This window comes from Polypterus senegalus, chromosome 4, assembly GCF_016835505.1.
Source record: "Polypterus senegalus isolate Bchr_013 chromosome 4, ASM1683550v1, whole genome shotgun sequence".
Classification (NCBI taxonomy): Eukaryota; Metazoa; Chordata; class Cladistia; order Polypteriformes; family Polypteridae; genus Polypterus; species Polypterus senegalus.
This window is the reverse complement of record NC_053157.1, coordinates 57372609-57577867: the sequence shown is the minus strand read 5'-3', so window position 1 is coordinate 57577867 and position 205259 is coordinate 57372609. Positions and strand designations below refer to the sequence as shown.

The 205259-nt window shown below is 37.7% G+C and overlaps 2 protein-coding genes across 7 annotated transcripts; both read right to left on the bottom strand.

The window, feature by feature from the left end:
* Positions 1-7072: 7072 nt before the first annotated feature.
* On the bottom strand, positions 7073-173455 carry trpm6 (transient receptor potential cation channel, subfamily M, member 6). 6 transcript variants are annotated; one of them, XM_039750707.1, is made up of 40 exons: positions 173417-173455; positions 116924-117003; positions 109877-109915; positions 107785-107962; positions 104572-104785; positions 97943-98067; positions 95875-96046; positions 94828-95002; positions 89955-90078; positions 80133-80205; positions 79819-79919; positions 74596-74730; positions 73583-73636; positions 72232-72372; positions 65583-65732; positions 65002-65282; positions 63858-64086; positions 63011-63166; positions 57849-57992; positions 55998-56126; positions 51516-51767; positions 47786-47960; positions 45565-45679; positions 44428-44621; positions 41241-41373; positions 36634-37787; positions 35190-35302; positions 34170-34302; positions 32476-32573; positions 31324-31382; positions 30395-30420; positions 28848-28898; positions 26883-26948; positions 24356-24642; positions 22634-22716; positions 15794-15999; positions 13947-13998; positions 11051-11157; positions 8544-8662; positions 7073-7481 (listed from the first exon to the last, which is right to left on the bottom strand). In XM_039750707.1, exons 1-39 carry the CDS (start codon positions 173423-173425, stop codon positions 8580-8582), a joined length of 6096 nt encoding a protein of 2031 aa, XP_039606641.1. In that variant the 5' UTR covers positions 173426-173455; the 3' UTR covers positions 7073-7481; positions 8544-8579. The 6 variants fall into 6 exon arrangements, with proteins under 6 accessions (XP_039606641.1, XP_039606640.1, XP_039606642.1 ...); XM_039750706.1 differs by lacking the exon at positions 173417-173455 and adding an exon at positions 130837-130943; XM_039750708.1 differs by lacking the exons at positions 26883-26948; positions 173417-173455 and adding an exon at positions 130837-130943.
* Positions 173456-192069: 18614 nt separating this feature from the next.
* On the bottom strand, positions 192070-202129 carry wu:fa19b12 (uncharacterized protein LOC560551 homolog). Its single transcript, XM_039750705.1, has 2 exons — positions 201661-202129; positions 192070-194558 (listed from the first exon to the last, which is right to left on the bottom strand). Exons 1-2 carry the CDS (start codon positions 201985-201987, stop codon positions 194391-194393), a joined length of 495 nt encoding a protein of 164 aa, XP_039606639.1. The 5' UTR covers positions 201988-202129; the 3' UTR covers positions 192070-194390.
* Between the last annotated feature and the right edge of the window lie 3130 nt (positions 202130-205259).

Genomic DNA, 205259 nt, shown 5'->3' with positions numbered 1-205259 from the left:
GCAATAAATGCTTAATTTATTAATAAATGTGTTGGGTGCCATTCATTATCACAGTGGACAAATTTTCATTTAGTCTTTACGATAATCTCCCATGTTTTACAAACATGCACAGCATAATGAGCTAATACTACTTACTGTTTAACTTCCTGCCTCACAATATCTTACTGATGCGCCTAAACAGATATTTTATTTTCTAATGTAAATACAAGTTTAATTATTTAAGACAATTTATGTTATTAGGTTATTTAGAATGTAACAATTACGCTTGTCTCATTAAGTTCTGTATAAAATAGTCATGTAGTGATATCCTTCATTTTCTAATGCACAAAAAAATTATGAATGTTTGCTGTAAATGACAATCAATGTTTGTTTACTTTATTGAAATGCTAAAAAATAAAGTATATGAGATGAATTGTGTGAAACTGCTTCAAATTCTTTTTCTAGACATGCATACAGCTTTGGTATTATGAAGAGCCAAGTGATTCATCAATGGGATATTTTTTTCTGAATCAAGTTATTGCAGAAGGGGATGGTAGGAACAGATTTCCAAAAGAAAGGAATTTTGATATATCATACAGTTTATTAGTTTATCACTCCACCAGCTGGTCACTTTATAGGATGCTGAATCATAAATAGGACAGTTAATACCTGCTAAAGTGTAAGTTCTCCGCATTCATTGGCCTTGCTTCTTCAAAAATGTATATGTGTATATAGGTATGTTCTGCAAATACCAGGAATTCTCTTCTCTCATTCTATATGACTTATGTCTGATATATACAGTATATATATATATATATATATATATATATATATACAGTATATATACAGTATATATACAGTATATATATATATAGTATGTATTTTGGGTAGGTAGCTGTCTCTAGTGCCTTTAACACCGTACTGCCATTACTGCTGGGAGGTTAAGGTGGATGCCCCCTTAGGGTCATGAATTACAGACTACTTACGGTAATAGACTGAAAACAGACAGATTGCTGTATATCAGTGTGAGCTCTCAGCAACACAGGGTCTCCCCACCTGCTTTCTGTTTACTCCACCCATGATATGACTTCAACTGCAGTTCCAAGAACGTGACTTTGCAATCGTGTGGTGGATAAAAAAAGTGGATAGGAAGAGGAATACAGAATTATGGTGAACTATTTTGTTGACTGCTACAACATTCACTAAGCCAAAAAATGGTGGTGGACTTCAAGAAGACAAAGTTTTCCCAGAGCCAATCCTTATGCAGGGTGGAGAAGCTGAAGCTGCTTTGGTACACAAGTACTGGGAGTGCTCCTGGATGGACATCTACAGTAGTTGGACCACAAACAAAGAAGCCAAATACACAAAGGGACAGAGCCAACTGGATTTTCTGACATGGGCCAGGTCCTTCATACACGTATGTCCTGTCCACGTTGGGTTGCAAGTGTGTTGCAGCGAGCAGTTGTAAGTTAAGGCAGTAACATTAGAATAGAAGATTCCCAACAGACTGAACAAGTTAACTGAAGAAGGCTGGCTCTGTTCTCAGCATTACCCTCCTAAGTACAATCAGGGGTCTTTCTCAACTGCTTCGTTTAAATATTGTAATTTAACCTTGGGCTAGACCACGCATGTTTTTGATTTTTAAATTTTATTTATTTACTTTATTCAATTTTATTGCTCTTACTTTTTTATCCTGAATGTATTATTTAAATGATTGGGTACAAATTTTAAATGACTAATCTTTACAGTGAAATAGATTTTTAGTAAAAGTGACCAGTTAGTTGTAATATTTTGTACAGTTAAATAATGGGATAAAATAACTGTTGAAAATAAAGGCACTAGGAGAAACTATATACATAGCTCAGAACAAGTGTTTCTGTATCACGTAGATTTTTTTGCAGATATTGATGAATTGCTGAGAAAGGTTTATTGTCCACCATAGGACATTCTTTTGAATCTGAGAACCACAGACAACCCCACAAGTTGTTCAAGTGTCGTTTCACTGTTTACTACAAGCACAGTCTGATGTGGGGTTGAAGGTGGATTTACTAATCGCTAAGCGCTGTACCTGCAAACGTTCTAAATGATGTTGTTTAACCAATGTTAGCATATAGTTCATTCAATAATCCTTTAAAACATAATATATAAGAATAAAACATTAAATCATTCTCATCTTTCCACTTCCAGTGTCCCTGGACTCAGACACTATGGCAGGAAATGTCATCTAAAATCCATGGCATATGTTTAGAACCAAAGGTACAGTCCTGACTTCAGGGGAACCTGTTTTGTCACAAAGACATTTCACTTTGTATGAGTGAGTGTGGGTGTGTGCCATGCCATTCACGACTGATTTCTGCTTTACATCCTCAATCTGTGACTCTAAACAGTTTTTGGACACACCTTTGTACATCAACAACAAATTGCATATTACATTTATGTCACTTAAAGTGTGGTTAAATTAAACTTGAATTGGATTCAAAAGCAAACTACAATAGAGACAAAAATAAACAAATGGGTAAGAACTGAAGTAGAGTAACTCCTTCCATCCATTATCCAACCCGCTATATCCTAACTACAGGGTGATGGGGGTCTGCTGGATCCAACACAGGGTGCAAGGCAGGAAACAAACCCCGGGCAGGGTGCCAGCCCACCGCAGGACACGCACACACTAGGGACAATTTAGAATCGCCAGTGCACCTAACCTGCATGTCTTTGGACTGTGGGAGGAAACCCACCCAGACTTGGGGAGAACACGCAAACTCCACTGCAGGGAGGACTCGGGAAAACGAACCCGGGTCTCCTAACTGCGAGGCAGCAGCGCTACCACTGCACCACCGTGCCGCCCCAGTAGAGTAACTCTTTGAATGTAATATGAAGTGGAAGTAGCAAACTCAAATAAAATACTACAATTACAAATATACACATAAAAAGTAGTAAACCCTGAAACCCTAGCACATGAGCGCAACAAAAATATATTCAAAAGTGTAAAGCAACAGCCAGATGCACAATTCCAGATGTAGCTCTCTCACTGTTGCCCCTATGCAGGAAGAATGTAATGATTTCTCTCCTATTGTATGGAAAGGGTGACAGTGATATCTACAAATAAATTGTCTAAAGACTGGTTTCTGCTATAAAAAGCACACAGACTTTCTCATGAGAATAAAAAAAATGAAATGCACCCAACGAAAATCAGCCCATCCACCTTCTCAAGTAAATAACTTCATTAATAAACAAACAAGTTTGTCATGTATTATTCAGCAAGCGTTCCGTTCTTCAATCCAAACCCAAACAGCAATGTACTGAACTTTAATATAACTTTTTAATTAAAGAAGATATAGATAAGAATAAAAAATATATAAATGCAAATTAATACATTTATCATATTATAATAGTAAAGTGACTGGAGTCTTTAAAGTTTGTGGTAGCTACCTATCGTTAGCACATATTGGGATTGGAGTTCAGATGAATGACAAAGAAAGGAAATCCTTTACTTTCAGCCTGAATGTTATGAGGGGGTCAAACAGGCCATAAATAATTTATTTTTATGTGTAATCTATTGGTTTATATATGAACACTATTGGTTTATGAATATTTACTATCACTTTGCATACATAATTAATTTGTTTGCGTGCGTCCTATACTGTTTTCATTCATATAAACTATATTATTTCATGTCCATACATTAGCAGTTTGTGTGTGAACTGTATTTATTTTCATGAGTATATCACTGATTCCAGTATGTTTGTTATTGGTTTGTGAATGAACTGAATCGGTTTACACTTGCATGCTATTGGTTTATATTGGCTTGGGTTCATACTGGTGCACTGGTGTAGCAATGGATTTGTGTATGCACTGTATCGGTCTTATACTAGTTTTATGTGGGTAGCATGCCGGTTTTGCACTTGAACTATGTTGGTTTTATGTGTGTACTATGCCTGTTTCACGTACAACACATACTGGTTACGTGCACGCACCCTATAGCAGCATTGTGTGTGAACTCTTTCTGCATGTGAAGCATTTTGGTTTTTCACGTGATCTTCAGTGCCAATGGGAGGAGCAAGTAACAAGAACTCAAGGGCCGGTAATGTCATGTAGCATGAAGAGAAGTAGGTAGGAGACAGAGCTGCGCTAATACAGTGCAATATTTTCATTTTCTCACAATACATTTGCGAAGGGAGTTGGTGGTAATTCTTACTGTTTAACAGTATCTAACCTTGAGTCTGAAATGAACACAAGGCTGAAGTTAGATGCGTATCCATAAGTCTTTTTATTCACTCCCAGCTACATGTTTGCTTGCAACCAGCAATTGTACTTTTTCACACAGATTTTGCAAACCAGTTAGTTATTCTAAAGACAAAATATTCTACATTTACAACTTTATTGAACATACAACATTTAGATACTACTGGTTGCATTTCTTTTGCTCAGTGCCCCTGCACCCACAGACAGGTGAAGTGACTTGCTCATGGTCACACAGTGTCATTATCAGGATTTGAACCCACAACCTCAGGGTTTAAAGTGCAAAGCCTTACCCACTACACCCCAATGCTTACATATCTACATATTTATTAATTCACATAATATAAACTGGTCCATTCTCACATTTTGGGTCTGCATGATGGAGTTACATCAAATTATCAATTATTAATAACTATCTTTGAGTTTTGTGAAAAGGCGATGTCTTTGTTAAGATGCAGCAGATTTTTTTCCCTGCCCAACACGGGTATCTGGGTGAAACTGACACAGTATACACTCTCCAATATTTGGTAAATGTTTAATGGGCACTGTAAAGGGTTAAATTACGTTGGTCCACCTTTTTTTCACAGTTTTGTAGAAAAATAGAATTTGTTAAATTAAAGTTGAGGTTAGGCTGCACTGTCGCGCAGTGAGTAGCGCTGCTGCCTTGCAGTCAGGAGACCCAGGTTTGCTTCCCTCAGTGGAGTTTGCATGTTCTCCCCATGTCTGCGTGGGTTTCCTCCGGGTACTCCGGTTTCCTTGCACATTCCAAAGACATGCAGGTTAGGTGCATTGGTGATTCTAAATTGTGCTTTGTGTGTTTGCGCGTGTCCTGTGGTGGGCTGGTGCCCTGCCCAGGGTTTGTTTCCTGCCTTGCACCCTGTGTTGGCTGGGCTTGGCTCCAGCAGACCCCCATGACTAGGGTTGCCACCCGTCCTTTAAAATATCGAATCGCCCGTATTTGAGAATGAAATTGCGCTTGGCGCCCAAGGGATGTGGCCCCCGCTGCAGTATGCGTCCCTTATTTTTTTGTATTAAAAGTGGTAACCCTACCCATGACCCTGTAGTTAGGATATAGCAGGTTGGATAATGAATGGATGGAAGTTGAGGTTAATATTTTGCCCCATGTAGGCCCAAAATGTTATATATATATTTTTTTATATAATGGATACGTTTGTAATAATGCTGATTAATGTACACACTGTAGAATATTTTGCCTTGTTGTTAAAATACAGTAGAATAAGAAGCTGCTTTCCAAAAGCTATGTTATTAAGTTGGCTGCAAGCATATATGTAGCTAGGAGTGAGTAAAAAACCAGTAGACTATGTACCTAACTTGAGCCCCATGAGCATTTCAGAATTAAGGGATAAATACTGTTAATAATGATTAGCACCAAGCCCTATCACAAACACAATGTGGCATGCACAAGTATTCATAGTTTTTTTGCTAACAAAACATTTGCACACATATTTGTCCATTCAGTATTTTAATGTAAACTTTATGTTGTAACGATACATTTTCATTGTCAAAATAAACCATTTTCTGTAGATATTTAACTGCTGTAACGTTTAGTTTTGAGAGATGGCCTGTTCTAGTAAGAGTCTGGGTTCTAATACGGTTTATACTTGAGATTATATCATTTTAATGATCAGATACAATAAAGCATTTGTAGAAATACAATTTATAGCTAAATTAAGTTAATTTAAATAATTATTACTGTTAATAGTTGCCTTTAACCAAGCCAACCTGCAACATTTGAGATATGATTGGGTACATTTCTTTTATTTTTCCAATTGGAGTATGTACAGGCAGATGAAATGACGTGCTCATGGTCACAAAGTGCAAGTAGTGGGATTTGAACCCACAACCTCAGGATGGGAATTCCAAAGACTTAACCACTATGGTACACTTTTTTCCAGAATGAGTAAGACCTAATTGGAGCACAGCAATATAAATTAGAACAACTAACAGTATTATTCAGAAGCAATGATATTGTGTTTGCTTTGTATTCTAAGTAGGAAGATGGCAAGGAGGTGCCAGGGAAAAAGAGGACATAACAGGAGTCTGTTTGGGAGAAGAACTTACGTTAGTAGTAGCAAAGTCCCTTTACATGACAGTGTATGGAAGCAGGCCGCAGGACCGTTTCATATTGCTGAGAAATGGCCAATTAAGAAACTGATACTGATAATTTTGGTGAATATTATATATTTTTGAATACTATATATGTATTTTCTTGTCCTGTTGAGATAATAATGTCCCACTTTGAATTTCTGAATACATACTGTATTTAGACATTTACACTTACAAGACAGACTTTGTAGAATAACACATCTAAATTCAGTGGTGGCATTCTGCTACTTTTATCATTACTCATTACTCAAGGCACACAATCTTAACTTGTAAGAATGGATGTCTGGGTTCTGTTAATAAGTCAAGGAAAATGAATGCACAGCAATTCTCTGTCCAGTTGTAGGTGAACAATGTTTATTTGCTCCACACTCTTCTCGTCTCTCTTTTCTTTGTTGCTGTTGCTTTTGTTGCTATCCTTAATCCATTCTTAGCATGTTGTGTCTGATTCACCTTCCTCACTCTGCTCAAAATTGTCATCCAAGAAATGAACATTAAAAATTGATTTTAATTATTTTGTTGATTAGTTGTAGCTGGTTGTTCTTCTGCCCATTTCTGGTCCAAAGTGTTGGATTTGTGGGATTAAGATCTGGATTTTGGATGCAAAAGATTTTTCCAGGACCTCACCAAAAAACAGTCAGGAAATCCTGCTGACTATGCCAATTGTAACCACTAGGGGGTGCCACTGAGCCCCAAACCATAGACAAAGCAACACCCAACACGATTCCAGGTTCAAAGAAATGATTTTATTTGGCACCTTTTCATAAGAACACCAGCTCAAATTCATTATTTACAATTCTCCTTCCTCTTCCAAAAGAGCATTGCCCACTGATGCCCAACTGTGACTCAAATAAAATGAGGCACCAGGCTTTTTTTTTTTAAAGTCGACCTGGGAACTGCTTCCAATTTCCAGTCCATGTCTTCCGAAGCACTCTTGGTTGTGTGGAAAGCAGGGCAGTCCTCCACTGGCAGTGCCTTCTGCCGGTCCTCAAAGACCCCAAAAGTGCCGCGTCCTACCTTATGGGGGAATGACGTGCTCCTTTTATTCCTCTTTGCCAAGCCCTTCCATTATGGGCCTCCTGGCTAGGTATGAATCTTCTTTTATCCTGGCCAGAATGCCTGTCCTTCCTTCCCGGCACCTACACAACATATTTAATTACTGAAACATCTTAAGTGTTTGCTGAAGTATTCAAAATTAACACAACTACAACACAAATATTTCAAGAAAATATTTTAATAAAATTTAACGTGAATGGCAGTGCAGCAAATATGGTAGATGTATGTTTTCTGTATTTGGAAGAAGCAGAAAAGCTTCATGACTTTCAATTAAAAACATGTTTAGTAATATATTGCTTTATGCAGTACCTGTGTTTGACTTACAAACATTGTCTCAGCAATACACATATATTCATTTGTATAGTTTAATCAGTAATTCAAAACTCCAGACTTCTACTAATTCGTTGCCATGACTTCCCGGCTGGAATAAATGAAAATAACTTAGTTTTACAATATTTACATTTGACACTGCTCTCCAAAAACGATTTATGTAGTTAAAAGAAAAATATTCTCTGAAACACTGTGACAAAAAATCTACTAAAGTAAATAAATATTCATCCTTATATTTTCTGAACCTGCTTATTGCATTACAGGTTCAGAGGGAGACAGACCTAAATTAATAAATATATTACAATAATGAGTGCTAGAAAAAAAATCTGTACATTCGAAAGAATGCCTAAAAGGAATTTGTAGTAATGTCAAATTCAGTCTGTGAATGGTAGCATGGGCATAAAAATCTGTACATTCATGAACTTTGTGGAATTGTGTGAAGCGCTATAGTATGAAAAGAGCAGCAAAGGCTACACTTGTTAGTGAGTTAATCACAGTTTCAAATTATTTCCAAAGGCCAGATTATAAATTGGCATTAGAATCAACAGATCTACACGCTACTGGGTAAACAGATGTGAAAATGTTATTGTCAAGCTAGCTGAGCAAATTGTGCAAAAACACAGTAAAACACAAGGCATTAGAAGTCAAAGGGGGTTACTGAGAGACATTTCTACAGATTTGCAGAGCACAGCGAGTCCTGCAGTGCAAAGGAGAAATGAATACAAGACATGATCAGTGCATCTGTACTCCATGATGATAATGACAGTCCTGATTTCCAAAGATAAAATATGGTTTAATTTCTTATAGCAGCTTGCCTTTCGTCAAGTGTTGAGTCCTTATCTTCTTCCACATCACAATGTGCTACTTATTTCAGTTGCCTCATCGTCAAAGGCAGGATTGATTTTTCCAGGAGTATAATCATTTCTTGTAAGATCTGCAGAAGAAAAAATGCTTTATTCGTTTAACTGTAACAAAAGAAATTAAAAATGCATTCCTAAAATCCAACAGATTAATTATTCTACTTTCAATTATACACTGTAACATACAGTACATTATCAGTACAATATTGTATTTACACATTATTGTATTGTGCGAGTGTCATTTCTTGCTACCGAATATGTGTGTATTCACATACTCACACTGGCCCTGTTTAGTTTTGTCAGTCACCTTGGGACCATGCCACTCTTGCACATTAAATGATAGTTTACTGTCAGGCAAACAGTCGATAGGAATTTTTCTTACTGATACAGCCATAAATATAGAACACAGAATATAGAAACATAGAACCGCAGGGAGTATAATCCTGTTGAAAAATGAAATCGGCTGGTTCTTGATCTTCCAATTGAGGAAACAGCCAATGTTGTAGTATTTGCAGGTTCACAGCCCCTGTTACTATGGCTAAAAAGTAAGGCCCGTAAACTTTTGACTTGGAAATTGCACAAAAAACGTTAGTCTTGGGGGAGTCTTTTTCATGTTCGATAACTGCATGAGGGTTTTCTTCACCCCAAATTCGTACATTATGACAATTTACCTTCCCACTAATGTGAAACATGGCCTCATCACTGAAGATAATCGAGGAATAAAAATCTTCATTGTTCTCCAAATTTTGCTGGATGAAAGTTGAAAACTCAACTCGATGCATCTTATTCCCTCGTCTAAGGGCCTGAACCAACTGCAGATGATACAGCTTCATAACCAACCGGCGTCGGAGAATTCTCCATAAACTTGACTTTGGTATCTTTAACTCATGACTTGCTCATCGAACTGATTTCGATGGGCTCCGAGTGAACGCAGTTTGCACTCGGGTGACATTCTCAACAGAGGAGTAAGTTCGAGGTCGCCTGGTGCTTTTACCTTTGCAGATACCCAGCATCCCGAAATTGCCGGTACCATTGACAGAGGGTCAGACCCATATTTTTGACGAAATTCCCACAGTACAGTAAGAACCAATTGAGTTCTGGCGAATTCGCAAATGCAAAAAGCTTTTTGTTGTGTCACAGTCATAACTGCAAAATTAACTAATCGAAACAACACACTGTTAGCTTTTTGATAAGCACTAGCACCATCTACCGGCAACGAAATGAAACTAGATGAATTCCTCAAGACACCACTAGGTTGCTCTGCAGTCTCCGATGAATGGGCGCCAAGCTACAGCTCTTTAAAACTCTGATATTCTTTCTGGGACACCCGGTATATGACATCACCTATAATATCTTATGCATCAGCAGAAATAGATAATATATTACATCTTACATCTTATTACATCTGGCTATTTATCGAACACAGAAATAAAAAGCATCAGGACCTGCATACAATGAATCTGATCTAAATTATAAACTCATTATGATATTATATCTCAGTGTCTAAGTCTGATATAAAATGGACACAACTAGAAAGTTCAGAAATTATTATAAAATGAATATTTTCTTCACTTTTCCATGTGCATTGAAAGAAACTAAGCTCAGTTTTGTTTTATGTAATTCGGTGGTATGAACGCTTGACATTGAGTATTTTTTTCCTTTAGGACTAACTGATTAGAACTGAGGTGAATGCTGTTTGCCAGCAAATAAAACCTGTGTATGCAAAACCTGACATTGTAGAACATTGCCACATTAATACGGAAAATTGTTGAAATATATGAGAAAATGTTACTAGAAAGAAAAAAAACTCCACAGATGAATATTTACAAGACCACAGTGATGACCTCAGATAATGAAAGATGAAACATACAACTGAAATGCCATCAGAAAGTTTCACATACCTAAAATCTACAGTTATAGATAATGCTGACCATGTTGAAGAAATCAGAATCAGGCTAAAGAAAGGACATGCATTTCAAACATCCTTAACAGTTATTTGATAAAGTTATGAGATTACAATAGACACAAAGCCAAGGTTAATGGAGGATGGTCATTTGCAAGGAAGAATTGAAAGATGGATTATTAAAAAGTCAGGTGAAAGTATTAAGACAGAAATGTTTTCTTCCAATCAGTATAAAGGAATAAACTCACATGTTCTGGACATAGCATAAAAAAGATAGAGTCAAGTATGGAGATAAAAATACCTGGCACAACACCCCTGAAGGAAGAAGTGGAAATGAAGAGAGGGGTGAATTAGTAATATTACACAATGGACTGGGTATACTAATACAGAGTATATTTCAGTCTGCTGAAGACAGAAAATGAAGGAAGCATGTGATCCACAGCACGATCCAAGGATGGTTATGATCAGATCATGTGTTAATGATTGAATGGTCAGTCTATGGACAAATCTGGGCATTCTGTCACTTTATAAATGGCGTCCAAGCAGTTTCTATACATACCTGGAAGTTTCAGCTTTTTACAGCATGAGTTACACTGATGTTTCTCAGTGAAGTTTTTTATTGCATGTTCTCCTAAATTGGCTGGTCCAAACACCATATTCTGACAACTGTGGGGGTTAAATATGAAAATAATTCAATTAACCTCATAAAATGAATTCACATGTTACAGTAATATTAATTACACTTTTTCTAACAGAAAGCATCATAGAATTTTATTTTCAAATACTACCTGGATATCTATTTGAATCATTATTTATATTCTCAAAGATAGCTGATAGCTATTGATTATTTAAATTAATTATTAACCTAAAAAAAGTCTTGCTGTATATTGCCATGACAACATTAATTTAAATTTACTTTACTCAAAATTAGCATGTTTAAGGCTTTACATATTCTTCTCTAGTGGAAATGAAGTGTATTTCTTGGGTGTGACAATTACAAGTATAACTTGCACTACTGGTGAAAAGTTTCAGAACACCTCAGTTATACAAGATTTTCTTTAAATGTCATCAGTTGATATGCAATGAATGACCTAAAATGGTAAAAATATAAGCAGCAAACTGCTGTTTAAATTTAAAGTTTAGGTTAGCAAAAACTCAAAAAAGGAAATATCACAATATTATAAATTGGCCTTCTTCAGGAAACAACTAATAGGTTACAACCTCCAGATGTTCTGCAGTAATGTCAAGTAAACTAAGCCTTGCAAGTTGAAGCAAATACTTTCTAGGGACTTCCCAACTTCTGTTGATTACTTAAAATCCTCTGTTTGTCTTAAAGATGAGTTTGACCAGACTGTGTTACTATATCGTCTGAAGTTCTACTTGGACAATATTACACTGCAGAAAGTTGTACACTCCCATGATAATGGCAAGAAAACAGCAATTAACAAATGAAATCTGACAGAGCATTATTACATGTAGAAGTGCAGGCCTTTCATGTAGAAAGTGTCAGTGAGTACAGAGTCCTACAAAATCCAAAGGCAATTGGAAACTGGAAGAAACTCTGATACAAAGAGATCTGTCAGAGGCAAAGCTACGACCCAATCAGAAGACAAGTTTCTGAGGGTCATCAGCTACATGATAGGTTCCTCTCAGCACAACAGCTTTGAGCTCAGTTTCTACTGTGAAGAGGGGACTTTGTGCTACAGGTTTGACAGGGTGAGTGGCAGTAAGAAAGCCATTCCTTAAAGGACAAAATAGGGCTTTGAAATACCAGCTGTGGACTACTGCAGGCTGGAAGAAAGTCTTATGGAATGATGAATTAAAATTTGAAAAACTTAATCAAGTACTGTACTATAAAAAGAAAAATCGGACTCTATCACCATTATGAAAATGGCTGCATAGCAAAAAATCCTCATCCTGAACCTGGGACTCCAACAAGGTCACACTCTTTGTCCACACAGCCAACTTTTGTGGGGTAATGCATTGTCATGAGCACAACTAAACCCACTCGATCACCTATGTAATGGTGCAATGTTGAAGAGATACAGGTAACCAAGAGCTGAAATAATGGAAGTACTGGTAGAGAAAGACCTGTCCAGACCCATCCATTGCAACTATGCCCCGGCAGCTGTTGTGCAGTTCCTAGCAGCTTTGAGATATCACGCCACTGGAGGTTTCCAGCAGACTCTTGGTGACACACAAGGACTAAGCAAGGAGGCTGTGTGCAAAGCAATACATAGAGTCTCTTGGTTGCTTCTTTGCCACACAAACAACAATAAAGGGTTGCCATCCACCACTGAAGTGCTCTGTAAAAGTCAAGTCAGGTTCCACGCAATAGGCAATTCCCCACATGTTGTTGAAGTGATGGCTAGAACACTCATACCAATTCATTTACCTAGCCTTTGGCAGCCTACGTACACCTACCATATAGGGTTTTCAGCAGTTAATGTGCAAGCAATATACAGACACCAAGGGCTGTTCACAGACATCAGGGCAAAGTGGCCTGGAAGTATCCAAGATGCATTTATCTGGGCCAATTCAGTATTCTGTTGCAAGGCAATAGATGGCGAATTTGGGCATGGCTGCCTGGGTTACAGTGCCCATCCTCCTCAACCAGATCAATTGACACCTTTAAGCACTCCACAGACTGTGGCCGAAGTGCAGTGTGGTTGAATGCACAATAGGAATGTGGAAAATGTGTTTAATTTGTCTCCATAAATCTTCGGGCAGCATCAGATACTCTGTAGGTGATGCTGTGCCATAATAGTTGCTGTAAAAGCAGGTGTCCCATTGCCCTTTGTGGATGAGGAATACAAGGTGGAGGAGGTGGCTATAGAGGCTGACAACGACCAAATGATACTTCTTACACAATAGGATGCCTTCCAGGCTAGTGTAGAAGCAAGGCAGGTTGTCCTCATAACTATGTTTGGATAAAAACTTTACTTGGTTTATTTTTGATTTTATAAAAGATAGATGTGTTATTACCACTTGTAAGACTTGTTGCAGGGCGGGGTTTCCAATGTCACACTTTATTTCCGTTCGTAGGATTCCTGTACTAAGAAGCCTTTCAGGAAACCAGTGTAAAAAGTGCTTGTTCATTACCTGCATACTTCTGTAAGTTGTTCGTTACGAAAGAAGTACAAACATTTTTGGAAACTCACTCCTGGTCGTTTAGTTTTTTTACATATTAATTTTATTGCAAGAAATTGGTTAGGCCACAAACTTATGTAGAACTACTTCATTTAATTACATGGAAATATATGTGACAATTGTATTAAGTAGACCCAGCAAGTTATGATATTTTGTAATTAAGTATGTTTTCAATAAACTACAAAAATTTATACCAATAATGTAGACACAACACATACGATACATTCTGCATTGGTTACATATTTAAGGATGTCATTCATAGACAATGCATAGATTGTTTTAACTTAATTTAGTGTAAAACTTACTCTTTGTCCTCTGCTTTTATCACTGAAGGGTCAGTGAGGTTTTCCCCAACACCTGAGTTAAAAAAAAGAGTTGGTTTCAGAACATGTTTATGGTAGCCACTAAATAGTTCATTAATGACAAAGAGACGTTTTTATATAATTATATGTTATTTTCCTTTGCATTAGTAAAATAGAGAAAGTAGTTAATAAACTTGTGTCCTGTCAACACAGTGTTTATTCATTGTCCAATTTACACTTAATAATCTATACTAATAAAAGGCAAAGCCCTCACTGACTGACTCTCTCACTGACTGACTCATCACTAATTCTCCAACTTCCCGTGTATGGCAGACTCATTCCTTACAGCTTCCTTACAAAAGTTGGGCAGGTTTCATTTCGAAATTCTACGCATAATGGTCATAACTGGAAGCTATTTTTCTCCATTTACTGTAATGGAGTTGAGCTCGAGAGCTGTGGGGGGCGGAGTTTTGTGTGACATCATCACGCCTCTCACGTAATCACGTGAACTGACTGTCAACGCAGCACGTAGAAAACCAGGAAGAGCTCCAAAAAGCACTGAAGAAAACATGAATTATACAATTGAGAAGGCAGTGAAACAATAAGAAGAGAGCGAGTGACATATACAACCATATCCATGAGTGCTGCTACTTCGGAAACAAAGCACGATGTAAACCTAAAGCTTAAATTAAGTTCATAGACAGGCTGCCGCTGGCGTTTGTCATGCCCACGGGTAATGCGGGATACAAGTTTAATGAGAGGACGCAGGATATAAACGAGAGTTTTGATCACTTTGTAACTAAGTTAAAATTGCAGGTGACCGGCTGAGCTTATGCAAATTCTGAGAGACTGTGTTTGTGGGGGATTGACAGTTAAGGCGGGTGGGGGAGTCACGTCATCATCTCCCCTCCCATTCACCTCATTTCGCTCTGAGCTGAGCTCCGCGGCTAACGCAGTTTTACGGAAGCGAGTTTGTGACGCTGCCACTAAATACTCACAGAAAAATCCACAAGTTAATACACACGCTGTCTCTACAGTTTCTCCACACTGAATCCTCCAGGCACTACTGTTCATAGGTCTATGAACTTAATTTAAAGTTTAGGTTTACACCTTGCTTTCTTTCTGAGGTAGCAGCACTCATGAATAAGCGCTTTTTGGAGGTCTTCCTGGTTTTCTACACACTGCATTGACAGTCAGTTCACGTGATTACGTGGGAGGCGTGATGATGTCACACGAAACTCCGCCCCCCCACGTCTTTCCAGCTCAACTCTATTACAGTTAATGGAGAAAAATACCTTCCAGTTATGACCATTAGGCGTAGAATTTCGAAATGAAACCTGCCCAACTTTTGTAAGGAAGCTGTAAGGAATGAGCCTGCCAAATTTCAGCCTTCTACCTATACGGGAACTTGGAGAATTAGTGATGAGTGAGTGAGTGAGTGAGTGAGTGAGTGAGTGAGTGAGGGCTTTGCCTTTTATTAGTATAGATACAGTATATAGATAGATAGATAGATATATATATAGATAGACAGATATGAAAACAACACTCATATCAATGACAAAACAATTACATTAACAATCATGTTACGTTATTTTTAAAATTTTTCCTTTTCTTTTTCATAACTTCTTTAACACACTACTTCTCCGCTGCAAAGCGCAGGTATTCTGCTAGTATGGTAAATAAAACACCAATGTCCCCAAATATACTGCAGTTTTCTTTATTTTTATTTCATATTTTTGCAGTATCTTAGGTTTTGTTTGTTTCAGCTTTCAATTTTTCTTTGTATTTTTGGGGCCCTCTTACTGAAAAAAAAATGTCATTGGAGTATGTACACCTGTAGGACAACACACCTTGCAGATCGAGAACCAGGAGTTCGCCTCGAGTATACTCATATGTCCAATGAGAGAATGCCAACATTGTTTCTTCTAGAAGATTAACAGGAGAGATTTCCTCGCCATTGTTATTATTGTATTTTCTAAATTCCCCATTCATATTTATCTCAATTGTCATCCACTGGTCAGTAGAATAGTAATAGAGCAGGAATACTTCCAGAAACCTATAAAACAAACAGTTTACACTCATTGTTTAGTCTGATCAACAGGATTTTGTTCTAATAATATAAATCACAAAAAACTCATTGTCAGAAAGCAATGACATGGAGATGGTAATCTGCACCTTGGCAAAACTACAAACATAAACCTCATTGAGCTGTTGTGGCAGGACCTAAAATGAGCAGATCAGGTTAAAAAATCCACAAATGTCACTGAGCTATGAGCACACAGCAGCAAGGATGAAAAAATACAACTGGAGAAAATGAAAAAGAAGGAGTCACAATTACAAACTGCCTAGCAGAATTGTTGTGTCACATACAGTAGATTGGTTGTTACATATAAATGAAAACATGGTGCTGTACGAATTGGTGGAGAATAGGGAGCTTTATTTCATTTTATAGATATGAAGCATTTAAGTTGCTCAGGAGAAACAACTTTCTTTGCTATATTATCCATCCATCCAATTTCCAACCCGCTGAATCCGAACACAACGTCACGGGGGTCTGCTGGAGCCAATCCCAGCAAACACAGGGCACAAGGCAGGAACCAATCCCAGGCAGGGTGCCAACCAACCGCAGGACACACACAAACACACACTAGCGCCAATTTAGAATCGCCAACCCACCTAACCTGCATGTCTTTGGACTGTGGGAGGAAACCGGAGCGCCCAGAGGAAACCCACGCAGACACGGGGAGAACATGCAAACTCCACCCAGGGAGGACCCGGGAAGCGAACCTGGGTCTCCTAACTGCGAGGCAGCAGCGCTACCACTGCACCACCGTGCTGCCCTTTGCTATATTATTCAATGTATAATTATAATGTATACATGAAATGTATAAACAGCTAGTGGCTTACCTTACCTACCTACACTTTCCATCTTAGACAGTTGCTATAGAGGCAAGTGGCAGAGGTTAAATCAATGGATTCGTACCAAAACAACAAAAAGGTTATTTTCACCGGGGTTAGGACTTTGTTTTTTGATTCTGTGTTTAATTTTTTGGTAATTGATATATGTTGTCTTCTGGTGTCATCCCTTTTGAACACATTTCAATTTTGTCCATCTCCTGGTTGTTATAATAAACATTATTTTTTTCTTTGTTTTTTTTTTGCATTACTTTATAGTTTTTTTTTACTATGGAGAAACTATTTTTTAACTTTTTAATCATTTTATTTATTTGAGCAAAATTGAATTTGTTGCGTGATGTGTTGAGACATGTCATGTGACTGTGAGCGGTAGTTTGGTGACATCAGTAGAAGTTCACTACAAATGTGGCGATGGTCACAAATAGCTTTATCACTAGGTGGATAATTCTTAACAAAATCTCTACAGTAGTTAGCTTATTTTTCAGGAGGGTCAAGCATTAGGTTTCATTATCAGTAAAGGAACTCTTTCTGCTCATGACTTTGTCTCTTGGTTGCTGATTTCTAACAATCGTTCCATTTATGGCTTTAGCCTGTTCCCTCAGTATGATTTGTGCCTTGCATTATATATTCCGATCTTACTATACTTTTTCAAAATAATCCTTGAAGACACCCTCTCTAAACTGGTCCTTTATCTTTGGTTAAATCGTACCTATTTCCATCGCAGATTGAACATTAGCATGATAGATAAACAGAAATGGATTTGTGAGGATTTATATTCTGTAGGTGTCGAGCTGTTTGAAGGGTTTTATAGCCACAGGTGTGAGACTTGGGGGCCTAAAGTCATCAAGGCAAGTTGTCTTGGGCTTCTTTGGAACATAGATATTTCCAGACCTCTTAAACAATTTGTTGATGTTGAAATGAACATTGATTAGATGAGGAGTTAAAGAATTTTGCAGAGGAGAGATGATCTGGACTGGCATTGTCCTCTTAAAGACAGTTTTCACTTCATTTACTGAAATGATGAATGGATTAAGGAGAGTATCCAGATGAGATGGAAGGAAATGAAGAGGTGTGTCATTTTATCATAACAATGAAAGAACTGATTATGCTTCCTCTGTTCATCAAGTTCATCATCTAGAATCTAGAGTGACCTTGTTGTGTAGGTAGTCAGTTCCAGTAGACTCTTCAATACTGATCTAGTGTTATGGTTGGCCAAATTTCTTTTCAGTTTAGGTAATCTGCAAAATTGCATTTGACTTTCTTAAAAAGAACAATGGCATTTCTGTTTAGCAATCTTATGTAAAGGAAATGTATGAACTGCATGTATGAACTGCTCACTATTCACTTTAAATGTTTAAAAAAATAATCTTTCCCTATGCTGTCCGCATGGCGCCAAGAGAGTCAGAAGTTTTATAACCTGCTGCTGCTGGTCTCTAGAATATTCTTTTGAAGTACAGTTCACGGTTTCTGAAAGAGGCCTGGAGCCACGAGGCAGAATGATTACTAAATTAAAAAAACAACAGAATTAGACACCTAACAGAATGTAATACCTTTACATCTCACACCAAACATTTCTCAGATTTTCACTAATTTGCACTTTTAAATCTGAAGAACTATCAGCATTTACAATGTACAGTATATTAACATTACATGTACTTAGCTAAAACTCTTTTTCTGCAAATGCTATCCCAGCAATCTTCAATATGTTTTTGAAAGTATCATTCATTAACATTCTTATCAATCAACATGAATTTAATCTGCTTAATACATATTATTATTAAAGTGCAGTAAGTTCTCTAGCTCAATATTAACACACTATTGCTTTAACGGAAACCGTATCACCTTCAGTGTTAAAATAAAGCAGAACAACAGTGGCACAAAGTACAGGGACAGATGTTAAAAAAATCAGTCTAATGCATTTTTTATTGTAGGTGTTAAATATTGTACCAAGTTTTATTGTTTGCACTACTTTATTGTACTTTCAAATTGACATTGTAGTTCCATTATTTATATTCAAATCTTTTTGATTTCCTTTTAGACACAATTAGATTTTTAGTTTACATCACTAAATCATTAAACGGTTCTTTAGTTTTTTCAGAAACCTGACATGTGTGTGTATTTCTAATTAAACAGAAGCACCAGTCAGATAACAGAAAAAAACACTTTTATTGGAAGCTGAACAGAAGAAATAAATGCTTGGCCTGGATGGGACCCAATCTGTATGTTTAGCCATTTTTTATAGAATTGTGATCATTAAACTGCTAATTTTAAATTGTTCAGATGGTATAAAGTCACTTTCTGTTAATTAAGTTTTCGGAAAATGTTTATCGATTACACACAGAGTTGTTTTCTTTATTAATCTACCTTAAGTAAATTTAACTAAAAATGACCATATAACTTAAATCACGTTGGTAAAGAATTTAGGAGTAATTATTGACTCTGACCTGAATTTTAAATCACATATTATTCAGATTACTAGGACAGCATTTTTTCACTTAAGAAATATAACAAAAATTAGATCCCTTATAACTTTGAAAGATGCTGAAAAATTAGTTCAGGCTTTTGTTTTCAGTCGACTTTTGGACTACCAAAAAAAGACATCAATCGATTACAACTCGTGCAGAATGCAGCTTCTAGAATCCTAACTAGGAAAAGAAAATCCGAGCACATCTCTCCAGTTTTGATGTCACTACACTGGTTACCTGTGCCATTTAGAACTGACTTTAAAATACTGCTTATGGTTTACAAAGCGTTAAATAATCTCGCTCCATCTTATATTTCAAAATGTCTTACATCTTGCGCTCCAAATCGGGACCTTAGATCTTCAAATGAGTGTCTGCTTGAATTCCAAGACTTAAACTTAAAAGAAGTGGTGAAGCGACCTTCTGCTGTTATGCACCTAAAATATGAAATAGCCTGCCAATAGGAATTCACCAGGCTAATACAATGGAGCACTTTAAACAACTGCTAAAAACTGATTACTTTAACATGGCTCTCTCATAGCTTCATTTTAGTTTAATCCTGATATCCTTTAGGTGCATTTAGTTATCATTATCATTCATGGTGGCTCTGAAATCCATACTAACCCCTACTTTCTCTGCTGTTCTTTTTCCGGTTTTCTGTGGTGGTGATCTACACCACCACCCGATCAAAGCACCGTGATGTCCCTACATTGATGGATTAAAGGCCAGAAGTCCACACGACCGTCATCATCAAGTCCTTCCATGTGAACCCTGAATACAATGAGGACTGATTGAGGTCATTTATGTTAGGTAGAATGCCTAGAGGGAGCTGGGTGGTCTTGTGGCCTGGAACCCCTGCAGATTTTATTTTTTTTCTCCAGCCGTCTGGAGTTTTTCTTTTTTTTTCTATCCTCCCTGAAGATCAGACCTGACTTTTATTCTACGTTAATAAGTATTGTCTAATTTTACTTTTTAAATTGTCTTTTTTCTCTTTCTTCATCCAGTAAAGCACTTTGAGCTACATCATTTGTATGACAATGTACTATATAAATAAATAAATGTTGTTGTTGTTGTTAAATCAGCTGTTCTAACATTACTAACTTAAATCTCTTGGATATCAAATTAACATTTTATTTATGCTGAAACAAAACCAATACATTTCCTCACTTTTAGGCATAATCACTTTCAAGGACTGTTGCCATCATCCACCTACTCGATTTTAATTTCGTCAGAAAGAATATCTTTTTATACTCAAAAGACGGTAAACCTATTTTCCCAACACACAGATATATTAAGCCGATTTAACTTAAAATGAACAGGTTTGTATGTTATGTATGTGATGACTTTGCTGACTATGTAGCCAAGGTAAAGGCCTGTAGTGGGTGGTTTTAATTTCAAAAACTTTATTTGTATTTCTTGCAGTATTCTTCCTGGCAGAGTATTTTACATTTACATAATGCAATGTATTTTGAATTATGAAATGCTGTTTATATTTAAAAATGTTGCAATGGGTTCCAGGAACCCAAGAAGTGCAATCAAAAAGAAAGTTGAAGACTTTCATCCAAACTGATGAATGCTAGCTTGTTTTCAATAAACTGGTAAACCTATCGCACACCCTACATCACAAAAGCAACTTTCGACACATGCTGCTTGCATGATGAATACTGTAATCATAAAATTGTCCAAAATATATCTCAAAGTTTTGAAGGATGTCTTTTGTATCATTTTCATGTCTGCTGTGCTTCTCTGTCCCATCCACTCGAGAGGTCACTTTCCTCGGCTGGGCCTTTGCCATTGAAATGTATGGCCCCTTTCTACTGCTTTCAAAATGAACACTGGTAACCTAAAATGGTTCAAAATGTCTTTTAAAAGATTGCTGAAATTCTTCTACATCACTTTCAAGTCTACTGTGCCCCATTGTCCTATCTACTCGAAGGGACACTCACTCATTTAATCAGCTGAGCCTTTTCTGTAGAAATGCGTGCCCCCTTACTGGTGTTTACAAAATGAACACAAGGAAGCTAAAATGGTTCAAAATGTATTTCATCAATTTTGTATCACTTTCATATCTACTGTGGCCCTTTGTCCCTTTCAGTGGAAAGGGGCATTCATTACAATGACTGGAGCAGAACTGTACAAATGTGTGCCCTTATCTGCTGTTATTAAAATGAACACTAAAATTGCAAAATTGTCCAAAACTTTTTTTTAAAAGTTTGCAGGCACTCTTTTAGTATCGCTTACTTTTCCATTGTGCCACTCTGTTCTGTCAGCTGGCGGGAATACTCATTTCATTGGCTGGCACTAGCCTTTAGAATTCAGTTTCTGTTCTGAAAAACTAAACTACAATATTTAACATTTTTAATTTAAAAAAATGCTTTCCAAGTCACTTTTTTGACTATGTCAAATTTTCTTGAATGCAAAGAAAGCTGATATGACTTCTATGTGCCACTATAAGTTAACAAAGAAACCAAACTGATGAGGAAATTTTTTGATCAGTTTATTTAAAGCATATTAAGCCAAATATTTGCTTAATATACCTTAAATTGCACAGTGCTGTATGTTGACTGATACGTGTTGTTTTTTTTTTATATGTGTGTGTCGGTGCCGCTTGTTTGATCGCATTTGTCTTAATACCACATGAACTTGTAGTGTTGCGTTCTCCATGACCATCTTCTGTTTGCTCTCATCTTTATTGCTTATGCACTCTCAGGCATATTTACTGTGAACTGAAAATACAGTTAGCTTTATTTGTGCTGTAATCATACATTTGACCTCCGTGAAAATCCAGTGCCCCCTGTTAAATTTGTTCTGCCACCAATTCTGTGATGCAATATGAAGTTTTGTAGTTTTTTTTTCTGTTTCATTGCCTGTACCAGATTTTTATTGACATATATGATATTCATAATGTCTGAGTACATGCGTAGGACTGAGGAGGGGATGGCTTTTGAGATTCAACCCCCCGTGGCTTGTGGGAGTCTTAATCTGGTCTTGCATGGATGAATTGAGCAAAAGTGCTATCCTAAACATTAAAAAGCATACAGTAATATACACCACATGGTAAGGTGACTAAACCCAGGTGTAAACAAGACATAAAGTTTCTGCAACAACCAAAATGCCCCTCTTAATTTTTACTATTTTAAGTTCTTATTATTACAGTGCATATATACAGTATATATATATATATATATATATACACAGTATATATACTGTATATATATATATGTATTATAAATAATTCAAACTGAAGTTACTTGTGAAAAAATTTCAGCATTTTGTAATTCTTGTACAAATAATTTTAAGTGAGAGTATTACCTGGGAGAGTATGGAATAGTATGAGGTTTTAGATGATTGAAAGTATAGATAAGTTTTTGAGCAACACGTTGTTGTTGGATTTCCTGAAAAAGAAAAATAAACACAAGGATACAAATCAGTGTGTGTCAACAGCAGTGAACTTGAGAAATGAGCCACAACACAACACACAAATCAGTGAAATTCCTAGGGAAATGCAGTCTTGGCTATAGCCAAGTCAAAATAAAGGTAACATGTTCTTGTCATATGCAATATCTTCTACCACTAGGAGGCACCATTATTATACTGTATGTTATTTTCTTCTTGATCCCAATTGACCCATTTTTTAGTACAAGGCAGGCAGTGTTGTGCATGAACTAGTTCAAAAGAACACATTTATTAAACAAGCTCATTTTTCTAAGAACATATTTGCAAATGAAGAACTTGAACGTGAGCTAATTCAGTTTTATGTGACATTCTGGATCTGGTTTCGGTCCAGATTAAACGTTTTGCCTTACCCTGTAATATAGGGGTGGAGCCGAATCTGAATGCCTTATTCGAATAAGCACAAATAGTAGATTTTTAACAATATTAATTTCGTACAAATTTTTTGCCATTTAATTGTATTTGGAAAAAGTAACGTAAAATCAAACAGGCACTGTCTGTGTCTACCTGCTTGTGCTTAAGCTGCACCCCGGTGACACAAGCACTCAGTGAAGCTCCGCTTCACTTTTAGGAAAATGTTGTACTTTGCAAGGCCACTTTATATTTTTCCCCACTGGACTGGATGCAAATTTTGACCGGCAGCGTAATAGGTTAGTTCACCTACACGTTAGTTCCACAGTCACCATTTGTGTGACACGGTTGGAAATAGAGCAGTACTTTCATCTATTTAATTTCCATCTATTTAATTTCTTTTTTGACCTGGAAGACATTAGCATATGTGGTTATACATGTTTGCTGCCGGGTATAACTCAATAAAGTGTATTTAAATAAAAAAGTCTTCATAATTATTGTATTTTATTCAAGTACACTGTAATAGCCTAATATAAGGCATGTAAAATTGAAAACATTAAACTCATGGGTCATTTATTCTCACTCTTTAAAAAATACAAAATGAACTGAACATAAACTAGTTCAAAATTGAAATGGTGAACTATGAATGTGAATTTATTAATTTTAATCTGTGTGAACTGAACTTTGAGCTTTTTTTTGTGAGGTGTGAACTTGCACAACACTGAAGACAGGAACCAGCTTTTCTTCTTTTTTGTGACCATGTTTTTATTGAAGTTTGACAAAAACATGTAGGAATTCAGAGAATTAAAAATTCAGTAATAAAAATGAAACTGGCAAAAATCAAAAAGCAGAAAACAAAAAAGAAACAATAACTATAAGATCAAACAGCCACAGATGCCGTTATTTATTTAATCTCATGCACAATTTATAATCTGTAATGCATCCAATATCCACATCTTTAGGATGTAAGATGTGAAAGAAAACCAAAGTGGGCAGAGAAAGCTCAGGCGAGCACAGAAGAATGTACAAACTCCACCTAGAGGTTGGGTATGGAATCAAACGTGGGTCTCTGAAAGCATCTGATTCAGTAAACTCTTTATTAATAGTGTATACAAATACGAGTTAACTCTAACACATTCATTGTCTTCTACACTATTATTGATAATTATAAATAAAAATAATTGAATTATTGTGTCACTATAAAGTTAACATTCAAGAAATAAAACATACCCTTAAACAAAGGTGAAGGACGGTACCATCACTGAATACTCTCTGCCATGTCTTTACAATCTCTGGCTGAAATGATTTCACAATATACATTTGTCCAGGCTTTAGGAGATTTCCTTCTGACCAAGTACAGACCACTTTCATTGCCCTTCGTAGACCACCACCCATTTCCTCACGGGATAAAGGGTGGATCATAGCAGAAAGACCATGTTGTGACCACGAGGACATACTGTTATCCAAGGTGGTAGGTGAACTCTCCTCAAGACGGTAAATAGTAACCTGTTCTCCAGCTAAAAGACAATGGTAGCATGAAGTCATTATCATATTTTCCCAATATTCAGTTAATAAATTTACCAGAAATGTAACTTGAATGCGAGTTGTTTCCTTTAGCTATTTTAATTACAAGAACATAACAGTAAATTCAGTTGCTGTTGCAGTCACAGCACTTAAATCCAATCGGTTGTTAATGGGTTGAGATGAATCAAGCTATACAGAATAGAGATCTCATACCATCTTAGGCACAAAATTTTTGGCACACTGGAATCAATAAGGGCCAAGGTGTCTGAAGTTGCACTTTAATCACTTTACTGTGAATGTGTGCTTATGAATTCAGGCAGCTCTGATAGCAAATGGGGATTCAAGTACAGTATGTGTACCTAAATGAAAGATCACTTCACGGTTGCTAAAAATCAACTTTATCTTTGTCTTGGGACAATGTTCTCAATATAATCATTTTGAGAAGACGACATATAACCTTACATTTAACAGGATGACAAATTAAAGCAAATTAGGGAATAGTACTGTACTCAGACACTCCTCGGCAAGCCTGGATTTCATTGCAATGAGTTTTAAAGTGGGAGACTCAATCAGTGTTTAATTCCAATTCTCTAATCATAATTATAATTTTGGGGACTTGTTTTCCACACAACATATGAATTAAAAATAACATGTTTTTTTTTTTCAATTAATACAGTAATTTTTAGTTTATAGTCATTGCACTTGATTTACAGATCTCTTTATTAAGATATTAACCATTGCCTAATTATGATGCGTAAATATAGGTCATGCTGGATGAATAAAGACATGGGAGCTGCAGTTCATTAATTACTATTCACAACCAAGTTGCTAAAATTAAATTATGAATAGGTGGTCAGAAATAAATATGAACAATAAATTAACAAAAAAGGTTACATTTTGCAATTGTGATACCTAGTCTTACTAAATAGTATATACAGACTGATAATAAAAGAAAACAGCAAAATTAACCGGTCAGTTAAACTCAGTAGTCTACCTTTGATTCCCAAATGAGGCACATTACCTGCATTGTGAGGGAGTGTCAGTTACGGCACTACGGCCATGTGGCTCGATTCCCCCCGACGGTGATCCAGTTTGCAGGATCCTCATTGTTGAGGACCCAAGTGGCTGGACCAGGACAAGGTGGACGCCACGTAACACCTGGCTGCGGTAGACAGAGGGTCATTTCAGGAGGGTGGGATTGCACCGCGTGTCTGCCTGGGGTGTTGCCAATCAGAATCCCGAACTGTTTTGTCATGTGGTGGGTGCGGCAATGTGCTGTACCAGTGCATGCTCCCCAACCTGACCTGACCTGACCTACATTTGATTCAGAAAAAGATTTCGATGAAATCGTGTCATACTGTGGCTTTCCATTTCAGTACTGCTGCATGGTTTATTCATTCCATTTTGTCTATCCGTCCATTTTTTAAACTTGTTTTTTTTTTTTTCTAATTGAAGAATATAGGGAGCAGTATGCTGTTCTTACAAAAGATAGAGAAAAGTAATGAGCCATCGTTATAAATGAACTTCACGCATGAAAATCATTTATTTACACCAAACTGGTGGGGCCCCACAATTGTATTGTTCAGTGAAATATGTTCAGTGTGATATAGCATTATTAGGTGAATTTACATAACACATTTAAATATATTTTAATTTACATCAATCAGCATACAGATAAATGATATATACTCTACCATTAAGTATTATGTAAAGTTCCAAATTAGTTAAACATATTAAAGGTATTAAGTGAATATCTGGTTCAAAGAAATACGACTTCTTACAAATAAATGGTTATCGCAGAACAAAATGTCAAGTTAAATGTTACATATGATCTAATTTTCTAATTGAAGTCAAGATGTCCTAGTTTAACAGTCCCTTTTATTTCTTTTCCCTTACACTACACTTGCAAGCTCTCCTGAAAATCAGCAGCCTGCCCTAGGCAGGACACCATTCCACTGTGGTTCACATTCAGACCTACACTGACTTTCACTAATAGGCAGGCCATTTGAGAGCAGCCGATTTACTTAGCTTGTAAAAGGAAACAACATTCATGGAGCATTTTTATTTAATAATCCTTTAAAAAGAAAAAACGATAGATTCATTCAGGTTTATGTGTTTGTTTAATTTATAATAAATGATTTTATAAAATAATATACTGAACAACTTGTTATACAGAACACTTATGGGAAAAGAAAATGACAGGAAAAGCTAAATAGAAAAGCTTGTCACTTACAAAATAGGTTAATTGGAGTAAATGGAATGGATTGAGAAAGTCTCATCAAATTATTTCTTTCAACAGCTGCAATAAAAACATGTTCCTGTTATTAAATAATAATTGATCATTTTTCCTAAATGTTTTCAATGAATATCAAAAGCATTTATATTCTTGGCCAGAAGAGGGAGATATAAGACCTTTGTTTACTTTTTGATAATAAGCAAAGTTCAACTTTTTCACAGTGAACTGGAATTGAGTCCCTCAAACAAATTTGTTTAATAGAACAGTCATAATAATATTTAAATGGAAGGAAACATTAGTTCAGTACACAGACCTCAATAAAACACCTGTCTGAAAAAAATGTAAATGTCAATAGTGCAATAATTTGTTTAAAATATCCACAGTCATAGTGAAGAAACTGTCACTGATTTCAGTTGTATGTGTCTAGCATAACATAATATGGTGAGACCCTCTATTCCATTTTATGGTTGTTGGGTACAAGATCATATCTGGGCAGAACCAGGCCCAAGGCAAAAGACAACCATTGACAAGATCATTGCAATGTCAACTCATGTACTCATTCACACAGGGACAATTTATAGTGTCAAATTAACCTAATCTGCGAATTAACCTAGTCTGTCTGTGGGGGTGGGGGTGGAAAAACAAAATATCTGGAAAGAAACCTAAGCAGACATGAATATACAAAGAATATACAAATCGTATGCAGACGACTGGCCACATCATTCATTGAGCTGTGAGAAAGAAGCGCTAACTGCTGTGCACCCATGCCTCCCCACCCATTTTCAGCATTCCAATTTTGTGTAGACATTTAAAATGACAGGAATTTGGTTGACAAGGAGAACTACAATGATAGAGTTATTATTTAGCAATATTAATTAACACATATCTCGATATATATAAAATCCAACATCTGTCTGTCTGCTTTTCGTGACAGAACTACTTAATGGATTTAGATGTGTTTTTTCTATAATTTCACTTGATTTTGCGACTTCTCTCATCACGCTGAGTATCATAGTTCACTTGCAGGAGTGATTTATTCAGGCTAATCCGAGAGAGGGAGGCTGTAGGCGGAGGGGATGGGGAAAGCGTGACATCAGGAGTGGGGAGCCAGACAGGGCCCACCTCACTCACGCACCATACTCTGTTCGAGTCAGTCTACCTGTTGCCACATTTTGGAACGTACCTCCCCCCGACCAGCTAGCGATACTTGTTTGTTCATTGATTTTTACAGTTTGTCCTTTTTCACTGCTTCACGGGCGGAGCCGCGGGGGACAGATAGTTAATATTAAACACAAAAGAAACTTTCACTTGGCCTTACTTTCTCTATTTGCACTGCATTTCTTAGGAGTAACATCATAGTAATGGGTTTTGTGTCTCATTTCATTACAATCATATGACTTCATTGTATTATGTGAGGTCACTCTGAAAGGGCATGAAGGCACAATAAGATGTTGCCTTAATGTAGTCCAGTTGTCTCAGTACCAACTCATTACCACCATGCAGATTACAACTCACAATTTTCCAAATAACCTGCTGCAATGCCAGCCAAGTCCTATTGCCAGCTCTCCCTTAATACATAACTTTAACGAGGGACATCACTGGAAGGAGGAAACTGTATTAACTTTAAATGTGCAATAAATTCTCTTGACGGAGGGAATTAAATAAGTCAATGTTCAACATTTTTATGCAGCATCCATAACGTCCCAAAATGAACAAAAACAACATTCAACCAGAAGCTGATCCATCACAAACCAATTGTTGCCAGAATTTTAATAAAGTGGAGAGTCATAAGAATGAAATATACAGGATTTTCGTCGCAGGATTCACATAAACACACACTCACTGTTGCTGACCAACTTAATTACCTACATGTCAATGAATTGTGACAAAAACTGGCAGACACCTTCACAAATGTGTTTCACCATCATGCAATCAACATAACTGAATGGTAGAACAAAATACCTGAATAGTGGTAGTTAAGATCTTGAGATGTCTTGAATGAAGATGTCATCCCTATAATAGATATTTTTTATCCAGAGTCAAAAAGTTTTATTGAAATTACATCACACATTTATATCTACATAGCTTATTGGAGACATCCATCATTATTTTACCTAACTGAATAAATATCTGTAATTTTTTGCTTGATAGCAATCATAATCCTAATCATTTTAGTACTTTATATTGTCTTGTAAATGAAAGTATATGAAAATGTGTGAGACTGGGGCTCATGCAGGCAAAGGAAATGTAAAGACATGGTTATGGTTTACCTGAACCAGATTTACACTCAAATGCACATCTTCAGTGCCACTAAGGACAAATCCATTTTTGTCAGAATTTGTGTCTGCACTTTCATTTTAAAACCTAAGACTTTGTAAATCAAACCTTGGCTACTGGAGCGATTTTGAATCAGCAAAGTACCTTTTGAACTCATCTAAAAATGAGAAAAAACGTTATCTCTAGCTGAAGGTGCAAAATTTGTTGGCCTTTCATTTTATAGAATACAGCAAACAAGGGCCATTAATGAGCCTGAAAGGTCATATAACTTAAAAACATTAGCCTGAAAACTATAAGGCACGTACAGATAAATGTTGTTTGGTCAGTTAGCTAACACCTGAACTGGTTCTGAAAGAGCTGACTGCTCACAAGCACAGGCTATTATTTTACATGAATAGTCAACATTTTCCCTTTCTTTTCATTCCAAAGAGGAGGCTAAATTGTGTGTCAAGTAATAATTATTATACTGTTTATCCTAGTAAGGTGTAATCCTTTGTAAAAGTTACTTTGTTGTTTTATAATATGATGCCATTTTCTGACCAAATTAGTTACACCAAAGAATAATATTTTAGGTACATGAGTCACCTCACGACCCATCCACCCATCAATTTCCTTTCTTTTCAATTCTGGGCTGTGGGTGTCCATTTTAGTGTTGTGAGGGCCTGAGCTTTAGACAGAAACCAACAGGACACCAATCCCTCACAGGACACATTGACACAAATGAGCAAATATTCAGAGTTATCTCAGATCAAACCAATTCAGAGTTGCCTTTTGGCCTAACCTGCACATCTTTGGGATACAGGAACAAAACCAGGATATATTGTGTACAACCCATGGAGAGAAAGTCCTCAATGGTGGTCACCAGGTGTGGAATTCAAATCCTGTGTCCTCTACGCTGCACTTCTCCACATTAATCAATTCATTTTCAAGGTTTTTTTTTTTTTGTTTTTTTTTTGCAAAACATGAAGTAACAGTTGCAAAAAACAGAATCTGTTCAATGGGACACATCCTTGTGTGCATAGACACAATTGTCTTTGTACTGTGAAAGGAAACCAGAGTCCTTTGAACGAGAATCTCCATTGATATGAGGAGATGATTTAAAGACCACACTGAAGATACCCCGCCTAAGATGTGACACAGGTGCTAGCAATGAACTGTTACAATGATGCCTGATATACTGCAGTGCCATTCAGCCTCATCACAACAGACGCAAAATATCACATATGGCTCACCTTCCACTGCAGTTATGCTTTGCTCCCTAAAGAAAACATAAATGAATGAAAATGAAAATTAAATATTTAAAAAAATAGTATTATTTTCAACTATACTTCTGTAAATTTTAAATATATTTAATTTCAAAAACAAGAAAATTAAATAGACAGTCATGCCCAGCTTTTCATAGCTTTCTCCATAAGATAGTGATTAATGCTGATCTTAGAAGCAGTGACGAGGCTTAAAAATGGGAAATGTAATTTTTTTAACAACAACAACAAAAACTTTGTGGAATGAGGCACAATAAAGAATGGTAGAAAGCCTACTCTTGAGTTAACATTTATTTTGAGAAAGAAAGCAATTATATATTTCACATTTATATACGTGGGACGTTCAAAAAGTTTCTGCACTTTTTTTAACTCTGTTTCTTAAGAATTTCAAAAACAAATGACATCACGTTTCTACATAGTCACCTTCGTTTGCGATACAATTTTCCCAGCATTGTACCAGCTTTATAATGCACAATTATAATTCCCCCACACTGTACGACTCTTCAATTCCACCCGGGGGAGTAAATGCTAACATTACTCAAAGTTATTGTCTGCTTTTTTTATTTATTTATTTTTTTCATTTTTCTTTTTTATTACTATTTAATTTAATATATATATTTTTTTCTGTCAGTATACTGCTGCTGCATTATGTGAATTTCCCCTTGGGATTAATAAAATATCTATCTATCTATCTATCTATCTATCTATCTATCTATCTATCTATCTATCTATCTTCTTCTTTTAGAATAAGGAACTTTGTAGAAAAGCAAAGACTCTGCAGACCTGTGGATGTCATTGTGTGTTTTACTTAACACTAACTAAGGCAGGTAGAAAACTGCATCAAAAACAACATTAAGAAGATACAAAAATAAATACAAAGTATATATAAAATGACTTACGAAGGTTTTCTGCTAAGACTAGCTTTTCTAATGTTGAAGACAGAGGTGTCCCCATGATCCTATAAAATATGAAGAAAATGAATGTTAAATGGTTAATAATTTATAAATAAATGAATTGAAACAGCTATTAACTACATAGCAAAATAAAAAAAATACAATGAGCATAGACTGAAAAATATTACTTTATTATAGAGCGGCATGGTGGAGCAGTGGGTAGCACTGCTGCCTCGCAGTTCGCTTCTCGGGTCCTCCCTGCGTGGAGTTTGCATGTTCTCCCCGTGTCTGCGTGGGTTTCCTCCCACAGTCCTAAGACATGCAGGTTAGGTGCACTGGCGATTCTTAATTGTCCCTAGTGTGTGCTTGGTGTGTGTGTGTGTGTGTGTGTGTGTGCTCTGGGGTGGGCTGGCGCACTGCCTGGGGTTTGTTTCCTGCCTTGCACCCTGTGTTGGCTAGGATAGGCTCCAGCAGACCCCCCGTGACCCTGTAGTTAGGATATAGCATGTTGGATAATGGATGGATGGTTACTTTATTATAGACAATCTCTACAATGACAAACATCATACTAGACTAACTCTGAACTAAGAATAATGCAGTGCAAACAACTCAGCTGGAAAATGAAATAAAAAGGTGGAAATTATCCAAGCATGTCACTAAGTGACCAGGTTTTTAGTGGAAACAGACTAAACTAGAGCTGAACATGTTGTGTTAAATCCCTAACAAATGCCAATGCTAGAATGATAAAAGAAGCTAAATGAAAGTCTTATTGTAGAATCAACAACTGTTTATTTTATTTATATCATTATATATGGTCAGACCTTCGCGCCTGTCTAAGTAAACTAACTTCTAAAGAGAAAAAGAATATACAGTAGAACTGAAAAGGGATTCAGCCAAAGGAGTGCAAAAACTTGGAAAAAAATGTGCAAAATCCACAGGAAAAGATTTCAAAAGTTTTTGTTTTTTTTTAGTTGTAATATAAATGTCTAAAAATATATTTATTGTTATTCTAACAGGCACAGCCATTTACCTGTTATTAATGATGTCCTTTGCTAATCACATGCTCTTATGTCTGCACTACATGTCTAGTCATTTGGGTAATGTTATTTAAGGGCACTCTTTAAAGTCACAAATATGATAATACCTGTAATACTTTACCTGGCATGGCAAACACAAGAACTCACTTGACTGCAAGCAATTGGCATTTGTTTCTTGATTTTGAAGCTTTTGGTGAAGGGAATTCATTCTCTGCAAACCTTAACAAAATACAGAGTAAGTCAATACTACATGTATAAGTTAAAGTGAGAGACTTCATTCAATATTTGACAAATATAGTTAACTACAGTAGCTGCTTCTTCATGTAAAATTGAAGCACACATTTGCCTCACTGAAATCTACTGAAACAGTTTATGAATTATCCAAGATATAGCTTCAAAAAAAAAGGCCCTTCTTCTAATAACTTCCTAAATATGAAGAGAAAGCTGGGTACTTGTACGATGGTTCATTATTTTATTTACCACCATAAGCAAAGAAAAATAGGTAATCTCTTACCACTAAAGTCAACATTAATAAACAGGGAAAGTCAAAAATAAGTAGAAATAATGGCAGCTGCTTAAATACCATATACAACAAACAGTTTATTTCAATCGTAATGGAATTTAAAAGAATATCGATTCATTTTTCTTTATGAATATTTAATGGTAGAGACTCATACTAAATTTCAATGGAAATATTCATGGCGAAAAGATGGTAAAGTAATTTAAATTGCAATAAATGACACCTTGAAGCAAACCTAGTATCCAGAAGAAACATTGCGTAGTAAAAATGCTTTTGTTCTAGATAAACTGCAAAAAATGTAATTCTGTTTGATTGTGATTACACAGTTGGATACATCTGAGTAAATAAAACAAAATAGAAATAATGCATCACAAAGTTTTTAGATTTATTAACACTAGTTAGTATTATAGCACATTTTTATAGGATGTTTAAGTAATAATTACTCATTTTTCACAATGATAAAAGTATCAGTACAGTCTTCTGTTTAGCATATTTTCCATGATTTTTTATACAGAATGAAATTCCAGTGTTTTAGACAGGATGTTGCCTTAACATACTTACTATCAAATAAAATTAAATAATAATTGTTATTAACACAGCCTTTTAGTTATTGCACTTTTTCTGCCCCTTTTTCCTTCTGGCACTTACATTTTGCTTAAATAAATCGATACCTTCTGAGAGAAGCAGCTGTGAAGTATGTTGTGCTATGTGTGTTCCTGAAAAAAAAAACTTTTATGATGAAACCATGTTCTCATAGTAGGCATGGCAAACTGGTAGTACCGTCTACAGTATCATGATTATTAAGGGTCTATGTAATGTTAGTGGTCTGTCCTCACTTAAACAAAGACCTTTAAAACCGACGTGCACTTCTGGAAATTTTCTAGGCGTTTTAAGTGATCTACAATGGAATGGTGACAGTTGTCTTTGGAATTTAAAGTCACTGCCAGTAACACAAGAACTTTGTACTTTGAAATTTATGTTAAAATATAAATTAAAGCAACATTACCCAGAAAACAGTAGGGCCGACTTGAACCAAAACAGGCTAGTATTCAAAAATATAAATGAGAAAAGTATAGAAATATAATTTTGGATTCCATCTTGTGCTTCTAGGCTAATTACTCTTTAAGTTATCCCAATTCAGATTTGATCTGTGAGTTAAACTCTGCACAGGAAAAAAATCTTAAAATATTTGGTAGCTTTTCATATTTAAGCTGGTATATGATGAATTAATTAAATCAGGTCTTACTTCTGCAGATCACTAAAAAAGTTCCATACAACTATTCTCTAGAACATACTTAGCTGATTGAAGCTGGATATGGTCAACCAGTTTCTTAATAAATCTTCATCATTAGGGCACTGATGGCAATCCTTCATTGAAAAATCAAAATCTAGAGGTGGAGTATGGGAACAACCGTCCACAGTTATAACCTAAAGAACATAACAGCATAACAACAGTGAACTAATGAAAGCCTAATGTGTTAATACTGTATATAAGCATTTTTATTCTTTCTTTATATTATTGAATATACAGTATACACAAGAAGATTAGAACAGGTTTAGTTCGTGACTAATTAAGTAATGTTCTATAATTTACCCATCCTGGGTTTGACGTTAATCTGCATCCAGCCCTACAAGCAGGTCCTCCAACTTGCAGGGAAAACCTGGGGGTTGGTGGCAGGACTGGCACCCCAGCCACTGTAAAAAACCTCACACTGTTCAGTGTGGTGCTAAGGCGTTAACCGTTGCACAGCTGCACTCGGATCTCAATCCGGTGGTTCGCCATGTGGTGAGTGTGGCAACACACTGTATTCAGCACATGCTCCCAGCGTTTCTCTCTTTCTCTATAATTTACTCTAAAATTAAAAGGATTACAAAACTAACTTTAATGTTCCCCCTATTCATGAGTTAGATCATGTGGGTCCTAAAATGGATAATTGGACAGATGTCTGTAGCACCCACTATAGAGAGTTAAGAGAACAGAGGGACCTTTAAAAGTAATTTGCTACATTGAAATGATCTAGATACAAAATGCCTTCTAAAATAATATTCATTAATTTTCAAACCTCCAATCCAATTCAGTTTGAAGGGTGAGCAGTAGGCAAACTGAGTAAGTTTACGCTCTAAGGTACAATCACACTCAAAATGGATTTTTATTACGTCAACTGAGACACATCACTGCTTTTGCCTTTGGTTTTTGGGTGTCTGGAATCCCAAGAGGATCCCAGATACATAAAATGGAAAACAATAAAGCAATAAATACAAATCCTACTTATCTCTCTGGGTTTTATATTTTGTGTATTGTGTGCATGACTTACTGGTACTTGCAGCTTTGCAGATTTTTTTTGTTTTTTTCCAGATTTTGCACAATACTCTTGTTTGTTTGTTTTTGACCTCACAGATGGTTGGATTTCTGAGGATTTAGAAAATTCTAAAATACAAAAAAAAATTTATATCTTTAAACAAATAAACTGCAGGTATATGTACTTCAAATATTTTGCCTCAAACAATTTCAACTACTTTTTGACATGCAGATGACACACTGTGGAGCTGCTGAAGCTAAGGTATTTGACAAGCCATTCTTATTATAAAATGACATGTAACAGTTTGTGGAGTGAAAAAGTCATTTAGCACAATAAGAAATGTGACTGAGGACAAATACGTAAGATGCTAATTTACCTGGGTGTGCATGATGGGTGTGAGCTAAGATTCCTGAACATAAGAATGAACTTTCAAGCAACAAACTCTCATGTAACTGTCTCCTCTACTTAACCTCATAATCTTGTACCTTATACATTTATTTGTATATAGTATCACTGTCTGACATGCTTAATGTAAAAATGCATTTTAGAATTTTATTTTATATTTTGTTATTTAAGGTTTATTTTCTAATATTGATATTTAATATTGACTAAATATACTGTTAATAGTTATACCTGTCTAGCTTATTAGTTCTATTGGTTTTCATGACTGTTCCTTAATTTTGTGGTTTGCAGAAAATGTTGTCCTCCCCCTACAAAACTTAGACACCCATGCCTGAAACAGTGTTTTGGGGTTAGGGGTAGGGGTAGGGAATATTTTGGACACAGCACTTTCAATGTTCAAGCCTTATTTATTTAATAAAATAAAATCAAACTAAATGCAAATATACAAAAATTTGCAGATATCCAAAACTATACAAAACTCGACCACAATACCGAACATTAAGAAAAAACTGCTAATATAGCCCTTCTCTAATTTCTTTACATTCATATCTTCCTTAATATGATCAACTCAACATATTGTCTGTGAATGAAATGTATAATATACTTTCATTTTATCATATTTTACATCACATTATATGTATGGATTTGTCCCTGTACTAGAGTTTACATAAATTTCAGCGCATGGCGGAAAGTGAATATTGGTTTGGGACTAGAGAACATTTTTATGTCATTATTTTATCAAAATTGAAATTGAATTCAAAACATACATTCTGTCAATTTTACCTCTAAACAGAAATTTGTTTATATTTTCTGTATTAATTTTGTTCATTCTGTGAACAAACTTTTGTTTGTTTAGCTATCTCTTAATAAAAGTTGTCAAAAGAAAAACAGTTGTGAATGTTAAACAATAAACATTTAATTTAATCTTTCCCTTCACCTTGTTTCAAATAGCATGATTTCATCCCTTGCAGTACTGGGAAGTTTTTGCTGGTAGCCAATATTATTCTTCGTAGTTTTATTTATTTACTTTTTTTTCACAAAAAATGTACACTCTTACCTTGTACTTTACTACAGTTCCAGAGTTTGTCATCTTTTGGAGCTCTGAAGCTGCTGCTTTTACAAAAAGACCAGCTACTCCTTCGAAGTGGGTTCACCCAAAAAAGGCTCGAGCTCTTCCGCCGTCTCGGTGCAGACTCAAAGCTTTCATTGCTGTTTCCAGAGTGATCTGAATTATATGAGAAGGAATGGGTTTCCTTTATTTGAACTTTTAAAGAACCACCACTTGTGCAGTTGCAGACTGTGTTGGATTCAGAATGAATACACTTCCCTTTGTTGTGCTTTTTGGCTTGGGCGAATATCCCTGGCTCATCTACCTCACTAAATGCCCAATTGACATATCCTCCAGAACTTTCTTCACTATGTGAATCTGACAGCAGGGAGGTATCACTCATCACAGTTGAAGCTCTAGGACTAAGAGGTGTCTTTCCAGAGCTACTGTCATTGCTTTTCCTTGGAAAATTAATCATAGAGTTCCATTTTTTCTTAGTAGGCTTTTCTACCTCTTTAGAAGATTTTGGTATTTCTTGTAAACTGAGTTGGAGAGGTATGCTGCAGGGACTTTTTTCCCTCTTTTCCACTTGTGGGATATCCCTGTCTATAGAAGGCTTATTCAACAATGAGGTATTCATATGGATTTCTGGATGTATTAGACACTCCATATTTGGTGGCACCAGGAGGAACTGACCGTACCTTGATTGTGGATCTGAGCAGACCCCTGAAGTGTCTGTTTCACTCTCTGATTCTTTCTTTTTTAGGCTGTGTTGGACATCATTTTCTGATGCAAGTTCACTGTGAGGATTATACAATTGTGTTGACTGTTGACTCTGAGCCAGATGCCTGAAAACAGATGGTGGAGTGCTATAATAATGGTATTTCTTTTCAATTTCCTCATGAAGGCTATTTGATGGATTTAGATATATGGCATTACTCCAGCTGTGGGGGATCTTTCTGCAGGATGAGTGTTTCTTGTGTGCCAGCAAAGCCTCCTCAACCTTCAAGCTGTCTACTGCAGAGATGACTTTTAAGGTATCAACTGTAAGGGCAGAGAGATCCTGAAGATGTCCCAGTTGGCTGTCTAGAGACTGCAGGGACTCTTTGATGAAATATATTTTCTCTATTACATCTTTTAACTGCAAAAACATTTCTTCTGCTCTATAAAACAGTAACAAAAAAAAAACTGAAAAAATGAATTTGCAATGAACACAACAGTTTGTTACTATTATTTCAACTGTTTTTTTTACAACCCCAAATCAGAAAAAGTTGGGACAGTGTGGAAAATGTGAATAAAAAAAGAAAAAAGCAAGTTATAAATTCTCCTTAAATTTTATTTCATTGCAGACAGTATGAACACAAAATAATTCATGTTTTTTTTGTCAAAATCATTTGATTTGTAAATAAATATTCATTCTTGCCATTCAGGCTTGCAACACATTTCAAAAAAAGTTGGGACAGTACAGCATTTCCACTTTGTACAGTTCCCCTGTCTTTTAACAACACTTAAAAGACGTTTAGGCATTGAAGAAATCAAGTGACTAAGTGTTGCAGGTGTTAGTTTGTCCCATTCTTCCTGCAAACAACATTTTAGGTGCGCAACAGTACGGGGTCTTCGTTGACACATTTTTCGTTTCAAAATGCGCCAAACATTCTCTATAGGAGACAAATCAGGGCTGCATGCAGGCCAGTCAAGCATCCACACCCTCTTCTTACGCAGCCATGCCTTTGTTATGCGCGCAGTATGTGGTTTGGCATTGTCTTGCTGAAATAAGCATGGGCGTCCCTGGAAAAGACGTCGTCTTGAAGGCAGCATTTGTTCCTCCAAAACTGAGATATACTTCTCAGCATTGATGGTGCCATTGCAGAAGTGCAAGTTACCCTTGCCGAAGGCACTGACACAACCCCATACCATGACAGACCCTGGCTTTTGGACTTGTATCTGGAAACAGTGTGGATGGTCCTTTTCCTCTTTGGTCCGCAGCACACGGCGTCCATTTCTTCCAAAAAGATGTGAAAAACCGATTAGTCTGACCACAATACACTTTTCCACTGCACAATGGACCATCCCAGATGCCTCCGAGCCCAGAGAAGTCGACGCCACTTCTGGACTCTATTTATGTAGGGCTTCCTTTTGGCACAGTACACTTTTAGCTGCCATTTTCTAATGTAACTACGTACTGTAGTGCTTGAGAGTGACTTCCTGAAGTAGTCCTGAGCCCACGCAGTTATATCATTTATTGATGAATGACGGTTTTTAATGCAGTGCCGCCTGAGGGCTCAGAGATCACGGCCATTCAGTTTAGGCTTGCGCCCTTGGCCTTTGCGCACGGTAATTTCTCCAGCTTCCCTGATTCTTTTCAATATGTTATGCACTGTAGAGGGAGAAATGCCCAAATCTCTTCCTATCTGTCTCTGAGAAACGTTTTTCTTCATCATTTCAAAGATTTTTTGTCCGCACTTGGTGGCAAACTGGCGATCCTCTGCCCATCTTTGCTCCTAAAGGAGTAGGCCTTTCCTCGATGCTGCTTTTGTACCGAATCATGAATGCAATCACCTGTTAACATCACCAGTTTCAAATCACATCATTATTTAGTTATTATACCTCATTACTACCCCTGAATTGCCCCCATCCCAACTTTTTTTGGAATGTGTTGCAAGCCTGAATGGCAAGAATGGATGTTTATTTACAAATCAAATGATGTTGACCAAAAAAAACATGAATTATCTTGTGTTCATACTGTCTGCAATGAAATAAAAGTTAAGAGAAATTTGTAAATTACTGCTTTATTTTTTTATTCACATTTTTCACACTGTCCCAACTTTTTCTGATTTGAGGTTGTACAATCTATGTGAACTGGAAGGCAGACCTAGTCTATAAAGTTGATTGGGTGTGTGTATTTGCCTGGTGTGCAAATCCACACCGTTGTCAGGTTTTATGCAGATTCTCCATTTGTACAGGGATATGACTGTCAGCTACATTTCTTTCCAAAATGCCTCCACCCTGAACAGTGCTGTGTACCACTGCTTGTGTTTGCCCGGTATGCAAATCCACACCGTTATAAATAAACTTCACTAACGTTCACATAGATTCCTCATTTGTACAGGTTAACAAGCTAGAATTCATTCCAAAATGTTGTTGGTGCCCTCATCCCTAGAAGTGCTGGGTATTCTTTCTAGTGTTAAATATAAAGAAAAAGGCATACTTAAAGTATATGTTAAATGCTAAACTTTTAAAAATATTATATATGTGCCATTCAAACCACTATCTATTAAATCTAGTTTAACTCTTTTCTCACTCATCTTGCTGTTTTGAACAGTCACTATAATTATAATTAGTATATGAAGTGACATATTTGAACTTCTGGGATACCCATGATGATGTCATTTTAAATTGTACAATGATATAATCAGTGTTGCTTTGTACCGTGCCTTGCCAGAAAAACATGACAAGAACCAAAAAAACCGTTAGAGGGCTTAAGTTAGTAAAGTGAAGGGAACCTTCCTCCAGATAAACAATATGTCTGTGAATTAATTTTTAAAAACTGCACTAGCAATAGTAGTTTCATATGTACAGAATACTGTGAAATTCTTACTTACATGTTTTTGCCATGGTCCTATTTTTCCACCACCATAATAACAAAAATGTAAAAAAGTACAATGGCAAGCAGTTTTAACACAGTATGTAAATTCCAGTTTTAGGTATCTTTAATTATATCTCTATTATAATAAGAAAATCTTGGGTTATATCTTCTCGGAAGACACTTTGACGTCCTGCGAGACAAGGCAGTGAGACAAAAGGACAGCTGCTGTACAGGCTTTCAAATGATCGACTTGCAGCGTGACAAGCAGAATACACAGCTCGGCAGCAACAGCAGCAGTAAGCCAGCAACTGATCCATCCACATCTCCTTAGCATTCGTTCAGCCCCCACCCTTCACAACGCGAGCGACAGAGAGGCAAAGTGGCTGGACCGTAGTGCGTCACGGTGGGGTGGGGGGTGTTTGGGGCCAAGCGAAGCAAGCAGGGTGCAAAGCCCCCTAGTATTTCAAAAAAACAAAAACATTCTGTGCTGTGATACATTGTGCTCAACACCCAACCTCACAAAGATCAAAGGTTTTGCCTTTATGAAATTCATACCTGATGCAGGATTTATTAAGACAACATTGGTGATCGTCATTTCAACATCCCCAAGCCCTTTCAGTTATTGTATTTTTATTTTAATATGTACATATGGTCACAATATTACCAATGACAGTTTTCATTCACGTTGGATCAGTACATCTGGCTACTTTCACATTCAGAATTTTTTTTCAAATGCAGGTTTTTTGGATTGATGACATTCTACATTTCTCTGCAAACAGTAAATTATAGGAATTTTTAAAACTTTACTTTCCCATGACTATAAAGTATATTAAATATGTCTGAAAATGTTGCATTCAAACATAACATCCTCAATCCAGTTTGGTCTAATTCAGGATCATTGGGATAGATAAATGTTCTGTACTGCCTTTTATGCGTATGAGCCGTAATAGGTTTCGTCAACCAATTTCATGATATGAAAGTGTAATGTTGTTACTTGTAAAACTGGATTTTAAGAGCTGGGCCATCTTACCTTTCTTTAGTTACTTTAATTCTCTCAGTATTACTGGAATGATGGCTTTCATTTTTTTCATAAAAGTATTTTACAACACATTTTTCTTCAAAGTCGTGAAGTTTTTTCAGCTCATCACTGCTCAAATAAAGTTCTTTGGAAAAGATAAAAAAATATTTTAGTCTCTTTGTGGTTAAGCATTTTTAAGTAGCAACTACTGAAAATATTTTATCATGCATTTTCTTTTGAACTTTTTTCAGTCATTCCTCACATTTATTGGAGTATTTCCAAATGATTGTGAAAGGAGAATGGGCTTTAAATACAATCGTATACCGACCCTTGACTAATACTGAAGTTTTTAAATAGTAAATCAAACACTGAAATGTTGATCTCTCTTATAATTAAAATTCAAAGCACTGAAACTCAGAATTATTTTTAATGTGGCATTGTCTTATGTTATAGAAAATAGTAAGAAAAAAAAGAAAATATGCTGCTTGCATAAGTATTCATTGTTGTGGAAGGGGAGCATAAGTTTGTGCTGCAGTGGCTGTAATTTTGCCAGTTATTGCTGCTGAAGCAACACTGTTATGCTTTATTTTAGTTAAGACACTTAGATATATTCTCTGGTATGAACTGCTTTTTTGTTTTCTTAACCTGCTGCAAATGTACAATAATTTGCAAATGACTAAAAAACTTGCAGTTCACCATTTAACTTGGTCTCATTTACACGTGTATGCTCATCATGATCTGTTTTAATAAAATATTTAGAAAGAAATGGAAGAGAAAAAATGAAGGAAGTACTAATCTGCTTTGAGACATAAATCATTTAGATAATAGCCTTGAAAAATAAAAATCTGCAATATAAGAATGACCTGATATTGCAGAACTAAAACACTAATAATCCATAAAATGAAGTAAGTTCTCCTTTTGAAACAGATTGAAATTTCCATATTTTGTGGATGAAAACCTCACAGTCAGGGGTTCAGTATTTGGGCTGGGAATCTCTGTTCAGCCCAGCAAACTCATCCACCCTATTTACTGTCACACACATGTGTTTGGGAGACAACTTGTTGGCTTATCTGATGGTAATTCCACCCCGAGCCAAGGGATGCCTAATACTTCTTCTCTTTTCTCCCCTAAAGATCAGACAACCAGCAGAATCCGTGATATCATTTCCTGGTTATGGTTCCCTGGACCTACTCCTTCCAGTCTGGGGTTCCGTCTCCATTTGGAGCCTGTTGTTTGACTCCAGTCTGAAAAGGCCTTTGCACTATTTGTTTATTTTTTCTTTTTGTTTATTTTTTCCTATCAATTTTCCATCAGTTATATGGGGTTTGCCTTTAAATTTGTCTCATATTTTACATTACCTAGATTGTCTTAAATAATATCAAGTCGCGATCTGAAGCTCCCGAAAGTCCTAGGCTCAGCCACAATACTTGGTAATTTCTTCCACATGTATGTGGTTCTTTGTGTGAAGAACAACTTAGTAAGATCCGTATAAAATCTGGCCTCAACGAGCATCTAAACTTTTCACAGTGTTCTTATTAAATTTATTTTTAAAGCAGCAGTTGGTATCCTCTGTAGTAGTTTTCGTCATAATTTTAAACACTTTGATCATGTCAGCTCTTAATCTCCATTTACTTAAACTGAACAAGTCCAACTCCTTTAATATTATCTCATAACTAATACCCTGCAATCCTGGAATTTGTCTATTCACTGTCCTCTGTGGTTTCTCTAGCACTGTTTTTTTTGTAATATGGAGATTAAAACTAATGTGTAGCACAGCCGTGAAAATAAAGATTAAAGAAAACACCAAAGAAGTTAGAGATAAAATGCACTAGTTAGGGGAAATGTTTAAAACAGTGTCCAAGTGAGTGGGGGGTTCCAGTTGGTACTGTTGGTTGAATGTGAAAGCAACGTCAAGCCACTCAGACACCACCTAGGAAAGGCTGTCTTTTAAACCTCTCTGTGCAGACAAGGAGACGATTTGTGATGAATGCCACCTGAGAATGTTGAAAATACTGAAACGTGTAAACAAAAGGTTTGAAGTAAAGATGGCTGAAACATATTTCATGTGGGAAGGGAGGAAAACTTTTGTAATCACTGATTCATAATTCAAATGTACATTTTCTGATATATCCTTGAGTAATCTTTTGATTAAAACATTATTGAGATGCACTCAATGATGAGGAAAAAAATATTCCCCAACCTGGGCAAGAGGAATACTATGGCTGCAGTTTTTAATCAAGGGCCAATTGATTTCTTTCAATTATGTTTTTTGGTCATTTAATAAATATCGAAAAATCCATCCATCCATTATACAACCCGCTATATCCGTGTACCCTCTATGCCTCTAGTACATAATAAATTTGGATTCATGAGAAACTGAGTGTGGCAAGTCAGTCAGTCATTTCTCAACCTGCTATACCCTAACACAGGCAGGGTGCCAGCCCAACACAGGGCATGCATACACACACATACACACACAATTTAGGATCACCAGTGCACCTAACCTGCATGTCTTTGGACTGTGGGAGGAAACCAGAATACCCAGAGGAAACCCATGCAGACACGGGGAGAACATGCAAACTCCACACAGGGAGAACCCGAGAAGTGAACCCGGGTCTCTTAACTGCGAGGCAGCAGCGCTACCCACTGCGCCACTGTGTTGCCCAATATCAAAACAAAGAAATTAAATTACAAAGGAAATTGAGTGGGATTAAGAAATATGTTCATATGAAAATGCTCAGCCAAGACCAGGTGTGATTATTTTTACCTAAAGAGAATATTAACGCATAAGAAGAAATTCTAGGTGAAGAGTTTAAATCTGGGAATAACACAGATTAGAAAATTAAAAGGAAGCATGATCTAATATACAGTTTTATGCATTATTGTGTAACTGAACTTTTCAGAAAAATACCCTGATGAAATAGTAAACAAGGTAAATGAAAAGAACAACACATTGATTGCATTTCACTTTTTTTTTCATTAAACTGGATCTGGATAAATTCCATTTATGTCATCTTTATTTTATACATTTTAATGGAATCAGTTATATAGGAAAAATATTAAATATTTATAAATATAATTATCAGATTAAAAAAAACATTCATGCAAAGAACCTTTCCCAGCATCTTTTTCTTATTTGATATTTTATTGCAACTAAGCTCCTTTCCCATATTCTGAAGGTTATTATATGAACACTTACTTAGACCAACATCTTCATCCTCTTGGTCATTCTTTGCCCTGTGGCGACACAACGAACTGATGTACAGAGTCAAATGGCTCAAAATGATAAAAGGTGGTGGTAGCCATGGCTTCTCGTGATATGTCATGATGTATCGGTAGCGATTGTATTTCCACAACTTGTTGGAAATGGATTTCATTTCAAAATACACATTGCTGTTAGAGTAAAGAAAAACTATAGTATAAGTGCATTTTTATTTGTATAAATACACTGTCAGAACAGAACATATTGACTGTTTTGGCATGTAAATATTTTATCTCTGGTGTACTACTATACTTTCAATGAAAACTGAAACTGTTAAATTCTATGTTGTTTAAAGTTTATTTCTATATACAATTAATATTTATGATGATCTAAAAATTATTTAGAGAAAACTATTCAACTAAATATAAGGGGCCATTTATATGAACTGTATGTATGTATCCGGGTCTAATTGCTAATAAAGAAGACAAAGCCATACTGATGACAGTAGAGCTCCCTAGAAGATACAACTGGAAGACAAAATTCACCTGAGATGTTACAATGAAAGGACACTCAAGAATGAAATTCTCCAGGGACAGGCACCAATATAAAATAAAGGAATTACTGGCAACATGAATTAGCAAACCCCCCAAAGCCACAAGATGGTACTTGGGAGTCCCAGTAAGGAAGCCCTGAAACTTTATTAGTTATATGGCCATCTCAAAAACAAAAATTGCAATCCATTGTAACTGAGATGGCACTAAAGATGCACATGCTAGTCTAACTGAAACAGTGTGGATGTGTGCTTCAGTGCCAGTGTGCCTTGCTACATACTGATCTCTCTACAGATACTAAAGAGGTCTTCAGAATGAATTCATATAAAAAGAAAATAAAAAAAATTAAATTAGCTTTCCTTAGAACAGCCGACATAAAAAAATAAAAGTTTATTCTCTGTCAAGTTTTTATGAAGTAGATAATGAACATTACTTCTTATTTATTTTTATTGACCATTAGGTCTAATGGAAAACCTGCAAGTTCATAAGAGAAAACAGCTTAGATTAATGTTTACTTTTATACACAACAACAATTATATTGTATACTAAAGAAATACTCTAATGTTTTCTAACATATACTTACTTGAAAAATGCAATTAGCAAATTGACCATTATAATATACTGAACAAATAAATACACTGCCTGGAGAAATGGAGTAATAAAAGACCCAGGTGGACATTCGTCATCCTCAGCACAAGCTAAAAAGCAAACAATAAAATTAAAATTAGCTAGCCTTCATGTCTTATAATATCTCACATATAAATTATTTATGCTTTAAACTCTTTAAACTTATAGCTGACAATCAATCAGAGTCTCTTAATAGATAGATATATATAGAGAGATATACTGTATATATATATATATATATATATATATATATATATATATATATAGTGGCAGACAGCTGGTGCCCTTGCCTGGCTCTCCCTTCTTCCCCCGGAATGCTAGATGGCAGCCACCCTGGGTTGCAGTAGTGCCTAGGACTCTCGCAGGGCTACATGGGAATTGGAATTTGGTGCAGCCCTGTTGGTATTCATAGGCACCATCAGGAGGTGCTGTAGCTGCTGCTCAACCATACAGAAATAGGCGGAAACAGGTCATCAAGGACCTGTCAAAAGGTCAAAAGGAGCCAGCAACCACTGCTCTGGGAGCCAGAGTCGGGATAAGTAGGACGAAGCTTGCCGGAAGGTGAGTGGAGGGGAAAGAAAGAAAGAAAGAAATGAGAAGGTGATGTATTTTGTTGTGCTGGGGACTGTGTGTTATACCTGTGGGGAATGGGGAAGGCGTTTCCCACAAGGGAAAAAGTAAATAAAAACCGCTTGTTTTCTTTGAACCTGTGTTGTCCTACGTCTGTCTGTGTCAGGGCTGGCTTTTACTATATATATACTGTATATATATATTGCCACACACGTGCGCATGGGAGGCAGCTAAAGGGCTTAAATGAAGGCAGTTCGGAGGCATGCCGGGATGTGGCAGAGTGCACTGACTCTTTTTCTCACTTCCCCGGTAGACCATTCCTGGGAGACTCCACCTGGCTCTCTTGACATGACTTCCGGGACCGAACCAATAGAAACAGACCTTACCAGCTCCGGCCCCCCTAATGTCACGTCCAGGCCTGATCCAATGATCGATGAACACATGCCCGATCCTTATGACCTCACTTCCTGTCTTCCCCTTTAAAAGCCTGCCCTTTTCCCTCAGTCTTGTTTTGGACTCGGTTGTATGCACTTCAGTGCTCTGTATTTCTACAAAACGATTTTGCAGCCTGGAAACCAGATTATACGGGTGGCTGCCCCAAACCTTTATCTGAGTATGTCTCATTCTTGTGACAATATATATATATATATATATATATATACAGTATATATATATATTTTCCAATTTCAAACTAAATTAATGTTTTGAAATAACTCAAAATAAATTTTCCACTCTTAACAGTTTAAAAATGCTTCACAAAAATAGAACCTCTCAACAAAATCTATGAATTAGTGGTATCAGGTATGGATTTCAAGCATAATGGTAACGGTTTCAGTATATCAGACTGACACAGAGCATTTTGAAGAAGACTCAGTTTTATTATTTTTGTTAAATTTTACTCCTTACATAATTCAGAGGCCACTTATTTGACTTTTGTTCTTTGGTATCTTTTTTTTTACTATCAGTCTCTGGTGAAAACATTGCTTAATTCAGCTCATTCAAGCCAACAATAAATGAAGATTTAAACTATATCTGATTAGTTAACAGGTAACAAATGTCTGGTTATACTTTAATTAGAGTTCTCACTTATGAATACCACTTATTCTTTGTGCTCTTTTGAATTACTACTGCTGTAAAACTGAATCCACAAGAGTGATTTAAACTGGGATGGAGATGCCAAATATTTTAAAAAGGCTGTAGACCTGCTGTGCTGGTCTCAGCAAAACTAAACACTCACAGATTTTTCAAGGTACAAACTGAGTAACTAATGCAGCTTAATAAAACAATGAGGTTAACTGAGCAAGATCAGGGAGGTCAACTGTGGACAAAAACAGGATTTTCTATAAGAGCCTGCCTGCTTTACATTTCTTTCACTCTTGTTTCAACCACAGGGTATCCCGAAATGCTATCTACTGAGATATTTCCCAGCTAAATATGCACTGGTATAGTCTACAGAAAGAATTGACTGCCACAGCAACTAGGGCTACCCCAGATTCTTTGTTGAAAGCATTAAAAAATGCTACCTATTGCATATAAATAGAAAATAGTGTTGCCTCAATAAGAAATATGAAATTCTGCTAAATTAAAGCACTCAATTAATCACTTACGATCAATTTCTCCTGCATAGACTTCACCAAATATCATCCAATAAGGCTGGAATACAATGTCTCGAGCCAACATCCAGGATGGGGGTTCATCTGGAGAAAGAATAGCTTTTCTGGCCACCCCAAAACTAAGTAATACAATAGCCATCATTATCACTATATAAAACATGTTTGCAGTCTGTAGAGAAAAAAAAAGCCACTTGTAATTTCAGCAACTTTAAATATAACAATAAAAAGCTAAATGATACATGTTGCAGCTAAAGTGTATTTTAAATACAAAATGATTCTTTCAACATTTTATTGTTCATGAAAAAAAAAAACTTTTTAATTAAATTTCCAAGGTTAACTTGTTGGCTTTCTCATGCTAGACTAACAGGTTTTCATGATATTTCTGCCTGAACATACCTGCCATTGTTTGAAAAAAGAATCCCTAAGAAATAAGGCAAAAAAAACAACTTGATATATATTTCAAAGCAGGACCCATTTGACTTTGTATTATACTATATATATAGAGTGAAAAGCTGTGGGGAAGCTGGAGCCTATCCCAGCAAGCATGGGCCCAAGACAGGAGTAATCCCTGGACTGGAATCCTGTCCATTACAGGGTGAACATACATACTTACACACTAACTAGCACGAATTTATCAATGCCAATTCACCTAACCTGCATGTGTTTTGACTGTAAAAGGAAGGCAAGAAAGGGGAGAGAATGTAAAAAACAGCACCGACCTCCAACTCGGAGTGGAATTACCATTAATATACAAGCCCTGAATATGTCTCCCATTCATGTGTGTTTGTGTTTATAATATATAATACATATTGGGACTCATCAGGTGTATGCAATTTTGCTTTCCCTTACAGGGATCACACATCAGCCTTTGACATTGCGTTACGGTGGCTGGTTTGTTTTCCTTGACTGTGTGAAGTTCGTAGGTCTGAATTGCAATCCGATTATTTGGATTGTTACCTACTAGGTTACAATTGTTGTAGGACTGGCCAACCAACCACTAACGTTACCTGGTAAGTATATAAATATATATATACAGACACACTCAAACACACACACATACATGTAAATCCAACCTTCTGCCCATTTTCTAACTCGCCTTCTGCCTTAGCTGAAGCCTATCCCAGCAAGCATAGGGTGCAAGGCAGGAACAATCCCCTGTACAGGACTCCAGTCCATTGCAGAGCGAGCACTTTCACATGCAAGCATACAAGCACTGGGCCATATTAGCATTTCCAATTCAACAAACTTGAATGTCTTCAGACTTTGTTGGAGTGTGGCATGATGTGTTCTCTACAATGTTTGGGACAAAGACATATTTTTCTTTGATTTAACCCTGTGTTCCACAGCTTAAAATTGCAAATCAATCCATTCAGATGTGATTAAAATGCACATTGTAGACTTTCATTTAAGCATATTTGCATACATTTCCATTACAGCATATAGAAATGACAACACTTTTTCTACATTTGCTCTCATTTCAGGCTGCCATAATTTTTTCAACAAAGCAATGGCAGGTATATTAAAGCAGTCATATTTAGTACTTTGTTACAAACCCCTTTCAGACTGCGATTCATAGACATCACCAGGTTCTGTGGATCTTCTCTGATGATGCTCTGCCAAGCCTCTAATGCAGCCATATTCACCTCCTCCTTATTTCAGGAGGTTGTCCCCTTAAATTTTATCTTCAGCATGTAGAAAGCAGGCTCAATTGGATTTAAATTGGGTGACTGGATTGGCCATTAAAGAATTTTCCATTTTTTAGCTTTGTAAAAACCCTTGTGTTGCCTTAGCAATATGTTTAGATCATTATCTTGTTGTACAATGAAGCACCATTCAACGAGTTTGAAGGTATTTACTGGAACTTGAGCAGATTAAATGTTTCAACACACCTCAGAATACATTGCACCACTGCCATCAGCACTTCCATCTTCAATGAAGATAAGTGCGCCAGCCATACATGCCCAAGCCATAACACCCACACTACCATGTTTAACAGATGGGTGGTCTGCTTTGGATCTTGGACAGTTCCTTTTCCTCTCCACAATTTGCTCTTGCCCTTACTCTGATACAGATTCCTCTTTGTCTCTATTGTCCACAAGACCTTTCCACAGAATTCTGCAGACTCGTTTAAGTAATTTTCTTGCAAACTGTAATGTGACCATCCTGTTCTTATGGCTAACTAGTGGTCTGCAAGTTGCAGTGTGGCTTCTGTGTTTTTATCTGTGTCATCTTCTGCGAATAGTAGTCTCTGACACATCCACATCTGCCTGCTGAAAATTGCTTCTGATCTGTCAGACATGTATTTGGGGCTTTTTCTTTACCACAGTCAGAATTCTTCTGTCACCAACAGTGGAGGTCTTCCTTGGCCTACCAGTCGCTTTCCGATTATTGAGCTCATCAGTGCATTCTTTCTTCCTAATGATATTTTGAACAGTTGATTAAGGTCATTCTAAGGTTTCACCAGTGGCATTAATGGTTTTACACTTGTTTTTTCAGTCTCATAATAGCTTCTTTGACTTTCATTGACACATCTCTGGTCCTCGTGTTGAACAATGGCAACTACAGCCTACAAAGGGTACAAGCAAGACTAGGTATCTTATTCCTGCACTAATGAAGCAATGAAACACAACTGAGTAATCACAAACACAAGTGATGCCAGTTGTCTCAAACATTATGTGTTATGTTGCCCTGAAAGTCTGCATTGTGGAGCAGAGGGGTAATTCAAGGAATGATGTGTCTTTGTCCTAAACATTATGGAGGACACTTTATGTGTATATATTTTTGACATCAAGTCAACAATAAATTGATCTTGGCAGATCTCTGAAATGTAGAAGAAAAGCAAATGATGCTGCCTGAATTCATTTTAGCATTTCAACATGTTTTAATGTGTCCTTTTGCCAAACCCTTGTGCTACTTAATGATAAAGCATATCTGCATCAACAAAGTCCAGTCCAGCTCTAAGCTTATTCACTTTTAAAAACACCAAATTTAACAAGAGTGCAGCATCTGTAAGACACAAAGCTGTGGCATAAATGTAGCATTTACTGGCCACCATTGTTCTGGGTTCCTGCCAGTTGCAGACGCCAGTCTTTTCTTAATAGGTGCCCGGTGGGTTGCTGTCATTTTACTTTTCAGGCATCATCTGTAGTACTCATGTATGTTCTCTAAATTTAAGAAGGCAACTGCAGTATTCCCAAACACAAAGGTTGCCTGAAGGCTGTAATACAAGTCGAATCGGGTGCTGATCTATCTTGATATTACTTAATATTGGCTTGAGATGTTTTCCTTCTATAAAAGTGTCATGCTAGCCTCAGTACAAGCTGTGGTGCAATGTACTTGCTTAGTTAACCATATCAGCAGTTATATTGCTTATTATTCTTGATTAACAAGAGCAGATTACCTTATTTTTCACAGATAGCAAAAAAATGCTCATTTCTTTATATTGTGTTGTTTGTTCCCAGTTTATCTTGAACTGTGGTGGAGCAAAGTGCTCTGTGATGTTTTCTTATTTTTTTGATAATATTACAATTTTTGTAGCTCAGGTTAATATTGCCTGAAGTTTAGGTTTGGCAAGTAAATATTGTAATGATAATTGACTTAGTAAAAATGTTTTCCAAAATGACTGCAGAATATTTATGGTAGTAGATTGTCCAACAGATGTATATGAGGGTTATTGTCTGTCAAACTAAGGTAATCAAGTGTGGACTGCAGTGTAAATACTCACCATCTTTCCAATCATTGTCAGGTATGGGCCTGCATGCTGGTTGACCGCAAACAAATCCAGAAGTCTCACGTACCAGAAAATTATGTCCAGGCAGTAAATGATCCTTCCAGCTGTCCGCAAAGGCTTATCTGGCCAGCGTAAACCAAATCCAATTACAAACAGGATTATGGCAAAGGAATCTGTGAAGTTCCAGTATTCATTAAACCAAACTTTGATCTTTTGGCTGAACTTCCCTGGCTCTGACATAAAAACCTTGACAAAAAACAATAACAATGTATGTGTGAATATTAATAGACATATATTGTAATAATGAGCAGGTATATCAAGTGATTTATAGTGAGTGGTTTCATTCTGAGAATAAAATTTCCTTAACTTCCTTTGGAATTATTTTAATAAAATATATTCTACTTTTGTTACAAAGCATCAATTAGCTGTAAACATAAAAACAGTTACTGTAGTTACGGATTTAATCTGTGTGTAGGGATTTTACCTCAGTAAGGTATTAAGAACATAATCATATAAAAAAGTAAAAAGGTAATAAGTCAAATTATTAAGCACTGAGGCTACATTTATTGTAAAAGTAAGATAGTACTGAACTAAAAGTATTCAGAATATTTGCCATTTACATGTTGAAAGAATCCAATTAAGCACAGCAGCTCGAGATTACAAAGATAAGATGAATTCTGCACAGTGTGTTCTTAACCTTTTAACTGTATCAAGCATTTATGATAACATCTTTATGGTCACTTGTTATTGGTAATACATAACCAAATCGAAGCCATAATCTGGCTGAGTAAGGTTTAAAGGCCTCCAGGCACCTTTACACCAAGTTGACATAGAGTAAATACCAGCTGTGCAGCACGTGGCATTACATTAGACGTTAATTAAATTTTCTTTGCACTTCAGAACTAAAAAACAGTCATTAACCTTGAGTAAATTAAAATCCCTAAGTATGAACTAACAAATGGCTGCTTCACTGTTCATTTTTAATTTCCTAAACGTTCAGTAAATTGACTTTACTAATGATTCTAGTCAGCACATGTGGCCTGAGGGAAGTTTAAAGTTTAACTGAAACGTAATGTCATACAGCAACTTTTGCAGGGAGTCTCAACCCAAAGTGTTTTTAAAGGCAAATGAAACATAACGTAAGACAACAAAATAAAACATTAAGCAAAGTGTTAAATATTGAAACATTTTTATACTGTATACATTATTTATTTAGCACAGAAGAGAATTAAATATGTGTTAAGATGTGTTACACTCAGTGCTAACAGGATAGGTAGATTTTCCATAACCATAAAATAGAAAAGAGGAATAAATATAATAATGCTATAAAGAGCTACTCATTTTTTTCTTGTTTCATTCTGTGAATGATTATCTCAATAATTACTTAAAGCGTGAGCCTAGTAAATTTGTTTTTCATATATATAGACATCAAGTAACAGTATATTTAAATAACAAATAACAGTTTGCAGGCTACTTGTCAAGCTTACACGCGAAGAACAGCTTTGGCTGCCAACATTTATAAATATACTGTATATACTAATATCCAAAGGAAATATCTGTGTGTCTTTTTAAAAATGTTAACCTTTTTGTTCTTGCTGGCTGAAATGATAGTACCCCATCTGTCATCTGCACTACTATTTTAAACACAAAACAAGACAAACTCCTTGACTAAATCACTAACATGTATGAGCAATCGGTTTACATGAATCAACACAACTCTTTTTTCGTCTGAAAGTGCAGCAGATGAGCCACTACTATGATACCCTTGTGAAATACGGATGGCACAGAAAATAATCAATAAAAATGTCACAATTCTTCCAGTTTCAAAAAAACAAACTCCCACAAAGTTATTAGCTCGTCACATGCTTTCATACAGTATTTCATTGCCCAGGCCTCTTCATTTACATCAATACCAGCACATCTTACTATATATTGCTATGCTGTCTTGTGTGTTTAACCTCCAAATGTGGAAGAGTATATGATCAGTGTGTATTGTATTTATGTAGATGGATGTGTCCATTCAGGGCTGGCCTTCTGCTCTGTTAACTTTAAATCCTATCCTATCAAAATATATGTTATTGTTCAACAATAAGTAATGAACTGGGTTTCATGTTTGTTAAATAGTCTCATACTAGTTATTTTCTTTAAGTTTAAACTAAATCTGTATTTTTATTTGTATTTATTTAGTATGTCATAGTTATAAAATATATTCCCAGGCAGTCATTAATGTTTTGTGAAAGTCAAGTCAAGTTGAGAGCATGCACTGGTACAATGTGTTGCTACACCCACTACACGGCGAAACAACTTGGGATCCCAGTTGCAGCTACCCAGGCAGATGCGTGGTCCAGTGCCACCCTCCGGAAATGATCCTCTATCTGCCGCAGCCAGGTGTTACGTGGGCGACAACTTGGCCTGGTCCAGCCACTCAGGTCCCCAACAATGAGGATCTTACGAGCCGGATCACCCTCGGGGAAATGCGCCACATGGCTGTAGTGCCGTAACTGATGCTGATGTGCCTCATTTGGGACTCCATGAGCAACAGCTCATTCGACACAAAGTCAAACCAACGGAACCCAAGGATTTTCCGGAGAGACACAGTACCAAAGGAGTCCAGTCTTCATCTTAGACTGGCTAGCGTCCATGTCTCACATCCATATAGCAAGACAGGAAGGACCAGGACTCTAAAGACTTGGACCTTCGTCCTTTTGCATAGCTATTGGGAGTGCCACACACCCCTTTCCAGCGACCTCATAACATCCCATGCTCTCCCAATCCGTCTACTGACTTCACAGGAATAGTCACCAGAGACATGAATGTCACTGCCAAGGTAAGTAAACCTCTCTACAAGGTTAACACACTCTCCACAAACAGACACACTGCTGATAGCTGTGGTCATTAAAGGCCTGTTTCTTGGTTTTTATCCAGGACACTCACAAGCCTAGACACTCAGACTCCTCACTCAGTCTCTCGAGCGTTCTGATCAGAGCCTCCATTGACTCCATGAAGATCACAGCATCGTCGGCAAAGTCAAGATCTGTGAATCTTTCTTCACCAACAGATGCCCCACAGCCGCTGGACCCCACGACCTTGCCCAACACCCAGTCTATATAAGCATTGAGCAGAGTAGGAGCAGGAACACAACCCTGACGAACCCCAGAATCAATTGGGAAAAATGCAGAGGTCCTGCCTCCACTCTGCACAGTACCAGTGTATAGGCCAGCCATGATATCCAGCAACCTCGAGGGGATCCCGCGTTCCACAGGGCAGCTCGATCAACTGAGTCAAACGCTTTGTGAAAATCGAAAAAGGCTGCAAAGAAACTTTGCCGATATTCGCATTTGCACTCCATGAGAGCCCTCAGTGCCAGGATGCGGCTGAAGGTAGACTTCTCAGGTGTAAAACCAGACTGTTCCAGTCGCTGGTAGGTGAGCAAGTGATCACGGATCCTACTGAGGATGACCCTAGCAAGGACCTTACCCGGCACCGAGAGCTGTGTTTTCCCCCTGTAGTTGCTACAATCCAGGCGATCACCCTTCCCTTTCCTGATAGGGATGACAAGTCCCGTTTTCCAGTCAGTTGGGATGATGCCAGTCTCCCAAATGGAAGCAAAGATTGCTTGCAATGCCAGGAGGACAGCCTTACCACCAGCCTGGAGAAGTTCACCCCGGATACCACAGATCACTGCACCCTTTCCCCCCCTCAGCTGGTTCACCACCTGTGCAATCTCACCTGTGTGAGATTGGGTGGTTCACAGCTAATTGGAAGATCAGCCTCAAGAACTGTGGACCCAGAGATATACAACATCCTGTTTTTGTTAAAGGAGTATCTTGGAGTTTAAGGACCAGTTACTAATAAGACAATTAATAATCTCTGTAAACAATAAAGCTGATAAATGTTTGTTAACTACGGGTCACCAAAAATTCACCAGGCATGACCAAACGTTTGGTTGGTATGCACTAAACAGTTTGAGAAGAGTGGGGGGAAGATTTACAAGCTACATACAGTGCACACTGTGTTAATTGGGTACTCAGCATTTTAATGTTAAAGACCTCCTTTTATTAAATTAAAATAGTGTGGCTTATTTTTCTTCCACACAAACTTCTGACTTTGTTCACACATTTACAAACCTATGAGATTCCCTGAAACAACACTATGTCTGGAGCAGGGCAATGACAACCATCCTATGACACTAGGCTCTGTAAATCAATGGCTTGGTGTGCTTAGGTGCTGTATACACTCATAATCTTCCTCCAAACCTCTATCCATTAAGCTATCACTAGTCACAGTTTACAAAGTATAAAAACATACATCTTTATTTTGACTTTTTGTAGTAAGTATGTTTCTAAAGCACTGACATCATCATGTGACAAAATAGTTTAATTTTACTGGAGAGGAAAAGTAATTGAGTTGTTCAGGATAACAGAGCAGGTCGGTATAGGCCACCATCTTATTAAGTTAGCAATTGACCTTTCTTACCTCTCTCACTTTCTCAATAGCTGTGGTAAAAATGTAGATTATGACAAGCCATTCCAGGATCGTCGGTTGAGGCTCCATTTTTACTAATACTGTGTAGGTAAACAACATTAAGAAGGCCAAATATGCCATCTGCAAGCAGAACAGAAAACCAATTAATGGAAAACAAAAACAAAGTCAGAGTAAACTGACAAACTAATGTCAGAAAACATTTTACTGTACTATAGAAGAGAGAAGAGGCATGCACTGTCTATAAACAATAAATGAGTTAACCTGATGCTGAAAGATGTAAAGTATTACACGTAATTTACAGTTACTTAAAACCAGCTAAGATTCAAAAGAGTCCTGGAAAGCTCAGCAGGGTCATGAGTTTTGGTTTTAGTCCTCGAGAATGAATTTGTGCACTATTTACTGTGGGATTCAGTCAAGTGAAGGAAAAAGAGAGGCTGAAGGAGAATGTCAGAATTGCAGAAGAAATGGTGCTGATAGAAGGAAATGAGACAGTTGGGGAAGTCCCATGCAGATCACTAACGCTCCAGGTGTAGTGTCCCTCCTGCTGAGCACCAGCTAGGAGCAGCAGTGGATGATTGCACGCCAATAGTTTTGAAATCACATAAAGCACAAGGGCATCAGATTTTCACAGGGCTTTGAATTTTTGACTACACAATTCCTTCTGGTATTTTTCTGCTTAATACACACATGCCCAGTGTAGGCAATAGTCTTATGTCAGGGGTGCCCAACTCTGGTCCTGGTGGACCGCAGTGGCTGCAGGTTTTCATCCTAACCCTTTCTCCCAATCAGCGAACAGTTTTCACTGCTATTTAACTCCTTATCCCTTCATTTTAATAGACCTGATTTAAAGGCTTCAGTCCTCTGAATTGATTAGTTTCTTCATTAAATGGTAGCCAAACAGAAATGAGATGTGAAACGAGCCAACAAATGACCAGCTAAATTGGAATGTCAAACTCCAGCCAAACCAGTTTCTTGTGAAGCCAATTCTTGTTGTTAATTAAAGCCGTTATTGAATATCATGACTCGTTGCTGCTCTCATTCTGCCACAGCAGGCTGTTGATTTCCTATTTCTTCTAAGACCACCGTCAACATGTTTTGGTGACCTGAGCAGACCAGCATGACTGAGACCTTCACCTTTCTTTATTTTAAGGTTAGCTGGTCATGTGGCGGCTTGTTTTGTGTCTCATTATAGTTTGGCTGCTCATTTAGGAAAATGAAACAACTAAGGAGTCTGAGTCACGTCAATTAAAAGGCAAAACAAGTTAATCAGCAGCAAAAACGGCTTACTAATTAAAAAGATGGTTAGAATGAAAGCCTACAGCCACTGCGGCCCACCATGACTGGAGTTGGACACCCCTGTCTTATGACATATGTGTTTTCAGTCATTTCAGTGTGGATAGGGATACTTTTGTAAATGGTGTGAAAATGGCAGTATGGATAGAGATCATTATAATGTAAAAATATAATTTTAAATGAAAATGTATTGTGGATGTAGCCGTACTGTCTTGTTTGACCCTTGTTCTCCCTTGACTAGTAATTGTGCATGCTTAGAAAATCTTTTCATCTCATGGTTAATTCCCTAAATCCTAATGGTCAACAAGTTTTCTTCGATTATGATTTACAACAACCAGTGAATTACAAAGCACAAATGCTGCTGCACATACAGTTAGAATCACCAATCAACCTAACCTGTATAACTTGAGACTTCATATAAAGAAGAAATATACATTCAATTCTGCAAACAACATCTAGTGGAATGCTCTCTAAAGGTAAGTTTCTTATATTCTTTTCAGCTTAAATCTTAAAAAAATGTAAAAAAGTGATTCAACCAAAAAAACATACTGTATGAAACCAGAATTTTACAATGGGAGCATTGTAGAATTCATAAACTTTACTGGTCCAAAGCAGTCCTCTTTGTCTTCTGCTAGCTGAAAAATCTTGAGTGTCTTCTGATTTGTCTTGTCCTTTTTCTGCATCATAGTCTCTCTTCATTTAAATAAAAAAAAGTGACAAAACATTAAAAATGTGCAAGGTTTAACAAAATAACTGAACAATAACACATTTTAAATGTATGGTGTATTTTTTAAATTATCAATCTCTCTATTATAAAAAGAAATCCAGGAAAGCAAAAGCAAGGCAACGATACGTGATCTTCTCAGAAGTTCTCGAAAGACATTTAAAAGACCTGCAAGACAAAAGAGACTTGCCATGGAGCATCTCATGGGGACTGTAAACATGAGACTTGGTGCCAAGAGACTGTCCCAGGGCCATCTCACGGAGACGTCGAACATGAGATTCTTACAAGACACACCCTACTTACAACAGATATCATATAAGAGCACATCCATCAAAAAACAGTCAGTCGTGTAAAAGCAAAGATTTCACACAGATCATGTGCTCTCAACACATATAAAGCATATAAGGACAATATGGAGAATAGACAACCAAAGACTTTGGAGAGAAAAAAAGGCAGATAAGAGATTATGAAACCAGTAAAAATCGAAAGTATTGCAGCATCCCAGCCAGGTTGCGGCCTTTTTGGTTTTAAGTGACTGTTTGGTTCGATTGAGGGAGAGCGGAGTACAGCACGGAAGACTGATAGCGTGGTATTAATAGTATTGATTGATGCGGTAAGGGGGCGAGACGCGGGGGGTGAGGGATTGGAGAGGGTGCTAAAAAGTTGTGTTTGGGGTTACGAAGTCAGCGATTGTTCAAGTAAAACTATTTGTGACACTTTATCATATCAGTCGCTACAGTATCAAAGAAAAGATAGAAAAGATCGCATTACCACAAAACAAAAGGTGATTAATTATCAGAACCAGGTGTAATTGAAAAAAGAGCAGGACAAATCGAGATCAGAAATAAAAGGCAAGGAGTAGACAACAAAGTCTTTTCGCATTTGCATCATTCTTATGCCCAAAATGTGAATTTACACAACAATAGACCATACGCTATGAGAATCTGTGGTCCCGCAACAGTTAAAGCAACGACAAGTTGAATTTCAAAGACTACACAATTCAGTCAGGTGTATATTTATGATTACGGAGAAGCGATGCAAATTTTAACAGGCAAAAACAAACGTAATGTATATATTCCGCGAATAACATTACACACCAAAGGAGATCATGATATGCCCTTTGTATTAAAATGTTTACAATTTACTGTGAGAATAGCTTTTGCTATGACAATAAATCACATCACAGGGACAAACATAAAAAAAGTCAGAAACAGAAACAATATTCACTCACAGGCAGTTATACGTTGCGTTGTCACAATGTGTCTCCAAAAAATATTGTTTTTAATGAAGCTTTAAAATAAAAGTGCAAATAATGAAATTGAAACAATTCCAAAGAAAAAAAATTAAATTGTATATCTGATTACCCAAACACAGGGGTTGGCGAGCGAAGCGAGCAGGGGGCAAAGCCCTCTAGTTTTGTAAATTAAAATGACTGGTGGGTACATTCCAGTTTTCTAGAAAAAAATACATGGTTCTGATTTGTTTTCCAGTTAATGGGGTATATTTTAATTATGGTTCTTATTGTCACAAACAAAAAATAATAATTTCTGAAAAAAATACATATTTACAAATTAGTATAACTGAAATGTATTTATTGAGAAATGAAAGTTGGCCAATATTACATTGCAAATATGAAACATTAAACATCAGTCCAAACATGAAAACACAATCCAAGAATGTTATCGAGTATTGATTAGCGTCTTGAGACTCTATATTGCAAAACTGTGTATCCCTGTTATTTTAGGAAGGTAAAAAAGCAAATTTATTTAGTTATTTTTGTGAGATTAGACCATTTTAAAATGAGACCAGCTCATCTCCATCTGCTGTAACATTTTAGCCCCGGGGCTTGGTTTCACTTATCATATCCTTTTCACCTCAGAACACAATCTTCAGGAGCTGTAATTGACATTAATAATTGTTGAAAAAATGTTAGACTTACAATCACTCAGTGTTTCACAACATGTGATAAAGATCATAGACAAATCTGCAATCCACTTATTTCAGTCATGGACTGCAGAAAGCGTATGCAGCAGGGGCAGTTGCACAGAGGATTATGTATTAACATGGCACCTCACAAGTAGCTGTGTTTGAAAATGCTATAATGATTATTAAAAATAATTTTTTCGGTAGTAAAGTCCAGTTTTTACTGAGGCAAATTTCAAAACTAAAATCTTTTCTTTCACTGAAGGACTTGTAGACAGTCATTCATGCCTTTATCACATATCAGCTAGACTATTTTAATTCCTTATATGTGGGATTGCCCAAATCTCTGCTGGCGGGCCTTAAACTGGTTCAAAATGCAACAGCTAGATTTTTAATTGGGTCTAGAAAAAAGGATCACATCTCCCCTGTACTAGCCTCTCTCCACTGGCTACCGGTGAGATGTCATATTGATTTTAAAATTTAATTTTGTTATTTGTTTTTAAAGCCTTGAATGGTCTTGCTCCAAAATACATCTGTGATTTCCTTTATCCCCACTTGGCACTGAGCACTGAGGTCATCTGGATAACTACTCTTCGTAGTTCCAAGATACTCCTCGTAGTTCCAAGATCTCAGTTGAAGTCTAGAGGAGACAGAGCTTTTTCAGCTGTTGCTCCTACGCTTTGGAATAACCTGCCTTTCCAGTGGCTTCATGCATAAACAGGTTTATTTGGAGGTTTATTCAACATAAAACAAGGTCATGTGGGTTTACCCTGATTTATTTACTCTGAACAAACCAGAAATGTCCAAACTCTTTTCAACACATGACAACAAACTTCATCAAAGTTTCGTCAGTTTTTATCATAATAATTGAGAAGATCACAGCACATGTTTTATGTGATAAAATTAAGTGTTACTAATTTTACTAATAACCACAAGTCCTTTGTGTTGTACTTTGTACCACAAGTGATCCTGTATTATTGTACACTTTTCTTGGCAAATAGAAAATAGACATATTATGTTAATGTCAAATGTGCCCTGCCTTAATAAAATAACATTAATCTGAAAAGAATGTATTTTCATTATTGCTGTTTTTTGAATCAAACAAATTTTGAACTTTTCAGATACTTAGTTTTATGTTACCACATGAAATGAAAAATTTGAGTAAATCCAGTTAAGAATTTCAAAAGGCTGTTGCTGCTCAACGTAATGATTATTTAAACTTGCATGACTTGCTTGAGCCTTTCAGTCTGGATTCAGAGCCCTACACAGTACTACAACTGCTTTACTTAAGGTAACCAATGACTTACTTATAACCATAGATTCTGGGATGGCCGCAATTCTAGTTCTCCTTGACTTAAGCGCAGCATTTAATACAGTTAACCATGACATTTTACAGTCCCGACTTTCAGCTATTGGTATATCTGGTGCTGCTCTTTCTTGGTTCATATCGTACCTCAGATATCGCCAGTATTATGTCTTCATTAGGAAACACAAATCTGCCACTACTTTACTCACACTAGGTATCCTTCAAGGGTGCTCCCTTTAGGTGACATTATTCGTCGGTATGGTCTAAGCTTCCACTGCTGTGCCGATGACACACAACTTGCAACTGCATCGTCACCTGTTGTACTTACTGATTGCATTTGGGAAATCAATCATTGGATGACAGATTATTTTTTATGACTTAATCCTGATAAAACAGAAATCTTGTTAGTTGGTACCAAATCTGTCGTCTCTACCCTTCTTGGGTTAAAAATTGACGTTAATGATATCCTGCTTGAACCCTCAGCATTAGTCTGTAATTTGTGTGTCAGCTTCTTACTTTTCAACCACACATTAGCTCAACAGTACAGACAGCTTTTTTTCATCTTCACAACATTGCTCATCTACATTCTTTCCTCAGTGTGAAGGATACTGAAACATTGATTCATGCTTTCATCACTACCCATCTGGACTATTGCAATATTTTGTTTTATGGCCTACTGACTAAGTATAACAATAGATTACAATATGTTCAGAATTCTACTGCTCGTTTAATTACACACACTAAACAATCTGCTCACATCACTCCTGTCTTTTATGATTTGCATTAGTTACCAGTTTCTTCAAGAATCAAATATAAAATTATTCTTCTTACCTTTAAAGTCCTTCATGGTTTAGCCCTTTATTATCTGCCTGGGTTGCTGCTTCCTTAAACTCCTGCCCGTGCATTAAGATCATCAGACACTAACTTACTTATTGTACCTAAATACAGGTTAGTAACTATGGGTGGGAGAGCTTTCAGTGTGATAGCCCCTAAAATTTGGAATGCTCTTCCTCCCAGCCATCACAAGGAAAAATCTATTATTCATTTCAAACTCCTGTTAAAAACACATCTCTTCAATGAGTATTATTCATTTTCTTGTATGTAATTTCTACTGTCTTGTTAATGTGTTTATTGAATTGTAAAGTGTCCTTGAGTGTATGAAAGGTGCTACATAAATAAAACTTATTATTATTACTATTATTATTATTATTATTATTATTATTATACGTTAAACATTTATGCTGGAGTTAAACCTAAATATAAGGCTGCATCACAGAGAAAATTCAGGTTTGCATTTATAAAGGAAAATCAGGATAGACCAAATGCAAATCTTTCTATAGGAAAACAGTTGGTTGTTTCAACTCAGTTATTTAACTTCAACCAAATAACTTATTTGACTTGAAAAAATTCAGATAAAATACTTGTTACCACATGCAGTATATTTTGTAGGTTAAACTGACTAAACATTTTTTACAGTGTAAAACGTGTGTTACATGGCAACTTGTTGCATGTTAGTCTGACATGCAAGTAAGAATGTAGCTATGCGCTGTACACATGATAATACCACTAGTAACAAATATGTGGCAGCAGTATGCCTAAAAGTGAAATTACTCTTTAGAACACAATAAAAAAGTGTATTGCATTGTGTAAGAAAACAAATGATGAGTAACCTAAGACGGTATATACTTTGTAATCCAACATTCAGGATGGAAACTTTTCCTAAAAAGCTGGTATAAGAAATATATTTTTTAAAATTACCGATGGGAGCTCATCTTTGCCACTGCTGAGGTTTTGATCTTCAGAGTGCCAGTTAAACTGGTGGTACTCCTGAGACTGTGGAATATGAGACATTTCAGCCTTGCTCTTGAATTCCAGCATTAAAATTGTGGGTGGTAAAAGAATACTTAGGATAACCTAAAAAATAAATTTGAAAAAGACACAGAATTAATAGAAAAACATACATTCTGATAAGCCCTCCTTTGTGTTTCATATTCAAATGCTAACATTCTGTTACCCCCATTAATTGGCAATTTTACCTGACTTCTTAATTTGTGTTAGAAATTATCAGATGTTTAATTACTTTAAATGTTAGTTGCATTTCCAAGTACAAACAATAGTATTGTACCTTGTAGACTCTGAGCACTTGTATTGCTAGTGCCTTGTTACCCGAAACAAGGTGCGTAGATTGAATGTTATTAAATGAAAATCACAAAACTGGATTAAGATGTTTATTATTTCCTTAGTATGTGAAAATTAGATTCGATGTAGTATTTCAAAGCCTTTAAAATTAAAAAAAATATATTAAATTATTTAAATTATTTTTGTTTACATGACTTTCATAAAAAAAGTTTTGAATTTATATAAACTAATGTATAATTTGAGAAGAGAGAAAACAAATAGTGTTGACTAAAATCTGTATCATCTAGCATTGCCATTCAGAGACTTTTATATCTGGAGCCAATATTTGCCACCAGCCTGTGTTCTCTGTTTTATTTTAGCAACAGACGTTGCTGGACTTTGTAATGTTAAGGCACATACAAATTCTTTTTATACCTGGTTTTAAAAACTCCAATAAATGTATGATAAGGAAGTAGTCAGAATTCACCTTAAACCAGGAGTTTTTCCGCATATTTAGGCGGCCCATCCACATATCTGTGAGAAGCATCTGTGTGCAGGTGTGAGATACAAAAGACCTCAGTCCAGATGAAACTGCCAACTTCAAGCAGGTGGAGTTACTCCAGTTTTTCAGCTCATATGTCAAAAGCTTCATGGCCATTCTTTCATTCTGCCTAAAGGCATTTTCTAAAAGGTCCACTGCAAGTTGTCCAAATTCCCTAATAAACATGCAGAGGTAATAATTTTAACTTTGTAAATTGTGGATTTCATTTTGCCTGAAAAGACATTTGCTATTAATTTAAGTAAGCAAGAAGAGGACCAAACAGAATCTATTTGAGAATCATGTTTAAGAAAATGTACAAAAACAGCACCCATAATGATCAGATTTTTAAAATATTCTTGAAATGCACAGCATATATAAATGTTGACAGATTAACTTTTCTCAAATTCATATATGATTCAAGTTAAAGATATGCATTTTTCATTTTAGTGGAGCTTTGTTTCTGGTAAACAAGAAACTCCCGCCATGGAAGAGGAAGTATAATTAAGCAATTGCCTTATGTTTTTGGAGTCAAATATGGCAAATAGAAGAAATAAAAACAGAGTAATTCCAGTAAGCCATTCCATTATATATGAAGCAAATAATGTAAATATATAAACTAGACTGCCTCACAGCTAGATTGAGGAGTGGATTCAAATCCTGTTTTTGTCTGTATGAAGTTGGTATATTTTCTCTGTTTTGTATGTGAGTCTTTCCACAAGACTTAGATAGATAGATAGATAGATAGATAGATAGATAGATAGATAGATAGATAGATAGATAGATAGATAGATAGATAGATAGATTAAAGCTGTCAAGGAAAAGGAGTAATATTAAAATCCAGAATGAATAGTTGTTATGCATATGAAACCGTTTTTAGTACAAGTTCCTTTTTACTACTGGAGGAATTACTGTGGAATTATAATAGACAAGATAACAGCACAAACATCCATTTTAAGATGCCAACATTTTTGCCATCCTTTATTAGACAATAGGTTTGTTAACTTTGTTCAGTCTAACCCATCTGTCATTGTTTTTAAGATACTTCAAATGCAAATTATAAAAAAGAAAAACAAAAAATCATATAACCTACCTGGAGTAGGTCTTTAGCTCTTCAGAAGTATCATCGACCATACTGCTCTGCTTTGCTTCATGTGCCATTGACCGGTACAGCTTGCTAGCTACTACAGCCTTGGCCATTGATTCCTCCCCATGTTGCCAAAGGAACATGGCCATCTTCTGCCGTTTCATAAGTACTGCCCATACAAATAGATCATTATAGGGGTAAATGAATCCAGGTGTTTCGTGGTCTTCAGAAAAGATCATCTCTTCCTTTGACTTCTTTCTTGATTTATGGAGTGAAACAGACTTTTCCTGCATTAAAAACACATACATACAGTTCAAGATACCATCTTTGGTTCTGCTTATATCATGGGTCTTTTCATTTCAAGGTATTTAGGAATCACCTCACTAAAATATGGGTAATAGAGACTATAAGAACATATTTAAAAAAGAAAATCTAAGTCAAACTTAAATTTTTGTTTCTAAAATGTAGAAATTAGCCTAAATAAAATATACCCCATTAACTGTCAGTGAAAGTCCTTCATTGAATTTCACATTTTCCTCAGTTAAACATTAAATCATACGATTAGGATAAAACACCAAAAAGAGCACCTTGCGTTTGTAAGGCTGAGCTGTTCGGATGAACTGTGAATGTGAAGTGTTTTCTTCATTTCCCTGTTTGCTGTTGCGCTGAGTTGTCTGATGAGTTGAATGATGAGCAATGCTGTTGGTGAAGCTGACAACACTGTGACGGCCAACTTTCTGTGTTTAAGAATGGAATTCATTTAAATATTATTAGCAGTAATAATTTTAACACGACAATACCACTCATTTCTTATCACAAAAGTTAAAGCTAAAATGCTAATTCAACTGGAATGCAAAAAACAATTATCAACAGGCAAAAACAATTTGTTATCTCTACCTAGTATATTGATGGTATAGTCGATTAGCAACTGAAACTGTGACAGTGTAAAATAAAATAACTGTTGCAAAATAGGGTCCAGTAGAGAACAGAAGTGCAATATAAATGGAGTAGTGGAGGACAGGAGTTAGGTGCTGAAGGAGAGTGCACTGGCAATGATAACTCCCTGGACACTTTGTGGAGAGAAATATTAAATGTCTCCCATGTGCAGAGCCTCCTGCTATTTTGTGAGGTACAGGTAAACCAAGGTTAGCCTCATTCTTTAAGAGGGACTTGGAAACCAGAGTTACAGGAACACCTGGGCCACTAGGGGTACGCTACATTCCTGGCACCATAAGCCATTCTTGATGTGCACTTTGAGCTCCTTCCAATAATTATAGAGGTGAACTTGGAAGACTGCTATCAGCAAGGGTTCACCAGGCAAGTGGAAGAAAGGCCAGACGAAGGAGAAAGAACAGAAGGTGTGAACCTAAGGGAAAAGGTGTGGAGACAAACCTCAATACAAGGGAGACAGTATCTGTGTCTACGTATGCCCAGAGGGGCTTTAGGCTTTGTTGTTTTCCTATTCATATTTACCTTGGTTTCCAATATTCCCACACCTCCCATATGTTACTATTTCTAGCATAATAAACCCTTTACTTTATCATATTTTGGGACTGTTTTATTCAGGATTTCCTTACAACCGTTCTTATTGTTAACCTAATATAAATGTCTATTATTGAGGAAGAAATCTACAAACTCAATGAAAAGAACATTATTTGTATAATAATGAATCTGTTTTGATTAAACCACTTTTTCATTTTCCTGGAAAGCATTTATTTCCATGTGTTAATTTTTAAGCCACACAAGGTGTTATGTTTTTGATCTGATTAATAAAAAGTAAATGACACATAGAAACAAACAAAATTAATTTATCCCAAAAAAATTTATCCCAACATCTTTATCCTTATGATGTACTGTTAGGAAACTCTTATGAACAAGAGCAGAACTTACAAACTACCATTATAAACAGCCCAGGTCCTTAAAGGCAGTCCACTGCAGCGCAAAAAATAAAGTATCACTCCATCTACAGTATATTCTGAACATACTGAAGGTGCAGGGAGCTGAATGCTGTTCTGGCAACACTGACACAAAGCAGGAAGTACTTCTGGACAGGATGCCAGTCTATAGCAGATACAAGTTTCATTTAAATATCGTTAAAAAAAAAATGTTCAAAATTTTACCTCAATAATACATATTCATGGAGTAATGTATCGAATCAAATCAATTTTAAATTCCAAAACAATTGCTTTGTACCTGGTTCCTGCCCCATTCCTCTAATAACTGACATAGACAGTTACTATAATGATATACAAATAATATACAATGATGTGCATTGGGTTTCAGTCCAACTGCACTAGAAATTAAACAAAATTACATTTGAAAATGTGAGATTAGTAAGTGTACAAAAATCAAAGGCAATATCCTGGTGTATAGTTTATTATGCTAATAAAAACAACTAAGTAGTCCAAAAATAGAAAACTAATTCCGACTGTTGTTATGGGGCAACACCTAAAACCAGCCAGACTGTTTTTTCTGTGAATAATAAGATTAGTCTTGGCACAACTGACATGTACAACTGGATGTTTGGAAATCTGTACCAAATATTGAACAATTGCTGTGTGTTTTTTCATTTCATGGGTAAGCCTGAGACTTAGTGAGTACTATGTTTAAATCATAAAACTAGAATAAAGGTCGCAGAATATTTTCTCTTTATAGAAAACTTTTACTAGAGGAGCTGAAGAAAGTACCACTGCTTTACATCCCTTGATTGAAATAAAAGGGTCCAGGAAATAGATAAATGGATAAATATGTCAAGGTCAAATAAATCCAGATATTTTCTATTAAAATGTAGAATGATAATCTCAGGATACAAGGTTACTTTTACTGATTCAGGCATGCCAGTTTACTGTAATTGACGTTCAGATCACGAAGTTTACCAGATTCTTGCTATGTGTTAGAACAAATGTTTTTGGTTTGAAAGTCAAATGCATGGTTAATTTAACATACAAATTTTAAACTAAAGGTTTTTAAAATGTGCTAAAGGCCATTACTATTGCACTAGCACAACACCTTGCTTTATTTGATTCCATTAGATAAGGCAGGCATTTCATACAAGGTTAGATGGCTGACATTGCCCACTCCACTGTAGCCCTAGTCTCCCAAATCATGTCCAGTAAAGTGTAGCATGAACTTGTATATATCAAATGTGGCACTGCACAGAAATATCATCAGTCTGGTAACAGTGCATATGAGTGAAGTGTTCAGGGAGAAGCATAGAAAGTCCAACACTACCTACTGGATGACAACCTTTATCCACAGGTGGCCACATATCAAAAAACATGTGTTTACACATTTAACAGGGCAGACAAACAAATCACAAAAGAATACAATTCAGTTCCACAAAACAACAACAAGCAACCCACATGGATTGGAATTGTCCAAGAAATAAATATTAAGAAGGACCTATAATAGAGAACAGCTACATTCATACAGAATGATAAGAGCTGATAAACAGAATTGGTAGAAGGTTTTTAGGCGTGAAGAGAGCCTGGTAAACAGATAATTCAATTGCTAAGAACAGAAGCCATAAAGTTCAATTAGCATTAATGAAGAACCTCACACTACATAATATAACACTGAAGCCTGCTCCGTTCCATTCAGGGTGATGCAAGGCTACTGCCTATCCTACTAGCTGACGGTGTAAAACATAAGTCATGGTGGGGTGCCAGTTCATCATGGAGAGATCATGCAAACTCCACACAGAGAGGTTGTAGGGTTTGAACCCATGATGACTGATCAGTGAGGGAGCAGCACTAAGTTGTATCAAACTAAAGTTTTAAAATAATAGCAAGCTCAGATTTTTAACAAAGACTTAATAATGATGATGGATAGTGGTGGGAGTTGAAATCTGCAGCCTGCAAATCTTTGGCATCTCAAAGATAATTCAGTATCAAAAAACAAGTGTAGCTGAAACTGAATAACTGCATTAGATAAGGTTGCAGGTGAAGTTTATAAGGAACTTTTCACACACCATCTTCAGCCAAAGTATTTGGAATCTTTTTCTAGAATCTTTGAACAAGTTAAAACATTTTTAAAAAATTCTACTGCAGATTGAAGCTCCTTTTTCTGTTGTTTTTTTTTTTCTTTTGTTTTCGTTTTTGTGTTGATAAAGATCAAGACAATTCAATTTAAATTTTTTTCAGTAGACAGTATCTCAACTTTATACATGCAGACACTCCTGACTAGAGCTGCCGATTAACTGTACATACTGCATCTCTATTGTTAGTCATTAGCACTATAACATAAGTAACATGATAATTATATTTGAATACTAACCCTCACCTATTCTGTTTCTTTTCTCGGTACCCAAATGTGGCCATTGGTGCCACGGCCCACGTGCCAAGTTGTTTGCCTGCCTATGGTAAAGTCATCCCTGATGGAGGATCACAGGAATCATGGGAAAGAGGGTCCTTTCATCGGAGCAACGTTTCAGCCGTGGCATGGCCAAATGGGGAGGCAGCTAGATGGATGAGGTCTCCAGGACTCTTAAAATATCCAAACCTAATTATGTCATATCATCTACTGTTAAACCGTACTTCTAAAATTTGTATTATTATGTTGTCTTAAGGAATTGTTCTGTTCTGTATATTGTATTGTATTGACCCCCTACTTTTGACACCCACTGCACGCCCAACCTACCTGGAAAGGGTCTCTCTTTGAACTGCCTTTCCCGAGGTTTCTTCCATTTTTCCCTACAAGGTTTTATTGGGAGTTTTTCCTTGTCTTCTCAGAGAGTCAAGGCTGGGGGGCTGTCAAAAGGCAGGGCCTGTTAAAGCCCATTGCAGCACTTCCTGTGTGATTTTGGGCTATACAAAAATAAACTGTATTGTATTGTATTGTACTCACAGAAGTGCTTTTGGAGAACCTGCTTCCACAAATTGTGAGGTTAGACTTCTGATCAATCCAGTCTAAAAAAATATTACCTTAGTACAGCATACGTGTTCCTGGCCATGCTGGTCTTAATGTAAAAGGTCTTTATTTTTTTTAAAAAAGTGTCCCCCACATTTTTAGCAGCTGTTTCCAACTATTTTGCAATAAATCTGTCATTTCTGCACCCTTTTTCAGCGACTTTTGCCACTGGTGCCTTGGCCAAGCTGTTACTTGTAACTAGGGAATGAGACAGTATTAGCACTCTATAAGAATAAACTGAATTGAATGTAGTCACTAAACGAAAGCACTGCTCTTCATCACTTCCCCAGGGTTCAATTACTACTTTGGATATTGTCTGAATTGAGATTACGCACTTTTCATTTTTATACAAGAGATCTTTTCTGCATAATTTGGTTTTCCCTCGTCATCCAAAAGTGTGCATGTTAGGTTGATTGCTGAAACCACACTGGTAAAAGTGAATGCTGGCATGCGCGAATGTGTGCCACCAAAGGAATGGCGTATCATTTAGGATTTGTTCCTGAGTTCTTCCCAGAGCAGACTGCGAACAACCTTGTAAGTTGGTCGATTGACAAATAAGAAATATCTGAGAACTAGCCGAAGCTCGCCGTAGCATATGGCTGTGTAAGAATAGGAACTGAAAACGGTGAGAAAGGAATTCAGTATAACAGACGCTTAGGAAACCACCGTCGCAGTAAAATGAAAATAGCAAGGAGCGAAACTAATGCCAATGGCCAACAGTACCTTCCTGTAGCAGGCTACGGAAAACATAGACATATATAGATAGACGCCGCATTCACTGTGTTGCCCAGTTGACACGATAAGTCAGCGCGTCTGCCCTATTGCGAGTGGTAAAAGTGCGATTTAAACTAATACAGGTAGACGTGGAAACCAGGTTTTCAATAACGTTTTAAACAGTACCGTTTACATACAACAGATTTTGGCGAATCATTTACATGCAATTATTTATATCCATTTATACACTAAATGCGTGTGTATCCCATGGTCTTAGAGTTGGTGGGCGGGGCTCTGTGAGTTGGCGGGCGTGGCTCTCTGTCATGCATGTGCTCTCTGTCTTGCTTGCCCTTAGTTAGAGTTGGCGGGTGGGGCTCTGTGAGTTGGCGATCGTTGCTCTCTGTCTTGCGTGTGGTGTAAAGTCAACGTGGCTCAGAGATGCATGTGGACTTTTGCACAGACGAAAGCGACTGAGGCTGTGTTTGGTGAGTTGTTGCGTGCCTCAAGAGCGACGCTGGACTCGGGAGGATGGTTACAGTTGGCATGCGTGGCTCTGTCGTGCGTATCCCATGACGTGGTAGGAGGTTTAGAGTTGGCGGGTGGGGCTCTGTCAAACGTATCCCATGGTCTTAGAGTTGGTGGGTGGGGCTCTGTCTTGCTTGCACTCACTGTCTTGTGTGCCCTCAGTGTCTTGCTTGCGCTTAGTGTCTTGCGTGCCCTTAGTGAATTATATATATAGATAAGTACCTCCAGTTAAGTACCTTATCAGATAAAATTAAGTACCTAAGGAAAAAAAGATCAAATTTACTACCTAAAATGAATTACCTTCTGAGGTAAATATGAAAATCTGGTAATTTTTCTAAGTTATCATAACTAATACATTTTACTTAACTTTATATGTCCTGATTTACTATGGAACTGAAATAACATAATATTCACAGCCATGCATAATTCAGTTTGGGGTCTACAGAGGCTGGCCTTATCTCAGCAGCATTGGGCACAGGGCAGGAAACAGCACAGGAGAAGATGCCAGTCTATTGCGGGACTCACTTACACACCAGTTAGCCCAACCTGCATGCCATTGGGAATATGGAAGGAAAAATAGAGCACATAAAGCAAAATTCACTCAGACACAGGGAAACCATGCATACTCCACACAGCAAATACCCAGACATGAGATCTAAACCCTGTACACTAGGTCCATGAAGCAGCAGCACCACCTATTACATCAACATGTCTTTCTATGACTAAAATAACATAGGTATTGCATGGAATGTTTATGAGGAATATTTTCAGCATAATTTTCAGGTTTCCATCCGTGGAGTTTGCATGTTCTCCCCGTGTTTGCGTGGGTTTTCTCCGGGTGCTCCAGTTTCCTCCCACAGTCCGTAGACATGCAGGTTAGGTGCATTGGCGATCCTAAATTGTCCCTAGTGTGTGCTTGGTGTGTGGGTGTGTGTGCGCCCTGCAGTGGGCTGGCGCCCTGCCCGGGGTTTGTTTCCTGACTTGCGCCCTGTGTTGGCTGGGATTGGTTCCAGCAGACCCCCATGACCCTGTAATTAGGATATAGCGGGTTGGATAATGGATGGATGGATAATTTTCAGGTTTATTTACCTTTCGCTGCCTATAGAGGCTATTGTACAAAACTCTGAAATTTTTACGAGTGTAGCTGCTCCGATATGCTCCACCAATCAGGTACTCAATGACAAGTCCAATGTCGATCAAGGTAATCTTGTAGTCAGGAGGGAGGTTACTCTACAGAAAAAATGTAAAAGTGTTAATAACTATAAATTAGATTGTATGGATTTTATTACCCATATCAGTACATATTTCAAATATATAACTGAGTTATGAAAATAAGTTAATCAGCCAATCTTTATCGTAAACTGAGGTGAAACATTTTACAGTAGTCACCATTACAAAGTAAAGCAAGCAAAAGTATAACACAAGATAATATGATCAAACACAGGGTAATTTAAACAAAAGATAATAACGAGAGGGTGGGAAGAGTCTGTCCTAGAATGAAACAGTGCACAGTAGGACTTTAGGGACCTTCAAAATTTGATGATTTGAAGAAATTATTTAGATAGGCTTGGTGTCCTGAGTTAGTCTGAATGGCCTGTTCTCCTCCTGTGTCCTAATGTTCTAATGTCTAGTAAGTATAATCAACAGAATTCTGTCTAATTAATTGACAGAAGAATAATCAAAATCACAAGAGTACCTTCAGATACGTTAGCTACAAAGTATAGGTGAAAAAAATAAAAAAAAACATGAGAGGAAAGGGATCTTTTTCACATACATTCATATTAATATACTGAAATCAATTAGAGGAGGAACTGGACCAGGCTTGGCCATAAAGGATTAATTTTGCAAAACTGACAGTCAATGGCTTTAATTTTTCCGGAAGACAGCATGCTCCATCAAAATCTAGATTTACTGCTGAAAGACTTGTCTTGTTTTAATTCCAAAGGTAATAGACATTCTGGGAAATCAGTATTCTGATAATTCTTTGAATGTGAAAGCATTCTCAGAATAACTTTATTTCTTTGGTGTGATGTACTGTAATGATAGTGATAATGAATTGCAGCAGAAACGTATAAGAACTAGCAGAGAATGTTAGGCATTTTGCACATTTCTAAATAATAGTATACAGTATGATCTGTCAAATCACATGCATGGGATCGTGTAACTTACTTATAAAATATGCAATCTGTGACTGTTCTTCCAAAACTAGTAACAAGAATAAGCAGGATATGGAACAACCTTGAGTTCAAAAGCAGCTTTGCTTGCTATTTGCATTTTGCACGTATGTGAACTTTGTAACAAACCTACAGTTCACCCTGCTTTTCTGTCTTTAATTAGATCAGCTATGCTGACACGCACATGTTTACTGAATTTCTGAATAATGTGTTCTTGCAGTAACGTCTCAGTGCGAAGTCCATTGAGTCTTGTCTAACACTGTTACCTGCTTAACGTCACGAACAAGGTGATGCAGCAAGTGATTAGTTGGCCCTTGACGCTGCAAACAAAGAAAAGAAGGTTGTAAAATAAAAATCAGCATTATTTTGTAACTAAATGTTATTATATCAATACAAACTCAATCTGATGGAATAACTCGGAAAGGCAAAAAGCAGAGAACAACAAAACAAACTACAGGCCACAAATAAGTGAATTTTAACTGAGCAAAACTTTCCAATCAGCCAATTAAAACAGCAATGACAAAAATAATCATAAAATATATTACCAAATAAACTTACCAAAGCATATTAGAAACACATATAGTGGCCAAAAAGGAGGATAGCTACTGTATGTCATTACAGATACCATGTGCTATGCAATTAGCCAGTGCCTCTGATTCTACAGGAGGGCTGGTGCCCTTTTCTTCCTGCTTTGCTGAGGTGTAATATGCTGTCTACATTCCTGATTTGACTCAGAAGATGTGACTGTGTGGAAAATATCATATACAGTACCTGTACAAAGTATTCACCCCTTGGATGTTTCCACATTTTATTATTAAACAACATTGAATCACAGAGAATTTCATTTGGCTTTTTTAACACTGATTAACAGTAAAAGACTCTTTAATGTCAAAGTGAAAACAGACTTCTGCAAAGTGGTCTATATTAATTACAATTATAAAACACAAAGTAATTGATCACATAAGTTTTCAGTCCTTTGAAGTCAGTATTTGGTAGTTGCACCTTTGTCTGCCATGACAGCCCTGAGTCTGTGTGCACAGATCTCTATCGGCTTTGCACATCTGGACACGGCAATTTTTGTGGCTTGTCAAACCACCATGCTTAGAAGAAAATACCATGGATGGGCTGGGAGGAACTACCAAATGAGTGGATATTGACACAGGGCTTTATTACCATAATTGAAATACAAGTTAATGTTCGTTACTAAATTTTCTAAGAAAAAATTGTTTAAACTCCAGTAGTAAACATAACTTTTTGTGAAAGAAGTAAAGATACTTACTGTGTTATATAACTCCTCCAAGCGGCTAATAGTCAGAAATCGATGCATACTCATTCCGTGCTCAATCAACAACTTAACAAAATCAACTCGATCCATAACAAGAGCATCCAACATGGCCTGCTCTAGGGAGCCAGCCTATATGGAGGGAAAAGTGCTAGATTTACACATTGGAATAAGAGCATAAAAGGCCATAAATAATCAAATAAATTATTTTATAATAAAGTCATCTGAAATTTAAACTGTCCTGTGGTGCCCAAATAAACAGTCTGGTCCTTAAAGAAGTAGACATGAAAGAACGAAATCAACAATGTTATCATTTATAATATATTTATAATATATTTATAACTTGAATTATTTATACAATAAAAAGCAATGATCCAAATATAGCAAGCACCCTAATATAGAGACAGATTCATATTTTGATATTTTAATTATGTCACTTCTTATTCTGCATTAGTATATTTTAAAGTAACAGTATTTCTTCAATCTTTACTCATGGCCATAAAATAAGTTTAGCATTTTTTTTTCAGTGCTGTTACATCCTTTGTGTAATATGGCAATCACAACAGTATTACAAATGTAACCTCACATATTATACATATGTTCTTTATCCTTCACGAAGTAAACTACAGCATACAGCATAACATGAACGTGAACATGAACCCTTTATAGTTTTCTATATTTCTACATAAATATGACCTAAAACATCATCAGATTTTCACTCAAGTCCTAAAAGTAGATAAAGAGAAACCAGTTAAACAAATGAGACAAAAATATTATACATGGTCATTTATTTATTAAAGAAAATGATCGAATATTACATATTTGTGAGTTTCAAAAGTATGTGAACCTTTGCTTTCAGTATCTGGTGTGACACCCTTTTGCGGCAATAACTGCAACTAAACGTTTCCGGTAACTTTTGATCATTCCTACACACCGGCTTGGAGGAATTTTAGCCCATTCCTCTGTACAGAACAGCTTCAACTATGGGATGTTGGTGAGTTCCCTCACATTAACTATCTATCTATTAACTGCTCGCTTCAGGTCCTTCCACAACATTTCGATTGGATTAAGGTCAGGACTTTGACTTGTCCATTTCAAAACATTAACTTTATTCTTCTTTAATCATTCTTTGGTAGAACGACTTGTGTGCTTAGGGTCGTTGTCTTGCTGCATGACCCACCTTCTCTTGAGATTCAGTTCATGGACAGATGCCCTGACATTATCCTTTAGAATTCTATGATATAATTCAGAATTCATTGTTCCATCAATGAAGGCAAGCCGTCCTGGCCAAGTTGCAGCAAAACAGGCCCAAACCATGATACTACCACCACCATGTTTCACAGATGGGATAAGGATCTTATGCTGGAATGCAGTGTTTTCCTTTCTCCAAACATAACGCTTTTCATTTAAACCAAAAAGTTCTATTTTGGTCTCATTCGTCCACATAACATTTTTCCAATAGCCTTCTGGTTTGTCCACGTGATCTTTAGCAAACTGCAGTGGCTTTCTCCTTGCAACGCTGCCATGCACACCATTGTTGTCCAGTGTTCTCCTAATGGTGGACTCATGAACATGATCATGAACATTAGCCTTCAGTTGCTTAGAAGTTACCCTGGGGTCCTTTGTGACCTCGCTGACTATTACACACCTTGCTCTTGGAGTGATCTTTGTTCGTCGATCACTCCTGGGGAGGGTAACAATGGTCTTGAATTTCCTCCATTTGTACACAATCTGTCTGACTGTGGATTGATGGAGTCCAAACTCTTTAGAGATGGATTTGTAACCTTTTTCAGCCTGGTGAGCATCAACAACTCTTTTTCAGAGGTCCTCAGAAATATTTTTTTTACAAACATGTATTGTGAAGTGCAGACTTTGATAGATCTTGTTCTTTAAATAATACAGGGTGCCCACTCACACCTGATTGTCATCCCATTGATTGAAAACACCTGACTCTAATTTCACCTTCAAACTAACTGCTAATCCTAGAGGTTCACATACTTTTGCCACTCACAAATATGTAATATTCGATCATTTTCCTTAATAAATAAATGACCAAGTATAATATTTTTGTCTCATTTGTTTAACTGGTTTCTCTTTATCTACTATTAGGACGAGTGAAAATCTGATGATGTTTTAGGTCATATTTATGCAGAAATATAGAAAATTCTAAAGGGTTCACAAACTTTCAAGCACAACTGTACATAGATAGATAGATACAGTGCATCCGGAAAGTATTCACAGCGCATCACTTTTTCCACATTTTATGTTACAGCCTTTTTCCAGAACGGATTAAATTCATTTTTTTCCTCAGAATTCTACACACAACACCCCATAATGACAACGTGAAAAAAGTTTACTTGAGGTTTTTGCAAATTTATTAAAAATAAAAAAACTGAGAAAGCACATGTACATAAGTATTCACAGCCTTTGTCATGAATCTCAAAATTGAGCTCAGGTGCATCCTGTTTCCCCTAATCATCCTTGAGATGTTTCTGCAGCTTAATTGGAGTCCACCTGTAATAAATTCAGTTGATTGGACATGATTTGGAAAGGCACACACCTGTCTATATAAGGTCCCACAGCTGACAGTTCATGTCAGAGCACAAACGAAGCATGAAGTCAAAGGAATTGTCTGTAGACCTTAGAGGCAGGATTGTCTCGAGGCACAAATCTGCGGAAGGTTACAGAAAAATTTCTGCTGCTTTGAAGGTCCCAATGAGCACAGTGGCCTCCATCATCCGTAAGTGGTCACTCTGTCAGAGCTCCAGAGGTCCTCTGTGGAGAGAGGAGAACCTTCCAGAAGGACAACCATCTCTGCAACAATCCAATCCACCAATCAGGCCTGTATAGTAGAGTGGCCAGATGGAAGCCACTCCTTAGTAAAAGGCACATGGCAGCCCGCCTGGAGTTGGCTAAAAGGCACCTGAAGGACTCTCAGACCATGAGAAATAAAATTCTCTGGTCTGATGAGACAAAGATTGCTCTCTTTGGTGTGAATGCCAGGTGTCACGTTTGGAAGAAACCAGGTACCGCTCATCACCAGGCCAATACCATCCCTACAGTGAAGCATGGTGGTGGCAGCTTCATGCCATGGGGATGTTTTTCAGCGGCAGGAACTGGGAGACTAGTCAGGATAAAGGGAAAGATGACTGCAGCAATGTACAGAGACATCCTGGATTAAAACCTGCTCCAGAGCGCTCTTGAACTCAGACTGGGGCGACGGTTCATCTTTCAGCAGGACAACGACCCTAAGCACACAGCCAAGATATCAAAGGAGTGGCTTCAGGACAACTCTGTGAATGACCTTGAGTGACCCAGCTAGAGCCCAGACTTGAATCCGACTGAACATCTCTGGAGAGATCTTAAAATGGCTGTGCACCGACGCTTCCCATCCAACCTGATGGAGCTTGAGAGGTGCTGCAAAGAGGAATGGGCAAAACTGGCCAAGGATAGGTGTGACAAGCTTGTGGCATCATATTCAAAAAGACTTGAGGCTGTAATTGCTGCCAAAGGTGCATCGACAAAGTATTGAGCAAAAGCTGTGAATACTTATGTACATGTGATTTCTCATTTTTTTATTTTTAATAAATTTGCAAAAACCTCAAGTAAACTTTTTTCACGTTGTCATTATGGGGTGTTGTGTGTAGAATTCTGAGGAAAAAATGAATTTAATCCAATTTGGAATAAGGCTGTGACATAACAAAATGTGGAAAAAGTGATGCGCTGTGAATACTTTCCGGATGCACTGTAGATAGATAGATAGATGTTGGGAGCATGCGCTGATAGCCCCTTGGTGCACCCATCACACGACAAACCAAAGTGGGACCCGAGTGCAGAGAGTGACACCTCATTTTTCCCAAAGGGGAACTTGGCCAAAGGTAAAAGAAGCAGTCATAGTAACTGTGAGGCTCTATAAATTCACACTGATATTGTTATTAAGGAGCCCCAGCAGTGTTTCTTGACACACTTTGCTTGATAATTCATTGACTAAAAGTACTCAATGCTAGTGTGTCAAAGAGAGGATGTGCAGCCTTGTTTACAATGGCTATCAGTTTCGTCTTCATTCTTTCCTTCACTATTACCTCTAGCCAGTCGAGAGTGTATCCCATAACTGAGCCTGCCTTCTTAATCAGTTTGTAATGTTACCATTCTGGCACACCGCAACGTAGAAAATGACTCTGGTTATCACAGAGGTACAGAATTTGAAATGGATGTCACTATCCACATTAAAGGAACTCAGGTTCCTGAGGAAAAAGAGTCTGCTCTGCCTTTTCTTATACAGGTCTGAGACCAGTACAGGATATAATTGATTCGAACGCCCCAAGTAGCTTTAGCAGTACACCACCTCCACATCCATTCCCTGAATAGTGAGTGACCTGGAATAGTGACTCTTTGATGTGAATAATAATAACAACAACAACAATAATAACAATAATAATAATAATAATTACATAACCTAAGTCATGAAATATCTAAATCCACGTATTAATGGTTTTTATGGTCCAGCTGGCAGGATAAAAAAAAGAGTCCAAAATGATCCATTTTCCTTTATGCCCACTGAATTCTCTGTGCTATGATTTACTACACAGAACTCACAGTAGCAAATAAATGATGGATGATAACTAGAAGATCTTTTTAACATTTTTTTTTATTTAAACAGGTTATTACTAGAAAACTGTGACAGACTAGGTTGAGATACAAGCTACATCAGGGTGTCCCACAAAAAGGAAACCTAACACTTTTAATTGAGAATCTTACAGTAACCAGATTGAAAACAGAAACTATTTTAATTAAAATGGCCAGCCACCTAGAAACTGCTGCAACAGCAAAAAAGTACACAGGTGGCAGGCGACTGAAAGAGCAAGTGACCCAAAAATGACACCTGCAAGCATTGTGTCAGAGAACAGAGACAATCAGGAGGTACTCTGAGTGTGTGGAGTTCACTGTCCATGACAGAGAAGTTTGCCAATATGGAAGTAGAGCTCCTGCATTGGATTAAGAGTTGCCAGTTGAGAGAGAACACCTGAGAATTTCCTTAGAGCAGCTAAAGCCTCAGGCTAAGGTTAAGGAAGTCTTGTCAGACCTGCTCAGCCTGTTATTATCTTTACCAAAACAAGAGGAGGGAAAGTCAGAAATATTTTTACAATCTTTTACTATATTTTTTAATGTTAAAAAAATCATATTTTACCCCACTTTGTGAAATGAAAATGAAACACATACCTTCCAGTGCTGACCATAGACCACAATGTGTTTTTTTGCAATGTCCACCCTGTTCCATGCTAATGCAATGCTTAGCTGATCAGATGCAGATGCATTTGTTCCTAATCAATAATTAAAAAGTACACATGTAGGATATATTATAATCTTTATCAAACAAACAGTTTTTACTTAATATGGTGTAGTGCTTATAAGACTCATTGCTACTATAATACTTGACAAGATTTTAACAAAACAGTGAAACTGCAAAAACTAAAGGTTAGGAAGGTCAGTTTCTGACTGCCAGCAGCTAACTGTAAAAAAGGACAATTTTGTACCTTTTAAAAAAGCAGTAAGGATTGCCACATCCATGTCTTGTTGATCATCTGATTCAGCATCAAAAATAGTTATCTGTTTAGAGAGAAATACAGCTGCATCAAAGTAGGCTCATAGTATTATGTGAGCACCCCAAGGGCCCGATGGTTACTGTTTCTGCCTCATATCTTCAGAAGACATGGATTTGAAGGCTGGTACTGTGGATGAAGACTTTCTTTTGGTACTTCCTGTCATATCCCAGTGATGTGGAGGAATGGTTGATTGAACTAGTTGGGTGATGGACTGGATGTGCCCTGAGAGATAACTGGCACCCAATCCTTGGATATTTCCTGCTATGTAACCTAATACTAGAAGGATAGGTTCTGTGATCTTGAGCCTGAATAAATGACTAATGAACAATATTTAATGTTATTCTTATTATTAACCACAGTAGTAGTAGTAGTAGTAGAAGGAGAAAACAAGCACTTTGAGGTTGATACCTTATATAATTGCAAAAATTATGGCTTATGCTATAGAAAGAGGGTTATTTTCTCTATATCTGGGGGCCAGCTTAAGACAACATCAGTTCAAGGTATACCTCACACACATGAACCACAACAATTTTCTGAAATCTGCTTAGTCCAGTTTAGGGTTGCACTAACTGGAACCTATCCCAGCGACACTAAGCGTAAGGCTCCAGTCAGCTGGATGGCCCACTCATATAGGAGCCATTTAAGAGTTCACCAGTTTACCTAAATTGCATATCTTTGGGAATGTGAGAGGAAAACTGGACTACCTAGAGGAAAACCAACAGAGACATTAGGCACATGACTTAAACCACGAACACTGGAACTGTGGAGCAGCAGCACTGATCACTGCAAAACTGTACCAAACTGCACTATCAATAGGTACAGTAGTTCATGTGTGGAATTATATATAAAATATAAACATGGGTTTTATCAGAGACTATAATATGTTATTGAAAACTGATAGCTTATAATAAAGCATCTAGAGAGGGCATTGCCTTAGGCAACTGTCAGGTAAATCATGAAACAGTAAATAATGTATCAAGTTCTCAAGACTGAAAGGATTTTTATAAGAATTACTTAGCTTTTCTATAACCAACCTGACAAAAAACAAATCTGTGTATATTTTTTAAATTAAATTTTTGGTAGGTGGGTGACTGACTGGATTTTAAAAAACAGAGTACATTCAATGGTGGACATTGTTCACAAGTGGTAACAACTTAAGTATATAGATGTACAAACAAAGTATTTTTAGAAAATTCACCAAATAGCAAAGTTGTTATCATTAAGAAAAACTGTAAGTAAAATGATAATGCAAGAATTTAATTAATTAAAGAAAAAGTAAACTAAAATCAGAAAAAAATTAAAAGTTAAATGCATACTCATAAACTTACTGAAATCAATTGAAAATGGATGGAAATAAAAATTGGTTCTTTCTATTTTGTTAACTAAAAAAATGTCAGTAACCCACTATTGACTTTCTCTCTGTTTTTACTAATAGACTACACACTTAATGGCCATGTCCTTTCTAATGAGCGTAACAGTTGTTGCCTAGCTGGAAACTGAATTTTATAACAAGACACAAGTATTTTGGTGTACTCCAAGTGTGTCACTGACAGCAGTAAGAGTAAATGTGTAACCCATATACTGTAGGTGGTAAGGCTTGTGGAACTTGATTAAAAGGGACACAGTTATCTCGATAAAATGATTTAAAACTGTGGCACACTGAAAAAACACAGACCTACTACAGAACGTAAAATGACTGGCTATGTTACTTAACAAACAGAAGAAAGCTGTTGTCTACTCACATCACCTCAGTTTACGAAAGACAAAAAGAGACACAGTATGTGCTGCCATAGCAATTTAATAATTCAGCAATGTCTAGCAGATTTTGTGAATCACCTGCTTTCATAAAATAATGTGAAGTACTTTATCTGAAATTTAAACTGTCCTGTGGTGCCCAAATAAACAGTCTTCTCCTTGAAGAAGTATACACTGCTACAGAGCAATTGAGGCATACTTTACAAAGTATTAAGAAGATAACTCTTTTTGTTTAGATGGCCAGTGTTTCTTTTATGGGCACTTCTTTATATTTCTACAGTCTTAAGTGCAACGGAGCCACAGCATGCATTTCTTAAACTTCAATGGATAGCCCTTTGTTAAGCTAAAACAAAAAACTGAATTAAATTTTTTTTTTTTAATTTTTATTGTCACTAATATTAGAAAATAGAAATGGTCAAAAGTTCATAAAACTAAACTGAAAATAAATAAAATATGTGATAGTAGGTGAAGATAGCATAGAAATAAGTATTAATTCTAAAATAACCCTGCTTAATGCCCCCCGCTTATGTACTGCATGGTATGAAGTGAATGTACTGCAGCACATGCTTAACATATGGTAAGAAAAAGTCAGCAGGACTACAGCTTTGTTCATCTAAACTGAATTCTTGTAAATCTAAGCAGTCTGATGAAAGCAGATTATCTTCAGACTTCCTTTGAGTGTTCAACGAATGTTCACACAAATAATTTTATTTCTGAACCAAATTTTTTCCTGATGTGGGGACAATGGGAGTCTATACCCACAACCTGGGCTGGCATGTGGGGTGAAGTGACAAGGCGATTGCTTGTCAAAAAATAGAGAGTTAAACGTGACTCTTAAGAATGACATACACATACTGTATAGTGTCTTATTTATATACTATTTTTCATGATTGCCAGAAATATTTTCATTTTAATAATTTCAAATTTTACATAAAGCAGTTTGCACTGCAAGCTTCTAAGAATCAAAATGATCTGTACATGATATTGTCGCATGTGATTGTCACATATATTGTTTATATATTGATTTTTTATTTTGTGATTTTTTTGTTATTTATGAAATATGTTTCAGTGTCAGTCACATAGAGAATACCCGTGTTAAAGTCTTTAAAATTAGCAGTGCTTGTGTGTAGTTAAAAAGAGCAGGTGTCTGAGAGTTTGAATTGAAAAGGACTGAATTGGATTTTGGATTGAACATTGCAATCACAAGCTCAAAAAAATGTTTTTTTGGGGGGGGTCAGACAAAAGCAGTGAAGAATTTATAATTTTAGATTGTTTTAAAAGAATAATTTTTATGTTTTATATATATTTTATGTTTTTTCATACACACACACATACAGTATGTGTATATATATATATATACATATCTATATATATATATATATATATATATATATATATATATATATATATATATATATATATAGATATATATATATATATATTGTGGTCCCCAGCCGGGGCCCAGGAGGACCAGAGGAGGGCTTGTGCCTCCTCCAGACCGCGAGGCGTCCGTCCTGGTTATGTTGGGGCCACGGGTAGAGGGCTTGGAAGCCCAACCCTGTAGGGGCCCGTGGCCACCGCCAGGCGGCGCCCAGGGGCCTGAGGAACCCTGGAGCCCAGCACTTCCGCCACACCAGGAAGTGCCGGGGAAGACGACAGGGGACACCCGGACGGCTTCGGTGCGCAGCGGCACTTCCGCCACACTGGGGTGTGGCTAGGACTGATTGCCGGGAAGCAGCTGGAGCACATCTGGGTTCCTATAAAAGGGGCCGCCTCCCTCCAGTCATTGGCGAGAGTCGGGCGGAAGAGGACGGAGCTGAGAGAGAGAGGACGGGAGGTGGCCAGGAAGGCATTGAACTTGTGAGGCCTGGACAGTTGGGGGAACGGTGCTGGAGGCACTGTTAAGTGCACTGAGTGAAAATATTGTAAATATAGTGTAAATAAACAACTGTGTGGTGGAACCAACGATGTCTGTCTGCCTGTGTCCGGGGCCCAGTCCATAATATATATACAGTATATATTCTGACCACCAGTGGGCACTCCAGATCCCCAAGCACTTGACAGAGACAGGTTTGAACACAAGTACTACCACAAAGAGGATTTTATTGTGGGAAACTTTTTTGTCAGTCAGTCATTTTCCAACCCACCATATCCAAACATATCTATACTAATAAAAGGCAAAGCCCTCACTCACTCACTCACTCACTCACTCACTCACTGACTCATCACTAATTCTCCAACTTCCCGTGTGGGTGGAAGGCTGAAATTTGGCAGGTTCATTCCTTACGGCTTCCTTACAAAAGTTGGGCAGGTTTTATATCGAAATTCTACGCGTAATGGTCATAACTGGAAGCAGTTTTTCTCCATTTACTGTAATGGAGATGAGCTTCAACGCCGTGGGGGCGGAGTTTCGTGTGACATCATCACGCCTCCCACGTAATCACGCAGTACATAGAAAACCAGGAAGACCTCAAAAAAGCGCTCAAGAAAACATATAATTGAGAAGGCAGCGAAACAATAAGAAGCGAGCGAGTGACATATACAACCATATTCATGAGTTCTGCTACTTCGGAAACAAAGCACAATGTAAACCTACACTTTAAATTAAGTTCATAGACAGGCTGCCGCTGGCGTTTGTAATTTAGTGCCTGCCCATATAAGGCCGTCCGTCAGCGGCAATCCAATAGCAAACTGCCACGGGTAAATATTCACGGGTGAAGGACTGTGCTTATGGAGAGGAAGATGAGATGGTCAGGGTGGTGTTTGACACAAACTCAGTGAAACTGCGAGAGAAAGTTTTAAGTGCCAGGACTAAGGTAACATTAAATACAGCCATGGACATAGCAGGAGATGGCACCAGCACAGCTGGGAACCTTCGATGCATGTACACCGAGTGGCTCACGTGAACTGACGCAGTGCACAGATAAAAGGCAACAGTTCCAAAAGCGCTGAACAAAAACCGAATTACACAATTGAAATGGCAGCAAAAAATATGAAGCGTCTCATACATACAAGCATATTCATAAATCCAACTACTGCGGAAACAAAGCACACGTTGGAAAAAGTCAATGTCCCGCTAAAGGAAGACAGTGTAAAAAAAACCCGTGCATGCAGTGTGTCAGGTCTCAGATAAAGAAGAAGACGAGCTGTTTATTGATGCAGTAAGAAACGAATCGATGAATGAAACCTGTCATCTTTACAACGATTGACAAACATGGAATGTAACTTGAACACAACACATCCTACAAATACGAGCCTGATTGAAAGAAATAATGATAATCAAATCCTTGATGACCGCAACACTCAGTAACACTCACAAAACAAATACTGTATATTGACAGTCATGTTACATTATTTTTAAAATGTTCCCTTTTCTTTTTCTAGCTTTTTAACACACTACTTCTCTGCTGCGATACGCGGGTATATATATATGTATATATATATCCCGATCTACATACTCGAATAATGGATACTTTATTCGCCATCAATGATTGTTTTGGTAAAGCCAAACTCAGTGTATTCATTAGATGAACGGTAAAAAAGTAAGGGTGAGGGGAGGATGACTAATTGAGGCATGCAGGCTGTAGTGCGCGTCAACTCTATCTGAATTGCGCGATCACATTTGAATAAATATATCTTTTCAAGTTCTATTTAGTCCATATGTGTCAAACTCAAGGGCAGCGGGCCACATCCGCCCGGTGTAATTATATCCGCCCGAGATCATTTTATATACTGTATTATTGTTATTAAAGCCCGGGTATATGAAGCGCTGGTAACACAATAAACTACAGATCCCATAATGCAACGCTAGCTCACACGATGCTGAAGAGAAAAGTTGATTCTGAAAATAGAGCCTTTAAAAACCGATGGGAGGCTGAGTATATGTTTACTGAACCCGTGTGTCTCATTTGTGGAGCTATTGTGGCTGTAATTACAGAATTTACCCGTGCACAATCACAAAGTGATTTCAATTGAGGCTGCTTTTATGGGAGACACAACCACTTGCCCCACTTTCCCTGTTACCAAGTAATGTTAAACCAAGTCGTCACTACGGTGTTCCCAAATACGCACTTTGCTGATAAACTGAGCGCACTGAGTTTGCACGCGCCGGTGACTTTGAAGAACAAAAAAAGTCCGTCTACATGCGGCTCGAACCTCGTGCATGTTTGGTAGCACATATCTGTGTGAGAAGCTCTTCTCAGTGATAAAGACTAACAAAACAGCACACAGGAGTCGCCTCACTTATGAGCACCTGCAATCCATCCTGAGAATCTCCACAACACAGAACCTCACAGCAAACAGAAACGAACCTGTGGCCAAAAAAAGATGCCAGGCGTCCAGCTCTAAAATGACATATGAGCAAAGACAACTGAATGATTTGATTTGTTATTGCTGAAAGGAACACATTTTATTTATATTTCCAGGTTTTGTTATGCAGCATGTTCATATTTGAATTTGTATAATTTTGACAGGATATATTTTTATGGAGAGCAAAATCTTTTGGGATATTTAAAATCTAAGTTTATTTTTATAAAATATAAAATTACATAAGAGTAAAGAAATTTGAATGTTTGTTCTTTTAATGTTTACTTTATTTCTAACTTGTATAATTTAGACAGGATATATTTTTATGGAGAGCAAAATATTATAAGTTGTTTAAGGTTTGAGTTGATTTATTCAGGAATAATATTCCTGTCTGTTTTACCATTCCTACCAAAGATATTTCTGTCGACTAAATAAAAATTCCTTCTATTTAAAATTTAAATAGAACTTGAACAAATACGATAGTTCATAATATCCACGCAGACTTGCACGTAAGAGCGGGAGTTATCCATTTTAACAAGCAGCGTATTGCACTGATACTGAAATAGCTGTGTGTGTATATATGTAGATATGTATGTATATGTATATATATGTTTATATATGTGTGTGTGTATGTATATATATATATATGTATTTGTGTGTATATATGTGTGTGTATGTATAGATATGTATATATGTTTATGTGTGTGTGTGTAAATATATATATATATATATATATATATATATATATATATATATATATATATATATATATATATATGACAGCAACACTCATCACTCACAACAGTGACAAAACAATTACATTGACAATCATGTTACGTTATTTTCAAAATGTTTCCTTTTCTTTTCATTGTTTCTTTAACACACTACTTCTCGCTGTGAAGCTGGTATTTTGCTAGTATATATATATATATATGTATATATATATATATATATCCTTCTATATAAAAGCAGTCGGGCGAGTTTCACACACGCCCCGTCCATTTTGCAATGCATGATGGGATTTGTAGTTTTGTTTTTCCAGGTAAAAGATGATTTTCTACTCCAGACTGTGCGATATCTTCTTCTTCTTTCTTACTATATAAAAGCGGTCGGGATTGTCCTTCCGTCCCGTGAGTGGAAAGCGTAGCGGTATTCCGCTTATCACAGACTTACTACTTGCAGCTTGCGCACGGCGACATGATGTGAGCAGAGTTCTGGTGCTACCATCGTTCCCTTGCTTTTGTGCGTGATGCGCTGGGAAAATAGACAAAATTATGTCTCTGGAAATAATTAATGTTGATGGAGTACAAATGCCTCACCGCGTAGTAAATATCAGGGGGGTTCAAAAGGGCAACCTCAATATAGAAAAAAAGTTTAAATTTCATCACAAAAATAACAGAAACTACGAGTATTAAAGTAATACCGCTCAAATGCAATATAACCAAATTAATGAGTTTGTATAAAATATCAAATTGATCTACATATTGAATTGCCTTAAGAAGTGGACAACTTAAAAGTTGATCACCTTAAAAGGCGGGTGAGCCTAGTATATATATATATATATATATATATATATATATATATATATATACTGTATATATATGTTTATGTGTGTGTATTTTTTTTTTTTATTCTGTATCGCAATCTGATTATTAGGTGGTTACCTACCAGGTAACGCTTGTGGTTGGTCTGCCAGTTAACAAACATCTGCCTCGTGCTCTCAATTGCGAGAATCAGATCATAGATATGTGATACAATATCTGTCAAATAATACAAAGAGTACACGACATGTGTTCGCCCTTACTTGGGGCTCGATGTAATTTAATACTTCGATCTTCACCCTCCCAAAAAAGCAAACCAGCCACTGTGGCACAACATCAGAGGCTTTGCCTTCATTCGCAGATGTCTGAGGTTCAATCCCTGTAAGAAAATGCAAAAGTGTGTTTTCTTGGTCTACCCCTGTATTTTTAGGAATTTTCTCCAAATACTATAGCTTTTTACCTAATTTGAAAGATATGCAGGTCAGCATGGCTGATAACACTGAAAGGTCTCAGTGTGAGTTGCAGGGGTGCTTAAGTGAGCTATCTTATACATTAGTTCCTGCCTTGCATCCATCTTTCTGAAAACATGCTTTCACTTTGTCATTATGGGTTATTGAGTGTAGATTGACAGGCAAAAATGACAAATAAAAATAAATATATATCAGAATAAAGTATGCAGAAAATGAAGGGGTTGGAATATGAGAGCAAAAGATTACTGTACAATTAAGTCTGACAAAAGTAACTTGATTAGCTGCTCTAGGCACTCAAGCCAGACATACTGACCTGTGGGTCAAACAGCAGGGACCCCAGGCCAATCTGGAAGAAACTGGAAATAGCAGGTATGAAAAATGTAGTCATGTGTCTTATTTAACCTGAGGAAGATACAAAGTCTCCTTGTGAATGAGACAAATTGAGTGTTAACTCAAAAAACGTGAATGTATAAAATGTGAGGATTTTGTAGTTTTACCACTATGCAACAAATAAACCTTCCAGGAAATCATAGAGGAACAGCTGATTCAATGTACAGCTAATCAATATCTCACCAGCTGATGTCTGGTGCTGGCACAACGTTACTGGTTAAATCTGAATACAGTTATGGCCCCTATTAAAATTGCATTGGAATGTCTTTATTTTTAATTTGTTTTTCTAAAAGGAGTCCATTTATTTTTCCACTTATTATTGCAGACGAGTACAGAAGAGTATGGAATTATCTGTCGCCCTTTTGGACTTTACATTAACAAATGTTGAAATTTCAATAAGTGGGTGTAAAGAATAAATTGTCATTATTATATAGGCATAGTGCGAGGTTAGTACAAAAAAGGGTGTCCCTTCTTGATTGTATTGGATCTGGTGTGCTTTTGCTTTGTCTCCATATTTAATGTATTTGTGGTATTGCTATAAATACAATAGGATTAGCATGCAGAAAGTATTTGTCATTGAGTGAGACATTGTGCGTGTGTGCATGTGGGTGTGTGTTTGTGGGTACAGTATCAAGGCTTATTATGGTGCAGTGTCCTTCCAGGTTTTCACTATTTTCTTGGCTTCTGATTACACCTTTTTCTTCCGGTTACTTATCAAATGCTCATTCTAGTTTCCTAGAATAACATGCAGCATATGATATCACCAGAATAAGGGTATAAAGGTCAGCATTATGCACCTTCTTTTTGTATAAAGTTCTGGATAAACCAAGAAAAGGCTAGTGTTCTCATTAGTGTTTCAATCTGATTTTTGACAATAAATTTATTTGTTAATTAACTAAGACTTACATCTTATTTTTTAACTGTCTTTGCATTATTTAATTAGCTTATTATGTTTTATTTAAATTATTTTGGTTATCAACTTCTCTGCTACATTCTTTAAATAATGATTTTGGTTACACAATGTGCATTTGTTTATTAAAATATTGTCCTTCCAGCATCGACCTTTGCCTGTTAATAAAACCCCAATCATTCGAGTGATTCCATCTTTATTGAAATCATGCTGTTGCCCAGCCAAGTGAGTACACCATTCCAGCATCATGCAACATCTTATTAGAATAACACGGACCAGAGGATGAGGGAATGAAAGTTATACAATGCACAAATTAAATTTTCACCTAAAATAGTGTATACAAGTTTCAACATAATTTATATAATTTATCTGCAGTACTTACTGATTCCCTGTGTTCCATACATTCCATAACAATTTTAAATAAATGACTGGATTGTTTCTGCCCAAAGTTGAAGGTGTTTTGGATAATGAGGAGTATTTCTTCTTTAATTTCTGGATGAAGCTGTCTGCAAAAGTGAACAAACATGTATGACTAAAAAGATAATATAAATATTCCAATAAAAGTAATTTATATAGAATTTCAACAAGACTGTTTTGAGCACAGAACATTTGACAAAATTATTTAGAAGAATTTATATAATCTTAAAACCAACAATAAAAAGTGCTAATAAGAATGGATGAATATGAAAGAAAAAATAATTTTACACCGTTACTACAGTATTACAAATAGGAATTGAGCAAATAGAAGAATAGTAGAACTGGACAATTAACACTTTAAATTAGTTTTTCATTTTTAATTATTAAAAGCAAATATCATTCCCTACAAACAAGTCAAACTTAGCAAAAATAAATTCAATTCAACTCCCACCGAAGAGGAAGATTAAACAATAAAAAAAATTGTTAATGTACAGTATATGGGGATGGTTTGAAATAGAAAAAGAAGCTTAGGAAGGATATTCATCCTGACAGTGTTAATTCTCCCTGCTAAAGTGAAAATGGAGGGTAGAACATCTATGCACATCCTGTTTAAGTTTTTCCATGCAGAGAGCAAAATTTTTTTGAAAAAGAGCTGCATGATTACTTGTGATGTTTACCCTTAGGTATTTAAACTAATCTGTGGTGATAAAAGGGAAGGTATCCAATGTAATATTGTACACTAGAGAGTTCACTGGAAAAGGCACACTTTTATTCTAACTAATTTTGAGGCCAGATATCTATTAAAACTCTGCTAGTGCTATTAGGATTGCAGGCACAGTATTTTGTGGATCTGATATATCATCTGCATATAATTATATTGTCTGTTCAATCCCTTGTCTGATAATCCCCTTTATCTTAGAAACATTTTGAAAGTAAACAGCCAGTGGCTCAATGGTGATTGCAAATAGCAGTGGTGACAGGGGCCATCCTTGTCTAGTACCACATTCTAGTTTGAAGTAGTCTGAAATAATGTAGTTGTTACAAACTGAAGCTTCTGGACTGGTATACAGTAGTTTGATTCATGCACATATGTTCGGGCTAAACCCAAATTTGTGCAATGTTGTGAACAGGTAGTCCCATTCAACCATACTGAATGCTTTTTCTATATCCAGAGATGATAAGATCTCAATCTTGTTTGACTTTGGGGGTGAATATATTACATTAAACAGTCATTGACGATTGGAAGTTAAGTGTCTGCCTTTAATAAATCTGGTTTGGTCTTGTGATATTACCGAAGGAAGCACTTTCTCAATCCTTCTAGCTAGGACTGTGAAGAGTATCTTAACATCATTATTCAGAAGCACATTGTAATAAGCCCTTTTTTTCTTAGGAAAGATGGTAATTATTGCTTGGCAAAAAGATTGAGGTGGCATTTTATTGTCTCTAGTTTCTATAAATGTTGCTAATAAAAGGGGGTCTAACTTAATTAAAAATGTTTTATAAAATTCGGCAGGGTAGCCATCAAGGCCTGCTGCTTTCCCACTCTGAAGTGAGTTTATAGTGTCTAGTAATTCTGAGAGTGGCAGAGGTTTATCCAATTCATCTGCAGTGAGAGCATCTAGTTGTGGTATCTGAAATGCATAGAAAAATGCATTAGATTGTGTCTATATAAGGACTTATAGTAGTCTCTAAACATGTGCACTATAGTTTTATGGTCAAAGATTTTGTCTCCATCTGTGTTGGTAATTACTGGAACTGCATTGCAAACTTCCTGCTTGTAGATTTGTTGAGTTGAAATCTTATTAGCCTTTTCTTGGTGGCCATAGTAATGATATTGCGATTTAAAAATTAGTTGTTCAGTTTCTTTTGTTGTCAAGAGGTTGAGTTCAGATTGCAAAGTCTGTCTTTTCTTATGAAGTGCCTCATATGGGTGCCTGGTGTGTTCTTGATCTATTCTGACAATTTCACTGATTAACTCTGATGCCTTAATGGTTTTATTTTTGTGGGAGAGTTAAGAAATAATTTGTCCTCTTAAAAATGCCTTTTTCCCAGAGTATTCCTGCAGAGACCTCTAAGGATGTATTTGTCTCTAAAAAAATCATTTTGCTTGGATATAAATTCTGTACAGATCTTGTCAGTTATTAACAGGGTTTAAAATGGCAGATGAGTATGTGGGGCATAAAGATTTGAGTTCCATGATCAGTGGGGGCATGGTTGGAGATAACAATCTTGGGCAAAAAATTGTTATTATCTATAAAGAAATAATCCATTTTTGAGTAACAATGATGTATTGATGAGAAAAAAGAATATGCTCTTGAGGTTTGTTTTTCAGAAATCTCTAAGGGCCTGATACGTTATGATCAATTACAAACTGTGTAATTGTTTTTGCAGTGTTAGATGTTAACGCCCCCGTGGCTGAAAACCTATCCAGGTCTGAATTTAAAACACAGTTAAAGTCCCCGGCTATTTTAATGTTATTAGTGTCCACACTAGGAATGGATGCGAATTTGTTTTAGATGCAGTCTCTAGCATCCACAAAGGGTGCATAGATATTTATCATAACCACTTTACAATTAAATAAATTACCCTAACGATCACATATTGCTCTTCAGAATCAGATGCTACATCTGATACTACCAATGAAATTGTTCCATGTATTAAGATTCCCATACCTCTAGTTTTCTTGTATGGCTGGAGTGGAATATTTGGCCAGTCTGATCTCTTTGCAACTGAAATTGATCCTTGCTTAATAATGGGGTCTCCTGTTAAAATACTAACTTGCCGTTTAGACCTGTTAGGTGAGAGAATACTTTCTCTTTAATTCATGACTGAGACCTTTAACATTCCAGCTCACACAGTTCACTGTTTGGTCATAGAGTCATTGCTTCTGAAATTTTGTTGACATTTTGTAGTCTTGTAGGCTGTACATTATCACATAAGATAACTTTAACCTTAATTTCCAGTTTTGCCAGGAGTTATTGCTATGAAGCCTATTGTTGTGTTGGCAATTAAAATTGTGGTAGTTAAAAGGATGCATTTTGCCTCCCCACATGAGGCTAGATCACACTTCACAAAGTCTTAGTCCTCTGAAATATCTAGGGACAAAGCACATCGAAGACAAGACCATCCATCCCCCCAGCAGCAGTGTACAAGGACAGTACCCATGGAAAGGGTAAGATGTTAAATTTTCTCTTTGGGAGAAAAAAAAAAAAATATATATATATAAATTTCAGGTAAAACCTTCTTTGGACATGATGTGACTCACGATCGTATTTCATAAAGTGTCATGATCAATTTTCTTATTCCTTTTTGTACGTCATCCAGAAAGCTAAAAATATAGAATTTGCCTTTCATATCCATTCTCAAATTAGCAGGATATAATTCCCTGTGTCTGATTTTGGCTATGATAAGCACTGTTTAATGCAGTAAAATGTAACTGTTGAAGGTGAGAAATCAAGAAAAATGCGAATGCAGTTGTTTTCAAAAAACAATCTCCAGTCTAAAAAATGGCTTCAAATTTAATTTAGACTGTAACTTGTCAAAACATACAATAAGGCTTCTAGGTTTTGAGGCATTCGGTCTACATATCCGGTAAGCTGCTGATATCTTAGTGTCTTATTTAAAGTCCTCTCCAATTATTTTAGAGAATAGTTCAGGTATTAATTTCACTGGGTTTGAACTTTCACTGTTTTCAGGGAGACCTTTGATTCTGATATTATTGCTTCTATATCCATCTTCCAGTGCAGCTAGCTTTTCTCCTACAACTTTGCATTCAGAATCTGCAGCCTTTGCTTTTTCATCAGCGGTAGATGCCAGTTGTTCAACTATTTCAATTGCGAGTTGTGAATGTTTGCTTAATGTCTTCAAGCTGAGCACTAAGTGCTCTAAATTTATTCTCAAACTTACTTGCATTTTCCTGTATTTTAGCATTGAAGGTTACCCAAGAGCAAAATGGACTTCAAAGTCCTAAATGAAAGAATTTTAGAACAAGTATGACTCTTCCTAGAGCTAGCCATACTGAGCACTCATGGGAGCCATAGTAAGAGAGGTAACCAAGAACCCAATGGTCACTCTGGCTGAGCACCAGAGAAGCTGCTTGGAGATGGGAGAAACTTTCAGAAGGACAAACATCACTGCTAAACTACACTAATCTGTTTTTTTATAGTAGAGTGGCCAGACAGAAGTCTCTTCCCAGTAAAATGAGTCATAGTACAGATATATCCTCAAAGAAAGCCTGCTCCAAAGTACTCTGGACCTCAGATTGGACTGAAGGTTCACATTCCAACAGGCGAATGACCATAAATACAAACCAAAGACAATACAAGAGTGATTTATGGTCGATTCTGGAAATGTCCTTAAGTGGCCATGTGAGAGTCCAAACTAACTAGAACCTAATCAAACTTTTTTGGAGAGAAAATAGCTGTCCACAGACAGTCGCCATCCAACAAGACAGAGCTTGAGAGACTCTGCAGAGTGTGTGAAACTTGTTGCATCATACCCAAGAAGACTTTAGGCTGTAATCACTGCCACTGGTGCTTCAGCTAGGTACTGAGTAAAGAGTCTGAGCACGTATGTCAGTGTAATATATCAGTTGTTTATTTTTAATAAATTGGCAAAAATGTCCATAATCCTGTTTTCACTTTGTCATTCTGAGGTATGAAGTTTTTCTTGAAGTGGTAAAAAAATTAATTTAAATGATTTTAGCACAAACCTGCAACATAACAAAATGCGAAAAAGTGAAGGGTTCTGAATACTCTCTGAGTCCATTATAAAATATTATATAACACAAATTTAATATGCCTTTTTTCTTCCAAATGAATTTATTATTTGACTTTCACCTGCCATCTGCAGTACATTTGTGGACAAAGGCTAAAAGGTCTGCTGCCCTCCCGGTGCCTTCATATATTATCACAGGTATAGGCGGCGTGTTCCTGACATACTCCCAGACCAAGAGGATTATGTTGGGGCCACCTTCAACAACCAGCGCAACCACTGGAACTCCTTGACCCATTCCTAAGGAAATTAAAAAATAGTATGTTTTGTTTCAGTATAAGATTCCAAATCAAAAGAGTCTCTGATTAACAGATTAATGAACAACATAGATGGTGCTGTACCCTCACAGCTCCAAAATTCTAGGTTTATGTCCCAGCCAGGGCATTGTCTGTGTTCTCTCCACATGTTCATGTGTTATTCTTGAGTATTTTGGTTTTCCTCTTATATCTCAAAAGCATGCAACTTTAGCTTATTCTAAATTGGCCTTGTATGTGTGAGTGTTTTTCAGGAATTATGATGGCTTCCTGCCTGCTTACTCCAGTTGTAATTTCAGTGGGAGAGGCATCAGACATAATGTTGAACCTTGCCTAATGAGGGCACTAGACCATTACAGGGCACACTTATATGTACAATTTCAATAACGTGTATATCTTTAGAAAGTTGAAGGAAAACCAGAGAAAGGATAAAGGGGGAAGATGTGCAAATGCCATGCTGGCCATGATCTGGCTGGAATCTGAACATCTCCTGGAGTGATTAAGGAGCACTGCCAATCACTACGCTACCACAACACCATTCCCTGACAGCTACTTAATTCATAAATCAGCTCAAATTTGAAGTCTAAACCTAACTTTTTTTAAGGTAAAGTAAACCATATTTAACTGTAAACATGACTGAAATATTAAGGGTGGTGCTGTGGCTAGAACTGCAGTCTGATATATGTAACCTTTTGGGTCTGAATTCAGCATTTGGTGTTGATGTTAATGTGATAACAATTTCTTTTTTCATGAACTATATCTACACCATCATGCCAGACATATTATTGTACTTCTTTGATAGATTCCACTAAGTGTGTGTCTCATGTACAATTGTTCAACAAAAATATAGACACTTACTAGAATGTATTTTCTGAAGTCCTATATATCTTTCTAATTTTCTCCTTAGCTTGATTTCATTTCCGTACTTGCCAACTGTCCCATCATCCACTAGGATGAAATGAGAATGCATGCTGTTAAGAGAAGTCAGCTTACTAAGGGGATTGCCCAAAGACTGGTATGGACAGAAAACCTGTAATAGAGAATAGAATTAAAATAAACAAATAAGTGTTGTATGTCTGAACACTGTTAAAGCTCAGCTCATAAACTTAGGATAATCATTAGACAAGGTTACAGTTCAACAATATAACTATGGTAATAAACAGTTCAGACAAATGTAAGAAGATATCATTTCAAAGAAGTGGGTAATTTTCATATTTGTAAGCTCAAAATAATGTATCTACTAATCTATTTTTTGAACTTGCTTAATCTTTTTGTAGTCATGGAAAACTTGAACCCTATCCTAGCAGCATTAGGCCCAAAGCAGAAAGCCAATGTTAGTCCTGGGTCATTTGATGTCTTAGATCAGAAAAGCCTCCCCACCACACTGCATGCAAATGCTGAACGCACCCCAAAGAGACACGGTTGCTCCTCCAAAACGGTGATACAATGGGAAACAAATACAGTTTTTTTTTTTACCTCCACTTTGCTCGATCACTTGCTGGATTGCTGCTGCTGTGCTGCGTGATCTGCAACTCGCATGGTGCTTCGAACATTTAAAAGCCTGTACAGAAGCTGTCCTACTCTTTGCCTTTTATTTCCAGCCCCGGGCGTGGTTAAGACTTTTGGCACAAAGTCTCATGAGTTCTTGATATTTTTTAGTTTATAATTTAAAAATGGAATAAGAATCTGAAAATCTAACAACATCACATTAAAGTCTGATAAATTCTGAAAAGAATGATACCAAACATATTTATGTAGGTTTTAAAAAAAGCCTGATTTAAAGCGTGACATAAAACCGTCACATAAAATCGTTGCACTTTTAGGGTTAGGATTTTATATAGAGAGAGTAGATATTGTAAAAAGTAAGAATTCTAAGTAATAAATCACAATACCATACTTATTATTAACTGTATGAAGCATACATCAGTGTGCTGTCCCAGCATGATGTTAACTGCACAGTATGCTTTCTTTCTCTCTATTGTTTTTTTCAGGAATTTTTCACTATTGATGCTATAATTTAGTTGTTTTCTGAAAAATGTAAACAGTCTAATAGTCTACATGGACTCTAATATTTCTGTACCCAACAATAATAATAATAATAATACACTTTATTTACATAGCACCTTTCCCATGCTCAAGGTGCTTAAAAAAATGATACAAATAGTTTTTGCATAGAACAATTAACAAATTAACACAGGATATACAAAGGATAAATAGAATTAAAGAAACAATAAACCAGAGTTTAATACTAAATTCAATACTAAAAGAAATACCAGAACAAATCACATAATTTATGATATAACACACACATAGATTATACTGAACATCTGGACAGGGAGGTAAACTGAAAGAAGGGACAGAGAGTTAGGTTAGGGTTAAAGCCTTCCTGAACACATACGTTTTAAGTTGTTTTTTAAAAGAATGAATTGTGTCAGCTGATCTTATTAATTTAGGAAGGCCATTCCAAAGTCTGAGCACTATCTATAAGGCCCTGTCACCCATAGAGGGCTGGTTAGTGAGGAGCATAATAAGATTGAAAGAATCAGAAGACCTTAGTGGGTGAACAGGAGCAGAGTGATGGAGAAGGTCACTGATGTAGTCCGGTGAAAGGCCAATTTAAAGCTTTGTGGGTTATTAATAGAATTTTATACTCAATCATGTAAGACACAGGAAGCCAGTGAAGGCGAAGCAGGATGGGTGTGATGTGCTTGCTGTTGCATGTTCATCAAAAGACTCTTGCAGCTGAGTTTTGAATTAACTGGAGATGTGAAATAAGATTTGAAGGGGCACATGCCAGTAGAGTTACAATAATCGATGCAGGATGTGATAAAAGTAGGGACAATGTTGTGTTCTAATCGCTGATTTCTCCCATCTGTGAACTAAAAGACATATAGCAAAAGTACAGCAGTTTTTTTTATTTACTTACATCTTTTCCAATGAGGTCACTTTGATTTTCAATGACTCCCCATGGTGTGATTCCAATTACACAGATTTGTCTCAGATAATTGGAACTGTGAATCTTTATGGCATCACCTACATGTCTGGATAAACCTGTTAGACAACATTGGCGTTGAACCACATTATCATTTCAATGCAAATGTTTTCACCTCATGACTAACAGCATTTTCTTAAAACTTATCTCAGCATTAAATATACAGGAAATTAATTTTGCCTGTGGTTTTGGTGTGTTATCTTACTGACATACAAGTTACCTGGAGAGCAAATTTGAAAACAATGAAGAAGGTAATGTCACTTCTGATCATATTTTCACTCTCTGTTTTCTACAAAAAGTTTGCAACAGTTGATTTTAGACATAGAGTAAGTCTGACTGATAATTGTAACAAAGAGAAAAGCAGCTTTTCTTCGTAGTGGGAATTTATATATTTTATGCTCAATTATGGACAGTCTTGCCTTTGTGCAAAATGAGGCTGAGCACCATAACTCATTAATCAAAATAGGAAGTAAAATTGGAAGTTGCAGACTGAAGGGTTTGCAAACTCTAACTGTGAATAAAATAAACTTTTCAGAAGGCTACAACATCAAAATAGTTAATCCATACTCAAATTATTTTATTCTTTAGTGAATAAAAACTTGTCTAGGATTTGGTTTCTGTTACAATAAACTAAAATGTAAAAGAATGGAGCTGTCAAAATATCTTTTGGTAGAACAACTGTAGTTCACCTTGATTACATTTAAACCTTTAAAGAACCCCAAGTAACACGTCCAGTGCAACCAGATGGATAGTTCCTTCCACATAGCTGGGGAGAGAACTTGGTGTTTAAATTCAGCAAGCTATATCTGTGAGGCAGCAGTGCTATCAACTAAGCCAGCATAACACCATGTAGTTAATGTTAATATAAATATTTTTTAATTAAAATAAAGGTAAAATGTTTTTAAATATTAATATGCATCAAATTTGTATCTCTGACGATTTAGAATGATCTCATATTGTGGTGCTGGAACTCAATGCTGAGATCAAACATTCCTGTTCCATTCTCCAGCTATCCATCATAGTTCTTCATGGGATGCCAGACTTTGTTTGTGTGAATTTGTGTACCCTGCGAAAGGTTGTGCTTTATTCTACTGGAGACTTCTAAACCCTAAATGTGACCAAATTACAAGAAAGTAGATGCAGGTATCTTTAAAATAAAAAGTAAAAATAATGTAAAGAGCAAATAATTACATTTGAATGGAAAAAGCCAGACAAACCTTAAGCAGCAAAAGAATTTAAATCAACAAATTTTGATAAATGTAATAGAACTGAAGAAGCTATCTTGATAGGTTTTAAAGATTATTTGGACAATATATTGATACAGTTTATCAATTAGCCAGCTAAACAGTGTACTCTCATTGGTTAAAAAAAAAAAATCTTACGTACAGTGCTTATAGTTGAGATAATGTTTAAACAATTCATTAATTCAACTTCCAGGCAGTGTTAAGAATCCATTAAAAAGGCTAACAGAATATTAGGTTATATAACAAGCTACAGTAAGTAGACTATAAGTCAAAGGAGGTTATGCTAAAGCTTTATAGCACACTGGTGAGGCCTCATCTGGAGTCCTGTGTGAAGTTTTAATTAAAAGACATAGCAACCATGGGAAAAGTCCAAGGAAGAGTGACTAGAACAGGGGTCCCCAACTCCGGTCCTGGAGGGCCCCAGTGGCTACAGGTTTTAATTTGAACCCTTTTCTTAAGTAGTGACCTGTTTTTGCTGCTAATTAACTTCTTTTGAATTTATTTTAATTGACTTGCTCTTGAAGGCTCAGACCTCTTAATTGTTTTCATTAAATAGCTGCCAAACAATAATGAGATACAAAATGATCCAAAACATGACCAGCAAACTGTGTCGATCATACAATATCTGAAAATAAAGAAAGGTGAAGGTCACAGGAATGCTGATCTGCTCAGGTCAAACATTTTAACAGTGCTCTTAGAAAAGAGAAAATCAACAATTTTGGAAATGTATGCCATTGCACAATAAGAGCAACAACAAGCCAAGTAATTAAAGAACGGGTCGAATTAGCAACAAGAATTAAGCAACTGGTTGGAGTGAAATTGTTTGGTGTTTGAGGCCCTGACTTAGTTGGTCTTCTGTTAGCTCACTCATTTCACATTTCATTTCTGTTTGGGTGCCATTTAAGGAAAGAAATGAAGCAATTCACAGGAATGATGAAGGAATTCAGGGGAACAAATCTTAAAAAACAAATCAATTAAAATTAATTCAAAAGAAGGTAATTAGCAGCAACAACAGGGCACTAATTAAAGAAGGGGTTAGAATGAAAGCCTGCAGCCATTGGGGCCCTCCAGGACCGGAGCTGGGGACCCCTGGACTAGAGTGATTCCAAGACTGCAGGTGAAAAATTCTGGGGGAAGATTAAAGGACTTGATCCTTTTCAGTTTAAGAAAAAAGAGATTAAGAAGTGACATGATTGAAATGCTTAAATTATGAAAGGAATTAGTACAGTGGATCCTGACCATTACTTTAAAATGAATTTAATAAGATCATGAGGGCACAGTTGGATACTTGTTAAGGGTAAATTTCACATAAACGTTAGAAAGTTTTTCTTCACACAGGGAATTATAGACACATGGAATAAGTTGCCAAGTAGTGTAGTAGACAGTAGGGCTCCAGGGGCATTCAAGACTTGACTCGATGTTAGGAATTAGGTGGATAGGTTTGGCGTGCGTTGCTGGGCGGAATGGCCTGTTCTCATCAAAGTTTTTCTGATGTTTTAATGTTCTAATTAGTGTCCTACTTCATCTGTCGATTTAATTTTAATGCTTATTCTAAGACACAAGCATGGAGCATAGGTCAAAAGGAAGGGAGGCACTAGTCTATCACAGAACGCACATTCGTACACCTACTGGATCATTTAATAAAACTTTATACTGATTTCATTGTGATGGAATGTGGGACAAGACTGGCATACCCAGAGAGAAAATCGACACAAACATTAGGAGAATGTAGCACAATAAGAAACAATACTAGCTATTGCAACACAAAGCTGGCCTTTGTAAAAATCATGTTTGTTTTTTTTTTTTTTTGCTTTGTAAGTAACATGGAATGAAGAGTTTAAAAGAACAGATTCATTTTTCTAGCAGCTTAGTTTAAGAATATAGTCAGTCTTGTGTTAGAAATAATGTTTCATCTCTGTCTAATGGCCCATTTATACTACCACTCTGATGTGACCTGTTTTGAATTTTCCACATATCTAACTCAGATCGGACACTCAAATTTCACATGGTATCTGGTTTTTTGAGATTGGACAGAGACTTTCATACTTAAGATTGGATTATTGCTCAAGGATGACACTCAGTTGCATCATAATTGTTCATTATGCCCAGGGCCGGATTAAGGTGGGTGCTATTGATGCTGCAGCATTAGGCCCATTCCTGAAATAGGCCCAGCTGAAAACAGACGAGAATTTTCCAGAAGCTGAACAGTTTTCCTTTTTTATATTAACCTCAAAATAATTCTTAGAATGAAATTTGGAGTCCGACTTTGGGACGCCTAGAAACAGTGTTACTTATTATACAGTTACTATTGTTCTTTGCGCTGTGACGTAACTATAACGTCGTGTTTATTGTTAACCAAAGATTTCAAGTTAATGCTATAAATTTTACATTAAGCAGTTTACTTAGTAATTTAGCTGCATTTTTTGCAGTATCTTGGGAATTCTTGCCACTTTATTTTTGTTCGGTAAATGCCACATAGTAAATTTTTCACCTTGAAAGTTAGTTGTACAGTAATGATGGCTATTTAAATGGTTATCTGTAAAGGTAAAACTAAAAGCCGATCTAAAATCCTCGACAGGATTCTGGTCTATTATGAAATTTACATTGTGGACAAATTGTTACCCTCAAGAGCCTGAACTGAGTCACTTTGACCCAATGTCTCTGCAAATTCATTTTTTTCTTACTCTGTTTCGTAAGAAAATTGCTAAATTTTGTGTATTTCATTGATAGGTTTTCTGCATTAAGTGCACTTTTCAGACAATTGCTATTGAATGTTGATGTTACATAGTTTGATGTTAATCTCGAGTTGTTACGATACTATATCATTATTATTCATGTTCAATAAAGTCTGGCTGGTTGCGTCGCGAGCAATTAAGGCTCTTTGGTCGGTCTGAGCACACATGTACGGTGAGTGTCTAATGCACATGCACCACTGAGAGAAAAAAATAGGCCTTTTTTTGCGCTGCAGCATCAGGCCCAATTTCGTCTTAATTCGGCCCTGATTATGCCACACGTAAAAGGGGAGAGAGGCATTGGTAGTGGATATTGCACTGATATTCTAATGGTATTTGTCTCATTCAAAAATTCTCCAACCAACTGGGATTCATCAAAGCAATCGACAATACCGTCCCAATATTCTTCTCTCCTGCTATGTATCCACATTATTCTCTAAATGAAGGCAGAGGAAATCACAGCCTACAATACTGGTATATAATTCCAATCAACTTGTGTGCAGACTCACCATATTTAGCAAGTGAGGTGTACTTCTAAAGCAGAGTTTCTTAAAATTTGGGTTGGAACCCATTTTGGGTTATGGGTTACCACCATTGAATCATGAGTTACTGTGGTATTTAATGGGAAATAAGTAACAGATGGTTTGCAAAGATGTAAAGTCACAGTGGGAAGGCGTGGATTGATTATCAACATTGCTCTGATGATCTTCGCCATACACCTACAACTGTCCAGGCATTCAACAAGGAATGGGTCTCAAAGACACTAAAGATTGGGTCACAGCAAAAAAAGGTTTAAGAAACTCTGCTCTAAAACATGAAGAAATGCATTAGCATAAGAAGCATGTTCCCTTACGTCAGAAGTACTTACGTTCAGTACTTACATTCCACATAAACTGAATGTACTCTATATGTAAACGTTCAAGACACATCTAGAATATGTAATGGAAATAGCACAGATATTGGATTGGTTTCGTTCACCATTTGTGATTCAGGCATCAAGACTAGAAAGTGTAAGAGTGGCCTGAAGATGTCTAGAAGTACTTGACATTTATTTAAAAAATCTCAATGCAATCACCTTCAAGCCAAAAACTGTGAATTTCAAATCTTTAAAATGACATAAAATAATATGCATCTTTGTTAAATTAAGAAAAATACTGCCTGACACTGAAAGGTAATCCAAAATAGGAATCCAATAATTAAATTCAAAAGTGACAAATTAATATTGGTTAACAGGTGTGATAGTAAGGGCTTCCAGTACTAAACTAATGCCAGCTTGATTAAACAAACACATTTAAAGTCAGTCAATCCATTTGTTTATCCATTTTTCCAGTACAGGGTCACAAGCAATTATGATCACCAATGGGCACAAGGCGTGAACCATTCAGGAGCAGGATGGTGCTTGCTGGGTACACTTGCGCACACATCTGCACTTTCATGTTGGACCAATTTAAATTCTGTTTTTCTTCATGTCTTTAGACCCTGAGATCAAGCTGGAATCCCAAACAATCATGACGGTAGACAAACTGATGCCTCACTATAGACATGCTGACATGGAATTGAGACCTAAGGTGAGGACGATATCAGTTTGATTAGTGTGGCACAGTCAGATTAAAGATCAAATTTAAGTTTTTAAGGAAAAAATAACACGATTAAAGATAAAAATCTATAAACAACTGAAATTCCACATGTTCCGTGGCCTTACAATGAATTCATAACTTGCTTTTAGGAGACAGACATACATTGCTATGAGTGCCATTTAATGTGTGAGCACAATGGGCACTAGCCAGGGGACCCAGGAGCATAGGGGCCCATGATGTTTCAGATGCCTATGTTTGTTTCTGTTTTGCTATCAAAACAGGGACCCCAGCGCACTACTTTGTTCGGCAGCCTATGATGCTGTTAAGACGACCATGCTGCCATGTCTAAAATACTCTTTTATCAAGCAACAAAAGGTGTACTCATAGGGATTAAGGCAGTCCTTATCTTTAGGGGAGCTAATTAGTGGATTATATGGGTTGTCTTACTTTAAAATGTCTAGCTTCACTGTGAAAATCTCCTGAGACTGTCACTAATGATAATTGGGTATCTAAATTTTACAGTTTACTACATATGAAGTTAGCTGCAGCTGAAATTAACTACAAATCCACAACAGACTATTGAGGCTGGTCTACCACTCCTCAGTCCTTTAAATCCTGGCTGTCTATTGCTCATTAATGCTGCTGTTAAATCAGTGCTTCTCAGCTCAGGATGGGGTTGTGGGGGATTGAATATTGGTGTCATCTGGGTATGGATTCTGTTATAAATGTTGTGTATAATTCAGTTTAATTAACTATATTCTAAATACTCAAATATATTTTGAAGATATGATGTTATCTATATTTATCTACATTTTTTGTAGAATATGAATCAGTGTTATAAATGTTTAAACAATTTTGTTTTACAATATGTTTGTACAATTCTAACAGTATAATGACTTGGTTAATCAGTAGGACATGAAACCCATTCAGCCAGATGGTTTAGTAAAATGTCCCCAGCCTTCTGCATGCATACAGTACAGTACAGTATAAATGTGTAGACTTTGCTATACCTGTGTTAATACCTTCTGTTACAATCCACGCTCCTGTTGTTTCAGCAGCTTTAATTAACCCTTTTCCAAAAATCTGCTTTACTTTTGGAGGGAGATCAAAATTTTGAACACCACCATGTACTGAAATCACAAGCTTTGGTAACTCCATTTGCCATTCGTTAACCATGAGATGTAACAGTTGATCCAGTTTGGTATCATAGGAAGCTCTGATATACTGCAAATCAAAAGAAACAAGAATTGCAAAGTTTCAAACCATAGAAGTAGGAAGGAAGGTGGCTCGATGATGTGCTACTTGTTTAATAATATGCACTTAGCATTGCTGTTGTTGCAGCTTTCAAACAGTTAAAGTTTGGCTAGGGCTGCTAGACATACAATCTTTCATTACACAGCATGCACTTCTATGGAGCATGCCTTAATAAATGTTTCAAAACCAATCTAACATTTTTACTACTGCTCTATTTATATTTACAAAGATGGTAGAGATCTAAATATGTCGGTGAAACGCACCTCCTTGCTTGCATTGAGTTAAATCAGGTAGCTGCTGACTGTCATATTTTATCTTTAAAGTGCAGTTTAACCATCTGGCGCACTTCCAGCTATTTCCTAAATGTTTAAACATATCGATTCATACAATATAATGTCCGCTTCAGTCTTATGATTTCTAAAAAATAATGATGTTCTGCGCTCTTATTGTTTTGTGGCATGCATAAGTTATGACCTGTAAACTTTCATAAACAGCAGCATACTCAATAAACCACTACAAACATTTGACATCATTTTTAATAGCTTCTACCAACTTGACAATTTAATTGTTTTTTAACATGTCAAATTACATTATCTGTAATTAATTCATTCATCGATTAAATATTACTTACATATTAATGAAAATAACTATATTTCAGACAAGAATGGTTACAAATAAGAAAAAGCTGCAGCAAACCTTTCAGAAATCAGTAATGAGTTTTTAAATAAATCGTGCTGGTTGAATGAATTGGTAGTAAATTAATTCTGATTATTGGACATAGAGTAATATGCTCCATAGATCTATACAGTGATAATACTCAGTTACCCAATAGAAACTACAAAAGAAAACTGCATAAATACACATATGAGGACCACACCTTGGTAATCTGGGAAAGAAGTTAAACACTCACTAGCATTTATTATAACAGCTATTAATAATAATGTTTTGTCATGAAAAACCTTTAGACACCATAGTATGTTTCAGTGGATTCATAAATGTCACAATCTGAAACCTGTGCAAATGTATTATCATTTTACGCTACAAAACTAACTTACTATCTATTACAACAAACAGGTACACTGATTCTGTTGCAATCTTTTCAAAAAATTTGTATTTAGATTGACTGCAAGAGTCTTCAACAATGTGGTGCCATTTGTGCTATTTACATAGGAGTTGGTATCTTTCTGTAATTGCCCATTTTCTTTTTCCAACAGGAATTGATGCAATCTTTGTTTTGGAATCCCTTATCTTCAATATTAACTTTTTGCACACTTGTATTTTGTTCTTGTCATTTTTACATTGTTATATCATTATTCTGATGAACAATATTCTGATTGCCATTTTGTGTTTTGTTTTCTTGAGTTGTCATTATTTGTCTTTTCCAAGTTGTTGACAGTCCCTATGCTCACGGACGGTCAAGTGGTACAAGGTCACATGATGTATTGCATCATCGTAACCTACTTGCACAAGGTAGTGGCACACACTTCTTAAAATTAATTTGTTAGACTTTTTCCTCAAATCTCACAAACTTTTCTAATTAATGTTAGTGAAATCTAAAAGGTGACTCCAAAAAGCCTTTAATTTTGGGACCACAGTTCTTTTTGTGTTTTAAGCTTTGCCAGATCAATTTTCAGAGTGCTTTTTGTTTCTGTTTCTTGAACTACTTTTGTCTTTTAATGTCCTAGTCACTAACTCACATTTTTTTCTATCAAAAGCTTAATAGGTTTTCTCTTTAGCATTTTGTAATTTTTGCTTTGGCCAGATTTTAATATGCAATGCTGTGCCATTATGTGCTGTTGATATTGTCATACATTCACTAGTCTGTGGGAGACATGCAAAATGAATCTTATTGTACTAAATTTGAGCTTGAACTCAAATTAGCTTCAAGCATTTACTACACAAGAAGACTTTCAAGAAAATCTAAATCTCTAGGTCTGTGAATAACACATAATAATGAAACATACTATTATCAGTTACAATTGTACACATATTGTTACAATAATAATATATAACATCTGCAATAATTTGATTGTCAGATTTCATATCAAATCAACAGTTCTTTGGCTTCCAAAATTATTTTATTATATATTGTTCCTGGTGTTTTGAAGGTCAAGGAATCTATTGGTAATATTTACATTTTGTTCTCATGTGCTTTTACTAGTGATAACAATGATTCACCTTCTCCCGCATTTTCCTTATGGGCACCACCATTCTGGGATGGTTTTGTTAACAGTTGTTAAGCCATTGATAGATTTGTGGGCCAGAAGTGTGTGATGCATGACATTAGCGTAATGGCCTAAAAGTAAGCATGTTATACTTCCTCATCGTCCAAGACTTGGATTCATAAGCGAAAAACCTTCAGTGTTTTTCTCATCGGTAGTTTCTGAGTTACTGGTTACGAAAACATTTTCTGCCTTCTGACTCCAAATTTCATCTCACTTGGGTTTTGGCTCTTGTTATGTGTTCCTTTTTTGTATTACGACTTACTCTGTTCTTTGACCGTGATTCTGTCTACACGTCTTAAATTTAATCTCCTGTTTCCATTCTTTCTGTCAGAACTACTGTTCCCCCGTGCAAGCAGTACAGCAAAGAGTATTGAATGAACTGAAGATGACTTCTCTTTGGTTGTGTTTAAAACTGCATAATTTTTTGTGTTATGCGTTTTGAGCATGAGAAGGTGCTCAATGACTAAGTTTATTACAAAATAAGTGAAATTTTACAGTATAGGTGAAAACAAATATGTGCAATATTAACTGAATGCATGACATTGTATTAGTGTACTGTTCCATTTTACTCTTTTGTACTGAATTCTCTGGCCACAATTAACAGTACATCATGGCTCAAGTACTGAATTATCTTTAATTTTATGATGCACTTGACCTGCCTGGGCAAAATATGCTTCATTACAGAAAATAAAAAAAACATGAAAGATCCAATAATTGTGGTTAGTGAAATGTTTTTAGGCAAACCTTTGCATGATAAGCATGTGCTCCATCTTGAAAATCGATGGTGCCAAAAGCATCAGTCGGGCTTGTCTGGGTGTGTCTCTCTATTGTCCATTCTTCATGAGGATCCAGGGTTGACATGTAGATTGGAGAGCTGAAGTCTAACCCTGAGTGGTCGCCGATCAAGCGGCCACAGCAGCATCTGGAGAAAAGACATTTAAGATCATATTTTATCCTTTGTGTCGAGAGGGTCTTTCTCAAGTAATAGTTGATGTGTACTAGTTTGTTAACTTCACTTAATGGCATATTATTTTTACAGCAGGTTCATTTCAAATTATTGGTACATTTTACAGAAAGCTTTGAGGGACATAAAGTCATACTATCTAATTTAGCACTGATCCCACTCAATGGCATTTCTTATTCAATACCTGGAGAAGGAAAAAATAATTTTGTCATAAGTACAGCAAGTATGTCATTAAATCCATACATATTTTGTCAACTTGCCTGAGCCTAAATTAAAATGTGTATGCTAAAATATTTATTTCTAAAATTAAAGTTTATTTTGCTATTTGTAACAAGTACTTTAAAATTTATAATAGTGTTCGCCCTCTCAGTAACATTGTAAAAGTGAATTGCTGCACTAAACGGAAGAATGACTAACTTATTAAATAGTAGGTTATAGTAGGTTATTCATTTAAAGCCCACTGTTTGTGTCTTTTTTTCTTTTCTATTCTACTGTGTGCTGTAAAAGATGAGACACTTCCTGGAATCACTTCATCTCAGACAAAATGCTTACAGTTTTGTTAGCTAACACATATGGGACGGATGATGACAAAAAGAACACAAAGTAGCAAAGGAAATCATATGGAAGAGAAAAAGCCTGCAGCCCATTTAGCCTAAACCAACAGGCTTATCTGCCCTGTTGGCCCCACATTGTGACTCTTAATGTCACACAAGAATCTCTTTTACTTTCTTATGGCATCTTTTCATCCGTACCAGAAAGCCATTACCATACTTGTTTCATGCCTTTAGGTCTCAGTGGCAGAGAGCAGCAGTCAAACTAGGGTTTATTCCAAGTCTGGGTGACCCTTATTGGGCTATATGCTCAATGTTTACCACCACACAGTAACTCAGTGGTTCTCAAACTGTGAAATAACAAAAAGGGGGGCGCGAAATAACAAAAAGGGGGGCGCGAAGATGTGAAAAAAAAGAAAACAAGAATCAAAAATATGAAAAATACATCTATTGAAACCAAAACAAATTAACTTAAGCTACATTCTGATACTAGAATAATAAATATAGAGTTATATAAATGTCGATAAAAGTTAAGTAGGTATAATAAAATATGCATCTATGATATATCATTAATTAAAAAAGAACAAATTGGTATTAGTGGGCTCCTTTAAAAAAAACATTAGGGGGGCGCGATTAAAATTGTTATGAAAACTCAGGTCTCAAATACTTAAAGGTTGAGAAACGCTGCAGTAACCTCTCTGCAGCCACCTGTCATGCCAGACCTTGTACCAGCTTTTTAAAGCACCCACCCATCTGCCCAAGTGTTAGGTGAGACACTGTAATCATGGCATACATTTCTTGCCCTGGGATTGACTTTTGCATGTCAGTGCCCTTCGACCTTTCTTTCAAGATGCCATACCATCTCTCAGTACCCTCATCAGTTTTACTTTTAGGGTGCCACTAAATGTTGCTCATAATAGCAGTCCTTGTCTTTCCACACTTACTGTATACACAGGGGGTTTGTGCTTTTGTCACTGTGCACTTTGCTCTCTTTCTCTTTGTGCTACTAGACAGGATTGTCCCCTGTCCTGTGTCATCCATTGAAGACCACTCACCCCAGTTAAGTAACATTTAATAATGCTAAACCTTGCTCAAATATGTCTATACATTTAAAAAATATTTTGTGAACCATTTGTTTTATTTTATTACCTTGCTAGCCATTAGCAGGAAGGATACAGTTTCCTGCATGTCTGTGCAGCCATATTAAAGGGAAACTTGACCCATTACACTCTTCAAAGGACTCTATTGTTATTCCAAGTCTTCTTATATCCACTGGGATAACAAAAATAAATAAAAAATAAAACCTCAGTTTAAATCTTACCTTATTAGGTTCTGGCAAACCTGGCACCCTGGAACACATCTATAATATTGCAGAAAAAAATAAAGAATATTTTAATGCAAACTAGTGAAAATATTACAGCAGGACATAAATAAGCTCACACTTCTATATTTTACAGTATATTACATATACTGCAAAACCCTGTGCTAGAAAAGGAGGTGGTGCAAGTGAACTGATAACTTCAGACACTCAGAACAAGAATGTCAAAGTTTTCCTGAAGGTCAGTCCAATACAGGATATTCACAGGCACAATTACACACACACCCAAATGCATGCATCCACTCTGCAGTGGTGATTTAGATTGTATAATTCACTTAACAACATGCATTTGAAATTATAACAGGAAGTCTGTAAGGGAAACACAAGCAAACACAGGGAAACAGGCAAAGGCCACCCTGAGAGACCAGAATTAAGCCAGAGCCACAGCTTAAAAAAGCATTGCCATGCATTGTACCACTGTTCATTTACTTTATGTTAAAATAATTTATATTGTATTAATAATAAAATGACCACTGTGTTTGCTTTAGTGTGTACCGGTAAATGTTGCAACTATACCACACCAGAGGTAAAGTACAATTTGTCGACCAATTACATCCAGTACAGTGGCGTAGCGTAGTAGGGGCGGCAAAGAATTACTGTATATTTTAGTCTTTTAAATTGAAATACCTAAATAGGGGGGCTGCGAAATTTTCCTCCGCCCCGGGCGGCTGACACCCACGCTACGTCACTGATCCAGTAAGTCCCATCAAGCTCAAATCAAGGGTACGTTTACTGACATACAGCCAAAGTTAATGGAATTTGTCCTAGCCCAGCAGCCCAAACTCAACAACATAATGGGTCAGCTTAATAGACACATCACAAAAGTACAAACAATTTAAAAAAATCACCAAACCCAGACAAATACAATAATTATAAGGTACAGCAAGAGTAATACAGCACCTAATGCAAGGTTCAAGAAATACAGCTTCTTAGAAATTATCAATTCATGACACACCAATCAGCTACAACTTCAAATCTGCCTACCAAATATTGTGTAGGTCCCCTTGTGCCACCAAAGCAGCTCTGACTATTGAGGCATGGACTCCACAAGTCCTCTGAAGATGTCCTATGGTATCTGACACTAAGACATTAAGTCCTGTAAGTTGCAAGGTGAAGCCTACGTAGATCGAACTTGGTTTTCTAGCACATCCCACAGACGCTCGTGCGTATTGAGATCTGTTGAATTTGTAGGTCACATCAACAACTTGAACTTTGTCATGTTCCTCAGACCATTCCTGAACAATTTCTGCAGTGTGGCAGGCAGCATTATCCTTCTGAAAGAAGTCATTGCCACCAGGGAATACTGTTGCCATGAAGGGATGTACATGGTCTGCAACAATATTTGGGTAGGTGGTACTTGTCAAAGAGATATTGACATGAATATCAGGACCCAAGAGTTCTCAGCAGAATATTGCCAAGATCATCACACTGCCTCTGCCAGATTGCCTTCTTCCCATAGTGCATCCTGCTGTCATCCTATGGCCATCCACATGGTCTAAAAGATTCATCAAGCCTGGCTACCTTCTTCCATGGCTCCACGATCCAGTTCTGATACTCATGTACCCATTGTAGGCACTTTCAACAGTGGACAGGACCAGCATAGGCATTCTGACCGATCTGTGGCTTCACAGCTCCATATGCAGTAAGTTATAATGCACTGTGTGTTCTAACTCCTTTCCCTCATGGTGTTAAGGGTTTTAGCAATTTGTGCTACAGTAGTTCTTCTGTGGGATCGGACAAGATGAGCTAGCCTTTGCTTCCCACATCCATCAGTGAGCCTTGGGCACCCATGCCCCTATTGCCTGTTCACCTGTACTGCTTACATGGACCACATTTGGTAGGTACTAACCAGTCAGTGCTAGGAACACCCTCTCAAGTCCTGCCATTTTGGAGATGTGATGACATAGTTGTCTGCCATCACAATTTTGCCCTGGTCAAAGTTGCTCACAACCTTATGCTTGCCCATTTTTTTTTGCTCCCAACACATCACCTTCAAGAACAGATTGATCCCTTGCTACCTAATATATCTCAACCTTTGACAGATACCATTGTAGTGAGGTAATCAATGTTATTCACTTCACCTGTCAGTGGTTTACTGTATAAACCCTACAATAAAAACTATAGTACAGATGGCTCATAAGTTATGAAATAACTTAATTGCTATTGGAAAAAGTTAATAAAAAAAAGTAAACAGAAGAAGGATGGCTTATTGCTTCTTAATTTACTACCATTTTATGGATATTAGATTAGATAAACTTTATTAACCCCAGGGAGGTATTTAGATGCATATAGCAACAGAAACATAAAAACAAAGATACAGACTCACAGGACAAATAATACATCAATCAATCAATCAGTCAATAAATGTGTAGAAATTACAAAATTAACTTAAAAAGTATCAACATTTAATTTAGGATGTTCAGAGGAAACATCGAATCACCTTATAGCAGCAGGCAGAAAAGACGCCCAGAAGAGCTCAATGAAAGTGTGCTTGAATGAGTCCCAAAACAGAATGGCACAGTGCTCAGTTCTGGCTCTTGTCTTGAACCCCATACAGGATAAACATGTTGTTGAACCAAATGTATTTGAAACTAATAATACAGGACAGATTACCAACACATGCACACTACATTCACTGAGGGTGTCCTTTGTCAGATACAGTGGGATCATCCAAGAAAGAAGTTGTGCATTCTGAAAAGAGGCTCAGCAAACTCTACTGTTGGGTAATAAGACATGTAGAGCAAGAAATGTGCCTTACAGAGGACTTTACCTCTACTAGGCTCAGTGGAGAAAGGTGTTTCCTCAGCGGCAGGTAAGAGTGTGCTTTTGAAGCGTAAAGTAAAAGCGAAACTGTTCACTAGACAGAGCGTTTCATTGATTTGGGATGTTGCATTTACCTCCCTGTTATTAATGAATTGACTCAATATTTGAGTTGCATATGTTTGCAGAGGGGCAGCACGGTGGCGCAGTGGGTACCGCTGCTGCCTCGCAGTTAGGAGACCTGGGTTCGCTTCCCAGGTCCTCCCTGCGTGGAGTTTGCATGTTCTCCCTGTGTCTGTGTGGGTTTCCTCCCACAGTCCAAAGACATGCAGGCTAGGTGAATTGGTGATTCTAAGTTGGCCTTGGTGTGTGGGTGTGTTTCTGTGTGTCCTGCGGTGGGTTGGGATTGGTTCCTGCCTTGTGTCCTGTGTTGGCTGGGATTGGCTCCAGCAGACCCCCGTGACCCTGTGTTCGGATTCAGTGGGTTGGAAAATGGATGGATGTTTGCAGAGGGGTTTAGAATTGAATTACTTGATCAACTACCATATACTTAGTATGAGAAGCTAATTGTTCTTCTTAGTTATCTTGATTTTCATTTGAATCAAATAACATTCAAATAAAGAAAACAAAAAAGTCATAAACAGGATTTACAAGTCCCACCTATCTTTCTTTGGAATGTAGAACAGAAAAAGTAGGTGCAGCCAAGATAAACTTGGGGTTTTGCAAGTGGATAGATGGAAGTGTTCGAAGGAAGCAAAGAAACTATATGAGCAATTTTTTTTAAATGTGTATCTTTCTGCTGTAATAAATTATTTGTTCATTACTTGGGCCCTGCACAATATTTTTCCATTATTTGTTATTTTTTACATGTTTTTCCAAGGAAAGTCTGTTAATATCATCTGACACAACCTCCCACTACATCTTTGATGGTCTCAACCCCTTCATTGGTGCACATCTTCACCCTACGATCCTTGGCCTTTCTCACCACATGGTCTGTTTCTCCTCAGTACAACACCTAGTGCCATCATCCCAAGGTTTTTTCTTAACTGGGAATGAGCAAAATAATTTGCACAAAATGGAATTCTTAAGATTTTCATTTCAGAAACAAATTCGCTAAGCAAGTTGTGTTTCACATTTCTGCATCATTACACATGTATTTTCATCTAGTCTGCAGCCTTCTTCTCCATTTGCAAATGCATGGGGAAATTTGTCCTGGTGCAAAGCAAAGTAAGTGAGGTGCAGCTACAGAACTACAGAGCTCTTACCTAACAGCTGCTAAAATCCATTAGCCTGGATATGTGCAACCCCAATTCCAAAAAATTTGGGACACTGTGTAAAATGTAAATAAAACAGAATTCAATGATTTGCAGATCTCATGAATCCTATTTTATTTACAATAGAATATAGAAAACATATCAAATGTTTAAACTGAGAAAAGGTACCATATTAAGAACAGAATAAGGTCACATCTCAAAAAAAGTTGGGCCAGGGCCAGATTTACCACTGTAGAGCATCCCCTCTTCTTTTAACAACAGCCTGTAAACATTTGGGAACTGAGGAGAACAGTTGATGGACTTTTGAGACAGGCATGTTCTTGTCTGATATAGGATCCTAGCTGCTCAACAGTCCTGGGACGTCTTTGTTTCATGATGCATCAAATGCTTTCAATTGGTGAAAGATCTGGAATGCAGGCAGACCAGTTCAGCACCTGGACTCTCCTACTACAAAGCCATGCTGTTCTAATAGATGTAGCATGTGGTTTAGCATTGTCTTGCTGAGATATGCAAAGCCTTCTCTGAAAAAGATGTTGTCTGGATGGGAGCACATGTTGCTCTAAAGCCTGTATATACCTTTCAGCATTGATGGTGCTTTTCCAGATGTGTGAGCTACCAATTTCATACAATTTCTAATGTACCCCCATACCATCACAGATACAGGCTTTTGAACTGAACGCTGATAACAAGCCAGATGGTTCCTCTTCCTTGCCCATGTTTTCGAAAAAGAATTAAAAATTTTGTTTAGTCTGACCACAGGATGGTTACCCAGTTTGACTCAGTCCATTTTAAATGATCTTTGACCCAAAAAAGATGGTGGCATGTCTGGATCGTGTTCAAATTGCAAGCATTAGTTAAATAAGTCACTGTGCTTTGTGCAAATATATCTTATTAAACCTGATTTTTACCCACAAGCGGTTCAGCAGACACATGGCCAGATTAAGCACAGAAGTTGACATGCAAGCAACATAAAGATGGACTAGGACAAATGGAAACTGTGTGCAGTCAGACTGTTAGATGCTGTAACCGTGTGCTATTTCTGTCTGTTAAGTCAGCCCAGCATTGTATCCTTGTTTGGAATTGCATGTTTGTCTGAGGGGGCCCTGGACAGGTAGCAACAGTATAAAGTCTTGGAACATTGCCAGCCATTAAAAGCCAATGAATGAATGGGAGACGTTGCCACCTATTCCTGAGACTGCCTTCCACATCTGCATTGACGACACCAACAGACTCCACTCCTCGGGCCCCCTACTCCAGGAATGAGTCTTGTCACTGGCTTCATTTGTCTTTGTGCTATCTGCAGTGAAAGTCAACATTAAACAAAGCTACATTATTTCCTCCTACGTGATTTCTTACTGCCAAATCACTAGGGAAGGGTATTGTCTTTTATGTTATATCTATATACATTTGGGTTAAGTAACACGCTGCAATCACAAAAGACCTCCTTCCCTGGGAGCAAGCGCTGACTACTGAACTTACACATTTGGCTTCTTCTTTGCATGATAGGGCTTAATCTGCATTTGTGGAAGGCACAGCGAAATGTGTTCACAGACAATGATTTCTGGAAGTGTTCCTGAGTCCATGCAGTGATTTCCATTACAGAATCAGGCCTGTTTTTAATTCAGTGCCTCCTGAGGGCCCAAAGATCATGAGCATCCAGTATTGATTTTCAGCCTTGTCCCTTGCACACAGAGATTTCTCCAGATTCTCAGATTGCAGATTGGTGAACCTCTGCCCATCTTTACTTCTGAGAGGCTCTGTCTTTCTAAGATGCTCTTTTTATACTCAATCTTGTTACTGACCTGTTGCCAAAATCATTGCATTCTGTTTATATTTACATTTTACACAGCGTCCCAACTTTTTGGAATTGGGGTTATAGCTTCCGGTGAGTATCCAGAAGGATCCTGGCTGGGATTAGTTTACGGAGCTGGGGAAACTGAGCACAGAGGGCGGTACCTCTTACTGCAAATGAGTGATGTAAGACAGAACTAGCGGAATGAATGTGCACAATGCATATGAGCACGTGTGGAGCTGACTGGAAGAAGCGTCGGTAGTGGCAGCAGGATTTGAATAACCATTAGAAAGAAATATTACTTGCTTTCCACCCCTAACAAATTAAAAATTCCAAAAGAAATTAATTGCAGTGGGTTTTACATTTCACAACAGTAAAATCGCTTGCAAAATTAATTTTAGGAGCAATTTCAGAAAGCTGTATGTGAAAGGAAACTCTGCTGTTTTGTTCATCACTAATTTTAGTAACACTTTAGTTTAGATACTGCAAAAATGTATCTATTACTCATTTACTTTTATATAAAAAGACCTTAAGATTCATTTTTTGGGGTCTTCATAAAACTTACAAAGCATCAGTGAAATGTTTATTCATCTCTGCAACGTGACCTACTAATAAAAATGTCTGAGTTGGCTTAAGTGTGAATCCTTCATATTAACAACTAATTTTACCATCACATTAATTGTCTCACTGCACAGATATAACCTATCTACTGATGTTTTATAAGTTTTATGAAAAGTCCTCATAAGGTCTTGCTACATAAGAGTACTTATCTGTTACCCTAACTTTTAACTCGCCATTCGTCATCCTCACACTCCATGACACTCCACACATCATTCTTATTTCTGTGCCTTTCCGCTTTGATTCATGTTTTGCTTTCATCTGTAATGTCACCCTACCACATAGTATACTATTCCCCACAGAAATTTAATAAATCTTTCCATTTAGTACCAGAGATGCAATTTTGAAGTCAGAATCAGGGATAGCTCCTGAAATTTAAGTTAACAAATAATAGTAAACAAAATTCAAAGTAGAGAAGAAGACACACAGTTCTGAACTGAGACACCAGTCTAATGTAAGGATATATATTTTGTTTCTCTGAATTCCATTGAAAATATCACATTAACAAAAAAAAAATAATAATAAAGAAACTGCTCTACAACTCACCTGTGTGGTTCCCTTGAGACTGGAATGACTTTTATGCATTCTCTTTTCAAGAAGACCCCTTCAATCCAAGATTTTCTAGACTGAAATTGTTAAATAATAAAAAAAAGGATTACTTTGCATTGAACCTCACCAAATTATTACAAGAAATTTGATTGACATGCCATTTTTTCACATTTTGTACGAGTACGTTGATGTCTCAGGCTGCTCCAATTTATTGGATCCATGTTTGTATTCATTGAAATTATTATTTATACAGTATCGCTATTTTTTGTGTTTGATTCATTTTATCACAATTGTTTTGACATTATCACAATGCCATTTTGTGTGAGACTGTTTATATGGCTACCATTTTGTGGTATTGTCCCTATCTGGATGTGTGGTATCTAGGCATATTATGAATCTGAGGTGCAGATTGTATTTTTGTACATATTTAAGACTTTGTTTTCATTTTGATGATGAGATTTTTATTGTTTTATTTAGTTTGTTAATTTGTTTATGTTTTTGAGCTAAAATCTTGTGTCTCATTTCTTGTGGCCAAATTGCTGCTAGCAATATTCACCTATTGCTATGACATGACTACTGGAGGTCGAGATGACATCACTGACCTAACAAAATTTAAGCTGGTGGCACATAATCAACAGCGTCCAAGCTTTTTGATTCAGTATGAATTACTATGAAGGTAGTTAGCATTTCAAGAACTGTAGAGAATTTGAACTTGTATTTGGAGTTTTTGCCAAATGTTTTTGGCTTTGTTAGTTTTAGTTGCTTGTTGACTTCTGGATTTCGAATACTGCCAATTTACTTAGCAACATTTACTTTTCATCTTCTAGTCTTGCTTCCTCACTCTTGTGACCTGCTGCTTGTGGACTGTAGTTGTACAATACAAATGCCACGTGACCCATGACACATACTTGCTTAAAACATCTAAACATTCAAATTAAAGTGAACATTTCTAAAACAATCAAAGGCATATTTGAAAAGAAATGTTCAAGGCATTTAATCTTTGTTACACCTGATTTGCTGTAGCACAAGGAAAGGAAACAAAAACAAGAGGAATCAACAGAAAACAGGTCAGAAATCCCAAAACAAAAGGTTACAAAACTTGCTAGGAAATTTCCCTTAAGTAGGCAAAGAGTTTTATTTTTTACTAGTACTTCATCAATTCCACAAGCTGTGCCCCATCATTTTTAAATGGAAAGATCCTAACATTACAAGCCACAAGTTACGAGGTTGAAATGAGCATTCTTTTAATAAAACAATGTGGCAACCATACAAAACAATGATACAAACATCAAGATAAAAAAGATAATATGAAGAAGACCAATACAGACACAAAGGAAACCGTAAAACATGAAAAGTATAAAAGTTGAAATCATAATCCAGCTTTCTTGTTTGAGTGTTTTGTTTTCAAAGACTCCATGTGTGCTGACTCAGCAAAGTCTGACTGCCCCGATTCTAATTTCCTTTGGCTAGGCGGCATGTTTGCCACTTGTAAGAGTTATTTAGGAGCTAACAGAGGTAGACTGGCATCCTGTGTTTAATTGATTCTAATCTAGTACCCACTAGTGCTAAAGTGGGCACCAGCTTCCAATGACGCCTGAACTGCAAAAGTGGTTCAGAAAATAAAAGTATGAAAATAGTCCCAGGCATTAAGCCATTAAAGCTATTTCCATGTAATTATAGCCATGCAGCTTTTACATTGTCACTTTAAGGCCGTGAAATGCATATGTAAAGCCTAACAATGGAAAACTATTAAAGCAACAGCAAATGGCACGTTTGTATTAACTGCAAAAATAAATAATATTCCAAGATATGCTTTACTCATCTCTGAATTTAAGGCAATATGTTATGGCATCAATTTTCAAATGATCATTTAATGAAAGCAAAAACCATACACAGTAACATGTTTATATTTATCAATTCTAAGGGCCTGAAAGATCACATCCAAGGAGAATGCATCACATTTCAAAGCAAACTAAGTACGAGAATAATAAGAGTAAGACCAAATCAGAGTACAGTTAAAAGTAATTGTAAAGACCATATTTACTTTACTTACTTTAAAAGCTACAACCCAAATACAGTATATTAAGAAAAAGTCTGGGTTCAATGAAACAGAAGCTGGAATGAAAACCTGTCTATTAATTACAAATATCTCAGATATTTTGGTCAAAATATATCTCGAGATGAACATACAAAAACTATGAAGAAAATTCTGTATATTTGATATATTCTTTTACAGTACGAGGGGGGACACAAAAATAACCGGAATTTTATTGTTGTTAGGTTGGTACTTGTAGTACGTGGTTGGGCCGCTTGGGCAATCTAGTTACACTCCTCACAAGTCAGTCTGCCAAGTGCCATCAGTCTGGAAGGTTGTGCTTGTGTTCAGTGAAGTTTGTAAAAGTAGTTTTGTGCAAGCGTCGTTTTTTTACGATGGCCGATTATTGTGAACAACGCGCGGCAGTGAAATTTTGTTTTCTTCTTGAAAAAAGTGTTGCAGAAACTATTGTTATTGAAACGGTATGACAACCCTGAACCACCCACCCTACTCACCGGATTTAGCTCCGTGTGATTTCTTTTTGTTCCCTCGGATGAAAAAAGACTTGAAAGGAAGGCGTTTTGCTGACGTCGAAGAGGTAAAATTTAAAAAGAATTTTAAAAATGTTTCGAACAATGATACAAACGGTTAGATAAGAGTATTTCCGCCAATGGAGAGTACTTTGAAGGAGACTAATTGTAGTTTGTACAGAAAATTAAATTAAACACGTTTTAAAAATATTTCCGGTTATTTTTGGGTCCCCCCTCGTATGTTATCCAAATTGACTTACAAGATCAGTATGCAGTACAATTGTTTGTACACATTTGTGATTTACAGTCCATTGCTTTAGCTGCTAAACTATGGGGAATATTCAAATATGGGTTTAATTCTCAGAATTGGCTCAACCAACTTCCTCAGTCAAGTCAATGTCGTAAATGATTGTTAGGCAGGTAGGACTGTTAAACATTTCAGGGTATAAGGACTTGGGATGCCAACAGATTTAACAGTAGCTTGGACTGTTTCCAGTCAGTAGCAGAGAGACGTATGTTGGTAAAGCTGCTTGATGTCATACTAAGTGACTTACACTCAATATATGATAACAGTCAATCTGCAGAGTACCTTCAACAAAAGGTTCTATCATAGTGTTTGCTATTGAAGTCATTTTTTCATCAGCTACTATTAGATGTTAATTTTAAATAGATTATGGATATATTTATTCATATACTGTTTCAAATTAATTGTATCCACTATCTCCTACATGAGAGAAAAAGCCATAATAAACCTGGACAAAGTAATCCAATCCAGACATGTGCCACTGACAAAAAAAAAATAATATAGTGTACCATCAATCTAAAAGTTATATTTATTGAATGCAACACAATGCAATTGTTAAGAAGTCAAATTTTTTTCTCTGCTCAGGGTTTTCTGGGTTTGAATCATTTTTTGTTTTTCTTTTTGTGACATAAGCATCTTTCCATTTTGTTTGTCTTTTCTTACGACAGACAAAGCTGTTTGGTACATTGATTTGCACCACCATATCATTTATAACAATGAACCTTGGTTTGCAACTTGTGACATCATCGTGCTGCCGCTAAAAAAGTATAGCTGCGTGTATAGTTTAAGATCCAAACTTTAATTCAAAAATGCAAACAGCGATTGTTACTATCGTTAGATGATATCTGAGAATGGACTGGGTTGAGCATTCAAAGGGAGCACCACATGGCCCAAGATATGAAAATAATATGGGCAAAGAAGGAGTCTCTCACTATTGGGCCTAACAATCCCAAATAAATTATCAATTGCATTGATGTTAGGAAGGAAGGATTTTCATTTTAACAACATTTTGACTTTTGTTTTTGGTTAAAAATATCTTCAGGCTTACAGTAGATCCTTATTATTCTGTTGTCTGATTCTTTTTGCTAGTTTGGAGCACCGTTCATCTGTATGGTATAAAAGCAAGACGACATTCTGCACAGACACATACAAAGGTAAAATCAATAAATATCTGTGTGAGGGATTCCCGGGATTTTACAGTACATTTACTGTCTACTCTGTTTAATCAGAACATAACTGAGAATCTCACTGTTTTGTTCTCCATATGAATCTTCCCTGCTGCTTCGGTCCTTCTTCAGATTGTGACAACTAGTGTAATAGCAGTAATGTGCAGAAGGTGGAAGTTGAGTGAGAGAGAGAGAGCTCAGCTGAAAAGGGAGCTGCTTCTGAGGACCTTTATAACCCAGCTTTCACAGGCTCATGGCTGGCCACCAGCCGTTACAACAATACGAATATTTGAACTGAGACAGATCATGATTTGATTTTGTGACAAAACATTTGGTGTAGTCTGCAGCATTTGCACTGTGAATGGGTGGAGTGTAGTGCTGGCACAGCACAATATGGGGTAAACGAGAATGATGTTAGCAGTAAGCACTTTGCTTGATGTGCTTAGAGGTAGTCCCTGTGTGTTCAAGTGTGGGAAAACTCCTATTGCTCACAGAGGCGAAACGGGAGTTGCTTCTGAGGGCCTTTCTAATGCGAGTGCAGCAGGTTTGTGGCTGGAAGTTACCACAGTGCAAAATTACTAACTGAAACAGATGCTGGTGTCAAAATAACTAGTCATGGTTAAGACATGAAACCAGCGACAAGTTCTCTTAAAAAAGCTGCGCACACACTACTGTTTTATTGCTACACTGTTATTCACAATGGTTGTTTAAATGAATGCTAACCTTTTAACTCTCTGCACTGCTTTTCCAACTTCTGGAAAAGAAAAACTACAAGCTTATCTTTTTATAGCTTCTTGTAGACATAATCATAATAGTTGGCCTTGTGACAAATGTACTTGCATATTTTCCATAACTCAAGACATACTTTATGGAACAAAGCCTTCATCTTCTATTAACTGAAAGATTCACCTTGAATATTGTTGCTTTCCATCAGGACTATCCTTTACCCTTTAGCCTCTAGTCCTTTGCTAGCCCTCATATCTTATAAATAGCATTGCTGTGTCTGTTTACTAATTAGATGGAAGACCACTGTAAACAAATAGCTGGTAAAAGTGGAGTGTTGGGGCTATTTGGGGATTCTCTTCCCTCCTAAATTGAAATTTCATGCCACAGTGAAAGAGATTCCATTTTTATCAGGAAACATTGAGAATGAGACATGGAGTAAAAAAATATAATTCTTTATCATTTCCAAAAGTCATATCATATCATGTTCAGCCAGATTGTAGGTCTTCCTCTAATACAGAAAAAGTTGTGGTTTTAGTCATGTCTAAGAGGACCTGTTTTTTATTCAAGGGGTTATTGACAAAGTGTTGGACTTGTTTTGCTTGTTTAGTTTTGTCATCAAGACAATTTGAAAATTGATATTTAATGTTAGCAAACTTTAAGTTCTGAAAATATAAACTTTCATTTTGTTTTGCTTGTACTGTACCTTTTTGTCTTTAGAATGTTACATGCTATTTTCTTGTTTTGCCATAAGAAGTTTTCATTATCATTGGAAGTCTGCATATATTAAATGAATTCCAACATTGTTGAATTTACACAAGTGTGTTTTTTTGCACTAAAAATGCTAAATTGTGAGGAAATGCATAATCTGGCTGAATGGGACTTCTCTATAACAAAGCAACAACAATTTTGTATGGATACTGTTGTGATGTGAAATTTTGCATAACATTATTTTGATAAATATTTTATATGTCTTTACTTGTAACTTAGGCAAAGCAATGTAATATTAATGTTACATAATTGATAATAACAGCAATGGTTTGATGGTTTAAGAACCCCTTCCCTCCTTTTAGGACTGAGCCTCTTTGTAATTTTACGACAGGGTTAGGGGAAGTGCCTCAAACAAGTTTAGCTAATACTTCTCTGCTGGAGTCTCTCAGTCAACCCCCACAGGAAAGCCAGGCCGCCTAACTGCCAAGCTTCACGGGAGTAGGTGTGAAGGTGTTCTCTCCACCATTGGTCTGAAGTATGGCTGTTTGGAACTGTCTTGTATCAGAAGCCTTTAAGTACCACAAGGACACCCTATTGGCTCTAAGGGTCGGACCTATAAATTCACTTGCTTTACCTCTCTCTCTCTCTCTCTTACCAAACTGATGAAACTGTCTCACACACCATGAACTGAAAAGGACAATACAATGAAGAGCACAGCTCGGCAGCCATATTGAGACAGGCATTCGGCCTGTTCTGAAAAAAGCTGACGACAAAATGATGCCTTAATTAGAGACATTTTAAGTAACTAACAAGTCTGTGTGCCGCCTGAAACTACACATCAACATTTATCAGGTTGTATGGGTGCCAGTTTTCAAATGTACTTTGCATATTGTTATTATTTCTGAATATTATCAATAATACATTGTTTAAATTGTAACTGAACTCCAGCTTGTCTTTTACTACACCGAATTGCCTGAGGCTATACATGCAGAAGGGAAGTTGGGGAGAAGTTATATGGCACGATACCTTATAAACAGTAGTAAGTCTGTGAGATTTGAAGCATTCTGACAAAGGCTACATAATAATAATACAAAAGGGGAAAGCACAGTAAAATATTACTCTACCAAGAGAAAACAGATGCTAATGAGGTTAAGCTGTACCAATAACCATATAACTGTAATGGAAACTTATTGTATACATTTCTCATCGTTCTTCACTTTAATACGCACACAACGAGTTTACTGCATGCTTTGTTCTACTGTATTCTAGTGACTTCTTAGTCATGTTTTGGCATTGCATATGGTCGGTTTTTAAAGTTGTCTAAAAACCCACAATTTATCAGGTTATGTCTCGAAAAGTCACCTGGTTCAACTTGCACTAAAAGTTTTGTGGGGTTTCATCTATACTTATTATTTTCACCAACATTCTCCAAGGTATCTAATAGGTGTCCTATTCAACTCACTGTGTAAATGTAATTATTGCTTTGAATAATAATTGTAATTTTAATGGAAAAGTCATTTTTTAAATTTGCTCACTATAAATTAATACGGTATGAGAGAACTAATGAAGAAATCTGAACAAAGCAATTTTACTGATTAAATACGTCTGCTGTAACTGCTCAGCATAAGAATTCTTTTGTGCCTACCTATATTTAATACCTCCTGACAAATACAGAGTGATTTGAATGGGCGAGGCCCTGAGTTATGATGTATTAATGTCTTAATAAGGAAACAATCCAAATGAAATAAAAATCACAGTATTCCAGGGTAAATGTACGAACAAGTGAGGCATGACTTATTTATGAATGAACTGGTTGACTATGAAGGTTATTTCCAGCAAGATGAGGCAAACTCTCACATGTCAGCTTGCAGCATGGTACAAATTGACTCGTTTTTTTGGCAATCGGGTTATTTCAAAGAGACTATGGCCACCTCATTCCCTGTACCTGTTACATTCGGATTTCCTTCTTTGGAGAGCGCTGAAGGGAAAAGTGTACAAGAACAAGCCTCATACACTGGAACAAATACAGTGAAACATTGATCAGGAAATTGCTGCCATCACCCCAACAATGCTTGTGGATACCCCTTTGCCAACATGGAGTGCCGTGTCAATCTGTGTTTGCAAGAAGAATGTGACCATTTCCAAAGTAGAATGTGATTGAATCATTTACACATCTATTAAGGTATGCACTGTATTTATTTTAATTTCTAATGCTTCATTATTACATGAGTAACACATCCTAATTCAGAGCCCTGCCCATTGGAATCTCCCTGTATTAACTGTGACAATGGCAAATGATGTTATTGATATATTCTTTAATGCACTGGTGAGATCACATCTGGAGTAATGTATACAATTCAAGAGACAGCACTAAATGAGATCAGCAGTAAAAACTATACAGAGAAGAAGAACAGCAACCAAGTGCATCGTTGAATTAACAAGTGTGTCCTGTTTCATTAGATATACAGAAGGCCAACCTTAGTCAGGCCCTGAGATAAACTGACACACTGTTTGGCTCCCGATTACCCTACGATGAATTAAACAGGTCTGAGAATATTGTGTTGTATTATGTAATGTGTGTTAATTTATAAATAATTTTGATCTTGTAGAATATTCTTGTTAATTAGTGATTTATGACCTTATGAGCAATGTTGAAAATTATCTCAAAGTTAAATATGAAAATAAAGAAGCACTTCTCCTTACAAAGAATCAGAAAGAAATACTTGAGTTACAGAGTCAAGTAACTGAAGAGAAGCGATGATAGCATTAAAGAAAACTAGCCAACCCGCGGCGTAGCATAATACTTTATTGATGTGTGAACACTTCCTGAAAGACACAGTTGTCCAAATGGGGAGGGTTTGAGGATACAACTGTCAGTGAATGAAAAGATGGAACTCTGGTGAGAGCAACATGCAATTGTCCATGAGTGAAAACAGGTTTTGGCAGATACAGGCATATCTTTTTGAAAGTTTGGCCCTGTGCAATCTAACAGGAAGTTGTCTGCGTGTAAAAGTAAAAGGCAAATTTGAATCTGATGGGATCAGGGAAATCCGGGGACTAAGGACAGTTTGTGAGGTAGCAGATGTGAGTCTTAGACTCCAGTACCAGTACCAGCGGTGAATGCTGGTAACAGAAAATCTAGTGCCATTACAGAGACAGATCTCCTCAACCATGTGCAAATCCATTCAACACAAACATTTGTCTGCAGCCACACGGATGTGACGTCACCTTTCTACTATCCTATTATTGAAAAACATTTACAAACGCATTTCACACCGGAATTTCAATGCAACATTTGCTCAAAAACCCTCACACTCCAGAAATATCTAAAGCACATTTAAACACACACTCCACAGAACAAACGCATTCCACACAGGTCTTTAATGCACTATTTGTTCGAAAACGTTCCGACTGCAGAGATATCTCAACACACATTTAACATCACACTCACACAAATTATGCAATGTGAACATTTCCAGCAATGCTTCAAAACAACTCGTGTTCTCAAGAAGCACCTAGAAGCTCATTCCAATTTCTTTCAGTGTCAACTTGCAAACCCCATGCACAGTCATCGCATTCAGTTTTATGCTGCTTTTCAAGATACCGCCATTCCCGTCCAAGAACATACCATTGGCCTACCTACCGCAGTATGTACTTCTTGCAATGCTCTTCATTGTCCATCAGAGGAGTCGGTGGGCCTGGCCCCGTTGTGCGTATCCCAAGGTCTTACACTTGGCAGGCAGGGCACTCTGACTTGCGTGTGTCTTGCTTGCCCTTAGTAGAGTTGGCGGGCGGGGCTATGTGAGTTGGCGGGTGTGGCTCTCTGTCTAGTGTGCACTCTCTGTCTTGCGTGCATTTTGCTTGCCCTTATAAGATATTGAAGTAAAGCCATTATTATATAAAAAAACAAGCTTGATAGTCTGAATTGTCTTCTCTTAACTGTAAATTTACCATGTTTTTAATCTATTTTCTGAACCTTTATTAAATTTTACCAAACATGCTTGATCTTGAGTTACCAGGTAAAGGTCTTAAAAATTGACATTTCTTTGGTAAACAGCTTATGGAATATTGCACAAATATTTATTTTTTTACTTCCTTGCAGGAAAAGCTAATATTAGACATACTTAAAAGGGTTTTTAAATTAAGGAGTGGGTGGGATGTTTTCAAATAACAATAATCACACAGCTCCTGTGTATTTGTAAACCTTGTAAAAAACAAAATATTCTTGAGTAATATTTGAATTTTAACCTAGCTTAAAATATTTTCTCTTTAGTTTATTAAGTGGATAGAGAATATTTTTAACTATTATTCCCCCTTGGTGAATACAACATGACATACATAACTTGTAATCTATTATGGTTACACAAATTATGTCTTATAAACAGCAAGAAATCCTTTGCGATTAATTCTGTTAAAATGGCAAATGAGCATCAAGTTTGGAGCAAAAACTACTACTAATGCTTGCTCTCAATAGGCTTTCTGCCTTGTGCAGGCCTGTATCATGTTCATGTCATTCTTATTTTGATTGTCCTTGTTTTCTTTAAGGTTAAAGCTTTCCACATTTGATGTTAGCTGAATTTCCAAATTTTTTATTTATTATTGGTTTTTATTATTTGTGTTATTTTTTTCATCATTTGTCTTCCACCAATTGTCCCATAGAGAGTAAGTCTGACATGTGAAAAGGTAAAAGTGAAAGAGCAGAAGCCTCCTAGTACATGTGCATAAAGGTAAACCTGTATGCATTCATTCAGACTGTGAACATACAAAAACATTTTTATGCAAATTTCTGGTTTTATAAAGGTTGATTTTCAGATAAGATCAAATCCTTGGAATTTAAGACGATTGGCCACATTGCATTTTGGTGAGACATACAAGTAAGAATTGTATTGTACTACTACTACAGCTGCATGAGTTCCCCGGACTTTCGAACTGTGAAGTGCCAACCACTAAGTTACTGCACCAAAACAACATCATTCTGGCAACTGCTCAGCAACATCACCCTGACATATTAAGGTGAGAGTGTAACAATATGTGTACTACTTTGCCAATAAATAAAATTTAAAAAGGTAAAGGAGTAAAAATCATTTACATTACAACACTATATTTTTTGACAACATTCATTATTATTTACTTAAATATTTGACTGGCACCTTTCGTCAAGGCAACTTACAAAATTTGAGATACAATTGTCTACATTTCTTTTGTTTATCCAATTGAAGTACCGGTATGGGAAGTGACCTCACACAGTGTCAGTAGTGCGATTTGAACCCACAGCTTGAGTGGTTGAAGGCCAAAGCCTTAACCACTATGCCACACTTAAAGAGGCAGCCTTGTGTGAACTGAGAGCCATTTACATCTATAACATCCTGTCTTGTTTACCAGCTCAGAATAAAGAGAACCCCAAAGCCCTCACTCTTGTTTTGTGTCACTAAAAACCAGAAGTCCTGCTCCATTAAACATTTTGTGCTCATTCAACAGCAAGAGAGTGCAGGCGGAGATCAGTGGAAATATGGATGGCGGTCTGTTTGCTGTGTGTCATGGCATCTGTAGTTTAAACCAAAGAAAAAACACTACGCTGTTTCTTCTTTGCAAAATATAATGTTCTTTGACATTTGGGGTATGTTATATAGGATGTGAACTGCTATAGCTTTATGTGCTAAATGATAAATTCACTAAAGGCATGTTACTTTTATTTAATTTGCCAAAAAACACTGTTTTTTGCAAAGTTACAAGTCTGATTTCAATTGAACTAATTTTAAATTGGATTGATAAATGTAGTTATTTACACTGAGCTACCAATTGTTTATAATGAATAATGAAATGATATACTGTATATAATATACTGTATATACACACATACATACATATATATACTGTGTATACACATACACACACACATATATACGTATGTACTTAAAAAAATTAAAGGAGCACTTTTTAATCAGATTAAGGCATAAAATCAATGAAACTTCAGGGCTATTGATCTGGTCAGTTAAGTAGCAGAGGGGGTTGTTAATCATTTTCAGCTGCACTAGAGGGGCAACAATGAGACGACCCACAAAACAGGAATGGTTTAACAGGTGGAGGCCACTGACATTTTTCCCTCCTCATCTGTTGTTTCACTAGTTTTGTATTTGGCTACAGTCTGTGTCACTACTGGTAGCATGAGGCGATACCTGGACCCTACAGAGGTTGCACAGCTAGTCTAATGTCTCCAGGATGGTACAGCAATACGTGCCATTGCCAGAAGGCTTGCTGTATCTCCCACCACAGTCTGAAGGGCATGGAGGAGATTCCAGGAGAGAGGCAGTTACTCTAGGAGAGCTGGACAGGGCCGTAGAAGGTCCTTTACCCATCAGCAGGACCGGTATCTGCTTCTTTGGAAAAGGAGGATCAGGATGAGCACTGCCAGAGCCCTACAAATTAACCTCCAGCACGTCAATGGTGTGAAAGTCTCTGACCAAACAATCAGAAACAGACTTCATGAGGGTGGCCTGAGGGCCCAGCGTCCTCTAGTGGGCCATGTGCTAACTGCCCGGCACTGTGGCGCTCGATTGGCATTTGCCATAGAATACCAGAATTGGCAGGTTCACTACTGGCGCCCTGTGCTTTTCACAGATGAGAGCAGGTTCACCTTGAGTACATGTGACATACGTGAAAGGGTCTGGAGAAGCTGTGGAGAACATTATTCTGCTTGTGACAACGTTCAGCATGACTGGTTTGGTGGTGGGTCAGTGATGGTCTGGGGAGGCATATCCATGGAGGGACACACAGACCTCTACAGGCTAGACAATGGCACCTTGACTGCCATTAGGTATCGGGATGAAATCCTTGGACCCATTGTCAGACCCTATGCTGGTGCAGTGGGTCCTGGGTTCCTCCTGGTGCATGACAATTCCCGGCCTAATATGACGAAAGTATGCAGGCAGTTCCTGGAGGATAAGGGAATTGATATGATTGACTGGTCCTCCCATTCTCACCTGACCTAAATTCAATAGAACACCTTTGGGACATTATGTTTCGGTCCATCTGACGCCGCCAGGTTGCACCTCAGACTGTCCAGGAGCTCAGTGATGCCCTGGTCCAGATCTGGGAAGAGATCCTCCAGGACACCATCCATGGTCTCATTAGGATCATGCTCCAACGTTTTCAGGCATGCATACAAGCACATGGGAGACATACAAACTACTGAGTACAATTTTTAGTTTCTGAGATGAAATTTCGGCAAAATGGACTAGCCTGCTGCATCATTTTTTCACTTACATTTTCCGTTAATAATTTTCATTTCAACCAAACGATGTGGCATCCTTTCATTCCTAACACATTACTCAGTCCATATCAGTAGAGATATCCAACTTGATTTTTTTTCCCATTGAGATATAATGTGTTTTAAAAAATTTTTGGAGAAGTTTTATATATATATATATATATATATAAACTGTATATATATAAAATATGATAAAATATTTATATATATATACATATATATTCAGTATATATATATGTATACTGTATATTGTATATATATATAAAATATAAAATATTTATATATATATATATATACATAAAATAAGTCAAGGAATCATTAAGTGTTTTATTCTGTTTTTTGATTCACCAAAGTAGTCACCTTTTCCTGATACAACAGCCAAACTTTGATAACTCCTTTAATTCAGAATGCCAGTCACTCTGTGCAAGTCACCACCTCCAGCAAAAGAACTTCAGAACATCACACTTTCATCTCCATGTTTGAAAGTTGGTGTTGCACAATGAGAAGCCGGCCTTTCACCAACTCAATGGTGTACAAACACCTTCTGTGATGAACCTCAGGGGCTGACGTCCAAGTGTTCAGGCATATGTAAGGATGCATAAAGTTTGTAAATCCAAGATAAGTTCTGGGATTTTGAATGCGTATTTGTCTTTTTCTTTTACAGTAATAAATTGTTTAAACTTTAATTATAAGCACAATTAAGTATTTACATATAAGATTCTTAAGATGGAATCTACTGTAATCGGTACTAAAATAATTCTTTGATATAAAGGAAACCTGGCAGATAACATAATAGAACTGTTTATTTCAAAAACACATGCATTACAACAGTCTGAAACTTCAAACTTTTAAGAATAACTTTTATGTGGTATACAGAATCTGCAACAGTAGCTGTCAGCTTGCATTTTTGCCTCATTGAAAGAGATTGTCCTTGTTAACAGAAGCATTTAAAGAGTTTTAATAGTCAAACATGCACCCTGATGTAATTTTCAGTTATATTCCCTTTAGCTATTTTTATGTCGTATACTACTAAATGCACTTCATACATGTTTTGCTGATCCTTTCACACTAATTATACAAAACACACAAACTATAGATGTTACCTTTGGCTAAACATTACAAAAGTTAAGAAAGCAATTTGATGTATTAAAAAGTCTGGCATGCTGTACACTACCTTCATCAGAACCTTCATTATGGGTTACTCCCTGCAATGACTCTGTCTGAGAAAGAGAAGCAATATTTCCAAAGAAATTTTCTGTCCATGCAGCTTTCCTTATACAAACCCAGCAGCAGTAGAGACACATCTGGCAGAGCTGAAGCAGAATGCTTTTGCCAGGAAATGCTTGTGAATGTGATTTCCTCCATGCAATAATAATAAAAAAAATTCACATGCAGTCCTTGAACTCCCTTGAAGTTACTACAGTATGAAGTAATGTGTGCACCTTTACAAGACGGCACATACCCAATTTAGATTAAAGGGCAAAGAGAGCAGATAACGTCTCCTGTTGTATTTTTCCAAAGTATTATGTCGTCTGCTTTGTAAAACAAGACAATGAACCATGAAACCCGGTGGGTTTATGCTTTTATTAATATGCAGTCCTTTTAAAATCCAGCAATTATATAATGTCTTTATTACATGCCAAATGAATTGGTGCACATAAAAGAGCTACACTATCAAGAACTATTGCAAAATTTTGTTAAAGAAAATCATGAATGAATTACAGTATGTTATTAACATCCATCTATCTATTTTATGAGTTCACTTATTTAATCCTGGGTCACAGAAAAACTTTTCTAGACCACATCAGGCAGAGTGCAGGAGGTAATCCTGTTTAGGACATCATTCCATGTAACGACAGACTCGCACACCAAGTCCTTTTAAGCCACCAAGTAGCTTAACCAGCATGTAGGAGAAAATAAAAGTTAATGAAGAAAATACACAAAAAGAGGCTAAAACTGAATATAGAGTTGTAACAAAGCAATGCTATCCACTGTGATTCCTTGACTTAAATAAACTAAAGTTATACTGTATATTTTAATATATTCTCATTTATGGTGGTACCGGAGAAGGGCAATGTTTTACGAATTGGTCGAACATGCAAGTAAGTATATCCATTTACTCTGAACATGTGACTTTATAACTACAGTGCCTACTATTTGAATGTGCTGGACCCCAATGACATTAGTTTACAAGCAGGTCACAAGCCTCCTCACGCCTTCCAAAAGCAAGTTTTATCAATAAACATTTAAATGGTACTTGGGATGAACTGTCAAGGGTCATTTTTTTAATTAGTATTAAAAGGAATAACTTAAGTTATTTCATACTTGTAAATTAATGTTGTTATTTTATTTTTTTATTAGAGAATTTTTGCTGATGACATAGTGATCTGTAGCGATAGTAGGGAGCAGGTGGAGGAGACCCTGTAGAGGTGGAGATACAGTATGCTGTGGAGAGGAGAGGAATGAAGGTCAGTAGGAACAAGACAGAATACATGTGTGTAAATGTGAGAGGGGTCAGTGGAATGGTGAGGATGCAGAGAGTAGAGTTGGCGAAGGTGGATGAGTTTAAATACTTGGGATCAACAGTACAGAGTAATGGGGATTGTGGAAGAGAGGTGATAAAGAGAGTGCAGGCAGAGTGGAATGGGTGGAGAAGAGTGTCAGGAGTGATTTGTGATAGACGGGTATCAGCAAGAGTGAAAGGGAAGGTCTACAGGACGGTAGTGAGACCAGCTATGTTATATGGGTTGGAGACGGTGGCACTGACCAGAAAGCAGGAGACAGAGCTGGAGGTGGCAGAGTTAAAGATGCTAAGATTTGCACTGGGTGTGACGAGGATGGGCAGGATTAGAAATGAGTACATTAGAGGGTCAGCTCAAATTGGACGGTTGGGAGACAAAGTGGCAAGATTGCGTTGGTTAGGACATGTGCAGAGGAGAGATGCTGGGTATATTGGGAGAAGGATGTTAAGGATAGAGCTGCCAGGCAAGAGAAAAAGAGGAAGGCCTAAGAGAAGGTTTATGGGTGTAGTGTGAAAGGACATGCAGGTGATGAGTGTAACAGAACAAGATGCAGAGGACAGAAAGATATGGAAGAAGATGATTTGCTGTGGCGACCCCTAACGGGAGTAACTGAAAGAAGAAGAAGAAGATTATCAAGTTTATTTAAAGGTATTTAATAGATGTGATCTCCAGTGCAAAGTTCTGTGTGCTGCAATGTGGTAACTGAGGATGTGACCTTTGCAGTACACCTGCCTGTAGTGACAACAGCCACATCAACTCATAAGGTCTTCTTTCTACACAAACCGCTTTTTTGGCAATAGCCCCTTGGTTATGTTTGAAGAGTTTTTTTGATTTCAATGCACTACTCTCAGAACCAAACAATACACCACTATTCACCAAGTGCTCATTGTGCGCTCACAATGGGATACTCTTGCAGGAATTCTTCATGTGTCAACTTGTATGAAAACACAGCTCCACAATGTAACAATAAATAGTTGCTTTTCTCCAGCAAGTGCACAGATAGCACAACTTACAAAACAAAACTTCTGCCTTCTAATCCTTGCTATGTGCAGAGCTGTGTTTCTCATCCAACACTTTGTATTTTATTTCATGTAATATTCTATTCAATTTCAGTTATTGAGACAAGCTTCCATCGTCCAATCAGCTTCTAGTGTGCCCAGCCAGTCTCATTTATTAGCCAGGAACTTGGAAGAGCAATGCCTTCATTTCTGTTTCATGCCACTTAAAACCACATAACTTTCTTCAGTTACATTTTTTGACTTAATGTAGCTGCAGAAGTGTGTTTACTAATATCATTGCTGCCACAGATAATGGACAGGTATAATTTATACCTGAGGATTAACTAATGGATTTTTAATTTATGTACAATGAGGACACCATGGTCACTGACCATTGTTGAAGTACAGTATATAAAGTGTTGCATCATGATTTGAGGTTTTTGCATGCCACATGTTTCATTAGTGTGCTTGTTTCAGTAATAGTTTTTTTTAATTTTCAATATGTAATAAAATTGTATCTTAATTATTAGTTATTTTTAAGCTGCTGTTTCATTACAGATCAGCTGCCAACAATTCTCTGTTGCTAACACCAGAAAGTTCACACTCCAAGATTATGGACTCTCTAACAAAGCAAAACATTCATAATGTTAGGAGAAAAAAAATTACATTTTTTTTCAGGGCAACAGAATAAATGTGTGTTTCTTCGGGTTTGAGTTTTGGTTAATATTTTTGCTTTTTAACTTTTGTTTTATCTCTCAGTATTTAGACCTTTGGTGGCACGGTGGCGCATTGGTAGCGCTGCTGCCTCGCATTTAGGAGACCCGGGTTCACTTCTTGGGTCCTCCCTGCGTGGAGTTTGCATGTTCTCCCCGTGACTGCGTGGGTTTCCTCCCACAATCCAAAGACATGCAGGTTAGGTGGATTGGCGATTCTAAATTGGCCCTAGTGTGTGCTTGGTGTGTGGGTGTGTTTGTGTGTGTCCTGCGGTGGGTTGGCACCCTGCCCGGGATTGGTTCCTGCCTTGTGCCCTGTGTTGGCTGGGATTGGCTCCAGCAGACCCCTGTGACCCTGTGTTTGGATTCAGCGGGTTGGAAAATGGATGGATGGATATTTAGACCTTCCTTTTTTCTGACAAATTGCACGTCTCCTAGTCTTAAAAAAAAAAAAAAATCTGCTACTCAAAAAGAATTAAAGATTATTCTTCTTTGAATATCTTTGAAGAGTCACCATTTTGGACACCCCCCCGAGTCTGTTTTTTATGCTTAAATTATACCACAGACTAAAATAATGCAATATTTTTTATTTTTGTGATATTTCCAAGCCACCGTCTTTTATTTTGCTTTGAGTTGCAGACACCACCATTTGTGATTTCCCTATTGTGTTGTCAGTCACCACAACCGCCGTTTGCTGTGACAAGTGATGGCACCCTGAGATGGTATATAAGATAACAACACACATGCATATCTTGTTTTAGTGTCCAGATCTTCCAAAAAAAGAAGCAGTCTTTATGTTTAGTCTTTGTTTTTTGACCCTCAAATTTAGCTTATCGTATTGTGTTGTGATAACAATCATATTCTATTCTAGCATGCAAAATATCTGTCCTTTGGAATGTATGTCTCTTCTGTTCACAATAGTATCTTCCAAATGCTGCACTAAATACATTAAAATTAACTATTATAAATCTTTTGGAAAATACCTGGTTTTATGTTTCATCAAAAAACTTGTGCTTAAAACATAGCAAATTTAATAACTTATTTTTTCTGTCCTGGAAATAAAACATATAGTGACTTTTGCTTTTGAAAGCAGTATATGTTCTGGGCACCCCAAGACGAACAGTGCTTCTGTGATTTTGTTGTGTTACTGTCATACTGCCTCTCAGCTCCAGCAAGATGAGTTTCATTTCCAGCTCGGTCACAGTCTTGGAAGACTTGTTCTTCCCATATCATCGTGGGTTATCATTGGGCCCTCTAGTTTCCTTATAAATTCCAAAGTTAGGTTAAGTGCTGACCTGGACTAATATCAGCGGAAGTGGACATTTGTGTGAGAGTGTCCTGAATCTAGCACAGGGATTGAGTCCTTCTAGCACATACTGTATAAAAATAGGATTCCCATGATCTTGCAATGTAAAGAACTGTTTAAGAAGATGGATAGATGGATGGAGATCGGGACAAAAGTAAAGATGTGTGAAATGCCACATTTCTGTGAACATGAAAGTATTCTAAAATCCTCTTTCAATGATCGTTTTATGAAAAAATGTTTTTTCAGCTAATTTCACCCTTTGCTGATAGAAAGTGTATTTCTGTAGTGTAGTCTGGAGTAGGGGCAGAGTTTGACTTATTAGAGTGAAAGATGAATAAAGTTCATTTTTAATTCTCCATCCAGCTCATAAATCTAAGTGTATGCACCCACTGTCCTACAGAGAGGGAAACCCTTGCTTTCCACAACAATTTTTACTTTGGAATGCACAGTAGATCCAGCTTAATTCTTTTCTTTATATTGTGTGTAATTTCAGTCTTTGACTGAACATGAATTTCATTGAAGTTCATGTATCACATGCATCTTACCAGATGTTCATCTATTTTCTAACCTAATTTTCCAATTTAGAGCCATGAAAAGCCTTCATGTGTCCTGGTAGCTTTAGACAAACTATGTCATCTCTGGGTCGGTGACACATGACACACTCACTTATACACCTACTATACACTCACACTCATCAGACAACCCTGCAGAGATAAAGGAAAAATTAAACTGAACAAAACAAAAAAATTATTTCTCTATATTTCTTAATGACATTCCTCAGTGATCTAAACAAAGCTTCTATGAGAGGAAGTCAAGCTAAAGTTAGAAAATGGGATTTATTAGAAAATGGAATGAACCTTAACAAAACTGATAATGTCATTTCTCAATGTACTCTCCACCTTTCTCAATGCACTTGCACCACCTGCCTGGAAGTGCAAGGATTCCAGCAGAATGAAAGGTTTTGACTTGTCCTCGCAGCCACTTGTGCACCCTAGTTATTGTCGAACACAACATGCCAAGGGTTACAACAGTCACAAGTGCAAGTTACTGTGACTTGCTGGAGACCAACGTGAAGCCTGCTATTCAATCCAAGTGGCGGGGACTGCTGTCTCATGGAGTCCTTTTGCTGCAAGACAATGCTTGCCCACACAGTGCTTAGAACACCACTGAAGTTTGACGTATTGCCACATCCTCCTTATTTGCACTGTGTGATTTCCACCTTTTTGGACCATTAAAAAAACATCTGGATGGTTGTCGATTCAAGACAGATGGCACCGTCAAGAAAGCAGTGCACGAGTGGTTGCGAGGACAAGACAAAACATTTTATTCTGCTGGAATCCAGGCACTTCCAGGCGGGTGGCACAAGTGCATTGAGAAGGGTGGAGACTACATTGAGAAGTGACATTATCAGTTTTGTTAAGGTTCTTTCCATTTTATATTAAATCCCATTTTCTAGATTTAGCTTGACTCTCCCTCGTACATTTTGGGGTGTTGTCAGTGGTTGAATCTCATTTATTGTAGTCACATACAGTATACTGGAATTATTAAAACCAGTCAAGAGGTTTCAGTTTTTCTCCATATGTCATGATTACTGTGCGTCAACTAATGCACATGCAATTTCTGCACTCCTGCATTCTGTATATTAACACACACGTATGTGCTAAACATTTTTGGTGTTTGTGATTTATTTATTTATTTGCATTAACAATTCTTATTTTGTTTTTGTTTCTCTCTATGACTCAAATCAGGACAGATTATCAATATCATCTTCATCATCATCACTGTCGTCGGTTTAACAGCCGTTTTGCCGGGTTTACTCAGGTTAGCTGGTTGCCCCATGAAATGTTTCTCATTCTACCCACTGCAGTCCTAGGAATACTTGTTTTCATGAGTTTGAAAAACTTGAAAGACTACATTTTCAGTTTGACTTTTCTATTGTAGGGCATAAGACTGATATAAACAAATGTATTTCAGCATTTCTCATTCGTTAAACCTTTGCGATAAAAAATTACATTGTCACATTTGTATGCAATATTTTTTCAGAATGATTTGCAATCAAGTTTGAAATAATATATATAATATATACTTAATAGAGATTGCATATATATATATATATATATATATATATATATATATATATATATATATATATATATATATATATATATATATATATAAAATGCTAACTGTCCCTAGTGGCACCTTCTGCATAGTAGTGAAACAGGGCAAACTTTAAAAATCAATAAACAGACAGATATTGCTAGCTAAGCGGAGGCAAGGTACGCTCCAAAACATGACAAGAGGTAGACCAACTTGGACAGAGGCTGCTGCGTGAGTAAGGATGGCCCTGCCCGGCTCCCCACTCCTGACATCATTCTTCCCCCTCCCCTCAGCCCACATCTGTCTCGGATTTGAGCAAATAAATCACTCTTGCAAGCGAACTACGATACTTAGCATAATGAGAGAAGTCGCAAAATCAACCGTTAAGTAGTTCTCTCGTGAAAAGCGGACAGACGTACAGACAAACAGGGAGACAGATGTTGGATTTTATATTTATAGAAGTATATGCAACATCCATTAACATCAACTAGCAGTAGAAAGGGTTGTGCTGAAGAGCTCAGTGACTTAACACATGGCACTGTCACAGAATGCCATGAACAATGCCCATTTATTTTTAATGCCCACTTTTCCTCATCATGATAATCATTTCCAGAAGCAGTAGGCGCCAAGGAACACTTGGTTAAGGCTGAGGCACCAGGCTATCACAGGGCAACACCATTCCCAGAGTCCATCCATACAGCAGATCTTTAGATTGTGGTAAGGGAAGGTTGTTCACACAGAAAGTCCATGCAAATGTTCCTGAAAAAGCTTTTTATTATCAGCATATAGTTACTATATGAGTAAATAGCTCCAGGATAATGCACACAACCATATTTAAATCCCAAGTATTGATTAAGAAAAAGGATATCTTATCCACAAGGCTTACTTTTAAAAATGCTGACAACTTGTATTACTATTTCTGGTACAATAACTACAGAGCCTTGCAATTGTGGTTGGTCTTATCTTGAGTACTATAAATCTGCAGGGCATGCTTCACAGAATTACATAATACAAATTAAACATTGCCCAGTACAGAGCAGCTAATTCATTTATTGTATTTCCATTTCCATATTTCATTTTACAGCTATCACTGCTGTAAAAATTAAAAAGAAATAATAATAATAACTTCCCCTTATAACTTTTAGACATTCTTGGCACTTATCAGATCAACACTGCTGACTTAATAACATGAACTCTAAAATTAGTAATGGAATGTCTGATATTACAACAGTAAAACTAGATTTCATTACAGTGTCTGTTGTGTTCACATGTTTGAAACAGTGGCAATTAAATTCATTCATAATTTCCAAGGGTAATCTCCAGCTGTGCAATGGAAAAAGTGGAATAATAGATGGATGCTTGGATTATATTAGAGATGACGATGGACCCTTATTCAAATGTCTCGTGTGGTACCTTCTCTGTCTGAGTCCATTATGTTAATATAGAATGTTAGCTAGATTTATAGTGAAATGTAGAAATTTGTAGAAGATTTAAGGGCTAATCTTCGATGTTAGCCAAGATTTGAACACTTTAAGTCAATAGATCATTTCAGTAGGCATAATCAAAGACACTTTTGAAACCCAACTAAATTTAAACTAAAGAAGTATTTTTCCTAAATTATTTGATTAGTAGTTTGCTTGCTTGAATGCTAGTCTGTCATGAGGTATTTCTTTTAATTATTCAAAGTTCAGATTCTGTGATCATTGATCTTATACGATAGCTGACGTTGACATACAGTATATGGCCAAAAGTATGTGGACACCCCTCAAAGTTATTCAGTTTGGGTGTTTCGTTTCTGGAAAGTCTCTCCAGAGAAAGAGTGGCTGTTATATCCGGATTTAGTGCAACTCCATTTTAACCTCCTTAGCATTAGACCCGAGCTTCACTTGGGAAAGTGTATAGACGCGTCTTACAAAAGCGTTAGACGGAAGATTACTCAGGCTGTAAAAGTATCAAAAGTGTTACTGCTGAGAGTTACTCGGGCAATGGTATCGGCATGTCTTGCATAAGAGGCAGGTTCAAGATATACCACAAAAATAACACATTTTGACAGTAAAAACAGTATTAGCATTTTTATTATTATTATTATTATTATTATTACTGTTATTATACTTTCTACACTTCTGACTTTGTACTTTTTGTGTTTTGCACATTTTACAGTAGAAATAATGTAACACTAAGGAGGTTAATGCCCATGGTTTTAGGACAGGATGTTAAACAAAGTTGTGATAGTCAAATGTCCACAAAATTTTGCCAATATAGTAAATATGCATCATGTGCCTACTGCCCATGTAGTGTCTTATAAACCAAACACAGAAAATGATGATGCCCATGAAATCCAGAAACATAGAGGCCCTATTGCAAAAAAATACACAACATGGCTGCACCCAATCAGTTTCTAACCTGCTTAGTCCTGAACAGGGTCACATGAGGTGCTGGAGCCTATCCCAGTCTAGCACAGGGGACAAGGCAGGAACAAAATTTGGACACGGCACCAGTCCATCAGAGAGCAAACATATATATGCAGACACACCCCAAACACATATGAGCCCATTTCTAATTTTATTATTTGATGCCAGTATCACATCATTTATTTAGTTATTTATGATAACTGTGCGTATAAACCCGGGGCCAAATTTTGGACTAGTTCCCTTGTTTCACATCTCTCTTAGAACAGACAAAGCTAAAAGGCACTTCCTGTGTTAGAACTCTTTTGTCTGTTTTCTTGACACTCATTTTGATTGTTTGTATTTTTTTGACAGTTTTTCTTCTTTACCTCGTCCCAGGTGTATCGACCATTTGTGGTCTTTTGACCTTCATTCTAGCTTTCACTTAAATGATATTCCATCTGAAGGCCTAATAATTTTCCAACCTGCTTCGGGACACTTGCTCATTCTCACTGCTAGAATATAACACTTGTGTTCATGGGGTTTCATCCCACTGTTAAAAAAAACAGGCAGGTTGATTAAAAAATCTAAACTGGCCTATTGTGGATTGAGAGAGTGTGTGTGTGATCTGAAATGGGCTGCCATACTGTCTAGTCTCAGCTCTGTGTAGCCATATAATGTATTACTGAGTTCAACTATGACTAATACAAGTGGGAATGAATATTAAAACACATTACAAATTATTATAGGGACCTAGTAGACCAGGGGCAGCACGGTGGCGTAGTGGTAGCGCTGCTGCCTTGCAGTTAGGAGACCCGGGTTCGCTTCCCGGGTCCTCCCTGCGTGGAGTTTGCATGTTCTCCCTGTGTCTGTGTGGGTTTCCTCCGGGCGATCTGGATTCCTCCCACAGTCCAAAGACATGCAGGTTAGGTGGATTGGCGATTCTAAATTGGGCTTGGTGTGTGGGTGTGTTTGTGTGTGTCCTGCAGTGGGTTGGCACCCTGCCCAGGATTGGTTCCTGCCTTGTGCCCTGGGTTGGCTGGGATTGGCTCCAGCAGACCCCCGTGACCCTGTATTCGGATTCAGCGGGTTAGAAAATGGATGGATGGATGGATAGTAGACCAGTAGATAATGTGGAGTATGCATATTTTGCCACATTTTTTTTTTTTTCATATTCAAGATCCCCTCTTAGTCCATAGAAATACTGGTGGACAGAACAATTGGGTTGAGAAAATAGACAGATTGAAAACTCTAAATACTAATTAAACAATGTAAACAATTTATCAATCATAATGTTCAATATCCACAAATTTCTCTGTTAATATTTGAAAGGTGGTAATGATAAAAAAAACTCAATTATTCTTTTACAAATAAATATGAAATATTACCAAAAAGATTCATCTGTCTCAGCTTCCACCAAAGCCAATGTGGAGTGTTATTTTGACCTTTACTCCTACCAGCTATTAAACTTTTGCTACTGATTCCTGGCCTGGGTCAATTAACTAAAGTTATAAAGGCCTGGTGGGCTATGCAGATTGGGCTGCAAAAGCTTGGAGGGGTTCATTATTTTAAACGTTACAGATCCACAGGTCAAACACTCAGACTCAATGCAACACTAAAGGGGTCCCTCAGCCACTTCTAAAATATTTGTTTATCGCATGCTCTACATGTCATGGAGGGCTCCCCCCACGCTCTTTGCTATAATATGTTTATTAGTACGGCCTTAACACCAAAGGGGGCCCCTCTCCTCCATTTCACTATAATATACCTTTATCAGCGCACTCGACATTCATAGTGGGACCAAATACCCCCAACTCTTCGATGTAATAAACCTTTAAAAATGCCTCCACAACTGAAAAATTATATAAAGGGTTTTGAAGGTCATTTAACAGCTTTACAAGTCATCACTGTATAGAATACTGAAACAAATTATTTAATAAATGAGACTCTTGCATTTTTGTTGATTTCTGCATTGTTTTAAACTTAATTTCACAGTGCACATTACAAAATGCTTATCTGTCCTATTTGATATAAAATTTTACTGTTACTGTAATCCATTGACCAGGAGTAACACAGACATATTCAGAAACAATAGATGGTGGTAAAATCGCATTAAGTGTATGAAGCAAAGTTTTCAATATGTAATATATTTTAATGGATACAGATTTAAGTATTGTTTAAACAACACCAGAACACAAAGTTCAAAGATTTGTTGGATAAATAGTTAGACATCATAACATGCACATTCATTTCTCTTTCACTTACTTTGAACTGAGCAGACCAACTAAAGGAAGAATTGTAGAGATTTAACTTTTTCCCTTCTTGAAAAACCTATATTTGAGAATGAAGCTTACTTGTAACTAATGCATATATTTTTGAGATATTAAGCAGTAGTTAAACATTTATGGTGTCAGTAGAAGAACTGTGATTATTGTTGGTGTTTTCAGGTTTTTGGAGGCTTTGATTTGCCTTATAAACACAATCCATATTTAGAAATGAAGGTATTTAAAAGGAATTAAGATGCCTCTTGAATCATAACATATTAAACAGTAACTAACTGTCAGCCAATCTTGTTAGGTTTTCTGTCGTTTAAAAGGGTTGGCTAATCTGCTTAACCTTCATTCTGCTGAGCAAAGGTCATTCCACAAACATTCGTTAAATCATTCACCAATATCTTTAAAAGACAAAACCAAAGGCACATTAGAAACAAAGCAAATGTCAAAACTAGAAACTTACCTGAATGTGTTTCTGTTTATCATACGAGAGCTTGTCTTTTGGGAGGTCTGTTCTTTAATATACAAAGTCGAGATGTGCGCCACCTTGTTTTATGTTTTGTTTGATGTATTTTGGGGAAATGGTAAAATGTCTTAAGAAACGAATGCTTATTGATGACTAGAAACATATCAGAAACACAAATCCAATATTGTGAGAAAAAGTGATCCCTGATTTCTAAGGACGGTAGAAAGTCCTGCTTGATCAGCATAGACGTCATTTCAGTGGGCACTCCTGAATATTTCCCAATTTGCACTACCAGTTGCCCCACATCTCACAGTATCTGCAGCTTGTGCATTGCCCACAGAGTCTCACTCTTTACCTCATTCTGTTGAGGCCGCGCCTGACCAGTGTGTTTCGGATCATGCGGTAAGGCTTTTACAGTTGATTCTCAAAATTTGTGCATATACATGTTTAGTAAATTAAAACTTATCCGAATAAAAAGAAGTATAGATGTAGTGCAAGAACCTCTATCAATGTAAGTTTGGAAAACTTTTGGGAGACTACTTACCATATTCCTTGGGGTACAAGGTAATCACATAATATTAAGAAGCAGCTGAAAGTTAAAAAATAAGTTAGAAACACAAGTACTCAGGTATGGAGCCTTCAGCAGTTGTGCCCAGCCAGATTTGTGGTGCCTGTGAAGTCCATGCTATGCATTTCTCAACGGGGTTGCACTTCAGTACACAAAATGAGAATATTATGAATACTGCCACCTACATATAACATTGATCCCTGAGCAATCACTCACTGCTGTGACACAGCTAATTTCATATACCAGCTGTCTGCATGTGTAATAGCCATGTGCCACAGCTATGAGTTAAAATAAACCTTAACGAACCCTCCCACTCACCCTCCCCAAGTCAGAAAACTCATGAAACGCTGCAAAATATTAAACATTATGAAAGATTTGTTACTGTTTACAAGGTATTTCTATCTTCTTGATAGAAGAGTAAAGTGTGAAACATTTGCAATGATGTACCTAAAACAAAAAAGATTTGTCAGCCGTATCCATTCAAACAATGCCAGTCACACATTGCTACTTCATGGAAAGCCAATGTGTGCCCAGGAAATTGAAATTTTGTGAGCACAATTTTACATATATATATGTATATGAAAAGTTTCTGCATTTTTTTTAACTCTATTTATAAAGAATTTCAAAAGTAAATTACATCACTTTTCTACATAGTCACCGTTGTTTGCGATGCAATTTTCCCAACATTTTAATGCCCAATTACTACTCCTCCCGCCTTTACCATTTCCAACAAAAATATAAAAGTTCGGAAACTTTTTAAACATCCCTTTGTGTCTATATATATATACTAGACATTAAGCCCGTTAAAATAACGGGCGCTAGAACAGTAGTGCATAAACATTTGTATGAACAGTCTATATTAAATGGCAAGAGACCTTGTATGTGGCTGTAATATGTGTCACTCTATTCTGTGCCTTTAATTTTCTCTCTCAGTAATACTGGTTTGTATTTCCGTGAATTGCCTGTAATTTTTTCTGACAGTAATACAGTGGAACCTCGGTTCATGACCATATTTCGTTCCAAAACTCAGGTTGTAACCCGATTTGGTCGTGAACCGAAGTAATTTCCCCCATAGGATTTTATGTAAATACAATTAATCCGTTCCAGACCGTATGAACTGTATGTAAATATATTTTTTTTTAAGTTTTTAAGCACAAATATAGTTAACTATACCATAGAAAGCACAGCGTAATAGTAAACTAAATGTTAAAACATTGAATAACACTAAGAAAACCTTGAACAACAGAGAAAACTAACACTGCAAGAATCTGCACTATAGCCTTATGAGCTGCTCGCTAAAAACACTTTTTTTAATGAGTTTTAAGCACAGGGGAAAAAATTAACATTTGAAAAATCCATAATTGAATAAACCATCAAGAAAAGTAACATTGCAACAATACACGCGTGTGTGTGTATGTCTTTCTCGCGGGCCTGCGTGTGTGTGTCTCTCGTGTGTGTGTCTCTCGCGTGTGTGTCTCTTAAGTGCGCGCCTCTGTGTCTATGTGTGTGTCTGTCTCTCGCCTGTGTGTGTGTGTGTGTGTGTGTGTGTGTGAGTGAGAGACTCGCGTGCGCCTGTGTGTGTATCTCTCTGCACAGGGAATGCACAGGAAGAGACTTAACACGTGCTTTGTGGCCCCGCGCATGCGCACTTCACCAGAAGACACACACACGGACACCTGGACGCACACAAGGGTTTTATTAAAGAGGATGATATATATATATATATATATATAAATATATTGACATCCTTCCAGGAAGGAAGAAGAGATTAGACCCGGAAGGAAAAACAATTGTGTTGTATTTTGTTTGTGGTTATTGTTACGTCTACATCTTTTGTTTTTTGGGGCAAGGTGGCACAATTGTTAGCACTGCTGCCTCATAGCTCATGTCACACTTTTGGCCATAATAATCAGTCCATCATAGTTGGCAGATGCTTCCCTAGGCCTCAGGGACACTTTAAACAAAATTGCACCATTATAATCCACCCAAAACTATTTCAGTTCCTCCCTACCCTTTGACTTCAATGCATTTCAGTTAAATTCCCTAATATTTCAATTGAACTCACAATGAAGCGAACTCCACGGGTTTTCGCATCACTACTGATGATGCACTGTGTATCAAAATTGAGCTTGTCCAGATACATAAGGTCATTAATAGATAAAAATAATACTTTTAGATTTTTAAGAAAATGTTCTAGATTCATTGTTCTTATATTATTAAACGTGTTTTTTGAAAAGAAAATCAGAAGGGTGTTCTAAGTCATTGTCAAAAACTCAATGAGGACAAGCAAAAAAACAGAAAATTGTCTAAAAGCAATAGAGTGAACACATAATACATTTTTGAAGTTATTTAACTTATCTAATGAACAACATTATCCAACACTATCTGGCACTGTGTGAAAAAGAAATTACCCTCCAATTAAAGGGATAATATCAGGTAATTCAATGCAATCAGTCCTGATCAATGTAAACCTCACTTATCCTGAGTCAAGTTCCTTAGCATGCAATGCCAGATCAAAAGAAATTCCTGAAGACATATGAAAAAAACTTGCTGCCTCTGGAACTTAACTGAGCTACAGTGAAAGCCATAATCTCCAAACAGAGAATGCTAAGAAGAGTAGTGAGTCTCCTCTGAAGTGGTTAGCCTGTAAGCCTCAAATTCTGTACAAAATAAATAATAAGCATCTGTTAGTAATTTAACTTATTATTAAAATGCTTATGACAACATACAGTTGCAGATAGTCACAGTAATTTTTAAAAAATGAACATCAATATCAAGAACGCACTATTCACAAAACATTACACTATGTCTTGCTTTTCACCCATACTGAGGTGGACCTTGCTAAGTCCTCCCACCTAATGGAAAAGAAGCCAGCAGTATGATGTTCCTGTTTCAAAAAAGTCCAGAATCGTGGCGAGAAAAGAACAGGCATTTTACAATTGTTTGCTGTCCTTGTGCTGACCTGTCAACACCAGCCCAAAGCATAGCTAGTGTTGCTACCAGACATTTAGTGTTTGTTCTTCGAGTCTTGCACTTAAAACAAGTGGTGAGGCGGCCTTCTGCTGTTATGCACCTAAAATCTGGAATAGCTTACCGACAAAAATTCACCAGGCTAATACAGAAGAGCACTTTAAAATTATTTTAACATGTCTTTCTCATAGGTTCATTTCAGTGTAACCCTGATATTTTGTATATGCATTTAATTAATCATGGCTCCGCAATCCGCACTAACCCCTACTTTCTCTACTGTTCTTTTTCTGGTTTTCTGTGGTGGCGATCTGCGCCACCACCACCCGATCAAAGCACAATGCAGTCCCTACATTGTTGGATCAAAGGCCAGAGGTCCACAGGACCATCATCATCAAGTTCTTCCACGTGAAACCTGTAAACCATGAGGACTGGTTGAGATCATTGATGTTAGGTAGAATGCCCAGTGGGGACTGGTGGTCTCATGGCCTGGGAACCCCTGCAGATTTTGTTTTTTTTTCTCTAGCCCTCTCGAGTTGTTTTTGGTTTTTTTTTCTGTCCCTCTAGCCATCAGAGTTTACTTTATTCTTTGCTACTTAGTATTTTCTAATGCTAATTTTTATATTTTTCTCTTTTCTTTCTTCATCCTGTAAAACACTTTGAGCTACATCATTTGTATGAAAATGTGCTATATAAATAAACTAGCAGAATACCCGCGCTTCGCAGCGGAGAAGTAGTGTGTTAAAGAAGTTATGAAAAAGAAAAGCAAACATTTTAAAAATAACGTGAGATGATTGTTAATGTAATTGTTTTGATATTGATATGAGTGTTGTTGTCATATCTATCTATTTATATATATATATATTTATATATATCTGTATATATATGTATATATATATATATATATATAGCAAAATACCTGTGATTGGCAGCGGAGAAGTAAAAAGAAAAGGAAACATTTTAATAATAACGTAACATGATTGACAATGTAATTGTTTTGTCATTGTCATGAGTGTTGCTGGCATATATATACTGTATGTATATATATATACACACACAGACACATATATAAACATATATATATAAATATATATATATATATACATCTATACACATACTGTATATACACACACATACAGTATATATATACATACTGTATATACACATATACATATCTACATATATACTGTATATACACATATATATACAAATCTACATATATATATATCTACATATATATATATATATTAGGGTTGGACTCGATTAAAAAAATTAATCCAATTAATTAGAGGCTGTGTAAGAATTAATCTTGATTAATCGTATGTAATCGACACGTAAATTTGCCCCAAATCGCAAATGTTTTTTTTAATTTAAAAGTGTTTTAGTGGGCGACAGAATCAAATAATAGACATGGACATGAATATTGTAAACTGAAGCTGTTTTAATTTCTGAAAAAAAAGCCTTTAAACTGCATTTGAATTCAAAACAGAAACAAAAATATCATCCCTGGTTAAAATTGGGCAGACTTAAAAATAAAGTGGTAGTTTAAGTACTTTAAGTAGATTTTCAGAATAGTATTGTCTTTAAATAATAATAACCAAAATTTCAACATAAAGTGCAGTTTTTCTTCTTAAAAAAATAAGTCAGAAACATAAAAGGTAATTTGACCAACTTAATCTTTAAACTCTGAGTAACCTTAGCCAAAATTATTTTGTACATTAGGCTAAAACAGTGTGTTCATTGAACATTTTGTAATTAGATGTAATCAGAATTACTAACGGTCACGGAAGTCCAATGATCCCCAGTAAGAGCCACAAAGTCCGCTTTCTGTAATGCATCTAATTTTGCTTGCTTTTCAGTGTGCACAAAACCATGCTTTTATCAAGGCTTTCGGAAGTCGAAATGATCAGTCGTAGAACGCGCTTTAGTCCGACTTTAACATTTTTGTAGCTGTGATGTGTGCATCAGTGTAATGGATGTACCAGGAAATCATGCATTGACAAAAGTTCCCGTTTGCTTGGAATTGAAAGTGTGATTAAATGCGTTATTTTTAACGCGTTATGGAGTACATGCATCGAAGCTTCTCAGCTGTGCTTGTGCTAATAAAGGGAAACATTTTAAAAATAACGTAACATGATTCTGCGTTAACCTAATATTTTTTCATATGTCCCAAACCAAGGAGATGCGAAGGTAAAATGAAGCGGTAGCGCGTACATAGTCAGTATGAGTGCATCCCTCTCGAATCGAACCTCGAATGTCAGCATTAGAGGCTTAAGACTCTACAATTGCGCCACAGCGTGTGGCTTGTCTATGCGAGTATGTACTGTAGATCGGGGCGTATCGCAGTGGAGAAGTAGAAGTTATGAAAAAGGGAACATTTTAAAAATAACGTAACATGATTGTCAATATACAGTAATTGTTTTGTGAGTGTTATTGAATGTTGCTGTCATCAAGGATTTGATTATCATTATTTGTTTCAATCAGGGTCGTATTTGTACGATGTGTTGTGTTCAAGTTACATTCCGTGTTTGTCAATCGTTGTAAAGATAAGAGGTTTCATTCATCGATTAGTTCCTTACTGCATCAATAAACAGCTCGTCTTCCTTTTATCTGTGATGTGACAAACTGCATGCACGGGTTTTTTTACACTGTCTTCCTTTAGCAGGACATTCACTTTTCCCACCGTGTGCTTTGTTTCCGCAGTAGCTGCACTTATGAATATGATTCTATGTATCAGACGCTTCATATATTTTTGCTGCCTTCTCAATTGTGTAATTCGGTTTTGTTCAGCACTCTTTGGAACTGTTGCTTTTTGTCTGTGCACTGCGCAGTTCACGTGAGCCGCTTGGTGTTCTTGCATCGAAGGTTCCCAGCTGTGCTGGTGCCATCTCGTGTAATGTCAGCTAAGACCCGGCACCTCGCAGTTTCAATGAGTTTGTGCCAAACACCACCCTGACCATCTCATCTTCCTCTGCATAAGCACAGTCCTTCACACTTGAATATTTACCGGCAGTGTTTGTATTGGATTGCCGCTGATGGACGGCCTTATATGGGCAGGCACTAAATTACAAACGCTAGTGGCAGCCTGTCTATGAACTTAATTTAATATAAACTTACGGTTCACGCCGTGCTTTGTTTCCGCAGTAGCTGTACTTATGAATATGCTTGTATGCATCATTTGCTTCATAATGTTTTTCTGCCTTCTCAATTGTGAAATGGCGTTTTGTGCTCATCGCTGTTTGGAGTTCTTCCTTGTTCTCTACGTACTTACGTAGGAGGCGTGATGATGTCACACGAAACTCCGCCCCCCACGGCCATCTCTAACTCAACTCCATTACATTATATGTAGAAAAATAGGTTCCAGTTATGACCCTTACGCGTAGGATTTCGCAATGAAACCTGCCCAACTTTTGTAAGTAAGCTGTAAGGAATAAGCCTGCCAAATTTCAGCCTTCTACCCACACGGGAAGTTGGAGAATTAGTGATGAGTCAGTGAGTGAGTGAGTGAGTCAGTGAGTGAGGGCTTTGCCTTTTATTAGTATAGATAAATGTTGTTGTTGTTGTTGCAGTGTGTGTAATCTGCATGTTCTTTCCCTGTTATTGTAATTTGTCCACTTCACCTCAAAGCCATTCAACTCTAAACATGAGGTGTTGCCAGTTCAGTTCAGACAGGTTAGACAATATATTTTTCTTAGCAGTGTTTGGTTGACAGGTTATTACTTACTTACTGTTTAAATCTATAATGGCTGTGGTTTGTCAGATGATGATGAAATCAGAGGTATCATTATAATTTGACACTGATTGAGAAAGACCAGACACTAAATGCTTGATTGATTTTTTTGTTGCATGAAACATTCATGAACTTTCATGTTTCATTAGTCCATAGCAAAAGGGGAACATATATTATTAGTGAGGTAAGTTAATGTTAACAAAGTCTATACATTTAATAAAGAGTTGAAAAAAAGTCTGTCTGCATGTATAAAAAGTTTGGTATGGCCACAGCATGCTTTTTGTGCCAAAGGTATTTTGCTGTGATGCCTGAGAGGAGACCAGAAAATGAAACATAAGTCTTTTGCCAAGCCTAATCAGTAACAGGGAGTCTGACCTATCCTTCTTAAATCCCAAAATATCAGAACCAAAAACCATAGTTGAAAGAATAAGAACCAGGATGATAACTAGTCATGTAATCTGACATCCTCAAGATTGTAGGAAAGAGAGATTAATAATTTTATCACTTAATTATCAGTTTTACATTTGGCAATGCTGGTAATTAGTTATAACAATTAAAAGGACACCCACAAAGGCGGGGTGCCAAATTAATATAGGTTGAGTGAAGAATCTCTGTTTCAAATTCCAGTTGGTATGCCATAAGTATGAAGAGATCTATAAAATGTATGAACAAGGTTCATAAATTGGCTACATTAAATACTTTCACTTTTTCTGTTGTGATCTAAACATGGCAATAGAATAAATTTCTATGCACTTAATGCACACTCTACACCATCTATTATCCAACCTGCTATATCCTAAGGCACAGCGTCACAGCGGTGTGCTGGAGCCAATCCCAGCCAACACAGGGCGCAAGGCAGGAAACAAACCCCGGGCAGGGCACCAGCCCACCGCAGAGCACACACACACACACACCAAGCACACACTAGAGACAATTTAGGACCACCAAAGCACCTAACCTGCATGTCTTTGGACTGTGGGAGGAAACCGGAGCACCCGGAGGAAACCCACGGAGAACATGCAAACTCCATGCAGGGAGAACTCAGGAAGTGAACACAGGTATCCTAACTGCGAGGCAGCAGCGCTACCACTGTGCCACCGTGCCACCACATCTATATATATATAGTATATTTATGTATATATACTGCTCAATAAAATGAAGGAAACACTTAAGCATCACAGTCTAACACCAAGTCATTTAAGCTTCAGTGATATTAATGTATCCAGTTAAGGAGCATAAACGATTCTGAATCAACTTGACCTCCTTTGGTGCAAATGACAGTGACAACAGGTACACTGGGGCGGCAACAGGAAGACAACCCACAAAAAGGGAATGGTTGTGCAGGTGGTGGCCATCGACAATTGCTCTTTCCTGATACTTCCTGACTGATTCTTTTCTAGTTTTGCAATTTACTAGTGTCCTTGTTACTACTGGTAGCATGAGATGGTACCTGCAGCCAATTGAGGATACACAGGTAGTCCAGGTCCGCCAGGATGGCACATCAATACATTCTGTAGCAAGTAGGTTTTGCTGTGTCTCCCAGCACAGTCTCAAGAGCATGGAAGACATACCAGGTGATGGGCTGATACACAAGGACAGTGGGACTGGGCCGTAGAAGGGCATCAGACCAGCAGCAGGACTGGTATCTGCTCCTTTGTGCGAGGAGGAACAGGTGGAGCACTGCCAGAGCCCTACAAAATGATCTCCAACTGGCAACTGGTGTGCATGTTTCTGACCAAACTGTCAGAAACAAACTCCATGATGGTGGCACAAGGGCCCAACATCCTCTAGTCGGATCTGTGTTCACAGTCCATCACGGTGCAACTTCTTTGACATTTGCCAAAGAATACAAAATTGACTGTTCCACCATTGGCACCCTGTTCTCTTCACATATCAGAGCAGGTTCACAATGAGCACGTATGACAGACATGAAAGAATTTAGAGACATGTGGTCAACATAATGCAGCCTGCAACATCATCCAGCATGACTTGTTTGGCAGTGGGTCAATGGTTTGGGGAGGCATACATTGGAGAGTCGCACAGAACTCCATGTGCTAAGGGACATTACCCTGACTGCTGTTAGTTACCAGAATGAAATCCTCAGAGCCACTGATAGACCTTATGGTGGCACAGTGGGCCCTGGGTTTCTCCTGGAACCTCCTGGTACTTCCCTGGATGACAAATGCATTGATGCCATTGACTAGCCCGCACGATCCCCAGACCTGAATCCAATTGAGAAGCTCTGGGATGTTATGTATAGATGCATCAGACGCTACCAAGTAGCGCCAAAGACTGTTCAGCAGCTCACCGATGCCCTGATCCAGGTCTCAGTGAAGATCCCTCAGGGCACCATCTCATCAGGAGCATGCCCAGACATTGTCAGGAGTGCATTCAGGCACGTGGGGGCCATACACACTACTGAACCACATTCTGAAGTGCCATGCTGAAATTCATACAAGTTGGATCAGACTATGATTTCAAGTTTTAAATTTGATTTTATTCAGTAAAGATTTTCCATATATATTTCGTTCATCCCAATCCAATGTGTGCTTTAAGTGATCCCTACATTTTTTTGAGCAGTTAATATATATATATATATATATATATATATATATATATATATATATATATATAATACATAAACATTAGATAGATAGATAGATAGATAGATAGATAGATAGATAGATAGATAGACAGATAGATAGATAGATAGGTGAAAGACAATAGCAAGCAACACAGAACATAAAATTATAAAAGCATAGTTGATCTTATTCTCTCCAGTAAAAAAGGGGACATAACTTATTTCATTTGGTCAAAACAGATAAGCTTTAAACTATTTATTAAGCTTCTGTTGCCGATAATTTGCTCACAGCTGGCCTGCACTGGCTTATTTTCCCCCACACAGTTTCTTTGTGTGTGTGTGTGTGTGTGAGTGGGTGTGAGTTGCTGCTCTGCATTTTCTTACTGGAATTAAGAAGAAACTTAATAACAGGTTGAACTTAGCGTTCACAAGTTTATGACCATTTAGTTACAGCTATACCCGTACCATAATACATTAGCTGCCTTTATCCTAACTACTAAGTTACAATGACTAGTTATCTGAATCAAAGTAGGTGTACTTGTGGTCTGGTGTAAGATAAGCTTTGTTCCTTTCCTGGTTGGCTTTCACCAAACATGTGAAAGAATCTTCAGTGTGTTTTTTTTTTATTTTGTTTTAGGAACTTGTCTATTTCTTCACCTTGATTGCACCTTCTGGTTGCTGGTAGTACTGCAGGCTTCTTTTTGAGGTTCAAACACACCATGTTGGTCCTCTTATTGCTAGGAAAATAACTCCTTCTGTGATCTTCTGACTCAGTCCTGGTTACCTTTTGGAACAGAAAGGATTGCTCTTGGTTGTGCATCCACCTTATAAGCAATGGGTTTTCTTCTTACGGCCAGTCTGAGCAATGAGCTGATAAAAAGTGAGGATCCAGATTTTGCAAAGGGGTTTTAAAAGAATGAATAGAGGTTTTGCCATTGGTTTCTTGGTTCTGCATAAGCCCATCATATTGGTTGACAATTGGTGCAAAGTTCTGTTAATCAGTGTTGCTCATCGTTGAGTTACAGTCCTTTGATTGAACTTGGGTGTCCAGCTCATACCTCTAAGAGCTGTCTCTGAGTGTTACATGGTCTGTGAAAGATCATCTTATCTGATAAGGCATGGGGGCTACATTCTATTGAGGGATTTCAATTACTTTTTAGTTGACATTAAGTGTGTCTGTTCCTGACTCTTTAAGTCTGAGCTTGTGCTCTAGCCCCAATAAAATAAATGGATAAAGTCAGTGAGTCCTACAAAATCTCTTCCAACTAGAAGTCATGGAAAGTGACGCTGGCTTTAGTAGCTGTTCTCTTTCTCTTTTCAAATTGCCGTCACTAATTACCTCCTTCTTCACACATGATATAGCTTGGTACAACCCATTGTACAATTTTAGTGTTCTTTGTGTCTTTGATATCATTTAGGTCTGGATTTCCTAACTTCAGTCCTAGATGGCCATGATGTGAAATATACTGTATGTGGCTTTAGTAATGGGACAGAATCTCTATACATTACCCAGCCCAGAACTGAGTACACTGCAGCATGCAGCAGTATCCAGCCGTCCATTCACCCAATCGTTCATCCCTTTCCTTAACACCCTTAACCCTGGTCAGGCATTTAAATCCTAACCCAGCAACATACATGCAAGGCAGAGAATCAACCCTGGAAGAAGCAACAATCCATCATATAGCACACTAGCACTAGGTCAGCATAAACGTTATAGTCATTCTAATCTCCGGGGCCACATCACATGACCCCCTCTAGTTTACATAACATGCAAATCGCTCCAACGGCCTTGTCCTGTTTGAACAAAAGAAAAATCTATGCTAGAATGCTTTTCCTACACATCGGGTCAGCATTAAACACAATTATCCTTCAGAAGCGCTCAGGGGAGTTATGTCTGCTGGCCTACAACATTTTACTATGCAAGTGGATCCTGGACTTCTTGACAGTGAGGACCTTTGACAGTCCTCATTGGAAACACCGTTTCCAATACCATCATATTGAGCACTTCCACTACCCAAGGCTATGAATTCACTTTACTTCTGTGTAGTCTCCTCAACTGCTGTGTACAACTCAAACACCATTATTAAGTTCGACACAACAGTAGTGGTACTCATTAGTAATGGGGATGAGGCAGCTTATAGGATGGAGATACAACAATTGGTGGAGTACTGCAAGTGCAACAATCTGTCTCTTAACATGGGCAAGATAAAAGAGATGATTGTTGAATACAGAAAGGCCCTTGTTGTCCACACCCTTCTGCTTGTCAAGCGATCTGCAGTGGAACTGGTCAAAAGCACCAAATTCCTTGGTGTGTACCTGGCATCTGACCTTTCATGGTCACTTAACACCACCTCCATAGCCAAAAAGGCACAGCAGCATCTCCATTTCCTTCGGCAGCTGAGGAAGCCAAACTTACCTCCCCTGTTCTCATGACATTGTAGTGTTATGACCAGCTGTTTCACCTTCTGGTTTGGGAACTGTAGGGTTTCTGACCACAACATTCTAAAATTGATAATACAGACAGCAGAAAATATCATTGGGACTTCTTCTTTTTGTTAAGAATTGCATTCGTAAATCCCATTCCTCAGTCATCATGCAAATCATTTCTGCCAGGTTTTGCAACAGCTTCTGTCCCTCGGCTGTCTGGACTCTGATATTTATGCTGGCCCCCTCCCCTCAAATATGCTCTTAGAACTTTATTTATAAGCAGTACATTTGTTGCCACAGTTGTTTTTAGTTACTAGCAGATTACCCAGTGGCTTCGCTCACTAAGTGGAAAGGATAAATTTGTGGCTCTCATGAGGCAACGGCATTAATGACCCAATTCTATGATAGATTTGCCCCTGCATTTTAAATGTCAGCATAAAGCCAGAATCCTCGGTAGCAGCCATGGTGCCAAATGATGTCAGCTGAAAACACGAATTGTATTTCGTAATGTTCTGTAGAAAATGAGTTGAACGTGGATTTGCGCCAGAAATAAGAGACAACGGTTCAGGTGGATGCCTTAAAGGTGTTCATTTCACCTTGCCGTCTGAACAAAAAATCCAACGTGATTCAAATTTAACCCTCTGTGCTTGGCAGTACTCACACATGATGTCCATTTCTCCTATTGTAACTTTTGGATGTAGGCAATAATCTATTTCAATGTTATAATTGAATCTCTCCATATACAGACCCTGATGCCTGTGTGACGTGGTAACCTGAGAATACTGCATCCGTCGAATTCGATTCTGTTCAGCATTCAGTTGTGATTGTCATATACGTTGATCAGTGAGCCTGCGAGCCTTCTCTCTCGATTTGCTTCTGTCTCACTTTGTCTGTGTAACCTGACTCCTGTGGTCATATGTAATTTCCGTTTCAAACGCGAGTGTGCGAGTGCATTATAATATGTTCTGTGGTCATATATAATTTCTGTTTCAAACGCGAAAAGAATTTTCAAAATATATAGATTGTTATTATTTTGGATTTTTTATTACTGTCTATTTCAATCTATTACCTATTGTTTATTTATATACCTATGATCTACTGTATTATAATTCTTTACTTGTCTTGCAGTTGTCATGTGTTTATGCTGCACCATGGCCCCGAATAATTTTATTTTGTAGCACTGTACGCTGCAATATGGTGTGTGATTGGTGTGACAATAAAGCCACTTCACTTGACCCATTGCCCAGAGGGGACTGGGCGGTCTCATGGTCTGGAATCCCTACAGATTTTATTTTTTCTCCAGCCGTCTGGAGTTTTTGTTTTTCTGTCCCCTGGCCATTGAACCTTACTCTTATTCGATGTTAATGTTGATTTATTTTGTTTTATAATTGTGTCTTTCATTTTTCTATTCTTTAATATGTAAAGCACTTTGAGCTACTGTTTGTATGAAAATGTGCTATATAAATAAATGTTGTTGTTGTTGTTGTTGACAAAATGCTCCTTATAAGGTAAAATGATTCATAATATGCAGCAGGTTTGAAAATGTAGGAATAATTAACATATTTCATGTCATGTGATTTTCTAACCTGATTAATCCAGCCAGGGTCATAGGGGCGGGGCTAACATAAGGTGGAAGGCAGGAACAAACCTTGGACAGGGTGCCAGTCCATCACTGGGTGAACACACACACACACACCAGGGCCAATTTAGGGTCATCCATTTTACCTGACCTGCATGTCTTTGGACAGTGAGAGGAAACCAGAGTACCCAGTGGAAACCTGCGCAGACACGGGGAGAATACGCAAGCTCCACACAGCTGTGCCAAAGTACAAAAGGGAAAAATAGATAAGGGTTATTTCCACTTTGAAATGTACAAAGAAAGTTAGAAACACAGCATTTTGGCTGTTGATCAGCTGTAGTAAAATTTGCAATGAAATATAGGTGGGAGAACAAAGCCAAGGAAGATGGCAGGAGTAAGAGGCCAGAGTGGGTGCACAAGAATTAAAAGGGAAGATTGAAAGGTTGCTTGCCACTGGAGGAATACGTGAAGAAAATTTCAACATGAAGTTTTATTTTACAAAGGGTCTCTCATTGAGAGACCGTATCATTACCACTGCCACCTATAACATGTTTCATAATCCTGTTAAATGGCAAAGTGGCAAAGTATTTTTTTTGATAATTTTGCTATTTCTATTATTGTTTATTTCTGGTTCTTTTTTAGTTTCCTTTTTGGAAAAAAAATTAATTGCCATTGTACTTTCAAGACAATCCAAGGAAACAGGGTGGAGTGGGTGAGCGGGTTTCTATACAGGGCATCAGAATGACCTTAAAATACACAAATAATGCATCAAGATGCTAACCATCCCAGAAAAAGAAAAGCCATTGTTATAAAATCAAAACAAAATAATTTATTTTACTGTTTAGGTGCCACAAATATGTTTAGATTGATAAGCAAGGAATTATGTCTATTTAGAGAAAAGCTACACTTATCTACATTTAGGAAAGATATTAGCGGTCCATTTTATTTTACAGTAAATAATTATTTTAATGAAGGAGAGCTGAATGATATTTTTTCTATGATAGTACATTGAACATTAGAGCATTACAAAAATTATGACAAGAACAAGCCATTCAGCTCAACAAAGCTCACCTTTCCTATCCACTTAGATCCCCCCAAGTGAAGTTTTGAAGGACCCTAAAGTCTTACTGTCTACCACACTACTTGGTAGCTTATTCCAAGTGTCTATGGTTCTCTGTGTGAAGAAAAACTTCCTAATGTTTGTGCAAAATTTACCCTTAACAACTTTACAACTGTGTCCCCGTGTTCTTGGTGAACTCATTTTAAAATAACAGTCTCAATCCACTGTATGAATTCCCTTTATAATTTTCAACGCTTCAATCACGTCATCTCTTTTGATTAAACCAAAAAGGCTCAGTTATTTTAATCTTGCTTCATAACTCATCTCCTGCAGCCCTGGAATCAGCTTAGTCACACTTGTCTGGACATTTTCTAGAACTTCAATGCAGCAAGGTATAAAGACACATATGAGAAGTTAAAAAATAGAAACAACAATACTACTATTAATAACAGTATATTTTCAGTTCGTCCATTTTGGGGACATGAGAGTGCCAGGGCCTGTCCGTGTAGCATTGGGTGCAAGTCAGAAACATCTCCTGAACAAGACCCTAGTCCATGTGCACACCTATGCAAGGTTGCCATTTAGTTTGACACAAGTTACTTTGGGCATGTCTGGGGGAAAACACCCACAAAGACCCTGGCAGTTCTGCAATCTTCACACAGGCACAGGCTGTGAACCCAGAACAGTGAGTTGGCAAACTGCACCACTCTGTCAATACCAGTAACAACAAAAAGGTCCAGAATTTTCAAATTGGGTTATAAGCAGCAATACATAACAGGAATAATAAAGCAGATAGTTGCAGCTAAATCAACCAATGGAAAAAAAAATGTAAATACACAGCAGGTTATCTAAAGTTAAAATTCCAGTGTTGGCATGGAAGGTTTACTTGTGAGTTTTTTATACTTTACACCAATTTTATTTTATTATTTAATAATGTTATTTTATTTACAAATCAAGTTTTATTAATGTATTTTATTATACTGAAAATCTTCAGCAAGACTATTTTATTATTTTACGTAAATAAATTGAAACATTTTTATACAGTGTAAAGGTTATTTGTTTAGGTGATTATATGGTTTAAAAAATAAAATAAAAGCAGTAAACCACATAATTTGTCCAGTTGTTTAATGTGTCTTAATGAGATTTTTCAGTAGTTACAATGATAATACAGGCTTGAAAGAGACAGCATGAGGGATGCACAAAGACAAGGAATTAGCCAATGTCAAATCCAAAAATCAAACGTGTCTTATTTCAAAGCCAAAATAAGATCAAAAATCAAAGGTCAGGGACAAGAGCGATGCTTTCTTAAGCTGAATTTCAAAAATAAATCATTTAAGCAATTCCAAACTAAGTTTGTTATCCACAAATTTGGATACAAAATTGCCACGGAGACAGTCTTTAAAACTCTCACTTAGACATCCCCAAAACAGCGTGACTCTGAAGGCCTCACCCTTAGTAACTGATACCACATCATAATGACAGAATCCGCAAAATGGCAGCAGCTATTAAAGAAACAAAATGGCATCTGGCAAAATGCTAATATATAATAAGCTCTTTTAAAATGCGTAATACATCAAGTCTGACTTCAAAATTAGAATCTTTGACTTTCAGCCCTCCACAAGGACACCTAAACAGTCAGGACAACAAATAAAAAATGAATGAAAAGTGTCAATCATACCACAAACCCCTCACAAGGGTGCGGTCTCCGGGTGTAGACATCCAGTTTTTTTGGATACCAGGCATGAGAATGGGTCAAGAGGCAGGAGCATGAAGATCACAATGACAAGCTCAAGGCCTACCTAAAGAACCAAAGTCCCACCAGTGCTCTAAGTATTCCGAAGCAGAATCTCTATGACAAGAATTAAGGATAAACTGCACTTCATATGCGTCGGAACCTTCCACCCGTACAAGGGAAGTTGCCGTTCTGCAAATATATTCAGTACTTGATCAAAACAGGCATCAGCCTGGACACATGGAAAGTCAAGTGTATCTAAAGTGCGCTAGCGAAGGCAGACTGTAAGACACAGGACCAGCCATTCGCCGAAAGACATGCAGACCAATAAAAAGTGGTGCTAGTCTCCAAGAGGGACATCTGGGGTTGTTTGTGCATTCAGGAGAGGCTCTGACCCCATAACACCAGGTTGGTTTGAGAGTTGTTGTTGTATATTGCTATGTTACATAAATTACACTTTGGTAGAGTGGAAAGTTTAACAGCAGTGTTTCAGAACTGGTGATTTTTACACCTTCCAGTGTGGAATTAAACTAGCACCAGAAAAATGTCCAGTTTTACACCTACGGTGTTGATTGAACACTAGTCAATTTGCTGTATTCTATGTAAAAAACTTTGTTTCATTTTAGTGGTAGCTACATCATTCTAAGTGAGCTACTCCATGAGCACATTTACCGTCATGGAAGTTAAAAACACAACATGTTGTCTATCGTATTCCACTGCAGTCAATCTATTGCACTTTGCCTGAACTACTGTGCATGAAAGGCCAAAAACAGCACCTACTGGACAGGCAAATCCAAGATTTTAGCCATGAAAAAGGAACCCTGCTCTATTTTGTCCCTTTTTTTTGCTTTTTATTGTAACAATTTGTTTTTTCAAAATTAAACATCAGTAATCAAATTCTCTAACTTACTGATCTGGCTTTCTAGCATTAGGACTTAGAACTATAAGGCTATATTTGATGAGCACCCATCATTCAGCCCAACACATCTTAACAATTCCTAATCACGCATTTGTTTTAGAACATCGCAACTGAGGATCAGAAGTTCCTATGGCACTCTCACATTTGTTTTATGTGCACACCTCTGTGTGAAGAAATACTTTATGCACATGAAGTGGATACTTAACAAGCTTCCAAGTTCATGTTCTTGGAGAAGAATAGATCTTATTGACTCCATAATTTTAAAAGTGATGTCACTTTACATTAACAGTCTCTAATTGGCTTTGATTTGCACTATAATTACACAGTAATTAGGCATCAGTACTAAAAATAAAAGAACAGTTAAGAACACAATGCACTTTTTTTAATCCATTTCATTTATTTCTTTTCTTTATTTGTTTGAGTTCCATGACTAGTATATCCAGGCCCGGATTAAGACGAAATTAGGCCTGATGCTGCAGCAAAAAAAGGCCTATTTTTTCTCGGCATTGATGCATGTGCATTCGACACTCACCATACATGCGCACTCAGACCGACCAAGGAGCCTTAATTGCTTGTGACACAACCAGCCAGTCTTTATTGAACATGAATAATAATAACGACATAATTTTGTAACAACTCGAGAGTAACATCAAACTATGTAACATCAACATTCAATAGCAATTGTCAGAAAAGTGCACTTAATGCAGAAAAGGCTAAACCAGATCAACTTAACGTAGGCATATTGTCACCCTAACTACTGCGCTAGTGCTGCTTACTTATATTGCTGTTTTTCGAGCCTAAGCAAGCGCGAATTCTTCGATCGTGTCAGTGAAGTCGGACTCCAAATTTCATTCTAAGAATTATTTTGAGGTTAATATAGCAAAGGAAAACTGTTCAGCTTCTGGAAGATTCTCATCTGTTTTCATCTGGGCCTATTTCAGGAATGGGCCTAATGCTGCAGCATCAATAGCACCCACCTTAATCCAGCCCTGAGTATGTCATAATAATTCTGTGGAAGATCAGCCTTGACACAGACAGGCAGACACTAATGTTCAAATCCACAACACGTTTATTTACAGTATTTACAAAAATCCAAGTCCCGCACACCCTTAAAGTCAGGATTTCTAAGTCCTCTCTTCATCGCCTCCACTCCTCTCCTCCAAGCTTCGTCCTCTTCCACCTGACTACAGCTAATGACTGGAGGGAGGCGGCCCCATTTATTCCCACCCGGACGTCCTCCAGGTGCCTCCTGATGAGCATCCTGCATCTCCCTGGTAATACTTCCACCAGCACCTCTGGGTGTGGTGGATGTGCTGATGTCCAGGGCTTCACAGTCTTCTGGGCACCCCCTGGCAGTGGCCACGGGGACCTATAGGGTTGAGCTTTCATGTTCAATTCTCGTGGCCCGCACACAAACCAGGGCGGCTACCCTCTCCTGGTCCTTCTCGGCATCCCAGCTGGGCACAGCCCCCACTCATTCCACTTTTTTCCCACATTCTTCTTTACAAAACTGATTAACCTCTGTCAAATTGCATGGGGCTTGTGAGTGAACATCCTTTTTTCTAGTCCAGCCACAAATTGTCAGTTGTATTGATATCTGGACTCTGAATTGACCACTCCATGATATTAGCCGGACTTTATTGTTTTTAAGGCATTCCTGTGTAGCTTTGGTTTTATGCTTGAGATTTGTTGTCTTCCTGGCAAACAAAAGTTTCCCCCAAGGTGCAGGTTTCTTGCAGGCTGCATCAGGTTTTCCTTCAGTATTTCCCTTATTTTGCTGCTTTCATTTTACCTCTACACTCTTGAGCCTTCCCTGCTACAGAGAAGCATCCCCACAACATGTTTCTGCCACTATCATACCTCATGGTGAGAATTGTGTGTTTTAGATAATGTTCAGTATTTGGCTTACACCAAAGATGGTGTTTAGTCTAATGACCAATAAGCTCAATTTTGGTTTCATAAGATCATACAACCTTCATCCAGCTGACTTCCACACACCTTCTGACAAGCTCTAACTGAGATGTCTATGTGTGTTTTTTCTCTTTGCCAGTCTCTTAAGCTGTGAATGGTGAAGCACCTGGACTACAGTTGTTTTCTGCAGTTTTTCCAGTCTCAGCCGGTGTAGCTTGTAGCTCTCTCACTGGCCTTCTTCTTGCACTTAGTTTTTGTGGATGGCCTGCTCTGGGCAGATTTACAGCTGTGCTGCACTCTTTATTTTTCTGAATGATTGATTTAATTGGATTTTAAAGGATATTCAGTGACTTGGATATTATCTTGTACCCATCCCCTGACTTTTTCATGGAGTTGCTTGGAGTGTTCTTTTGTCTTCATTGTGTAGATTAGGCCACCATAACTGCCCACAAGTTGAAGTTTTCAGATAAGGTGCATTTGTACTACAATCAACTGAAACCTCAGACAGGTGATCTCATGTGAATTAAATATGTCACTTCTTAAACCAATTGACTGTATCAGCGATGATTTATGTTTGTCATATTTACTTATGCAATTGATTATATTGTATTCTAAATTCATTTACACCTCTTTGCAGAGATCTATTTTCACTTTGACATTGAATTAGTCCTTTTCTGCTGATCAGTGTCAGGAAAGCCAAATTAAATCCATGGTGATTCAAAGTATAATAAAGAAATGTGAAAACTTCCAAGGGGTGAATACTTTAATAAGGCACTGTGACTATCATGCAGTGCTGTGCACAAGCCCTCTCTTCACTCACCTCCTTCACTACTCTTCCTCCTATCAGTGACACCTTGACCTGTTCATAACTCAAATTTTGACTTACCAGGTTACTTGTGGAGAGCAGTGCTTAAAGCCTGCATGGAGGTTACGTCCAAGGCAATCCTCAGGATCAACTGAACTGAAGGGTCATTCTGAAAGACCATTGACCTTCATCCCATAGCTGGCTCTGGTGACCACATGAATTCCTGCATCCCTATCCCTGATCCTTAGTTTGTAATTAATGAGTCAACCAGGATGAACCCATTTCATGAATCTTCTCATTCTAGTTAGAGACCCTTGCTGCAACCAATTTGGTCTGTAGGACTTCTTATGTCCTCCTTCTGAAAGGCTTATCATCTATTTTCTTTCCATGCTCAATCAATAATTACTTCTGGGGCAATCTTTATATAGTTATAGCATATTGCCTAAGTGTCACCAGTGCCAGGGTTTTTTGTCTCTTTTTATAGGATCTTATTATTGACCACTGACATTATTCGTGACCTTATTCTTGTTGAATGCCAACCCTTTCAGCCTGACAATCCCTTACCCATGGGGCATACCTATTTCCTATAGAAACCAACATCCTATATGTCCCATATACCCAACATTCCAAATGTCCTGTATAAACCAACATCCAGTGAGGACACTGATGAGCTCACTAGTACTGCCAACACTTATTCATAAGCAGTGGGATTTTGGGCATGTAAATTTTGGGATGGTTACACCTACCTAGTCTGCAGACTTTCAAATGGGACAAAGTCATCCTTAGAAACCAACCATAAAAGGAGTCCAGGATTTTTTGTGTGTGTGTGACAGAAAGAGAAACACAGAAAGAGATGATGAAGCATATAAAGAGCAGCACTTTCATCATCTGCTCCTCTGCTTAAAACCATTAGTCTGAGTCGCTAGAAAGTCTTAGGAAGGATCCCAGCTTGGATCATCTCATGGAATTGGGAAAAGTGAATTACTGATGAAAGAATATTTAAATTAAACAATACCACTTGCAGAGATAGGATCTGGGGCCATGATGCTATGCTGGTTGAAGTGGAGTCAGAAAATAGATAGACAAAAGTTCACTATAATGATGAAGATTGATTTTTTTTAAAACATCGCTCCAGTTACAACTAAATTAAAATAATGGAAGCTGGAGATTGTGTTTGCTCCCTGCAGTCCTGTGGTTTCCAGTCCATTGCTTTAATGTCTAGGCTAGTTGTTTTTTTTTTTCGTGCAACCAAATCTTGTCCTTCGTATTGTCTTCGAGACCCAGTCACAATCAGAGCCGAGCAATGCTGATTACTTAAGCTGCCTACGGATACCCACCTCAAGACACTTGGAGAACCGTGCATAACCATTTTCCATTAAATACAAAAGTGAGTCACGACTCTGCACAACCCAAAAGGTAACAACCTTCGACCCAAAATAGGAAAGAAACTATGGTCTAGGACATTCTGTCTTATAAATACTGCATAGTACATATAAACGGTATTTAGTTTGTATAGCATCCATTTATAACAAGAGAGATGGTGTCACAGTAGTTAGTACTTCTGTATTACAAATGCAACATCCTGACTTAGACTCCAACACCTTTTCATTGCCCTTTCTGTCCACGTCTCCATGGATTTTACTCCCACATCTCCAAAGATTTGTGAGGTAGGTGGATCAGTGATTCCAAGTTGGTCCAATGTGAGTGTGTATGTGTATAAATAGGTTATGCATGCCCAGGGCCTCTGATTTCTGCCTCATACATGATGGTGCCAGACCTTAATTATGTGGGTTTAAGAATGTTACATTATGATTTTTTTAATGGAGATTGCTGCCTCAAAACACTTTACAGTTAAGTATGAACAGGAGAGCCTGCAGGCTAAGTGACAGGCTGAAGGACACATAGCAGATCACTGGACTGGATTAAACTTGCATCTGTATGGTTTCTAAATTTGACGCCTTAGCCTCTGGCCACTGGCTAAAAAATGGTCTTGTGTTACAAGCAGTCTGTTCAACTGCAGTGCAGTGTGTTAAGTGTACAGCATGAATACCCGTGAAATACCACAGGATACAAGAGTTCCTCATGGGTAATTTTCCAATTATGTCCTATATATTTCTTGTAGGGCCACTCTTTTGACAGTCAGTGTCATTAAACACACCCAAGTGAAGCTTCACGATATGGCTCCCTTCTGGCTCATTCAGGCATATTAGGAGGAGACTCAGTCAATGATAACCAGAGTGACCAACAGGACAAAGCTCTGAACACTCCGAAGACTTGAGGCCACACGTTCTGATTATTGTTATTTGTTTTGGTTTTCACACACCATTGAGTGTTTGCTTTTGGACTGAAGAATTAAATAGGGATGACCAAGGTGGAGCCCAAACATTTTTTTTTGGTGTGCTTCTCCCTTGCACCACAACACCATGACAAACAAAATGCTATTGAACAAGATGCATAAATAATTTAGCTGAATTAAACACATCTTCTGTGGTAGGCTGGTGCCCTGCCCAGGATTTGTTTCTGCCTTGCGCCCTGTGCTGGCTGAGATTGGCTCTAACAGATCCCCGTGACCCTGTGTTAGGATATAGCGGGTTGGATAATGACTGAGTGACTGACTAAACACATCTAAAATAGAAAGACTATTTAGAGAATTGGAAATAACATCTTTCAAAACCTAATACAAATATGAAGAAGTCCACCAAAGTACTACAGGAAAGATACAAAAATAAAAGATAGTTTAATTTTTATAAGGCCATTATGGTCACTTGTGCAGCGTACAGTGCATTTCTTATTTTCATGTGCTAATCAACATGATTAGTAAATATCATTATCTTACCTCAAATCTTTTGCCTTTCTTACTTCAAAAAATCGTAGAAGAATGTCAGCATTATAACAGGGAATTCAAAAACAATTTAAATTAGAGGAATTTGAGGAGATTTTTTTTTTGACGATGTATACAAAGGGAAAATTAATTCTAATAGGACAATCACTTGAAGGTTTTGAGTGTTCAATTTCATTAGTATATTTAATTTAAATTATTGTTTACTTCTGATTTGTATCATTGTCGTTCAGCTCAGCTTCACCTTCTGAACTGATGGCCTTAAATGTGTTCCCTGGTATGTTCTGACATTCATATTTAGCTCAATGAGGCTCAGCAGCAAGGCTCACCCAAACTTTCACGCTCACACCAGGTTCTACAATATGAAGTTCTATAGTTCAATAGGAGCTGTTAAATGGCTTCAAGCATGACCTATGGCATCACAGCAAATACATTTACCTTTGACTCACTTATTAAAAGCACACATTTTTTGCAGGGATCTAAAAACCTTAAGTCACAACAAGCTGTAATTCACATTCTAATAATTTTTTCTAAATGGAATTCTCAGTAGGTTTCCAAGATCTAAACCATGATAATAGCAGAAGCAGCAGAGTGACTCAACCTGATCTAAAAACTTTCTCTTTCTGAGCACAGACTACATGTCTTTCTCACAGTTTTTATTCACAATTTTTTTCATCACTTCCATGTGCCACCTCCCACCCCACCTTCCTGCACCTGCTAAATCTTCAATTCTCTATGAATAAATTGCTAGTGATCAATGCCAGGAACAGGGGCCTCTGAGGCAATCCGAGTGAAACAATCCCTTTTAATTCGCTGTCCAGCCAAGCCCTACAGCCTTAAGCCAAGGATACATTTTCGGGTAAATTCAAGAAAGAAAATTCTCCAGTCATGACCTTTGATACCTGAGCCTTCCAGTTGCAAGAAGTAAGAAGCTATTCAGTCCAATTGTGCCTACAGTACTGTACAGACATATACAGCTTTCTTGCACAGAGTCATTCTTCTAGGCGTTTTTAAGTTCATCATTGTCGTTCTGCTAATTGTAAGAAAATTCTAATTAAAAATATAGGGCACAATTTAGCCTATTAGCTGTGACTGTGATTGAAAATGATTAACAGCACTCAGTTTTATTTCATAAAGCAGGCTCCCCAAAGTGGAGAGTGAGTCCATGCTGGCAACCATTTACTTCACGGGCACACTTTATGAAATAAAACTCAGTTTTCTATTTGGTTTAAAACTTGGTTTTCACAATCTTTATGTATTAACTTATGCATATGGCTCACACAAACCTGTTAATGTAGGATAGCTGTTAGTGCTGCTGCTTCATAACTCCAGGGCTTTCTCCCTATCCATATGGAATTTGCATATTTTCAATTTGCTAGTATGAATTCTATTTCATATTCCAAAGGTGTGTGCCTTGAATGAATTGACATATCTGAATTAGCCTGGTCTAAGGGTTCTCTGCAAATGTTTGGCTTCCCTGCAACCTTATGTTATAACATATTATATTATGGCAATCCATTTATATATGTGTGTGTGTTTGTATAGATATATGTATTTAAATTCACAGCATATTATATATAGCAATAACTGAAATAATGAGCTACTGATATATATATCTATACTAATAAAAGGCAAAGCCCTCACTCACTCACTCACTCACTCACTCACTCACTCACTCACTCACTCACTCACTGACTCATCACTAATTCTCCAACTTCCCGTGTGGGTGGAAGGCTGAAATTTGGCAGGTTCATTCCTTACAGCTTCCTTACAAAAGTTGGGCAGGTTTTATATTGAAATTCTACGCGTAATGGTCATAACTGGAAGCAGTTTTTCTCCATTTACTGTAATGGAGATGAGCTTCAACGCCGTGGGCGGAGTTTCGTGTGACATCATCACGCCTCCCACGTAATCACGCAGTACATAGAAAACCAGGAAGACCTCAAAAAAGCGCTGAAGAAAACATGCATTATATAATTGAGAAGGCAGCGAAACAATAAGAAGCGAGCGAGTGACATATACAACTATATTCATGAGTTCTGCTACTTCGGAAACAAAGCACGATGTAAACCTACACTTTAAATTAAGTTCATAGACAGGCTGCCGCTGGCGTTTGTAATTTAGTGCCTGCCCATATAAGGCCATCCGTCAGCGGCAATCCAATAGCAAACTGCCACGGGTAAATATTCACGGGTGAAGGACTGTGTTTATGGAGAGGAAGATGAGATGGTCAGGGTGGTGTTTGACACAAACTCAGCGAAACTGCGAGAGAAAGTTTTAAGTGCCAGGACTAAGGTAACATTAAATACAGCCATGGACATAGCACGAGATGGCACCAGCACAGCTGGGAACCTTCGATGCAAGTACACCGAGTGGCTCACGTGAACTGACGCAGTGCACAGATAAAAAGCAACAGTTCCAAAGAGCGTTGAACAAAAACCGAATTACACAGTTGAAAAGGCAGCAAAAATATGAGGCGTCTGATAAGCATATTCATAAATGCAGCTACTGTGGAAACAAAGCACACGGTGGAAAAAGTCAATGTCCCGCTAAAGGAAGACAGTGTAAAAAAAACCCATCTATGCAGTGTGTCAGGTCTCAGATAAAGAAGAAGACGAGCTGTTTATTGATGCAGTAAGAAACGAATCGATGAATGAAACCTGTCATCTTTACAACGATTGACAAACACGGAATGTAACTTGAACACAACACATCCTACAAATACGAACCTGATTGAAAGAAATAATGATAATCAAATCCTTGATGACAGCAACACTCAGTAACACTCACAAAACAAATACTGTATATTGACAGTCATGTTACGTTATTTTTAAAATGTTCCCTTTTCTTTTCTACCTTTTTAACACACTACTTCTCGCTGCGATCACGCGGGTATATATATATATGTATATATATATATCCCGCTCTACATACTCGAATAATGGATACTTTATTCGCCATCAATGATTGTTTTGGTAAAGCCATACTCAGTGTATTCTTTAGATGAACGGTAAAAAAGTAAGAGCGAGGGGAGGATGACTCATTGAGGCATGCAGGCTGTAGTCTTGCGTCAACTCTATCTGAATTGCGCGATCACATTTGAAAAATATATCTTTTCAAGTTCTATTTAGTCCATATGTGTCAAACTCAAGGGCCGTGGGCCACATCCGCCCGGCTGTAATTATATCCGCCCGCGAGATCATTTTATATACTGTATTATTGTTATTAAAGCCGGGTATATGAAGCGCTGGTAACACAATAAACTACAGATCCCATAATGCAGCGCTTCAGCTGCCTTGCCGAACACTTACTGCGTTAATCAAGTCTATCTTATGATGCGGCAAGTTATTGCGAAGCTAGAGTTATTGCGCACTGAGTTTGCACGGCGCTTTGGTGACTTTGAAGAACAAAAAAAGTCCGTCTACATGCGGCTCAAACCTTGTGCATGTTTGGTAGCACATATCTGTGTGAGAAGCTCTTCTCAGTGATAAAGACTAACAAAACAGCACACAGGAGTCGCCTCATTGATGAGCACCTGCAATCCATCCTGAGAATCTCCACAACACAGAACCTCACACCAAACAGAAACGAACTTGTGGCCAAAAAGATGCCAGGCGTCCAGCTCTAAAATGACATATGAGCAAAGACAACTGAATGATTTGATTTGTTATTGCACGTAAGAGCGGGAGTCAACCGTTTTAACAAACAGCGTATTGCACTGATACGAAATAGCTGTGTGTGTATATATGTAGATATATATGTATGTATATATGTGTATATGTATAGATATGTATATATATATATGTTTATGTGTGTGTGTATATATATATATATATATATATATATATATATATATATATATATATATATATATATATATATATATATGACAACAACACTCATCACTCACAACAGTGACAAAACAATTACATTGACAATCAGGTTACGTTATTTTCAAAATGTTTCCTTTTCTTTTCATTGCTTCTTTAACACACTACTTCTGTGTGTGTGTGTGTATATATTGTGGCCAGTAGGGGGCGCTCCAGCTCCCCAAACACACAACACAGAAAAGCTCAATACATACAAGCGTAAAACAAACAACAGTTTTTATTGTGGGAAACTCTTCTAAGAATCATTTCCCACACCACCCGCACAAGTACAAGCACAGCAGCACACAGCAATATACAATACTCCACAATTCGGTCTTCTTCTCTCTCTCTCTCTCTCTCTGTCTCTCACTGCCTCCTCCTCTCTTCTCTGAAAGCTTTGTCCTCCTTCCTTCCAACTCTGGCTCCTCTAGTTGTGGCAAGCAGCTCCTCTTATCTTACATCCAGAAGTACTCTAGGAGTACCCGTGGAACCCAACAGGGTTGAGTTGCAGAACTCCACATGCCATGGTGCCCTGTGGGAACCCATGGCACTGCCGTAATCTAGGGGGTTGCCATCTTGCAGTCTGGGGGAGACAATGCCCCAAACATGTTGTCTCACCCAGTCCTTCCATTGTGAAGCCATTCTGGGGTGTCGGTTGTCCTTCATAATAAATAAATAAATATATATATATATATATATATATATATATATATATATATATATATTTTTTTTTTTTTGTCACAAAAGGAGAAGGTGAGTCACGTTTCCTAAAATACTTTTTCATTCCTAAGGCAGAGAGCTGGTTGAATCGTGGCTTTCAAATGAAAACGCATCAACAGACATATGGACATGAACTCAGCATATGCAGGATTAAAAAGAAAAACCTTATTGAATAAGATTTTATGACCAACCCTCCGAACCCCACCTTATTATTCCCCCATTACAAGCACCTACCCCCTTTCTCATTTTCTATATATCGTCATTGATTGCTGTATGTATAATCATTTTCCTCTGATGGTGATAATATGTATTTAAATTCATAGCATATTAATTTAAAAAGCATATTTGTGATTAAGTTTGCTTAAAGCTTCCCTTTAGGGTCAGGCATTGTCATTATTCCTCCTATCATTTTTACCGTAATATTTAATGACGACAAAGCATTTCTCAATGACATCCTTGGCCCTTATTTAAGCTGGTTTGCATAGTGACACAGTGGTTAGCCTTAGAGCTTCACAAGACTAAATTCAAACATCAGCCTGAGTCGTTGTCTGTGTTTGCACATTTTCCCAATCTGAATGTTTTTTTACAGGTTACTGGTTTAATGCAATCGTGCTGCTGTATGAAAAAGTGTGGATGTGTCCTGTAGTGGGTCAATGGGTTTGTCCCTGCTTTGCACATTTTTTTTTTGCAGAAAAAGAGTTTATCCCATGAAATAAATTACAGGGGGTCCTCAGGTTACAACGTTTTGACATACAACGCTTCGAGTTTACAACACTCACTCCCATAAAAACTTTAAAAAAATGAGACATGAGAAGAAATAAAGGTAAGGATTTTTTTTCACTCATTTCTTCTGTTACTACAGTACAGTGTACAGTACTGTATATTTATGTCCTTTTCCCCTTTCTGAGGCTTAGATTTTGTGTTTTTATGTTCTAGATTTACGATTTTGCAAATGTGTTAAGATAGGTAAGTGACTTAGGCTAGAGTGTGTTTCGACTTACACCAAAATTCGGGTTACATCACTGTTGTAGGAACGGAACTGTGTCGTAACCCGAGGACCCCCTGTATAAGGATTGGATGGATATGTTCAGGAAACGGATAGATATTATTTGATTAGTTGATATGTATCCTTGAAAGGCATAGACAAATTCTTATATCTCCTTGTAAAATATCAATTGATCACCCATAAGATTAAAAATAAGAAAGAAGCAAGACTGTGTGCAAATGAGACAGCAGAGACAATAGCACCTCCTTCATGGTGATACTATAAGCGGTATATAAGAAGACAGATGTGTGCCTACACTCTGAAACAATGGTTCAAAAATGACAATCTACTGGGTTGTGTGGTTCTTTGTAGAGCTAATGCTTGTCAGAGAAGCATTACATTCTGGGACAGATTCTTTCCTTGTGAAATTGGCTCTTTGGGCTTTGTAAAGGTCCCTAATGCGTGGATTAAACAGAAATTTTTATTGTCAAGTAAGCTACTGAGCAAGAAGCTAACAAAAAAAAAAAACTCAATTTAGTCTATGTTGTTTGTTGCCCAAGAGTCCTTTTAAAATATTGAACCCAATGACATTTCTCAAATCTGTTATTATCTGTTTCTAGTTATTTATTTAGTGAAAAGTCAAGCAAAATGACACCTTTTATAATGATTACATCTTGCCTGAAGAAGGGGCCTGAGTTGCCTCGAAAGCCTGCATATTGTAATCTTTTTAGTTAGCCAATAAAAGGTGTCATTTTGCTTGACTTTTCACTACATTCATAATGGCAAACACGGTACAACACCCTAGTGCTATAGTTATTTATGGAAACTGTTACAGATCTAAATAAATAAAGGGTTCTTTCTACAACCTTCATGTACTGTAGATGGTTGTTTTGGAAACTCAGAATGATTTTTCTATGGCATCGCTCCTAAGAACCAGTTTTGGAAGCTTTATTTTTAAGAGTGTACCTCAAGACCGATGCTGTAAAGTGTGATGTAGCCTTGAATTGCTGGATTATGTGAGCACATGATCACTTTCTTCTGGTTTTGCGGGCATTGCAGAAGTTTGTGCTGCCTCACTCCTCCAGGTTCTTTCCCAGAGTGATACTTCCTACAGTATAAAGAGCATGTATGCATTTCTCCGCCTCTACTTACTTCCTAAAGATCTATTTAACTTTTATTTAACACTCTTCATCCCACAAAAACCATAACATACCTGGTTTCTGCCACTTTGGCATTCAGAGCTTCACCCTAAGAATACCCTAACACAACTTAATTGCAAGATGGACAGTTTGACACCACGTGGCTTTGGACCTTATGACTGTGTACTTACTGGGTGGTTATGACCACCTTGAGAAAACATCATGTCCATAAACCATCATGATGTCAATTTGCCACTTTTGATTGGCTGACTGCGTTTGTGACCTGCTGATGAGCCTGGTGGGATGACTCCCACCACCTTGAACAGCACAAGAATTCTAGAAAATGGCCAGATATGGCCTTCTACAAAGCTGAAAGTGTTCAGTGTCAAAGATCTTCCAATTTTATTTATGGTCAGTTGTTTTACAGCTCAATCCCATTACATACTATTTTGTTTTTTTCTGATATTTTTCCATTTATTTCAGTCTCTTGTTGATATCAGTGTCTGCAAGCATTGCTTTCATACTGAAGATAATTAAAAAATATATTAAGAAAGATATTAAGGCTTTATGCAGCCTTTTCTTTCGCTCTGAATAAACTGACTACCAGAAGCTGGACAGGTACAGTATTAATAAAGCCGTCTCCATACATTATAATCCAAGCATCAGTCCCATTGGATTATTACACATGATTTGATTTTAAAGAATGCTCAATAAGAATAAAAGCATGCCATCCACATGCACTTTAAAATCTTTTCCACAGTAAGAAAATGTTACACTGCAACTTTAAATAAGCACAGAGCGTCTACTGTTTAAAAGCCAAAGACAATTAATGAAAAGTTTGGGACATTCTGCAAAGTTTCTAAAGGGAAAGTTGGACTACATATCAATAAAATATTAAGATCAACTCTGAAACATAAAAGCACGAAAGTTTCAATATTTTATGCATTACAAAATGTAGCAGGAGAAGCGTTTCCATAGAAAAGTAATATTACTTAGAAACTGCACCACTAAAACACACACAGGCTGTATTTGGTTTTGCTGACACAATGGCTGTTTACATTCACCAGACCAGTGAGAATTTCCGCACCCTGGCTATCAATCTGGGTTAATTCAAGCCTTCCTGAATGAATCCAGCAGAAGCAAGTAAGTGCAGCCTACCTGAACCATCCTGTCGGCTTACATCCAGCTGCAAAAAGATGCATTACCAGAAAGATGAACTCCGATGTATCCATTTCTGTGGAAGAGAAGAGGTGGAGTCTGGGGGTGTGGTGGAAATCCGCCTGACCTGAAATTCAAGCCTTTCTCTTTAACAAACCTTAACTATTCACAGTTTTCACTGCCTTGTACTCCTGTTAATTAAAAGCAAGAGAGGGAAAAATCAGAGGAACCGCAACTAACCAGCTAAGGCTGGACATTAACCCTGCTCTTGTTAATTCATCAGAAGCTAAAGCCTTCACTGGGTTGATGTTGTCATTTGTTTTTTCTTTTGTATTATATATATTAATAATGCTGCTTTTTTGACTGGTCAATATTAGCCACAGAGAATAATACATATACTCATATATACAGAAATAGGACTCTACTTTCATCCATCCATTATCCAACCTGCTATATCCTAACTACAGGGTCACGGGGGTCTACTGGAGCCAATCCCAGCCAACACAGGGCAGGAAACAAGCCCAGGCAGGGCGCCAGCCCACCACAGGGTGCACACACACACCCAGCACACACTAGGGCCAATTTAGGATCACCAATGCACCTAACCTGCATGTCTTTGGACTGTGGGAGGAAACACACACAGACACGGGGAGAACATGCAAACTCCACGCAGGAAGGACCCGGGACGTGAACCCGGGTCTCCTAACTGCGAAGCAGCAACGCTACCACTGCGCAACCGTACCGCCCCTCTACTTTCATTGAAAACATTTATTTAAGCTTTATTATTTTAATAATCCACCTATTTTCTAAGCCTCTTAGTCTTAACTCTGCATCTTGGGAATTCGAAGCCAATCTCAGCAGTCCTGGGTGCAAATTAGGACCCTACTCTGAGCGTTACAATACATACCTTCATCAGGCCAATTTAGGGGCTTCATTTTATTAAAGTGAGGTGACGGCCGCAGTACTTGGAGAAAAGTCCATACGGGAAAAGATCGAAGGAGGGCTCTGTAATCGGATAATGCAAGGGCCTGATATTCAAAGCCTGAACTTTGGCTCCCATACTATTATAATATCTGTTAAAAAATGAAACAGTATGAACAGTAATAAATGAAATGCTTGATTTACTTTACACTCATATAGCACACCTTAATTTCAAATCTCAGAGTAATGTATATATTGATCAACAGAGCATAGTGAATGTATAAAAACATTATGCAAGTAGAACAATTAATTAAGACTAGTTATGTTAGCTGTTTGTGGAAAGAAGGCTGTAAGCTCAAAAGAAGATTGAGAAAATGGCTAAATAATTTGTATGCTTACATGTTTCTATGTACTGCATACAGTACATGTGATTTCTAAGCCTAAATGTTGTATATACTGTATAATTGTTTGCTTATAGACAGATAACAAATAGAGCTTAATTTGACCCAAGGGTGAATTTTACAGATTCTCATCAAATAAATAAAAACATAAATATACATGCATATATATATAAATAAATATATATATATATATATATATATATAATATATATATATATATAAATATATATATATATATATAAATATATATATATATATAAATATATATATATATATATATATATATATATATATATATATATAAATTGTGAATTGGACGATATATAACACCAGACCCGGCACAGACTTACACAGAGGCCCGTGTAAAAAACACAAAGACTTTTATTTTTCTTCAGCTGAAGGGCACGTCTTCCCCGTCAACCCTTCAGCCACAACACAGTCCCAAAGCACTTTAAACAAATCACCGCAATACTCCCGTTTGGCACCACCACTCCTCCTTGGCAAACTCGTCCTCTTCCTCCTTCTTCTGGCCTTGAGTGGTGGTTGCTGGTTCTTTTTGTAGCCCACCCGGAAGTGCTCCAGGTTCTTGATCACCTGTTCCTGATTGCACTTCCAGGCGGGGCTGTAGAGTTATCCAAGCTGGCTCCGGGATCCATGCAGCAGCCCCTGGTGGCTACCCCAGATCCCCACAGGGTTGTGGAGAACTACCTCTCCCATGGAACCCTGCGGGAAACTGAGGCACCATCATCAGCCAGGGAGGCTGCCACCAAGCGTCCCAGGGGAGGTACTGAGGAGCCCATGGCTGTTCCCCCGGAACATAAGTAGAAGAGGCGTCCCGGCCGGGCATGGGACCCAGTCACCTGCCACAATATATATCTAGATCAAAAAATTAAAGGAACACTTTTGAATCAGAGTATAGCATCAAGTCGATGAAACATCTGGATTATTGATCTGGGGCTTGTTAATCAGTTTCAGCTGCTTTGGTGTTAATGAAATTAACAACAGGTGCACCAGAGGGGCAACTATGAGACGACCCCCAAAACAGGAATGGTTTGACAGGTGGAGGCCACTGACATTTTTCCCTCCTCATATTTTCTGACTGTTTTATTTCACTACGGTCAGTGTCAATACTGGTAGCATGAGGCGATACCTGGACCCTACAGAGGTTAGCCAATAAAAGGTGTCATTTTACGAGTATTCTGTTGTAATTTATGTTAATTAATCAATAGCTATTTGTCTTCTTACTGTTTGTAGTTCTTAGCGAGTACTGCTATGTTTATTTATTATTTTGTATTATTGTATTGTGGTGATTGAGCATTTATTAATTCTGCAAAAGCTGTAAGTTCTGGATGGGGTATTGTAAGAGCGGGTGAGTGGAGTCTGCTGTTTTCACCTTGCCAGAGTCTGGTGTCGGTTCTTTCTTAGTCCTTGAGTAGCATAGCTGGGGAGTCCTCGATGTGCAGAAAAGCACACGTAGATGGTCACTCCAGTTTGTGGACTATTTGCCAAAGACACAACAGTGTACATCAACAATGAGCTACACCAGCCACTTCTCCAATTCACGTCAACACGCCTAGCTTCACTAGTTACTCCCCTAGATCAGCGTTTCTCAAACTTTACGTATTTGCGTCCCGAGTTTTCATAACAGTTTTAAACGTGCCCCCCTAATGTTTTTTTGAAAGAGCCTGCTAATACCAATTTGTTCTTTTTAAATTAATGATACGGTATATCATAGATGCATATTTTATTATATCTACTTAACTTTTATCGACATTTATCTAACTCTGTATTTATTTTTCTAGCATCAGAATGTAGTTTAAGTTAATTTGTTTTGGCTTCAATAGATGTATTTTTCATATTTTCGATTCTTGTTTTCACATCTTCGCACCCCCCTTTTTGTTACTTCGCGCCCGCGCCACAGTTTGAGAACCACTGCCCTAGATTTTTTAAATAAATCAATAAACTTTATTAATACTCTCTCTAACATAACCTACTGCTTACAATTCTGTATCTTAAGTGCCTTGTCCTCCGTATGTTGTACCTAAGGGGGCGGGTTCCCATAATGCTGCAGCTAAAGGACTGCCCTCTGTAATTATAGTGGGCTCAGAGGTCTCAGTTCTTTGCTGAGGCATTAGCACCTGCTTCTTGTTGTTTGGTTCCCCTTCTTGGCTTCTTCTTTGTGATTTTGTAGTTTCCCTGTGATTCTTTTAATTTCTGGGATATTTTTTACTCTTGTGAATCTTGTTTTTGTCTATTCTTTGTTATCTTGCTTGAGTTTCTTTTAGAAAAACATATTTATTTTTTGACATTTTATTGACTTTATTAGTCAAAACTTAACAAAACTAAATTCAAATCACCCCCCACTCATGAAAAAGAGAGGAACGTCAACAGCCAGAGTAAAACTATTAAGAGTAGTAAAGAGAGAAAGGAGTCTTTTCCCCAAGTATAAATACTTACCGTATTTATGAGTGTACCACTCGCACATTATTTCCCAAAAATTAGCATTAGAAAATCAGGTGCGCGTCATACACGAGGAAATGTAATTCCGTAATGTTTACTTCTCTCTCTCGCTTGCTCACGCTCTTGCTCGATCGCGCTCTCTCTCTCTCTCTCTAAACGCTTCCTATACAATCACAATGTGCGTCGCAAATGGGGCAAAATGATTTTCACGATTTTCTTTGTAAAAATTAGGGTGCGCGTCTTACACGAGGGCGCGTGGTACACGAGTAAATACGGTATTCTAAAATATTATTGATTTGATCCTGCCAGGTTTTGAAAAAGTTTTGATTCTCCAAATGAGAATTTCATTTTTTTTCCAATTCAAATAGTATATAACATCACTTACCACTGACTTAAAATAGGTGGGCTAGGATTCCCCCAGTTGAGCAAGATAAGTCTACGTGCTAGTAGTGTAGTAAAGGCAATCACAGTTTGTTTGTTCTTCTCCACCCATCTGGGAGGACACCAAACACAGCTGTTAGTGGATTAGGAGGGACTGTGACTCGTGTGGCCCACTGAGGCTGGAGCTCGATTGCAATGTTCACAGGTTGGATCTTGCCCAGGAAACATTTTGGACAATTTTAAATGAGATAGATGTGCTCAATAGATGATTTCAAGTTGAATAATTGGATGCTTTGCACATATGGAGCTACAGTGAATTCTGTGCATGGCTGCCTTCCACTCCGTTTCTGAGATGTTGAGTAAGAGATCCTTTTCTGACTGTACTCTGGGATCTTTGGAAGGAATGAAAAGATAATTTCCCCACCATACCCTAGGATTTTTGAAAGGAAGAGACATTAATATGTTTTTATATATTATAGAAATGCTGTCTGAGTCTTCAGGACTGATCAATATCTCTTCTGAAATAGAAACAGGTGGGAGTCGAGGAAAACTGTGCAGATTTTGTTTAGCAAAGTTTCTAATTTGGAGATAGTGGAAAAATTGTGTTGATGGGAGACAAAATTTGGAGTGTAATTATTCCTAGGATGCGAACACATTATTTATATACAAATCTCTAAATGATTTAATCCCATTCATTTTCCAAACATTAAAAACTGTGTAAGTTTGAGAGGGTGGAAAAAGGTGGTTATCATGTAGAGGTGCCACAGATAAAATATTCTCTAACTTGAAGTGCTTCCTACATTGGTTCCATATTCTGAGTGAATGAAGCACAATTGGGTTGTTAGTATATTGACAATACCTTGTATTTACTTTTTTATCATTATTTAAAAACCCTTTTTTTGTTGTTTGGTCCTGGGGATTTTACAGTTTCCCTTTATCTTTTGACATTAGGTTTTGAGCTCTTCTGATTGTGTAGGCCACAAGCTTGCTTTTTGAGCTTTAGGGACAGAACTTCCAGTGGCCCTGAAGTTCCCAAAACTGACATTACATAATCCTGGATCTCAAAATTAATTCCGGTTTACTAAAGCATGATTTGATACCAATGGATTAGCTGGTTCCAGAACATTGGATTTCAATGGGCTCTTGCAATCCTGGATAGGTTATTCTGGATAAATGTATGTTCTTGGCAAAATTTACAACCGCTTATTAGATGAATCCTGAAAAGCCAATCAACCACAGACATACAAGTCTGAGAAACTGGAGGAACAACCTTCATACCAGAATGAATGTGGAAAACAGGTTATTACTGAAATCTGTGTAAACTTTGTGTGGTAAATTGTTGCATTGTTCAAAAAATACACCGATGATGTTACTCTGCATGAAAAGTCTTATGCCCTCAAGTAAGCATTGTACTCCATTTTTGCAGTAGCAATGCTGGGGATATTGGCAAAAGGATGCTAAGGATGGAGCTGCCAGGTAAGACGTAAAGAGGAAGATCTAAAAGAAGGTGTATGGATGTGGTGAGCAAAGACATGCAGGTGATGGGTGTAACAGGACAAGCGGCCAGACTTTGAATGGTAATTTAACTTGTTCAAACATAAGACCGCACACATTTGGCCTCAACATTTCTAAAGTATGTGTATGGCAGCTCTTATTATTTTAAGAGTGAAAAAGAAGAAGAGTATTTGATATTGGGCACCATTTGTAAAAAAAACATCAGCTATACAATGCAGAAGTCATGTTATTGCCTTATTCCATTACAGAACACCAAATCTAAACTTCGTTAATAAGTATATTGGGTATAGTCATTCTCTAAAGATCAGAGTCTTCAGAGGAGTTTCTTTAAAAGGTGTGAGACTACAAAGAAATGTGGGAGGTGGGCAGCTTGTTCCACCAGCAAGTCTGTTATCAGTCATTATGTTTTAAAACTTGCATTGTTTGACCTGTGAATCTGTGGAATTCCTCAGTTGATGGTGGCTCTTTATTTCTGCTTTGGGAAGACAGTCCATAATTGTGTGCATGCGTGTGAGCAGATACTGTTTCAATGTTAGGCACAGTTTTACGATCGCTTTGCTGATATGTGTGACATCTACAAAAAAGAAAATAAAAGACAGAAAATGTCTATAATTGGGATCGATGTCAGCTAAAAGCCATGGTGTATGACCCTGAACATGTCACGTTTAAGAAGGTGGCTCACATATATAAGCCACAGATGGAAAATGATAACGAGCAGGCCAGAATGTCAGATCAGGGTCTGATTACGTTTTGTTTTTTTGTTCTGGTCAGAATTTAGTGCCGGAGTTGTGCTTCTGTGCCGATTGTTCACTTAGGAAAAAGCACAACATTTTTTAGCATTTCGTTGGCTTTTTCTCATTCTTAAATAGCACAGCAGGGATCAGCATTTCTTACAGGACATTTATGGACATTGATTGTATGATTGGATGCTCTGCTCCGTAATTACTGCGACCTCAAAGCATGAATCCTTCATGTATATACCTGCTATTTGCAGGTTAGTTTCAAAACACTGGTTGTCCCAACTGAGCAGCATTTTGTCAAAATCTTTCTTCCGAGAATAGGCAAATCTTGAGCCTGTTGCAAACGGCAAGAAGAGTGAATTATCCACATCTTTGACATCACGTAATTCTGGCTTTAGCTGTTCCGGAAACACAAGTTTGGCTAAATCCAGATTTTCCATGAATCCTGACTTACTTTAACCGGATGTCACACTAATCCTTCTTTCTGGATCAGGACTCAGACTCGGTTTTTCATTGCTGTAGGTACTGATCTCGTAACAGTTTATCTGATTCTCTGTATCTCCTCAGTCTTCTGTCAGTTCTTTAAGTGCTCCTATGTAAAGCCTTCCCAGTTGTCTGTATACCTGTGGTGTAGCAGGTCCACAGCTCAGATTAAAAAGGAGTTTTTTTTAAATAGATAATCGCCACATTCACGGCTTAAAGATGGGGGTACGTGGTAGTGTGGCCGGAGCGGTTCCCGGGCGCTTCATGATGCAGGCGGTACTCGCTTAAGTACACAAGTAAGGAGTCATCCACATCCGTAATTGATGTCGGGAGCTGCTAATCGCCACTCCTGATCAACGTCCCCATTAAATACAATCGGAGCGCGAGTGTGGAGATGGAAAAAAGAAAAAATGAACGGAGATTAAGGGAGAGGAAGGCAGCTGGAAGCGAGGGAGCCGGTGTGTGTGCATGAGAGAGAGAGAGAGAGAGAGAGAGAGCGCGCAGACTTGCTGATGTTTGCAGGCAGCTGGGAGAGGTGAGCCCTAGTAGGGTGTTTGGCCAGCACCCAAGGGCCAACGGTAGTGGTCACTCCTGCTGAGTGCTGGTGGGGAGCAGGAGTGACCAGGAGAAGGTTGGCTTGCCGCAGTAAAGGCAGCGGGAGTCAGAGATTTGGAGTGGAACCCCAGAGTGAGCATCCTGGCCATTGGGGGAAGCCAAGTCTCGGTCTGGCGGATGGCTGAACGAGGCCAGGGATCGGGAGGCCACCAGACCAGCCAAGTGGAGAAGGTCAGCTGCAAGTTGGGTGACTCCCCTGGTAAACAGCCTGAATGGGAGAAGCAGGGGTGTCGCCAGTAGAAAGAAGGCACCAGCTTTGTTTTTAAAAGGACTGCTTCCAGTCATTGTTTTAGCCTCGTTTTACAAGGACTTACTTATTGGATTTTAACCTCCACAGTTCACTTGTTTTAATGGATTATTTTATTTAAGGACTGTTTGAGACACTGCACTATTTATTTGGCTGTTTCTGGTTTGTTTTTAATAAAAGCACTGTTGCACTCTTTGCACCATCCCATTGCTTCATTGATGTCTTCACTGTCCAGCTCATCCCGTTAAATTATAGATGGTGTCGGGTCAAGAGCTCCCAAACTGGAGATGGGAGCCTGGAGCAGAACCCACATCATCCAAATACCACATCCTGACAGTCTGCACCTGATGTATACGTGGGCTGACCACATACACAACTTCATGGCAATGGTATTCCAACATGGCACTGGCATTTTTCAGCAAGATAATACACCCTGCCTCACTGCAAAAACTGTTCAGGAATGGTTTGAGGAATGTGACAAAGAATTCAAGGTGATCTCCAAATGCATCTGAGGGAGGTCCTGGAAAAACTAATCCTACCCATAGGGACCCCATCACTCAATTTACAGGACGTAAAGAATTTGCTGCTAACGCCAAATACCACAGGGCACTTTCAGAGGGCTTGTGGAGCTAAGAGCTGTTTTGGTGGAATGAGAGGGATCTACACCAAATTAGGCAGGTGATTTTAATGTTGAGGCTGATCAATGTATATGCTGAATCCATACATACATACACTCAACTGCTTGTTAACTTAAATCTCTAATCAGCCAATCACTTTGCAGCAACTTAATGCATTTAAGCACGTAGACATTGTCAAGATGGCCTGCTGGAGTTCAAAGGCAATTGAAGTGACTTTGAAAGTGGCATGGGCCGAGTATTTCAGAAACTGCTGATGTACTGGGATTTTTAACCATCTCTAGGGTTTAAAGAGAATGGTCCAAAAAAAGGGAAAATATCCAGTGAGTGGCAGTTCTCTGGGAAAAAAATGCCTTGTTGATGCCAGAGATCAAAGGAGAATAGCCAGACTGGTTCAAGTGGACAGAAAAGCAACGATAACTCAAGTAAACACTCATGACAATCAAGGAGTGCAGAAGAGCAACTCTGAATATGCAACACATTGAACCTTGAAGCAGATGGGCTACAGCAGCTGGAGACCACACTGGGTGCCACTCTTGCCAGCTAAGAACAGGCAAGTGAGGCTACAATTCACACAGACTCACCAAAATTGGACAACAGAAGAAAAAAAAGGTACTGAAGGTACACATATAGCAGGAGATATCAAATATTTTTAAGTTTGTGCTGCTATCTGTCTTCAACAAGTAATGTGACTAGTATACAAATAAAACACTGACCTTCCAAATGTTACAAGAAAGCTCCGTAAGTACAGCAACGTGTGTGTTTAACAAATTGAAAAAAGCTGGGAGGCAGATGAAATATAACAGTGTAATGTCAAAAAAATAAAGTGAGACTACTATCAAATGAAGCTGGACACCATTACTAATAGCAAGAATATTAGTATATATTAGTTCACTGTAAACTGTAGAATGGAGGATCAAATGTAGAAGATATTAGTTGTCCAACAGAGTACAAAATGTCTACAATTCTCAAGTTTACAGGACAGGTGTAATCTGCTGAAGAGAACATCGTGCCCGGACTTTACAGCTCTTGGTCAAAACAGTAAAATCAGCTAAAGAAAAAAGAGACTTGAGGACTTCCCTGTTGTGTGATGGGCTTCTCCTTGCTGTTCTGACTAAAAAGCAAGTAACCAACATTAAAAGACAACAAGCCAAATGCAACTGTTCGTTTGGGCTTTGTAAAGCTCTTATTGTCAAGGAAAACACATTTAACATTCAACTTTATTATTACCTATTAAAAGACACTAATTTCACAAGACACTAGCTCCCCCTGCTGGAAACACTTACAGTACTTCCAGAAAGTGCACAATTTCTACAAGGTACTGTCAAAAAAATAAAATAATTTCAGCAATGCTGTATTTACTTCAAACCATGAAGTTAAAAAATATTGTAACAACCCGGCAGCAAGCGCTGGCGGAGTGACGCCTCATGGGTAATTTATGTAAATAGTTTGTGGGAATTATGGGTAATTTATAAAAAGCTTATTGTATGTCGAAATTTACGTATTGTCATTTGTGTTGTAAATAATGGTGTGTTTGTATTTAATTGGTTGGGTGGGTTTGGGTTATCGCCGTCCGGGGGTTATTTATTTTGTAAAAAGTACCAATTTATTGAAATGTGTCTTCGTGCTTGACCTTGGCAATGGCCGAGCAATAATGTTGAGCTTTTGTTTCTGACTATCTTCTGTAATAAAAGATACAACAGGACAGAGCTGTTTTATTGCTAAGATGTTATCTAAGCAAACTACCGAGACACTCGGAGTCGTGCGGTGTATGGGGCACGAGTGTTCTCTTTCTTAAAGAGCTGGGTGCAGTTGTGTGCATGACGCTGGCAAGCCGCTAGCCGACAGCTTCGGAGAGGTGCATGGCAGAGTTCGGCTCGAAATCTTTAAAGACTCCTCCACGGGTCGCTACATTGGTGTCAGAAGTGGGAGACCAGGCTGTTTAGAAGACGCCGTCATGGAACAGAGTCTTGAAGAAATAGAGCGTGCCATCTCGGAAAATAGCGTTATGTTGGAGCGCCTGATCAGCAGAACTGCACGGAGAAAAAGGACAAACTGGCCTGAGGGTGCCAGTATTCCCCGGACAGTGTTGCGATCTTCTAGGCACGGCCGAATGAACCTGTAGCTGCCGCAACGACACCCCAAATCACCAGTCGGCGGTCCTCCCCACACGGTCACCCGCTAAGCTGCCACGATACAGCGGGTTGGCGCCCTGAGCCATACCTTGCACAAGTGGATCTGGCTGCTCTTCACAATGGTTGGAGCTGCGAGGAAGCTGCAACACACTTGGCCCTTGCCTTGGAGGGTCCCGCACTTCAGGTACTCATCGACCTGCCGCCTGAGGAGTGTCGTGATCTTCAGGCCCTCACCGATGCTCTCACCCGTCGCTTTGGACAGAGAACCTCAGCGGAACACAACAGGGAGGAGCTGACTAACCGACGTCGGCGTGAAGGTGAGAGTGTGGGAGCATTTGCAGCTGACATCAGGGTCTATGCACGGAAAGGTTACCCTACTTTCTCGACAGCAGCAAGGGAAGAACTCAGTCTTCATGCTTTCCTGCGGGCCTTACACCAGAGCGTCTCCGTCAGCATGTCTGTCTGTGTCGCCCAGACATTTGAGTGAGGCACTACGGGAGGCTGAACGGGCTGAAGAGGTACTACAGCTTGGGTCTCCGGCACGTCAATCATCACGCCCAAGCCGGCTAACGAGCGCAGTTGAGCGAGTGGTAGAAAGGGACCAACCTGAGGGTGTGGAGGTCAGTCGCGCCAGCCATCATCATCCCTCCGCAATGACTGCCCTAAAGTGGGCGCTGTGGGTTTTCAGGTGGACTGTACCTAGACTGCATTATAGACGGACGGCCATGCAGTGCCTTAGTGGACACGGGGTCCACTATTTGTCTATTACAGAGAGGAGTGTTGCCTGAAACAGCTGGTCCTCTTCCAAAAGACTGGACTCCTTCTAACATCGAACTGCGCACGTTACGGGTGAGCGGACAAAGATGCCCGGAAAGAAACTATTGACTGTAGTAGTAGGGACGAGCCAGACCAGCCACGAATTCTGGCTCGCGGACATTAAAGACAAATGCATAATTGGGTTAGACTTGCTGGCCCACTGGGGAGCATGTGTTGATGTGTCCAGGGCCATCCTCTGCGTAGGTAATGAGACTGTGTCGCTCCAATCGGGCTGGAATCGTCCTGGAAGGGCTGTTAGCTTGGATTTGCCTGGACACCACGGCTCACCGGCTCCCGACCGTTGTTCGGAAGATGCAGGGACTGAAGAGGACCCCAGGAGAGTATTGCAGCTCAGACCAGTGCTCCCCAACGGTTTTCCTCACACGACCACCCATCCACTGAGACGGTTGCTGCTGTGGAGGAATTGGGCCATCGAGTGGTGAACAGCTGAGCACGCCACAGCAGGAGCAACTCCAGAAAGTATTGAACGACTTTGTGGACATTTTGCGGCTCGAGAAGAGGACTGCACCAGAACCTCGTTAGTCAAACACCACATTGACACTGGCCACGCCGCCCCCATTCGGTTGCGCCCCCACAGATTGCCTCTTGCAAAACGCCAAGCTGCCGAAGAATTGATTAGCGAGATGGTAACCAACGACATCATTGAGCCTTCGGACAGTCCTGGGCCGCACCCATGGTCATGGTGCGGAAGAAAACGGGGGGTTGGCGCCCTTGTGTGGACTTTCGAAAATTAAATGCAGTCACTCGAAAAGACTCCTACCCATTGCCTCGCATCGATGATGCATTGGACTATGTGGCTGGATCCCGTTGGTTCAGCACTTTGGACTTGCGCAGTGGATATTGGCAGGTAGAACTGGCAGCAGAGGACCGACCCAAAACTGCATTCACCATCGGACAAGGGCTGTGGCAGTTTAAGGTAATGCCGTTTGGACTTTGTAATGCGCCGGCCACTTTGAAAGACTAATGGAGCGGGTCCTAAAGACATTCCCGAACCCGTTGTGTGGTCTATTTAGATGACCTGCTGATTCATGCCAGAGACTTTGACCAGGCGGTGCACAATTTAAGGGAGGTCCTGACCGCCATTCATAGCGCCGGGTTGCGGTTAAACCCTGAGAAATGCAATCTTCTCGCCCGACAGACTCAGTTTCTAGGGCACGTAATCAGCGAGTGGGGTGGCTACAGACCCGCAAGGTGACTGCCGTGAGCAACTGGCCCCACCAGCCAATATCACTGAACTGCGGAGCTTTTTGGGTTTAGCCTCCTACTACCGAAGATTCGTAAAAACTTTGCACCATTGCCAGCCCTTTGCACCGACTAACGAGTAAGGGCCAACAGTTTGGGTGGACGGAGGATTGCACAGCCGCCTTCCAACAGTTAAAGGCTGCCCTCGTCAGCGCCGTCCTGGCGTACCCTGACCCCAACCAACCTTTTGTGGTGGACACTGACGCTAGCAATGTGGGGATTGGGGCCGTGCTCTCACAGAAGGGGGAGGCTGGAGAAAGAGTGATAGCTTATTACAGCTGCAGCCTCAGTCGACGGAGAGGAATTACTGTGTCACTCGGCGGGAACTGTTGGCAGTGATCCTAGCGGTACAGCACTTTCGGCCCTACCTATTGGGCACTAGGTTCACACTGCGGACTGACCATGCTAGCCTCACCTGGATGTTGAATTTCAGGCAACCAGAGGGCCAGGTGGCAAGGTGGATGGAGATTCTACAAGAATATGACTTTGAGATACAGCACCGACCGGACGGCAGCATGCCAACGCTGATGCCCTCTCCAGGCGTCCATGCCTCAGCAATGAATGTCGATATTGCCGCCGACAGGAAGAAAGGGGGCTGGGGCCATCGTCAGCATCCGCGAGGATAGATGACACTGTTGAGCCGTACACTATTGACCAATTGAGGCAGTTACAGGCGAACGATCAAGCACTAGAAAAGGTAAAGGGCTGGTTGGAGACACAAGAACGTCCCGACTGGCAAACCGTGTCGTCACAGGGGCCTGAACTCAAAATACTCCACTCTCAGTTGGGCAACTTGGAGTTGCACGATGGCGTAATCTACAGGCGGTGGCACGCACCCGGAGGAATTGACCGGCTACAACTACTGGTTCCCCAGGCTTTGCGCCGAGGTCCTCCGATGGGTCCACGGGCGGCTGGATCCGGACATTACGGGAACGCTAAGACAGTGCGTCGACTACGGCAGCGGTTTTATTGGCCCGGGTGTCGGCAAGACGCAGAGCTACACGTCCACTGCTGTGACGTCTGCACTGCACAAAAGGGACCTAGTCAACGTTCTCGCGCGCCATTGCAACGATACCTGGTCGGGCACCCATGGAGAGAATTGGCGTGGACATACTGGGTCCTTTTCCTGTAACGGAAGCGGGAAATCGCTACGTTTTGGTAGCAATGGACTACTTTACCAAATGGCCAGAGGCGTATGCAGTTCGGATCAGAGTGCCCCACAGCTGCCCAAAACTCGTGGATGAAATGTTCACTCGATTTGGAGTTCGGACGAGCTCCACAGCGATCAGGGCGGAACTTTGAGAGCCGTTTGTTCAGGAGGTGTGTCAGCGACTGGGGTGAAAAGACCGGACCACCCCTTCACCCACAAAGTGATGGATTGGTCGGCGATTTAATCGCACCCTGGCCACTCAACTGGCAATTCTGACCAGTCAACACCAGCGGGACTGGGACCAACATTGCCTTTGGTCCTATGGGCATATCGGACAGCAGTGCAGGAGTCGAGCCAATGCACGCCAGCGGGGCTGATGTTTGGAAGGGAACTTCGCACGCCGGTGGATTTAGTGTTTGGCTCACCCCCTGAGCCTGAGATTATTGGTGGGCCCGAAATGGATTATTTTAGACGGCTAAAAGAGCGGCTGGACACCGTTCATCGACTGGCCAGGGAGGCCCTGGAGGGAGCTGGAGCACGCCAAAAACGGGCTTATGACTCACGGGCTCATGGCCCGGCGCTGAAGCCAGGGGACAAAGTGTGGGTATTTTGCCCGCAACGGAAACGGGATTGTCCCCAAAACTAGCCCACCATTGGCAAGGACCGGAGAAATATTGGACAAAATATCGGAGGTAGTTTTCCGAGTCCGAATGCCTGGGCGAGGCAGACGGGTGGTGCTGCACAAGGACCGTTTAGCACCATACCACCCACTGGCCCCAGAGCAACAACAACTTGAAAATATAAGCGGTTCTCCAACCTCCACCCCCGGCACCGAGTCAGACAGTGACAGGACTGAGCCCGACACCAGTGATGGCACCTCCGGCAGGACAAAGCGTGTCCGTCGCCGGCCAGGACATTTACGTGATTTTATCTGTGATGAGTAGGGTTGTGGGGACACTAACCCTCTTAGGAGGGGGCTGTGTAACAACCCGGCAGCAAGCGCTGGAGTGACGCCTCATGGGTAATTTATGTAAATAGTTTGTGGGAAATTATGGGTAATTTATAAAAAGCTTATTGTATGTCGAATTTACGTATTGTCATTTGTGTTGTAAATAATGGTGTGTTTGTATTTAATTGGTTGGGTGGGTTTGGGTCATCGCCGTCCAGGGGTTATTTATTTTGTAAAAAGTACCAATTTATTGAAATGTGTCTTCGTGCTTGACCTTGGCAATGGCAGCAATAATGTTGAGCTTTTGTTTCTGACTATCTTCTGTAATAAAAGATACAACAGGACAGAGCTGGTTTATTGCTAAGATTTTATCTAAGCAAACTACCGAGACACTCGGAGTCGTGCGGTGTATGGGGCACGAGTGTTCTCTTTCTTAAAGAGCTGGGTGCAGTTGCGTGCATGACGCTGGCAAGCCGCTAGCCAACAGCTTCGGAGAGGTGCACGGCAGAGTTCGGCTCGAAATCTTTAAAGACTCCTCCACGGGTCGCTACAATATATTGGGTAGTTAAGTAAATTATACAAAGAGTTAAAACAGAAAATGCATTTACAAGATATTTTCTGTATGCATTTATATCTATATACTGTATCTACCTACATTTGTCTATCTATACAAAGTATATTACATTACATATATACAGTATATATACAGTATATATACATATATATATATATATATATATATATATATATATATATATATATACAGTATATATATATATATATATATATATACAGTATATATATATATATATATATATATACAGTATATAATATATACACACACACACATACTAAAACTTTGACCAGTGGTGTTGGTGTGTAAGTTCCCATTTTTCCAGTATTTATTGAAATTTAAGCAGTCAAGTCTAGTGAATAATCTTAAATGGTACAGTGGTAAGTGATAAACTGCCAGAGGTTTAAAATATTTAGGTTAGAAATAACTGAAAAATTTCAGACCCAGACAAAAAGGTCCAAAACAAATAATACATTTAATAACTTAGATGCTTTCTGCAGTAACTGAAGTAAATTAAGCCTTGAAACAATTGCTACAGGTTTCCCAACCTTTGTGGATTACTTACAAACCCTCAGTCTGTATAAAAAAGTGTTGGAACAAACTGTTTCTGTAGGATTATCTGGACAATATCGCACAGTCAATTGTTATCATAATGCTGAGAAAATGGTGATTAACAAAGCAAGGCAGAGAGACCATTATAACACTTAAAAATGTGGGTCTTTACTTTATTGAAATCGCATAGATAGTAAAGTTTCCTTCACCACCAAAAGGAACATGTAAACTGGAGAAAACCCTGACAGCAACAACTTTGTCAAATTCAAAGCCACAAAAGAATCAGAACATAAATTTCTAAGAGTCAACACCCTGCGTGATCTGATCCTTACAGAACAATTTATAAATAAAACATATCAATGAAACTTTTAAATTCAATTTATAATAACCAATTACATACAGTATATATATATATATATATATATATATATATATATATATATATATATATATATATATATATATATAATAATATATAGAATTGATATGAAGTGCATGGGAGATTAGGAGGATGGAGGTTTCATGAGAATTTTGGCCATGGGGCCACACTGACAGAGTCTTCCATGGGGTTGAAGTCTAAGGCTCAATAGCACACCAGGTCACAGTGGTCACTTGAGCTTAGTGTCTGGAGATGAGCACAGGGAAGACCTTGACTGACGAGGAGGAAGAGAATGTCAATATATTTTGCAAGAGAATGGGAGGTATGAGTTAGAGATATTTTCTCAGGTAGACAGCTCTACTGGCTGTGGTGGTGGTGTCTTTGTGAGTAAGTGGTCAGCTCCTGAGGTTCCTCATCTGGTTACAACAACTTTGGCAGTAGCTCTCACAACAGTAAGCTATTCTAGAATAATTAGTTTGCCTCCTTTGTTCAGATGCTGAGGCCGAAGGAGTTTTCTAAAATATTTTGTAGGTAATACAGAGATGATGGCTTTGCTTTTTGGAATTTGATGCAGATCTGTATCTTCAGACTGCAACTGAATGTCATGAAGGAAAGAGATTAAGAAGATCTGTAAGGCAAGCAGTGTCTAACATTTTATACCTGGGAAGGAGGATTTTAACATCAGTTCTAAACTGAAGTAATGTAACACCTGAAGCTATACAGTTATACTCTGTACTTTAATTTTGATCCCTACTGCCATGTTTTGATTTAACAATATAGACTAGTAAATGAATGATTTGAACAGCCCGACAATAAAACATTATAGTAGTCATTCTGGGTTGAAACAAATAAACAAAGTAAAACACCTTTAAAATGTATTTACCTCTGGAAGATTTCTCATTTTATTGTTATACAACATTGAATCACTGAGGATTTAATTTTTCTTTCTGATATAATGATATAAATCAACAAAAAATCAAAATAAAAGCAAATCTCTGCAAAATGGTCTAAATTAATTACACATGTAAAACACATAACAACTGATTTCATAATTAAAGTATTCACCAAACTTAATATAACACACCTCAATCATCGCTGGTACAGCCATTTGGTTTTTGAAGTCATAGAAAATGTTCAATGGAAATCACCAGTCTACAATTCAAAGGCACCTTATCTGGAAGGTCCAACTTGTGATGAGTCAGTATGGTGGCCTAACCTAAACAATGAAGACAAAGGAACACTGAATCGCCTCTATCAAAAGGTGATTAAAAAGCAAAAGTCAGGGCATGGAGACAAGAAAATATCTGTGTCACTGAATATCCCTTGGAGACTAGGAAAGTCAACCTGTAGGAAACGGAAAGAGTGTGGCACAGCAGTAAACGTGCCTAGAACAGGCTGTCCATGAAAGCGGAATGATCACACAAGAAGTAGACTAGCAAGGGAGGCCACTAAGAGACCTCTGAAGGATTCACAAGCTAAAGTGGCTGAGACTGGGGAAACTGTGCAGAAAACAACTGTTACAGTGGTGCTTCACTGGTCTCAGGTTTATGGGAGAGTGGCGAAGTGAACAAAGGCACATAATACCTCAGCTTGAGTTTGGAGGCTCTAAAATCAGCTGGAAGAGGGTTCTATGGCCTGAGGAGACTAAAATTTAGCTTTTGGGCCATGACGCTAAACGCCATGTCTTCCATAAAACAAACACAGCACATCATCAAAAATACACCACCCAAAGTATGACAAGTTCAGCATCATGCAATGGGGAACATTCCCTGCAGCAGGCACTGGAAGGCTTGTGATGGCAGAGGATACAATGAATACAGGAAGAGACAGGGAAATCCTGTAAGAAAATCTGATACAGTATGAAAGAAATTTCCACCTTGGGAAAAGATTTTCAGTCCAGCATGACAACGACCCTAACCATATAGCACAAGTTACAGAGGAATGGCTTAAAATAACGATAACATCCTCGATATACAATATGTAATTTACAGTTGGTAAAGTCTTTACACACAGCACCGCTGAATAAGCAGTATACTCAGGGCAATAGCTTTAGCTTATTGTATTTTGCAAAATTTGAACACTCTTACTTGCTTATTGTTGGATGTAAAAGTGTCAAAGGGCTTGCCCTCCTCCTTACTTCCTTTGTCATTACAATTGAACATTTTCAAGTTTACAACTAATGTCTAATATTCACTATAGGGCAGCTGGGCAAACTCAATAAATGACAAAGGCATAGAAAAAAAATCACGGTGGTATCTGTTCATTCAGGTAGCCTTTTGTCAAATATTGGACTTTAGTGTAAGACCTGAAAATGTACAGTGTCAAAAATCAGTAATAACCAAGGAAATCTGCAGGTAGGGGTGGGTACAAATACTTTTTTTAGTACTTTTTTCGTGTAACAATAAATCACAAAAACAGATAAAGAGTCGGGGCACTGTGTAAATCCTGTATAAATGGCAGACTGACAAAAAACAATAACAATGAATTGTGCTTTCAGACCCAAGTCTCCATATGACTGGCTGCAAGAATGCATGAGAGCCGGTTTTCACTTGAGAGGACAAGAAATGGAGGGTTCAGGAATTTGGGAACTGGTAGTGATGTCACTGGTGTTGCAACAGTCAATCACCGCTTCTGCTGAGGGAGGAAGAGAAAAGGCAGTGCCCGTGAGACTTAAAGTTATCTCCCAAGAGCACGTGTGTGAAGTAATCTGATCAAATTCATCAATGAATTCATCCACACCAGATTTATTTCTATTATAATTACTTTATTATAATATTTTAACAGTTCTAAAAAGTTGGTTTGATTTAAGTTTATACAAATAAAACACTAAACAAAAAAGTTAGAATAATAGTAATCATTATTCTTTAACAGCTCATAGACCCCCACAATAAAACAAATTAGTACAGAAGACTTAAAATCAAGACCAAGTTGTGTTTTCTAGCTTGTATGTAGATATTATTAAGCGTGTAAACTATTTTTAATAGAGCTAAGCCAGACACACTGTAGTAAATAGAAGAGGGACAGGATTAAACAGTTTACACAAAACCATTACTGCTTTATGTTTCACCCATAAAGAGAACAAGTTCACAGTCCTTATATGGTTTCAGAAGCACTGCATATACTGTTCTCAGTAGCTACTGCTGGTGCTCATTTTTATTGACCACACAACACGCTCATGGGGAAGGTCCAAATAATTTCAATAACAGACCTGTAAAAGGGCCACTGCTACAGTAACTCGCCAGACTTCTTTATTTGTCTCAGAAGTAACAACCTATTCTGATCAGAATGTAGGTGCAGACTTCCCATATTAGGAAGGTTTGAATGGTGGGGCCCAAGAAGCCGAGATTCTCCCAAAGCTCTCCAACCTCACCACTTAAGGAGAGCAGTGAGGGTGATTTTTTTTTGTGCCTTGCCTAAATTCCAGTACCAAATAATTTTACTGAGATTTAATTCTGTCATTAATACTTACTCTAATAAATATCATACAGTACATGAAGAATCTGCAAAAAGGCAGACCTTACAGATTACACTATATGAACAAAATTATTTATGCAAGAAGAAGTGCTCAAACTGCAAAAATGAAGAGGCACTAGGTGTGTAAATCCTTAAAGTAGCAAGAACAGCTGCAGAAAGAATGAGCTCAAAGGTTAATCATCTTTATGCCATAAAAGTGTAAAGCTGGTTATTAATTTCCTAAAAATAGTTTCTAAATGCATCTTTTTAGTCATAACATCAAATGAACGGTGTTTAAACATAACTTTTAGTCCTTAGTTTTCCTTTTTTAAGCAGGTATCAGGATTATTTCACTTTTCCTGACACTCCTTAAAAGCAGTTTAAATGGTAAATTAATGGTGTACAAAATAGTTTGATTATTTTTACAGATTAGAATAAGCGAGGTGAGGGTTCCAAGAGTAAGTAGGAGGCTGTCTAAATTTGATGACATTGATCAATAGTAAGCAGACACAACTTTTTTTGGCAATATGAAGAGAATTGATTTGACATGTGGCTATTATGACAAAATCAAAAGGTTTTATCAGATGACAGCAACATTTAACTTTTATCATTTTTCAAGTCTCTAATAATACTTTTCTTTATTAAAACAAATATTTTCTTTGATTTTTAAAGGACAGAACAAAGAAAAAGTATAGAAAATGTTGAATGCAGTATCAGTTATGATTTTCCATCAGATAAAATTATTATCCTTGTTTACAAGGATGTTTATAATAAGAGAAAAATCTATCAACTTCAAAACTGCTCACCATGTCACAAAGTGCCTATGAATAAACTAAAAAAATAAATGACAATCTTTAAACTAGAAGGATTTATTTAAAAACACAAATACAAAAAATTGGAAAAACATACAGTATGCTGATTAAGCGGTAACATCCAACATTAGTTCTATGTCTGCAGTACACTGAACATAAATCTTAAGAAAAATCCTCCCTTTATATTAATAAATACGTGGTGTATTCTTTATGCTTTTTTATTCCAGCAAGTAAAAAAAATATAGTCCATAATAATGTAAAACTGCAATAGCATAAAAAAAATTTTCTTAAGTCCTACACAAAAAATTATTCCTTCTTGTCCAGTGTTACGAACCTCAGATGTTACACCATCCAAACCCTCTTTTGTCAGCCACATAGCTAAACTTCATTGTATTACCAACTCTTGAAGCCAGGACGGCAAACTTTTTGCCAGCATTATGCTTCTCAAACACGCTGTAGAATCAAACAAATCTTTAAAGATCCACACTTTCCTTCAGGTTTCCATATCAACATCTGTACATTCTTCATATTTCATTGTTGTTTTACAAGTTATTTTATCAGAATCTAAATCCTGAAGCTCAGACAAATCTAATTCGGGCAGTGGAGCTCTCCAGTACTGAAATGTATTAAAACATTCGAGATCTTCCTCTTCTGAAATTACCTATAAATAAAAGAATAAAGATTAATATTAAACTAACACTGTAATCTTCCAGTATGAAACGTATTCTTTTGAAAATACAAAATATATTAACACATTGTTGGATCATTATCATTCCTACATGTTTTAGAATCAACATTTCTAAACTATTTTTGCATATATCAGGAACAATAAAAATATAAAGATGACAGTGTGTTTTATAATATTATAATGATATCAACACTTAATATAAAAAGACCTTGTTTACCTCAGCACTTTATAGAAACTATCTGCATAACAGCAATGCAAATACAGTAATTCAGAAAAACATACTGTATATTACTTTAAACAAAACATATGCTTGATGGCCTCATTAATTATCAAATCTAACCTAAGCCGAGTACAAATATACAGTGCATCTGGAAAGTATTCACAGCGCATCACTTTTTCCACATTTTGTTATGTTACAGTTACATTCCAAAATAGATTTAATTCATTTTTTTTCCCTCAGAATTCTACACACAACACCCCAGAATGACAAAATGAAAAAAGTTTATTAAAATTTATTAAAAATAAAAAAACTGAGAAATCACACGTACATAAGTATTCACAGCCTTTGCTCAATACTTTGTCGATGCACCTTTGGCATCAATTACAGCCTCAAGTCTTTTTGAATATGATGCCACAAGCTTGGTACACCTATCCTTGGCCAGTTTCGCCCATTCCTCTTTGCAGCACCTCTCAAGCTCCATCAGGTTGAATGGGAAGCGTCGGTGCACAGCCATTTTAAGATCTCTCCAGAGATGTTCAATCGGATTCAAGTCTGGGCTCTGGCAGGGCCACTCAAGGACATTCACAGAGTTGTCCTGAAGCCACTCCTTTGATATCTTGGCTGTGCGCTTAGGGTCATTGTCCTGCTGAAAGATGAACCATCAACCCAGTCTGAGGTCAAGAGCACTCTGGAGCAGGTTTTCATCCAGGATATCTCTGTACATTGCTGCAGTCATCTTTCCCTTTATCCTGACTAGTCTCCCAGTTCCTGCCGCTGAAAAACATCCCCACAGCATGATGCTGCCACCACCATGCTTCACTGGAGGGATGGTATTGGTCTGGTGATGAACATTGCCTGGTTTCCTCCAAATGTGACGCCTGGCATTCACACCAAAGAGCTGAATCTTTGTCTCATCAGACCAGAGAATTTTGTTTCTCATGGTCTGAGAGTCATTCAGGTGCCTTTTGGCAAACTCCAAGCGGGCTGCCATGTGACTTTTACTAATTAGTGGCTTCCGTCTGGCCACTCTACCATACAGGCCTGATTGGTGGATTGCTGCAGATGGTTGTCTTTCTGGAAGGTTCTCCTCTCTCCAGAGAGGACCTCTGGAGCTCTGACAGAGTGACCATCGGGTTCTTGGTCACCTCCCTGACAAAGTCCCTTCTCCCCCGATCGCTCAGTTTAGATGGCCGGCCAGCTCTAGGAAGAGTCCCGGTGGTTTTGAACTTTTTCCACTTACAGATGATGGAGGCCACTGTGCTAATTGGGACCTTCAAAGCAGAAGAACTTTTAATGTAACCTTCCCCAGATTTGTGCCTGGAGACAATCCTGTCTCGGAGGTCTACAGACAATACTTTGACTTCATGCTTGGTTTGTGCTCTGACATGAACTGTCAAATGTGGGACCTTATATAGACAGGTGTGTGCCTTTCCAAATCATGTCCAATAAACTGAAGTTACCACAGGTGGACTCCAATTAAGCTGAGAAACATCTCAAAGATGATCAGGGGAAACAGGATGCACCTGAGCTCAATTTTGAGCTTCATGGCAAAGGCTGTGAATACTTATGTACATGTGATTTCTCAGTTTTTTTATTTTTAATAAATTTGTAAAAACCTCAAGTAAACTTTTTTCACATTGTCATTATGGGGTGTTGTGTGTAGAATTCTGAGGAAAAAAATGAATTTAATCCATTTTGGAATAAGGCTGTAACATAACAAAATGTGAAAAAGTGATACGCTGTGAATACTTACCGGATAACCTGTATCTACACACTCTCAACTGCTTCACTGAATAACAAGTAAGAAAGTGTAAGCATGGTGTAACATTCAGGTGCATCTGGAGACTTGGTTAGTTGGTTTGAAGGTTAAAATTTTCTAGTCTTTTTATCCAATAGTTTAAAATGACAATTAGTTTTTATCATATATTTTTTTAAATATTGAGCAATATATAAATATAATAGTGAGAACAGAAATATAATTAAATATATTAGTATTAGAAATATTTTTCTAATACCTTTAACAATAAATTGCTGTCATGGCAGATTCCAACTCAAATGCTGAGACGATTCATGTGATATTGTTAGTAGTTGGATGTGTAGGGTCTGTGGATAACTGCTGTTCAAGTTTCTTAAGCATAAAACTTTCCAAATAAGTACCTAATGGAAAACTGAAGTCTATGCTGGCGTCTAGCTGCAATTGTTGTCTACATCCAAAGATGATATACAGTGGATCATTGTGACATTTTACTGACAATTTACAGTGCCAGAGAAATACTGAATCATTATAATCTGTACATAATACAGTTGTGAGGTTGTTTTGAGATTGGAAATACTGAGTACATGTTTAGTCACTGTATAAAGTGTCACAGAGCAATCTTTCATAAAAATATAAGTTGCTTTTATCTTTTGCTTACATGGACTTTAAACATTATGCCCCTAATAGGCTTCGCAAAAGATGCCACTCGGCTGCAGAGAGAAGCATGGGATGGGGTGGAGACAGAAGTCAGACTATTAGCATATAACGAATCCTACTCCTGCATACTAGTACAGTAAGGGATGTTGCATACCTCGTACAATAATGAATAATCCTTTTCACCACATTAAATATCATTATTATCAAATTGAATAAATACATACACATCTAACACATACACATCTGTCATCAAATCCCTCCCCATCCCATGCCTTGGTTCAGTGCATGCAACTGCAGATGTTTCACTGTTTTGCCATCAGGAGTGGTTGTTGAATAAGTATAAGAAAAATGGAAAATTTTGAAATTTCAAAAATCTGTACAGTGTGTTGTAATTAGCATATCTCAAAGAAGACTGCATTGTCCAAAGAAATTTCTCTGAAAATGAACTGTGCCAAATTTCAACAAAATCATTCCACCAGGAGCCAAACTGTTTCATGTGGACAGAAGTATGGACAGACAGGTTGCTCATGTATAACGCCATGCGTAGAATTCACACTAAAACATAGCCTATGGACAAAACTGAAAATGTGCATTAACACAAAAATGTCCAGATGCATAAAATTGTGCGTATGCCAAGTTCCACACACCTCCCCTTTATAAATCTCAATGAACGTGAAAATTACACATGTACACGTGCCTACAGCCCCACCCTGACTCCTCCCAGAATTTCACATATTTGAATATGCAAATCAATATAAATAGCTCCTTCTTTTAAGTGTTTTGTTAAAAGACAATGGCAAAAGCACTCGAATGTGAAGTGGAGGCAAGGTAAATGTGCTATTTATTGGCTTAAGCAGTGGTATAAGCAACAAAAGGTAGTTGGAGTACTACAGCGTGACTGAGACACTCAAAAGTTCAAGTTCAGAAAGTCGCACAGTGCACGAAATAAATAATAAGTAGACATACTGTATATCAAAGTCAATGTGAAAAGTGACTCACAGCCCACCAATGATGGTGTTGAGATGTGGCCAATAAACTAAGGAATATAAGGGCTGTACTATATGATATCGACCACAAATTAAATTAATTGGTTGGGAAAAAAAAAAGCATCTGATTACCTGTTTTTACATTCTGCTAATTACATTCAAAGGAGTTGTAACGCTGCCCAATTTGGCTGATCATTTGGTGGGTCAGAGTCTGGTTCATCACACCGCATCTCTTTAGGTGTGAGCAAGCCACAATTGTGTGCCAAATTATGCAGCACACTACATGCAACACTTTCTGTGCACTACAGGGCAGCACATTTATAGAGTGGAAATGCTTTCAATTTACATAAGTAAATTCATTCTCTGTAGGCGCCTTTATTGTGTGGCATCGGTGCTGAGTACCACAATGGACCGATTATCTGCTCTTTACATGGCTCTATAAGGCAACTCAATATCCTTAAAAGGACTGCTTGTTTGCACTAGTTGGAAAAAGCACCTGTGACTGTGTGGAGTTGCAGTTTTTATAGGCTCTTCTGCTATAGATGATGCAATGCCAGTGTAATGGAAGGTAATTTTCTCTATGACGGGAGGAGGGAATAAAGAGTGCAGATGGGTGTTGGTCGCTTCAGTGCAAAACCAGCTGCAAGGATTTGTTTTTCGAAAACAGCCAGGAATGTTCTAAAGATACAGCCAAGGCTATGTAAGTAGTTGTTTTTCACTTTGAGGGGCTTCATTGCACGCAACGCTTATTATTGTGTGTCTTCTGGTACTAGGCACCGTCTCGGTCAAGGCCAAGTAGAGGTAAAACAACACTTTGTCCCGTGGAAGGGTGTGTACTGAAACTGATCACTTCTGTATACACTGCTTGCACGTAAGCCGCTTTTTGGCAAGGACACTCAATTAGTATATAAGGGAAGGTTCTGCCCTCAGTTTCTTTGGAAGCTCAACCGTGGGCAACGTGCACACCGCCCGGTATTTGACTAGGCTCACGAGTTGATCCTCTGACGAGACTGACAAGTGGGCTCCCTCAGTCTACTGGTCTAGGATGATGGCTCTGGGTCTTTTGATATTACTGTAAGCATAATTTTGTTTTTGTATGTCTATTGTCTCTGCATTATATGTATTTGAATGTTGCTATAATTGAATAAGTATTTGAATGTTGCTATAATTGAATAAGTAAATTTTACTAAAATATCGGACCTTTTCTCTCTGATTCTTGCCTACTTACTCTATAATCCCTTGAACCATTTTCCCAAATTAAAACAGCCAGCTAATTCTTTTGGCGATTCCTCCCTGGCTTATGTAACTTGTCCAGTGTTGTTGAAATAGCAATGTGTGTGCAGTTGACTGCTCCAATTATATTTGGAAACCATATGTTGGTGCAAAATGCGCTTTGATGTTTCCCAGTTCAACCACAGTGTAAGGAAATTTTATAGGATGAAAGCAGATAATACCGTCCTGATAATAATAATCTGGCGTGACACAGTGATGATGTTTGTGAAAAAGAAGACAACTGGTGTCACTCCAGCTACACCTCTAGCTCGGCTCAGATGAATAAAGCTGCCACTTTATTACAGGATGTTGTCAAGCAACTAGCAGATGCCAAGAAGAGCTGACAATGCACTTCACATCTCTGACTTTCCTACTTGTTCATTTACTTTAAGGAGGGTGGTACTACAGTGCATCACAGGCCTACTAATTTCTCCTGTTGTTATTCAGTAGTTAATCAGGATCTCTTGGCTGACTCCCCAAAAGCTGTCATATATCCTGTCCTTCCGTTTTACACCAGGTCTTGTGTATATTGGTCCTTATTAAGCATATGCATGCACAGCAGTATGTTCAACAGTATGTTATCGTTCTACCTACTAGGCTATCATCTCAAGCATGGTTGGTTTCACACCCTATAATGCTGAAATATTACACTGGCTCTAGATAACCCTTGAATGGGGGGAAAAAAAAAGCAAATCAATATGATTTTTTTTGTAAATGCCCCAGGCGTTAAACCATTTAGTTCTCATGTAGATCACTCCAAATAGAAAAAGACTGGAAGCACTTTTATTATTGAAATACCATGCTAAACCAAGCTACATGGCTCCAATGATCTGGATTTGATACCTAGCAATTGCATAGATTTGCACTCTTTTTCTAGGAACACGTCAATCCCATACTCCAGATTAAGTTAACTAGAAGCTGTATTTGTTTGTATACAAGATGTCAGGACTGTATCAATACTTCAGTGGACTTTCCACCCTGCATGAGTTTAACAGAATTTTTAAAAAAATAATTTTTGCAGACCATGAAAATATTATGAGTACTGCCCCCAGATATATAAAACTTCAGGAAGGGCAGTGCCATGTGGCTAATTTGCATGCACAATTAGCCATGTACTAGCTACTAGTCAAAACAAGCCCTTGTCAGAAAACACTGGATGCCTTCTGAAATAATAATGAAAACATTTATTACAATTTACAAAGAGTTTCTTTCTTCTTGATGGAAGGAAAAAGTAGGAAAAATCTGCACAGAAACATGTGCCCAGAGCAGCCACTTCAAACAGCTTGTCTGTACCCAAGACTAGAACTCTGGGTACACAAGCATCTATACTTTATTTACTTATTTGTTTGTGGCCGTTTTCATTATTTTGGGTTTGTGGTACTGTATTCTAACCTTCTGCATCTGTTCTTGTTTGAGGTATGGCAGTACAGTGGCACTACTGCCTCACAGCACAGATCACATTTATGGCCACATTAATCAGTGCAGCACAGTTGGCCTACACTTTCCTAGCACTCTGGGATACTTACGACAAGTACACCATTATAATTCGGTCGAAACTGGTTCAGTTCCTCCTTCTACAATTGTATTCGATGAAATTCCCGAATATTTACCCGATTTTCCCAGGCTCACGTCTGAGCGAACTCTGTGGGGTTCGCACATCACCACTCACCATTACAGGGACTACCTTACCAGAAAACCTGACGGATGAACAAAAGTCAAAGTTAATGATTCAAACTGTAAGCTGATGTCTTTGAAAAGCAAAGCCTTCAACAAATCAACTTTAAACTCATACTGAACAGGGAAAAAATGGGCTTGAACTTGATAGGCACCATGCAAGGATTTAATTAAAAAGCAGAAATTCTTATTTGATTTAAACTAAAATGTAGCATCACTGAAATGTCACAAGTAATAATTAACACATGGAGGCGGCCGTAAAGACGTATTGCCAACGTTTCAGTAAATGCATTAAAACAATTAGCAGGCACGAAGTCATTTAGCAAACATCGAGGCTATTTTCTTAAAATTCTGTATTTCAAAAATCTAGCCTCTATTAATAACATCACGTTTTCTTCTTCAAGTAGAATTTGTCTGCGTTTGCCTGACTGACTCATTTGTCGATTGTTTCACGTGCTCTTCTTCGCTTTGCCTACATATTGCCGACGAGTAATATAGACGGTGAGGTACCTTGTCATTTTGAAGCGTTTCCTCATTTACCGCTTTAAACACAATCTCACTTTTCACGGCGTCGGCCAGAGTAACTGCATTGGGCTCCTCTGTTCTCAGCTGTTCCTCTTCCTTTCTCTTCCTACATGAGACAGAATTCGTCCTCCAGTCACCGTCATCTTCGTCTAAGCTGCGTTGCCTCTTAATGGTGCACCGCCTCCCCCCAATTGACACCACGTTTTCCACGGCTCTGCTGCGGTCTTTTACACATACAGGAGAAGACAGTGACCGCAAGCGTCTTTTCAGCGGAACTTCACAACGAATTGTCTCGGCTCTTCTTTTGCTCATGGATGCACGCTTTCTGGAAAAAAAAGTAAAGCCGACAAACAACAGGCTTCCGTACACAGTATATTCGAATACTCCCCCCGCCGGATTTGCGCAAAAAGGAATACAGTTTGCAAAGGAAAGACAAACTTTAGGGGGGAAAAATAAATTATTGTCAGAGCGCCCCCTTACGGCCTGTAGGTCTACTACAATATAAGAGACGTTTATGAGTCGGATGTGCCAGTATTGTTTCGTGGACAGATGAGTGAACGTCTTAGTTGCATTTGCTAATTAAAGTGTAACACGTCGTTACTCTCCTGCGTCATTAGTGAGTAGAACTACTTCACACAGAAACGTCTCTCATTACCTGAAAAACTTCAGAACATTCCATTGTCTTTACTCACTTATCCAAGGCAGGCAAATGGGAAAGCTGGAGCATTTCTCAGCAAGCAGTCCATAGCACGGTGAACATATGCCAGATAAACAACAACCTATTCATCTAATCCTTATGTCTTTGCACTGTGGGTGGAAACGCAAAATGTGTGGAGAACATGTAAACTCTGCGCATGAACCACATTAACATCATTATATCAAAGAAGAAATCTGAGGATCAGTATAACAGTATACATAGTGCATTCAGAAAGCATTCACACGCCTTCACTTTCTGTACACTTTATGTTGTAGATTTAATTTTAAATGGTTACATTTTCTATTTTTGCTCAACAATCTACACATAATAATCTTCTTTTTCTTTCGGCTGCTCCTGTTAGGGTTCGCCACAGCAGATCATCTTTTTACATATCTTCCGGTCTTCTACATCTTGCACTGTCACACCCATCACCTGCATGTCCATAAATCTTCTCTTAGGCCTTCCTCTTTTCCTCTTGCCTGGCAGCTCTATCCTTAGCACCCTTCTCCCAATATACCTGGCATCTCTCCTCTGCACATGTCCAAACCAACGCAATCTCGCCTCTCTGACTTTGTCTCCCAACCGTCCAACTTGAACCAATGCAAATCTTAGCATCTTTAACTCTGCTACCTCCAGCTCGGTCTCCTGCTTTCTGGTCAGTGCCACCATCTCCAACCCATATAACATAGCTGGTCTCACTATTGTCCTGTCGACCTTCCCTTTCACTCTTTCCGATACCCGTCTATTACATATTACTCCTGACACTCTTCTCCACCCATTCCACCCTGCTTGCACTCTCTTTTTCACCTCTCTTCCACAATCCCGCATTACTCTGTACTGTTGGTCCCAAGTATTTAAACTCATCCACCTTCTCCAACTCTACTCCTTGCATCCTCACCATTCCTCTGACCGCCCTCATTTACACATGTATTCTGTATTGTTCCTACTGACCTTCATTCCTCTCCTCTCTAGAGCATATCTCAACAATCTACGCTCAATAATGACAAAATGAAAACATATTTTCAGAAAGGTTTACTAATTTATTAAAAATCAAACACTGAAATTTTTATTTTCGGTAAGTATTCAGACCCTTTGTTGTGGCACTCCAAATTGTAGTCAGGTGCACCCAATTTTCTTTCATTATTCTTGAGATGTGTCTAGAGCTTCATTGTCCACCTGTGGCAAACTGAATTGATTGGACACTGTTTAGAAAACACATACATGTATATAAGGTCCCACAATTCACACAGCATGTCAAGACAAAAACCAGCCCATGAAGTTCAATGAATGGACACTCTAAAAGTGCTTCGGTAGTCGTCTGCTGAGATGGGAGAACCTGTTGGAAGAACATTAATCTCAGCAGCACTCCATCATTCAGCCATTTATGGTAGAGTGGTAAGGCAGAAGCCACTCTTCAGTAAAAGGCATTTGACAGTTTAAAAGACTCATAGCATGAGAAAAAGGTTCTCTGGTCTGATAAAACAAAAATTTGGGCCGAACTCCAAACACTAGGTCTGGCTGCACTGGTCATCACCTGGCTAATACTATCACTACAGTGATTTACTAGACAGTGGTTATACAGTATATAGAAAGCTAATCCCTAGTTAGACATCATTGGACAAACAGTCAAATCCTGTGTAGAACTTACAATATTGAGCGAACTTTGGAAAACATCCTCTACCAGTTCAAATCGAAAGAACAAGATAGCTGATGTAGGAGCCTTCATTGAATGCTCACCAGCCAACTCTGATGGTAAGTGAGAGAGGACACACCAAACTGATATTACACAAATGGCCTCAGAATTACCCACAAGAGCTGTGGACTATGAAGTCCAGGCTGGACGAATACCAACAATCAACAGGACAAGCAGACCTAAGTGTGAATGACATTAAGTGATAGTTTCAGTACGAATTCTGACATGCCCCAAATGACAAAAGGTCTGAAACCTGGGAATAAGTATATATTGGTAATGTAATTGCATGCAAGACTGGAACATATACACATTAAATTTAAATATCATGTAAAGCATAAATAGTTGACCAATTATTGTCTTAATATACACAAAGACTACATAGTATTGCTTTTGTACTTGCAAATGATTTAAAGTCAGAGCCTCTGAAATTTCTGAGGTGTAAGAATGGATTTGGGTGGAAGTTACATTCACCAAAATCACTCATTGATTAACTGCTAGAATCATCCTGGTTAAGAACGTGGTGGGGAACGGCAGGAATAAACGTTTGCAAGACTAAAACCATGCAATTATTCTAGTGCTCAATGTCTAGAGTGTGTTTTTTACTTGAGATGAATTGGTACACTTGATACTACTACTAATAATACATTGAGAGAATAAAGTTAAACAAGTGTAATGGAGCTAAGTCTGTTACACTGTCAGGTTTTCAGAAGCCACTCAAGCATATGTGCTTGCACTGCTGGTCTTCCACAAAATGACTTCCAAGATTTCAAATGTTGTGAGTCCACACTTACCTCTCCTTGTCAGATTTTCAAGTCCTTTAATATTTCCTCACCTTACATTTGGATTTTTGTAATTTAGTCACTAAGTATCAATATGCATCTGGTAAAATTTATGAACAAACATGCCCATCACATTACACTTCAGCTCCCTTTAAGTACTTAGGTTTTCTTTGTTTTGTGAATAATTTTTTTCTTGACTTCAACAAAAGCAAAAAAAGTAAAACTAATACAACTGAGTTTTAAAAAAAAATAATGGACCACATACTAGCCTTGTAAGGAGAAATGGAAATAAAATGGGAAACAATGTCAATGCTAGGATAACCACAATAGACAGAGGTAGCAGTATCACCAACCCAGTGATGAAAAAGGCCAAAAAGTTTAAATCCAACATCCAATCCAACCAATCACAGGCCGT

Coding starts and splice junctions, on each gene's coding strand:
- trpm6 (XM_039750706.1), bottom strand. Junction 56,127..57,848: donor TAAAATTCTGGTTTCATACA/GTATGTTTTTTT, acceptor TTCTGCTTGCAG/ATGGCATATTTGGCCTTCTT. Junction 32,574..34,169: donor ATCCAGCTTCAATCAGCTAA/GTATGTTCTAGA, acceptor TATTTTGTTAAG/GTTTGCAGAGAATGAATTCC.
- wu:fa19b12 (XM_039750705.1), bottom strand. CDS start 201,987: ATGAGCAAAAGAAGAGCCGAGACAATTCGTTGTGAAGTTCCGCTGAAA. Junction 194,559..201,660: donor AAACGCTTCAAAATGACAAG/GTACCTCACCGT, acceptor TTTTATTTATAG/GTAATTTCAGAAGAGGAAGA.